General features: G+C 39.3%; 3 protein-coding genes and 1 pseudogene across 10 annotated transcripts; 3 read left to right on the forward strand and 1 right to left on the reverse strand.

Moving 5' to 3' along the window:
- The first annotated feature begins 54462 nt into the window (after positions 1–54462).
- LOC138737277 (phosphoserine aminotransferase pseudogene) lies at positions 54463–56502 on the forward strand (annotated as a pseudogene).
- Positions 56503–84470: 27968 nt separating this feature from the next.
- Positions 84471–105440, forward strand: LOC138735693 (protein LKAAEAR1-like). Its single transcript, XM_069883909.1, has 5 exons — positions 84471–84505; positions 89821–89870; positions 101093–101393; positions 102254–102376; positions 105284–105440. The coding sequence occupies exons 3-5, from the start codon at positions 101109–101111 to the stop codon at positions 105344–105346; spliced, it is 471 nt and encodes a 156-aa protein (XP_069740010.1). The 5' UTR covers positions 84471–84505; positions 89821–89870; positions 101093–101108; the 3' UTR covers positions 105347–105440.
- Positions 105441–111904: 6464 nt separating this feature from the next.
- On the forward strand, positions 111905–196760 carry LOC138735701 (regulator of G-protein signaling 20-like). Of its 5 annotated transcripts, none has more exons than XM_069883949.1 (5): positions 111905–111992; positions 160620–160750; positions 190671–190745; positions 193515–193749; positions 195566–196760. In XM_069883949.1, exons 2-5 carry the CDS (start codon positions 160653–160655, stop codon positions 195752–195754), a joined length of 597 nt encoding a protein of 198 aa, XP_069740050.1. In that variant the 5' UTR covers positions 111905–111992; positions 160620–160652; the 3' UTR covers positions 195755–196760. The 5 variants fall into 5 exon arrangements, with proteins under 5 accessions (XP_069740050.1, XP_069740049.1, XP_069740047.1 ...); XM_069883948.1 differs by lacking the exon at positions 111905–111992 and adding an exon at positions 121604–121703; XM_069883946.1 differs by lacking the exon at positions 111905–111992 and adding an exon at positions 122111–122328.
- LOC138735700 (transcription elongation factor A protein 1-like) lies at positions 196056–243471 on the reverse strand. 4 transcript variants are annotated; one of them, XM_069883943.1, is made up of 10 exons: positions 242974–243467; positions 238021–238083; positions 231338–231443; positions 226510–226597; positions 225611–225741; positions 210589–210627; positions 209568–209722; positions 206824–206970; positions 202825–202896; positions 196056–200092 (listed from the first exon to the last, which is right to left on the reverse strand). In XM_069883943.1, exons 1-10 carry the CDS (start codon positions 243181–243183, stop codon positions 200084–200086), a joined length of 1020 nt encoding a protein of 339 aa, XP_069740044.1. In that variant the 5' UTR covers positions 243184–243467; the 3' UTR covers positions 196056–200083. The 4 variants fall into 4 exon arrangements, with proteins under 4 accessions (XP_069740044.1, XP_069740042.1, XP_069740045.1 ...); XM_069883941.1 differs by having other exon boundaries at positions 210589–210645; positions 242974–243309; XM_069883944.1 differs by lacking the exon at positions 238021–238083 and having other exon boundaries at positions 210589–210645; positions 242974–243471.
- Positions 243472–243793: the final 322 nt, after the last annotated feature.

The following is a 243793-nucleotide window of genomic DNA, read 5'->3' on the forward strand; positions in this document are numbered from 1 at the left end:
TTGGCATTGGTGCTCGAACTCAATAAAATGAACCCTGACTCGGATCTATGTATATATATTTTTAAAATACAGTGGTCCTTCTTTATCGCTGGGCTCTATATCCTCAAACCCTCCATGGGAGTATCTTCATCAGAAGGACTGAAGCAGTTTAATAAGTGGCAAGAGTACTTATTGAAGGTCATTCAGTGCTGTCCTTGTTGATGACACCCATGTCCTGAAAATTACTATTAAAAGGAAACCAGAGAGAACAAAACAGCCAAATGAAGAAACAGGCAAAGATGCTGAGATAAACTTACAAAAAAAAAATTGTGAAACACCAAAATTAACTTGTGTGAAGAATACACAAACTTATTTGACAGAATCCAACTGCTCTCCCACTCATGAGTTCCTCTCCCCTTACCATTAAGATTTCATGGTTAATTTTCTGCTTCTGCGGAGAGGAAGTAATCGGAGTAGAACAGAATGAAACTGGGAAAAATCAACAACGTGCAAATAGTGTTGGGAAAATTAATTCCCTAGAATATGCTAGTAAGTCACCCACCAATATTCTAACTCTAATTTTGCCAAATTTTAAAAAAAACTATCAATTAAATTGAGGTTTAACTGCTCCAGTTACATTCTTCTTTGGCTTGGCTTCGCGGACGAAGATTTATGGAGGGGGTAAATGTCCACGTCAGCTGCAGGCTCGTTGGTGGCTGACAAGTCCGATGCGGGACAGGCAGACACGGTTGCAGCGGTTGCAGGGGAAAATTGGTTGGTTGGGGTTGGGTGTTGGGTTTTTCCTCCTTTGCCTTTTGTCAGTGAGGTGGGCTCTGCGGTCTTCTTCAAAGGAGGTTGCTGCCCGCCAAACTGTGAGGCGCCAAGATGCACGGTTTGAGGCGATATCAGCCCACTGGCGGTGGTCAATGTGGCAGGCACCAAGAGCTTTCTTTAGGCAGTCCTTGTACCTTTTCTTTGGTGCACCTCTGTCACGGTGGCCAGTGGAGAGCTCGCCATATAACACGATCTTGGGATGGCGATGGTCCTCCATTCTGGAGACGTGACCCACCCAGCGCAGCTGGATCTTCAGCAGCGTGGACTCGATGCTGTCGACCTCTGCCATCTCGAGTACTTCGACGTTAGGGATGAAAGCGCTCCAATGAATGTTGAGGATGGAGCGGAGACAACGCTGGTGGAAGCGTTCTAGGATCCGTAGGTGATGCCGGTAGAGGACCCATGATTCGGAGCCGAACAGGAGTGTGGGTATGACAACGGCTCTGTATACGCTTATCTTTGTGAGGTTTTTCAGTTGGTTGTTTTTCCAGACTCTTTTGTGTAGTCTTCCAAAGGCGCTATTTGCCTTGGCGAGTCTGTTGTCTATCTCGTTGTCGATCCTTGCATCTGATGAAATGGTGCAGCTGAGATAGGTAAACTGGTTGACCGTTTTGAGTTACATAATAATATGGTAATAGGATCAGGGGTTTGCTCCTAAGACTACTCAGACTTTGAATTGTCTATTAAAATATCATGATTGAATTGATTGAATCAACTGCACTCTCCTTGACATGTATAGCTCAAGCAAGTGCATGGCCGTGCAAGAAACTGCATAACCCATCTATAGACACACTTTAGATGCAGTGTATTCTATCTACATAGTGCACTACAGCATCTTACTAGGGCTTCACCCTATGGATGCACCTTTTATAATCTAGAAGACTGTTGAAAAAATACCTTTCAAAACCTTGAGCTATATACTTAAAGCAATTAAGTGTACCATAGAGATCGCAGTAATTCAAAAAAGCAGTTCTCCACCATGCCCACAAGGAAAAAATGGAAAAATATTAATGTTGACACACCATTAATAAATTTTTTTAAATCCCCATTCTTCTTATGCATTGACCATCCTCTAGCAATGTTAGTTTGAACTTCATTAGTAGTCTTAAAGGAAAAATCATACCTGACAAATTTCTTGAAGACATCACAAGTCAGATAAACTAGGGAGACGCAATGGATATTGTGTATTTGGAATTTGAAAAGGCCTTTGACAAGGTGCCACACACAAGGCTTCTAAAGAAGGTGAGAGCCCATGGAATTACAGGAAGGATATTAGCATAGGTAGAGCATTGGCTGGTCGACAGGAAACAGAGAGTTGGAATAAAGGAATCCCATTCTGGTTGGCTACTGGTTAGCAGTGATGTTCTGCAGGGGTCGGTGTTGGGGCCGTGTCCTTTTATATTGTATATAAATTATGTGGATTATGGAACAGATGGCTTTGTACTTAAATTTGCAGATGATACCAAAATAGATAGTAGGGGAGGTGGTGCTGAGGATACTGAAAGGCTCCAGAGAGATTGGATAGATTAGAAGAACAGGCAAAAAGGTGGCAGATGAAATACGATGTTGGAAAGTTTATGGTCATGCACTTTAGTAGAATAAACAGATGGGCAGACTATTAATTAGATGGGCAGAAAATTCAAAATTCTGAGATGCAAAGGGACTTGGGAGTCCTCATGCAGGATAACTTAAAGTTGTCCTCCAGGTTGAGTTGGTGGCGAAGAAAGCAAATGCAAAGTTGGCTTACAAGACCAGGGATGTAAAGTTGAGACCTTATAAAGCATTGATGAGACCTCACTCAGAATATTGTGCACAGTTTTGGGTGGCTTATTTAAGATGTGCTGGCATTGGAGAGGGTTCAGAGAAGATTTACTAGAATGATACCAGGAATGAAGGGGTTAGCAGATGAGGAATGATTGTCAGCTCTTGAACTGTACTTATTGAAGTACAGAAGGATGAGTGGGGTGGGGGATGGAGAAGGGGGGACCACATCGGGGAATTTTGAATGCTGGAAGGCCTGGAAAGGATGGATATGGGAAGGATATTTCCCATGGTAGACAATTCTCGGATAAGATAGCAGAACTTCAGGATAAAAGGGCATCAATTAAAACAGAGAAGCAAAAAATGTCTCTAGTCAGAGATCGTGCGTCTGTGGAACCTGTTGTCATAGGTTTTTGGGTATTTTTAAGGCAGAGATTGACAGGTATTTGATTGGTCAGGGGATCAAGGGTTACGGGGAGAAAGCCGGGGAGTGTGAGGATGGATCAGCTCATGATTAGAATGGTGGAACAGACTTGATGGGCTAATGTGTCTTGTGAAAAGTATCTAGTGAAAAGTGTACCTTACTAAATATTCTGTTTTAAATCTGATACTGGATTAAACTAACTATGTGTAGACATTAATTGTAATATTTTGAACAGAACACTACAGCACAGTATCAGGCCTTCAGCCTTCAATGTTGTGCAGACCCATATATTCCTTAAAAACACTAAACCTTTCCTACCCCACAACCCTCTATTCTTCTTCCATCCATGGGCCTGACTAGTAGTTTCTTAAATGCTCCTAATGTTCCTGCCTCCACCACCTTCCCCAGCAAGGCATTGAAGGCTCCCACAACTCTCTGCATTAAAAAAAACTTACTCTTGATGTCTCTCCTAAACTTCCCTCCTTTCACTTTGTACACATCTTCTGGTGTTTGCAATTCCTGCCCTAGGGAAATGGCAGGAATGGCTGTCCACTCGATCTATGTCTCTCATAATCTTGTAGACCTCTTATCCTTCTATGCTCCAAAAAGTCCCAGCTCTGATAACCTTGTCTTTTTTATTTTCGAAACTTTATTTATTAATTTTAACATATGAAGAAAGTAAGTAATTCACGTACAGAAAAAATACAAAATAAAGTAATACAAGTACAAAGTAACATAGTTAATACAATACCAATCTCGGCATCTCCCCCTAACAACTAAAAACTAAGACTAAAAAAAAAACTATTTTTAACCCCTAAACCCCCCCTCCCCACCCCCACGATAAAGAGTGAAGAATTAGTATAATTAAAAAAAATTAAAAATATATATCTTTAAAAAAAGATAAAAAAAACAAAAAAATATTAATTAAGTATTAATTATTAATCCAAAAATTTTTTATTATATAAGAATATATATGAAAAAACAAAAACAAAAAGAACTTAATCGAAAAAACCCAACTAATTTAAAAAAAACTAAAAAAAAGAAAAAAAGAAAGAAAAAAAAGAAAACATATATATAGAAAAAATATATAATAAAAAAAAGTTTTTTTAAAGAAAAAAAATGATTAATTCAAACTTATTTAAATTGTATATAATCAATAAATGGGGTCGACTTTAACTCGTAAAAAGACATCTTATCTTGTATAGAAAAAATATTCTTTCCATAACCAAACAAAACTTCATCTCTGAATACCACCTATCTAAAGACAATACATTTCTATTCTTCCAAGTAATCGCTATACATTTCTTGGCCACTGCCAGCACTAAGTAAATAAAAGAGATCTGGTAATTATCTAATTCTAAATCAATCAACGGTTGCATATTCCCTAATAAAAATATATCAGGGTCTAATACAATATGAAGATTATATAGATTATTAAATACAGATTGAATACCTTTCCAAAATTGTTGTAACCGATCACACAACCAAACAGCATGTAAAAAAGTACCAGAAACCTGATCACAACAAAAACAAAGATCTGACTTACTAAAAACAATTTTTTTAAATTTTTCGGGTGTTAAATATAATTGATGTATAAAACTATAATTAATCATCGCCAATCTAGCATTAATCAATTTTCGAACACTATTACGGCAGATTTCAGACCAATCTTCTTCAGTTATTGTTAAACTTAAATCTTTTTCCCATTTCATTTTATCTTTATCCCAATCTAGTTTACTTTCACTTTCCAACAAAATACGATACAAACCTGATATATAACCCTTTTTTGGAAATGAGAGCACATATTTCTCAAAATCAGTTTCAGACAGTAAATTCATTTGACGACCGCATACCTGTTTTACAAAAGATCTTAACTGATAATACACAAATATAGAATAACCACTTATATCAAATCTCTTTTGCAATTCTACAAAAGAACAAAAATGATCATCTAAAAAACAGTCAGATAAATTATATATTCCTTTCTCCTCCCATTGTTTCATGCTAACCTTGTCTAAGACTTATTGTCTAATCCAGACAACATCCTGGTAAATCTCTGCACCCTCTCCACAGCTTCCACATCCTTCCTATAATAAAGTGACCAGAACTGAACGTAATACTCCAAGATCTCAGCGGAGATTTGTAGAGTTGCAACATGACCTTTCAACTCTTGAACTCAATCCCCCTATTAATGAATCCCAGCATCCCATTGACCATCTTATCTATCCTATCAACTTGCGCGGCAACCTTGAGGGATGCATGGATTTGGATCCCAAGGTCCCTCTATTTATCCAAATTCCTAAGTAACCAATTATTAACCCTATATTCTGGTTTATCCTTCAAAAAATGCATCACCTTACACTTAGCCGGATTGAACTCCATCTGCCACTTTTCTGCCCAACTCTGTATCCTAACTACAGGTATATCCCTTTGTGACCTACGGCAACCTTCTCCACAACTCCTCCAACCTTTGTAAAATCAAAGGGTTCTAAATAGCAAGGCCAAAAGCATAGATACATTCAGAATGTATTTTTAAAATTTAAATGATAGAAACCCCCTTTTTCTCCCCAAATAATACACCTGTTTTTTTTAAAAAAAACAATCTCATTGGGAAACTGCAAGTTGCTTACAATAAAAAGAAAGGAGCATTTGGTTTTTTTTTTGGCTTGGAAGTGTACACAACATTATTATTTCTTGAATGTTGCTTTATTGATTGCAATTCAGTTCTTGAACAAAAGCCAATGCTCAATAACTATTTATTATGTTGACTGAGTGCTGCAGATAACCAGTAATTCTATTAATTACAATATGGACAACTCATCTACATAACTCACTGAAATAGCCATTTATTTCAGTTATGCATTCATTATATTCCTCTGGGCCTTACTGTGCATTATTGGGCTTTACACTATAGCAAAATATTGAGACTTTCGAGAAAGTACAATAAAAATCTATTGGGATGCTGCTTACAAGAAAGGAATACACAGAAGAAAACTATACATTGACCACAGAATAATTATAAACTAGCACACATTTTAACAGAAGAAAATAGAAGCAGGTATAGGCTATCTGGTGTTAAAGTCGACTCGCGCTGTAATAAAACAAACAACAGCAGAACCAAAGAGCATATAATCATATCGTTATTGTGTTATGCTAGCAGGAGTAAGGAATACAAAGAAAGAGTAAACAATGCAACTCTCTCTCTGCATGGAACCTCACTCAGAGTACACAGTATCCTTGTACAACTTAAATAGTTCTTTAGACAGATGCCTACGTGCAGTTTTTCACTAATTGGCAATCTAATGATTTTGTTACTCTTTTACTTTGTAGTTTCTGTGATCTTTCCCAGCACTGTTCTGATATGCCATAATCGCTTGCCTCATACCCCATCCCATCCTAGTCATATCACACTTTACAACTGTGGTCTGCTTTATCAACTAAGCCATTAATTCTTGTTAACTGACTTACTACAGCAGAAGCTCCATAATTCTTTACATTGGCCCATGAAAAATCCACCAACATTCGTTAAGGACATGTCTCATTTGACTGTAGAATTAGCTTCACTTACTCGCTCATTCCCCATAATCCTAACTTCTTGTATTAAAAATATACATGTGTCTTAAATACATTTAATGAAGCAGATTCTTTTACTTACAATTCTCCACTAAGTGGGAGAAGTAGCTCAGCCTCATCTTTGACTTAAATCTACTCACCTGAATCTTGGGGCTATATCCTCTAGTTCTTGTATCACTTACCAGTGTAAACAACCTCTGTGTTTCCATCTTGTTTATTCCTTTCATAGTTTTATATGTTTATATACGATCTCCCTGCTCATCATTCAAAGCTCCAATGAGTATGGTCTCAGTCTACTTAATTACTCCTCATAAGCTAACTCCTTCATTTCCGCTATGAACCATCTGTACCTGTTCCAAAGTTAGTACAGTAAGATCCCTGTTATCTGGAATTCAAGTAACTGGCAATCAGCGCAAAAAAAATGAGAGGAAAATAAATTCATAAAATAATTAAAATGAATATGAATAAATAAATAAATAAATAAATAAGTTTTAAATTGTAAAAATAAATGTTCTCTGAATTAACACATAAACCTTTGGTGAAGATGGGAATAAATATTCAGCCATTGCAGTGCTTTAGTCGTGCTTTGCTCACAGCAGCGGTTTGAATAAAGTTGTACAGTATTTGAATAAAGTGGCATTGCCCAGGATGAAGAGCCAGTTGATGCCACTTGCTGTTGGCTACCTGCTTAGTAAGTCTTCAAAAGAGACTTGTTACATCTCAAACCAGCAACACAGAAGATGCAATTCAAAAGGGTTAAATTTTAACTCTAAATATATTAATGACTATTAACAATGTAATGTCTTAACTCAATTAACCTCACTATAAGTATCTATTACAAATATGCATATATCACATATTTATAAACAATGTGTATGTGAAAAACCCAGAATATTAGTCTGTGCCCATTATTCAAAAAGGAAAAATCTCCAAAAACCCCAGGTCAGTCAGTCAAGTAAGTCAGTCCAAAAAACACAAACCACAGAATTCAATCTCAAAATTCAATGTCCGAGTCCAAATCTTTAACTGATAACAAAGGACATTGAATTGAACGTTGGAGAGATAAATGACTGATTTTTTGCAGTAAACTTACGAATCCTCACTATGAGGCATGTGCATTTCACACAGCTCTCCAGCTGCCCTCTGCCACTCTCTGCTTCAAAGCTGGATTCTCCCTTTGCTTTTGAAAGTTCCAAGCAATTGGCAAATCAGCACTCAGTTGTACCACAAATTGCACAGAGATCTTAGCAGAAATCCATCCTTTATAATGACAGCCCACAGTCCAAAAGGTCAGTCCATAGTCCACAACAGACTTGCTCCCTGCTTAGTAAGAGTATACTATTAAGTACATTATAATGATCGTGTTATATGGCGAGCTCTCCACTGGCCACCGAGACAGAGGTGCACCAAGAAAAGGTACAAGGACTGCCTAAAGAAAGCTCTTGGTGCCTGCCACATTGACCATCGCCAGTGGGCTGATATCGCCTCAAACCGTGCATCTTGGCGCCTCACAGTTCGGCGGGCAGCAACCTCCTTTGAAGAAGACCGCAGAGCCCACCTCACTGTCAAAAGACAAAGGAGGAAAAACCCAACACCCAATCCCAACCCACCAATTTTACCCTGCAACCGCTGCAACCGTGTCTGCCTGTCCCGCATCGGACTTGTCAGCCACAAACGAGCCTGCAGCTGACGTGGTCATTACCCCTCCATAAATCTTGGTCCGCGAAGCCAAGCAAAGATTAAGTATATTAGTAAGACTTTATCTGTAAACTTGGGGGAGGAGGGGTTAATTATCTATCATGTTATTGTTCATCATTCAAGTGGCTCTGTGGAGGTGCAGCGACAGTTAACTTTTTTCAAAGAATGTGACTGAAAATAAAGTTATTTAAGGTTTATACAGTAGATTTCCAATTATCTGAAAACCACTTTACTGAAATTTTCAGTTATACACGAAAATTTTCAGCAGGTAGACATGATGTCACAAGTTGAAAAATAGTTGATTTTTTTAAAAACGTTAAAAGATTCTGTCACACTGTTAGCATCACTTTGAATCCAACGGGGCTCTCGTGTACTCAACTGTACTCCAGAATTAAATTTTATTTCATGCTTGAAAAACCTTCTCTTAACAGTCGATACAAGCATTCTGCTGTTTAAACTGGGGTGCTTAAAGCCATTTCTCAGATATCCAGAAAATGCAGTTAACTGATACATGCATTTTGGATAATCAGAAACGAACAGTATATTCAGACAAGTGAAGTTTATTCATTCCAAGTACAGTCTAGTACTTTTGTACGTTAAACTCTTTATTCTTAATATTACTCATTGTAACAGTGAGTCTCAGGAAACCAGAAAATCTGCTTAGACGGCATCTACCAACCCGCGAAGGTGCCTGATACCTGGGATTTTAATGAAGGAGGCCATAAACATACACAACACTCCAATTGTAGCCTCACAGTTGCAGCAGACCTTCTCATTCTTAAATTTAATTCCTCTAGTAATGATAGCCAACAGCCTATTTACCCTTTGATTTTTTAAATTCTGTGATCCTCAGGTCTCTCAGCAAAATTGCAAGCAACAGGCAGCATATTTATACCCATAAAATGCAAATAGTCAGAACTTCACACAGAAAAGTCAGTTAAACACAGATCTTATGGATTTTACACATAAAGAACAATGTTTTGTAGTTGATTTTCACACTTACCTTTCGGAGTTCACACAGAACGACCTGTGTAGGGATATTGCTGCATGCTTAGACAAGTACCTCAGGTGCGGTACCGATGTAGGCTGAACATGAGCCGATATCACCTGTGATACGCATGGCATCACTGCGTCGACATCGACAGTGGTGTCATCCACCTATGTCCAAAAAAGCTCCAAGTTAGAAGAGAAAAATGGCTCTAGATCCACAAATCCTGTTATATGTCCGCATCAGTCCAGTGATTAGGCAGTGGTTGACTGCTGCTGGTAAGTAAATGCCACCTTGTTTCACATTTCAATCTCCCACATTGCAGTGTCATGAGTTGAACGCGCCATCATGTATGTTGCATTCATTAGCCCATTGTTGCGGACCACTGGAGTTCAGTTTAGACTGCAGGCAATCCGCAAGATTGCCTAGGGCTGCCGCAGGAAAATATTTTTTGAATGGGAATGAGTCAATCATTTCCGTTCCAAACCTTTTTACGCAGCCTGCGTTGAGGGAATTTTGTGAAAATTTCCTGTTAGGCAGCAGCTGTGTGAAAACCATGAGAGAAACAGTATACCAGTTAACATCTGAAAGGTTAAAATATTTGGATTGTGCTCATTCACACACAGAATACTTCTCCTTACAGTGAATTAAGAATTTGTGCAGCTTTTGAGGTTTGAGCAGGAAGAAAGCCTCCACATTAATCATTAAGCACATTAAATGAACATGCACACATAAGTGAACTCAATGTATTGCTGGTAGAGCTGTCCAATTTAAATTTCTCTGCACAACCCTTCAGTGCAGATGTTAACCTTCATTTAGCTTTTTTAAACATTTTCTTATGTTTATTAGGTTGACATGTTTATTTGTTTGACTATTTAAAACTAAAACCTTCTAAGACAATAAACAGAAAAAAAAGAATTGGCTGAAATCTTTTGTGTCATTCAAAAACAATAACCTATTGAACAAATTATTTTTTTTACATCCACATAGAAAGGTATAGATTGAGGTGAAATTGACTTTGCCTTGTAGAGTCTCTTGGCATTTTCTGGTGCACTCAATTCGTAGGTATGATCGTGATGAAGTTAATGTCTGAAACCTCCTGAAGGAATATATGATGGCATTAATATATTCAATATATCTTTGAGATGCTTCAATTGTCACAGCATAAAAATACCGGTACGTCTCTGCCCTTATTCAACTGACATTTTATTTCAAATACCTTTTGCATTTTGTCCTATAACTAACTCAAAATCCCTTAGGGTGCACTAAGATGAATGCATGCTCTATGTATTCTGCAAAGACTCCCAGAACTGAAATGTAACAACTTTATATTTGTCTTGTTTATATTGTACTTATTCTTTTATTGATGTTATTAAATTATCACATTGCTAAGGGTTTAGGAAACAAATGCAACAAGAGACACGAACAAAAAAAAATGCATAATATTAAATTATTATTGCCTTCAATCCAGCTGAGTGGTTTTGATGTCACACGATTAGGCTGAGATCCAATTTATTTCAATATCATCTTCGGAAAAGAAAAGGTGAAAGTCAGACTTTTGACTACAGTTGGTGAGCGCAAAACAGAATGATGCGGGGACAGAAAAACACAATTAAATTTGACATGGAAGATGATGATTCTTGTATTGGCAAGGACATTGACATCTGAATAATGCAGATTTTAATGAGGTTAAACAGAGTTGTGATTGGGATCAAGGAGAAATAGCTTCAAACTGTCCTTCAGTTAACAGAATAAATTGGAAAGATCTAAATAATGATTTTTAATCATCTATTTGTCTTTCCACATCCTATGCCGCAATAATTTTCAGGATTTTTGGGCATCTTATTCCACCCAAAGAAATTTTGTTTAAGACATCAATATAATTGTTTAGCATTGGCTATATCCATGTACAGGTGCAACAATATTGAAAACTGTAAATATCACCTGCAAATTATGAGCTCATTTCCCATTAAATCCAGCTCTGATTTATTGCCTTTCCTTTTTCACCTGAACTTCTAACATCAACTATCAGATCTGTTAGCGGAGAAGATGTGGATAGTTCCTTCAGCTCTTTATTATCCATACAAATAAGAGTCAAAAATTAAATGATTTTGAATCCACAGTTTGAATGGGTAACTGGTTTCAAAGCAGAACTAATGCAATTAAAGAGAAATTTCTGCTGATGAGAATGGAGAGATTTTATGTAGTTTGGATATTCTTCAGCAATCACCGAATTCATGATTCACAAAAAAAATTACCACCACTGGCAAGGCAAAGTTTTGAAGGAATAGTTCCTGCTTGCTTGGATAAGTACAGCCTAATAATGATAATCAAATAGTACAGAAGAATCTAAAAGATCAGCAAACTATGCACTAGCTTGAACATGCACTCTTTCCACCATTGGCAGGAAGCATTATTCAAAGCATGTATGGCAGTAACCTGTCAAGGCTTTTTAATTAGCTTTTCCAAAAAAACCTACACTAAATTTTAAATTGTTTTCAAATTTAAATTTAGAAATACAGCACGATACTTGCAGCCATGAGCCCATGCGCCCCCCCCCCCCCCATACACAAATTAACCTACAACCATATACGTTTTGAAGGGTGGGTGGAAACCGGAGCACTCAGAGGAACCCCAAGTAGACACGGGGTGAATGTACAAACTCCTTACAGACAGCACCGGATGAAGAAAAGCTCCTGAAGTGGAATAATGTGTTTGCCAGATTCTTTTCCGAGATATATCACCTTCCTTCATGGTCACTGGAAGAAAATTCTGGAACTCTTTACAACATCATGGGATATCTTCACAGCAGAGACTAAAGCAGTTCAAAAACTCAGCTTGCTCAAACCACCTCAATAAAATTAAGGTATGACAACTTTCGGCTGAACTAACATTACTCTCATTCCCAGAAAGAAGAAAAATTCCAGCAACTTGTAATATTTCTCTTGGAGAAAAAGAATGATACTTCAAGAACATTGAAGTGTTCAGAATTCTAACAGGTATTGAAAAGCCAAATCAAATAATTTAGTAGAAAAGCTGTAACCAGGTGGAAAGAGGAGCAAAGTTCTTATGTGCCTTTCTAGATGTTTAGATATAATTGGTTCATGCAGAGAATGGTAGAAAGAGCTTCTGAGAGGCCTTTAAGTTAGATAATATCAGAAAATATAAGATTACTTTCTTTTATTCAAAGATACCATTGAAAAGTATAGAAGTTTTACATAATATTTCTCAAGTTGTCTAGTTTCCCTAAACCTGTATACTTCTATCATCCCATATAAAATCCCACAGGCAATTTCAAGTTTACTAACAAGAAAAAAATTATTGATATCATGAACTTAAAAATGCATTTTGCACATTCTTTTCTATTATTCAATCTCAACACTAAAGAATTAAGTCAATCTTCTGCTATGATGAAGCTCAGTTATTGCTAATCGCATTGCAGTTAAATGTGGCATCGAGAAATTGTTCAAGCCTCAAAACTTTCAAGTCAAACCAGTGAAGTCCACCACCAACATGTTTGTGTGTGAGCCACCCTGCAATGGATTTGCCTTATAAATGTTTAGATGTATAACAGCATTTCCTTCACCAGATTTACCTTTGCTGGGAGTGGGGTACATAATATCCCCAAGTCAGTTGGGAAAGCAGGACCGAGCTTGCATCAGAAGTTAAGGAGAGGTTGCAGGGACTGGCGTCAAGGCAAGCACTTATTGCCCAATCCTAAAAAATTCTTGAGACGGTGATGATAAACTTTCCTATCATCATTTCATTCCTTCTTGTGGACTTATTTCCACAATGCTAATAAGGTCTCAGACCCAATGTGGAGATATGGCAATATATTTCAAGTCACAATACATGTTGTTTGGAGAGGAACGTGCAGGTGGTGATAAAACTACTTGTCCTTCCTGCTGGGAGAAATCAGGAAGGAAGGAATTTGAGTCCTCCCTGCCAGAATTCTCACAAGCACCCAGTTAAGATCACACCCTTCAACTAACACAGGGGCAAGATTTCAATAGCCAAATGTGAGGCTCCTGCCCCCACATTTCAAGGCTTGTATGTGGGACAATAAATCACTGACGCAGGCTGAATGTTGTAATTGCATGTATCCAACTATCTCCTTGTAAGGGTGGCACGGCTGACATACCAGTTAGTGCAATGCCTTTACAGTACCAGCAATCAGGACTGGATTTGGGTTCGAATCCCGCGCTCTCCATAAGGACTTTGCACGTTCTCCCCATGTCTGCGTGGGTTTTCTCTGGGAGTTCTGGCTTCCTCCTATCCTTTAAAATGTACAAGGGGTGTAGGTTAATAGGGTGTAAATTGAGGGGTGCAGAGTCGTGGGCCAAAATAGCCTGTTTGCATGCTGTAGGTCTAAATTTAACTTTAAAATTTAAAAGCATCTTACACATAGAGCATAAAACTACAATTTTCTGGTGTCCTATGAATGTGTGGGGATATAGATAATGGGGTTTAGATAAAATTCTATCGTGTGGTGAATATGAATGTAGAATTCTACACCCGTAGCATTAACATAAAAAGGTCCATACATGGTTGCAAACAAAGAAAATTAATGCTGGACCAAGAAGGAAGTGATCTGAGCAAATTCTTGGCTAAATAGATAGTGGCACACATCTTTATAACTCCTTGAATTTAATATTCTGTATATCTCTCTGAATAATCTTGTTGATTTTGGAATTTGGCACTGTTCACACAGATATTCACCTGACAGGAATACTGATTATGTGGAGATTGTTGCATTTCTATTGAGGTCTGACTGGGTAGTACAATGACCTTTATTTGGTCGTTCTACATTTCCACCAACTCAGGCTTTACAGATGCATTCTGTAAAGCCTGCTCATTACATTTGTCACTCAGGTTATAACTGGATCAACATTTCAACTTGAAACTTATTCCAGTGCTACAAGAGCTTAGGAAACAAATTTTATTCACCTCAAAAGTCATTGCATTATTTGATGTGTGTATTTATTATCAGACATTTCCAATCTTCCTTATTTTTTTGAAGATGCATCTGCGTTTATATTAAAAAAACATTGAAATTTGTAGCTGTAATATCAAATAATTTAATCCAGATTTGTTTATAGTTCAGTATCAATGCCCTGTCTGAGAGAATATATATTCCATGTACTCTAGAAATAGATATTAGAACTGTTATGAAATTTTACATTTTCCTTTACATCAATTTATATGTTAAGTCAAGCATGATTAAAGCCATCTTAATCAAATCAACATAATCAATCAATAATATTAGATTACTTTTTGAAATGTGTCATCTTAAGGCAATGTTCAGCAAATGAATAAACAGAGGAGTCTACAGAGTATAAACAATCTGCTGGAGGATCTTAGCATGTTGAGCAGCATCAGTGGGAGAAAAAAATGATTGATTTTTTGGGTTGGAACTGAGAATGCTGAAAGAAGATAGCCAAGGTAGTGAGAACAGGGTTGGAGAAGCTGGTGGAAGATTGGTGAACCAGGGTGGGGAAAACAGGGTTGGAGAAGCTGGTGGAAGATTGATGAACCAGGGTGGGGGGAACAGGGTTGGAGAAGCTGGTGGTAGATTGGTGAACCAGGGAGGGGAGAACAGGGTTGGAGAAGCTGGTGATAGATTGGAGAACCAGGGAGAGGATAATAGGGTTGGAGAAGCTGATGGAAGATTGGTGAACCAGGGAGGGGAGAACAAGATTGGAGAAGCTGGAGGAAGATTGGTGAACCAGGGAGGGGTGAAGAATGACATCACATCGGTGAGAACAAGTGCAAACTGGGGAACCATTTTGCAGAGCATCTGCACCCTGTCCTCAGTGGCCATCCCGAATTCCTGATTGCACGCCATTTAAATTCCCCATTTCATTCTCACACAGACATATCCATCCTTGGCCTTCTCCTCTGCCAAAGTGAGCTCCACTATAAACTATTGGAACCACGCCTCAGTCCATAGCCACATGGTATGAAAATTTAATTTTCCAATTTCAACTAACAGATTCCCTTTCACTTCTGAGCTACTTCCATTCTTACCCCCTTCCTCTTTTGTACCCACCCCACTGAGCACCACACACATTCTCAACTCCCTGCCCCTCTAGTTCTATCTTATTCCACCCATTGTTCAACAGCAGGATTTCCCCATCCCCTCTGGTCCTCACCTCTCCACTAATAATTCCATTATATCACCTGGTGTATTTGACAGATTCTACCCTTTGTCTCCATTTGTTATTCACCCCCTTGCTGTTTCCTACTCCACCCTGAATGACTTATTTTCCTTCAGTTGGCCATTGTTTTTCTCTTGCTTCTCTCGTCTTTTGTCCGACATATGCCAATCAACTGCCTCTGCCTCCCCATCTTTCCATCATCCATCCCTGGTTCACCAGTTTCCTACTGACTTCAATCCTTACCCTCATAAGTCTGGCCATCTCCCCTCTGTACTCTGACTTGATTATAGACATACACACAAACAGCATAGTATCAGGCCCTTCTGGCCCACAAGCCCATGCTGCCCAAAAACCCAATTCACCTGCAATCCCAAATGTTTTGAAGGGTGAGAGGAAACTGGAGGAAATGTACAAACTTATTACAGACAGTGCTGGATTCAAAACTGGGTCACTAGGGCTGTAACAGCTATACTAACCATGCCACTTTTAAAAAAATATATATTTTATTTTAAGTTTAAAATCACATAACGTAACATTAGTTACTACATTTTAATACAAACAATGTGATTTGTAATTTATATACAGGTATAAAACAAACCCCAACCTCCCCACTAATGCCCTCCCTCCTCCTTTTCCCACCTACAAAGGAAAAAAACATTATCTAGTACAATCACATTAAAACTTTTTGGCTGCAAGAGCAGTGGCACTAGTCGAAGTGGACAGAGATCAATAGTTTTCAAATAATGGCTCCAAACTATAGTAAAGAAAAAATATTTGTCTCTTAAATTATATGTAATCTTTTCTAAAGGAATAAAGGCTTTCATTTCATTATGCCATCTTTTCATACCTAAAACCGAGTCAGATTTCCATGTAATAGCTAAACACTTTTAGAAACAGCCAAGGACAAATGCAGAAATTCAATTTGGTACATAGTCAATCTCAATCTTAAAGCTATCATCTTAATATCTCCTAATAAAAACAACACTGGACCAAAAGGTAAATTTATTTTTAATATCTGTTCAAAAAACAATTTAATTTGCAACCAAAAACTTTTAACCTTAGGACAAGTCCACGTCAAATGAAAAAATGTACCTACTTCTTGGACACATCTAAAACATAAATCTGAAGAACTAAGTTGAATTTTTTTCAGTTTATACAAAGTCAAATACAATTGATGTAAAAATTTATATTGCACTTATCTATAATGTACATTTATTACCTTAGTCATACTATCTTTACACAAATTTCTCCAAACATTTTCATCAATCTTTCTATCTAAATCCAATTCTCATTTCATTCTTGATTTATGAAGATCTGATTCAGGCATTTTATTTTGTAACAACTTGTACATTTCAGAAATAAAATTTTTTGATGCAATTTTTCTAATAAAAAGTTTTTGACTTGATAATAGCAAAAAAAATGTTCAGAGGGATTTGAAATTTGTCTTTTATATGATTCAAAAGACAAAAAATTCCCTACTTCAAAGCAATCTTTGACTTTTTAAAATTTCCATTTGGTTCCAAACTTTCAAAAACTGATTATCCACAGTAAAAGAAAAAAGTTTATTCTGATATAAGAAATCTTCCCTTTCCCACCTGTCTGATAATCAATTTTATTCCAATTAAATGCTTTAAAATTGGTGGGTCAGCACCAATTAATTATTTTGAATTCCATTTCTAAATAAATTCCATCACAGATTTTACCAATTTTGTCCAACTCTATTTTAGCCCAAACAAAAGATTTTGTCACATCAAACATTACATTAATACATTTTAATTGCACCGTTTTATAGTAATTCTGAAAGTGGGTAAGTTGTAAACCTCCGAATTCAAATTTCCATGTCAATTTTTCTAAAGAAATCCTATTCATCTTTCCTTTCCACAAAAATTTTCATATAACTACATTTAAATCCTTTAAAAAAAAATTGTGGTATGAAACAAGGAATAGACTGAAAAAGACACTGTACTCTTGTAAAAATATTCATTTTGATACAATTCACTCTCCCCATCAAGGTAATAGGTAAGTCATTACATCTTTCTAAATCTTTTTAATTTTCTCAAGTAATGGAACATAGTTTAACTTATATAAATTTTCTAAATTTTTATCAATTCTAATACCTAGATATTTAATCAGATTATTAGTTCACCTAAATTGAGCAACCTCTTTACATCGATCATAATTCCTTTCTATCAATGTCATAACTTAGCTTTTATCCCAATTAATTTTATAACCCGATATCATGCCATAATCTTGCATCTTTTTATACAATACTGCTAAAGAATTCTGAGGATCTGTATTATAAATTAATATATCATCTGCAAAAAGACTAATTTTATATTCCTCCTTATTTACTATAATTCCCTTAATTTCATCTTCCTGTCTGATCAATTGCACTAATGGCTCAATTGCTAAAACAAACAATGCAGGAGATAAAGGACAACTTTCTCTTGCTGACCTTGTTAAGGGAAAGGCAATGAAAGTTGTCTATTGGTAACCACTTTGGTTATTGGACTACTATATAAAGCCTTAATCCAATTAATAAATTGAAACTTTTGTAAAACTTTAAACAAGTAGTTCCATTCTAATCAATCAAAAGCCTTTTCTGCATCTTAGACAAAACTAAGGCCGGTTCTATTTGTTTTTGAGCACTATGTACTAAACTAAACAATTTTGCTAAATTTTGAGGTGAATATCTATTCTTAATAAATACAGATTGATCTGAATTAACCAGTTTAGGTAGATATTCATTTATTCTGTTTGCCAAATCTTCAGCTACAATTTTGTAATCAACATTCAATAATGATATAGGTCTATAAGATTCTAGCTTTAGTAAGTCTTTATCTTTCTTAGGTATCACTGTTATCACTGCATTTGAAAAAGATTCAGGTAAAGAGCATGTTACAGTAGCTTGTTTCAGTACTTCTATTAATAAAGGCATTAGTAAGTCTTTAATTTTTTTTATAAAATTCAGGTGTAAATCCATCTTCTCCAGGAGATTTCCCATTTTGCATAGAATTCAGAGCTTTAATAACTTCTTTCAATGTAAATGAAGAATCTAAATATTTTCGTGCTTGACAATTCAAAGATGGCAATTGAAGCTTATGTAAAAAAATCCTCACTTATCTTTGTTATTTATTGATTCAGATGAATACAATTTAGTATAATATTCTTTCAAAGAATCATTTATATCCTGTGGTTTATAAGTAATTCTAGAGTTCTTTTCAACAGCAGTAATAATCCTCGATGTTTGCTCTGCTTTCAACTCCCAAGCCAACATTTTGTGAGCTGTTTCCCCCAGCTCATAACATTTTTGTTTAATCCTACCAATCAATCTTTCCATCCTATAAGTCTGAATTGAGTTTTAATGCACTTTTTTAATTTTCTAATTCTAACCTCTCTTTCTCTGATGAATTTTTCTGTAAGTTTTTTCCAAAATTGCAATTTCCTTCTCTACTTCCTGTAAGTACTTCTTCATAACCTTAGCTGAAAAACTTATGATCTGTCCCCTCAGATAAGCTTTTAATGCATCCCATATAACAAATTTATTGTCAACTGAATTAAGATTAGTCAATAAATATATCTGTATTTGATTCTGTATAAAATTACAAAATTCAACATTTCTTAACAACAATGGATTAAATCTCCATCTATAAATAGATTCAAAATTGTCCATATTTAAACATAGCATCAATTATGGAGAATGATCAGATATAATTCCAGATTTATATTGTATATTTTCAATCCTTCTTTACAAATGAGTAGAGATTAAGAAAAAAATAATTCTAGAATATGAATCAAATCAATAAGAATAAAATGAATAATCTCTTTCTCTGGGATTCAATCATCTCCAGATATCAACCAAATTCAATTCTTACATCAATATCAATAACTCTTTTGCCATTTTCATTTTAACCAAATATTTCATATATTTATCTAAGATCGGGTCTAAACAACAATTAAAATCTTTACCAATTAGCAAATTTCCAACTGTTTGTGCTACATGAAGAAACACATCTGAAATCAATTTTTCATCATCAACATTAGGAGCATAAATATTTATAAAATCTGCACTGTCTGTAAGGAGTTTGTAGGTTCTCCCAGTATCTGTGTGCGTTTTCTCCAAGTGCTCTGGTTTCCTCCCACTTTTCAAAACATACGTGGTTTCATTGGGTTATTTTGAGTGGCACGAGTTTGAGGGGCAGAAGGGCCTATTACTGTGCTGTATGCCTAAATTCAATAACAAAACCCTAGTCAAAGAGTTAGGTTAATTGTATTCCCCAGAAACAACAAATCAATGAAGCAATGGTGGGCTCCTGTACCATATCAATCGAGCTAACTTATTCTCTTTTCAAAAACAGAAAGTACAGAAGCACCATCATCCTATCAGATCTATTGACATTAGAATGAATTTTGAATCCAGCAGGCCTGCTTGCTTTATTTCTTTTAATAAATTTGAAATAATTTACATTTGTTGTTTTGTTAAAGATTGATTGATGTGAAAATGAATGAGGTAGATCAGAGGCAGGCCTTGTGTCATGCTGTAGATGCACTGATTTGCTATTTGTTTCGAAGCCACCAAATTGCTTAAAAAAAAATATTCAAAGTCTAGTTTGGACAATCTCTTGAAGTACAGATGTCTCAGTGCACTGGAAATAAATTGATCAGCTGGCTTTGTATATCAGAGGTTTCCAAATTAAAAAAAAATTGGCAAAGTATAAGTGTCAGCTTCTATTATTAGTAGTAATAAATGAATTATTTTAGCATTTCTAAAGAGGTGACACAAATTATTGAATAGATATTATCAACAAAGATCTTCAGAGAAATTAATTTTCCTTGCCAATACTGCTAAAGACTATTTAGTCATAATTACAATTAGAGCTTTTCAACCACTTGAATTTCATGTTTCTTACTTTACATCAGTGGTCACAGTTGATTAGCTGTAAACCTTTGGGACTACATACAGAACAGTACAGGCCTTTCAGCCCACAAGTTTCTGCCAACCTGCATAGACCATCGTCAATGGAACCCTTCCCAACATCACAGCACATAACCTTTTATTTTTCTTAAATTTATGCGTCTACCTCAGGGTCTTTTAAATATCCCTGTTCTTCCATCCTCCACCACCTCCCGTGGCAATACATTTGGAGCACACACTACTCTGTGTTTTTTAAAAAAAAATTCCACTTACCTTAAACAGATGTCCTCTGGGATTGGCTATTGGTGCCCTGTGCAAAAAGGTGTTGGATGTCCACATTACCTTTACCTCTCATAATAATATTTACACCTCTATTAAATTGCCACTCTGTTGATCTAAAGAGAAATGCCCTATCTTGGTCAACCTTTCTTCACAAGTCATTTCTTAATCTAGGCAACATCCTGGTAGACAGGTTCTTGAAAACGTTGATAAGAATACAAAGCCATACCTGCTGCCCTGAACTTTCCACACCAAAAAAGAAAGAGGTGCAAATTATCTATTCAAGCTCCACTTTTTTAAGAATATGAGCTATGTGGAGCTTGCATGCAGGTATAGCAGTGGATGTTAAAATTGATTGCTTCTTTTCCAATCTGCAATATTCCTTAAGTTTAATGGTTCATGTCTGAATAAACCTTGTCCAGCATAATCTCAAAAGCTAAGTAGACTTGGCCATGGGTGTATACACCTAATATATATTTGTGCATGTACGTCTGTCTGTTTGTCTGTTCTCCATGAAAATCAATTTGGAGCACTCAAGGAATGTCCAAGGAGGTTCAGTTAGGGTAACATTTGATGCTGAATATCATGGCCACATTGGTCATGTGAAGTTCAAAATTTTTTAAAAATTGAACACACCAGGGGCACTTCAATTAATTAGAGTACTGTGCATCAATATACATTCAGAATAAAAACAAGTGGCCAAACCCAGTTCAATATGGGCCCAAAAAGGCAAAGTGACATGAGCAGAAGCTCCTCACAAGCCTGTCGAGTTAGACAAAGGAGAAAGCAAGAGACAACAGAGGAACATCAATCTCGCCTCACTGTTAACACTTCCAGACATGCAAGAAGCAGGTAACAGAAAGGCAGCAACAGGCCCGTCTCAGTGCTCAGGCCTCCAACAAGCAAGGGGCAGGCAGCGGGAAAAGAAATTATGCAGAATCACCGTGAAGTTTTTTGGGCATTTTATTTCAACCATGTAGTCAAAATTCGAGTAAATGCCGGGCATCTGGGCACAGGGGGAGGGGTGGGGGTGGTAATAATGTGTGTGTGTGTGCAAATCGCTTGATGAATCTGTTCAAGAATTACCAATGATGCAAATCGTCCTTCAACATCTAAGGTAATCCAGTTATCCTGAGATCAGTTTTGACGCTTTTAACCAGACAAATATGGCATTGAGGAAATGTTACCAAGAAATATTTATACATATTTATTTAAAATCATATCTTTATATAAATACGTATGTGATTATTATGTACTGCGCATTGCACGTGTGTGCACCATAGTCCAGAGAACGCCATTTTGTCTGGTTATATATGTACAATTTTAAAATTTAGACATGCAGCAGGGTAATGAGCCCATGCCGTCCAATTACACCCAATTGGCCTACAACCCCTGATACCTTTCGAACGGTGGGAGGAAACCAGAGAACCCAAAGGAAATCCACGCAGGTATGGGGAGAGAGTACAAACTCCTTACAGACATTGTGGGATTCAAACCCTGGTCCCAATTGCTGGCGCTGTAACAGTGTTGCACTAACTCTTACTCTAACCATAGTTGCCCAGATAATAATAAAATTGAATTTGAACCACAATGGCTTATCCCTTCACCATTGTGACTATAGATCCACGACTCCTAATGTGCACTTTTGGTTAGTGTACCTTTAAGAACAATGATACATGGTTATACTCAGATAGTGGAGATTAGTTACTAGTTTAAATAAAGGAGGTTTTGGGAGGAGCTGCCTCAGGTTAAAGACAATCACACTACAGAGATATTAAAGAGAATCTACAGACTCAAAACCTCCATGGAGAACATTGCAACATAGGAAGAGTAAAACCAATTCACGACCTTGTATCTGTTTTGCCATTTTTATGAAATTATGATTGATCTGTAACTCAAGTCCACGTAAATGCTTTTGTCACTTAATAGTCTTAAAAATCTATCTCTTTAAATTGGAGAATTAATTTGGCAAGCTGAGGACCCTTCTTTAATTTTATAGACCCATTTTAAAAACTGATTTCCTTTGGCCTTCTCCTGTGGAATCAGGAAACCTTCCATTTGTCTAAAATAAGAGACAATCATATGTTTTTCATGAAGCATCCTCAGGCTGCAACTCCTACCTTAGAAGAAATAAACAAAAATTTTAACACAAGGCTCCTAGGTATAACTTTATCCTCGCTGTTTTCCTGTGGTTCAAGTGGCCTTCTGCTGGTGTTTCAGTGAGAGACCAATGGAAATCAATGGATTTCAAGGCTGTGAAATGTAATATTTCATCTGGAAATGTGTGGTAAGATTTTACAGTTCACAATTTCAGTAATAGTGGACAATTAAATAGAAGTGCCAGGTGAATTTTCTAACTCAGTTAGAAAAGATCCTGAGATTCCCACCAATACAAAAGGCAGTCTTCAACCACTTTGATCCACTCAATACGATCACAAAAACAGCTGAGGACACAGAGTACAACACCAAGCAGTGTCCAGGCTGTTCCACTAAAGTTTACAATACTGGCATCTATTAAACTACAGTATGTGGAAAATTTACAAGGTACATTCTGTTCTACTCAGAAAAAGGACAAATCCTATCAGGCAAATTTCTGCTCAGTAAGTTGATTTTCAACATTCAGCGACACAAGAATGAATGGAAGGCCTTGTTGATGATTCTATCAGGTAACAATTACTCACCTATTTATTGATATCTAGTTTTGGTTTCATCAGAACCATACAGCTCCGAACACCATCACAGTTATGGCCCAAACAAGGTGAGGTTAGAGAATCTGGCCTTGAAGATAAGGCAGCATTTGATTAAATGTGGCACCATGCAGTTAACATCTATCAAGGGAAGTACTTCTCTCATATCTCACTCAAAGGAAGATGGTTGTGGTTGTTAGGGGCCAAGAACAGCACTGCAGGAACATCTGCAGGCAGTCTCCAAAACCAAAAAGTCTTCATTCAGCTGCTTAAGAACCACAAAATCTGTAGATGCTAGAATCTTGAGTGAATAAAGAAAGAGAAGCTAGAGACATGCAAGAGACTGCAGAGGCTGAAATTTGGGGCAAAAAAACCCCCAATCTGCTGGGGGATCTCAGTTGAATAGCATGGGAGAGAAAAAATGGTAAATGTTTTGGGCCAGAATTCCTTCATCAAGACTGAGAATTCAGAGGAGAAATAGCCCATATAAGACAGGGTGGAGAGGGTTGGATAGAAGCCAGTAAGGGATTGATGAACCAGGAAGGAGTCAAGAATCATGAATGAGTTTATCTCAGATTTCTTGTCTGAGTACATATGACGTCACATACAACCCCAAAATTAATTTTCCTCCAGGTGAGGCAGAATTACTACTTATTAAAATTAACTGTACTCAATGTATACATATAAAAAAAACAATGTAAACAAACTGACTTGTGCAATAGAGAAAAAAAATCAATAAACAGCAAAAGAGCCCTTAAATGTCCCTGATTGAGTTTGTTGTTGAGGAGTCTGATGGTGGAGGGACAGCAGCTGTTCCTGAACCTGGGGGCTGTGAGTCTTGTAGCACCTAGACCTCTTTCCTGATGGCAGCAGCAAGAACAGAGCATGGGCTGTTGGTGTGGATCCTTAATGATTGCTGCTGCTCTCTAATGGGAGCGTTCCCTGCTGATGCTCTCAGTGATGGGGAGGGTTTTGCCTGGGCTGTTGTCCACTATCTTTTCCAAGGTTTTATGCTCAGGGGTATTGATGTTCCCATGATACAGCCAGTCAGCATACTTTCCACCACACATCTGTAGAAATTTGTCAGGGTTTCTGATGTCAAACCTTGGCAAACTTGAGGAAATAGAGACACTGATGTGCTTTCTTCACAATGCCAATATTGTGCTGGGTCTACTCTTGATAAAGGGTCCTGACCCAAAGTACACAGACTGAACATTTCAATCCATGGATGCTGCCTAACCAGAGTCCCTCCAGATTCTCTGTGTCCACTCAACTGCTTCATTAACCATATTCTTTCATTAATAATGTCAGAAGTTGGGATATTTACATTCACAATTCCTCAACTCAACAAACTAGCACACATCTTTAGTGCCCCATTTACCGCATTAAACAAATTCTACCCACTGACAGTGCACGTTGCCTGTCATGGCATCATCTACCACGGCTGGCAAGCCACATGCGGCTCTTTGACATACATTGTGCGTCACACACAGATAGGTTGGCTGAGACAGGAACCGTGCAAGCCGGTGCTCACAATGGTAGTGTTAGTGGGCATGGCTGGTGATCATTTCACTGGGTGAAAACCCTGGAACCAATAATGTAACACACTGCAATAACTCAATAAACTTGTTCACCACAACCTTCCCAACCAAATCAAGGATGGTTTAAGTGCAGTTTCGTCGATGATATTCACCATCTGTATTTTTTTTAAATGCCTTGATAGCAGTGTTAAATTCAGTTTTGGTGTCCTGCCTACCTAAAATTAACTGCAAGGGTACAATAACAACTCCACTTTTAAATGATACATATGTTCGGAGGGCACCACTCAAACATAATAATTTGTTTGTACCTTGGTTATAAACTGCAGCGTTAATTGCATAAACATTCATTTTTCATCCAGGTTTCCTTAGTTGAAAACTAAGCACAGAAAGGAACAAAAAAAATCAGAAACCGACTAGCAGACCCGAAAACAAATAGAAACCAAGTGGGGGCATTGGCAGGCATTGAATCGCTCATGGTCTGAAGATAAGGTTCACTGAAAGACACTGGGACTATCTGCCAGTGGTTTCCAGTGCAGGACCAGTGAAACAAAACAAGGATGCCACGTCGCAAGCAGGGCTGGTCTGTGGCTTAATTGGTGTCAGCGTACTGGAGCCGAAGGGAAGGGAAGGGTTCACTTCGCAGTTAAGATGGGAGGCTCTGCATTTGAGAACTGGCGGCGCACAATTGGCGAGATACCCCTCAAATAGTCCACGTTATATTCCGGGTAAAACAGAGGAGCAAGGCGTTTTCAATTGCACGTAACTGAACGGACACCGGATCAAAAGGTTGATTCCTCAAATATTGTTTATTTCATACGATTTACTTTTTGCAAAAGGTTAAATGATTATCAAAATAAGCCGATTTCACAGTGGTTGGGGCCAACCCAAAAATAAATGTAAAATACAACATTCAATTTCAAATTAACTTGCAAGCAGGATTTGAAATGAGACAAGTGGCAGCAGAACAAAATGAATCACATGCCTTCTAAATGTGTCAGTGATACAAAGTGATGCTGCTCAAATGAAGGACTTAAATGGAGAGACATGTATTTCTTTTTATATCTATAGTTACAAAACGTGCATGAAAGAGGGAGTAAAAACGTTAATGTAATATTTTTCACGTCTTGCGATTCTCAAACATCTGAAGAGTATCGTCTGTGGCCCTTAGTGAGGTTTGGCCAATCCTGATCTACATAAAGCACCTCAGTTACCTGATGTAGTTACTTTAGAAGCATGTTCCAGATCAGGACAGTGATCAAGCTGGGAAATCCAGGGCCTAGTCCTCCTTCATCATCACTGGCCCTAGTCCTGGAACTCGCTACCCAGTAGGAGGACGCGCCCATCTTCATCGAAAGGACTGCAGCATTTGAAGCATTTGAATTAGGAATGAGAAATAAGTATTAGCCTTTCCAGCATCACCCAGATCCAAAAGAAAAGAACAATCTACAATACCAAAACTATAAAATAGTAAAAAAGAGAGCTGAAGTTTTACTCGAATTGTAATGAAATAAATGCCCAGAGAACAGCTGGATTGCTGCACCATGAGGGCATGACGATGAACACATTACTGATATTTACTGCTGTAGGTGCCCACAACATAAATCATTCTTAATAAGTTATGCAATGGATTTACTGCTGGTTTTCAGACAACACACTTTGTCATAGAGATTAAACCAAGATTGTATAAACCATCAATTAATTCCCTCTGGATAAGAGCTGTCAAGGCTGGGGGAACATATTTCATGGTTTATGTTGGAAGTTAATTAAGCAAATTTTCCTCATATCAGTGAATTTATTCACCGTTTTTATTAGTACCAGCATATCCATCCAGAGAGATGCAAAAGACTACAAAATGCTGGAATTTGGAGCAAAAATATTAGCTACCAAAGGAACTAGAGGTGTGACCCTACTGGCGGAACTTAGTCAGAAGTCACCACATCTCCCAATTAAGGTCAAGCCCACCCACAAGTGAGCACACACCTTGCGAATAGTTCCTTTGAATGTACACATGCCTCGCCACAGGCTCCCTTAATTACCTGCACAATTTTGGGCAGACGTGAGTAGGCCCCACGAGCTGGTCAATCCATGTTCATCAATAAAGCACAGCTGATTCTTTTTCCCCCTGGGAATGAACCCAATCTCCACTCCAGGTTGTGAGCCATGGACAACGCTAGAGAGTCATTTGCAAGGTACATGCCTGTAATGGGGTTGCGGGCTTATTGAGGTGCATGCCTGTGTTGCGATGATCACTGCAAATACTTTTCCTAACTATTTGGGATGCTGTACCAGCACCAGATCGAGGGGCGGTTAGTAGCGAGTGCTAGCAGCACCCAATGTGAGTGCGTAGTCTGTAGTGTGTGTGTGTGTGATCAAATTGTGTTCAGGCTCGTTGCATCTTGGATCCGCCTAACTTGTTCCTCACATCACAGAGCCAGCAGCTGGTGGTAAATATTTTGGGTTGAGACCCTGCATAAGGAAGGGAATTGGAATAGAAGGTAAATACTTTCAGAGGTAATCAAAATACAAGATCCTGAATAAGACCAAATCTCCAAATAACTTAATCATAGTTTTATATAAAACTCCATTAACCTTTGTGATTAATTTTGTAGTTGACCGCTAACTTTCAGTGCAGTGTGCAGATGGAAACGCAAGTCCCTTGACTTTGCCATAGTGTCCTGTTTACTATGAATAAAGAACGTTTACCATATTTATATATTATCTGCTCCAAGCTGCCTACATTGGATTAGAAGTAATGCCAAGTAGCAGAATACAATAACCACAAAATAAAAGACCCAAAGAAATAGCAGCCAAGAAATTCAGAATACCCATTTCAGCGTGCACCTGGTCAATCCATATTCATCAATGGTAATGTCTGTGGCAAAGATGATATTAGGCTTTGCATCTTCTTATCATGAGGCCAATATGAGGGAACATTATCTTGGTGAGTTTGGGAGTAGTTTACTAAAATCTCAGTCCAGCAAAATTTAGGAATTCATGAAGTGTAATTTGCTGCTGGAAAGGTGGTTAAAATTTTTAAAACAATTGTGCCCTAAGTGTAAATCTGGATGGTATAATGGAGAAGGTATAATTAGTGGCCCTAATTAAATCACAGTTTGCTGATGGACAATATCTGCTCTTCTCTGACTTCCTGCGTTTCCCACTTTTCAACTGCCATCTAGAAGATCCCAACTATCAACCAGAATCCCACCCATAACCCCTCACAAATTCTTGCCACACCCAGTCTCATCACACGTCACTTAATGCAACCTTTTCCAAACTGGCAGAATGGAATGTGGCTCCCACCAGAAAGTAGCACAATTCAACTGACATCCAAATGTTTTATTTTTGCAGGAACATCAAAAGTGAAGCAAACCCATAAGTTGCAAATTCAATACATGTCATCGATACTCTACTGGAATTTGCTGGTATCCTATCGTCCTAAGTTAATTCAAAATTCAGAGTAAACTCACAGCTTTATAGTTTATCGGCACAGCTGGAGCATCCACAAGCAGTGCAGGAGAAAAAGGCCATAACAGATCCTATTTGTTCCTTAAATTCTCAACCCAATAAATGCTATAGTAATGAATACCACTTTTGTCGTTATTTAATGATAATATCATTGAATGAGAGTATATCAGGAAAATGGTTAAAAAATGTGTTCACCACCTTTAAATGGAAAGTCTGATCAAGGTATTCAAATCCAAAATGGATTGTGAGGAAATGAGGTGTGAATGGGGTGGGGTGGGGAGGGGTGGTTGGGCTTGGGGATAGAATAGCATTAAAATGTCCAGTGCTTGATTTAGGAATGGTGTGTAAGAGGTAGAATTCTACTGTTCTATGTGGCTCAAAGAGGTCTTCTCTAGTTGGGACATCTGGTTGGAGGTAGAGGTGATAGGTGGAGCAAGGAAGTAATTCTCTATAATCCATGTATATGTCATGATCGGTGCTCTGACCAGAATCTGGAAAATATTCTATCAGCTGGATGTGGCAGAAACAAAACTCTTTTGATACATGCATATGAAGAGTCCAGGCAGTGGCAGATGCAACTGGAGTAAATTTTATTTAGAACATGGTAGAAGCCAATTCCGGCCATTTAAACTCATGCTATCAATTAGACCCAATTAACCTACAAATCTGTACATTTTGGAGAGTGGGAGGAAACTGGAGCTTCCAGGGAAAACCCACGCAGACACGGGAAGAACGTACAAACACCTTACAATGGCACTAGAGTACATATTGGATCTTTGCAATCACATTGCTAGGCCCTGTGAAATTTCTTCACTTCATCTAAGTTATTCAGCATTTTTTGTTCTTTATAACATACCAAGTAAAATTAATCAGAAACCAAAATTTACATTTATGGACAGGAAAATACTAAAAGTGCAAACAATGGAAGATGTGACTGCAAAACCAATCAACAGATTTTAATAGTAAAATGAAAACTAAAATTTAAACAGTAAGAGGTAAACACAACTAAAAAGTTCATTCAAAATTCATTCAACAAATATTGAAGAAGGGAATAGGGAAGAGATGGTAAGAGCAAATCACAAAAGTATGTGGAAGGTAAGAGAGTTAAATGACAAATAATAAAATCATGGATGGGGGAAAAATTGTTATTATGAAACAAAGTAACAAAGGTCTAAATGGGAAAAGCAGAATTATAACCAGTGGTTTAAAATGGGAGAAATGGTTCATCTAAAATTTGTTTCACTGGATTGTAAAATACCTAATTGAAAGATGAAGTTCTCTTTCTTAAGTTTCACTGCAATTGTTTGGAAGGACAAGGACAGAGGGTTAAAGATGGCAATGCCCTGGTGGTTTAAAATGGTAAGCAGTCAGAAAGAGTTGGAAAAAGAGTTAGGGTTGTGCTCAGAATAAAGCTGTTTAGTAAAGAAATCAGGCTCTCAGTCTCTGCAAGGGCTTTGGCAAATACTAGAGCGCATCGGATGTCCCCCAAAGTTCCTCAACATGATTATCCAACTGCACGAAAACCAACAAGATCGGGTCAGATACAGCAATGAGCTCTCTGAACTCTTCTCCATTAACAATGGCGTGAAGCAAGGCTGTGTTCTCGCACCAACCCTCTTTTCAATCTTCTTCAGCATGATGCTGAACCAAGCCATGAAAGACCCCAACAATGAAGACGCTGTTTACATCCGGTACCGCACAGATGGCAGTCTCTTCAATCTGAGGCGCCTGCAAGCTCACACCAAGACACAAGAGAAACTTGTCCGTGAACTACTCTTTGCAGACGATGCCGCTTTAGTTGCCCATTCAGAGCCAGCTCTTCAGCGCTTGACGTCCTGCTTTGCGGAAACTGCCAAAATGTTTGGCCTGGAAGTCAGCCTGAAGAAAACTGAGGTCCTCCATCAGCCAGCTCCCCACCATGACTACCAGCCCCCCCACATCTCCATCGGGCACACAAAACTCAAAACGGTCAACCAGTTTACCTATCTCGGCTGCACCATTTCATCAGATGCAAGGATCGACAATGAGATAGACAACAGACTCGCCAAGGCAAATAGCGCCTTTGGAAGACTACACAAAAGAGTCTGGAAAAACAACCAACTGAAAAACCTCACAAAGATAAGCGTATACAGAGCCGTTGTCATACCCACACTCCTGTTCGGCTCCGAATCATGGGTCCTCTACCGGCATCACCTACGGCTCCTAGAACGCTTCCACCAGCGTTGTCTCCGCTCCATCCTCAACATCCATTGGAGCGCTTTCATCCCTAATGTCGAAGTACTCGAGATGGCAGAGGTCGACAGCATCGAGTCCACGCTGCTGAAGATCCAGCTGCGCTGGGTGGGTCACGTCTCCAGAATGGAGGACCATCGCCTTCCCAAGATCGTGTTATATGGCGAGCTCTCCACTGGCCACCGTGACAGAGGTGCACCAAAGTAAAGGTACTAGGACTGCCTAAAGAAATCTCTTGGTGCCTGCCACATTGACCACCGCCAGTGGGCTGATATCGCCTCAAACCGTGCATCTTGGCGCCTCACAGTTTGGCGGGCAGCAACCTCCTTTGAAGAACCTCACTGACAAAAGGCAAAGGAGGAAAAACCCAACACCCAACCCCAACCAACCAATTTTCCCCTGCAGCCGCTGCAACCGTGTCTGCCTGTCCCGCATTGGACTTGTCAGCCACAAACGAGCCTGCAGCTGACGTGGACTTTTACCCCCTCCATAAATCTTCATCCGCGAAGCCAAGCCAAAGACACATTCACAATCATAAGGAGATTATATCCTGAGCAACCAGTACGGTGAACCAAGCCACAGAATATACATAAATCACTGTTTCAACTGGAAAGTGTACTTAGGAGTTTGGATTTTAGGATGGAAGATTATGCTTTTCCCCCATTTGTTCAAGACTGGGAAATAGTGCCTGCTAATAACCATCAATGTTCCCACTGAAGAACTACAGTAAAATTCTGGAATGTATGGAAATCCTCATGGTTTGGCTTTTAGCTCTTCAGGTTCCCTGTGCTCCCTTTAAATTTGTCTCGAGTCACGTTTCCTATTCTCTTGGAACTCATTGGGCCCTAATTTCTGAGCTCCTTTTAAACTCGCTGTAACCCTGTTTTCTATGCTGCTTTTAAACTCACCAGGTCTTGCTTCCTGTACTCCCTTTAAACTCACTTTGATCCATTTTCTGTTCTATTAAAAGATTTGGCTAGAAGATCTATACTATTGAATTGGAAAGAGGTTAATCCTCCCACTGTTTTCCAATGGTTTACCCAAACTATACTATGTTTAAATTTAGAGAAAATTAGAAACTCTGTCTATGAATCCCCTTCTAAGTTTGAGTTAACCTGGCGACCATTTATTCAATATTTTCATTTGTGGTGAGTTGATCTGGCTCTGTTTTCTTTTTATGATTATGTATGATAATTGGGCTGTTAGATGAGATCGGAGTGATCGGCGTGGTTTAGCTATATCGGTAGGTTTTTTTTTAAGTTTTTAATTCAGATTTGTTTTTTCTTCCTTTTTGGGTTTTTTTTCTCTCTTTCTTTATATATTTTTATTAATTATATCATTTTTTTTAGAGATAGTTCATACTCTAAACTGATCTAAATTTTTTTTAATGATATATATTTTTATTTAAAAAATAGAAAAAAAAAGATTTGGAGCCCATATTTGGATTGCTTTAATTTGAAAATTTGAGGCTGGTCTTGAATGCTGCTGGATCTCCTTAACATATAGTAAATGAATGATGTGAGTTATTCTCCTTATCTATTTCTTTCTTAGCTTCTTTTTCTATGTAGGGGGGTAGGTGGGTTAGAATTAGGTTAATGGGAGGGAGGGGAGATTAGGGGGGATGTTTTTAGGATTTCTTGTAGTTTCTTTTAGGTTTTTTTCTCCGTAACCATGAATGATTATGATAATTTGTCAATATTTCAATTATGTAATCATGGTTATTACTTGGTTTTCTAATAAATAAAATATATATTTTTTAATTCTGTTCTATTAAATTCATCAACGCTCCATTTCCTGATCTCCCTTTAAGTTCACCATGATTCCATTTCCTACACTCCCTTCAAATTCAGCAGATGCTCTGCCAAATGTATTGCACTATAAGATAACATTTTTTTAAAAACTAAATTAAAATTGTTACATGGAATTGTTCTGATAATCTGCCAGTCTAGCACTACAAAAGTTCCGAATATGCTGGATTATCTGTATTACTATATAGTTTTTAAAAACATGGAGTCCAATTATTTCAATCGTTTGTGTAGCCAGATTTTATGTTCAAGACTACCACTGTAGGTAGAATAGAAGTAAGTTAGACATGGAGTTATTGGCCCAAAGTTTAAATTAGAGGGTCCATAATTACCTTTAAAAAAAATTGGCAAAATGTTGACCAGAAAGTCGGCAACATTTTCCAGTGTTTAACTGAAGTGGGTAAAGCTACTTGTCGCTCAGACTCAGAGTCAGAAAAGTCTGCAATAATTTACTCACTTATTGTTGTTTCCAGGCAGGATTTCCATTTAAAAGTGATGAATGGGAAGAGGTTAGGTGGTATACTCGAAACTCCCATCATTCAAAATGACAACATGGATTGGACAGTTACATGCATTATATGATCAGAATATGATGTGACACATTGCCTTTGGCTCTAAATATATCAATTCATTGCCACTGAATACTTTATCACAAATTCACTGGACCCTAAAGGATATTGAACCTGCAGATATCTGTAACAATAGGTTATTTACTGCCATTTTTGTCCAAAACACGAGGCCATCGCTGAAAAGAGAAAAGGTTTGGAGAGAATCTGAGGGGAATGTTTTTCACACAAAGTGTGGTTGATATCTAGAATACACTGCCAAAGGTAGTGGTGGGGATAGATACAAGTGCAACATTTATTCTCGATAGCCCAAGCATAGAAAAAAGGTACAAAGGTCAGCATGGTTCAAAGGGTCCATTTCTGCTGTGTGGCTGACTGACTGTGACTATAAATAGTCAAGAGTGAGGTTTGTTCAGCTAAGAGCATATTTGAGAGATAAGTTGGGTCCATCTATGTTTCTGGTAGAACTTATTATTAGGATTGGGACTGATAAAAAAATTATTTCTTTGATATATTTATTATTACAAGCAGGAACTCCTAAATTAGGATTAAATAGATCTTGGCAGAGATAGGAAAGAGATTTGAATATTATGATTGATCAACAAATTTTGGAAAATTTATGTAGGGATTGTATGACTAAAACTATCAATGTAAGATATAGATTACAATACAATTTTTTACATCAGTTATATCTTACACCACAGAAACTGAAAAGATTGAAATCAGGTTTATCAGATCATTGATTTTAGGTGTTGTGAAGATGTAGGATCTTTTATACATTCAACATGTTCTTGTCCCAATGAGAGACCTTTTTGGGTGACTATAGGTAACTCTTTGGAACAAGTTACAAGAGTTGTTTTTCCACTAAATCCTAATTTATTTTTATTAGGAAATATTGAGCATACAAATCCTAAATTGAAATGATCAATTTATCAATTGAAATTTGTTAAATTAGCATTAGCAAGAAAATGTATTGCAATTACTTGGAAAATGGATATATTAACTATGCCAAGGTGGCATGCTGAAATTCAAAATTATATTCCATTGGAAAAAATTACTTTTCATTTAGGAAATAAATACTCTATGTTTTTACAAATCTGGCACCCATACAGTCAAATAATGGGATTAAATTTGCAGTGATATAATTTTTCTCCCTCTTGCCCTGCAGAATTCTCCTCTATATGTTTCTGTTGGAACCGATTAAATTGGACTGCACGACATCTCTCTCTGCAATCCCAAGATTCTTTTTCACTTTCTTTTTTTTTCTTTCTTCTTATTTGTTTTAATACCTATAAAAATGTTTTACTTTTTTCAGTTTGTATATTGGCTTTTTTTTGAGGGGGAGGAGGTTGGGTGGAAGGGAGGGAGGGGTTTTGAGGAGGGATGAAAACCATCATCTTTTTTTGATATCTGTATATCATAATGATTGTAGTTACTGCATGTATGGAATATTAAATAAAATATATTTTAAAAAGAGTGAGGTTTGTTTTTAGCAACATACAAAATGCCCTTTCCCCTTCAGTGAGGATTTGAATGTAGTTCTACTTCAAAGGGCTTGTCTACATCAATCTCTTTATGGGTGCCAGATTTTTATGACTATAACACAGCGTATAAGTTGTAGAAAATTGGTCACTCTTAAAGCTAGAAGTAGACATATAGTTTGTCAAGTGCTATCTGAGATGATTCAACTTTGACCAGCCATTCTCAGTAGAGGACTGTATGGCCCCTCCCCCCCACCTCCTGGGGTCAAGAGCATATTTAAGGGGGCCACGGTCTAAAAATCACAAAATATTTTTTATGTAGTCGTTAGGAGAGAAGTATCTCTTTAAACAACTGCTTCACAGGGAAGGGATGGGGGGGGGGGGGGGGGAGGGAGGTGAGCATAAACTATTACCAGAGTCCAAAGAGGGCCACAGCCAAAAAAGGTTGAGAATGGCTGGTTTGGGCATTTGATGTCTTCTTGCTGCTATATACCTAATGATATCAGTGAGCTAGAGCTGTTGATTATACATATAAAGTTATGAAAGGCATCGATAAGATAGAGGTGGGTAAGATGTTTCTATTGTTGGGGGAGACTAGAACTTGGGGACATAGCCTCAAGATTCAGGATAGTAGATTTAGGTTGGAGATGAGGAGGAACTGCTTTTTCCAGAGGGTGGTGAATCTATGGAATTCGCTGCACATAGAAGCAAAGGAAGCAACCTCAGTAAATATATTTAAGACAAGGTTGGATAGATTTTTTACATAGTAGTGGAATTAAAGGATATGGGGAAAAGGCTGGTAGGTGGAGATAAGACTTAGCAGATCAGCCATGATGTTATTGAATGGTGGAACAGGCTCGATGGGCCGGATGGCCTATTCCTATTTCTTATGTTCTAAGCTTTTAACTCAATAAATCTTTTCAATCCTTCTCAAACTCAGCAGCCCAGAGATGATTTTTTTTGTGTGCTCTTATGGCCTAAGGTTCTCGATGCTATCTTAAATATTGTCTTTCCACTTTGAGTGGGCAGAGATTCCAAAGAATCAATAGGAATATTGTTTTCTTTTTAAAGAGGTATTGAGCACATATTTCTTTTTCTTCTAAGGAATAATCTTATTGAAGCATTTGAGGCCTGACAATAGAGATTCTTTTGGTGGGAAAATCTATGAAAAAAAATGGAATATTTAAAGTGGAGATTAGGAGGATTTCTTTTAGACGGTTTGGAAAATTGGATTTTTTTTAACATCAAAGAGCTGTGGAGGCTTAATTGTTGAATATATTCAAGGAGAGATGGGCAGATATTTGGTCTACATGGGAGTCATGGGTAAAATCAAAAGGGCTTCAGTATCGAATAAGCTATGATATTGACAAGAGAAACAATTTCAAGCAGTCATATAGATAGCACACCCCTGCTATCCTTTGTGTAACATCTCAGACAAAATAAATGCAGGTACCAGAATCAGAGTCCTTATCTCTTATCTATGAAATGAGGAGAGGAAATATGGAAGAAAGCAGAACAAGAAATACAACACTTATAGTTAATGTTAAAATGCATCCATTCTCAAGCACGGTGCATCTAAAGAACCACTAAGCATGCAAATTGATCAATGCCATCAAAATAGGAAATATATTAGCAATTAATCACCCATCAGTGAAGCAATCACCAATATTCTTATCTTCTCTTTTCACAAAAAAACAACTGAACTATCCCCTTATCAGTCACCAGAACCTCTACACCACAAGCACCACATCATTCACTGCTGAAAAAAAAAGGCATTGACAAAGAATTAAAAGAAGCAAAAGGATGATCCATGATATGTAAGTAAAGAGAGGAATTCATATTCACGTACTCCTCAGAGGAGATTTATCTAATCAGAAAATGGAACTAGTTCTGTTGAAAAATAAAAGTACATTCCCATTTATTCCCACCAGTTGCTGATTAAGATTTGTTCCGAACTTGTGAATCATTGGATATATTTGTGAAGGTGTTCACTTTTTTTTTGAAATTAGAAATACATTTATCTGTCAACATCACAGAGTTAGGAATGGCTACAACTTTGGTATATTAAGTTGAACCAATCCTTTGACATCCCTCTATGATGTTACTTTCTATAGTAGGGGTCTCCAAAGTGGTAATATTGACCCCCAGGGATCAATGGGACCATCCAGGGGGTGTCAATAAATGCCAGGGGGTTAATAACGGCAGAGGGAGTTGGTTTAAAATAGTGCCTCCAACCCCCCCCTCCCCCATCCAGTACAGGGGGAGGGAGGCTTACCTGCCATAAACCTTCCCCCTCATCATGCATGCACCTGCTGGCCGTGCACGGCCTGCAGATTCCAGAACACTGCATTTAAGAGGTGACCTTGCTGCATGTTAATTTGTCTTCCAATTGGCCTCCACCCCCAAATAGAGGACAAATTTAAGTCCGGCCAGAGATGGTGCCAGATGGAGGACAGAGGGCTCAAAAGCTGAACTGTCCAGCCTAAAACCAGACATATGGCCACCCTACCAAATTGCCCCCCCCTCCCTTCCAACACCTACTCCCATCCAGGATTACACGCCTGGTGGTCGATGATGGACCACATAGTCCCTGAAGGGGTCAATGGTCTATAGGCATGCAAGTTCTGAGCTACAAATAAATAGTCATTGATGTCCAACTTCTGTCAGCTACTGCACTTACAAAGATTTATCTTTTTACTTACAAAGATTTATCTTTTTAATGGTAGCTGATAATGCTCAATTCTCTCTGGTTGGATTAATTCATAAAGAAATGGAGCTTGTAATTGGGATTTTGCTCTACAAATTCTTATCCAAATAAAATTTCCAAACACACTTGATAAATAGAGAATTGAATCAAACGCAACTGAAATGTTCCTAAATGCTGCCTAAAGATATACTCAACCAGTTAGTTGGCAGCAGATATTATAAGGAATTAATACAATTAATTATCAGCAAATATATTTACCAAATTATATAGTACAAAGAAGCAGTTTTCATGATTTCATAATACTGAAATAGTTGGTTTAGGTGAAATTATTTTATTTATTTCAAAGAGTACAGTCCAATTTACTTTGAGTTCTCTTTAGATGAAATTTATCTTCTAAGCAATCACACCCAGGGATGTTGTAAACAGTTCTGGAAACCACAACTTAGGAGGGATCTCCAAGCCTTAAATAAGAAAATGGCTGAGAGTGTGAGTAATGGGATAACAGGCATGTGGAAAGAACATACACAAAGGGATTCGAGGCACTGCACAATATGTGAATCAGGCTCATCTTTCAAAACTTCATCTTCCCTGAAATTAGCTTAGATCAACAGATATCAAGTGTGATACAATAAATCTAGCAAAGATGTTTGAATTCATGAAACAGGGATGTAATATGTGTAGGTGAGTGTGTGGGTAGAGAAATATGTGTAAGTTACAACCAGTAAGGAGATACAGTTAATGGGATCAAAATGTCAGGATTGAACTAAATACCATTTTGGAATAAATGCTGGCAGTTGCTTGATTGCATATCATTCAAGAAGACTCTGAAGGGTGTAGTCATAAGTGAAAGTGCACCATTAAGAATCAAACATCCAAACAGTATAACTTTTGATATCTTATTATATCAGACACGGCTGTGATTTGAGAGTGGATGAAGTCTCACATGAGGGTGCTGTGAAAATTTCAAGGGGCATGTTAATTGTGCACCCACTGAGATTATTAGGATCTACATGTTTAACTTGCACAATTAGGGACCAAAGGAACTGGTTGGTAAAAATGTAAGTTGGGGGAACATAGAGGCAAAGGTGCCACCTCCAAACATTCTCAAATCAAGTACTGCACGGTCATTTAGTAGAAGGACTGATAAAGAGATAAATCAGGTAAAACTATTTGATATGCTGGATATTAGGGTTTAGATTAGAATCCAAAATAGTCACCAGCATAGAACTGGTGCTTAGAAATGCGACATACCTTTACCTCTGACCTTCTGGCCTTTGTCTCACCCTTCCCTGTCTCCTCTTTATTTTGGCTATCTACTCTCTCCACTCTCAGTCCTGATTCAGAGCCTTGAGCTGAAATATTGACAATTCCTGTCCCCCACAGATGGTGTTGAACCTGTTGAGTTCCTCCACCAGTTTGTTTGTTCACCAGATTCCAGCATCTACAGTCTCTTGGGCCTCCAAAAGAAAATCATTAGATCTGTAACAAACCTCATGTGTGGCTGATTACACAATATAGCTACAAAAAAAATTAAATAAGCAGATAGAAAGATGAGATCAGGACTGACCTTTTGCCTACTTGTTATCCATTATGCCTCAAATATTGGGGATAATATCAAAAGTTTCCTACATTTCTCTGGCAGGTCTTTCACTGGTTTCCCACCTGGGCCCCAAGCTTCACAGCACAACTTCCACAGCTCTTTACTGTGTTGTTATCACCTGTTTTCAATATCTGTCCTATCATCCACTCCAATGAAGAAATCATTTTACAGCTGACGCACATGGTGGATCCATCTCCATCATCTTCTGATAATGACAGTCATCATACCTCTTTGGGTTCACTGATCAAATAGGTTTGGGGATTGTTCTGGGACAAATGGTGCCAAGGACATTTCACAAGGTGTTTTATGAAATTATTACAGGTTTGAACTGTCATATATATGCTGTTGTTCTCAACTTTCTATAGAAGGTGCACAGCTCTAATAAACCTTGATGATGCCTTTAATGGTGTACTTCAATGACTTCCAAGCTATATATTGATTGAAATCTGCTCTTCAAGTTGAATTAGATATCTGTGAAATATTCACTCCAAGCAATGATAATCTAAGAGGATTACTTTTGCAGAAAGACTTTACTCTTCTGATCTCACATTATTTTCTCACAGTGTTGCCAAATTTTATGTTCCCCACAGCCAATACTTGATGTTACATAATCTTGTCTGGCCTCCACCTGGTGTCATCTGAATGCATCACATAAAACTTAACCTGAAGCTGACAGCTCGAGTTCAACTGCTGGAATGAATAGAATCATTCATTCATTGTGTTTAATAATTGACGCCATTGAACCAGTCAGAATAGTCTCTAATAAAATATGAACAGAAAGTGATGGAGATACTCAGAAGGTCCACAGCTTCTGTGGAGAAAGAGAAAGAGTTAACATTTCAAGCCAGTGACTGAGCACCTTTGAGAAAAAGGAAAGGTTCTGACAAAAGGAATTTGATCTGAAACATTAACTATATGTCTCTTTCCACAGCTGCTGCCTTCCTTATTGAGTTCTTCTTTATTTCAAATTTACACCATCAGCATTTCTTTTATTTTAAATTATTGAAAGACTCAATCTTTATTGACCTGTTTTCACTCCATCTGAATGCCTCCAAACACTGAGCGCTCCCTCTTGAAAATAAAAGAAAACCTCATTCACCAATCTCCACTGAAAACTCAAGAGTTCACCTCACCTACAGCTTGAAGTGTTCCTTCAACATTTGTGCCCAACTGAATTTTACCCCATCTGTATGAGATATTTCAAATGCACAACCTGGCCTTGGAAAGGCCCACTTCATAGTATTAAACCTTTTTTAAAAAATTCCTCAAACTAATATCATTATAATCCTTGTCAGGCATGCAATGGATGCTGTTCGACATTCCCATTTGATCTCTTGATTCTCAGATTCTATGAGTAGTGTTACTCTGAGTCTAACGTTTTCACCAGTTGTTCCTTTCCAAAAAGACAGACATTGCAGACTTTCCTGTTTAATGTCAAAATAATTATAATGAATTTATTCTCATATACATTGAACAAATGTATACTGTATATGCACCAAAATTCTAATATTTCCTGGTGTTGTAGCAAGGGAGTGCTGATGGAAAGAAGGGAGATTTTGAATATCTGGGGTGCAAAACATGATTTATCTAATCACTGACATTTGAGTTAGAAACTTGCATCCACCAAATTCACAACATGGTAGTTTCAAATTCTGTTCCACTTGCAAAGTACACAAGTGTACTGGAGAAACTCAACAGATTACATAGTATCCAATAGGAAGGGAATTTTTTTAGTTTGAGTAATCTCATAATACCTCCTTTGACCTCCTTCCTTTACAACCGTGTAACATAGGGTACAGACATCACAGGCACCAGCCTTCACTCCATCGAGGACATTCAACAAGAGGTGGTGTCTTAAGAAAGCAGCCTCTATCCTCAAGGATCCCCCACCCACCACCACCCAGGCCGTGCCCTCTTCACTCTGCTACCAACATGGAAAAAGGTACAGGAGCTTGAAGGCGGACACTCAGCAGCACAAGGACAGCTTCTTCCCCTCTGCCGTCAGATTTCCGAATGAACAATGAACCACAGACAGTTCTCCACCTTGTCTTTTAATTTTCTTGCACTATTTTTATTTATTTTGACATGTGGTTTATATAAAATGTTTGCACCATGACGCTGCCACAAAACTACAAATTTTGTGACATTCAAGACAATAAATTCTGATTCGGAAACACAGGAGTCAAGTACATGTTGCTCAAATAATCTGGATTATTTTAAATAAGTACATATGCATATCTAAAATAGATTAGATAGAGATTTTAGATATATATTTGGATCAAATATTGGTCCAACGCAATACTGTATCATGATAATTCTTTCTTTCTTTGGCTTGGCTTCGCAGACAAAGATTTATGGAGGGGTAAATGTCCACTTCAGCTGCAGGCTCGTTTGTGGCTGACAAGTCCGATGCGGGACAGGCAGGCACGGTTGCAGCGGTTGCAGGGGAAAATTGGTTGGTTGGGGTTGGGTGTTGGGTTTTTCCTCCTTTGTCTTTTGTCAGTGAGGTGGGCTCTGCAGTCTTCTTCAAAGGAGATGCTGCCCACCGAACTGTGAGGCGCCAAGATGCACGGTTTGAGGCGATATCAGCCCACTGGCGGTGGTCAATGTAGCAGGCACCAAGAGATTTCTTTAGGCAGTCCTTGTACCTCTTCTTTGGTGCACCTCTGTCATGGTGGCCAGTGGAGAGCTCGCCATATAACACGATCTTGGGAAGGCAATGGTCCTCCATTCTGGAGACGTGACCTACCCAGCGCAGTTGGATCTTCAGCAGCGTGGATTCGATGCTGTCGGCCTCTGCCATCTCGAGTACTTCGATGTTAGGGATGAAGTCGCTCCAATGAATGTTGAGGATGGAGCGGAGATAACGCTGGTGGAAGCGTTCTAGGAGCCGTAGGTGATACAGGTAGAGGACCCATGATTCGGAGCCGAACAGGAGTGTGGGTATGACAACGGCTCTGTATACACTAATCTTTGTGAGGTTTTTCAGTTGGTTGTTTTTCCAGACTCTTTTGTGTAGTCTTCCAAAGGCGCTATTTGCCTTGGCGAGTCTGTTGTCTATCTCGTTGTCGATCCTTGCATCCGATGAAATGGTGCAGCCGAGATAGGTAAACTGGTTGACCGTTTTGAGTTTTGTGTGCCCGATGGAGATGTGGGGGGGGCTAGTAGTCATGGTGGGGAGCTGGCTGATGGAGGACCTCAGTTTTCTTCAGGCTGACTTCCAGGTCAAATATTTTGGCAGTTTCCGCAAAACAGGACATCAAGCACTGAAGAGCTGGCTCTGAATGGGCAACTAAAGCGGCATCGTCTGCAAAGAGTAGTTCACGGACAAGTTGCTCTTGTGTCTTGGTGTGAGCTTGCAGGCGCCTCAGATTGAAGAGACTGCCATCCGTGCAGTACCGGATGCAAACAGCGTCTTCATTGTTGAGGTCTTTCATGGCTTGGTTCAGCATCATGCTGAAGAAGATTGAAAAGAGGGTTGGTGTGAGAACGCAGCCTTGCTTCACGCCATTGTTAATGGAGAAGGGTTCAGAGAGCTCATTGCTGTATCTGACCCGACCTTGTTGGTTTTCGTGCAGTTGGATAACCATGTTGAGGAACTTTGGGGGGCATCCGAGGCACTCTAGTATTTGCCAAAGCCCTTTCCTGCTCATGGTGTCGAAGGCTTTGGTGAGATCAACAAAGGTGATGTAGCACAAACTCCGGGAGATCCAAAATGAGTGGTGGACTAGCCTTGCCAAACGAACCCAGCTCAGCGCGGACATTGGCGACTTCAGGGGTTTTTACGAGGCTCTAAAGGCTGCGTATGGCCCCTCACCCCGTCCAAAGCCCGCTGCGCAGCTCAGACGGCAAAGTCCTCCTCAGCGACAAGATCTCCATCCTCCACCGATGGTCAGAACACTTCCAATCTCTTTTCAGTGCCAACCTCTCAGTCCAAGAATCCGCCCTGCTCCAGCTCCCTCAACAGCCCCTAAGGCTAGAGCTGGATGAGATTCTCACCCGGGAAGAGACATTTAAGGCAATTGAACAACTGAAAAGTGGCAAAGCAGCAGGTATGGATGGAATCCCCCCAGAGGTCTGGAAGGCTGGTGGCAAAACTCTGCATGCCAAACTGCATGAGTTTTTCAAGCTCTGCTGGGACCAAGGAAAACTGCCTCAGGACCTTCGTGATGCCATCATCATCACCCTATACAAAAACAAAGACGAGAAATCAGACTGCTCAAACTACAGGGGTATCACGCTGCTCTCCATTGCAGGCAAAATCTTCACTAGGATTCTCCTAAATAGAATAATACCAAGTGTCGCCGAGAATGTTCTCCCAGAATCACAGTGCGGCTTTCGCGCAAACAGAGGAACTACTGACATGGTCTTTGCCCTCATACAGCTCCAAGAAAAGTGCAGAGAACAAAACAAAGGATCATGATAATTAGTGTTTCAATAATTACCATTCAAAATTCTAGATGAAAGTATACAGTAAAGAACTGAACAGTAGGACCCTTAACAGCATTGATGTACAGGGGGATCTGGGGCTCCAAGTTCACAGCTCCCTGAAAGTGGTTACCCAATTAGGTAGGATGGTAAAGGTGTACAGCAAGCTTGCCTGCATTGAGTGGGGCACTCGGTACGATTAAATCAGTCATTTCGGAGCTATATAAGCTGCACTTGGAGTATTTAGTGTATTTCTGAATACCCTATTACAGGAAGGATGTGGAGGCTTTGGGAAGGGTACAGAAGAGATCTACCAGGATGCTGCTTGGATTGGACAACATGATCAGTTTTATCCAACATTGGAAGAGCGTAGAAGGTTGAGAGTGGAATTGATAGAGGTATTTAAAATTATGAAGGAAATAGATAGAGTAGATGTGGAATAGGTTCTTTACCCTGAGGGTAGGGGGTGGATTGGAACAAGGGGTCATAAGTTAAGGGTTAGGGGGCAAAACTTTAGGAGTAATATAAGAAGATGCTTTTTCACTGAGAGAGTGGTGGCTGAATGGAATGATCTACCAGAAGAAGTAGTTGTGGCAGGGTCAATTCTGTCATTTAAGAGGAGGTTGGATGAATACATCGATGTGAGGGGATTGGAGGGTTATGGTCATGAGAGTGGGAAGGTAGAACTAGTGGAGTTTCACGTAAATCGGTGCGGACTAGAAAGGTCGATATGGCCTGTTTCCGAACTGTAAATTGCTATATGGTTATAACAGTAAGGAAAGGTTGGACAAATTCAGGTTGTTTCTCTGGATATGAGGTTGTGGGGAGACATAATAGAAGTGTATAAAATTAGGATGGACATGGGTAGGATAACAGTCAGAATCTTTTACCCAGGCTAAGAATGTCAAATACAAGAGGACATATGCACGGTATTTTTTTTAAACTGAGAGTGGTAGGTGCCTGGAACAGAATGCTAAAATGGTGAAAGCTGAAAAAAATAGCAGCATTACTCCTAGTCAAAGGAGAAACAGAATAAGTGACTTTTGAAGGAAGAAGACCACTTCTACTGTCTCTTTAAGAAAAGAGGGCAGTTCAACCATGTCTTTTCCTATTTGGGCACTTCGATTTACACTTGTCTGGATTTGTGAAATCATCACTGAAGAAAATAGCCATTTTGCTGTCTCTTTGGAAAAGAGGACAGATTTATCGTGTGGACGCATATTACAAAATCTCCATGCAAGAAGGAGATAATCATTCCTATGAAGAAACATTGCTCTAAAATGAATTTTACAAAATAAATTTGTGAGTTTTAAAAAGTTCTGATGACTTAATGTTTCAACGTACTTCATTATTGTTTTTGATCAACAATTTTTTAAAAATTGATTCTTTACATTTACTTGCATTTGCTTTTGAACAGCAGTAGACTGAGTTTCAACACAAAAGCTTTCTGAGACTGAATTTTAAAATCATCTCTCAAATCAAGCTTAAACTGTAATGGCTTGGGTTTTAACACATAAATACATTTGTGCATATTGGGGATAAGTTTAGAGTTAAATTTAAAGTTAAGCAAGAAGTGTTATGTTATTAATAATTTTTTTTTAATTGTTTTACAATAATCATTATCTTGGTTACAGATCTAGCTCATAACATCACCTTACAAAAATAAAAATAGTGCACAAAAAAAAAATCAAAGCATGAAAGTGTCTTTAGTTCATTGATCATTCAGGGACCTGATGGCAGTGGGCAAGAAGCTATCCTTGTGCCACTGAATGCTCATCTTCAGACTCTTGTATCTTTTTCCCCCGATGGTAACAGAGTGAAGAGGGCATGGCCTGGTGAGTGGGGCTCCTTGAGAATAGAGGCTGCTTAGGGGAAAGGAGGGGTCTGGAGGGAGTCTTTCCAATTCCAAAGAATAATCAGGCACAGGAGATGGCATATAAGTATCTCCAAGATTGTTAACATGCTTTCCTCCTGCTTAGTAGAGCATGTTCAATATATGTATATCAGCTGGACTTCCTTTCTGAAGACAATAACACACTTATAATTTTTGCTTATCATTTCAGCATCTGAGGAGCTATAATAACACAGAATGAAACCATTTCCTCACCAATAAGTGATATATTATGTAAGAGTGGCACCACCAGAAGAGAAAGAGGAGAAAGCAAAAGGAAATGTGTTGTTGAAATGGAGCCACTAAGCACCAAGTTGGAGAGAAGACTGTTGGTGCTGGAAATGGAAGTGAAACACAATCTTCTGGAGGAACTCAGCAGGGCAAGCAGCGTCAATGGGAGAGAGAAGGGTTCAAATTGAAACACTTTATCGAGATCTCAACACATCCTTGATATAGGCTTTCAGATGAAAGGATCAAGCATTTTTTTCTCCTATGAACACTGCTTGACTTGCTGTGTTCTTCCAGCAGATTGTGTTTAACGGAGAGGATAGAATCAACTAGTATAGAGATATATGTTCCTCCCAAGGAAATACCATGCATGTGAGTGCTTAAGTTAGATTGAAGGGAATGTGCCAGTTATCCAGAGGTGGTACATCAGTATTGTCCAGAAGGACACGAGTGACGATGATTCAGAGATGCATCTCAAACTCATGTAGCCTAAAGAAGAGCCAGTGGTACATCACTTCTGATCTAGATAGGGCATTTCTGTGCCAGCTCTTTAATATTTTCCACAGGACAATGCCTAGTGGAGCAGGTTTCCTCATTAATTGAGATAAATGGCAGAGCTCATCCAAAGTCAATGTGCCTCAATTGAGTCTTAGCATGTTACAATCAGCTCTGTTCATTTGCTCCCCTGAACAGGTACCTGCAAAAAAATCGAGATCTGCCAGCTACAAACAGATGGTTCCAATCCGGGAGAAAATTGCTGTCATCTGTGATCATGTTGGTCTGAAATGATCAATTTGTAAATTATTAGATACATAACCTTTTCTATGAACTGCAATAAATATTAGCTGCACAGTGAATAATATCCAATATGTGCTAAATGCAAATTCTTACTATATTTTTGACCTTCCCCATAGAATTGCTCTCACAGCCCAAAAACGTAGGTTGGTAACTTAATTGGTCACAATAAATTGTCCCTATTGTGTAGGTGAGTAGTAGATTATGAGGTGAATTGGGAATGTGAAATGGGATGAGTGAAAAATCAGTGGAAATTAGTGCTTTTTAAAAAAATATATATTTTTCACACAATGAACCATATTAATCAAAATACACACAAACATTTCCCTCTTGAATATACAGTGTCATTTTCCCCCCTCCTTTCCCTCCCTCCTTCCCACCCCCCTCCAAACTCATTAAACGTTCAACGTATACAATACAATAAACCCATTAAACAATGTCATCACACAATGAAAATAACCAAGAAAATTGTGTCATTACACACTGGATCAGTTCATTTCGACATCTTCTCATTCTATCATTTTAGGGGGTGGAGTTCCGTGGTAGGTCCTCTCTGATGAGTTCCATGTACGGTTCCCAAATTTGTTCAAATAATGTGACTTTTAAATTATATGTTATTTTTTCCAATGGAATACATTTATTCATTTCTATGTAACATTGCTGTACTCTCAGACTCTCTTCTGATTTCCAAGTTGACATTATACATTTTTTTGCTACAGCTAAGGCTATCATAATAAATCTTTTTTGCACTTAATACCTGAGAAATTAGTGCTTGATGGTCAATTTGAACTTGGCGAGCCAAAGGATAGATTTCAAAGCCACATGATTCTATAACTAAACAAATAAATGCAGGTAATTGTAGATGGGGTCAAACTGCAAGGCTGCTACAATTGGTTTTTCAATATGAGACCTTAAGTTAAAGATTGGTTTCATCCTGTTAAATGTAACAAGCCAATAGATGTATGCTGTGCATACATAGATGCAAAGCAAATTCAATTGTTTAACGGACACAATAAAAACTATGCATAAATTTGGTGAGACATATTTTAAAAGAAAATTTTCAGTGCCAACCGCTCAGTCCAAGAATCCGCCCTGCTCCAGCTCCCTCAACAGCCCCTAAGGCTAGAGCTGGATGAGGTCCTCACCCGGGAAGAGACAAATTTGGAAAGAGGGGGAGGGTTAGGGGGGGAAGTGATGTTGATGAATGAATGGAAAGGGTAGAAGATCATAAATCAGACCATCTAATCCAATGGTTCTCAACCTTTTTCTTTCCACTCACATACCACTTTAAGTATTCCCTATGTCAGAGGTGTTCTGTGATTAGTAAGGGATTGCTTAAGGTGGTATGTGGATGGAAAGAAAAAGTTTGAAAATCACTGTTTCAATCGTACCTAATTGGCTTGTTATACACAAGGTTTCATAACTCCAAAGGAAACGGGCCAATGACAATTTTTCTCAAACAAAATATTTCTGTAACAATTGGGTCTAGAGCAGCGATTTTCAACCTTCCCTTCCCACTCAAATACCACCTTAAACAATCCCTTACTTATCACAGAGCATCTATGGCATAGGGATTACATAAAGTGGTATGTGAGTGGAAAGAAAACGGTTGAGAACCACTGATCTAAACATAACGGGAGAACAAAGGAAATACTTTGTGACAGATTATGTTGTATTTGTATATGTTTTTGGGAGATAAATTGGGGTAGGTTTTTAGTGTAGATCTCACTTAAAATACCGGAGCTCTGCTCAAGCCAGAGAGGGTGCCTCCTGGGGTCCTATGCAAAAACTTTGGGGAGTGCCAAGAGACCACTAATGGATTGTTATTTTGAAAGGCAACAGATGAAAGAGATCGGAGGAGTAGTTCAGAGCCGCAGGCTGTCTCGGAGTACAGCTTGGTGTTTAAGAGGATCATGTGGTTTTGAAATCAGAGAGCGTCAAACAGACTTTTCTCTGAGAGAGAGAGAGAGAAAGAGAGGCAACGAGGAAGAGAAAAAGAGGCAGAGATTATGGATTATGCATTATATGAACAGGAAGGACATTTTTATTGGTTAAAAAGTGAATAGTTTTAATAATTATAGAATTATAATTATTTTAGCATATCATCATGGATTCACTAATGGTGGGGCATTTATTCAAGCATTTTGCCTTGTTTTTCTTATATATGTTGGAATGGGATTTTACCAGCTTATGTCAAGCTGGATTGGAAAAAATGGGTTCCTTGACTGAGTTATATAAATCAGCTATTCTCAACGGGGTCCTATGCAACCCCCCCAAACAAACAGGCCACAGCACATTTAAATAAAAGCTTTGTTTTTTTTCCGCCTCATAAATATTTTTATGTCGTTGGTGGAAGAGAAGTACGGAAGAAACTAAAACTTGTCTGCTTCACATGGAAGGGGCCAATAAATGTTGAGCAATGTCCTGGGGAGGCCATAGGCAAAGAAAGGTTGACAATGGCTTCAAAAAATACTTGGCTTAGTGGATGACTTGAGGTTCTTGGGTATTTTAGCAAAAGATGAGAGTAATAAGAATTACTTCATATGTTGCAAAATTACAGTTTACAAATGTGGTTAATAATGTTTTCTACATTCCCACACCTTTACCATACGTCAATTCTGTTTGAGAAATTATTCCTTTTGAGATTCCAAGCCTCATTTTCCTCCCAGCTGGTGCCGTCAGCCTCACTTCAGTCTCCAGTGTTTGTTTTCCTTCTGCAACTTTATTGTGTTTTTCATTTATTTTACAATTATTTTTATGCCACTATCTCTTAAGTAGCTTGGGGAGTGATTGCTTGAGAATTTTATTTGTTACAGCACACGAGTTTGACAACTGTTGTCTTCAACTGAATATTAAGTTAGCAATCCCATTGCTTTGATAAATATTATGACCATTGACAGGTTTTAATAATGACGACGTTCTCAAGGCATTCAGAGGTGGGCAATAAACGTTGGCCTTTATCAATAATCACATCTTAAAATATTAACAAAAGATGAATGATGAAAATAGTTGCACTGAGATGTACTACCACTATTTCACATTAATATTTAGCTTAGCCTAATTCACTTTTAATAAATTATTCCAGAGCAATTTTTAAATGTGATATTTAAGAAGTCACAAATCATAGCTTTCAATTTTTTGTACCATACTATTTTAACCATTTTATTACAGTGTAACTGCCTCAGGATCTTCGTGATGCCACCATCATCACCCTGTACAAAAACAAAGGCGAGAAATCAGACTGCTCAAACTACAGGGGAATCACGTTGCTCTCCATTGCAGGCAAAATCTTCGCTAGGATTCTACTAAATAGAATAATACCTAGTGTCGCTGAGAATATTCTCCCAGAATCACAGTGCGGCTTTCGCGCAAACAGAGGAACCACTGACATGGTCTTTGCCCTCAGACAGCTCCAAGAAAAGTGCAGAGAACAAAACAAAGGACTCTACATCACCTTTGTTGACCTCACCAAAGCCTTCGACACCGTGAGCAGGAAAGGGCTTTGGCAAATACTAGAGCGCATCGGATGTCCCCCAAAGTTCCTCAACATGATTATCCAACTGCACGAAAACCAACAAGGTCGGGTCAGATACAGCAATGAGCTCTCTGAACCCTTCTCCATTAACAATGGCGTGAAGCAAGGCTGTGTTCTCGCACCAACCCTCTTTTCAATCTTCTTCAGCATGATGCTGAACCAAGCCATGAAAGACCCCAACAATGAAGACGCTGTTTACATCCGGTACCGCACGGATGGCAGTCTCTTCAATCTGAGGCGCCTGCAAGCTCACACCAAGACACAAGAGAAACTTGTCCGTGAACTACTCTTTGCAGATGATGCCGCTTTAGTTGCCCATTCAGAGCCAGCTCTTCAGCGCTTGACGTCCTGCTTTGCGGAAACTGCCAAAATGTTTGGCCTGGAAGTCAGCCTGAAGAAAACTGAGGTCCTCCATCAGCCAGCTCCCCACCATGACTACCAGCCCCCCCACATCTCCATCGGGCACACAAAACTCAAAACGGTCAACCAGTTTACCTATCTCGGCTGCACCATTTCATCAGATGCAAGGATCGACAATGAGATAGACAACAGACTCGCCAAGGCAAATAGCGCCTTTGGAAGACTACACAAAAGAGTCTGGAAAAACAACCAACTGAAAAACCTCACAAAGATAAGCGTATACAGAGCCGTTGTCATACCCACACTCCTGTTCGGCTCCGAATCATGGGTCCTCTACCGGCACCACCTACGGCTCCTAGAACGCTTCCACCAGCGTTGTCTCCGCTCCATCCTCAACATCCATTGGAGCGCTCACACCCCTAACGTCGAGGTACTCGAGATGGCAGAGGTCGACAGCATCGAGTCCACGCTGCTGAAGATCCAGCTGCGCTGGATGGGTCACGTCTCCAGAATGGAGGACCATCGCCTTCCCAAGATCGTATTATATGGCGAGCTCTCCACTGGCCACCGTGACAGAGGTGCACCAAAGAAAAGGTACAAGGACTGCCTAAAGAAATCTCTTGGTGCCTGCCACATTGACCACCGCCAGTGGGCTGATAACGCCTCAAACCGTGCATCTTGGCGCCTCACAGTTTGGCGGGCAGCAGCCTCCTTTGAAGAAGACCGCAGAGCCCACCTCACTGACAAAAGGCAAAGGAGGAAAAACCCAACACCCAACCCCAACCAACCAATTTTCCCTTGCAACCGCTGCAATCGTGTCTGCCTGTCCCGCATCGGACTGGTCAGCCACAAACGAGCCTGCAGCTGACGTGGACTTTTTACCCCCTCCATAAATCTTCGTCCGCGAAGCCAAGCCAAAGAATGTTATATCATAATTTATAGCTGTTTCTTTTAAATTATTCTAATAATTTCTGCAAATAATTGAACAGCGTGGCCTCTGTTTAACCACACTCCGCAGTTCCCTAACATCTACTGAGTAAGTCCTATCCTGCTTCCTCCTCCCAATGTCCGGCACCTCACAGTTCTCTTCATTCCTGTCTTCCTCGCTGTCCATTACAGCCCAACCTTAGTGTCATCTGCAGATCCAATTTTAATGGGTGACTCACAAAAATACTTATATTTTTCTGTTCTGACATTTCTTATTTTATAAATGCAACTATATGTTATGTAAATTGGAAAAAAAAAGTATTCCATGGATTTTTGAAATGCATTTATGTAATCAATTTTGCATATAAAATTATAATTATTACCTGGAAATGTGTGTTTTTCACATTTGTTATTGTAAAAGCCAAAGGCTCGTAGTTTACTGTTGTTGGTTTGGATGTGGGCGTCGGTGGCATCCCGGGTTCTGGAAGCATTCGATATCTTCCTGTGCACATGTGCTATGGACTGGGGGATTGGCGCATGCACAGAGGTTGCACACGGTTGGGGCAGTTAGCTAGCTGCATTGTCTGTAATGGCGGGATAGATGGTGAATGAGTGAGGCTCCGATAATTTCTATTGACCATTACCATGGATTTGTGGATATTAGACATTGACTGTTATTGTTAGTGAGCAGGTCACAATATTCTCAGGACAGTTACACGTTTATGTTATCAAAGAGACTAGTCATTACTGTTGGTCACATTAGCAAGGACATTGTCATTACCACATTACAATGACCATTACCATGTTATGAATCCTTTTATGTTCACTAATAAACAATTTAAAATGGATCAGGACTACATTAAGAGTTTATTTGAGCACATCACAGTAAAGAGCCCACTTAGCCTCCGAGTGACTTTTTTTTATGGATAGTAGTCGCTACATTTTAATCAATAGAAAATATTGAATAGCATTGTTGCAACAGACCCACTAATTAGAGATATTAAAGACACCCCAACAGTGAGCAGAGATGTGGGGAGGTCCAAGTCACAACCTCGTCCAAGAATAAAAGGAAGCATCTTTGTCACAGTTGCAGATAAGAAAAATGATAAAGGAACTAAGGAAAAGGAGTGTTTGCCTGCCATGAAGAGCTGTTTGTGCTGAGGAGGTTGGCCTGTTTTGGAAAAGAGGGCACATAGGGAGAAAATCACTTTCCTCAAAGAAAATGGATTATGTTTTGACTGTCTGTGTAAAGGACACATCAGCAAAAGCTGCAGAAAGTGACTCCGCCACAACATCTGTGGTTTAAAGCATCCCAGAACATTGCTGCACATCCACCAGAGGAAGAAGAAAATGGAAAAGGAACAAGTGGAAAGAAAATAAGCATCTGGAAACAGCCTCTGTTCTGACAAGTGGTCTTACTGGGGCCAGTGAAGAGAACTGCAAACTCTCAAGAGTGCCTGTACAAAACATACTTGTGCATTTCTTGACCCTGGTAGAACTACATCATTTTGTACAGTGGGACTAATGAATAAGCCTAATCTTCAGGGAAGTTGTTCGAGGATTATGTTGAGAACCATGGGTCGAAGGAAGGTTAGTGATACTAGCATTGCTTCAGCCCTAAAGCAGCTATTTTTGTGATATCCCAGGCGCATACACCCAGAAGACTACTCCTGTGCACAAAGGGAACATCCCACACCAAAACAATTTGGTGGTCTCATCTAAGGAATGTTCATCTCTCTGAAATTGAGTCTGAGATAGAGTTGCTGATTGGCTCAGGTGTACCAAAGGCTCTGGGACCACTAAATGTACTATGGAGTGTGGGAGATGGACGTTACACTGTCAAAACCATGCTTCGTTGGATGATTAATGGACCATTCAGAGGAAAAAAATGATAATGCGCAGGAGATGTCAGTGACAGGTGTCAACAGGATATCAGTTGTGAAACTTGATGAGCCGTGGGAACAGCCATTCAGGACTGATTTTCTTAAGTGCCTCGGCCACGACCAAGAACCTTCAAGAGAAGATAACCAGTTCTTGGATTTCGTCTCAAAATCTGCCAAGATAGTCGATGCCTATTATTGCATTGGTTTGTCTTTAAAGGGGAAGTTCTATGAAGCTGTTGGTTAATCCCTTGGACACCAAGTCTGATCTGGAAGTTCCAACAACGCGTAGCATCATGGATCTTGAGCTGGATCTGTTCTTCCTCATCCTAATCATGAAATGTTGGATGTGGGTTCCTTAATCCCTGATGCACAATTTATTTTCAGTGATCCAATAGCCCATTTTTCATCTGCTGAAGGTGATATTGTTGAAATTTTAAAATATAGCCTGTGGTGATATGACCCTGAATATAAACCTGAGCCGGCCCCTCCTGAGCCACTCACACGGGGAACCACCAAGGCTTGAACTGGTGTTCAGACATTGACTGGAATAAAGCCTGTGGTACAGTCTTTTGAGTTTTGTACTTGCTTGCTGCTACCTCAGTGCACCACATAGCCAGAAAGACATGGATGCTGCAATGCGAGCTGTAGAAGAAGAGCTTGCTGTCCAGGAATGGAAACAAAAGCATGAGGAAAGCCTTGCACAGAGTGCAGAGATGGAAAAAATTGTTGATGAATATGCTAAAATTGGTTGTCAAGTGATGGTGATCTATGACAAAAAGAATGAAGAGGCCAAGGTAGACCTGGAGAAAGTAACAAAAAAGAATGAAGAGGTCAAGGCAGACCTGGAGAAAGTAACAAAAAAGAATGAAGAGGTCAAGGCAGACCTGCAGAAAGTAACAAAAAAGAATGAAGAGGTCAAGGCAGACCTGCAGAAAGTAACAAAAAAGAATGAAGAGGTCAAGGCAGACCTGGAGAAAGTAACAAAAAAGAATGAAGAGGTCAAGGCAGACCTGGAGAAAGTAACAAAAAAGAATGAAGAGGTCAAGGCAGACCTGCAGAAAGTAACAAAAAAGAATGAAGAGGCCAAGGCAGACCTGGAGAAAGTAACAAAAAAGAATGAAGAGGTCAAGGCAGACCTGGAGAAAGTAACAAAAAAGAATGAAGAGGTCAAGGCAGACCTGGAGAAAGTAACAAAAAAGAATGAAGAGGTCAAGGCAGACCTGGAGAAAGTAACAAAAAAGAATGAAGAGGTCAAGGCAGACCTGGAGAAAGTAACAAAAAAGAATGAAGAGGTCAAGGCAGACCTGGAGAAAGTAACAAAAAAGAATGAAGAGGTCAAGGCAGACCTGGAGAAAGTAACAAAAAAGTATGAAGAGGTTAAGGCAGACCTGGAGAAAGTAACAAAAAAGAATGAAGAGGTCAAGGCAGACCTGCAGAAAGTAACAAAAAAGAATGAAGAGGTCAAGGCAGACCTGGAGAAAGTAACAAAAAAGAATGAAGAGGTCAAGGCAGACCTGGAGAAAGTAACAAAAAAGAATGAAGAGGCCAAGGTAGACCTGGAGAAAGTAACAAAAAAGAATGAAGAGGTCAAGGCAGACCTGGAGAAAGTAACAAAAAAGAATGAAGAGGTCAAGGAAGACCTGCAGAAAGTAACAAAAAAGAATGAAGAGGCCAAGGTAGACCTGGAGAAAGTAACAAAAAATAGCAACACTTAAAGAGATGAATTCAATTGAAACATTGTTTTCTGAGTTGTTTAAACAATTTGAGAAACAAAAGAAAGTACAGGAATGGATGTGTTGGATTCAGGATCTTCATTACCTGAGAGACTTTAAGGTTGACAGATTCTTCAAAGCCACAAACTTTGGAATGGTGACATCTGCTCAAATGCATCCTTTTGCTGATGTGTGTGAGGACGGTTACGGAACTGTTGGTTACCTGTTACTCCATAATAACCATAGTCTGAAAATGAGCAAATGTAAGAAGAATTACCCAGATCTAAATTGCATTGTTAGCACCTATGGTGCAGATGAATTGAGGCTGTCCTATTAATTCCCCTGTTGTAAGAGCAGACGTCTTCCTACCTTGGTACAATGCATATAGATTCCTTATTCAGAATATCCAGAGATGGCAGAGGAAAGATGATATTCAATTTATTTTTAATGTAAGTACATTTGAGAATGGTGTCAACATCAATGGTAAATGGAAATTTTCCTTTACACAATCCCAAATTCAATTTTTCAAAGCAGAAATGGGAGGACACAGACTCTACACTGTGGTGCTCAGACTAGTCAAATTTGTGGCATGCTCACGAACGGGTATGTGCGAATGAATCATAGAATGTTAAAGGATGAAAATGGTAATGAGAATTTGGAAACAGCTTTGGAAACTTTATAAACGTTACTGTGAGTTTGTGTGGAATAGCTGGACCCTCTCAACTGGAGGGTCAGACTTATGGGTCCTCATTTGCCTGCAGAGTAAGACCAGCCCAGGGAACGTGCGGACTAGAAGGGCCAATATGGCCTGTTTCCATACTGTAATTGTTATATGGTATGGTATTGAGGCAGCAGTCGCTCAAATGCAGCCAGTTATTGAACTTGGAAGAGTGATCTGAGGCAGAAAGACCCCTACTGTTAAGTATACTTTACACACCAGGATTCAGAAGGACAGAAAGAGCTGTTCGATTCCAGAGGGCTTGGAATTAGGTTTCTGGAAATGAGCCAAAGATCGGCAGACTTCATCAAAATTCTCAACACTGCAGAAAATGACCGGCAAGAGCAACTAAAAATTCCTGAAAACTACCAAGTGATCTTTCTCTCGGGAAGTGGTACTGGATAGTTCAGTGCTGCGCTGTGCCTTTGAAATCTCATTGGACTGAAAGAAGGGAAGATTGCAGATTGTCTGGTTACTGAAGCTTGGTCTGCCAATGCAGCCAAAGAAGCAGAGAAATATGGGTGTGAAAATTGTGCTCCCCAAGCTTGATGCTTACAGAACTATTCCTGATCCAACCAATAGGAATTTGAACCTGAATGCCTCTTATGTTTACTTATTGTGCCAATGAGACTGTTCATGGTGTGGAATTCCCCTATGTCCCAGACATCAACGGAACTGTGCTGGTCTGTGACATGTCCTGAAGTTTTCTTTTAAAGCCAGTGGATGTAACAAATTTTGTTTTGATGGTGCTCAGAAAAATATTGGATGTGCTAAGGTGACTGTGGTAATAATCAGAGAGGATCTTCTGGGATATGCACTGAAACAATGTCCAGTCATTTTTGACTAAAAAATGCAAGGGAGTTGCAGTTCTCTATCCTACAGCATTTACATTATCGGATTGGTCTTGCAATGGATCAAAAAGTCTGGGAGTGCTGAAGCGATGGGCCAGAACAGAACTGTGAAATCAAAGCTGATTTATGGTGTAATTGATGGATGTGTCTCTGGCTGCCTCAACCTGTAGAAGCACAATGAATATTCCAATACGCATTAGTAATGGAAATAGGGACAGCATTCTTGGAAACAGAGTTTCTTAACAAAGCTGCTAAAAATAACATGCTATTGTTAAAGGGCAACAGGTCTGTTGGTGGAATTCGAATTTCCTTGAATAATGCTTTGACAATGGAAGAAACCCAAACACTGGCTGAGTTTATTTTGTTGTTTTTGGACCTTACCCCTTACCCACTACACAGACTACAAACTTTACTATTCCAGAGTGGTGGTAAATACCATTCTTTTCAAGACAATGTGCTGGTAACCTTTGGCCTATGAAGAATGCAGGAAGAAGATCAACATAATGTTGGAATTTACTGTTTTGATTGTTTTTTATAATTGTGTAATTATTATCTGAGATAATAATTAGGAGCCAGTGTAAAAGCCAAAGGCTTGTTGTTTGCTGTTGTCAGTTTGGCTGTGAGCATCAGTGGTGTCCCCGGGTCTGGACTGAGGGTTGGCGCATACGCAGGGGTTGCAGGCGGGTGGGGCAGTTAGTTAGACCATGTTGACTGTAATGGTGGGACAGATAGTGGGTGAGTGAGGCTCTGATATTTTCTGTTGACCGTTAACATGGATTCATGGACGTTATGGATAGTGGTCACTATACTTTAATAAAAAAAAGTAATTCGGAGGTTAAGTGAGATTTTTCCTGTGACGCATTCAAATAAATACTTATTGAAGTCCAGATGCATTTTAAATTGTTTATTAGTGAACACAAAAGGACTCATAACGTGGTAACAATCATTGTATTGTGTTAACGATAACATTGTTACTAATGTGACTAACGGTAACGACCAATCTCCTTGGTAAAGAAACGTGTAACATTCCTGGTAATATCGTGATGTCCTTGGTCATAATAATGACCACTGTCTAATGTCCATGCATCTGTGGTAATGGTCAACAGAAAATATCAGAGCCTCATTCACCCATTTACACACAACACAGGCTAACTAACTGCCCCAACCGTGACAACCCCATGCATGCGCCAACCCCCAGTCCATGGCCCACGCACACTGAAAGACGTCGAACGCGTGCAGTCTCCCAAACTCTAGACGCTACATACAGCCAGACTGACAACAGTAAACAGTAAGCCTTCAGCACTTAGTTGTTTTTCTGTAAAAGAGCAATTTTTTTTCCCTTGAAGCACATCTTCATTAACCAATACATTAGAGACCAAAAAGTGAATGCATTTAGCTGGCTCCGCACAAACAAAGTAAATTACAAGAAAATTGCTCCAAACTGTCAGATTTGGAACATAATTGATTTGAAAGCTTTTCAATATTTTCAATTGCATTCATTCCTGGCAACAAATATCCAGAGGAAGGCGGACAAATTGATAAAGTTAGTAAAGAAGCATGCAAAATGCTGGGTCAGGGTAAGGACATTACATGATCATATCTGGTCCCAGGTGGATGATTTATTTTGGATTCTTCGAGAATTTTTTCTATGACAGAATCTGTTCTTTAGCCTATCTGATTCTTTTCGATGTTGAGAAATGACTCACTGTAATAGATGCAACAAAGGATATGGAACTAGACTACTGAAGACATCTATTCATGACCAGCGTGGGCCATGCCCCCCCAAATAAGTTATTGATCCCCCACCCACCCAACCGCAGGCCAAGCCTTTTGCGCAAGCGTTTTATTAATTAAGTGAAAACCTTTTTGCTAAATGAAATAAAAACAAAAATACGAAAAGAAAAATGTAGACAAGTGCAAGGTGCTGCATTCCAGAACAAAAATAACCAAAATAGGACATATGTGGTTAAGGGGAGGGGACTGAGGAATGCAGAGGAACAGAAGGATCTTGGAATTATGGTACAGAGTTCCTTGAAGGTGGATTCCCACATAGACAGGGTGGTTAAGAAGGCATATGGTATGCTGGCCTTCATAAATCATAGCATAGAGTGTAGGAGCTGGGAAGTGATGCTGCGACTGTTTAAGGCATTGGTGATTACACGCGGTCAGACCGAACCGCTGAAAAGTCAGCACATGAAGTTTAAATAAATATTGCTGCTGCGACATCAGAGCTCACTGTCTATGTCTCCAGTCTGTTCACTCGCTCGCATCCAGGATGCTACATTTGGTGACCCCCGATGAGTCTCCAAGTTCTGCAGACTTGCTACATGGATCCTGCAGCAGTCGGTGCCATAGTGCCCAAGCTACCCACGTTCTGGACCAACCAGCCCCACACCTGGTTCGGCCAGGCAGAGGCCCAGTTCCAGCTCAAGCAAATCTTCTCAGACTCCACCAGGTACTTCAATGTTGTCAGTTCCCTCAATCAGGAGACTGCTACCCACGTGGATGACATCATCCAGATGCCATCGGAGGAGGGTAAATACCTTTAAAAACCTCCTCATAGCCACCTTCAGTCTCTCACACTGTGATAGTGCAGCCAGGCTCTTGCATCTCGACGGTTTAGGGGTCCGCATGCCCATTCGCCTTGATGGATGAGATGCTGCCACTGGCAAGGACATCAGCCCTGCCTTATGTTCGAACGGGCCTTCCTGGAATAAATGCGTGAGGACATTTGCCTCCTGTTCACTGATGTCAATTTCAGTGACCCTAGGAAGGTGGCTGCTAGGGCCGACGTCCTCTACCGCATGAAACGTGAGAATCCAGAGGCCCTTCACCGATTAATCAAACTGCCACAGCAACCGCCCCGCAAACCGAGCCCGCCAGCAGATAAGCGCCCCTCCTTCCAGCCTCAAAGTTCCATGGAGACTTGGAATTTGGTGCTTCTACCACCAATGCTGGGGGTCGGAGGCATGAAAATGCCTTTAACCCTGCTTGTTTCAGGGAAACGAGCAGGCCAGCTGCCATTAGTGGCCGTGACGGCTGGCCAGAGGAAGAGCCTGCTCCGTGTGTGGGACAGCATCTTGGGCCGCAGGTTCTTGGTCGACACAGAAGCCAAGATAAGTGTCATTCCTCCCAGTTCCCTTGAGACGCACACGAGACAGTGTGGCCCCACCCTTTGTGCAGTCAACAAATCTGCCATCTCCACTTTCAGTCACAAATGCATTCCCCTGCATTTTGGAGATATGTATTTCCATTGGAATTTCACCCCGGTCACAGTCGACAAGCTCCTGCTGGGAGCAGAGTTTCTCTGGGCGCACTCCCTCCTCGTTGACCTGCAGGGCAGACAGCTGGTACACGCAGAGATGTTTCAAATCATCCCCGTTGGAATGTCAAACATGCAGGCCACTCACCTCAGTGCAGACGGCTACAAATGGCTGCTCACACTTCCTTGCTGAGTTTCCAGCTATTCTGTGCCCACAATTCTCAGCTACTCAGCCACCCCATAGGGTGCAGCACCACGTTACAAGGGTCTACCCATCCACTCCTGGGCCCACTGGCTGGCACCCAACAAGCTCAAGCTCGCAAGGGAGGAGTTTGCACACATGGAGGAGCTGGGCATTGTCCACAGGTCAGACCCTGTGGCAACTACAGGAGGCTAAATGACACCACCATTCCCAACCACTACCTGGTCCAAAATATACAAGACTTCATGGCCAACCTCAATGGGACCCACATTTTCTCCAAGGTCGACCTCATCAGGGGCTACCACCAAATACTGGTCCAACCAGATGATGTATCAAAAATGGCCATTATCACCCCTTTCGGCTTTTTCAAATTTCTACAATGCCCTTTGGCTTTAAAAATGCCACCAAAACATTCCAGCAACTAATGGACGCTGGAGAGCGTGACATGCCCTACCTCTTTATCTACCTGGACGGCATCTTGGTAGCAAGCGCTACACTGGAGGAACATGTTGCCCACCTCCACCAACTCTTTTCCCACCTGCGCCTCTTCGTCCTTGCCATCAATCCAGCTAAATGTGAATTTCGCATTTCCTGGGCCACAGCATAACCAAAGATGGTGCAGCGCCCTTCCTGGACAAAGTAGATGCCATTCACTGATTCCTACAGCCCACCACACTGAAAGGCCTACAGGAATTTGTAGGAATGGTAAATTTCAACAACCAGATGCTTATTCCCCAGGTTGCTGCTATTATGTGACCCTTCTTCGACCTCATCTCCGCCTCCATGAAAGAACTCCATTGGACCACCGATGCTACGGCGGCTTTCAAAAAGATGAAGGACACCCTCTACAGCTCAACCATGCTTGTGCACCCACAGATGGAGGCTCCAACCTCCCTTACAGTCGATGCGTCCACAGCAGCGATAGGAGCGGTCCATGAATGGAACATGGTACTTGCCTTTTTCAGTCGCCATTTGCGCCCACCAGAGCACAAATACAGCACCTTCGACCTAGAACTCCTGGCCCTGTACCTGCCCATACACCATTTCCACTATTTCCTCGAGGCCGAAACTTCATGGTCTTCACCGACCACAAGCCCCTGACTTTTGTCTTCACCAAAGTCTCAGACCCCTGGATAGCTCGTCAGCAGGGACACCTATCGAACATCTATGAATTCACCACTGATGTATGCCACCTTTCGGGCAAGGACATCTTTGTTGCGGACACCCTCTCCAGCCCAGCCATCTGCCCCATGTCGGAAGGTGTGGACTACTATGAGTTTGCCCATGCACAGGAGGCAGACCCGGACACAGCCTGTTACTACACAGCACTGACTGGCCTTCTGCTGGAAGATGTGCTCCTCAGCAATGGCAAGTCCGCTATCCTCTGCGACGTCTCCAACGATATTCCTCGGCCGGTGGTCCCAGCAAAATGGTGCTAGGAGGTGTTCCACCTAATACATGGTTTGTCTGACCCTTCCATCCGCACCACAGTCCACATGGTCTCAACTAGATTTGTCTGGCATGGCCATACAAATCTGTCACAGAGTGGGCACGGGCATGCCCCAACTACCAACTGGCAAAGGTCCAGACCCACACCCGCCTGCAAGTGCAGGACTTCAAGCCTACCACACGCTGTTTCCAACATATCCACATAGACATTGTTGAGCCCCTTCCCATCTCTAAAGGCCACCAGGTGGCCTAAGGCTGTTCCCCTCCCCGAAATAGCCACAGACACGTGCCAGGGCATTCCTCTGCTCCTGTATCGCCTATTTCGGTGTTCCTTCACTTATCACCACGGACTGGGGGCCCAATTCACACCGTCCCTGTAGAGTGACCTTGTCAAACACCTGAGCACTGATTTGCACCATACCACCACTTACCACCCCCAATCCAATGGTCTGGTTGAGAGGTTTCATCATTACCTCAAGGCTTCCCTCATGGTACGCCTTGACAGCCCTAACTGGGTGGATGAGCTTCCCTGAATCCTCCTCGGCATCTGCACGGCCCCCAAAGACAACCTGCAGGCCTCCACTGTTGAACTGCTCTATGGTGACACCCTCATGATTCCAGGTCAGTTCTTACATCCCTCCACACAACAGCCCTAAGACCCTGGCAGGGACCTACATCATCTTCGCCAGAAACTGGGTACCCTGACTCCACCAGCCGCGACCAGACACTGCAAACCCCTCATTACTTGTGCTTTTGTGTTTGTGCATAGAGGAGTCCACAGAACACCTCTCTAGCCCCCATATGAGGGATCCTACAAGGTGCTCCACCACACTACCTCCACTTTCACTTTGCAGGTCAGCAACAGAGAGGAGATCCTCATGGTGGACCGCCTGAAACTGGCACATCTGGACCAGACATAGCCAATCCCTGTGCAGCGGCCACCAAGCAGATACGGCGCTCCTACTCACCAAGTCACCACCACTGCTGGTTCTGGTGGGGCGGGGGGGGGGGGGGGGGGGTTTAAGTGGCAACGCACAAATCTGCCGTGACGAACTGGCCCCGCTTGTTCCGCGCAGTCGGTGGGGCAGTCACGGCAGAGGTAGCGATGCTTTTCCATCTCTTCCGCTCCACGACGGAAGTTGGCGTGCACGCTTGCATCAATGTGTCACAAGTGGCAAAGCATACGTGCGGTCTGACCGCACTATTGAAAAGCCAGTGCATATACTTTGAGGTTGCCAAGACAATCAAAATTTGAAATTTTACTAATGGAAGGTGGGAAGAAAAAAATTGTATCTGAAATATATTCGTTATTACAGAATAAAATGCCTAGGTTTGCATAAGTCCAGATTAAAGTGGGAAAAAGATTTGGAAATAACAATTGATCAGGAAGATTGGAGAAATTTATGTAAAGATAGTATGACTAAGATTATTAATGTGAGATATAGATTAGTTCATTATAATTTTATACATCAGTTATATTTAACTCCTGAAAAATTAAAGAGATATAATTTAATTCCTTCACATTTATGTTTCAGGTGTCATAAAGAAGTAGGTTCTTCAACCTGACTGTTCATTCCATCTATGGATGCTGCATAACCTGTTGAATTCCTCCAGGTTTGTTTTTTTTTTTAAAAAGGAAATGGATTTTGTACAACTATTTTCTTTCAAAACCGTTATTTTTAATCAATTTTGCTTTGGGAGCACTAACCATTCTAATGATTCAGCTTTGATACATGCAATTGTTTTGAGATTAATAATTGCAATAATATTAAGGGTTAAGAGCATGTGAAATCTATGAATTAATTGACATTAAACATTGACTAAATTATAGACTTGTAAATTCATTACTTTTAACAAGAATGATTTCTTGGAGGTAAAGGTTTGTGGAAATGCAATATTGCAGATAATGCTTAAAATTACTTATAGATAAATATATGGGCCAAGAATTTCCTGATAACTTGTCATACCTTGTAAAAACTAAAAAGAAGAAATGTAGTTTATTCTATTTCCTATTTTCTGGATTTGTACCATGTTGCTGTTACTTTAATAGAAATAGTGAGATCTGAAAATAACAACCCAAATTTTATTTCAAAAATGGCATTTTTTTCCACATGAAACTGCTATAAGTTATCTTTTCCTGATGGTAGGTTAATGGGAATGTCACTAGCTAAGTAAATGACACAGTAGTATTCTGTCATTTTATTGAATTCATTTAAAATGTAGCTTGTGACAGGTTTCAAAAGATACAAAAATGTCAGTGCAAAATTGTTTGGGAAAGTAAAGAGGTTGTTAGCTGATTGAAACAATCAAGGTTTTCCTTTGTCTGATTTTTCTGTTTCTATTTTCTTCTTTTCCCAGTGAACCAGCTAAAAGGGTATTTTGTCTGAAACAATTTCCATAAACGTTGCCTGCAAAGTCTTATGAAGCTAAAATTGAAGCAGATTTGTAAATACACTCAGAAATACTTAAAAAAAAATCACTTGCAAGTATGAAGTTCAGAGCACTTTGATGAAGGGCTCAAGCCCGAAACTTCAGTTATGTGGCCTTTGCCACATAAAGGACATTGTTTGACCTGCTGAACTTCTCCACCATTTTGTGTTTTAACTTCAACCATGGTGTCTACAGAATTTTGTGATTTACTTCAGAGCAGCATGGGGACATTTTTCAAACAATGGCATGTAGTGTTCCCCTTATTCAAGGAAGCACACTTGAAAAACTAATTTATAACAGGCCATACACAAAATGAGATTTCTCTAATTTTTGTTATAAATACAGAAGGGTAAGCTGCTATTTTTATTTTTTTTAAACATTTTATAAGAAGGCTAAAATGAAGGATAATTGAAAACTTTACCCTGGTGGTGATTTTTCTTGTTCTGCATTATAATTAGTGAATAAATGTATGTGTAGAGAATGTAGATCTGCAAACCTTTTGAAAATGCCCATTCCAGGCAACATTCTGATGAATTCTTGTGCATCCTTTCTAATGAAACCAATCTTTCCTGTAATTTAATGACCAGACTGTACACAATACATCAAGTACATACTGAACCAATGTTTTGTGTAGCTGTAATGTTGCAGCATTTAAACTCAATGCTTCAGCCTATGAAGCCAAGCATCTCAAATGTTTTCTTCACTACTTGATCCACTTGTGTCACACCAGTCATTTCCCATGTAAGCTAGGCACAATAACATCAATTCAAATTTTCTCTTTTCATAATATGCTTCCTCGTCTGCCGAGCATTTCAAGGATTCACTCAAATTTCAGATTGCCAGCAACTGCGGGGTTCTGCACATCAATGTTCCAGCATGTATTTTTTCCTCTCCCGTGTGCTCATTCATGCTCATTGCTATATGCCCCTCCAGACAGATTGGCTTTTGAATACTATGTATCTACGTCCATCTTCTGAAAAGCAACAGAAGCAACTGTGTCACCCAGATACCATTGACCTCCTCCCTATCAAAGATGTTTCTCTCATCTCTCTTGGCAACTTTAAACACACTTGTTTTCTTACAAAAGCAATTGATGAAGTACTATAAAAAGACTTAAAAGGAAAATTGGAATAGTTACTTTTAAATGGATAGTCATAAACAAAATATCATTGTGGAACAAGGGATAGCCAACTATGTTTTAGCTACATGAAGGGTCAGTATTGGTCTTATTCTCACTTTCATTTTCGTAAGTGATCGAAACTTGAAGTTTTCAAGTTACATGCAAGCAAAATAGAAGTAAATATTAGGAAGAAACTTCCAGGCAAAATTGACTGGTTATATGAGCAAATATGTGATAAATATAATTGAATGGAAGTGGTGGCGCATAATTAACATAGGGATTAGCGCAACGCTATTACAATGCCCGTGACCTGGCTTCAAATCCAGTGGTGTCTTTAAGGAGTATGTACATTCTCCCGGGTCTGCATGGGTTTTCCCCATGTGGGCCAGTTTCCTCCCATCCTCCAAAACATAGAGGTTTCAGGTTAATTTGGATGTACATGGTCGGCATGGGTTTAAGTCCCTTGAATCGGGTTCAACCATGTTGTAAATTTTAAAAAAAATAATGGATCCTGATGCTATCATATTGAGGGTTATATGAGCAGAAAGATGTCCACGTACTTGTTCAAACACCTTTGAAGCTGGTGGAGCAATATGGCACACTGATTAAGAAAACTGCCAGGATACAGGGCCTTAACATTGGGACAGCACAAAAGGAGGAGCGGTGCTTACAAATCTCCATTTAAGCCAAGTCTGGAGTAAAGGAAAGGATGTTCTGATCTTACAGAAGCTGCAGGGAAGGTTTAATAGGATTATACGAGAATGGAGAATAAGTTGTGTGGAGATATTGGATAATCTAGTATCGTTTTCTTAGGAGCTGATAAAGGTCAAGGGGATTCCTAACAGTTATTAAAATTAATGAGGATTTTGATGAAGTAAGTATGGTTTAAAAAAAATTATTACCTCTGGCAAGTAATGCACTAATTAAAGTCACAAATTTTACATAGTTGAAAAGCCCAGAGGGAAAATGAGCAAATATACTTGAAAGGTTGTAAAAATACTGTTGTCTCAATCTTCACATCATCTTTCTAAGAGCATATGAACTTACATCAATATTCTGTGGTATTTGGGTTAGGAAGGGGTGTGGAACCAAATTGCTTAACACCTTCAAAGATCCAGATCTGAAAGGTCTCATCCTTTCTCCAACCAAATAAAAATGCAGTCAGTCATTTGACCAACACCACAGATAAAGAACTTTATATATATATTTGGATCAAATATTGGTCCAACGCAATACTGTATCATGATAATTCTTTCTTTCTTTGGCTTGGCTTCGTGGACGAAGATTTATGGAGGGGTATGTCCATGTCTGCTGCAGGCTCGTTGGGGACTGACAAGTCCGATGCGGGACAGGCAGGAACGGTTGCAGCGGTTGCAAGGGAAAATTGGTTGGTTGGGGTTGGGTGTTGGGTTTTTCCTCCTTTGTCTTTTGTCAGTGAGGTGGGCTCTGTGGTCTTCTTCAAAGGAGGTTGCTGCCCGCCGAACTGTGAGGTGCCAAGATGCACGGTTGGAGGTGATATCAGCCCACTGGCGGTGGTCAATGTGGCAGGCACCAAGAACTACAGGTACCAGAAAACCCTTGTCCTTCAGTGTTTCTGAAAGTATTCTGAAGAGGTTTGTATTATTTGGTATATGAATGATGCAAACAAGAAAACAACTCCTGATTGCAAAGTTAATATTTCAAATATCTTTAATTGTATCTGTCAGGTCCATCTAGCTGTTTCCGTTTGTACTGTTTATAACTTTGATTTGAATTAAAGAGGACAGTTATCAATGTGAACAAACATAATGTGCAATTAGGTTTAGAAATTGCAGTGTTGTTCCTTGTCTAGTCTGGCTTTAAATTTAGCTACTTTGAAATTTAGCTTATCTTAAATGACAGGAATTGAACTATGTCTGAACTGTTTTGTTTAATTCCCCTATCAAAATTGAAATGCCAAATGCATGCAGAAAATTTGTCTCAAAGGCATTCTTTCTCAAGATAGCCTTAAGAAATGAATAGTGTAATAGTTGTGTAGCTCTGCTTAATATTGAAACAGTTGATTGTAAATGTGATTTTGCATTAATTACAGTGATTTATGTGACATTAATGTACATAACTTTTTTCAATTTTTTGATTATGGGATAACTTTTAAGAATAATTTGAGTATATTTTTAATATATTGCCAGCTTTTTTCTAATGTTCTAATTACACACAGCTGTGACATTCAAAGAAATGTACACTGCTCTCATGGATTAAGAAGTATTTATCTCATTAGTTTAAGTGCTCAATATGCTAATAAAATGCTCTAATTTACAATTCTTGTGTGAAAGTTAGAATTAAATATTTTTAAAATATATTTTTTTTATACTGTGAACCATATCAACCAAAATATATACAAACGTTTCTCATTAAATATACACAGTGGCATTTTCTCCCTTTTTTTCCCCCCTACCTTCCCTCCCCCTCCAAAACCAATATTCAACATATACAATACAATAAAACCATTAAACAATGTCATCACACAATGAAAAATAAACAAGAAAAAGGTGTCATCTACTTTTACATACTGGATCAAGTCATTTTGTCTTCTTATCATTTTAGGGGGTGGAGGTCCGAGGCAAGCCCTCTCTGTTATGTTCCATGTACGGCTCCCAAATTTGTTCAAATAATGTGACTTTATTTTTTTAATTATATGTTATTTTTTCCAAAGGAATACATTTATTCATTTCCATGGACCATTGCTGTATTCTCAGGCTCTCTTCCATTTTCCAAGTTGACAATATACATTTTTTTGCTACAGCTAAGGCTATCATAATAAATCTTTTTTGTGGTTTATCCAATTTGAGACCTAATTCCTTACTTCTTATATTACTTAGAAGAAAGATCTCTGGATTTTTTGGTATGTTATTTTTTGTGATTTTATTTAATATCTGATTTAGATTTTCCCAAAACATTTTCACTTTCTCACATGCCCAAATTGCATGTACTGTTGTTCCCATTTCCTTCTTACAGCAAAAACATCGATCTGATACTGTTGGATCCCATTCTTTTAACTTTTTGGGCATGATATATAACCTGTGTAACCAATTATAGTGTATCATGTGTAACCTTGTGTTATTGTATTCTTTATAGTTCCAGAACATAACTTTTCCCATGCTTCATTTTTTATCTTTATGTTTGGGATTATAGCTTATTTCATAATTTTCTTTATCTTGCAGCCTAACATACATGTTCATTATAAATCTTTTAATTATCATTGTGTCTGTAATCACATATTCAAAGCTGCTTCCTTCTGGTAATCTCAGTCTGTTTCCCAATTTATCCTTTAAATAAGATTTCAGTTGATGATATACAAACATTGTACCATGAGTTATTCCATATTTGTACTTCAACTGTTCAAATGTTAATGTTATTTCCCAAAAAAAAACAATTTTCTATTCTTTTAATTCCTTTTCTCTCCCATTCTCTAAAGGAAAGGTTATCTATTGTAAAAAGGATTAGCAGATTTTGTGTCAAGAGTAAATTTGGTATTTGGTAATTCATTTTTTTTCCTTTCTAAGTGGATCTTCCATATTTTGAGTAAATGATGCAGTACTGGTGAGCTTTTACATTGTACCAGCTTTTCATCCCACCTATAAAGTATATGTTCCTGTACCTTTTCCCCTATTTTATCTAGTTCTATCTTAGTCCATGTCTGGTTTTTCCTTTGTCTGGTAAAAATCTGATAAATACCTTAATTGTACTGCTCTATAATAATCTTTAAAGTTTGGTAACTGCAAACCACCTTGGTTGTACCTCTGTTAATTTATCCAAAGCTATCCTCGGTTTCCCCCCTTTCCACAAGAATATCCTTATTATTCTCTTTAGTTCATTAAAGAATTTCTCTGTTAAGGGAATTGGTAACGATTGAAATAAGTATTGCATCCTTGGGAAGACATTCATTTTAATGCAGAATTAACTTATTTCTTTAGATACAATTTAATTTCTTTTGCTATATTTTGATACAGTGTTGGTTTTATTCTGTACTTCAGATAATAATGAATAACAACTAAACCCACTTCCCCAATTGGCGGATTCAGTTTCCATTAGCTTTAGATAAAGCAGCAGCATGTGATTAATTTAACATTTAGAAGAAACAAAATTATGTTAGCATAGCTATATCTGACAAGTATCAGGGGTCACATCTATGTATTAATTTAAAATCAGGAAAGGTAACACTTATCCCATAAAATATCTGTCTGAGAAGACAAACCCACCACTCTCCAGCTTCTTACCCATCAGAAATGATGCCAGGTTTGCCACTTTATACCAGTTGGCATAGCCTCCTCAACTCTGCCAAATGAATGAATTTTGTCAGCCCCTCTTTCCCCTCCTCTTTCTTTCCCTCCTCTCTATTCCCCCATTCTACCCCCTCTGTGGCAAATGCCAGACCATCGTGGTGTCATCGTCATAGGTGGAAATCATGTGTTCAATCTTCAGGTGTGCTAATGTGGCAAATTTATAACTAAGCCCCCAAAAATGTGCATTTTGACTTGAAAATGCTTGGTGTCAAAGTTGTCTTTATTATTAGGAAATATTAAGTAATTTACAAATAAACAAATTCTTTCCTTTTCAATATTTTTATTAACATTGAAATTGTATATCCAAAAATATTTTTTACAAAAATAACATATATATAGATATATGTTAAAAGTCAAGAAGATACATTACACTTAAATCATATCATTCCATCCAAGGTAACCCACATTTTAATCAAACAGATTATATTGTATCAATATTTTATTATTAAAAAAAGAAAATCTAAGCCCACTACCAATAAAGAACCTGTTTGGCCAAAAAAAGGAAGACAAATGTTATCAGAGTGTTAAATTACCTCATGAACCAACATTCCTACCTCCATAATAAATCAAGATTATAAAAGTAGTTCAAAAAGGGTCCCCACGGTATTTGAACATTTATATTCAAATCTGAAATTGAGCATCTAATCTTCTCCAAATTTAAGCATGACGTCACGTCGCCATTGAGCATGGTTAGGCGAGGTAACGTCCCTCCATCTGAGCAAATAAACAAATTCTTAATTACAAATTAAGAAGAACCATTGCATATTTATGAATGTAGCAATTTTTTTCTGAATTACATCAAGAACCTTCACAAGACAAATTCTATTTACCATTGTTAAAACCCAAAGTAATATAATTGATTAAGATTGAAATAAGTTTTGATTCAACGGTCTTTTCTCTCCAGAACATGTCCACATCTGCATTTCATAAACACTACAAACATGTCCCCATATTTTGAATTTCAATTGCTCTCCACTGCACAATTATTCTTACAAACGGATAGTCATGATATTAGGCAGAGTGCGAATGCATCCTGTTAGCCAATAGAACTGCCTTTAGTATCTTCAAAATCAATGTTGGGCATAAAGCAGACGTTGATGCATCACATCTGTATTTGTAGGAGATAACTTTTGATATGGGTTGGAAGAAGGAACAGAGATGTTATCTAGAGTTGTCATCACACCATAATCTAGATTAATATTCAGGCTGAAAATAGGATTTATGGTACAAATAAGCTTTTATCACCATCGTGTAAGTAGTCCTAGCCTTCTCAGTTTGATGCTACAATACATCTATTCCCCAATATACATCAGAGATGCATTCTGATCAAATTACGCATCTCAAAATGGATGTAAGTTCTGCAATGCATCTAGAAGTTGTAAATCAAGACACTTCATCAACTGAACTTGATCCCTTAGGTGCACTTGTACTTGGCTGTGGGTAGTCACAGCTTTCATCTCGGAGGGTTGAGGGGAAGGGGGTTGTGGGGGGGGTCACACGTTTGAAGAACATGTTTAAATTTGTTTGGATTGTTTGCTTCTTTTTTTCTTCATAGATTTGACGATAGCAATATAAAGATTCCTGAATTTGTCTATCAACCTTGGCGAATCTTTTGACATTCTGGTCCATGCTTTCCAAATCGGCAAGGACTTTATTCACTTGTGAAAACACATTTGCCGACCCCTTTACAGTGAAGCTCTTCTGTGGCTCCTCCTCCTCTTTCTCTTTCCTCCTCTGCAACTCTTTCTTCTATTTCAATTAATCCTCTCCCACTCGCTTCTTCAAAGTCTCAAAAAGACCTCGCATTTGCCTCAATTGTTAGTAAGATTGGTATATTTTTTTGAATATGATCTTCCATCCACATCATCAACAAGTTTTTCATTTTGTGGATGGGCCCTTGCCATTGCTTTGTTACTATCGTAGACTTTATACTTGCTGAACCTTTCACTGCTTCCTGTATTTTTTTCTTTGTCCTTTAAAATTGTAGAGACCATCGAATGGGACTACATGCGATCACATTGACTCTTTTTCCTCCTTCATATTGGTTGACTATCAATTCCAAATTGAGCATCTTCCTCAAATTCTTGCCATATTTATCAACAGGGTTTTTCCTCTTGCTCGCCATCTTCTCTGGCGAGCTTACCGTGCTTACTGAATGGCAACTGAGAGATGATTGCCATCAGACACACAGCCGTTTTTTTTTTTCTTATGTATGTATGGATGGTCATAAGTTGCACACTGCACATTGATAACTCGGTAGTGGAGAAAGTGGAGAGCACCAAATTCCTTGGAGTTGTCTAACTTTAGCACATATTTTCTAAAATGAGGAGCCCAAACTGCTCACAATACTCCAAGTGAGGTCACACCAGTATCTTATAAAGCCTCAACATTACATCTTGTATGTAATCTTGTATTCTATTCCTTTTGAAATGAATGTCAGTGATGCATTTGCCTTCTTCACCACTGACTCAACCTGTAAGTTTACCTACAGGTTATCCTGCAGCTGGGTATTTTCAATTTTCTCCCCATTTAAAAAGTAGTCTACCCACTTATTTTTCGACTAAAATGCAAGATTGTACATTTTATATTTCATTTGTCATTTCTCCACCCATTCTCCTAATCTGTCTCAGTCCTTCTGCAGGCTCAGTGTTTCCCCAACACTATCTGCTCCTCCACCTACCTTCCTATCATCCACAAACTTGGCCACAAAACTATTCATTCCATTATCCAAATCATTAATATACAACATAAAAAGAAACGGCTCCAACACCAACCCCAATCAGAATAGGATGCTTGTATTCCAACTCTCTGCTTCCTGCAAATCAGCCAGTGCTATATATATATATATATATATCTCCTCCAGCTGACTTCAATCATCACAGAATCTTACAGTGGACATATTATTTCACCTGAGTCAGGTTATGCTCCTTGCAGTTCTTGAAACCCATTTTACTCCAGCTGATAATATGCTTGTATGTTTTGTATAGCTAAACCTGACGCAGAGATGTATGATAGCTGTCAACATTTCACCACCAGACCTGTATCAAGATAATTTTTGATTATTCTATTATATATGGTAACCATTGGCACAACTCATCAGTTTTGTGTTTAATTATTTGACTGTCTCATTCGACAGTCTCATTCTTATCACTTTAGAATTAAGTTTATATACATTAGGATGCCCCCAAGATGTTTTCTTATTCCTGATTAAAATGCTGTCCTGTGGTAGGAATACTTTAATTTTAAAAAATTAAGTACATTTAAATGCTTGATGTTCTTAATCTGCTTCCAATCCATGTAATTGTTGAGTGAGAAAACAGATTTGATGGGTCTCAGAAGCAAGGACTCTGAATGGAGTTTTGTAGTAAATGATTTTATTTACAAAAGATGGGAAAATGGTAACAGGGATATCTCTCACACACACACACACACACACACACCCTGAACTGGGTACATACACTAATCAAGGAAAAACCACAATGATACTCGCCACCCCTTGACTGCAAGCACAATTCTATGCCATTAGGGACCCTAATTAAAGCACTCTCAGCCCCATTACCAACAACTTCTCCAACTCTGTTCCACAATTCTCGGTTTGAGCAAAGCAGGTTAGTCCATCGAAGATGGCAAAGAGGGCGATTTGAGCACCTGTGGCACCCTTTATAGGGCTGGGGGGGGGGGGTTTAGCCCAGATCATTTATAGGGATGTCAATGGCTCCGTCCCAGAAAGGTTACATTGATTAAAACAGCCAATGGCCCAGGGCCAAAGACAGATGGACTGGAGAGTTCAGCCCAGGTAATTTACAGACAACCAAAGGCTTGGTGCCAGCAAGGTAAAGCTGATTACAAAGGTCAATGGCCCAAGGCCAAGTACAAAGGAATTTGAATTGGCCAATGGCATTAATGGGTGAGGTGGGGCCAAATCTTAATTGGCAGCTGGTGTGTCTTCTGACCAGGTAATGGGCAGTGCTGTCACATGACAGCTGTGACCCTTCACAATATAGTAATCAGTGTTCTGATGTTGAATCTCCTGCTATGTTCCCTCCATATCTGAGGTCCATTGCCACCTTCCTCCCTTCTCTCTAACCTTTTATTCACCTTCTCTCTGTCCTCTCCAGCTTCCAAATGCCACCTCTCAATTCATGCCTTCCTACTCGATAGCTCGATGATCATCCAAATTACCTATCTGCATGGAGATAAAGTGAGAGAAAATATTAAAAGGCTCTATGTGGGTTTTTGCATATTCAATTAAAGAAATGACTTTCTCCCCACCATCAAAATGCTGGAACCAAAGTAAATCCCATGAAAAAAATTTGTGCATAATTACAGATTCTAATAATTTGTGATTGGGATCTGCTACCTTAAGAGCATTGAGATTTGCATCATAATTGACATCAATAACAGAATTACAAATTTAATTAATATTGAAAATCTACTTTTGACACACTTGCTAAAAGTCTTTTTTTTTTAAATTATGAAAATATAATGCTAGCCTTTGAAAGGACTGTGAAAAATTAAGAAATTGGAAGCTTTTGGAGCCAAATGGGTCCAGTGTGTAAAATATTTGTTAGATACATTACCAGGGACATCTTTTGGAGCAAATGGTAAATCAATTAAAGAAACAACTAAATGTGTTTCTAGGGAAAGAAAGGATTGAGAAATGTGAAGAAAAGGTGGAAGAACAGGGTAAGGATATGAAAGAATCCATTAATATCTGGAGCTCAATGGTTTTTCTCTGATGCTAAACATTCCATTCCTTAGTAATATTTTTCAATTGGAAAAATCTATACTATTGAATTGGAAAGAGGTTAATTCTCCCACTGTTTTCCAATGGTTTACCCAAACTATACTATGTTTAAATTTAGAGAAAATTAGAAACTCTGTCTATGAATCCCCTTCTAAGTTTGAGTTAACCTGGCGACCATTTATTCAATATTTTCATTTGTGGTGAGTTGATCTGGCTCTGTTTTCTTTTTATGATTATGTATGATAATTGGGCTGTTAGATGAGATCGGAGTGATCGGCGTGGTTTAGCTATATCGGTAGGTTTTTTTAAGTTTTTAATTCAGATTTGTTTTTTCTTCCTTTTTGGGTTTTTTTTCTCTTTTTTTATATATTTTTATTAATTATATCATTTTATTTTAGAGATAGTTCATACTCTAAACTGATCTAATTTTTTTAATGATATATTTTTATTCTGCAATATTATTGTTTAATATCTCTGTATTATTTCATTATTTACTATGTATTTTTCATATCTCTTTGAACTGTATGTGTTTATAAATCATAATAATAATAAGATTGGAAAAGAAAAGAAAGGAAAAATTGTGAGCTGCCTCAAAAAATAGCATACCATCCTACTATTTTAGAAACTGAGACCAAATTAAGTTTATGTTGATGTGAGCAACATTTTCTCTTCTATTGCAATGATGCAACTTTAACCCAATGTTTCCAACCCCAAGGAAGGGGGGGAAAAAAACATTATAATAGGTGGGATAAGATTTTGTTTTCCATTTAAAGGATGTGCATGCCAAGTCAAGCAATGATCATGACTTCAACATTTGCCTGAGTTAGAAAATTAAAATGGGCAAATAAATTGATGCTTTACAGTCAATATCTTCAATACCATATTTAAACCTAAAAGTAGGTCATTTCTGGATGCCCACAACTTACATGGTCAAAATATTTGAAAGATAATTTTTGAATATAAAAATGTTTTGTCACTTGTTTCAAACATTCAAGAACAAAGATGTTTAAATATAGAATAAATTGGGTAAAAATCTTGGGGATTGCTTTCCAATCAACATTTTTATTATTAATTTGGTTATTCCAAGAGTTTCTGCAGATTTGATTGACCACATGCAAGTATTTATGAATGTGTGCATGGTAAATGTATAACATGGTTTTATGTTACAAAGTTGTAAAATAAATTGCAATATTGTAAAATAGAATGTAATTTTTAAAATTTTCACATTTTAAGTAATTTTTCATTAAAACATCAGTATAACTAAATAACTTATAAATACAATCACTTAATATAATTCTGGCCATTAAGGAATATTTTATTTTTCCTTTTATATCTTGATTGCACTGACAGCTTGTTACCAATGTTTTGGTAAGTCGACACTTACTGAGCTGCAGTTGTATATTTCAGCCAGAGGGTGGCAACCTTTTGTCATTTTTAACATTTCATAATTTTTTTTGAAGGCAACATTTGCTATGTGATAAAATGAACAAATAATTTGTTTCAATGTCATTTCAGTCAACTTTAAAGAGGTTTCCTAAAAATATAGTTGGCTTAATAAAACCTTAGATGCATTTTCCCTTCTTTGCTAAGGTTGCAAATCAAAGAGAATAGCACAGGTGGGGGGAGGTGTTCTGCTTCTTCAGTCTATTTTGCTATTAAGCTAAATAATAGCTGAATGTGTTCAATGCAAAACCCAGCTCAAAGTTAATTGTTGTTCTCCAGAAACAGAAAATGACTGCATTTAAATTGCATAAAATAATACATCTTGTGTGATAATTGTTTCTTATTTTCAATCAGGATTTTATATACATTTATGTAAAAGCTTTCTAAAATTAGAAAGTCTGCATTACTTAGACCACTTTCATCTCTTGAAAGAGAACTTTAACCCATCACACTTTGGTAAAAAGTATCGAATAGGGAAAAAAAAAATAAACACTATGGTATAAAGTAACACAATCACAAAATGTTGTAAAATTAGAGTTAGAAATCAGAAATATCAAGTTCTTCTAAGATAATAAGAGTTGTGGTACAAAGTTACACTATTTAGCATTGGTTTAACTCTTGACTTTATTCTAATTTGAAAATAAATGCAGAGAAGTTTTACCAGGAGGATGCCTCTATTGGAGAACGACTTAGGAAGAAAGGTTAAAGGAGCAAGGGCTTTTCACTTTTGTTACAGGTTATATTAGTATGGTTATGGATAAATATGTATTTAAAAGAGATCGATTGTGGGAGGTTTAGTGTAGGTCACTTCACAAACAGAGTAACACTTCACAAAAGACATCTCATTTAAAATGCAAGAGCTTTGCTGAAGCCAGACATTCAACCTCCAATTGGCTTTGCAGAAGCAATGAAGAATGCTGATATATTGTGTATGGGCAATGAAGTCCAGGCTCAGAAGTACTGATAAGATCTTTCAAAGATTGGGTTTGGAGCCTTGGGAGAGGTTTTTGTTTTTTTTTTTACAATCAGAGAGAGGGAAAAACAAATAGATTCTTCTGTGTATGTGTGTGAGAGAGAGGTCAATTCTACAGTAGCGGTTGAGGCTGCAAAATGGCAAGCTGGCAGGCTTTTTGAAAAAGCCCATTTTGAAGATGGGTGGTGAGTTCTCAGTTCAGCCTGTTCAAAACCCTTGTAATCTTTACAAGAGGAAATGGCTGGCTAGAGTGTTTCTCCTGAAATAAGGGAAACAAGAGGAACTCTGTGGTGACCTGGAAGAAGAGGTTATCATTTGGAAAACTGATCAAAGTTTCTTTGGCAAGACACTGAAGTGATTGATTAGAGGAAATCAGTTTGTGTGTGTCCAACAAGCAACAAATTTCTCTCTGAAACCTTAGTACCTTCATGAGCGGTAACCATTTAATTTTAAACACCAGAGCCTGGTGTTTAACATAAATGTTAAATTCTGGGCACAGTATAAGAATTGCTTGATACCGGTGAACTTGGAGAAGTGAGAAGTGAATGATTGAACTGTGAAACAAAGAACTTCCCTGAACATATATATATATATATATATATATATATATACACATTACATACATGTGCACTTCAAATTAGAAGGGGGTTAAGTTAATAGTGATAAGTTAAAATTTGATCTTGTTATTTTGTTTAAAGAGAATTAAAAGCAACTTTTTTTTTAAGTAACTATTGTCTTGGTGAATTTCTATTGCTGCTGGGTCTTGGAGTCACAGAGGATGAGAGGCAACCGAATAGAGGTGCTTAAAATTATGAGAGGCATAAATAGGTTGAAGAGCCTGGGTGGAAATTACCTCTACCAGAGGATATCCATTAAGACAAGTATCAGATATTGTTGTTTTTAATGCAGCAAGTGGTGGGTGCCTGGCATGCATTGCTGTGGGTGGTGGTAGACGCTCATAAAATAGGGGCATTTAAAAGACTCTTAAGCTACTTTTCACTGCCAACCCTCCGCGAAAATGGAAAAATTTGCACGGCAAGCTGACCCGGGAGCTTTTACACACCATTCTTTGCTCCCTCCATGTATCAGAGGCCAGTTGAAATCTACTCACCCTGCCCAGATATGTCATTTCCCACCACACGATTTGTGGTGTTTAACCACTTCTGTTTAACTCAGATGTAATCGGAGGTGTGAAAGGGGCTTTAGATAGGCAGGTGGATGTAAGAGGGTTATTGGCTGTGAGGGAAGGAAGGATTAGATTGATATGGAATGGGTTTATGGTTGTCAAGACAACATTGTTGCTATGTTTGATGCATAACTTTCAGTTTTTTTTTTATGATGAATAGGAATTTCAAAGAGAAAGCAAATCGTATTTCCAGCAATAAAATCAGAAACTGGTGGAAATGCTCAATAAGTCAGGTAATATTTATGAAGAATAAAAGAGAGCTAATCTTTCAGATCAAAGAAATTCCACTATTACTTCAGCATCCATATTTTCGGCAAACTTTCATGTAAATCTACTTCTTGTATTTTCGAATAAGTAATCCCTTGATCAGAAATATTATAATGTAAAATTAAGGTTGTATTGTTTAGCAGCATGCAGTGCCTTGTGAGACAGTATAGTGCCATAACTAGTGCCTGACTGACCAGGAACCCTTCTTCGATCCCTAACCTTGGATGCTGTGTGGAGAGTTACACTTTCTCCATAGATTTCACCTGGGTATTACCTCATCAGCTTGGTAGAAGGTGCAGAAGAGATTTACCAGGAGTTGTCTGGACTGGAGAATTTATCTTGTGAGGCATGGTTAACAGTTAGGGCTTTTCTCTTTGGAGTGAAGAAGAATGAGAGGTGACAATAAAGGTCTACAAGATTATGAGAAGCATCGATAGGGTGGACAGCCAGCAGTTTCTTTCCCGGAACAATAGAAGCGAGTGCTAGAGGACATCTGTATTAGATGAGGAGAAAAAAGTTTAAGGGAGAAGTTAGGGTGAGCTTTTTTGCACAGAGAGTAGAGGGTGTCTGGAATGCATTGCCAGGGATGGCGGTGGAGGCTGGTACAATAGGGGCAGTGTGGTTCGCGTTAGTGATTAGTACAACACTGTTACAGTGCCAGTGATTGGAATCGGGGGTTTGAATTCCACACTGTCTATAAAGAGTTTATATGTTCTCCTCATGTCTGTGTGGGTTTTCCCTGGGGGCTCCAGTTTCCTCCCACATTTCAAAATTTACCGGGGGTTGTAAGTCAATTGGGTGTAATTGGGCAGCGTGGGCTCGTGGGCCAAAATGGCCTGTTACCATGCTGTATGTCCGTATGTCTAAATTTAAATTCATTTTTTAAAATTTAATACATTTAATTTAACATGCAAAAAAGTAGTTATGGGTGGGAGGGAGGGAAGTTTTAAAGTTAAAATTTAAGTGTTTAAATTTAGATATACAGCACAGTAAAAGACCCTTCTGGCCCACAAGCCCATGCAGCCCAATTATACCCAATTATAACCCCCTTATGTTTGAAGGGTAGGAGGAAACTGGAGCGCCCAGAGGAAACACACACACTCACGGAGAAAATGTACAAATCATTACAGACAGTGCCAGATTCGAACCCAGTTCTCTAGCTCCGTAACAGTGTTGTACTAACCTCTATGCCAGTGGTTCTCAACTTTTTTATTTCCACTCAGATACCACTTTAAGTATTCCTTATGTTACAGGTGCTCTGTGATTAGTAAGGGATTGCTTAAGATGGTATGTTGGTGGAAAGTAAAAGTTTGAAGACCACTGTTTTAATCGTACCTAGTTGACTCATTATGTGCACGGTTTCATAACTCTACAGGAAATGAGCCAAAATGGCAATTTTTCTCAAGCAAATTATTTCAGTTACAATTGGGTCTAGACCAGTGATTCTCAACCTTCCCTTCCCACTCACGTAGTACCTTAAGCAATCCCTTAGAGCACTGATGGCATAGGGATTACTTAAAATGGTGTCTGAGTGGAAAGAAAAAGTTTGAGAATCACTTATGTTAAATGCCTTTAAATTGTTAAGTAGGTTTATAAAGGATGGCACAACATTGTGAGCCAAAAGGACTGTACAATACTGTAATGTTCCATGTAAACTCTCTTGATACACTAGAAGTGATTGGTTAGGAGATAAATTTCATTGAAGACTGACAATGGAAATTGTAAATGGAGTGCAATGAGCAATTAATCACACCCTGATGACTCATTGCAGGATGCATACATAATTTTGGCTTCCACTTTTACATGAGTTCAGCATTCATCTAGTTCTAACGATGCAGTTTCTGGCCTGGTGCATATACAAACACTTAGTTTTGTGAGAGATTTGCACCAGATATAACTGGCTGGTGTGGATAAAAGCCCTGTCTGCACTTCTTAAAGAGGAAGTGTCTTGGGTGTGTAACTAATAATAAAAGTTATTCTACGACTGATAATTGTTGAAAACATAGCTTGGAGCTTCAGTCACTGAAGAGAGAGGTCCTATCAATGGAAGGCTGGAAAGTTTTCCAGCTATATGTAGATGGATGGCAGCAGCAGGTGTTTACACTTGTTATCAAAGCTACGAGCAAAGGCACAAGTAGATAGAAACACTGATCAAGGATTAATGGCCTCAACTAGTAAATCAAACCAACAGATATTTTTCTGGCAATGATGGCAGCACTCACGTAACCGATTTTCCATGCAAGACAATCCTATCACTCACCTAATATAAATATCAAACAATCATGACTTGATCTTAACAATCATGAATCTGATATTATGTAGACAAGAACTGCTGTTCTGGGCTTCAAGTTCATATCTCCTGCAGTTAACTATTCAATCATCAAATGCACATTTTCCTGTAATAATGCTGGACACTCCCTAACTCTTCAGATTAATAGAGATGAAGGATATTTTAACAAACATCTGATATCTGTACACAAGGACAATGAATACAGAACAAAATGAATCAATAGACGATGGAATAGCCAGAACAGTTCACTCAGTTCTGACCCACCTCAAGGATGATGCCTCATACACCAGGCTATTGTTCATGGATTTCAGCTCACTGTTTTGCCCAATCATACCTCAGAGGCTGCTGGATAAACTGTCCTCACTGAGACTCAACACCCTCTCTGCAACTGGATTCTAGATTTCTTAATGGAAAAACCACAGACTGTCTAGGTTGGCAGCAAAACCTCAAGCCCCATCACTCTGAGCACAGGCACAAATCAGGGCTGTATGTTAACCCACTACCCGATAATGGATTACCATTAAGACAGCCGAGGGGACCACTGGGATATCCGTTTCTTCTCTAGCCTCCATAGCTGACATTTACTGGGAGTGATGTCTAAATAGGGCTTAGGGAATTATAAAAGGCCTTTCATTCCAGAGCACAGTGTTGCAACCCCAATACTATCAAGAAGAAGGTATAGGAGCATCAAAATCAGGTCTGCCAAGCTGGGGAATAGCTTTCTCCCACAGGCTATGAGACTGATGATCAGTATCCTGTATCCTGCAACCGTGACAATCATTCCAAATATTTTATATTTATTTTGATTATTTATGTGATCTTGATATATTGTGCACCGCGAGTTTTGTGCATGTGCCATGGACTGGAGAGACATCTGATTCATGTAAATTCTTGTAAATAAATATGATCAGATAATAATAAACTTGAACTTGAAAAGGTGTACATAGCCTACAAAGTAACTGGGGAGATAATGATGTTTCTTAAGGAAAACCACTGTGCCAGGGTAATTTCTAAGACTTCTTGCGCTGCAATATAGAATATGGTGCCCAAGAAATTACAGATGCTGTAATCTGATGCCACAAAAAAATCTGGAGGACCACAATAGATCAGGCAGCATCTGTGGAAGCAGAGGGATGGTCAACCTTTCGGGTCAATAATTTGCATCAAGAGTAAGAGTGTAGATGAGAAATAGCCAGTCCCACAAAGATAGAACTGTCTAGTCACTTTGCACAAATCCCAGCTTTGCAATAAAACCCACAGGCAAGGGTCGTGCTGTTGAGTTCTGACAGATGGATATCTACCATGCAGAGGCTAGAATGCAGCTCTCAGATATATCCTCATACATATCCCTGGACCACAATCTACCAACAAACATAAGGCTACAGTCTCTGATGCAATTGCAGATCTCATAACATTTCTACAAAAGGTGGCCAACGATTAAAGGACCCATCAACCCCCCCAGACACAGTATTTTTTTTCCCTTTTCCCATTCAGAAGAGGATTTAGGGGCATGAAAACACACGTGTAGAGGCTTAGAGACAATTTCTTCCCCACAACCATCAAGTTCCTGTAAGAATTCCATAAAAGAGCCCTTGCTTTGTACCAGTTGGTTTTCCTTTTCATTGTAATCCTACACTCTAAATTATACTCTGTATGTCATGCTGAACCTGGTGGTGATGGAGGAGGAGGAGGAGGGGGAGGGGAGTGGAGGGAAGGGGAGGAGAGAGAGAGGAGGAGGAACAATAACAACAACAACTCTTATGCATTTTGTGACCAAAAAACTTAAAATTTCGCTTGGACCATTTCTAACATCATTCCCTTTGCTGGATCTCTCTGTCCCCATTTCAGGGTACAATCTATCCTGACATTTACTAACATTGACTGTCACTGCTACCTTGGCTACACATCCTCTGACCCATTCTCTTAGTTGCTCCATCTTCACTGCACTGAAAAGATTCAAATGCACCATCTCCAACCTCCTTTATTGCACTTGGTGCTCTAGATATGTTCTTCTCTACATTGTGGAGATCAAGCATAGCTGTGCTGAGACCATGATGATTATCTTGAACTTCCAGATACAAGCTGTATCAACTCTTTCTCATTCCCATACCAACCTGACCATTATCAGTCTTCTCCACTGCCGTGTTGAGGTCAAATACAGAGTAAAAAGACATCTCTTATTCTACAGAATGGTATTAACCAATTTCAAGTAGCCTACTCCTCACTCCTGATCCTCCCATTTTTCCAACACTCTCTTTCCCCCGGAAATCTATATTTCTTCTATTAACCATCTATCAAGTTTATCTTCCTGTTACCCATATTGGTTAATTATATATGTAATATATATGGCTCTCCTATACCCTCTCTCATTTGGCTCTATCTGCCCATCTGTTGTGTGTGGAAAAAGCATGGCCTCCCTGCCTGTCTGTAATGTGTGTAGTGTGGGTGGTCATGTGTTCCCCCTGTTACATCACCTGTCAATCAAGGTTGAATGCCGGCCACCCATTAGTGCACACCATGCCATAGGTTAATTTAAATCACCTTGGGTTATTATTCACTAGATGTACAGATAACACCAATACACAGCATACTCTTTTGCTCTGCCTCATGGTCCAATCCCCAGACACCGCTCCGTGCCAGGTTGCTACTGTGGACATCGCTGGAAGTGTCACAGTTAAGGTGTGCACTACACTGAAGCTGAGCTGTAGTATTGCGATACATCAATGCTTGGAGAGAGCCACACCCCTGTTGTGGTATGTGGAAGAGACCCTGTTTGTAGTGTGTGTACTCAAATGTGTGAGCTTGTCAAATCTAGGTTCACTATTGTCAAAGAGTTCAACCTAGATTCGAAGTGAATTGCTTAAGTGAAATAATAATCAAGTATCATTTAACATTCTCCCTTGTTTGTCTTCCATGTGTTAATTAAAGTTGCGTGTGATTGTAACACTTGTGTCCAGATTTGTCTCTCTGTGAACCCACTGAACCTGATACTCTTCCAAACATGACACCATCATCTCTTAATTATCTGGTTTCACTTTGTACCTTGCTTATCAGATTACAGCTTCTACAGCTTCTTTTGTCACACCACAACCTTTATCTCTATCTCCATGCTTCTCTTTTGATCTAGACCAGCACCAATAGAAATTCACCAAGCCCATAATATCTTCAAAGGAACAATTTTTTATTAATAACAATTTATAAAATCTTAATTAACTCTAAACTTAACCCCATTATGCACAAATGTGTGTGTGTGTGGGTGGGGTCAAAACCAAAACCATTACAGTTCATGCATAATTCTGAAGAGATTAATTTAAAGTTCAACCTCAGAAATCTTCTGTATTGAAATTCAGAGTTTGTAAAACTGCCATCCAAACGTTCTCAAACTCACAAATTTTTTGTAGATTTGCTTTCAGAGAAATGTTTCTTCATATGAATGATTTTCCACAAATCCCCCTCTTGCATGGAGGTTTCAGAATCTGTGTTTCACAGAATGATTTCACAAACTCAAGTATGGCTCAGATGAAGTAACCATCTAAAAATAGATAGGAAAGAACTTCCCTCTTTTGACAAAGAGACAGTGAAGTGGCTCTTTCACTGCCACTGACCGTGCATCTTCTGAGGATGTCTCTGCATTTTCTGACTTCAGTTGATGACTGGTGTAATATTAAAGATGCCTTCTTGGAACTGTAATCACATGGCATGACATAACTCCTGGTTCTGTTTGAAGACTCATCTCTTCCAAAAGAATAAGTTGATGGTTCTGATTTGTCTGCTCAGGTCTCAAGCAGATGACTTTGTGTGTACACAGATCATTGAAGCAAAAGCCAGATTGTTTGAACAGATGCCATATCTCAGCAAACACCATTGTCTTTAGAAGAATCAATTCTGACTTTTATGGTTTATACAGCTTCAGCTGAATAATGACGTTTTGTCTCTCAAAATAGTTTAAGATAGCCTCTGCTATCTTAACAAGATTTAAGAAGTGTCCTCTGTGTCTTTCCCTGTCCAGCCCACAGTTCCTTTACTAAAAAATATATATAATTTAATAACCAAATATTAATAATAGCACAATTCCATTACACTCCCGCATGTCTTATCCCTTTCCCTCTCTCTTCTTATCTGCCTCTACCTGTCACCCACCGATGCACCCCACCCACTCCCCCGCTTGTTGCCCCCCAGCCCCTGCCTCGCCCTACCCGTCACCCCTTTAAGTGCCGGCTATTTCCCAGACCCGATGCATTGACCATCCGTGTGCCGCCACAGGCGCAGCCTGACTTGGCGGAGTCCCCCAAATAGCCGGACTCGTCCTCTCCAGCTGGAGAAGGGAGGGTGCGAGGTGCGGGAGGAGAAAAGGAAGAAAGTGGAAGAGGTGTAGAAGAAAGAGAGACGAGGACACTGAAGGTCTCCTTCCAGTCATTCACTCTGGTATCATTGCGCTTCCAGCGAAAGGAAGCTGGAATTCAATGATCCCCCATATGAGAAGAGGTGGTAACTTCCTTCATTCAAGAACTTGGGTAAATACACGGAGTTATGAAATACCTTCAATGACGCATCCACGTCCATTCAGGCGGCTCGTTCCCGCCCTCCCGCCCGCCAGAGCATCCGAGATCGCGAACTCGCAGGAGAAGAGCGGCCGGAAAAACAAGTCCGAGTCACCATAGAAACCACTGTTTGGTTTCCGTCTGTGCGGCAACGCGGGGCCGCCCGGTCAAGGATGCGTCGGCTTCTCCTGTGGAACTTCGAGGTAACGTGGTTTTATAAAGGGAGCGATTTCCGGGTGGCTCGGCGGGGTAACGCTCTGCCTTATAACCCGTCGACATAGTCTGGGCCTGCTTACAACAGGATCAAACTGGTGTCGGTTTACAGGATCAAACTGGTGACGGTTTACGGGATCAAACTGGTGTCGGTTTACGGGATCAAACTGGTGTCGGTTTACGGGATCGAACTGGTGTCGGTTTGCGGGATCGAACTGGTGCCTGCTAGCGGGGTCGAACTGGTGCCTGCTAGCGGGGTCGAACTGGTGCCTGCTAGCGGGGTCGAACTGGTGCCTGCTAGCGGGGTCGAACTGGTGCCTGCTAGCGGGGTCGAACTGGTGCCTGCTAGCGGGGTCGAACTGGTGCCTGCTAGCGGGGTCGAACTGGTGCCTGCTAGCGGGGTCGAACTGGTGCCTGCTAGCGGGGTCGAACTGGTGCCTGCTAGCGGGGTCGAACTGGTGCCTGCTAGCGGGGTCGAACTGGTGCCTGCTAGCGGGGTCGAACTGGTGCCTGCTAGCGGGGTCGAACTGGTGCCTGCTAGCGGGGTCGAACTGGTGCCTGCTAGCGGGGTCGAACTGGTGCCTGCTAGCGGGGTCGAACTGGTGCCTGCTAGCGGGGTCGAACTGGTGCCTGCTAGCGGGGTCGAACTGGTGCCTGCTAGCGGGGTCGAACTGGTGCCTGCTAGCGGGGTCGAACTGGTGCCTGCTAGCGGGGTCGAACTGGTGCCTGCTAGCGGGGTCGAACTGGTGCCTGCTAGCGGGGTCGAACTGGTGCCTGCTAGCGGGGTCGAACTGGTGCCTGCTAGCGGGGTCGAACTGGTGCCTGCTAGCGGGGTCGAACTGGTGCCTGCTAGCGGGGTCGAACTGGTGCCTGCTAGCGGGGTCGAACTGGTGCCTGCTAGCGGGGTCGAACTGGTGCCTGCTAGCGGGGTCGAACTGGTGCCTGCTAGCGGGGTCGAACTGGTGCCTGCTAGCGGGGTCGAACTGGTGCCTGCTAGCGGGGTCGAACTGGTGCCTGCTAGCGGGGTCGAACTGGTGCCTGCTAGCGGGGTCGAACTGGTGCCTGCTAGCGGGGTCGAACTGGTGCCTGCTAGCGGGGTCGAACTGGTGCCTGCTAGCGGGGTCGAACTGGTGCCTGCTAGCGGGGTCGAACTGGTGCCTGCTAGCGGGGTCGAACTGGTGCCTGCTAGCGGGGTCGAACTGGTGCCTGCTAGCGGGGTCGAACTGGTGCCTGCTAGCGGGGTCGAACTGGTGCCTGCTAGCGGGGTCGAACTGGTGCCTGCTAGCGGGGTCGAACTGGTGCCTGCTAGCGGGGTCGAACTGGTGCCTGCTAGCGGGGTCGAACTGGTGCCTGCTAGCGGGGTCGAACTGGTGCCTGCTAGCGGGGTCGAACTGGTGCCTGCTAGCGGGGTCGAACTGGTGCCTGCTAGCGGGGTCGAACTGGTGCCTGCTAGCGGGGTCGAACTGGTGCCTGCTAGCGGGGTCGAACTGGTGCCTGCTAGCGGGGTCGAACTGGTGCCTGCTAGCGGGGTCGAACTGGTGCCTGCTAGCGGGGTCGAACTGGTGCCTGCTAGCGGGGTCGAACTGGTGCCTGCTAGCGGGGTCGAACTGGTGCCTGCTAGCGGGGTCGAACTGGTGCCTGCTAGCGGGGTCGAACTGGTGCCTGCTAGCGGGGTCGAACTGGTGCCTGCTAGCGGGGTCGAACTGGTGCCTGCTAGCGGGGTCGAACTGGTGCCTGCTAGCGGGGTCGAACTGGTGCCTGCTAGCGGGGTCGAACTAGCTCACCCATCAAATCCAACCTCTGGTATCGCATGCCTTGATTATCACACATCACAAACAATAGGTAACGCAAAGTCACACACTAAACGTGTCTTGGCTAAATACCCCTTTAACAAGGGCTCAGGCCCGAATGGTCAGTTGTATCTCTTTAACTTCCTATGCACGCTGCAAGGCTTGCTGAGTTCCACTAGCAATTCTGTGCATTTATGCATGTCCACACGCCCAGCAAGGAACCCCAGAGAAAAGAGGTCAAGTGGGAGATCTGCAGAATCTTTCCAGCGCTGTCCATTTTTATAAGTACTTTGGGGTGATTCCTACCTTTAGTGGAGATCCCCAGTTAAATTTATGTTATATTTTCCTAAGATAACATTAACATTAATATATTTTCATCCAATTCAACCACATTGATAAACTTGCGAGTTAAATACAACGATGCCTCCCTTCCCAACAGAATGAACATCTTCTATTCACTGTTCGATGAGAACAGGCTGATGGCGAAGAAAGTTCCATATCCCCCTGATGAAAGGGCCCTCTGCATATTCACGGCCAAGGTGAGGAGAGCCCCATCCAACGTGAACTCTCACAAGGCAGCAGGACCAGACAACCTACCTGCTCGGGTACTGAACAAATGTATACACCAACTGACGGTATTCCTTACGGACATCTTCAACACATCATTCCAGCACACCATTGCCCCCACAGATTTCAAGGCAGCCACCATCATTTAGGTCTCAATGACAGGCCCAGTGATACTGACCTCCACCATTATAAAATGCTTTGAGTATCTGGCAATGGAACACATCAAAATGCACCTCCCAGAGGCACTGGCCCCATTTCCTGCAAGCAGGATCCAGCTACAACAGAGTCATCAAATTTGCATATGACACAATAGTAGTTGATGTCATCTGCAATGTTGAGTTGCACTACAGAGAGAGGTGGAAAATCTCATGAATGATGCTAGAGTAACAATCTGAGTCTCAACATGGACAAGACAAAGGAGATGATCGTGGACTTCATGATGACAAGGGATGACCACCCTCCACTATACATTAATAACTCAGTAATGCTGAGAGTAGAGAGCACCAAGTTCCTTGGAGTCCACTTAAGAAGTGACCTATCATGAACACACATCTCCTCACTTATCAGGAAGGTGCAACAGCGACTGCACTTCCTGAGAAAATTGAGATGGGTAAGACTACCAGCCACAATCCTGTCAACTTTCTGCAGGAGCTCCATTGAGAGTGTCTGGCTGGCTGCATCACAGTGTGGTATGGTTGCTGTAGAGCATTGGATTGGAGGTCAATTCACAGGACCATAAGAGTGGCAGAGATCATCACTGGAATCTGCCTCTTCCCCCACCACCACCACCCCCCTACAACTGCCCTCCACCAACAGCAGATCTACCAGGATCATTGTCTGAAGAAGGTGTGCAAAATCAATGAAGACCTCTACCACACCACACTCAGCATCTTTCAACTACTCCTGTCGGGAAAGAGATACAAAAGTATCAGAGACAGAACCACCAGGCTGAGGAACAGCTTCTTCCCATGGGAAGTGAGAATGCTGAACATCTAAATGAACTACTGATACTAACTCTACAAGACTCTACTACTTATAAAAAAATATTTATTTATTTTTATATTATATACATCTGTATTGTTTGTCTGTATGTGTGCTATGTCTGGTTATGTGTTTGCATAATTTTGCACCGAGGACTGGACAATGCTGTTTTGTCGGGTTGTATTTGTACAACCCCATGATGCCTGTCTCATTGACAATCGGCAGTGGTCTGCTCTAGCTTCTGATCGCGTGACATGGCGACACACCATTCACCAGTCTGCCTCCTCCTTCGAGAATGCACTTTGGCCTTGAGGACAAAAGGAGACGGAGGAAGGACTGTGAGACAGCAGCACCAAACCCAGAACAGAATTTTTCTTGTAGTTGCTGCAGTTGGGCATGTCTGTCCCACATTGGCCTTGTCAGCCATCAGCAAGCCTGCAGCAGACATGGACAGCCCCCTTCCTAAATCTTCGTTCATGAAACCAAGCCACTTGTACAATCAGATGAGAATAAACTTGAACTTGATTTATACGACTAATCCAATTCTTCAGGTTTAGAAGGATTACAACTTTTTTCCCACCCATACTCCACTCACCCACCATCTCAGATAGAATCTGAAATGTTGGCATGGGGAGTTTTGGTAATGGCAAGTTAACTGATGGTTTATTTTAAAATTAAGAAGAGAAGTAGGTCACCTGTCCCTTTGAGCCTGCTTTGATATTCTTCAAAATCAAAGTTGATTCTCCTGGACCTTCCCCTTAGCTTCAATATCCAGAAATGTCTCAATCTCTGCTTTAAATTAATTAATTGATTAAACTATCACACCCTTCTAAAAGAGAGAATTCCAAAGATTCATCACTGCCTGGGAAGAGTTTCTGCATCTCACCTCTATGCTTATACCTTATTCTGCAGTTGTGACGCTGGTTCTCATCTCCTCATCCAGGGGAAGCATTCTCCATTCTGAGCCATGTAAGAATTTGTTTCCATGATTTTCTTTGAAATTCCAGATTCCATATCCTCAAATCTCAAGCCTGTTATCCCAGTACCAGTCTTTGTTCCTGTATTTAAATCCTGCTTTTCTTGTTGCTTGCTGCACTTAAAAATGAGCTCCCAGTAATTTGTGCACAAGTTCCCATTCTCTTTGAACATTAACGTTTCTCAATTGTAAAAGAATTACTGTTTTTCCATGTTGCACACTGAAGTAAATGACCTTATATTTTTCAGTAATATCTTCATTCACTTAGCTTGTCTTTCTTCCGTGAAACATCTTTACATTTTCACAATCCTACTTTGATATACACAGTATCATCAGAAAGCTGGGAAATGTAAAATTTCTCTGCAAAATTATGAATGTAGGTTTGAGGCTCCTCTGTAAAATGTGTTGGCCCTGAGTCAGCCACTTCTAGTGGGAGTGTATTTGGAGAAAACCAACGAAGATGAAAGCCATCTTGTTGGAATACATAGTTGGATGGACCAAGGGTGTTCCTAGTTGCCACTCCCATCAATCATTTCTGCCAGTTACAGTGCCCGACCCCAAATCCATATTTTTCTCTGCTCTAATCTAATTGGATAGAGTGTGCAGAAAACTGGAAATAAAAACCAAAATGCATTAACAACTACTGAAATATCAGAGAATCAATTTAATAAAATATCCTTATAATTTATAAGCTGTTCCATGGAATACAGCACAGTGTATTGTGACATGTCTTGGTTATCATGTTATCGACAAAATTACCTGCACAAACTCAAAAGCATAAGGAAATGTTATTCTTGAACGAATTGAAGCCAAATTCAATTAATTTGTGGTTTCCATGAATTGTAGCAAAATGTCAATTGCATTTTGGATATTATTTCCACTTGTGCTGGTTTTTTGCAAGTTCAGCAAGGGATGTTATTGCAAAAGAAAACTTCCCCAAACCAGCAGTAACTTGAAATTAAAGAGCAAATGAAATGTTTTGCAATATACTACAAGAAAGTAATTTTGTGATTCATTTCTGTATTTGTACATTTCAGAAAGGATCTGAATTGTTCCGTTGTTTAAAGTTGGCGGTGATCATTCAAAAGTAATTTTCTTGTTACCTTCCACATATTCCTTTGCTAGGCCATCTGTTCATTTTAGTTTTATACTTTTAAGATATGTAATATTGCAAAAATATTGTGGTTTAAATTTGTGCCTTCAATATTCATGAAAGAAAATTTAGAGGTTCAAAGCCTGAAGCCAGGCACACATGAATTTTCCATTGATTCAAATTATTGTTCATAAAAAGAGGCCAAAATTCCAATGTCTATTTCCAGAATGAAATAGACAAGTGCTTAAAATATAATTGCACCTAATTTTGCTGAACTCAAAGATCATTGAGTTTAGTGCTAACAGCTAAATGGGTCCCTGGCAAATAAATAACAAAATAACCCATAAATTCAGGGTGAAAACAGTTCTATGGTGGTATCTCAGAATGACACTCTTTTTGACATCCAGACAATAGCTGCCAAGGAGGCAGTGAAGAATACACATTGTTGGCGACTCAAGGCGTGGAACTCACACAGGCTGCTGGCTGCTGGAGACTGGCTTGAGTCTGGCTGAAGGGGTACCAAGCATTGGAACCGGGATGTGAGAGGGTGGTAAAGGTAGGAAGAGTTCTCGAGAGGCCTTGGGTGCTGAAGGTTTCCTGATTGTGTTGGAGGTTTGGATCTGGAGCTCAGGTTGCTGGTAGTTTGGACCAAGTGGCTGCAGAGGCTATGGGAGCACTGTAGGTGAATCCACGGACACTCAGCGACTCTGAAGGGACTCATTTTTGCTTCTCTTTCTCTATCTCTAAAGGACGCCAAGCAATTTCTGCTGATGGTGAATCTTTATCTGACTTGCAGTAAACTAAATATAATTTTTTTTGTAATGTAGTGGTTAGCGCAAGGCTGTTACAGTGCCAGCGATAAGGACCAGGGTTCAAAACCTGCGTTATCTATAAGGAGTTTGTACATTCTCCCCGTGTCTGCATGGGTTTCCTCCAGGGGTTCTGGTTTCCTCCCACTGTTTGAAATGTACCGAGGTTGTAGGTTAATTGGGTGTAATTGGGTGGCATGGACTCTTAGGCCAAAATAGCCTGTTACCAAGCTGTATGTCTAAATTTAAAAATTATATCTGCTTTATTACCTGACAATAAAAGAATGTTGAATCTTGAAAGCTAGCAGGCAGGAGAAGGTTACCCCACACTTAACCAAATAAAAATACAATTGAGTTGAATGTGATAAGTGCCTGTGCACCAAGAAGACAGCTCATCTACCAGGTCCACTGCTGGAACCTTCTGGAGATGGCTATAGTGGTCTCAAGAAGTGAGAGTCCCTGCACAATGGAGCACAAAATACGTCAAAGTGATTTGCACACCATTGCTAACCTCTGCAAAGCTTAGAACAAACATCACTGGAAAATGCATTTGATACAATGGACCAAGTTCTTTAAACAATGTAAACTCATTAGAGATTAGAGTTAACTGCGTAAGGACATCACTGCCATGGAGAGAGTGCAGAAAAGGTATACCAGGGATGGCGGGACTTGCATATGAAGAAAGGCTAGAACGACTGGGCTTGTACTCGCTGGAGTTTAGATGATTAAGAGGAGATTTAATAGAAACGTTCAAAATTCTTAAGGGAATTGACGGGCTAGATGCAGGAAGATTGTTCCCAATGCTGAGCAAGTCTAGAACCAGGGGTCACAGTTTAAGGATAAAGGGGAAGTCCTTTAGGACTGAGATGAGGAAGAATTTTTTCACTCAGAGGGTGGTGAATTTATGGAATTCTCTGCCACCGGAAGTGATTGAGGCCGGTTCCATAGCTATATTTAAGAGAGAGTTCGATTTAGTACTTGTGTCTAGGGGGATCAGGGGGTATGGAGAGAGAGCTGAAACAGGGTACTGAATGGATGATCAGCCATGATCAAAATGAATGGCAGTGTAGGCTTGAAGGGCCAAATGGCCTACTGCTACACCTATTTTCTATGTTTCTATGTAATTAACTAGAACAGTGATTCATTTAGTTATCATCTCTAAAATTCATGCAATTCGATCTACAAAATTGGATGAAAGGATTTTATTTCTCAACCCGGCTGCCTTGCCGAGCCATCTATCTATCTTTGCTACTATCTTTGTAGCAACTATTAGGGAGTAGGGCAGATCACTTGGCTTTCGTTGGCACTTTTGCAGCTTATTTAGTTGAAGCGCCTATCAAGAAATCCATTGTAACCTTTGCTGACAATGCTTCACTTCGCCACTCAGTAGAGAGATGAGGCTGTGGATAATGAGCAGAGATATCCTTTTAATCAACTTCATCAGTCTGGCTCTCTTGCTTCTGTTGCTTTTTAGATTATGTCCCAAGGTTCTTGGACCTCCTTAGTATTCTTTTAGCATCAGGTGCCATCTTTTATTGGCAAAATTAGATGCTGTATGTGACTCATTGATATGGTCTCTGCATCGTTTTGACGGATATTGTAGTGCTTTCCAAGTTCAAGTTTATTTCTCATTCGAATTGTAGCAGTACTACCCAACAAAACAGCGTTCATTAGTCCAGGGTGCAGAACAGTGCAAAAACACGCATACAGACATAACATGCATACAGATAAATGAGACATATGCACAGTACATACGTAAAAATAAATATTATTAATAAATAGTAGAGTCACGGAGAGTTATATTAGCAGTCGTTCAGCAGTCTCATTGCCTGTGGAAAGAAGCTCTTCCGCAGCCTGGTGGTTCTGGCTCACATTCTTCTGTACCTTTTTTCCAACAGAGGTAGCTGGAAGATTGAGGGGAGGGGGAGGAGGGTTGTGGAAGGACGCCCCAGTGATCCACTCAGCATCTTTTTATGGTCCTGTGGATTGACCTCTGATGCTCCACAGCAACCATACCACACTGCAATGCAGCCAGCCTGGACATTCTCAATAGAGCTCTTGTAGAAACTTAACAGAATAGTGGCCAGTGGTCTTGCCTGCCTCAGGTTTCCAAAGAAGTGCATTCGCTGTTGTGTCTTCCTGACAAGTGTGAGATGTTATGTAAAAACACCGAAATGCTGGCAGAATTCAGCGGGTCTATTTAGCATCTAAAGGAGACAAAAATATATTGCTTACGTTTCGGGCCTGAGCCTTTCTTCAAGGAAAAATCAGAAAAGCCAGAATCAGGATAATATCAGGTCTCAGAATTCAAACAATGGGGGAAGAATCCAGACCAACAAAAGGTATTAATTGGATGTGATCAGGGACTAGGTGGAATTCTCTCAATTCCTTTGTCACTGTCACATCTGCACTCAAGATGAGGACTTCCATGTCGGTAATATATCTTTGTCTCCTTATAGATGCTGAATAGACCAGCTGAGTTCCTCCAGCATTTTGGGGTGTTTACTACAATCACAGTATCTGCAGCCTATTGTGTTTCTCTCAGGAGTTGTTATGTGCCCAGGAAAGGTCACCTCTAAAGAGGATCCAAGCAACTTGCTACTCTCCACTGTGTTCACTACTGAGCCATTAATGAAAAGTAGAGGGTGGTCGTCCCTGGTCCTCCTGAACTCCACAATCATTTCCTTTGTCTTGTCCATGTTGAGACTCAGATTGTTATTCTCACACCATTTCATGAGATTTTCAAAATATTCTCTTTATTTCAAATGTAATCTTAACATACGGCCCTGTAACAGGGCCTTCCGGCCCACTAGCCCGCGTCGCCCAAATACCCCAATTAACTTACGACTATGTACATTTTTGAAGGGTGGGAGGAAAACAGCACCCGGATGAAACCCATGTACACTCGGAGAGAATGTACAAACTTCCTACAGATAGCAATGGATTTGAACCTGGGTCGCTGGCGTTGTAATCCGTTAACCCTCCCACTGTCACCATTACTGCTGATGAGCCCAATAATGTGAACAGGACTGGACTGAGCATACAGTCCTGAGATATGCCAGTGCTCAATTTGATGGTACTTGGTGTTCTGCTGCCAACATGGACAAACTAGTCTTTTGATTAGAAAGTCAAGAAACCCGTCAGAGAGCGAGGCATTAAGCAGCAAGGACAGCTTCTCCACCAGCTTCAGGGGTGTGATTATATTAAGCATTGAGCTGAAGTCAATGACCAGCAACTTGGTGTCATTCACCAAGTCAGTTAGGACAGAGTGGAGGGACAAGGCTATAGCATAGTCAGTGGAACAATTCCATAAATAGGTGAATTGTTTCTGAGAAGTGCACTTTGATATGTTCCATCACCAGATGCTCAAAGCATTTCATAATGGTGGAGGTCAGTGACACTGGGTAGCAGACATTGAGGCCTGTTACTGTCACCCTCTTTGGTACTGGAATGATGGTGGCTGCCTTGAAACCTACAGGGACAATGGACTGCTGCAATGATATCCTGAAGATCTCCATAAGGACTTATTATCATTTGGTTAGCACAGTCCTTCAATACCCAGCTGGTAGGTTGTCTGGTCCTGCTGCCTTGTGTGGGTTCAACCTGGATAGGATTCTCCTCACCTCAGGCATGGCTATGCAAGGGGACTGTTCTTCAAAGCAAAACAGAGCTTTCTTTGGGATCAGCCTGTTCTTCTTGTCAAATTGTGCATGAAAGATGTTTAGTCGGTCCAGAAGGGAGGAGTCCTTGTCGTTGATTTGCAAAGTTCTCTTGAGATCTATTATTGTTTTGCTACCTTGCCACATGTGACTATGTCATTGGTACTGCACAGCTGACTATGGATACCCACTCTTTGCCTTCCAGATTGCACGGGAAAGTTCATTCTTGGTTGATCTTAGTTTCAATGTCTCCTGAAGGTTATATCTTGTGCTTCAAGAAGTGCACTGACCTCTGTGTAGAACCATTGTTTCTACTTAACTCAGATTGTGTATCTCTGATATCCTTGATGCACTTGCTAATGTAGTCTGTCACTGAACTTGTGCCCTCATCAATGTTTAGATAGCGATTGTACATGGCCGTCTTCCTTAAACAACTTCAGTCTGTGCTATCAAAGCAGACCTGTAGCACTGCTGTGCCCCCTCCCTGGACATGAACTGATCTCCATGCTAACTGGCTTTGTTAGTTTTTCCAGTGGTCTGGTTCCAGTATGCTGGGGTTAGCAGGATGGATATAGAACGATAGAACATTACAGCACAGACAAAGGCCCCTTCGGTTAATCTGTGCAAAAGCATTTATTTTTGCCTTGTCTCACTAACCTGCCTCCAGTCCATAGCCCTCCATACCTCTCCCATCCACGTATCTGTCCAAATTCTTCTTAAATGGTAAAATTGAGCCTGCATTCACCACTTCAGCTGGCAGCTCGTTCCACATTCCCACCACTCTCTTTGTGAAGAAGTTCCCCTCATGTTCCCCCTAAACTTTTCCCCTTTCCATGTCCTCTAGTTGATTCTCACCTATCCTCAGTGGAAAAAGACTATCTACATTTACTCTGTCTACCATCTCATAATTTTAAATACTTCTATCAAATCTCCCCTTATTCTTCAACACTCCAGGGAATAAAGCCTTAATCTGTTTAACCTTTTCCTGTAACTCAGTTCCAGAAGTCTGGCCAACATCCTAGTAAATCTTCTGTGCACCTTTTTCATCTTATTGATATCTTTCCTGCAGGTAGATGACCAAAACTACACATAATTTGCCAAATTTGACTTTACTAATGTCTTGTACAATTTTACTATAACATCCCAAGTCCTATACTCAAAACTTTGATTTATGAAGGCCAATATGCCAAAAGCTCTCTTTACAACCCTATCTACCTGTGATGCCACTTTCAGTGAATTATGTATCTGTATTTCCAGATCACTATGACCTACCACAATCCTCAATTTCCTACCATTTACCATGTGTGCCCTTTCTTGATTTGTCCTTCCAAAATGCAAGAGCTCACAGGTGTCTGCATTAAATTCCATCTGCCATTTTTCATCCCATTTTTCTAGCTCGTCTAGATCCCTCTGCAAGCTTTGAAAACTTCCTCACTGTCCACAACGCCTCTAAACAGTGTCATCTGCAAATTTGCTGATTCAATTTACCATATTATCATCCAGATCATTGATATAGATGACAAACAACAATGATCCCAACACCAATCCCTGAGGCACACCAGTAGTCACAGGCCTCCAATCTGAGAAGCAACCATCCACAATTAATCTCTCACTACTTCACCATGAATACCTAGCATCCTGACTATCCTCCCATCTAGGACCATGTCAAAGGCCTTACTAAAGACCATGTAGACATCATTCACAGCCTTTCCTTCATTGACTTTCCTGGTAATCTCCTTGAAAAACTCTAGGATTTGTTAAACATAACCTAATACACACAAACCCATATTGAATATTCCTGATCAATTTCTGGCTATCTAAATAATGTTATATCAAATCTCTTAGAATATCTTTCAATAATTTTCCTACCACTGACGTCAGGCTCACTGGCCTATAATTTGGAGCCTTTTTTAAACAACAGAACAACATGAGCTACTCTCCAACCGTCCGGCACTATACCTGTGGCTCAGGACATTTTAAATATTTCTGCCAGAGCCCCTGCAAATTCTACACTAGCCTCCCTCAAGGACTGAGGGAATATCTTGTCAGGCACTGGGGATTTATTCATCCTTATTTGCTTTAAGGCAGCAAGCACTTCCTCCTCTTTAATCTGTATAGGTTCCATAATCTCAGCTCTTGATTTCCTTACTTCCCACATTTCAAGAGTGATTAGTGATGAAAAAGACCATTTAAGATCTTCATCTCTTTTGGCTCCATACAAAGTCGACCACTTTCATCTTCAAGGGAACCAATTTTGTCCCTTACTTTCCTTTTGCTCTTAATATATCTGTATATATGTGGGTCGAGTATCCAAGGTGGGGGCTAGAGATAGCCTTGTAAACATCAGGGATGCTGGCATACACCCAATTTCGGGTGTTCTTTCCTTTGGTTGTGAAGTGGACATGCTGTTGAAACTGTGAAAGAACAGTTTTCAGGTGGCGTGGTTGAAGTCGCCAGCTACAACCATGCAACCACCATACAATCATCTCAGGGTGAGATATGTGAGCTGTGCAGATGGCACCATAAAGCTCCTTTGTGCTTGACTCTCATTTGCCAAAGATGGAACATAAACTGGAATAATCAGCATGGCCATGACTTCCTTGGGTGGGTAGAAGGATCTGCATTTCACCATCATGTACTCTATCTCTGCCAAATAGAAGGTCTTTATAACAGATATTTACGCACCAGTTCTCATTGATGTTAATGCCCAGTCCTCCTTCTTGAGTCTTGCCAGAAGCAGTAGCATCTCAGTCTGATCTGAAGGAGATAATGCCAACAAGCTGGTTTGCTGAATCTTGTATGGAGTCCTGGAACTATGTTTTTGTAATCACCAGAGCACAGCGGCCCTGCAGTTCTTTCTCGTTTAGATGCTGTCTTAGGTTACCGGTTTTCTTCTCTAGCAATATTACGTTTGCATGTCTAATCATCAGGAGCTTAAATCTGAATGGGTTAACTCTCAATCTAACCTCAATGCTGGCCCACTTGCACACTTGCTGTCTTCTCACACAGCACTTCCAACATCCTCCCATGTGTCTCCAGCAATCTGCTCTGCGGTTTAGTCTGGCTCACTTCTTTCGGTAAGTTAAAACCTTCCTGAAGTTAATTCCTGGACTGAAGCAGGCAATAAAATGTTATCTTGAGGAAATGAATGGCATTTTTCATTACTTTTCCAGTACCAGTGTAACTCTTGTTGTATCTACCCATTTTGTTGTAATCAGCCAATGGAAGGAGATTATTCGTCCAGATCCATTACTATGGATATTTAATATATCCAGCAATGTTGACCACCAGTTTGAAGACATCATACATATCTCTTGGAAACATGACATTAACCACAGAGATCTGTCGATGGAATGATCTGTTGAAGAAATTATCTGTTGTCCTCGTGGACCCATGGGTATAGTTGGTGCCTGCCCGTATTTGTGAAAAATTGGTAATGTTGGTACACCCCTATGCCTGAGGCCACCTCCCATCATTAAAATAAAGGTGTGGCCTCTGATGCAGTACTGTGCAGAAAATTATGGAGATGACCAAGATTAAATGCAGCTATTGAAAATATCTTGAGGCAGGGAAGTTGGGAGTCAATGTGACCTTAAGCCCTATGGAGAAAGCACTCTAGGCATATGTGTTTCTGTAAGTTTTTGGCATAATGTGACCTATCTTGTTGATGACCACAAAAGTAAACGACAAGGAAAGCCTTGTTCATTAGAAAAATCAAGTTGGAATATGGTGATTCTGATGACTTTGAGAGAAGACATGCCTTTACCTCCCTCCAAGGGCACATAAGTACCTCCAGTATTGTGACACCCATAGAATGAGTATCTCATCAATTAAATAATAGTCAATAATACGCCTTTATTTTAGCCTCTTTGGTTCTATTTTGTAGCTATCCAATTCCAGTGAGAGGAGAATTTAAATATTGAGAAAAGCAACAAATGCACCACATTCTCCTGGTTGTACTGAGACTACTACAACTATCATAGAATGGAGCTTTCAGCTCCAAATTATGTCAATTGGAGAATGTGATGCGACGGTATGGAGGGAGTTTCACTCTGTGTCTGAGCCCAGCTTAGTGTGATGGGATGGTAGAGAGGGAGCTTCAATCTGTAACTGACCTCAGGAATGTGTGATGGGATGGTGTAGAGGGAACTTCATTCTCTGTTTGATTAGAATAATAAGATGAGATTTAATGGAAATGAGGGACTTCAGAAGATGAGATTTAATGGAAATGAGAAGACTCCCGAAGAAGACAGATGTATCCTGACTGGGCTGTCTGCAGCACAGTGGTACACGTTCAGTAAAAATGTTGGCCATTTAGGACAGAGATTAAAAGAAATTTTTTCAATGAGTGTAGAAATTCTTTGGAATTCATTCCCCAAGGTGCCTGTGGAGGTTCAGTCACTAGGTACATTCAGTACAGAGATCTGCACCATTTTAGACATCAAGGGGTATGGAGATAATGCTTGAAAGTGTTGCTCAGATAAAAGATCAGCTGTGATCTATTCAAATGGCATAACAGGCACAGGAAATTGAATGGTGTCCATTTATGTTAGAAATTCCAAAGTCTTCTAACTTTGCTTTGCTGGTCATATTCTGTTCAGGTTAATAGTCAAGTCTTCAAAATAAGAATATTATCAAATATCTCGTTATTACCACAGACAGATGATGTCATGAATGAATGTGAAAATAAGAAATCACAGGGCTTCTAATATTTTACCCATTACCTGCGATGTTGCTTTGTTCACAAATGCTGGATTTTGCAGTTAGTAGCAAATAAAGACACCAAGTTCTCATTACTTTCTTATGTACTTGATCATTTAAAGTCATTTGAGTGCAGCACCCTCTATAGGGGATCTGGAAATCAAATTAACAACAGAAGTAATTTTGAAAATTTTTAATCAACAAAGCTGATCATTCTTTGTAGGGGCTTGCTCAATTGGAGTCAGTTTTCACAACAATTCACACGAATCATAAAAATCAATAAAGAAATGCAAAATAAGATGGAACTGAAAATGTCAAAAAAAAATTAAAATGGATTACTTGTTTTTAAACAATTTGAGAAAAAAATTAAAATCCTATTGTACAAAAAAAATACTGCTTAAAGTTGTCATCAGGTGAAGTGGCATTTGTGGAGAGAGGAATAAAAATTTTAGATTTATTACTTTTAATGATAGATCAGAAAAACTGGATGCAAAAAGGAATAGAGGTGGAGGCAACAAAGGGGAGGCCTGTGATTGAATGGAGATCCAGAAAGAATGAATTGCCGGTGGCAGCTGTGAAGATGTTGGTAAAGTGCCTGGAGTGGGTGTAAACAGGAGGATATTAATTAAATCTGAAGTACCATAGTGGAGAAGATATTAAAAAAAGATACAAGACTGGAATAAATTATTATCTGAATCTGGATTACACTAATTACAGAAGGTTCAGATGTGTCACGTTCCTCTAATTTACATTGGGCTTCACTGGTGCAATGAAGGAAGCCAGAGGCACATGGTCAGAAAGGGAATGGGGAGGAGAATTAAAGTGGAACTCGAAATTTAGAATCACTCGTATAAGTTTTAATTAAAACATGTATGTTTTCAATTTTCTGCATAAACTCCACGTAGGCACTGCAACTTTGTATGTCTGCTCCAAGACCAGCTGAGTTCCATCCAACATTTCTATGTGTTTTTACTGCAACTTCATAGCCTTCCATGTCTTTCAATGGATAATTTTTCAAAAAGAAATCATTATGTATGAAAAAGAGAACTTGAGCAGGAAGCAACTTCAATAACAACTACCTGGTTTCCATTTCTATGCAGACAGGAATAAGATGACAGATTTACATTTTGACGGTGCTAATTGTCACTTTTAATGTAAATTTGGCCCACTGAGCTAATCTATTTTGTGTGATCACATCGAAATTCTGCACCACCACTGTGAAATGTAAGTTGGACCCAGTTAAAGCTATTTTATTGTACGAGTAAAAAATAGGGCAATTGATTAATAATGCTCTATAAATAATCAATACTACATCAGTCTAGCACTTCACAGCTTTTCTTCCCACTTCCTGCCATTACTCCTCAAGGGGTATTCAGAATCCAGGAGGAAGCAATGTGAATTGGGTCACGTGTGTTTCTATTTCAGGTATTTTTTTTTGTGTTTACCTCAATACAAACTACATGTGAACAGGAATGGGTCTCAGCTCCTTGGCTTTGCTCTGCCATTTAGATCAGGGATGGTTTTATTATATACTCCCATTGTAACTGGGAATTACTCATGGTAACATTTTAATCTTTTTTATAATCAAGAATCCCTCAACATCCACATTTGTCTTAAAATATATTCAAGGACTCTGTTTCCACCAGGCAATCAAGGAGAGTACTCCAAATGATTCAGGGCTTCAATGGAGGGTGACTTATTTTAAACAGTGTTCCCTTGGTAAAGATTCTCCCAAAAGAGTCTGCATCTTCTCTACATCCACACTGTTAATATCCTTGAGGGAGTCTAAAGAAGAAAATGGGAAAGACTTTGATTGATGAATAGTAAGAAAGATTAGATGACAAAGCACTGCAAAGCTGGGAACATAGATGCAAAACCAATAATTTTGGAGGAGCTGTAAAAAGGTAAATCCAACTTGAAATCATCTAAGGAAGATATTGTAGCTGTTGGAAATTTAAAATACCAGATTTTTCTTTAAGCTAATTTTATGTTTTATTTTCTGTACATTCACTAAATAGTTATTACCTCTATGCCCATTTCATTGCAGAACACAGAAAAACAAAATGTCTATGAAAGAAGCCAAAACTAAAAATTTGCCTCCTAAAATTGAAACTAAATCCATTGCAAGTAAAGGGAAAAGGGCTCTGAAGCAGCACTATGACAAAGAGACACAGAATTCACGAGAAAACTCAAAGAGGACAGATTTTATTTTGCCTGGATCAGATGAACCTCTTGATTGCCATCAAGAATTAGAAAAAAAGAAGCAGCAAATTCTTATTGGGCAGTTAAGAGCTGATGAATCACATAACAAGATACAGGACATGAGATTCCGTTACCGAACAATGAGAGTGAGTTGGTCATTGTTAAAAATAATTGAAATCCATGTAATGGAAATTTTTTTTTAATCTTATGTTCACATGGTTAAGAATTTTTAAGTGTTGAATGTCAGCAGTGTAATGGACAATTGCAGCGGGTGTCAAGGACAGCATAATTTGATTGGTGAAACATTACATTTGATGTTGAAACTTCTAACCAAAACCAAAGTTCTAAACTATGAATAGCTAGGATGATCAATGATGAAGAGACATGGATTTAAATTGCATCCAGCAGAAGCATAATGAGTAAATACTTAAAATTGCCCAGATGATTTATCTTGTAAAGTCCTCATAAGAGGACTCATTTGGATTGACTTCACCATTCATTAGATTCATAGCTAATCTTTTATTTCAGCCATTTTCCAACACTCTCCAAGTATGCCTCAATTCCCAAAGATCTATCAATCTCAGTTTTGAAAGATCAAAACAATTGAGTCACCATAGCCTTTCAGGGTAGAGAATTCCAAGGTTTTCCAAACTTTTGAATGAAGAAATGTCTCCTTATTTCAATCCTAAATGTGAAACTGCAAACAATGGTCCTGAAGTAGAGATGGTGGAGAGTTGAAGGTCTCTGTAGAAAATATCACCAACAACTTATCGTGGTCCAACTTCATCAAACCACATTGAATGTCTGACTTTATGCATCGAGTACCTATCAATTTTTCCAGTACTCTTGCAACAATTTGTAGTTTATTTTATAATGTTGATTTTGGAAAATTACATATCTCATGTTAGTCAGTAATTTTGCATTCACAAAGTCAACTTGAGCTTCTTGACAAAAAAAATTATCTTGCTTCAGAGAAACTAACAGTTGTTTTTTTTTTAAATTTAAGGCTAAAGAAATAAATCTTTTAATATCATCTCAGCCAACAGCCAGAAAGGCAATTCGATTGGAGGCTCTTCTTCCACCATACAAGAAACAAATTAACCTCAAAGATACCTTGAATAAATTGGAGGTGAGTTCCCGTATATGTAATATAGGTATTTCCATTTTGACCGTAAAATTACGGAAATTGTACTCTTTGTTAATACAAGACAATAGAAGAACCACCTCAAATAGTGCAACTGTAGAGCAAACTGTGTTAAGGCAGAAGATTTCAAAATTTTGTTCCTATTAGTATGATTCACATTAGAATACGCTCAGTGTGCTGGAGCCATCTTTACTGTGGCAGTCTCACATATCAAGGTCTGTAAGCAACAGTCATATCTTACAGCAAAACATGGGGCTTGTTGCCAAATCACATCTCATGTTGTCAAATGGCTTCTTCCACTGTTCATAAGCATCTTAGAAGATTAGGAACATGTGGTGAACATTTGAGATCCTGAATGCTATCCAAGATGCTCCTCCATATTTATCACTCATAAGCCTTGGGCTTTTTTACCCCTCAAAATATTTTCTATGCCTTTCATGATAATCTCATGTCTTAATGGGGCTAATATGTCTGTGTGGGAGTCTAGTGTTCAGAGCTTACGAAATGTGACCAGAGCCTCAATAATGGGGATGTTGCCAACTGAAGATCACAGTGTTAATAGTTTTCTTATTCTGCCATTAGATTTGGAGCATTTTGTGGAGGTGGTGTCGGTGTAACTCTCAAGTACTATGAGGAGCTTGCTCTCAGAAGTTCATGTCCCTGAACCAGACAGATCATTGGGAATCACTATGAACTGCATGTTGGGTTTGAGACATTGTTAGGAAAAGTGTATCCATAGACCATTGAAACTGTGCCACGTTGTTGGAGCCACTGATGAATTTTCTATTCAATGTCTACCTTCACTAAGGTGAAGAAATGAAAAACAGTCTATCTTCTTTAGGTTCTTGCTGGGAGATCTATGGATATAGAGAAAGGGCCAGTTTATGAGTCTGAGATGGAAAATAGAGAAAGAGCGAGAGCCAGAGAGAGGGAGGGGAATCTAAGAAAGGGAAAGAAGGTTATTGAGTTATAGAGTGCAAGGGAGGAAATTAGAGGGTGACAGAGGGGAAGAAGATATTCTGTAGTGGGTCAGCTTGAGGTTGAAAGAAGAAGATGAATGAGTGAGGAGGTTCAAGGAGTAGTCAATAGCAATAGGAAAGAATGTAGGTGTCAATATCTGTGTATGAGAGTTGTAAATAGTTTTTCTCTAGCCAGTCCTATTATAACTAATCATCATTTTTAACCTTCTTTGTCAGATGCAGGTTTTAGGGAGTGGTGTATACTGGGAATTGATAATTCTAAAAATCTTTTTATTAGAGATAATTATGCTTTTTTTGAACAACTGAGGGCAAAATTTAAATTACCCAATAGTCATTTTTTTTCGTATAGCTGTTAAGCCAGACGTTTTGTTCAGTTCAAGCTTTCTGATTTTCCATGAATTTCTGAAACAAACATTTTTGATTCACTTTTTGACTTTCAATTTTTCCATAGATGCTCAATATCAAGTATTTATAGTGATTTGATAGATTTGAGAACAGTTTCCCTAGTTAAGATCAAGAGTGATTGGGAGCACGTCTTGGATTTGTCACTTCCAGGTGTTCTAAATGTGATTAACGAATCCTCATTTTGCTGCTTTTCAAAGTGGTGCATAGATCGTATATTTCAAAAGTTAAACTATCTCGCTATTATTCTGATAATGATCCACTATGTGCTAAGTGTAAAAATTTCTGAGGCTTCATTGATACACATGTTCAGGTCTTGCCCTAGTTTGGAAAAGTTTTGGAAAAATTGCTTTCAAACTTTATCAACCATTTTTAAGGTCAAATTAGAGCCGTGCGCCTTAATTACTCCATTTGGTCTTTCTCAAGAAGAGGAAATATTATTGACTTCATCTCCAAAGTGAATTTTAGCTTTTACCTCATTGAGAGCTCGACGGGCCATTTTAATGAAATGAAAAGAAAGCACCTACATGTGGTTATAGGATGTCATGTCCTTCCAATATTTAAAAAAAAATCAGATATAATGTAAAAGATGTAACGGTGATTTTTTACAATGGGGCCCATTACCAGAATTTAAAAAATTAGGGGGTCTTGATGCTCCTGAGAACCATGGCCTAGTTTCCCAATGTTGTCTTTCATTTCATTAAATATGCAAGTTAACCTTGTTTAGAGGAAGGGGTTTGATGAATAAGGTTTCCTTTCTCTTTTTTTTCTATTGCAGTGTTATGAAAATGGGTTTGTTTTAGAAGGGTGCACACAATTTATATCCTGTATGCTTGAAGTATTATTAGAGAACTACAAATGATATGTTTTTTTCATATATTTTGTCCCATATATTGGATTAATATGTGTGTATGTATTTTTTACTAAATTCAATAAAGATTTTTTTTTTAAATAAACAGAAGTTGGATATGTCAAAAATAAAACCTAATCTTGTGTCACTCTAGACTAGTGGTCCTCAACCAGTAGGTGATAGCCCACTGGTGGAACACGGTGTTTTTTCCATGTGGGTCTTTAAAAATGTTAAAAAATATATTTTAAGATGTGTTTCTTACCGAACTGCCTTTGACTTGAAAATATTGCTCAGTCATTGCTACCGGTGCACCTTGGCATGTTAAGCTAGAAACCAGGTGGGCCTTAAGACCAAAAAAAGGTTGAGAACCACTTCTCTAGACCAAGACCTCACACTTTCTGGTCCATATTACAGTTGATATGCAACACTCACCCATGTTAATATAAATTGTAATGTCTGCAATTAACCTTGAAGAGCAGTCCAGGGCTGAAACATCAGTTATATAGCTTTACTTCTAGGGACGCTGGAAGACCTGCTGAGTTCCTCCAGCATTTCTGTGTTTGTCCTTCGTCTTCATACCAGACATTCAAGGATCATAATATTTTAATTGATTCTCGTTGTTCTTTTGATTTTTTAAATTATTTTGGAATTGTCTTACAGAGAAAAAGAGTGGAAGCAATCATGAGTGACGATTCAGGGCTAACAACAAATCGTATTCCATAACAGGCAAGATGTCATAATTTTTGCCTAATTCATAGAACATCTGGGAACATCATTTGTAATATATTTACCTTGAATAAATCTTATTAAAACTCAATGGTGACTGTCTTTTGTATATTTCCATACCAATTTTTTAATTCCCTATCAAAATTTTACATAAAATGTAATTTAAAATTCTTATATTTAGGGTTCCAATGCAAAGATTTCCAGAAGTTGGAAAATATCTCTGAGGATCTGTCCTGGGGCCTCCATGTTGATACAGTCACAAAGAAGGCTCGCCAGTGGCTACACTTTGTGAGGAGTTTGAGGAGATATGGTACATCACCCAAGACTCTTGCAAATTTCTACAGGTGTAACATGGAGGGCATTCTGACTGGTTGTGTCACTGTTTGGTATGGAGGTCCCAATGCACAAACGGGTGTCTGTGGACCCCAAACATTGATTTTAGGGGTGCCAGGCGAACAGCCACAAACTCAAAAATGGATTTTTATGACTCATTTACAAGATGTGTATGTTAATATGTGGAGTTTCAAGGCTTAAAGGTCTATTTATAGTGTTTGAGTCACAGTATTCTGTTTTCCTGAATCATGTCATATATGCATCTGTTCACCAACTCGGCTGTAACGCGGTATTAAATCTTGGACCCCAACTACCGCGTTCTAATGAGGTTTTACTGTATTTGCACTTCTGATGGTGTTGCAAAACAACCAAGTTCATGACATGTTCATGACAATAAATTCTGATTCTGATGTTTTACTGTTAATTTCTAATTTCTGATTTTTTTCATTATCAAAATTAATCAAATGTAAAAATTGTTATTGGAATTGTATGGATGTTAATATTAATTGATTTAATACATGGATGTGAAATTCCTCTATTGTTCAGTAAATGAGATTAATAACATTTACAAAATCAGAGACAGGAACTTCATACCAACTTGTTACTAATATTGCAGTTTAATTGCAAAATGTGAAAACCAAGATTGATTTCGTAATTTGGCTGACTGCCAATGTTTGCTTTCATCTTCAATTGCAATACAAAGTAGCAACATGTTGTAGACTCTAAATTTATAGGGAAATGACTGGTCACTGCAGTGGCTGACTTCAAACCAATGCATTACATGCAGAATATCACCACACATGAGCCTGACAGTAGATCTCCACTCCTCAGTGGTGGAATGTCCTGTGCCATTACTTATTTAACCTCTTTAGCAGAAAAGCTGCAGGGACACTCAGCAGATTTCTCAATGCACTCTACTGGAATTAATAAGGAACAACAGACCAAACATTTGCAGCAAAGTCAATTGCAGGGAAGTGGTTTGATTCTTCAACATTCTCTCCTAATTTTTTGCTTCTGTCAAAACATGTTGCAATACTCTTCTCATTCACAGTCTAGCATTGCAACCATTAGAAATTTGTTTCCCTCCGTAAATAATTTTATCATTCAAGTCAATATTTGTTTATTCAGTTCAAATACTGCATTCAGTCTGATATGGAATGGAAGACTGCAGTCAATATCTTTTACAGAAATGTCAAGGAACTTATTTTAAATCTTTCTTTTAGGTTGCATGTATCATAATGCATTATGAAATGCTGAAGTAATATCAATTTTAACATTATTTTGCTCAACCTGAAATATTTGTGATGCTAGTAAAGCTTTCCACAAAAGCTCACATGGCTCTGGTATTCACATTCTTCATGCTTACAGGCAATTTATTAAGAAAGCATATAATTCACATTTTATAGGAACATCTGCTCTAGGAAGCATTGCTTTATCCTTATGACCATATAACAATTACAGCACAGAAACAGGCCAACTTGGCCCTTCTAGTCCATGGCGAACACTTCCTCCCATCTAACCCCACTGACCTACACTCAACCTGTAACCCTCCATTCCTTTCCTGTCCATATACATATCCACTTCTCCTTAAAGACTAAGATTGAGCCTGCGTCAACCACTTTGTCTGGAAGCTCGTACACACACCCACTACTCTCTGAGTAAAGAAGTCCCCCATCATGTTTCCTCTAAACTTCTGCCCCCCTAACTCTCAGCTCATGTCCTCTTGTTTGTATCTCCCCCTTCCTTAAAGGAAAAAGCCTCTCCATGTCAACTCTTTGATCTTATAGGACTATCTTGTCCATGTTATTATTTGAGTGAGCCACTTAATTGCCTTCATTCTTGTGTCCCTAACACAATAACTAATCATAGCAAATGTGTTAAGCCACAAAGAACATTTTGTGTTGGAGCAGGTTTGCATTTTAATGCATTTGCAGAAATGTTGGAATTGAATTTCTGACTGTATGGCATGATTTGTTGAAGCATCTGCAAATCTGTTTAAATACAAATAGAATCCATGATCACCTATACAAACAAAACTTTTTTACTTGGAATAGTTAACAAATAATACACACCACATTTTATTGCTGAAAGAATGACAACACTCTTTGAGGCTTCATTGAAGATGAGCAGAGTACAGCTGGCACCAATCTGATATTCAAATTTGAACTTGAACCAGACAGGGTCACTGCACTTCAGTGCATGGGTTGTAGTCAATAATCCTTCTACTTCGAGTGTAGCTGGATCAATCTATCAATCAAATAGAGATTCATAAAGTCATCCTCTATAACTCAACAAACAAATCCCAAATAAATAAATAAGCTGGTCAGCAAGTGAACAAATAGGTGGAGTTTTTGTGTAGTAGTAAACTTCACAATTTTAGGTGAATATATAGATATATAGATTAAATATATATAGATTAAAAAACATAGGCACATTCCTGTGTAAAAAGAATACCCATATCACATGAATAATTAAACAGATAGCACTTATTTTGGAGATCCCTAAATATCTTAACTGCTTTACAGTTAAGATAACTGAATAAAATGTCCAACTAAAGTTTGAATCAAGTAACGGCTTTGATTTGTTGTCAATATCTGACATAAGCAATAAAAACTATTTGCTGGCTGTACTTGATCATTTAAATAATATCAAGTATTTACAGTTAGACCCTGTTTTATGAATACTCACTTTATGAAAATTCGCTTTTACAAAGTAACTTGTGTTCGCTTTTATGAAGGGATTTGATTGGGTTTTTGGTTTTACGAAAGTAGCCTTCGATAGTAGTGAATGGGTCTTTGCTTTATGCCATTTAGGTTTACAAAAGGTTTCATAGGAATGCTCTAGATTTGTATAGTGGGGTATACCTGTATTTTGAATTGTATATGTTACTTTCAAGAACAGCACAGGCTAAATGTGTCTCAACATAATAAATGAATGAATGGACTGGATTTTTACAACAATGAATCTAATGTCACTCAGTAGTATTTATGAGAAGAAGATGTGTGATTAAATGCAAATACCAAAAGGTACTGAAGTGGACATTAATTTTATTCAAAGGATATGTTCATATCGCCTTGAATGGTGTAAGGTTGCATTTTTTGCCAGAAATACAAACTAAATGCACTTCCTCAATCAGGTCAATACAAGCAAGAAGATGCCATTGCAATAATAGCTCGAGTATCAACCCCAGTCTCTGCAGGAAAGACTAAAAACCTTCAAAATTGGAATTAGATCAAAATCTTCATGTGCCAGTTCAAACAAAAGTTGAAATTGGAGGAGTGTTTTCATCAGTATTGATCTTACTGGGTGACAACCAGTTTTTGACTGATCAGTACATGTGCTCCTGTTACAAGCCGAGAGGACCCCAAAACCCAGCAGCAACATAAGTTCACCAAGACAAATGGTTACTTAAACAAAAGTTGCTTTTGTTTATCTTTAAACATGAAAACAGGATGAAACTCTAACTTATTACTATTAACTTAACCCCCTTCTAATTCTAAGCGGATGTGTGTGTGTAAGTTCAGAAAAGTTCTTTGATTCACAGTCCAATCTCACTTCTCACCCCTCCAAGTTCGCTGGTTGCAGGTAATTCTTATACTGTACACAGAATTTAACATTTATGAAGTTCACCAAGCTTTGATGCTTGAAAGGTAAATAGTTAATGCTCAGGAAGTTTCTTGTCAGTTTTCAGAGAGAGACATGTTGTTCCTGGACACAAACTGATTTCTTCTAATCAGCCCCATCAGTGTCTTGCCAAAGAAACTTGCCCCATCAGGGTTTTCCAGATGATAACCTCTTTCTTTCAGGTCACCACAGAGTTCCTTTTTGTTTCCCTTATTTCAAGTGAAACATTAGGCAGCCAGTCCTCTACTCTTGTATGGACCACAACGGCTTTGGCCAAGCTGAACTAAGAACTCACAACCAATCTTCCAAATGGGGTTTATCCACAAGATTTCCAGATTGTCCTGTTCCAGTCCCAGCTGCTGCTGCTGAACTGTCTCTCTCTCTCTCTCTGAGAAAAGTCTGTTTGACTCTCTCTGCTTGCAAAACCACATGACCCTTTTAAAAAGCAAACTGCCTTCAGACAGCCTGCGGTTTGGGACCTAATCCTCCGAGTTCTTTCATCTGTTGCTTTTCAAAACAACAATCCATTAGTGAAGTCTCTTGGGCACTCTTCAAAGTTTTTGCAAAGGCACTCAGAGCCGGGCCTGTCTGGCTCTGCTCCAGTATTTTAAATAAGATATGTTTTGAAGTGTTTGTGTGTGACCTGCACTAACAACCTGCCACAGTTTATCTCCTTTAAAACATATCTATATCTTCTTTGGCTTGGCTTCGCGGACGAAGATTTATGGAGGGGGTAAAAAGTCCACGTCAGCTGCAGACTCGTTTGTGGCTGACAAGTCCGATGCGGGACAGGCAGACACGATTGCAGCGGTTGCAGGGGAAAATTGGTTGGTTGGGGATGGGTGTTGGGTTTTTCCTCCTTTGCCTTTTGTCAGTGAGGTAGGCTCTGCGGTCTTCTTCAAAGGAGGTTGCTGCCCGCCAAACTGTGAGGCGCCAAGATGCACGGTTTGAGGCGATATCAGCCCACTGGCGGTGGTCAATGTGGCAGGCACCAAGAGATTTCTTTAGGCAGTCCTTGTACCTTTTCTTTGGTGCACCTCTGTCACGGTGGCCAGTGGAGAGCTCGCCATATAACACGATCTTGGGAAGGCGATGGTCCTCCATTCTGGAGACGTGACCCATCCAGCGCAGCTGGATCTTCAGCAGCGTGGACTCGATGCTGTCGACCTCTGCCATCTCGAGTACTTCGACGTTAGGGATGTAAGCGCTCCAATGGATGTTGAGGATGGAGCGGAGACAACGCTGGTGGAAGCGTTCTAGGAGCCGTAGGTGGTGCCGGTAGAGGACCCATGATTCGGAGCCGAACAGGAGTGTGGGTATGACAACGGCTCTGTATACGCTTATCTTTGTGAGGTTTTTCAGTTGGTTGTTTTTCCAGACTCTTTTGTGTAGTCTTCCAAAGGCGCTATTTGCCTTGGCGAGTCTGTTGTCTATCTCATTGTCGATCCTTGCATCTGATGAAATGGTGCAGCCGAGATAGGTAAACTGGTTGACCGTTTTGAGTTTTGTGTGCCCGATGGAGATGTGGGGGGGCTGGTAATCATGGTGGGGAGCTGGCTGATGGAGGACCTCAGTTTTACAATATAAAAATACAACATAATCTGTCACACTCCAACATTCCCACTCTTTTGGTCAATCAACCAAGAATTTAAACAGAAATGTTTACATGCCAAATAAAAGCTTGCCCATATTTTTCTCCCATGTAAAGTATAGAAAATCTTTCTCAGTATGGAGAAGCCATTTGTCAATGTTTTGACCCCTTTCAGAAAATTTTAATTTCTTTTTTGAGTAAGTTCCATCTAACAGCAGAAGTTAGAACAAAATTTGTTCCAGTATCTTTCTGAATATTTTTGCATACTGTTTCATTCAATTTCCATTTGAATAAACACAGATTTATGGTGATACTTAGCATTAAAGTCCTCTAGTTATTGCCTCAATAAGTACCTTAAATAGGAAGTATTGCTATTGTTTTGAGAAAACCATACTTCTGAAGTAAGCTTGCATTGGTTTTACGTGGCAAGATATGTTAATTGTTATAAAATATTTATAGTAATTTTGTTGAAATGATAATTCCTGCAAGTCCATATTCTGAACCTATTAGCATCTACCTTATACCAACAGCATGCAGTAAGAGATAGTGCACTTACTTATCTGTTCTTTCTAACAGCAAGATGTTTCCTGTAATTTGATGTTCAAGACAAACAGGTGGGCTTTACATCCTTATTTGTGAACACACATAAATATGTTAACACTCTGATCGTTTTGTTACAACCTTAAATATATATTAAAAAACTGTTACAACTTCAGATTTTCTATTATCTAAAATTTGCATATTTTAATCTAATTAAAACTACACACTTTACTGACATTCTGCATTATTTTATACCTCATTAGCTTCTTGCCATCAACACAATTTGAATTTGTGATCATAGTCACCAAGATAAATTAGTGCATGTGAATCTTTCATAAAAGTTGAAAATGTCAGATAGTTCAGAGCCTGATTATTCTCCACCACAACTCCCACCCACTTTCAGTTCACTCACAGCATTTGGTCTCTTGTGTTTTTGTTACAGATTCTATTTGTCAGTTAAGACTTATTTGACATCAACACCATGGCCTAGTGGTTCAACCTTGAAATACCCAATTTTGGAATACAAACTGCCTTACTCATCTTCCAATAGGGCAGGTAGGAAGTACATGTACTCTGCAAGCATTTGTTCAACTGCCTGGTACATAGATGTAGTTCGATTCAGTGGAGCATGTAATGCTTATAATATTATTTACATGAGTTGTGACCCAGCTCCTATTGTCAGATCATTTCAGAGATTAATGAACAGTACTTTACTAGGCAGGTTCTACACCTGATGGAATTAAACCAACAGAAAGCGATCTCAACAATTTTATTTAAAGATTATTGTTTATATGTCAATTCCATCTACTGGATAATTTGTAAAGTTAATGTTCTCCATTGTTCTGAAAAGGTATTTTGTCATAAGGAAAATGGTGCTCTAGTTTTGATGGCTAGTGGTGGATTGTTGCCACAGAAATGATGATCTAAAATTAAGGTTCATTGTTATGAGGGTGCCTCTGGAGAATATGGGCTGGGTAGAGAATATGGAGTGGGTTGAGTTGCAAAGAAGGTTGCAAAACTGATGACAAAACAGAAATGAGAAAGGCAGAATTACACAGGAGCCCATAACCAGACCATGTATTACGAACAATGAGTTGGGTGTCTTTGCATTGCCAAGATGACAAGTATTGAGGTAATTATCTAGTCTTGCTCTTAAACTATGCATAGAATACATGGCTCCTTTCAGATTACAACTAACTGCATCAGCAGCACCTTGCATTTGAAGTTCATCAATAGGATTTCTTACCGTGTTTCTACACAAGGAGAAAAACTTACAGGCTCTTTTCTGTCAGAAGAGCAAAGCAGTATTAGAGTGCACTCAGCTTTGCAGGATGCCACACATTGCAAAGTATTTGACAATTTCTTGACATTTTTATGAATCATGAGATTCCAATTTTTCAAAATGCAGCTGGTATGTGACCACAGAAAGTTCATCATGTAAATCTGTGCCCACAATCTGGAAAGCAGTCATGACTTTCATTCTGTGCCAATCCTCTGTTCCTCTTTTATATATCCAGCTTGGAAAGCAAGTTGCATTTTCTTAGTGCATAGAAAATGAACAAAAATTATTATTGGTGAAAAAAAGTCATGGAGTTGCAGACTTTAAATTCAGTTGTGTTGTGCATGTTGTTTCAAACATCATGTGATTTGAGTTCTCAGACTTCAGATTTATTGTCAGTGTACATACATGCTATTACAAACATCCCTGAGATTCCCTTTCCTGCAGGCAAAGCAGAATTAGCAATTATTGGTAGTGCAAAAAAAAAACTACACAACGTACACATGCAAATAAAGAACTATAAACAGATACTGAATGTAAACAAACTGTGCAATACAGAAAAAAATTTAAAAATGAATAAAGTGCAGAAAAAGTAAGAATCCTTAAATGAGTCCCTGATTGAGTTTGTTGTTGAGGAGTCTGATGGTGGAGGGGTAGCAGCTGTTTCTGAACCTGGTGGTGCAAGGCTTGTGTACCGATACCTCTTTCCAAATGGCAGCAGCGAGAACGGAGTGTGTGCTGGGTAATGTGGATCCTTGATGATTGCTGCTGCTCTCCGACAGCAGCATTCACTGTAGATGTTCTTGATAGTGGGGAGGGTTTTGCCTGTGATGACCTGAGCTGTTCCATTATCTTTTGCAGGGCTTTACGCTCAGTAGTGTTGGTGTTCTCAAACCAGGCCATGATACAGTCGTTCAGCACACTTTCCATCTAACTTTGTAATGTCCATGCAAATATTTGTAGCGCTAATAACCACCACCATCATCACATTTTTTGAACCACTTTTTTGCATCAAAAAAAGGTGGGGTCGACTTTTACATGGTCAAACTTTTGACCTCATTAAGTACCTAAGTCGTTCAAGGCATCAGGAGCTCAGATGGCTGGGACCAGGTGGTTGGAGCGTCGGGTTCGGATGGGTGGGTGGCTGAGGGTGAGGATCTGCAGTCAGTAGCTTGGATGGGTGGGTGGGCAGGGGGAACGGGGGATCAGATGGGCAGGCGGCTAAGGCGACATGAGTTCGGATGGCTGGGTGGCCCGGGCGAGGATCCACGGTTGGGAGCTCAGGTGAGCAGCTGGCAGGGCATCAAGGAGCTCCAGTGGGTGGGCAGCCGTGGCAAGCATCCTCTCTCAGTGAGTCGGGAGTTCGAGTGAGCAGGCAGGTCATACAAAAAGACCTGATTTTTGGGCCAAAAAAGGGTGCTCGGCTATTACACGATAGTGACAATTACATAAGTATATATGGTATATTGGAAAGTGAGCTAGTACATGATGCGCCCATCTTCTAGCAGTTGCGGAGAGTTGAGAGGGTGTATGCATCATTATGCAGTGTTGATTTAATGATTGAATGATAATTTGACCTCAACAATGCAATTTTTGCCAGGTACTAACATATATGGGAATCATCTTAGTTACTTAATTAATCCATTTATCCTGTTGTACTGGTTCTTCCAGGATTCTTTGGAGTCGGTAATAGAGCATGAAATCCCAGAATATTTTTTTCATTGAGTTCAAGGTATTTCCAATGCCTGGTTACTCCCAGACTTTAGTAGTCATTTTCTCAGACGCATTGAAAGAGGGGGAAGGCGGCTCTCAACAGAAGGCAATTTCTTTAGGTATCATCCAAGAATATTTGTCCTTTATTGATATCAACCATGGTCAATGCCTATACATTCTAGAAATTAACAAGGAGACCCACTGTGAAAAGCTACACAATTAAATTTGCAGAGTCTTTAAGGAAATATATTCTGGCAATAGTCTGGATTTGTAAATTTGTAGCATGCAAATGTTAGATCCAGTCATGATTGATTAGGTTATTGGTATTAATAGGATAGGGAGGATTGAACAGAGTATGAAGCTCATGATGCAGTTGATGACACATGATATGAAAAATATGAGTTTATTTGAGTAGACAATGTCTTATAAACATTTTGCAGCATGGACAATCAAATCCTTGGCAATAGGCTGTCAACATTCACATTATGTGTAAACTCTTTGCAGTGGTTTTTCAATGTGTCCAAGGAAAGATCCTCCAGCCACTCTCTTGCCTGAGGACAGATTTTACCTCTTTGCTTCCATCCTCTCCTCTGGGGTCTCCGATGTAATACTGAGCAACACAAGAGTGCCCTTGCGTTCCACCTTGTGTCATGCCTGTTTGTCCAAGTCACCGTAGATACTGCAGTCAAGCCTACTTTCTTTTAGAGAAGATGCTTCACGGCTTCTGCTGGAGCAAGCTAATTTCAGGTCATAAAATTTAACTTCAAAGGATTCACTGATAACATATTAATCAACCAAAGCCTCAGAGCTGCAAAAATCGCACTCACATGAATGTAGCATAGAGTTTGTCTTTTGTCCGAACCAAGTCAAACAGGTGAAAGTTAATCACTTTTATCTATCTCCATGTGTTAATTTCAAAGTGGAACAATTTGTCTCACAACATGCTTTAACTTGTTTTTAATCCTATTGCATCTGTCTCTTATTATAATTATTGAATCAATTCCTTGAGATTCAAAAAATTATACATAAACTATGTAATGATGCCATGACTATTCATTACCAAACATTCTCTAGCCATCTTCCCTTGGTTCATAATGTTTCTTTCATCTTCTTGTGACCATGATCTTCTTTTGGGATCTCCATTCCCAGTGCTTTGGTTTTATGCTGTGCAATTTAAATGCTGCATAGTGTGTCTAGCCATCTTTAGGTCATGCTCACATCTATGAGCACATCTAATAATTTTAACATGGATAGACATGTCTCTAAACCCCATCCCCTTACCATCATTGTATGGGCTAAAAAGAAGAAAAAAAAGCCATCTATTTTTTAAATGTTAATCCTATCTTTGAATGCTAAAAGGCTAAAAAACCATGAGATATTTCAACTAACTTAATTCAATTAAAGCTCAAGATATTTGTTTTAACCCAACAATTTATTTCTCCCATTCATTTGAATGGGAATGATGGACTTGGCACATGCTTAGTGAACAGACTTCCTGGCCTGAGAACTGTGAAATTTGAGATCATTTTTATTGCTCCCCCTGCAGCATTGGGACAAAGAAAAACACAATGGCAGAGTGAAAGAAACCATCACTCTCTTAAGTCAATGCTGGCAAAATTGGAACTTTTATGGGGAATTGTTGGAAGGTTGTGACATTAGGGTAGCATGAAATCAGAAGATTTGGCTATTCAGTGCAATATATTATGGCATTGCATTTAGTGGATTGAGAGATATAATTTATTTCTCTGCTTGAACTTTGTTGATTTAAGATATTTATCTTGCATTTTTAAGTATCTGGGTGATGTGATAATGTTCAAAATAAATAAAGAAATTACGTGCATTGGGCAACTACTCTCCGAGGATTTCAGGTAAAATGTTAATCATATGCAAATTTAGAAAGAAAAATGTGGTTTCTATTATTGTCGGTAATACAATTAGTTTTATAATTAATAGTTTACTTTGTGATTTCCAGTGAATTTTTAGTCAATGCATTCCTCGATTAATACTAATATTTTGTATTGGTGTTAAAAACAATGATGAAACATATTCTAATACAAATTTAAGCCATCATAATCTTACACAAATCTATTTTTTCACAAAAATTTAAAGCATGGTAACAATTTAAAACACATTATATATATTTTCCAAAAAGTTGATAAATGATGGATTCATAATTGCACTATTCCATTGTGGACACCTAAATTGTTGTCAACTGAAAACATTTTTAAAAATCTGTTGCAGTTTTTAATGTCACCAGTGACAATGAACAAATTTTATTAGAATGTCATCATCAAGTTCATTTGCTTTCACTATTATTTGTGCAGGATTCAAATAGCAACTTCCCAGGACTGCATGCTGCAGTCAAATATAAAAATGTAGAATCTGCTGTTCAGATTGTTTGGGTCATCCAGAACTTCGGTAAAATCAGTACCTCATGATTGTTTTGGTATTGAATATATTCAACAGTTGGACCAAAGCACTGATTCCAGGATGTGAAGTGAGATAAATGCCCTTGACATCAAAGCCACATTAGAACAAGTGACGCACATTGAAGCCCTGCTATACCAATGTGAATGAGTATCAAGGGAAAAGCACGAACTACTCTGTTTGGAGTTATGCCTCTCACAAAACAAATAGTTGTGGCTGTTTGGGGTCCATCAATCTAGCCCCAATCACTTCAGGCCATGTAAATATTAAAAAACTTATTTACAACATGCTAGAAGCCGCTTCCAGCGATTTAAATCTTAGCCGCCCAATTAACCTAAAACCCCCAATGTTTGGAAGGGTGGGTGGAAATGGGAGCACCCAGGAAAAACCCATGCAGACGTGGAGAGAACGTACAAACTCCTTACAGATAGTTCCGGATTGGACTGTAATCGCATTGCGCTGACCACTATGCTCACTGTTCCACCAGCCACCTTCACCTATTCCTCTGAGCTTCCTTTAATCATAAAATCAGAGTGTGGATAATCCTTGATGAGCACAAAGTTTAATTCCATTTGCAACTCAGTAATTGGACTTTTCTTCTTTTTCTTTGGCTTGGCTTCGCGGACGAAGATTTATGGAGGGGGTAAAAAGTCCACGTCAGCTGCAGGCTCGTTTGTGGCTGACAAGTCCGATGCGGGACAGGCAGACACGATTGCAGCGGTTGCAAGGGAAAATTGGTTGGTTGGGGTTGGGTGTTGGGTTTTTCCTCCTTTGCCTTTTGTCAGTGAGGTGGGCTCTGCGGTCTTCTTCAAAGGAGGCTGCTGCCCGCCAAACTGTGAGGCGCCAAGATGCACGGTTTGAGGCGTTATCAGCCCACTGGCGGTGGTCAATGTGGCAGGCACCAAGAGATTTCTTTAGGCAGTCCTTGTACCTTTTCTTTGGTGCACCTCTGTCACGGTGGCCAGTGGAGAGCTCGCCATATAATACGATCTTGGGAAGGCGATGGTCCTCCATTCTGGAGACGTGACCCATCCAGCGCAGCTGGATCTTCAGCAGCGTGGACTCGATGCTGTCGACCTCTGCCATCTCGAGTACCTCGACGTTAGGGGTGTAAGCGCTCCAATGGATGTTGAGGATGGAGCGGAGACAACGCTGGTGGAAGCGTTCTAGGAGCCGTAGGTGGTGCCGGTAGAGGACCCATGATTCGGAGCCGAACAGGAGTGTGGGTATGACAACGGCTCTGTATACGCTTATCTTTGTGAGGTTTTTCAGTTGGTTGTTTTTCCAGACTCTTTTGTGTAGTCTTCCAAAGGCGCTATTTGCCTTGGCGAGTCTGTAATTGGACTAGACCACATGTATATGCAGTACAACCGGACAATATTCAGGTACAAGTTTCTAAGCGCAAAAGTGCCCAACAATTACCACTCCCAAAAGAAAGCATCTAACTGTCTACCCTTGATATTACATGGCACAACCACTCATTGAGATTTTCATTTACAACTTCCTTGGGGGTGGGGAATCTACCGTTGATCACAAAATCAGCTGGATCACCCATGTTAATGCTATGTCTGCAAAAGAAGATCATGCTGGGTGTTCTGTGGTGAGCAGGCCTTTCCACTTTTGATAAAGCACAATATTCATACAGCTCCAAGAACACTCAAAAAGTTCAACATCATCCATGACAAAGCAGCCAGCTTGACTGATCCCCCCATCCCCCATGAACTTTGAGTGGTCACATCAACAAAATAGGCTGTTATAACTCCCATGTCCTGCCACCGAAAAGGACAATGCTTCTTGTATATAGGAATACAACCGTCTCCAAGACTTACACCATTACAAATTTAGAAATATTCCTTCATCTTCACTTGGTCTAATTCCTGTCACACCCTATCCAACGGCATTAGACGAATAGCTTTTGAATAGCTTTCGAAAAAAAGCAGTTCACCACCACCTTCTGAAAGGCAGAACTGACATTGTCAGAAATGCACAGATCCTGAACAATTAATAAAAAAAACAACATTTTTCTTTGATATGAAGTTGAATAATTGCTTGCGATGCTACGGTCTGTTAGTATTTTCCTATGGAACACCACTCTCATACCCTTACATAATCATTATCTTTCTCTCCAGACACTTGTAAATGATACATTGCTGCTAGATAATGCCTGTTCACCACTCAAGGCAAATACTGTGGTATCTGCTATTTTTGGCTTTTCTCAAATGTGTTGATATTTTCATACTGCCAAGTAAATCGAAATGTTAAATTGGTGAAAGCAGTCATGAGTCTAATATTACAAGTTGATAGAGACTATTCTTGTTCACTTGCACAAAAACCCTGGGGTCAATATTTATTTTTAACTTAGATTTTTCATGGTAAAATGAGGCTTATTACCAGAACACAGGAAGCTCACGAGGCTGACAGTCTAAAATGTTGATCTCATTCACGAATCTTTGCAGAAAGGTATTGATGGTTACCATTACCTCTATTAAGATTGTAGTCCTCCAGGCTTGCTCTAACCCATAAGTTCTTAATATTATTTCTTACTATTTAAAATAATTTTTCCTCTGAACACTAATCTTACCCCACCCTGATATGGCCACATTGATACAGTCATAATTCATCTAATACACCACAGCTCTCTCACATAGATGCTAACCTGCTCCACTCACACACAATCAATTCCTAAGCAACAAGAAGCAAAACCCTAAGTCATTTGGAAATATTTTGCCTATCCCTCATCATTGCTAGGTTACCAAAGGCACTGAAGGGTTCCTGATCATGTCGGAGATTCGGATCTGGAGCGCGGGTTGCCAAGGGTTTGGACTGGACTCTATGTGGCTGTGGACGTGCTAGAAGTGAATCCATGAACACATGGTGACTCTGAGGGAACTCACTTTTGCTTCTCTTTCTCTGTCTGTTAGAGGCGCTTCAGGCAATTTCTGCCAATGGCGAATGTGTCTGCCTTACAGCAGGCAAAAGTAATTCTATGTCATAAGACACTGTTTTATGACATGACAATAAATTGAATCTTGAATCTAGGTGCGAATAGAAATTTACCAGAAATCCCTGTGCAAAAGCACTGTTAAAACGACCTTCACCAGAAAGTCTGCAGTGGTGTAAAAAGGTCACTGACTACCATACCTTTAAAGATGATAGATAGGTAAAAAAAAATTGACCTTGCTAAAAAAAGACGGACAAAAAAAAAATCACAGCATGCATACAAATAACTCCTCATATGCATTAACACACAAACACCACACATAACAAATAACCTCACCTATGCATCCTGCTGCCCTCACGTTCACAATAACCTGATCATCTAATACCTTCCTACCTCCTTTACCCTGTCCCTCCACCCCCCCCCCCCTCCCCACAACACACACACATACAAATAGGAGCATGGCCGTTGTGACTGAATTATTCGTGAGCACTGACAGCTTGGGATTTGTTTTAGCAATGAAATAAATATGGAATTAGTACATGAAAATAGTAGTTTGTTGTAAAATGCTTTCACTGGTGTGTCTTGTCAGTTTATGTGTGAAGTAGTGGGAGAGGATGATGGTGTTGAGCGTCGTGAATGAAATGAGGGCTGTTCACGTGTGTGACGGACGCTCCACGAAGAAAAATCGGTGGTTATCAGCGAGGCTGATCCACGTAAGACGCCAGAAATGTTGATGTAGTGAAACTACATTTCAGTTCAGAACAAGGAGGAACATCAGCACCTCGTGAATAAATGAAAGAGATTGAAATTCAAGTCCTCATACATTTACAACGCTCTACAGACTTACAATAACCAGATTCCATAACTACCCACAGAGGGAATGTCTCCTCCCCCCCAAACACCGGTTCTCTTTCCGCTGTGTAAACACCCCCGACATGTCACAAACTCGACCACAGACACATATGCAGGTGAACAGATTTTTATTTTTCTGCTGATGTTTGTTCGTTTCCCAGCCACATGCACATTTGATTTTCGGTTCAGAAGACGATTCCAAGAGGTGGGGAAAATGATTTAAATTCTGAAATATCTGGGGTATCGATTAGTCGGTTGATTGGTTTCAAGGTCGAGCTGCGGTGTCTGGCGCCACCCTCTGAGACGAAGGCAAAAAAAGAATTTTGTTCGAAAATAATGTTCTCCATCGGTCGAATTGTCGCTGAATAAATTCAGGGTTTAATTCAATAATTGTTTGCTCGGTTCTGATTTAAAAATTGCTATTGAATCAACTTTGCAGACAGACATTTACTTTTCGAGAAAACTTTTGCTGACGCCAGCGAACAACAGTGTAAAAAGGAACATGTGAACCGTGTCAGATACGTGGAGCAGAAATTTAAAATAAGAAAACAGCTCAATCTGGCAACAGTAAAATGCTGAGCATGGAATCAATGTTAAACTGAACATTACACGGTGTCCTCCGTCCTTGAAAAAAGTTAAGACGTCTTCTTTTAGAACATTTTGTGAAAGAAAATTCAAGAATCAATTTAGAAAGATCAGGTGGCACTTTTGGAGAATAAAAGATGCTGCTTTTGGTCCAGTGCAGATCCCCCGTTTCCTCTTGGTGTGGACTTTCGCAAACAGAATCGGGACGAAGCCTTTAAAATGTTGATACAAGAGTTTTATGCATCCCCTCCCATTTGAAGAAACGACAAATTAAAACGGTAACAGGACAGACAAATGAGTTCCGACTCCTTTCAGCAGAAACATTAACCAGTTGGACCCGAAAAGTTAACTCTCCACACACACTATAGAGTTTTTCCAGCGATGCAGGAAGAAAAATCACTTCGTGCACGGTTGGATTTCGCGACCAGGACTAAACTTCTCCAGTTAATTCCTGTATATCCCACTTCGGGTGAGTTATTGAGCGGTTTGCGTTGAGAAAATCATGAGATTTTAAGGCGTTCTGGTGCAATGACAGGGTTACATTCGTATCAAAGTGTCATTCTCTCTGTGCATATTAGCAATTTATTTTTTATTGCCAGTCCAAGAAAGAGAAGTCGCCTGGAGGCATTTATTTATTAAACATCTTCTTCTCGGGGCTTTTTGTTTCAACATATATTTGCTTTCACTCTGCAGCAGGATGGGAGTTGGTGCTAAAATCAGCTGCGCCAGGGAAACGAAAACCTCTTCTTCCCTTATCAACTTCAAAGAAATGCAATGTTTCTCCAAACTGCATCAAAGGCGTCCGATCCCCTCCCCCGAAGCGTCGACTCGTTCAACAAAGTGCGCCGAGGAGGAGGGCGCGTTCGTGCGCTTCGAGGCGGTCACGGCGGGAAGGGGAAGGGGGGCGAGCACCCCACCGCTCCACTGACGCGGAGCCGCGCCAGAGTCGTGCCGCCGAGGCGCATGCGCAGCCGCTCTGTGCCAGCCGCCCAGGTTATCGATCCCAGACTTGTGTGTCTATGAGGGGGGGAAAAAACGGATGTGCTTTTTCGAAACAGAAGAGTGATACGACGCCGACTTTGAATGAAACCTATGTGAGTATCGCCCTCCTGCTTGCAGGGTGGCTGCTGTGTGGAGGGAGGCGAGCCGGGGAAGATGTCTGGACTCCAGGTTCCACTGGCTGACAAGTCCTTTTGTCGTGCGGCTCAATCCAAGCAAATCGGCTGTTGAGCAGGGTTTTAAACCAAGTCACACTTGCCTGGAACCTGCTGCCGGTGTGTTGCTGGTGTGTGTGTGCGCGCTCTCGAGCCTGCAAGCGGTGAAATGCAGAACACTTTTTGCAGTTGCGTGTTCGTGAACTGCAAGGATACATTTTTTTTGGTTTTAAAAATCGCGGCCATTTGCCCCGTAATTGCCACAGGTTGTAAGATGACACGGCGTTGAGTCGAGTTGAAGTTAAAAAGGGGAACGCGCGCGATGCATGTGCTGAAGACCCCCCCCCACCACCGCCCCCCCCTCACCCCCCCCACCACCATCCCCCCCCACCACCGCCCCCCCCCACCACCACCACCGCCCCCCTCACCCCCCCACCACCGCCCCCTCACCCCCCCACCACCGCCCCCTCACCCCCCCACCACCGCCCCCTCACCCCCCCACCACCGCCCCCCTCACCCCTCCACCACCGCCCCCCTCACCCCCCCACCACCATACCCCCCACCATCCCCCCTCCACCACCGCCCCCCATCACCACCGCCCCCCTCACCCCCCCACCGCCCGCCCCCCTCACCCCCCTCCACCGCCCCCCTCACCCCCCTCCACCGCCCCCCCCCCCACCGCCCCCCCTCACCCCCCCCACCGCCCCCCCTTACCCCCCAGCACCCCCCTTACCCTCCCCACTCCCTCCCTCCACCATCCCCCGGTGCGTCTTGTTGCAGAAGACGGCAGCTCACCTGAGGTTGCGGTTCAGTGTCAGGGAGTGAGGGTATCCTGCCTCGTCTGGCTGCGGGGTTCCGCGCGCCTCCCGTGGCTGCGGGTCGGGGGGGTCTGGGAGGTGCGCGCTTGCCACTGGGTCGGAATGCTGACCACGGCTGCGGTCGATCTCCGGTTCCAGGATTGCATCGCCGCCTTGGCATGAGGTTCCGCCAGCGCTGCCCGCACTCACGCCTTGATTTGCATCCACACTTCAACCAGTTTCCCCGATCGCGTGTTCCCCTTGCATCCTGTAATTAGCCACCGGGACGTGTCATTTATAATCCGAATTTCGTGGTAGGAACTTGTTTATACTGAATCGTTTCAAATAAAAAAAATGCTGTGATAATTCCCACATGTTAAAACATTATACAAAATATTTGGAATGGAAGACGATGTTTTATGGGTGTGAATTTCGCCTGTGGGAGGTGAAATTGCAGTTTTCAGCTTAGATCTTCAGAAGAGCGTTTGCAATTTCATGATGTTGCTCATTGCTGTGCCATGGAGAATTGTGTTTGAGTAACCCCTCCAGTATGACTTGCTTTCACACCATTTCTGAGAGGGATACGTGTTGGAGTGGGGTGGTCATTGCACACCAAATACCAGAGGCCTTTGACAAAGCAGGGTTTGGGCCTCCTGGCCAATGAATCTCTGGGGTCTTAATCGATGGGAAATCCAGCTCTGCTGCACGCAATGAGAACATTAAATAGAAACCCGGGCATGGTTTTATCCACATCCTTTCCCTTGGTCCTCCACTTTGATATCCTTCTTCTTTGCTCGCTCATAAACCCAGTTCCAATAACGATCTTCCTCTGTGTTCCCTTTCTTAACAACCTCTTTCAGCTATCTTTCATCTTGGCACGTTCCCTTCCCTTTCAATGTTTTGACCCCACTGCCTGCTCACTCATTGCTGTCACTCATGATCCCCACCCACTGCGTGCAAAGTTACCTTCTGCATGAACTTGTCACACAGCCCCAGGGTCTCCCTGAAAACAGGAGAACCTTCAGTTGCACACCTTGTCCAACTCCAAGTTGATGGTTTCCTCTCACCTGGTTTGGTGGGTCCTAGGGTGGTACTTGCTACAGTATTTGTAAACTGCTTAGTTATTGTAAATGAGTGTACAGAATGGACCTAATACTGGAGAAACAGGTCATGCCAAAGCTAAAGATATACAACCAAAGTTTCAGACTTGAGCCCGTCATCAAGGTAAAAAAAAATGTAGACGGGCATCTGGAAAAAAATGGTGGGGAGGGGTGGGGCAGGGAGAAGAGCACAGGCAAGAGGTCATGGATAAGGGAGGGAGGGCACCCCAGCAAGCAGGGGCAGGGGTGATAGCTCTGTGAATCGAGAGGTAAGAGGATGGAAAGCTGGAGGAAAGAAAGAGGAGGAAGCTAGCAGAAACTGGAGAAGTCTATGTTAACGCCATCCAGTTGGAGAATACCCAGAGGGAATATTAGATGCTGCTCCTCCAATTTATGGATCGTCTTGGTTTGGCAGCACATGAGGTTATGGACAGAGATGTCAACGTGGGAGTGGGGTGCAGAATTGAAGTGGTTGGCCACTGGAAGATCCCTATCATTGATGCAAACAGAGATGTGATCTCCCAGTCATCTTCCAGTTGCTTCAATGTAGAGAAGGCCACAACAGGAGCACCAAATCCAATAGAGGATTCCCACAGATTCACAAATGAAATGTTGCTTCACTTGGAAGGACTGTGTGTAGCCTCAAATGGTGGCAAGGGAGGTGTGGGTGCATGTAGCCCTTCCTGTGTGCCAAAGGGGCGATTGGTGGGAAGGGATGAGTGGACAAAAATGCACTGAGAGTAGTCCCTATGGGAAGTGGAGAGGGGAAGATGTGTCTGGTAGTGAAATCATGTTGTAGGAGATGGAAATTGTGGAGGATAATGTATTGTATGTGGAGGCTGTTGATGTGGTAGGTGAGGACCAGGCGAATCCTGTTTTTGTTGTGCCTCGGGGCAGAGGGGGCCAGGGCAGATGAGCAGGAAATGTAGGAGTTGTGGGTAAGGGGTGACTTGATGGTGGTTGAGGGGAAGGCAAGGTTTTGAAGGAAGGAAGACATCTTGGTCGATGTGGACTGGAGAACCTCATCTTGGGAGCAGATATGAAGGAGATGGAGGAATTGAGGGAAAGGAATGGAATTCTTGCAGGGTACTGGGTGTGAAGAAGAATAGTTGAGGTAGTTGGTTGTTTCGTAAAAATTTTGTAGAAAGCCGGTCTCCTGAGATGGAGACAGAGAGATCAAGAAAGGGGAGAGTGGTGTCATGGAAGGACCAAGTGAATTTGAGGTCGGGGTGAATGTAAGCAGCAAAGTGAATAAAATTGAAAAACTCATCTTGGGGGTACATGAGGCAGCACCAATGTACTCATTAATGAAGTGGAGGAAGAATTGAGGGGTCTTACCTGTGTAGGCTTGCAGCATGGATTGCTCCTCAAAGCCAACAAAAAGGCAGGCATAGATGGGAACCATGTGGATACCCATGGCTACTCCTTCGATTCACTTCATATTCTCCAAATCAAAGGAGAAGTTATTGAAGGTAAGAACAGGTTTTGCCAGGCAAAGGAGTCTGGGGTGGAGGGGGACTGGTTAGATCTTTTGTCAAGAAAGAAACAAAGGACTTTGAGTCCTTCTCTATGGTGGATTGATGTGTACATCATGTCTGTAGTGCAAATGAGGTGGTCAAGTTCAGGGCATGTGAGGTATTATGGCTATAGGTAAGGAGGGACTATACCTGGGAGAGAAAAAAGAGTCGAATTAAGATGATACTAGTGCCAGTGGCTGATAACGCCTCAAACCGTGCATCTTGGCGCCTCACAGTTTGGCGGGCAGCAACCTCCTTTGAAGAAGACCGCAGAGCCCACCTCACTGACAAAAGGCAAAGGAGGAAAAACCCAACACCCAACCCCAACCAACCAATTTTCCCCTGCAGCCGCTGCAACCGTGTCTGCCTGTCCCGCATCGGACTTGTCAGCCACAAACGAGCCTGCAGCTGACGTGGACTTTTACCCCCTCCATAAATCTTCGTCCGCGAAGCCAAGCCAAAGAAATCTTCGTCCGTGAAGCCAAGCCAAAGAAGAAGTAAACGGTCTGTAGCACTCAGCCACTTATCCCCAGCTTTCACTGTGGAAACAGTGAGTCTCCCTGGACAATTGGGTTTGTGTATCTTGGATAGGAGGTATAACCAGGCAGTATGGAGGTGGGAGGGAGAAGACCAGAGATGATGAGATTAGAGATAGTGCTTGAGATGGTGGCTTGATTTTGCAATAGGGATTATACTTTAGAAGGTCTTCATTATCTGTAAAGTGTTTCGGGATGATACAATATCATGAAAATTGACATACAATAAAAACCCCTGTTATCCAGCACCTAGGGAAGATGCCAATTAAGTGAATATTCTGGTTGCTGAAGATTGCAGGTTCCATGCATTGATGATCTGGCCAATTTTAAACATACATATTTATTTTCCTTTTTATTTTAGCCAGTTGTTTGAATTCTGGATAACAGGCATTTTGCTGTATTTTACATGAATAAAATTGAAATTGCTTCATTATATCTTTGTTACGCTACTTATTTGAAAACAGTCTTATTAACTGATAAAATCATTTAATAATTCCCACTATTGTCATTGATGTCATATCTCAATGACATACAATTACAAATCAGTCAGAAGCCTGTTAAAAGAAGAAAATATTGAGTATAATTTTTGAATTTGGGGAGATTTTTAAGAGTATTGAGTTTGGGAGACTTTTTGGGATTGAATTTCAGAGTGAACCCCAGATGACGAAAGATACAATTATTAAAAGTGGGGCAAAGAAAGAGGTGCACAGTTCTTGGATTTTGTAGGGTTGGGGATGTTACAGAAATGAGAAAGGAAAATATTATGAAGAGATTTTCATTACATAAATGAATGTTTTACTCATTACCTCAGTCTCTACTAAATGAAAGTTTATTGTGATTTACAGAGGTACAATGTTCAGATGCACTGAAATTCATTCTTGCTGTAGCCAAACAGGCCCACAAGATACACAAACGACAATTAAATTTGATTAACATAATGATAATATGTCAGGGCAAAAAGATCAAAAATATAAAAGAATGGACAGAAAAATATGTACAGTTGCATAAACAAATTCACAGTTGAATTGGTATAGACTGTGGACATAGGATATGACATTGACCAGCCATGTCGGGCTGAAGTTTACAGTGACTGGACTTATAACCATATACACAAAAGTCTGCAGACACCATGATTAAAGTAAAAACACAATGCTGGAGAAACTTAGCAGGTCGAACCGTGTACTTTATATAGAAAAGATAATGATGCAGAACCAACATTTCTGGCTTGAGCCCTTCATCAAGGTATGGACAAAATGCAGACAGACACTCAATGGTGGGGGCAGAGGTAGGAGCACAGTCCTACAGCCAAGAGGTAATAGGTGGATGAGCAAACTAGGGGAGGCTCTGTGAATGGAGAGGGAATGGAGTAGAGTGCTGGAGAAAAGAAGAAGATGGGAGATGAGAGAGGAAGAATCGGGAGTAGCCCGGTAGAAACCAAAAAAGTCATCGTTAATGCCATTTGGGTGGAGAAGGCCGAGACAGAAAATTAGGAGTTGCTCCTCCAATTTACGGTTAGCCTTGATTTGACTCAGTACATGATAATGGTAACAAGTTCTCTAAACAGTGGACGAGGTTAATTTCCCTTGAATATCAATCTATTAACTTTGATTCTTTTTAAGAGTACAATACTGACAATTTTGTAATGCAGTTTTAAATTCATTATTTTGTCATTTTGATCCAGTTTGTTAAATTAATTTAGGATTTTCATTAATAATGCTTTATTTGTTGCATAAAATGCTTCACTATTTAACAGGGTAGTATTTGATTTTATTTTGCTTGTAACTGCCTGAAAGCCATTCAGAGTTGACACAGATTGTGCAAGAATTTGAATTGTTGCTGTTTTCTTTTTGCATTGATTTTGTTGTTTACACAATTTATTGAAATTTTTATAAAAGTGACTTAGTGCAAGAAAATATTTCAGGAAGAATGAGTCATATAACCATATAACCACTTACAGCACAGAACAGGCCAGTTCGGCCCTACTAGTCCATGCCGTAGCAAATCCCCACCCTCCTAGTCCCACTGACCAGCACCCGGTCCATACCCCTCTAGTCCCCTCCTATCCATGTAACGATCCAGTCTTTCCTTAAATGTAACCAATGATCCAGCCTCGACCACGTCTGCCGGAAGCTCATTCCACATCCCCACCACTCTCTGCGTAAAGAAATTTCTCCTCATGTTCCCCTTATAATTTTCCCCCTTCAATCTTAAACCATGTCCTCTAGTTTGAATCTCCCCCTTTCTTAATTGAAAAAGCCTATCCACATTTACTCTGTCTGTCCCTTTTAAAATCTTAAACACCTCTATCAAGTCCCCTCTCAATCTTCTACGCTCCAGAGAAAAAAGCCCCAGTCTGCACAACCTTTCCCTGTAACTCAGACCCTGAAATCCTGTCAACATTCTCGTGAATCTTCTCTGCACTCTCTCTATTTTGTTTATATCTTTCCTATAATTTGGTGACCAAAACTGTACACAGTACTCCAAATTTGGCCTCACCAATGCCTTGTACAATTTCATCATAACCTCCCTACTCTTGAATTCAATACTCCGATTTATGAACGCCAACATTCCGAATGCCTTCTTCACCACACCATCTACCTGAGTATCAGCCTTGAGGGTACTATTTACCATAACTCCTAAATCCCTTTGTCGCTCTGCACTCCTCAATTGTCTACCATTCAATGTATATGACCTATTTAAATTTGCCTTTCCAAAATGTAGCACCTCACATTTATCTGTATTAAATTCCATCAGTCATTTCTCAGCCCACACTTCCAGCCTAAATATTTCAAAATCAAGATATAGTGACTAAAAACATTTTATAGTTTTATGAATAGTGAAGATTGCAGTAGTTATAAATTAGTATGAATATATTCCATCAACTCCCCCAGGTTGCACCCTTCACTATGGGCAAATTGAATCCACTGACCAAACTGGTGTACCCAAAGAAAACATACACAGTCACCAGGAGAACATGCAAACTTAATACAGCACTGAAAGTCAAAATTGAAACCAGATTACTAGATCTGTGGGGCAGTGGTTCTGGTAGCTTTGCTGCTCTATAACTTCAAAGATATATCAAGAAAATTCTTGATAATCAGCGCAAGTTTAAGCTCACCATAAGTATCTGCTACCTATTTCCTCAAAGTGATTGCTTCTAATTACTGTCATACCATTCATCCTGCAAACCTTGTATCTCATGAGCAATTGCTCATATGCCAACTTAATAAGTGTACATTTAAGGTTTGACATTTCATTCTAAATAACAGGTTGCATGAATAATTACTCCACAGAGAGTATTCTGTAACAGAGAAATATTTACAAATATGTAAATTCAGGATTATCTCTTTGTTAATCACTAAGCAGAAGATCCTTATCACAGCCAGCTAAAACTGTAGCACAGTAATAGTTTGTATAATATGTTACAACTAACAACCTTTTTAACTATTTTTGGGACTAAAGGGACTTTGTTAGCACTAACACAGGAACAGCAGTGGAAAATTCACCAGACAATGGTAAATTCAAAATAATTGTTTTTTAATTAAACTATTAACAACATAATACTTCTTACTTATCCCTAAACTTACTTAACTCTAAACTTGCACAAACACTTGTATTTGCATAGTGTGTGTGTGTGTGTGTGTGTGTGTGTGTGTGTGTGTGTGTGTGTGTGTGTGTGTGTGTGTGTGTGTGTGTGTGTGTGTGTGTGTGTGTGTGTGTGTGTGTGTGTGTGTGCCCACTCTGAAAAGTCAATCTTTAAAAGTTCAGCATCATTTTGCTCTTGCTTGGTCTTAAATTCTCAGTTCAGAAATAATTATAAAGCACTTCTAAACATTACTCACAATGGCTATTTTCTTCCATGATGAATTCACAAGCACCCAGACAAGGGTTAAACTAAGTGGCTATTTTCTTCCACAATGAATTCACAAACCCAGTCAAGGGTTAAACAAATGTGATTATCTTCTTCCATGATGAATTCACAAATGCAGACAAGGGTTAAACAAAGTGGTCAAACACAAAAATAGACCCAATAGAGATCGACGTGGTCTTCTTTATTTCAAAAGTCGCTGATTCTGTGTTCCCCTTTTCACAGGAATAACACACTACAGTACCAATTCTGCTTACTGTAACTCAACCCTGTCTTTCACAAGGCTTCAACTCCTTTGTCACAGGGTTTTAATTTCTGTATTCTCCAAAATGAACTCTTCCAAAACATTGAACACAAAGTGTCTGAATTCAGTAATTTATTTCTCCAAATCATGTGACCATTACATCATCACCGAGGTGAGTCCCAATTCTTGGAAACCACATGACCATCTGTTTAATTTCTACCAAAATTCTGTTTGTTTTTCAAAACCATTTCATATCCATAACAACCTCTGACCTCGTCTTTGTTCAAGCGGCTTAAGTGGCTTTGATTAAAAAACAGATAGCTTCCTCAGCAGTTCTTGAATAATTAAGACCCACTTGAAATGCAATATCTCTGCCTGTCCGAGACAAGTCCACTCCAAGAATGAACACTCTTCTCAGAAAACAGTGGTTCTCTATAAATATGCTGTGACCTGTATGTGACTCTGTACCAACCCACAACTAACTAAGAATACATATACAATATTTTAACTCTATAAATATACTAAGACTTTTATAATAAAATATAGTTTAATATTAAATTAAAAATTTACACAATCCATTCAGGGGTGCGACCCTTTCAGCAATATCCACAGTAGCGACCTGGCATGGAGTGGTGTCCGGGGCTTGGATCACGAGACAGACAGAGCCAGGGTCAACATCAGGGGGAATAATCTGGCATTCAAAAACTCACTCAGTGGAGGGGGGTGGTGATGGTGCCTACCTGCCATGAATCACGTCTGTGTAGTCATCACACTTCCCCTCCCTTCAATGTAACAGATAAATGCGCTGCTTATATCACTAGTGCTGTGGGGGGGGGGGGGCACAATAACATTTAGGGGACAATGCCTGCAAATGCTCTCTCCCCTTGGCACCAGCCATGGAGAGAATGAATGTGTTCTGCACTAAATACAGTGCTAATCTGTGCTGCTAGCCAATGACCCGAGGTGATTAGAATTAACCAATGTGAGGTGTGCATTAATTTATGACCGGATGCCAACCTTGACTGACAGGTGAGGTAACTGCTACATATGTTTCAGATGGGGAGGACACATGATCACCTGCAATGTACACTTTCCAGACAGGCAGGGTCACCACACTTCCTCCACGCACAAGGAGGAAGGAAGGCATTTCATATGTATCTGTTTAAAAAGCTTTCTCATCAAAGTTAAATAATTAGAAACTGAGGAATGGGGTGGGAATGGAATAGAGTCCTTACAGGAGATATGTTGGGATGAAGGGTAGGGATCGGTATTTTCACATTATAATAATCTTAATTTCCATTCTTCTCTTTCTCCCCTTGATTGTAAAACCACAAATGTTTTGATATGGTGAGAACTGTGTTATGTCTGCTGTTTAATATTATCTCTGATAGCTCGTGATTGAACAACTGGAACTGATTGGTCTACTTTTTCACCTAAACTGTATGCACATCAGAAATCTTGATCAATTCACGACTTCCCCTTCTTAACTAAATAAAAGTACTGTAATCAATAATTGTGCTGAGCTGTCCTGTTTGGCCAGCACATCACTTCTTAATATTCCTTTCTTACTAAACATAGTTACACAGTTGGGTGCAGTCACCACTACCTCATGATCTTTACTGGATACAACATCGGATGTACTTGGATAAGCCTTGGGGCTCTTCCTGATGTTCATTGTGGAAGAAAGCGTATATACTGCAGGATATAAAGAATAATGACAAAAGATCCTATGCCCACTAGCATCATCTGTTATATCCCAGGCAGCAGTAATTATAGGTGTTCCAATATAAGCAGAGCTAAACCCTGTTTTGCACTCTGATGTGGAGGTCTGACCACACGAGTGGTGTTAATAGTCAGATCTCCCATGCCAATTTGGCTCTCCGGTTGAGTGGACCGGACCCTCAGCAAAGTCTGCCGTTATTGGGCCAGTCATTGTTTCATTTCACACGGCCCAGGGTCGACTTTGATAGTGGTTAATATGGTAGGATCTATTACTGGATTAATGGTGGCTGGATCTGCAGTCCTGCCGTAAGTGGCCAGTTTCCCAAAATGAAAATTGTGGGTTCAGTGGCAACGGGTCCTTCTGCATCCTGATTGGATGGGGATGTGCAAATCTGTTGGCTTGGTCAGAAAGTTAAATCATGGTTATCCAATGCAGAATGGGATTAGGAATCCAGCCTACTCCTTGCTGAAGGTGTGTCTGTAAGTTAATCAAAAGACATTTTTTTTTTAAAAAAAGACCATTCATCCATACTGCTGCCATTTTTTCATGAGGGAAAAGGAGTGATATGATCGTGCTTATGCAGCCGATCCCTGAACTGACTAGGTGTTTTCATGAGCTCTTATTTTTATGTTAGGCAAACTACAGCCATGTTATGAGTTCTATTCTCAGATCATTTTGTATGATCTTGGTGGCAAATGTAGATCAGAAATCATGCTGGATCTATTGTAGACTAATGCATAAGAGATGAATATGAAGCTTGATAATATCAACCATCTTGAGATGGAGTTGCTCAAATTTGGTCACACACATTAATTTTGCAAAACCTATACCCGCAATCTAAAGAATGATTTTCTCCATGGGATGAAAATCTTGGTTTACTGAGGTGACGGCACCCTGGACTTTCCACAGTGGGATTTTATCCTCTATTGTGGCACCATCATCCAGGGAATATTCATCACAAAAATTCGAAGCTGCTCCTCTGGCTTTTAAATACATGAATAGTCCAGAGTTGTATCCAGGAGCAACATGATAGGGATTCTCAGTGTTTAAAGCTAATACAGATGGTTAATGTACCTCAGCTGGGTTTTGAGTTTCAAAATTTTTTGTCCTTGTTTCTCAGTTTGCTCTTTCCTTGTCCCCAATAGTGTAACGTTGCACAAAATGCAAGGAGCCAAAGGTCATTAATTTTAGAGCTTATTTAATTGATTATTTCTATTCTTGTTTTTGGTTTTCATTTGGTATTGCCACATATTTCAATGATTATGAGCAAATATTTCATGTTTAATCTATATATAAGGTTTAGAAAAAGAGGTAGCTACAGTAGGTCATTTGGTCTCTCGTCCTTGCTCTACCAATGAAGAAAACTTTTGGTGATTTTTTTTTAAACTTCATCGGTGAAGTATTCTTTGATTCCTTTAACATTTAACAAAACTGTTGATGTTTGTCTTGAATGTACTCAGCAATTGAACTTTCACTACCTTCTTTGGCAGTGAACTTCAATATTCTCCATCTGGCGACAGAAATAACTTTTTTTCTAGAATGTTAGAAAAAAAGAGGATTTCAGTGAAACGTGCTGTTCTTGCAGGTTTTCGTAGGGTAAATGCCTGCAAGATTGAGTAGGGGCTATAATCTTAAAGCAAAGGGTTAGACACTTCAGACTGACCCCAAAAAGAAGTGAATTATCTGTCCAAAGCTTTGATAATCAATAAATTCTTAACAGGAATTGGTTGATTTTTTTGGATCTTCACAGAATCAAGGATGTGGCGGAATTGAGAAAAGCAACACTGAGGTAAAAATACAATCATGCTCTTGTGTGAGGATGCAAGTACAAGGGGTAAAATGGTCAACTAGATCTCGATTCCTTATGTTCTCGTGATGCATTTGGGATTAATGAAGAGTTAAAGGAATAATGTGGATATTGGACATTCATTTAAACAAGAACTACTCTTCAAAAATAAAACATTCACAATTTAACTTCCTATGGTACTTTAAGGCTGTTAAAACCAATTACTTGGTGTCGGGCATTCTGATTTTGTTCCATTGTAATTGCACATGGGAAGATAACAACTGAATGTTTATCAGTCCTCATTGAAATCCCCATAAGCCAGGATGTTAAATACATATCCCTGTCACTTTTTTGTCACTTAATATTCTGCCTATTTATATATGATCAATGAAACATCCATGAATTTCAATGTGCCAAACTGAAATTGACCAGTTTATCACTATTTGTGGTTCTCTTCCCTCTATCCATGTGAATAGATTGCTCACCTCCATGACCAAATAGTTCTTACCATAACTGTTTAGCATCTAATTCCATGCCTTTTGGAAACCAAATACACATATCAATTAGATCCCCTTAGTCTATTCCTCTGTCTGCCATTCATGATAACTGTAATAAATATGTAATAATTTTGTTAATGCATTTTCATGTTGGATTATTGTGGACACAATTCAGAATCAGAATTTATTGTCATGAACAAATCATGAAATTTGGTGTATTGTGGCAGCGTCATAGAGCAAACATTCATATTATAAACAATTTTGCAACAATAAATATTTTTTTAAAAATTAGTGCACCAAAAGTAAGGTAGGAGAGACTTTTCCACAGAAATCCTGTGATATTGCCATAAGGAAGACCAGGCAATAAGCTGACTTTGGTCGTTTACACAGAACTGAACAAAGCCAGCATAATGCCGGGCCAGTGTGTCATTTTACACAACAACCTGGCATTCCGGGAGGAAAAGAGGCGGGACGTGTAACATAATAGTGTCAGCATCTAGTGTAATGTCAAACATGTGCATCGGAAGGTGGTAGATCTTGATGGACCATTTCTTACACATGGAACACGACTTTATGAAGCACACATGGATGCAGAATTCGTGTGAGCAATGTGTTTGTGTGATCAGAAATACATTGGAGGAGAAATTGAAGAGAGGCAGAAAGATGTTTGAGGTAGAAAGGTGTGGGGACCTGAGGCACCATAGACGTTCTTGTGAGTCAAACCATGCTGCTCTCGGAAAGAAAGATGTGGAGGAGAGAGAAACTACACAGGCCCGTGTTGTGGTCTAATGTCCTCGACAATTTTGATGAAGAAGGGTGACGGAGTCATTTTCGTATGTCTTGGGCCACTTTTGACTTTGTATTGGAACTCGTAAAGCCACAACTGAAGCACAAGACAACAATGGTGATAGCTTCTGGAACCTCAGCTTAGACTTGCCATTGCTGTGTGGTGGTATGCTTACCTCATATGAATATGGATCAATAAGTTGTATTTTTGATCTTGGTGTGGCTTCCGTGTGTGTGTGTTAGTACACCAAGTTATTGGAGCATTGAAGAAGGTTCTACTTAAACATTTTGTTCACCCGCCGAGTGGTGCATGTCTTCAGGAGACGAATGGATCAATAAGTTGTATTTTTGATCTTGGTGTGGCTTCCGTGTGTGTGTGTTAGTACACCAAGTTATTGGAGCATTGAAGAAGGTTCTACTTAAACATTTTGTTCACCCGCCGAGTGGTGCATGTCTTCAGGAGACGAATGACGGATTTGAAGAATGGGGGTATCCAATGTATGTTGGTGCCATCGATGGCACCATGAGACCTCTCCCCAACCACCCCCCCCCCCCCCCAGGATGCACTAGCCTACGACAATCAGAAAGAGTGGCACTCCATTGTTCTTCAAGCTGTTGTGGACCACAACCAATGGTAAGGATCATGGGCTGTGTTAGAATTATTTGCATTTATCAATTAATGTATTTCATATGTCAATCTAAACACAGACTTTGTTGTTCCAGCTTCACAGATGTGTATGTGAGTTGGCCTGGTCAAACGCAGTGTGCTTCAGTTTTATCTAACTCGTCCATCGACAGAAAGGCCGAAGGGGGGGGGGGGGGACACTTCTTCCCACATGAAGTAAGTTTATATACCCCATTGAACAGTAATGTATGTGAGGATCACTCAATCAATAATGCTTTTTTTTGTCGCGTTACCACGTAGGATACAATGACAATGAAAAATATATAAATAAACTGAAGGAATGGCTGACTGACTCTACTTCGTATTAGACTTATGACAAATCCAAGGGTCAGGTTCTATTCTGTTATTGTAAAACAGCTACTAGAAAGCATTAGTGAACTAATTGATTGTGATTTCAGAGGTTGTGTAAAGTATTACATTGCTCTGCCCTCAGAAATCCAAAACTGTTAACAAAGTGGAAATCACCGTGCATCTAATCGGACACCCAGCTTACCCCCTCAGGAAGTAGCTGATGAAGGGGTCCACTAATCACCACGCACTCAATCAACGTCAGTGAAGCTTAAAGCTCGGCAAGGATGGTGGTAGAAAATGCTTTCGGACACCTCAAAGGCCAAGCGACTTGATATTTGTACCACTTGTGTATCAGATATTGTTGTTGCCTGATGGGAAGGCAACAAGGAACACTCCTGCCAGAGTGGAACACTGAGCTGCTTGATCTCCATCAGGAGCCTGGGCAAGTTGCTTATGGTACAGAACCATGCAGCCACCAGGCTATCTGTGAGGCAATTATGTCCTTTCTGTAATAATTTATAGTATATTACACATGCCAGATAATTGTAGTGAACAGGAAACATGTAAAAAAAACAATAAACTGCATTTAACTATTTACAACTGTCCGAATTTATAAATCTCCAATAACCATATTCTAAAGTAGTAACTGTCACATCCATCCAGCAGCTGGAGGAAGGAGGAGGAAGAAGGTAATTGAAATGACTTGTATTTCTCATTTGTGTGTTGCATGCTGCCATTCTGCTGTGGTGCCATAGAAAAATATTGGCTATGGTGTGCAGGAGCGCAGTACTGTTGTGCAGGTGTTTGTTGCAATACAGTTGGAGCAGGGGGCTGTTGTGCGGAGGATGACAAGTCCAATAATTTCCTGAATGAGTGGCACCTGGTTCTGCAGCTCACCCTGGAAGTCCTTGAAAATGCTGGCAAACCCATTCACTTCCTCAGCCTGCTCACATCTTTCGGACTCCCGTGCAGTCCTCTTCACCTCCTGCGCCTGTCTCCACCGCAGCTCCTCATGGGACCCTCTGCACCTCCAATCAAAGATGCTTCCTCTCCATGTCCTCGTAGTCCATAACCAGTAACATCTCCTTAGTCACCACCTGGACATTGTAATGTTTCTGTTTTTTTCTGCCGCACTGCAATCCAAGAGATCAATAGAACACACTTAAAAAAACACATGACAAAAAATGGTAATCATGAAGAGAATTAGGTTTTCACCTGATCCATAATGAGGTGTGGATTCTTGATTGCTGGCCTCTGTATCCATGGTGCTAGGGACTCCGTCATCTGGACTGCTGCTAGAGGAGGGAAACGTAGCTGGAACAGTATCAGGGGATAATGGATCTTTCATGTTGCTTAGAAGAGCAACCGGGCTTGCTGAGTGACTTGTGCCCCAGATGGAATAGCACAGATCAAAATATAGCCAGTCCATACACCCTCTACCACTCTTGCCGTTGTTGTCATTTACCTGGTGGTATTTCGTATGCAGGCTTTTCAGCTTGCTTATCACCTGTGACTTGTCCCTACCAAAGCCGCAGTCTCTAAGCTTCTGAGCAAACCTCTCCAATAATCCACCATCATTTACCATTCCCATAATGTAGCGCTTGAGGGTAAGCAGCTCACGGATCTCTCTGTCACCCCAGTTAGCAGATATCGTGGCCGTTAGATGCTGAATCTTGACTATTGCTTTAAAATTTTCAAATTTTGCAGTGATACGTCACACATATTATGTATCATCACAAAGTCATATTCCTTACCTGAGTTGGTCCCAGAATGCCAGATTCACCTTTTACACAGAGGATGTTCCACGGCTGACTCTATGCTGGGCCTGGAATGACCCCACCATTCCATGTCAGAGCTTTTTAGACAGTAGGCGTAGCGTAAAAAGGCTGGATATATCCCGGAATGAAACTGCTGTGTACATCTCTAATGTCTTTGGATCATTGATTATTCAGGAATCTGATGGCAGCAGGGAAGAAGCTGTCCTTTTGTCACTGAGTCCTCGTCTTTAGGCTCCTGCACCTTTTTTGCCAATGGCAGTGGAGTGAAGAGGGCAAGGGCTGGGTGATGGGGGGCCTTTGAGGATAGAGGCTGCCTTTTTAAGATACCACTTCATGTAGGTGTCCTCAATGGAGTTAAGTCTGGTTCCTGAAACATTGCAGGCCAAGTTAACAACCCTTTGGAGTTTTTTACTTGTCCTAAGATTTGACACCTCTATACCAGACAGAAGCCTCTTTCACATTGACAGTTGAACGTGGGTTGAACCTGGGAATTTACCGGTTCACCTGCCAGTGTGAATGCTCTGAACCTTGTGGGGGGGGGGGGGGGGTTACAAATCAACCCGGGACTGATACAACCAAGAAAGTTGTATCAGAGCCGAGTAGTTTTGACTTGGCTCCAATGTGAACGGGCCACCCACTATGCCGGGTAGTATTAATGGTGTAATTGCCTGCATGCATGCGTCATCCTGGCAGGAAACAGAGTCAGTCTGGCTGGTTGTTTGGAGGGAAGGTCAGTGTTTCATTGTAGTTAAGGCTAGTGTTCTGTTTTTAAAGGTTTTAGTATAGGTGTTATAGGTATTGACATGCCACATGTAGTAGTGTAGTTATATATCAAAGGTTTTTCATGGAGGTATTAGTTTTGGAGTAGTTTTAGTATTTGTGTTGTGATAATGATGGCCAACTGAGTGAACCCAGAGGTGCAGGAGCTCCTCTTGATAAGGACTAAGGAGGAAATCAAACATATAAAAGGCACCGTGAAGGGTGGCCCTTTATATGAGAGAGTTGCCTTTAGGTTCAATGGGCTAGATTTGACACTTGGTTACCAGATTTTGAGGGAGCTGGTCTGTGGGTTGGTCCTTAGTTTGAGCAGTCTGAAACCCACTGCAGTAGATTTTCCCACACTCTTTTATAAATTGTGTGCATGTCTTATTAAATTGTGCTCATTTTTCCCACGCTCTTTCATAAATTTTGCGCGTTTGTGCTTTATTCCTACTATGATTTCGCTGCCTTGCGCGTACGTAATACGTCACTCAGGACATCACCACTGGAGGTTGGATTCCCCCTTAGCTCCACGATACCGGGTATTTGATGTAAAAGGGTGCACGGACCCGGGATTTCATGGTCCAGTGTGAACGGCCTTCCAGGTATTTGAATACGGGCCGTTCACACACCAATTTAGTGGGTTGCCATTGTGAAAAGGCTTCGGTGCAACCAGCCAGAATGCTTTCCCCAGTACTCCTGTAGAGATTTTCAAGAGTTGGTGGTGATTAAAAGGAAAGGGATTTTTGAAAAATGTTAGCTTCTCTGTAATGAAATTGGAAGGATCAGAGATTGGTGTGGAATTCTGGAAAGGTTTACAGGCAAAAACAACTAGTTTATATTAAGTTAAAATTAAAGTGACAGCAAACAATGAACTGGAAAAGCAATCAAGCTTTTTCAGGACAAATCAAATGATTTTTTTTTTGTTTCTCTTCTGAATGACATATTCTGGCATGCTCTGTAACAGTTACGTGCGCTATACAGTATGACAAAGTATCGAATTGAATGAATAAGAAAAGAGTTTTTTTTTTAAAAAAAAGACATAGCAGACTTTATCTAGATATGCCACAGTCGTCTAATGTACCTACACTTTCAAACAAATTTCAAAGAGAAATGAAGCAGAAATCTTGACAAATAATTTACAGAATGCTAAATTTGTATTTGCTGATTTGACGAGTGTGACGATTTTGTTATATTTCCAGTTAGAGTGATAATAACTGAGTTAATTAAAAAATATAAGCAATGTTATGAAATGGCTTAAAAATTCCAACAATCTTTAATGTATTTATTACAAAAGAAAAATCCACCTTGTTTGAAAAGCAGAAAGAATTGGTACTTAACTTTCAATCAATATATTTAGTGTAAGTTTTGCTGCTTTGTCTTAAGCTACGTTTTAGCAGAGAGCTTTGTCATAATTATGATTTTCTGTCCATCTACTTGAGCCATACTCCTTTGCATGAGACTATTATTGATTTGAAATAATTAGGCTACATTGGAAAACTAACTTGTTTGATATTGTAATGTATGTGCTATACTGTAATAATGATCATGTTTATTGCAGTTTACCTTGTACAATATACATGTGTACTGAAACTAATACATGCTGCAGCCAAATACAGTAATTCATGAAGTAAAACACAACTATAACAGTATACCTTAAATTAAATTTAAAAAAAATAAATACAAAACATAGTGATAGAGAGCGGTGGCTGAGTGGAATGACCTTCCGGAAGAGGTGGTTGCATCAGGGTCAATTTTGTCATTTAAGAGAAGGTTGGATGAGTATATGGATGTGAGGGGATTGGAGGGTAATGGAGCAGTTAGTTGGGACTAGAGGAGTTCACTTAAATCAGTGGGGACTAGAGGGGCCAAGATGGCCTGTTTCCGTACTGTAATTGTTATATGGTTATGGTTGACTGAAAACACAGATTTTGACATGCTGTTTATTTAAAAAAATTTGAAGGCTTGTTTTATCTCTTTAACATTATGACATAAGTAATGTTAAATGAGACATTTCAGTAATTTACTTTTGAAATGAAATTTGTTCAACTCAAAGCACTTTATGGTTACAAAGCCTGTGGTCACTGGCAGGAAACTGGTGAACTGAATGGCATACAGCAAGGTCTCAAAACCTTCATGTTTGCTAATGCTTACTAGGTAAGTGATATTTTTGTTACATGTGCTAAGTGTTTGCTCATGAATTTGCTTTGTCATCAAAAATGAAAGAGAATTTTGAAAACAAGCTTGTCATTTGAAATGATGACCACCAAACTACAGCACTGTTGTTAAAACCCATCTGGTTCACTATTCCCTTCAGGGATGGAATCTACCATCCATACTTCATCTGAATTCAACCGAGTTGACTCTAAAATGGCACAGAAAACCATTCATAACTACCATGTTGTAAAGGAGTAGCAATAAAACGGAACAGATGGATCAGCTGGCATTTATATAGGCATTGAATTTGGACATGGTGAAGTCATTTATTGTTCAGACTAGCCTGCAGATGCATCAAAAGTAATTTTTAAACTGTAGATACAGGAAATCTGCAATAAAAGAAAAACAAAAAATGTTGGAAACATGTGTCAGGACAGGACAGGCAGAATCTTTTGAAGGAGAAACTGAGTTAGCTTTTCAGGTTGAAGACTTTTTTGTCAGACTCAACCCTTGTATCAAAATATGGGAACTGGTATCTTAATTGAAAGAATTATTGCATAGGAAGTAGTAAAGGCATGAAAAATCCTCTAAGTAGGGGGACTTCATGCTCATTACCAAGAGTGACAGGGTAGCTCCACATTGACTGAGCCCTGAAGGATACATCTTCCAGATTTGGCCTGAGTGAATTGGTACCAGAGGTAAACTCTCTTGACCATAGCATCCCCAAACACCTGTTGGTAGATCCACTTATCCATGATTACTTTGGTAAAAGTGAGCATACTTGAGTCCTATAGACTCAAAATTTCATTTTCACACTGAGCTCACTCTCCTCTGTGTTGTGTAATAATACAAATGGAAATTAACTGAGAATATACCTGGAAATGCAAAACTGGGAATCCATGAGACACTGTGGACCATCAGCAGCAATAAAAAAAAGTACATAATCAAAATATACAATCTTATGACTTGGCTGTGGTCACTAGTACGAAACCGGTGAGCTGCATGGCATGCAGCAAGGTTTCAAAACCTTCATGTTTGTTAATGCTTATTATGTAAGTGATATTCTATCATTACTATCACATCAATTGATCAACCTTGATTCAATAAAGAAAGCAGAATAAATGACTTGGCGAAGCTACAAAATGTTTGCTAAACAGCAAAAGCATCATGCAGTAAGTGGCCTCACAACCAAGGAAGCCCAATTGAGCCTCTGGAACCGCTTGGTTGTGCAGGTGATTAACCTTTTATCTGGAATTCCGAAAACTGGCAACCTCCAAAAACCGGCACTTTTTTCGGTAGATGACAGAAGTAACATCAATTTACCATAATAAATTCTCCGTTTACAGAGGGAGCACCCCCCCCACCAAGTCACCATTGTCCCTTCCCCTGTCCTTGTGGGTGCCCTCTCTTACCTTCAGTGGAAAGGTGACGCTCGGCCTCCAGCACCCAGTGGGAGAGAAACAGGTGGCGGCTGGCTCCATGCTGGAGCAGTGGCCGTCTTCCTTACCCATAATCCCCCACGCAGCTAGCAGAACGATTCCAGCTGCATGGGGAGTTATGGGTAAGGAAGTCGGCCATTGCTCCCTCATTGAGCTGTCACCGTGACCCGGAGCGGCTCTCTGTAAACTCTGGATTGGGCACCACTGCACTCCTGCTATGTCTGGAGTTAGAAGGGGGAAGGGGTGGGCGATGGATGGTGCTGTGCTGCCAGGGTGTGCTTAAGGGCTGGCCTGATGAGCCGATGGAGCACCTGAAAGCCGCTGTTGCTTGGCTCCACCACCCCGACGGCCCACTCCTCCTGCAGCTCTTCATCTTGTGTCTGGCCTTCTGCCCTGCTTGGCTGCCAGCTCTCAACAGCCAATGCTGGCTGCCTTTTTGGCTGAGCTCCTGGGCCACCCTGTTGTCTTTGACTTCCACCAGGCCAATGTGCTAGTCAAGAGCCTCCTCTACGGTGCACATCAAACCGCAAAATAGTCTGGCACCTGCCCTGTGCGGGGGTGGGGAAGAGCTGACAGATAGATGGATGGATGGATGGAGAGGTGGGGAACATAGCAGGGACGAGGAGTGAGGCATTTGCTTAAAGGAACCAAAATCAAAATTATTCCAAAGTCCAGAAGATTCCAAACAACGGCAGGTGTCTGGTCCCAATGGTCCCGGATAAAAGGTCGGACACCTGTATTATAGTTTGGTCCCCTTGCTGTGTACCATAGTTGTGGGGTTATCATTACTGATGAGAGAGAAACCTTGTTGGCAAACATCTCTACTTTATAACATGGTATTCTTAGGAAAAGGATTTAACATTAGGGAAATAGCAAAACAAACAATTTTCTATGCACGCAGCCTTGTCATAATGCAGGGGTCAGTTGTAATATATGATATTGTTAATACACAAATATATATTTGTTAGGCTTTAGGATTTAGATTATTGCAATTTTGTAATGTTGTATCAGGATTGAAATCCCAGTGCTGAACTGAGGATCCACATATGTGTTTAATCCTTTGTGCCTAAAACACATCAAATATCCTATTAAATTATTCAAAAAATAAGGAAGTTGCTCGATTTCTTGCACAACATGCCTACAATATCAAATACTCTAAAAATGTATAAGTCATTCAGTTCAAGTGTAGCATTGAGCACAGCTGTGAGGTTCCTGCAAACTCTATTAGATCTGTTACTTTTATGAGGTCAGTATGTTCTATGAAAGAAACTGATTTGTTGGCTGAGGTGCTACTTAATCTGGAAAATGTTGTTGATGCTACATAAAGAGCTCTGCATTCCCTCATCTATTTCTAATTTTCTCTCTCTTTGTCTGTCAAAAAATCAGAACTCGATGGCTTCCAGCAGGACACATGCAAGTCTACCTTTTGTGCAATATTCTTGGGGGGGGGGGGGGGGAGGGGGAGGGGTGGTGGTGAAAGAAGCAAAGACGCCTCCATCTAAGCTTTGTTTAACACTACATAATTTTTTTTTGTTGCAAGTAGCAATCATATATTTGTCATTTACTAGTACCAAAAATGTTTGTTGTAATGCTCAGAATAAAATGGATGTAGGTAGTATGGATGTTGGAAATCTCAAGTATGAGAAAATATTGGAGGTACTCAGCAAATTATGCTGCATCAACAGGGAGAGAAAATTTCAAATCAATGACCTTTTACCAGATATTTCCAAGGACCTTAACTTGACATTAAAATTTAGACATATAAATGATAACAAGCCATTTCAGCCCATGAGTCCATGCCTCCCTAATTTACACCCAAGGTATATTTTTTTGAAGGGTTGGGGGGGTGGGGGAGAAACTGGAGCCCCAAGGGAAAACCCATGCAGACACGGGGAGAATGTACAAACTCCTTACAGACGGTGTGGGATTCGAACCCCCAGTCCCTATAGCTGGTGGTTTAAAGGGTGTTGCGCTAACCACTGCACCAACTGTAGCCCGAGATGTTAAGTCTGTTTTTTCGTGAATGTTGCATGCCCTGCAGAATATTTCCAGCTTTTTCTCAGTTTATCTGATAGTGATGTTAAAAGTTAAACCTTATTTTCTTAGTTTGTGTCTCTTAAAGTTAGTGTATTCATGTTTTAAGCCAAGTGAAAACCAATGAACCACATGGCTTTTCTTAAACCAATTATTTGCTTCAATACCATGATTCTAAAAAAGCCCAGCATTCCCCCTGTGATTGGGAGTCACTGTTTTTTTTTCCAAAACTTCATAGTTCTTTTTTTCCAATTCCAGTCCTAGTGATTGACTGACTTACAATTATTCTTGATTTTTAAAAAAAAAAGTTTTCTTGGTTCACAAAGTTTTCAAAAATTTTCCCAGCTGTCAGATATGAAAATTGAGACATTGAAATATTCAGACCATTAAGCACAGTTAAGCCTAGTGGTTAGTACAATGCTGTTACAGCGCCAACGACCTGGGTTCAAATCCATTTCTGTCCGTAAGAAGTTTGTATGTTCTCCATGGGTTTCCTCCAGGAGCTCCGGTTTCCTCCCACCCTTCAAAAACGTGCAGAGGTTGTAGGTTAATCGGTACATTTGGGGGGCTTGTGGTCTGCAAGGGGCCTGTTACTTTGCTGTTTATACATTTGACAGAATACTTGTGTATGTACACTGCCATAACTTTGTGAGAAACACTGAAAGAGGAACTTTGTGCAAACATTGTGGTTTCCTCTGTAGAGCTGGTTAATGAATTAGCGAAGTGTCTCTGTAGAAAAATGCCTTCAAAGCAAAACTATAGTGGGGTATTTTGCTCGTCTTGCACATGCACAAACAGTAATAATACTTAGAAACAGCCATATCTTCAGCATCCTATATATCCATCAGTGCATTGCATGGAAGGATTAAAGTTATTTGGATAAAGATCTGTACTGAAAGCGTTACATAAATATTGCTTTTCTGCATTACATAGATGTGTAATTTCAAACACCAATTTATCTTTTTATCCTTATTTTCTAAATAATTTTTAAATTAAAAAGTTCATATCAGAAAGGTGTAAAATCATTTTACATGTTTTTGTAATTAGCAAAGATCACTTATTCAGATTGTACCATATCCCTTTACATGCAACATGTAATGATAGCTATTGATGTCATGCGGAAAAATCAAAAGAGAATATATATTTTGACTGGACTGGAATTTTCATTCACGCTTGAATGTATGCACACACACACACAAAACAGTAATGTATTGGTGCAGACTAGTTTCATAAATTATTCAAGACTGGGCTGTCAGTAATACTTGTATTCATTAGTTGCAACTTGCCTATTGGTGACAATGAATTTTTGAAGGTAGTTAAACAATTTAAAGTGAATTTGCAGATTTTAAAGTGTGATTTTTTTTTAAAGGCCTCTGCTGCCTGCCTTAGACTTGAATTTTAACTTCTGCAAGGATTCCTAAATTCTTGGACAATACCATGGAATTTTTTTGGTTCATAGATGATAACAGTTTTTAGAAGTCTTAGATCATCAGTGAAAGGAGTAGTCTTAAGGTGAATCCATGCAGTGCAATACACAGGACTCAAATGAAATAGGTGTGGTAAACATTTATCAGATGGGTAAGGCTAGTTCTCCTGCTCTCCACGCAGCTGTGCACCGCTCTCAGCTTCAGCACATACTTCCACACACAGCAGTTTATTTAACGGAATGTCTTCAATCCTTCCCCAGCACACACAAAAACCTAATGAAATATTGACTCTATCAGGAGATGGAGAGGATGAACACAAAGAGAAAGAAGTTTTGTGTCAGTATCAGATCTTATATGTAGTCTGGGACTGATTACAGAATAAATATTGCAACTCCCCAGTGTTGAAACAACTCTGATACAGTTATTTATTTTGTTCTTCCATCCTTTCCTCCACCTTCTTTGTAAATTAAAACCAACTTGTTTTTCTCCCTTCTACAGTTTATTGAAAAAGATGCTGTGTGGCTTACTAAATGTTTTCAGCACCTTCTGCTTTATTTCCGATTTCCAGAATCTGCAGATTATGTTTTGAAATTTTTTTCTTCACCAGCTAAATTATGCGCAGTAACTGCAAACATTAAATGGCTTTCTTATAGAGTTTCTAATGCATAGAATAATCTAACAGGTTTGGTTAAAATGCCTAAAAGCCCAAGATAAGTTACTTCCTTTGGAGGAAAATCAGGACAAATAGGCAGAATCTTAAAATTAGGGAAAGGCGATAATGGGAAACTTGGATTATTTCATGAATTTCTGTGAAACTGTTCATGGCTGATCCTTTGTCTCCAGCCCTGATCCTATATCCTTTAATATTCCTAATGTATAAAAACAGAATATATGCAATGACTAAATGTCCACAGCTTTCTAAATTAGCTCATCTCAGAGGTCAACAACCCTACATTTAAACAAATGTCTTCTCATTTCATTCTTAATTGTCCAAACCCTCAATTGCAAGGAATCAACCTATTGGCTTTGATCTATTGTTCTTTCAGAACTGCTTGTCCTTCAAAACTGCAGCCATCATGTACTAAAGCCTCTCTTCGTGCAACAGACCCTTTTCCCTAGAAATAAGTTTAATGAATCCAAGCTGCACTAACTCCAATATCCATAGCGAATGAAAGCAAAATGAAATCATTTTGATTAATGACCTTTACTTTCAAAGTTTACCTTAATATTAATTTACTTAACCTGTTGGCATCACTAATCAGTCTCTTTGCACCCTCTTCATTGTTCACTTTCCCAACTGGATTTGTATCCTGAACAAGAGTTTATTTGACAAACCCTGTGTCCTAATAGAGATTGTAAATAGTCGAGAGTGCAAGACAAAATGTGGTACTCCATCAGTAACAGGCTGCCATCTGAGAACAATCTGTTCATTCTTATTCTACCTTTTAACCAAGAGAATGTAATGTCAGTATGTTTGTATGGCACTTTAGTGTGGTACTTCATCAAATGCATATTAACCATCCAGATACACTACATCTGCTTGTTGCATCCTGAAAAAGCCTCTATTTGATTTGCTCATGTCACCTGTAATCATACATGTAGGATCCATGATCACATTTGCTTCTCTTTACATTCTTGAAATTTTCTTGTTTAATATTTCTTGCAAATTTATTCTCATTATATGTCTTCTTTACTAAATATTTTGGTTGTTCAAGGCACATATTTCATCCATCGCATGGTCTAAGTCTTAGTTGCTGTCTCCAAAATCCAGTGGATGCTAGATAGAAATCGGCACAATATGTATCAAAGCAAAGGTGATATGGTAAATAGAGGAGTATAAGGCAGTAACGATCCTTTCAAATGGTAGAGAATTGACAAGTTTATTCCCATACACCTTTAATATATTTCACTGTATGCTTGCCTACTTTATCTGCCTTTTCATTTCTTAATGTCTTCATCATAAATTTTACCTCGCCACTCCAAGCTCTTTTGAATTGATACGTGTCTGCTTCTGCTAGCCATTGAATTAATTATAATCCTCATTATTTCCTCCACTTCCCAGATCTATCAAAATTCATGTGCTGAGCCAAACCTAAAGAGAAGGACAATGTTATATTGAAGATCCATGAATGAACTGAGACCTTGTTTAGAGTAGTTTTTTACACAAGCAAATTCACAGAGCAAAAGTGCATGCAAATATGTGAAGGGATATGTAAACCAAATAACCAGCCAGCAAACTTGTTTCCTGGTCCTGCTGCAAAGATTAAAATCTGAATGCATCTAGTGCTTATGTAAAACAAACTGCAAGGTGTACTGAGAAAAACAAAAGCTGCAGTTGTTGGAACTTTCAGTAGACAAAGAATTGCTGGAAGAACTCAGCATGTTTTTATCCATGGATAGAAATAGTCGTTGTTTTGAGTTGGAACCCTTTATCGTGATTAAGATTATAAAGGTAAAATTATATATATAAAGGGGAACAAAGCTCAGGGAAGGGCCCAGAGGTGAAGAGGCAGTTGGAGAGAGAAACCATGAGGATAGGGGTGGCGGGGGGGTGGTGGAAAGAAAGGTTAGAAAGAGAAAAAAAATTGAGTACAGGAATAGGTAAAGAAGAGGTGAAAATAGTGAAGTCAGATGGGGATAGGGTTTACCTCAAATTAATGTTCATGCTGTTAGGTTTAAGCGAGTCCAGGAGGTATATGATGTGTTGTTCCTCAAGTTTATGTTTAGCCTCAGTCTGACAATAGAAGAGGCATTAATTGTAGGAAGAGTTGGGGAGATTTAAAATAGTTGGCTGCAGGAAGCTCAAGCAGAACATGGGTGGTTGTTGAAGCAGTCGCCCAATCAGCATTTAGCCTGATCGATGTAAAAGAGGTCACATTGGGAACACCAAATGCAGAAGTCTAGGTTGAACTGTGTGAATTCTGCTTGGCGCAGATAGAATATAAGAAGAAGCACTGGAAATAGAGGTGATAGGGATTCTATTTGGGGAAGTCTTCTTGTCTTCCTTTCTATTCTACCAGCCTCCACATCCGACACATTATCCTTCGACACCAGCCAACTTCAATGCAATTCCCTCATAGCTTCTCACATTGATAAGTCTTGCTGAGACTCCCTAGTCTGCTCTTCCCTCCCTCTCCACCATTCTCCTCTTAATTGCCTTCTTAAATGGAGGGATAAATATTAGTGTCTTCATGTTTTTAAATGATTTCAGTTCATTTGTTAGTTATAAATGCTTTTGAGTGCTTTGTGTTGGCCATTTTACTCTTTTCTTGAACTTTCATGATTTTAAAAGAAAAAGTTTGATTCATTGTAATAGCTTTATAATATATTTAAACTATTTTGAATATCAGAAACATTCAAAGATTTTGAGTAGTGACATGGGTGAAGTTTCCCAGCTGCTTCGCAAGCAATGCTTGTCCCACCCATTCCTCCTCACTCATATTCCCTATTTGAGAGAAGTTACATGTTCCAGGCCTTGTAGAAACTCAAAGCTGTACTGCTGAGGTTCAAGCCACTTTCATCTGGTAAGTTCCTGCCAGGGATGCAGATAAGATTAAACAGACCCATGATCAGAGATGAATGTGTGCAACTCACTGCTGGTATGAACAGTTGACCACTTCCATAATTTACCAGTTTTATATGTAAAGTTTTGACTTTACTTTGCTTTCACCACACTAACATTTTATTAACAATTTTTTTAATCATACATTTGTAATCAAAATAATTAATGGATGATTTCCACTGCAACCTGACACAAGGAAGACAATGTCCTGAGGTCATTTTGTATTAATACCATAACAAACATAAAGGAGCAATTTCATTGATTAAGTGAATCTAAGTGTTCTAATAATCTGCCCAAAAGTCAGCTCACCACTGCAGCAGCCCTTCCATGAAGCAATGATTCAGTGTAAAAGAGAGAGCTGAATCATTTACAAAAAAAGTCAGCCAGATGTGTCAAGTGGATGGCCCATCTCGGCATCCTTCAACATGATAGATGCTAGTCCTCAGCCATCGTAGCATGTCAAATACTAGAGGACATGTGTTTAATGTGTGAGATGGGGATATTTTAAAGAAGCAAATTTTTTTTACCCTGAGAGTGATAGGTGCCTGGAGTGAGCTGCTGTGGGGGGCAATGGTGGAAGCAGGACAATAGTAGGGTTTAAGATGTGTTAGATAGACCCATGAATATTGCAGAGGATGAGGTATGGATTATATGCAATCAGAAGTGATTTAGTTTCATTTTGCTTCATTTTCATGGGCTAATGGTCATATCTACGGTAATTTTGGATTCTTGTGTGAATTTTAGCCCCTCAAAAGTATGACTCATGTAAAATTCGACTCCCCACCCCCCCCCCCACCACAATTTGTCCAAAAAAATGACTATTACTCCTTAGTGCTTGACTCATTATATCTGTCAAAAGCAGAAGAAAAGATGAATAGAAAATCGGATAACAATTGGATCCATGCCAGGAGAGAAACTTTGCATGCAATAGGGATTCTGTACTTGGATGGTTTGAACATATCCTACAATAGAGACCTAAGAGATTTTTTACATTTGCTTGAGCATGGAGCATGCTGCATGCTCTGCCGGTAGGAAACACATATTAGAAGCTCTTGAATGTAAAATGTGGATATGCAATTAATGCTGTTTTACGTGTTGAGTACTGGTTATTTTCCAAAACTAGCCTTAGATTTTCATCTGCCTTTCACATCCATGTGGTTGTACAAATCTTTTTGTATCTCTTCCAGAAAGTTGAGCTAGCTGTGATTAATGGGGCTTCACTCTCATCTCTCAGTTAGCACCCCACCATCCCTGATGTTATTTAATCTGTCTGGGTCTCCACATGACTCAATCCTTTCCTTTGTTCTCTCCACTCCACCACTTTTCTGCAACTTCAAACATATTTGATTTCTAACTTGTCCATTTTCTGATGAGAGGTCATTGACTTGAACTCTCTCTCCATCAATGCTGACCTGCTTATTATTTCCAGTATATTCTATATTTCTTGCATTTGCAGCTTTTTTCTGTTCGTCATAACTCCCAGAAAATTCACTGTGTGGAATGAAATAGCTGTTAAGCAATCCCATAAAAAAAGTACTGATTAATTTGCATATATTCCATAGCTAATTTACTAGTCTTTAAAACATTTGCTTTCTTCTTTGAATGTTTCGAATCAATTCAGGCAGATAATTTATGGTGGATTTAATCTTTGTCCAGCGAAATGGGCTGGGCCATCTTTTATGCAGATTTCAGTTTTCTAATATTTGTTGAGAAGGAAACAATGAAATCTAGAATGAGCTAAAATAGTTAAGATATAAAATCAGGCTGCATAGAGAAATAATTTTCAGCACAAGGGGTACCTCTTAGCTTTTATTTTTGATTGAAGATCACTGGTAGACATTGAAATGACTTGTACCAGTCAGCAAATTGGATGACTCCACTTTGAATGTATTGATTGAGCACAACAGAGGCATACAATTATTGATATTAGTCCTTGTGCAACTCCTAAGTCAGCTTTGCCAAATTGAGATGTGATAACTAACTAATGTCATCAGAAGCACAAAGCCTGGCCTTGAGATGTGAACACAAATCAAATCCTTCTTTTATGAAGATCATTGGTGAGTTACTGCTCATTGATTTAGAAGTTAGAGAACTTAGAGTTGTTAGATTTAGGTCATTAATCAAAGAAAACAAATTATGTTCCATCTCTAGTGTATTGCAGCAAAAGTCAAACTTGAAATTTCCATATCCATTGAAAACCTACTTTAGGAACCAAAGATGAGACCATAAAATGTTCCCTATGAAGCTTAATAACGAGGAAAATATTGGTTGTGGATTGAGACTTACTGTTCCGAGAATGTGATGCAGAGCATGTTCTTGGGTTTGCAAACATTGTGGATTTCTCAGTGATGTTGATTGTCTTCTCCCATATTGCCTTAAGGATTCCACTAAAGACTGATAGAGCAAAGGCAATCATATATTGTATTTTCAAAATTATTTACAGTGCAGTAGAAGTTAATTCTGACCATTGAAAGTGGTGCCTCTCAATTACATTTTGTTAGGCTATCGACTTTGTACTTTTTGGAGCGTAGAAGGAAATTGGAGCACTCAGAGAAAATCCATGCACATCACCAGAGAACATTCAAACTCCTTAAAGGCTGCACCAGATTCGAACCAGGGTCACTGGCACTGTAATAGCATTGTGGTAATCAATACACGAACCGTGCGTCCATTGTAAATGAACTTTGAAGTGATTAATTCATTAAATAATCTAATAGAAGATCCTTCTATCAATGCTTGATATCTGAGGAGATAGTACAACCTGTTCAACTTCTGGCATTCATCTGCGCCTACCATTTAAAAAAAAAAGCAGTGGATTTTTTCTTGAGGAATAGTTCCTGCACGTGTAACTCCATTTAGAGGGGCAGAATGTTCTTATGGGTATGCAGATATTCATAGTAATGTTGAGCATGCCATTAATGGATTGGACATATGTATCTATTTATTTAAATTTAAACATACAACACGGTGACAGGCCTTTTTGGCCCATGAGCCCAATTGACATACAGACACTGGGAAAGCATACAAACTCCTTACAGACCGGATTGGAACCCCAGTCCTGGTCACTGGCACTGTAACAGCGTTGTGCTAAATGCTACGCTAACCGTGCCATCTCGAATGAATTCAACTGATTAGATAATCACGGAGATGAGTTTTGTTACACCCAGAGAATCTTTCCATCTTGCTTGTTGCTAAACAACTTCCTGAAGCATTCTGTTCAGTGATAGTAGTTTAACAGTATACAGTTCAGCATGCCAAACATTGTGCTCAATACTATCTTTTCTGGGAATTCCATGAGTGAATAAAATACAAAGATAAATATTGCTCATCCCACTACGGCTGCATACTTCTGTGGCTGAACATCTTGTTATCCACTCTATCATTATGGACAAATACATAACCTTACTCAAATATCATTTTTAACAATGTTTTTACATCCAATAAAGAAGTAAGACAAACAATTAGTTCAGGTCCTCTACATGCCTTTTACCCATTCCACAGCTTCTACCATTATTACACAAGTGCTGTATAAAAATGCTACCAGAATGAAATGGACATTCAGTTCATTCTCATTAGAGCATCAGCCACTTTGCTGAGCCAGTAATTGAGGATGAACTGCATCATTCTATAACATTCTTAAAGTCCCTTTACAATCTGTCACTGAGAAGAAAGTGGAGAATTTGGTTTGTGCATGTTTTCAATTTCAATCAGTTCAACAATACTGCTGGCCACATACTCAACTGTGGCTGAAATGAAAATCATCCAGCCTCTCTCCACCGACTTAATGAATGGATTGACAGATGTTTCCCTTGGTGGTTTGCTACTGCTCACAGCACTTGTGTACCATCTTCTCTTGGAGGAGAAAAGGAAGTGTTGGTGACAGTAGTTTTGAGATGTGCTGACTGTGGCTGAAACCTTGGGAGGATCTGTATGTGATGGTGCTGGTGAAGATATGATGCAACATATGTAATTTAGGTATGATTCCTGATTGAAGAAGGTTGTTGTTAAAAGAAACATAAAATGAATAATATGTAGCAATGTATGAGTCTCATGGTGCAGTTTTGGCAGAATGGATTTGTTGATATCTTCAGTGGCCTTGTTCACTTAGGTCAGTTTAATAAACCTTTTTGAAGTACTGCAGCCATATCAGGAATAGGAGGAACACGAATAGACCAAGCAGTCTATCAAGCCTGCTGTGCGATATAATAAAACCATGGTTAACCTCAATGAAAGGCCTTAACTCCATTTCCATTTCTCATACCCCTTGATATCCCTGTGCTCCAAAAATCTAAATCGGCCTTGAATATGCTTAACAAATCATTACCAGTTTCAGGAATCAAATGGAAGAAATTATTCTCATCTAATTGCTTGGATCCTTGTCTTGAAACTGTTCTCCTACTTCCAGATTTCTAACCAGAAGCAACATACTTACAAACCCCCTTTTAAGATCTGATGAATAATTTTTTAATTCTTCAACATTTTATGAAATATAAAGTTAATCCTTACTCAATCCTTCCTTTTAGGGTGACTTTGTTGTCTCAAGAAACATTTTGTGAACCTCACCATAGCATTTGTAGAGAAAGTGCATCAACCTAGAAATTGGATTGGATTATTTGTTGGTGCAGTAAGATGTTGCTGCATTTTCTAGTAAAGCCAGTTCAGGTGGTCTTGCAACAAACTTCTGAAATGGGCCAAAATGGAAGAAAGTTTGGGGGCTTTACATCTCGAAAAAAATGCATTCTCATGACTGGACCAATTCAAAGCTGTCTGATGCTCTGTTGTGCAGGAAGCAGAGACAAAAATCGTCCCTGAGAGTCCAAACTCATACTCTGAGTGTCAAGGAGGAGAGAGAGGCTGGAGAGACGTAGGAAATAATTCCAAGATTTGCATGGTAATTTAGATACACGTCAGGAGAGAGATCCACCTGGGCCACCATGAGAAATCCTGGAAGATGATGACTCAAATCATATTCTATAGGTGTAAGAATTTTCAAACAATGGAGGAATTCAGAAATAAGTTTGTTATCCTGACATGACATGTCAGGCTGAGCTGCAGATCAATGAAACAGTTGTAGCAAGTCATTGTAGTGACTGTTACAGGGATTTAAATTGAAATTAAACTGTGCTGGGTGGGTCACGTCTCCAGAATGGAGGACCATCGCCTTCCCAAGATCGTGTTCTATGGCGAGCTCTCTACTGGCCACCGAGACAGAGGTGCACCAAAGAAGAGGTACAAGGACTGCTTAAAGAAATCTCTTGGTGCCTGCCACATTGACCACTGCCAGTGGGCTGATCTCGCCTCCAACCGTGCATCTTGGCGCCTCACAGTTCGGCGGGCAGCAACCTCCTTTGAAGAAGACTGCAGAGCCCACCTCACTGACAAAAGACAAAGGAAGAAAAACCCAACACCCAACCCCAACCAACCAATTTTCCCTTGCAACCGCTGCAACCGTGCCTGCCTGTCCCGCATCAGACGTGTCAGTCACCAACAAGCCTGCAGCAGACGTGGACATACCCCTCCATAAATCTTCGTCCGCGAAGCCAAGCCAAAGAAAGAAAAGAAAATCTGAAAAGTGGAATGAGAAAGATATTTTCCCAAAATCCATTAATTATACGCAAAAGTGTTCAGGAAGCAAAATCTTCTTCATCTGGGCTCCATTCCATGATTACACTGGATAACAATTTTTTTTTACCCAAAAGGTTTGTAAAATATTGGGGATTGAGATAGACAATTTCAAGGTGAACACAAAGGTAATTTCAGGTTTGTTGTATCACATAAGATATTGGAGAATTTTATTGAATTTAGCATGTTTCATTGCATAATGATGCTGACACAAGCTCTCAGGTTGACTGCACCTGCTGCACAACAAATGTGAGTAACTCAGGGTTTGTTTTGGGCACCGATTTTACAACCGAAATAGAGCGCATATGGATTCTTAGTAAGTTTAGTCATGCTGTGTCTTTGAGCCTTAAGCATATGCTTGCTCTCCACAAATGAAGCAGAATGTATCACAGCTGTTGTAACATTGACGAGACATTTCTGCTGTATTGAATCTTCCTGAAGACAATAAATGCTTTTGTTAAGTACACTCACTATGCTATTTCCTGAAGAACATGCGCATCAACATGATTTCCAACCCACTCATCACTGAAATAAATGAAATTTTGCAGGAAGACTCTTATGTCTTGACAGCTCTCTCCACAAAGGCCAAGCTACCCTTCCTTGTCATAAAATCATTCCAAACTGTCATTGGTGGTTTTTGCCATTTCTTCCACTACATCAGATGTGTCATGGAGGCAATACATTTGTTCAGGCATGATTTAATATACAGTACTTGCATTTCGTTGAGAGGAGAATGACATTTCAGGCACTAGGATTTGCCAGTATTGCTGGCTTTCCATGAACGCGGGTACTCATCAAACCTGCTCATATAGCCAGAGACTCCCCTTAATATCACAGACCTTTTTAATGAGCAAGGAAGGATGCTATTCCCATAATGTTTAATTCATTGTGAATTACAAGGAAATCCCGTATCTTCATGACAAATGCTTTATTTTCAGAAATTGCAGCTATCTCACTTGTCCAGAAAGGGGCTCCATTTGGAGACATGTTCTGTGATCAGCACTCTACTGAGGGATATAATTCCTTCTCAACATGAGATGCATTAGTAAGGTACTGCACCAATAACACTGGATGATGAAGATTTTGCTTTATTGAATGAATTCTGCTGATCATGGAAAAAGTTTTTCGATCATAACCTATTTTTGTCATTTCCTGTCATATTTTAAGTCTACAAGTATATTGCCCACAAAGCAAATCATTTAGGTCAGTCAAAGCATGCCTGGGCATACATTTAGTGCAGCTGCTATGCAAATGCTGTCTTAGGCCTGGGCATGTTTAGTCAGGGTAGATTCAGACAAGCTATAAAAACAGCTCATATATACAGATGCTGTGCATGTTCTACACCAGAGATCTCAGGGAAGAAGGTGGTGCCTCCGGGAAATGTATTTTTCTAGATCCCTCTCTACATGCCATTTCTTACCCAAGATTGTGCACCAATATAATGGAGTCCAGATAACAATCCTTTGCATTCTGCTTTGCTGGTTGAAGATGCGATATCTTTGCCTACAGCCCTGAAATCGCTGACTACTCTGAGTAGCCAGTCATGGCTATATTGACACTTTTTATGTCCATGCCAACAATATCACTTTGATATCAGTAGTTAAATTCTCTACTGAAAACAGGTGACTCATAATTACAGTATATTCTGTAGGATTAGAAAGTGTTTGAGTGTTATGATATTTTGTATATTTCATCAGGAAAACTTCAGGTACATGAGTATAGATTGCCATCGAAAGTAATCCATCCAACTTTGCTATCAATAACATTTTATCCAAATATAATTGGTAATATGATTCAATAGGTGAAATTGAGCTGTATGTCTCAATTTTTAGGCAATTTTACTTTAGATGAGGAGAGCAAAAAAAGTCTGCAGTTCTCCAAGTGTGACCTCACCAAATACATGTGGAGTTGCGGCAAAACCTCGTATTAATACTAAATTGCTCTCATTGTAAAGGCCAATATTCCAGTAGTCTTAATTATACTTTTTCTTTTTCAATCTTTTTATTATTATTATAATTTATAAACACATACAGTTCAAAGAGATATAAAAAATACATAGTAAGTAATGAATGAATACAGAGATATTAAACAATAATATTACAGAATAAAAATATATCATAAAAAAAAATTTTTGATCAGTTTAGGGTGTGAACTATCTCTAAAAAAAAGATATAATTAATAACAATATATGAAAAAAGAGAAAAAAAAACCCCAAAAAAGAAGAAAAAACAAATCTGAATAAAAAAAAACCTACAGATATAGCTAAACCACGCCGATCACTCTGATTATACTGGCATTATAACTTTCTGCAACTCTTTTATGAGAATACTTAAATCTTGCTGAACGCCATTCAAAATGTTTCATATATTTTAAATAATAAGAGGATGTTGTACAATGGATTGGAGAAACAAAATATTTCTGATTGGATGAGGTCAGGATTGTTTTGGGAATGAATTGGATTAATCTCTGGTGGGTTCTTTGCTAATTTAAACTGCAATATTTTGTTATGTCAATTAGTATCATTTCATCACATTGTGCATGGAATTGTGTAGAAATAAAATTCCACAGTCTCTCAAGGTGTCAGATGAGTGAAAGAAAAGTAGGTGCAACATTCTTGATAAAACTGGTCTTGTTGACATTTTTTCAAAAATTTCACAAGATATTCCTTGTGATAATTTATGATAAAAATTTAATTATATCAGGATTTGCTGTAATGATTTGTTTGGATGGAAAACAATTAGAATGTTCAATGGAAAATTTCAATATATATGGTTGAGAAACTAATGTTGGGCACTAAGTCAAATACAACAATCATAAAATATTGTTTGTTGCCATTTAAATTAAGTATTACGGGATGTGCTAATAAAAGTTTAGATGGTTAAGGAATGTTTTCATTTAAATTCTTATTCCATATCAGAAAAACACTGACCACCAGACTATTAAGTGGTGGTCAGCACAAAGTATTCTGCAGGCTATGCAAGAGAGGACATGACAGCTCTTGTGGTACAGATTTCCAAGCAGACCATCTAAATCAGGGGTGGCCAACCTTTTAACTTTTAATTTAGGCATACAGCATAGTAACAGGCTATTTCAGCCCATGAGTACTTACCAAGGATGTAGGTTAATTGGGTGGCACGGACTCCTGGGCCAAAATGGCCTGTTACCATGCTGTGTGTCTAAATTAAAAATTGAAAGTTAAAGGTTGGCCACCCCTGGTCTAAATCATTCGGTGGAATGTATCTTTACCAGAACTCACAAACAAGCACCAAAACCTTGCCTGGTTGGCTGTGAAAAGGGACAATCAAATTTTCACTCCCTTGAGACATCTGCGATGAGGACCCACCTTTTTGTTAGCTATGTTTGCATGGGTCTGGAAAAGAATGCAAGGGTCTTTATTTTTTTTATTTTCACACTGTGAACCATATCAATCAAAATATATACAAACATTTCTCATTAAATATACAGAATGGTATTTTCTCCCTTTTTTTCCCTTCCCACCCCCGACCAATAAATATTCAACATATACAATACAATAAAACCATAAAACAATGTCTTCACACGATGAAAAATGAACAAGAAAAATGCATCATCTGCTTTTACACACTGAATCAAATAGTTTTGTCTTCTTATCGCTTTAGGGGGTTGAGGTCCGAGGAAAGCTCTCCCTGTTATGTTCCATATATTGTTCCCAAATTTGTTCAAATAATGTGACTTTATTTTTTAAATTATTTGTTATTTTTTCCAATGGAATACATTTATTCATTTCCACGGACCATTGCTGTATTCTCAGGCTCTCTTCCATTTTCCAAGTTAACATTATACACTTTTTTGCTACTGCTAAGGCTATCATAATAAATCTTTTTTGTGGTGATACGGTTGGTATTTTTTTTCATGCCGTTTGGTTATGTATACATATACAATCTTTTTGGAAGAAAATTCTATCGTTTTTAGAATGACACTTTAAGATTAAAATAGTTTTAGATCTAACAGTATTTTTATTGGGTAGTTTGCAATCTCTGAAAGGCTTGGGATTAAATAAGTTTCAGCTTGCTTTTGTATATTTAGCTTTATCCGTAGTGAAAAAATGTATTGCTAGTACGTGGAAAGATACAAATATGATTGATATTAATAGATGGTATAATGAGATCAAATATTGTTTAATAATGGAAAAAATTATGTATGTTTTGCATGATAGTCATAATTTTTTTAATTAATAAGTGATTGTTATATTTGGAATATTTACATTTCAATTTACATTGATTAGATTTTAATATGTGTATTTAACTTTTTTTAATATTTTTTTTTCTTTTTTTATGGCTCTCCTTAGGTGAGTTGGCTGAAGGGGGGGCGGGGGTTTTTTCTATATATAAAAAATGTTCATGTTCATGTTTAATTGCTGTATATGTCATATATTATTTGTTTTTTGAACAAATAAATTAAAAAAAAAACACGTCTAAATTGCATGTATTGTTGTTCCCATTTCCTTCTTACAGCAAAAACATCTATCTGCTGTTGGATCCCATTCTTTTAATTTTTGGGGCGTGATATATACCCTGTGTAACCAATTATAGTGTATCATGCGTAACCTTGTGTTTATTATATTCTTCATATTTCCAGAACATAACTTTTCCCATACTTCATTTTTTATCTTTATGTTTAAATCCTTTTCCCACTTTGGTTTGGGTTTATAACTTATTTCATCATTTTCCTTATCTTGCAGCTTAATGTACATGTTCGTTATAAATCTTTTAATTATCATTGTGTCTGTAATCACATATTCAAAGCTGCTTCCTTCTGGTAATCTCAGTCTGCTTCCCAATGTATCCTTTAAATAAGCTTTCAATTGATGATATGCAAGCATTGTACCCTGAGTTATTGCATATTTGAACTTCAACTGTTCAAATGTTAATAAATTATTTCCCAAAAAACAATTTTCTATTCTTTTGAGTCCTTTTCTCTCCCATTCTCTAAAGGAAAGGTTATCTATTGTAAAAGGGGTTAATGGGTCTTGTGTCAATAACAATTTTGGTATTTAGTAATTCGTTTTTTTCCTTTCTAAGTGGATCTTCTTCCATATATTAAGTAAATGATGCACTCCTGGTGAGCTTTTTATATTGCAAGGGTCTTTATTGAGGCTCCTATTGACAGCTGCATTACTAGGGCACTCTGATTTACAGAACATTCTCACAGATTCAAACCAAGCTAAACATTAAGTGCTGTTGAGGGACCATCAACTTGGCGCACTTGGTCTGTCCAAAACGTGTTGATGTCCTAGGAGAACAAATATCCTTAAATACATTTGCTACCTGACACGTTCTAGACTGCTAAGTTGAATTTCTGCAGGCAACATGCAAACTATGAGAACTATTAATTGTACTGAGTGAAGAAGATCATGTCATATGATGCCACAGGAAATTGTGTGTAATAAACTATAGGAAGTAAAAGATTGCATGACGTGTTCTTTGCTATAAAAGTGCAAGAAAACATGTCATCGTTGAAAATTAACTTTCATGTATAATTCCAGAACTTCTGCTTTTCTTCTGAATCAGGTATGTGAAAAGGGAATTTTATAGCAAATATATTAAAGATACGGTGATTGTAAACATTATCTTCCTTATTTTAGTGCATCGGATCCAAGTGTGAGAAGAACCATCAGATGTCGCAAAATGAGAACTTCACCACAACACAACCTGCTGGCAGTCATAGATCAAACACATGCTCTCTCTGTTGGTGCTGTGGTTGCAGCTACTCCTGGTAAGTTATTTACTCTATTTGGTATCATACAACTAAATATTTATGAAACAGATTCTGTTATCTATGAAAATAAAAATTCAACTGAATATCAAACTTCTGTTTGATTTGTTCACATCCCACTTTAACTCTTAATAAAGAACAAATAAAATATATTACACAATTACCCACCACCTTTCAAACCTTTAGAATCCTCAAACTGCTTCACAGCCACTGAATTAATCATTTTTGGCAAGCAGGAGGAATAATTTGTTCACACGAGTATCCAAATTAATTGTAAACCATAAATGGCTAATTAATTACCGTATATGCCAGCATATAAAATGACCCGTGCATTAGACAGCTCCCAGAATTTCTACTTAAAATGGAGGTTTTGAACTATACTCACTGGATGAGACTACCCCAAGTTTTGACGCTGCTCACAAACCATACCTGCTACATGTGTCACTGTAAATTGCCACAGTCTATGCTTTCAATACCTGTTCCTGTTCCTGGTTCTTAATAGGATCAGTGCTTTCCTCCTCTCTTTGTGGCTGTCACACATCTTGAATTTGCTCTGGAGTTAGTTTGGTAACTCGGGAACCGGCCTGTGAACTCTCAGGGTCTGCCGGTCATGCTGCGGCCTGCTGGCTGAGTCGTGGCTTCTCCTGGCAATAGAGCTGGGAGTGGCATGTAGTTCATGCAGGTGTATGGGGCGTTGAGTCTGAGACCAGTGCGACTGTCCAGGCCAGTGTCTGCTGTGCTAAGAGTCTATCTTGGGACACGGGTGTCAGGACTGTGTAGAACAAGAGGCTGAAGCCCTGCGAGGTCCAGTCATGAGAGGGGTTCCCGACTCACTATGACCCAGGGATATTTGTGTGTGTATGTGGTGAGGATGAGGGAAGTTAGTGGGTTAGTCATTAGGTTCTGGAGACTGAATAAATCACTTGTCTCTGAACCTCTGCTGTTGTCATTTGGAATTTGTCATTTGATTTTCTTTTGTTCCAGATTACTGCTTTGGTGGCTGCTTCCTGCAGCTGGACAGTCAGTTCATTTCTGGGGTTGAGACTTTTAGGCCTCTGTTAACACAATCTGTTTACCAGGCCTCTCTCTTTCTCTTTGCTTGGCATCCCAACTGGAGTAACTACATCCAAGTTAGTGTCGATCAGGGTGAGGGTTAGGGTTCAGGTTCAGATTTTATACTCAGCATATAAAACTTATCCTGATTTTGAGGTGACATTTTTAAGTTTCGAAGATCGTCCTTTATACTGCCATAAATGGTAAGTAACATTATTTGAAGTAATATTGGCAAGGGCTTTGGAAGAGCTGCACGCTATTTTTGAAGTCACTTTTATGATATTCTTTATTTATGTCCAAAAGGTGATGATTCTTCAGTTTAATATTCCATCTAAAATTACACCCCAAAAGTGTACTGAACGAGGTAAAAAATAAGCTGTTATATTTGTGTCATATTAAATCTCTCCTCCATATTCCTGAAAAAAATATTCAGTGTGTGTATATACACACACACACACACACATATTCATATATGTAACACACACACATGGACTGTGTAAGGGGATTTTTGGAAAAATTAGGGCTTTTTTTTGAAATATATTTTCTTCTCAATGTGCATTACACACTATAGGTTAAAGTTCAGAGACAACCAATCAAACTCACTCAGACATTTTATTAGCCCAATTATCATTGTAAACCTATTTATTTCATATCTTTAAACATTGTTGGCAGATGTATTTGTGCATTGAATTATGTAGAAAAGCTGTTATAAGTACCAGCCATGTTGGAAGAAGTATACTAATGAAAATAAACTGATGTAGAGAGCAAAGCTTGGATGAAACAGTAAGAGCCCTTTATGCTGTATCTCTGCTGATCTGCCTCAAGATTTGTCTCTTGTTTTCGACACATAAGTACGAAGGGGTGGAATAATCTATCAAGTGCAAATAGCAGAGTTTTAATTTGATTTGGACATTATGCTCAGCACAGACATGTAGTTAAAGGGTTATGTTTCGTGTTCTACATTTTCTGTGTGTTATAAAGACAGATGTTGGCCGGCTCTTTTAGAAGCAAATTTCACTCAGCAAGTAAGAAAATGAGGGCTGACCACTGAATTAGGCACAACTGATGCTGGGCAAAACTCTAAAGGGATTTGGATGCCCGTTAACCAAGGAATGAATGGCAGCAAGATGTAAGGTATGCAGAATGGCCTTTATGAGTAAGTTATGCAAAATAAATTCAAATACAAGTTTCATTATCTAAGCTTGAAAATGGGTGGTGCAGGTCTCACAGTTTCAGTTACTCTGGTGGTGCCCGTATGGAGTTTGCACATCCCTCTGTAAATGGGCGGATTTCCCCTAATTTTATTCTCTTTCTTCTCAATTGGGTTGGGAGAGGTGAGAAATTAATTGATACATGAGAAAGAATAGCTTATGGGGAAATAAAAGATATAATGGTATCCGTGGAATAATAGAAAACTTTCCTAGATGATGGATTGAATGGCTTCTGTCAATGTTGTGAGAAAACTGAATCTGTTCATCAGTTACGCGATTGGAGGAACTCAGGGACTTGAGGATGAACTTTGCCATGCAAGCTCAAATTCCTGCTTCCATAAGACCAAGCTTCCAGTGCAACATTGAGATATTATGGGGGTTCAGTCCGCTACCAAAGAAGCGGAACCATCAGAAAATGCATGCAGGTCTAGGTACTCACATGATGAGTTGACCACAACTTCCATGTTAAAAAAGGTGATTCCTTTGCTCAGAAAGTGCCATCCTAGATTGGAACTTTCCTGTACTCTGACGTTCCATCAACCTTTTAAAAAGATTTGACAATAGAGCGAAAATGTGCATGCCCATCAACTTTCATTATCAAAACTCTCTGGAGCAGACTTCATGCAACCTCGCACTCAGGGGAATTGGCAAATGGACCCTTTTCCTCTCCCTGGACTGTGGGTCATTTGCATAGCGTCTAAAGTGACGGTAGTTGAGCTGGTGGCAACAGGTGTCTGTCATCACCATTGTCTTACTCATCAGCCACTGCACGGAAAAGTGAGAAAGGAGGCCTTCTGAAAGAAGGTGGGTTCAAGGGTAGGATTGTTTTGAGGGGAAGGAATAAGTAAAGGTGTGCTTGCTTATAGCGTCTGCCCCTCATAAACCTGAAGAGATGATGGAATGATATATTTTGATATTAAGAGATTGAAGATAGTGTATGAAAATACCATCAAAGTCAATGCTATTTGCTCATGGACTCTGTTGGCCACACAAAACCTAGCCAGCAATTGATTCTGCAGGCTAATGAGCAGATGTGTGCGACGTGCCCTGTGCTCACTGTTGCTGATGTGCATCATGCACCATCCGCTCCTGCAGGGATCAGTTAAGAATATTAGCAAGGATGTTGCCATGCATCTGCGTGATATGTCAATCCTGTGTATGTTGCTGACTGATAACTGCAGATGATAGATCTGAAGCTTGACGTGCAGATGAGACCAAGATTAACCTGTATCAGAGTGATGGCAAGAGCAAAGATTTAAAAAAAAACAGCCAAAATCCAAAGCATTTCCTCTTTGCCATGGTTTGCATCTTGCATTGCAGCCTCTATATTTTGGTTCATGAAGTCTTCTGTCAACAGTAGTCATTGACATATCCACACCCACCTCCTGAAGAGTGTTTCTGATCTGTTGGACAGGTGTTTGAGAATTTTTCTTCATTACTTTAGATTTATTTAAATTTACACATTTAGCTCGGTAACAGGCCATGAGTCCATGCCGCCAAAATTACACCCAATTAACCTACATCCTTTGGAATTATTAAGATCACTAGTACACTCTTTCTTCTTAATGATGTCCCAAACTGTTGATTTTGATAATCCTAAGGTTTGGGCAATGTCTCTTACAGTTTTATTCTTGTTTTTCAGCCTCATAATGGCTTCTTTGACTTTCATTGGTGCAATTGAAAAATATCAACTAAAGTCTGATCAAAAGCTTAAAAGAAAGGCCAGCTCACTTATACCTGCACAAATAAAGCAATTAAATATACCAGGGTACTCACACACACTTGTGAAGCCAAATGTCCCAAATATTATGGTGCCCTGAAATGAGGGGACTATGTAATTTCTACATGGTCCTATAACTTCTACATGGTCAAACCAAAATGTATACAAATAACCTTGAATAAACTCCAAAATGTGCAGTTTAATTACACATAAATTGTTTGATTACTAATTTAAAACTGTAGAGCACAAGTGCAAATAAAAGGAAAAATAGTATCTTTGTCCCAAACATCAAGGAGGGCACTGTATCTCTAGAAGTTTGTCAAGATATCAAAGTCATCCCAAACCTCTGTGAACTCCTGAGAAAGTAGAGGTGCTTTCTTCATGATCACATTCGTGTGTTTGGTCCAGGCAAGATCCTCAGAGATAGTGACTCCCAGGAATTTAAATTTGCTCACCTCTTCACTTCTGATCATCCATTGATCACTGGATTCTCTAATTGCAGCACCTGGGTAGTCCTCTTGGGACCCAGGTGCAATTACTGGGGCAAAGGTGCTGGAAGCACCTCTTAAATTGCAGGGGGATCGACCCATTAAATCGCCAACCCAGCAATTTAAGGGGGATCCCACCCCTACGATGATGCATCACGCACTCACCGGAAGTACTGCCGGATGTTCAGGTGCTGGCTGCCCAATGACACACACACGCAAATGCTGATGTCATTGGAATAAGCATGTTCTCCATTTTCATTTCAAATCACCTGCAGACGCGACCTATGTAAGTTTAAATGGGTTACCTGACTATCTCCAATCAGGGACCTGGTTGGATTTCGTCGGGGTTGACTGGGTCAGACCTTTTCTAACTGCTGCGTAACTGGGGCGCTTACCGGGCAACACAACCCCATTTTACACAACAGTCTGAAAGGACCTAGAGTTTTATGGAGCTGCAACCTTATCTCACAGCTCTTGAACTCAATTCTCTGGTTATTGAAGACCAGCACACCATATACGCCTTCTTAACCATCCTCTCAACTTGTGCAACAACCTTGAGGGATCTATAGACCTAGAGCACAAGATTCCACAATTTGTCTACACTGTTACGAATCCTTGATTTTGACCTAATTCCATTGGTCTTTGGTTCCAGAATTCCTCTAGTGACTTTTTCTCTTCCTCACTGCCATGGCAACCAAAGTGTCCAAAGCTGCAGCTGAAATGCTGAGTACCTGATCTCCACTATTTTCTGCCACAAACCATTTAAAGCTGGTGAATGAACATATCCTCCTTAAGTGTACTCGTAGCTTCAGTCAGTACTGTTTAAAATAAACTAAGGCTGGATTTTCACAAGATTGGACCCTCCAGCTGATCCTCAGTGAATGATGGTGCCTGCTCATTCTGCACAAATACTTTGTGTCGCAACTTTATTAAACTGGTCAATTGTGCGCTGGTTACTCCATTGTGAACTCAGTACACGTTTACCGATATCATCCAAACACATTCTGGACACTGACATTAAATATCACAGAAATGAACCCATCTGTTTGGATTTTTGATGCTTTCCTTTCAACATAGTGAAAATATTAACAGGCGAGTTAAAATTTCAGTGTCTGGTCTTAGTCTGGGCTGCTTTAAAGCCACACCAATAACTAAATTTCAGTAGTTTCCATAAAAGTTTATCCTGATGGACATGTGGAAAAAGGGCTGATGACCTGATGAATCACGACCATGATTTTGCATCAGGAGCTTGTTGATGTTGTGGTCAAAGATTAGGCACACTGTGATGCTCATGTCTGAAATGCTGATCCTGTCAAATAAAACTCTTCACTTTGTACTGTGCCCCTTGCACAGTCTTGAAAAATGGTTCAGTCTCTTATAACAGGAAGTAAAAGAAAGAACTTGTGCAACATTTGAACTTCCCAAAGTACTAACAGTGAGTGGAGTATTTTATAAATTCTTGTTATTATTGTAATATTGGAAAAGCCCATCAGTGTAAACATAGCTAGATCACAAACAACAGTCATATAAACAACAATTTGATTTACTGCTTATAGTTGACAAGGAAATATTGGTGAAAGCAACAGAATTCCACTGTTGAAGACTGCCATGAAAACTTCACCCATGAAAGGATAGTCTTGATTGAATTTCTTTTGATAAATGGCATGGCTTCAAAAGTGTTTCAATAAAATACTAATGTGGTTTATATCCTGAAGCCTATAGAGCCCCATGCATTTAAGCAGAAATATGGTGATGGATTCCCCCCCCCCCCCCCCACCACCGATACTAATAGTTTGAGATCTTATTCAATGTGCCACACAGATCTCCTTGAATTATTTTAATGATTTATTGTCAAATGTTAAAGTATGTGAAATATTGTTTAGCGCTAGCTCAAGTAAACTCCCTTTCAGTCTATTCTGCATTATAACTGTGCTTATTTATATCAGACAATATGCTATATAAATGCACTTGTATGGTTAGATTAGATATTTCAATCAAGTTCAAATGAGTGAAGAGTGAAATGCAAACGGTGATAGTGTAATTATGAGTCTTTGAGCAATACATAGTGGATAATTAAATTTGGTTTTTGTTCAGTTGTCTGGTGAAGCAGAAGTGGCTTGAAAATGTCGCTGAAGGGAGAAAATGTTCACTTCTTGAGAAGCCTTTTAGGGAAGTAGGTTTGGGGCCTGTTGAGTTGATGCCTACTTGCAAAGGAAGAAAGTTTTTGAAACACCCATGAAACAGGAAATTTAGTTCCTACTGTGGTTTTCATTGCAAATGAAGTTTAACACAATTTAAAGAGAAATGAAACCCTAAATCTTTTATTTAAATGTACTTTGTCTTTTTTGGCTTTATTTAATCCAATAAATATCTACATTTTCTAACATTTAAAGAAATCATTATAACTGTTAGGCTAGTTTACAGCACAAACCTGCATTGTGAATAAATCTCAAGCTCATTGACTGCCCTGAATCATCCTGTCGCAGCTGATTGGATCTTTTAAATGTTAAATGTGTCTGTATGGTTTTGCTGGCTTCAGCAGGAAATTCATTCCAACTGTAAATCATCACATGAGGGGACATTTTCTTTCAAATTTCCTTTCATCAGTTTTGTATTGCCTGGTTGTCTTGCTTTTATTAACAGATTTTAAGCAATTTAATCTCTAAGACTGTGGTTTTCAAACTTTTTCTTTCCATTCACATAGCACCTTCAATAATCCCTATGCCATATGTGCTCTGTGATTAGTAAGGGATTACTGAAGGTGGTATGTCAGTGGAAAGAAAGAGTTTGAAAACCACCGTTTTAATCGTACCTAATTGACTCATTTCATGACTCCAAAGGAAATGGACCAATGACAAGTTTTCTCAAGCAAAATATTTCAGTAACAATTGGGTCAGGAGCAGTGATTTTCAAACTGCCCCCCTAAACTCACATTCCATCTTAAGCAATCCCTAAAAGCCTGAAGAGCTCTGTGATTCATAAGGGATTGCTTAAGGTGGTATGTCGGTGGGGAAAGAAGGTTGAGAACCACTGCTCTAGATACCCAATTGTTACTGAAATATTTTACTTGAGAAAATTGTCGTTGACCCATTTCCTTTGGAGTTCTGAAACTGCGCACATAACAAGTCAATTAGGTACGAATAAAACAGTGGTTTTCTTTCCACTCACATACCACCTTAAGCAATCCCTTTCGAATCACAGAACAGGCATGGGGATTGCTTAAGATGGGATGAGAGTTTTGGGGGGGGGCAGTTTGAAAACCACTGGTCTAAAGCAGCATTTCCCAAACTGGGTTTTGTGGAAGAAATGGGTAGTAATAATGATAATTAGCAATAATGGTTTTTCTTTAAATTACTTTTTACCTGTGCCTTTAAATATCTGTGTTCTGCAACGACAGAAAACAGTTGCCTCGACCTTAACAAAACAAAATTGCGTCTTGAGGCCTGATGTCAGCAGTACAGACGTCAGTGCAGATGATGGGCCTCAATATGCTATTTTCAACCAATGAGATTTGTTAATTTCTTTTGGCACGAGGCTGGCCACATTAAAAAAATTTAAATAGAGATATTCCACATGTGCAATATAGCGGGAATGGCTTTTGCTGACTCTCTGTGATTTTGTGTTCCCCTCTCTTCCTCTAACTCAGTCACTTGCTCCCTCCTCCCCCCCCCCACCCCTCTCGCTCGCTCTCTCCCCTTCCCTCGTGCTAAGGTCGGTGTGGAAACTGGTGATGGAGTTGGTGTGGGTGCCGGAATGGTGTTGGAAGGGACCGGGTCCTGCGTCGATAGAGGCATCAGGGGCTATGGTATATTTGCTATTGGGGTCACCAGTGGAGATGACAGTGGCTCCAGCACCTGGTTGGAAGGGATGAGGGTTAGCAATAGAAGTGTTGGAAGCTTGGGCCTGTGGGCAGTAGGGGCTGGGATGCAAACCTACATCAGGGGCATCAGGTGCTCCAGCTGCAGGCAGTTGGGGCTGAGGTGGATACCCACATCAGAGGCGTTGGGAGATCCAGCCCGTGGGTGTCTTGGGATGGGTTGGAAATCTACTTCTGGAAGGTTGGTGATGGTGGGCATTTGGAGTCAGGGAGGTCGGTGATATTTGTAGTTTCAATTTGGTTAGTGTTAAATTGAAACAAAATAACAAAATTCTGAAGAAATGGGATTTTTCAGGCACTGTCTCAGATTGCTTATTGTTAAAGAAAACTAATTTAAATTAGACTCAACCACGCTTGACTTGGAAGTTGATGCCATTCTACTTCCAGTTCATAACCATGGGGTGTGCTGCGATTTCCAAATGCTCCCCATAAGTGTTTTGCTAGCTAAAATGTTTGGGAAACCCTGGTCTAGAGCAATGGTTCTCAACTTTTATTTTCCCCACCCAAATACCACTGAAAGTAATCCCTTACTAGTCACAGAGCACTGATGGTATAGGGAGTACTTAAGGTAATATGTGAGTGGAAAGAAAAAGTTTGAAAACCACTGCTAAGAGAGCCCTTATAATGACATGTGATCTGAGAGAGAGAGAATTTTCACAACCTTATGACACTGTGAAGCAAGTTACAGCCAAATTGAGAAAGATTTACATTTTTTTGATAACTTTATTTATATTTGATAATATATATATTTTATCCCATGATAGCCCCCTGCCCCCATCCCCATTCTTCCCCCCAACCCCTACTAATCTACCCCAAAAGGAAAAAAAAAGGAAAGAAAGAAATGGAGGAGAATAGTTAAAATAATACATTTACGTGTGTCGTGGTTTCCACTCATACATGGAAAAATATTTTAAGAATTAGTTCACATCCAATCCATATATGGGCTCCAAACTTTCTCAAAAAAGGATTTACATTTATATAAAAGCTTTTGTACTTTAGGATTCACCAAAGTGCTCACCTCAAACAAAATATTTTTGAAGTGCAGTTTTTGTTTCTATCATAAATGGCAACCAATGTGTATGCAGAAAATTCTGATCACATGTCAATCTCCATGATACTTAAAAAAGGGATAAATATTGGTTAGAAGAGTCTCCAGATGTTCTTTGATATTGCGCCGTATTTTGATAGGGAAAAACAAACCTTATCAAAATACTCTCATTCATTCCCATTAAATTTAGACATACAGCACGGTAGCATTTCGTTTACACCTAGGGAAAACCCACGCGGACATGGGGAGAACGTACAAACTCCTTACAGATGGCACGGGATTCGAACTCTGGTTCCAATTGCTGGCGCTGTAAAGGCGTTGTGCTAACATGCCATCTATTCTAGATTTTGGTACTTGAAGTGCAATTTGAGCTGAAGGCATTCTAACTTATCAATGCTAATAGTCAACTAATTATGAGTGCATAACTTCAGAGAATTTTAGAATAGTCCCTGTTGTAAAATGAGAATCACTAATTGATCTTAGGAACCATATTTCTACAGTCTAGTAAAAATTAAGAATTTTTTTTTAGTGTATCTTTTCTTCAGAATTTTAGATATTTGAAGATATCCTTTGTTTAGGGTTTCTTTGACTGGAAAAAAACACTCAAAGTTTCTGCCTAATGAAATTATATAATTTAATAATATCAACGATTCATCTACTTACTTAGAAAAGCCTTGAATCATTCTGCTTATCGTGTTTATTACTGCTGGACAATGTCTGGGCATGAGCCTTAACACTAGATCTCTGTCATGTTTCATTTAGCTAGTATAAATATACTTTCTTGTTGGAAAATATGATGCATTATTTTTCAATAATTAAAATATTTGAGAAACCAGGTATAGCTTGCCTAAATAATTATCATAGATGATGCCAAGAATCTCAAGAAATTAACCAAATTATGAGTATGCCTAGAATCAGTTTTGCTATATCTAAAATTAATAGCTCTCTATATCTTTATTATCTTCATTTTCATATGATTATATACACAGTTTGTTTCCAAACAGATTTGCACTAGGTTATTTTTTTTCTGTTAGTTTCATAAATCAGTGTCTACATTTTGCCTTTTGTACACTTTTTAAACTGGTTAAAGGGAATTGAACTAAATAAGATAACTCAACGTAGAAAGTAAACATCACACAAGGTGATAATCAATCCTCCATAGAATAATGCACAGAACATTTTGGTTTCCAGTCCTTATCTATTATTCAACAAGAAATGTAGGTTCTTGGGAGTCACTATCTCAGAAGATCTTTCCTGGAACCAACACACCAATGGCATCATGAAGAAAGCCTCTACTTCCTCAGGAGTTTGCGGAGGAGCTAGTGGAGTTGTTCAAGTGAACCGGTACGGACTTGAAGGACCGACAAGGCCTGTTTCTGTGCTGTAAATGGTTATATGTGGTTATTCATTAGCAAGTACAAGCATTTTTTTTTGGGGGGGGGAGAACATTTAATTAAATGTCAGGAGTATCATGGACAGGAGTGGGAATGGTCTAAGCAAAGAAGTTGTAAGGTTTCCTGGGTGGGAACAGAGGAATATAACAGCTACACTTGACCCACATCAAAACAAAATCAAGGTACGTTTATTATTTTGGGGCTCTGCTATGACTCCACTTCTTCTTGCCATTGGCTACCTAGTGGCAGTCCCAAGGTTCCAAAATATAAGGTTTAAGTAAAAATTGAAGACTTCATCAGAGGTTGATTGATATAATTGGATAGGAACCACTTCTAACCCACAATGCACATGAGAAATTTAAAAATAATCAGTGTGGATAATTTGTATTCCCCTCTTCTGATGGGATGGGAGTAAAATTGACCTTTTAACATGGCTGATTGATTAACTAAGGCAGGGGAGGGGTCTAATGGAAACTGGAGAAGTTGATGTTAATGCCATCTAGTTGGAGAATACCCAGACAAAATTTATTCATGTTGGGCAGAACTAAATGAAATATATAGTTGAATTTCAAAGGCTAAAATGAATTTCTTGTCTCTGTTTGTGCAGGAGTACTTTTAACTCATCAATGCTTCAAACACATGAAGATGAAATCTGACATGGCCCATTAGAGTTTGCAAGAACTTCTAAGTTATTATTCTGAGTTAATCTTGACATTCTAAGAGAAGCATAGTCAGTCAGAAACTGAAACCTGAAACCCTTGCAAATTTCCGCCATTTATCTCAGGTTTCTCTTTCCTGTTTAACTTTTAGTAAAGCATTTTTAATTAATTTGCATCAGATAAATCCTTGAAGTTCAACGTGCAATACACAAAAGTGTTGGAGAAACCCAGCAGCTCATGTACAATCTATGGGAAGCAAAAGGATATAACCAATGTTTTGGGCCTGAGCCCTTTATGAAGTTATGAGCAAAGAGCAGGCAGGCTCCTGAATAAAAAGATGGTGGGAGGAAGGGAGGAGAGGAGGGAAGAAGGGTCAGGGAGAGGAGCACAGGCCAAGAAGCAAGAGGTCATAGGTGGAAATGGGTGGAAGGACTGAACAGAAAAATGCTGGGAAGTGATAGGGAGAGGGGATAGTTATCTGAATGGAGACAAGTGGGTGGGGAGCTGGAGGAAAGAGAGAAGGATAGGGAGAGTGAGAGGCAGGGGAGGGGTCTAATGGAAACTGGAGAAGTTGATGTTAATGCCATCTAGTTGGAGAGTACCCAGACAAAATTTAAATTCAATGTACTTTTTTTTCAAAGTTTAAGATCTAGTTTTTAATTCTCAAATTAAATTCACAGAAATTGCCTTAAGTGTGGCCAGGAGGTGTATAGCAGCAACATGAAATCTACTCATGAATAGGATAGGTGGTCTTTGGAGATGAATAGCTGCATCTCACTTGAAAAGGGCACAAACAATCTCAGGAAGGGATATAACATCTTCTTAAATATCTGGCAGCCTTATTTATAGGGACCTCACTGGCACCAATATAGGGTTACGATTGCTACTGGCTCACTAGTAGACCTCTGTAAGGATTTTAACGCTGTGGTATTATCATGTCTGCGTATGTTTTACTGTTCTCACTGGCAATGGGAGGATTTTTTTGTGTTTCTTTTTCTTCGTTCTTTCTGTTTAATAAGACTGAAAGAGGGAGGGGGTGGATGTTCTGTGTTTGAAATGATTGACGATTGTTAAATATATTTAAAATGATAAAATGGGTTGTGCACGAGTGCGAGTGCAGCAAGAAGAACTAAGACAGCAGGCTGTGAACTTGTTAATAAGCACAATTGATTTACTTTGAAGTTTGCGCTGCAGCCTTCAAGGCTGCCTGGAGCCTGCCCCTCGTGTACCCAAACTCGCATCATGTTGACATAAGTGTGTACGCATACTTCCGGTCTTTTCCGGAAGAGAAGGACCCACGATGCCATCTTTGCCACGACTACCCCTCTGACCATCTGTGACAAGCAGGGCCAGTTCGCCACTGCAATTATGTGCACTGCTAAAAAAAATTAAATATTACCAAAAAAAGATCTAGTTATAAATATGTTTTAATTATTTAAATATATTTTGACTGTTTTTATATTTCTCTAATCTTGGGACTATCAAAAGGCTATCAGGACTGTCCAAGTTTGATGTCCCTGGATTTTCCACCTGTGCAGAGTGGACTGCTCTGCTTTTCAAGGTTTACAAAATATTGATCACTGGGCTAACAAGTTAAATGGGACTGCAGAATTTGGAATGTTGTACCTGAGGCATGGAATGGATCAAATGTAAGTTGCCTGTATTAATGAAAGTCAAGGAGAAACAAGGGATCAAAGCCTAGAATCATTAAAGATAAATGCAGGAGTATTCCATTCAGCCCTTCAAGTCTGAATCACTATTCATTCTTCCTGCTTTCTCTCTGTATTCTTTGATCCCTTTAGCCCTAACTCCTTTTTAAATATATCTAATGAATTAGCATCAACAACTTTCTGTGGCAGGTAGTTCCACATGCTCACAACTCTCAACAAAAAAGTTTCTCCTCACCTCAGTCCTAAATGGCTTACCTCCTGTACTGAGACTGTGACTTCTTATTCTGGATTTCCCCAACACCAGGAACGTTCTTTCTACAGCTAAGCTGTCTAGTCCTGTCAGAACTTTATATGTTTCAAGTCCTGTCATAATTTTATATATTTCAGAATCAAGGATCGTTGTATGAACAGTGAATGAACTGAAATCCAAAGACTTTGTGACAGCACTGCTGCTTAGTTTTGCAATGAAAATTTGAAGTAATGTGTGATTATTTTATTTTTCTCTATGGAGAAAATGTAATAATACATTTAAAGTCATGACTTATCCACTTTAAAACTCCATTGTAGAGAGAACCACTTTGAAGGTTTCCTTGTTTGTCTCTCCAGAAATCCCATTTCCTCTTCCCTTTGAGATTCAGTTAAAATATTTTATCAGTTCACTTTCAAACATTTTTATGATAGGGTTTAATTTTTTTCAGTATTTATTTTTGGATCTTTTCCTTTTTTTAGATTTTAAGTATTTTTATTTGCAGACAAAAATATATTTGCACTGGTTATTAAAGAAACAGCTACTAAGATACATCAGCTTTCATTTTCATTTGACATCTGTAAGTACAAACAATGCCATTTGCCTGCACCACTTTTGGAATCAACATGGTGAAGATGTTAGATTCTTAAGGACAGGATTTATGAGCATTTGTACAGTCTTCTCAGGGAAAGTCAGCGTGACTCTGTGAGGGGAGGCATCACGAGCCTAAATGAGATTTTTGAGGAGGTATCAAAAAAAACCTCTAGTTGTGGATTTTAGTAAGACATTTGACGAGGTCCCCCATGAGAGACTTGTTCAAAAAACCATGAGTCATGGGATCCATGGAAACTTGGCTGTATGGATTCAGAATTGGCTTGCCTGTAGAAAGCAGATAGTAGCAGTGAATGGAAAGTATTCTGCCTGGAAGTCAGTGACTAGAGGAGTTTGTCAGAGATCTGTTCTGGAATCCCTACACTTTGTGATTTTTTTATAAATGACCTCGATGAAGAAGTGGAAAGATGGGTCAGTAAGTTTGCAGATGATATGAAGATTGGAGCAATTGTGTACAGTGATTAAGGTTGTCATAGGTTAGAAAAGGATACAGACAGGAGGAAGAAGTTGGTGGAAAAGTGGTAGGTGGAATTCAATCTTGATAAGTGCAAGGTTGATGCATTTTAGAAGGTCCAACCTGAAGGCTGAGTACAGGGTTAATGGTTGGATACTTAATAGTGTTGAAGAACAGAGGGACCTTGGGGTCCAAATCTTTCAAGGTTGCTGTTCAGGTTGATATGATAGTTAAGAAGGCATGCGGAATGCTGGGCTTCATTAGTCGGGGATTGAGTTCAAGAGTCGAGACGCCATGTTGCAACTCTTCAAATCTCTGATGAGACCATACTTAGAATATTATGTTCAGTTCTGGGCACCTCATTACAGGAAGGATGTGGAAGCCATGGAAAGGGTGAAGAGATTTACTGGATGTTGCCTGTGGATTGGAAAACAAGGCTTATGAGGCAAGATTAGTAGAGCTAGGCCTTTTTGGAGTGAAGAAGGATGAGAGGTCTACAAGATTCTGTGATGTACAGTTAAGATAGATAACCAGTGCCTTTTTCCTAGAGTAGGAGTAGAAAACACCAGAGGACATATGTACAAGGTGAAGGGAGGAAAGTTTAGGGAGACATCAGGGATGCTTTTTACACAGAGAGAGTGGGTGCCTAGAATGCTTTGCTAGGGCTGGTGGTGGAGGCTGAAAGATCAGGGGCATTTAAGGCACATAGTTGAAAGAAAAATAGAGGGTTATGGGTTTCAATTTTTTGGTACGAATATGTAGGTCAGCACAACATCAAGGGCTGAAGGATCTGTACTGTGCTGCAGCGTTCTATGTTCTATGGTTTCAAATCTACCGATCCTAATTATAGAGGAATATGCAAGTAAAGACACCAACTTGTTAGATATGACAATAAAGGATGGTCTTAACTGTGCTTCTTTTAAGGAATTTAACATTCACTTTGGTGCTTTGTTCAAATATGCATGGGAGCTGTAACAAGCCAACTTTGGAGTCTAGCAGGAAACAGGTTAAGCAGCAAAATTATTCTGTTCGTCCAATGTTCATTGGTATCTTGCAATAAAACTATCTATACGGTTAAACATTGGAGATAATTCCAAAATCTGCCAAAAGATGCAGACTCAGGGTTCAAATTGCTTCAGACTGAGCAACTTTGACAAAATTATAATTTGTTTCACATCGTGCACACTTTTTATCCCATTTCCATTCACTCTTCTACTTCTCTGTTTTTTCGCTGCTACCTCACCATTTACCAATGCATCCCACAGACAAATCGGATTGGTAGATAATGCAGGTCATTTATGCATTATCTATTATAATTGAGGCCTTTAAGTACCAGCCTATGGTGCTCAATGCTTGGAACCCATCTTGAAAGGTAGGTTCTCTTTCAATTGTCAATTTCTTACTTGTGATTTGTGGCACTCTTCATCACGACATCTAAGCTTATCTAATCACAACATCAACTCCTCCATTCCACCCCAGTAGTTAATCACATCCACTTTCGCTCCCAGACCAGCGTCTTTATACACCATCACCACCTGACATGCAGATTAGCACCTCCCCCCCTCCCCCAACTCCTTTGCCCCCATGCATCCCACCTTGCTTCTTGTTTTCCTTCTCCGTTCATGCTGACAATTTACTGCTGTTAAACCTATCCTGCAGCATGCAACATGCATTGTGGAGTTGTGCAGTGATGCACCCTTGAAATCTGTATTTGTTGGGCACTGCAAAGTTCCTGTTTCTACACCTTCCAAATTGTCATAGAATTATTAGGCTGTTATTTTTCATTCCTTCTAATTTTTGCTATAATAGTAAAATTTGTCAGGATTAAATTGAACAAAATATTTGAAACATGCTCATTTATGTCATTGGTAAATTCATTACTATTTATTTCATAAACTTGCTTTTATTTCACATCTTTCCACCTGTTTTTGTGTTTAGAAGATTCATCTAAATCTTTAGATCTCTTTCTTCACAGTGAAATTATGATAGTTCAGACATACTACATTTCATATTTATCAAATATGTGATTTGTAGATTTTTTATCCATTGTATTTAACCATGGTGTTAACTGTGAGCAAACCCCTGTATTTTTTTTAATCCACTTTGCATACAGCAACCAATACTAATTTTAGAAAACCACAAACTTGTTCTAGTATCCAAATCCTTTATGTAAATGGAAGCATTGACAGACAGGGGCTCATCGCGTCAGCATGTGCCTCATGCTCATTCATAAAAAACCTCTTCTGTCAGTGCAGTCATGTTAGCAGCCAAAAAAGCCAAGCAAGACTTGTTCACACAGCACCAAACTTGCTGCAGCAATCAAACAAATCGTCAGTGAACTTTTTCATTAGTTCCAGTTTCCTGCTACTTGTGTTACATTTTGTGATTTACTTTGTATCCAAAAATCCATCACGTGTCTATTAACCTATTGATTGAATGTCCTTTACTGTTTGAGTTCTAAAAGTCCATAACTCTCTGGGACAATAAATGTATCCATTTTCCATCCTACTTTGGAACTCCCATATTTTGATATTTTAAATCGTAGTTTTAGACAAGAAGCAGCCTCTCAACATCCATTTTGTCAAGTCTTGCTAAGAATTTTACATGGTTTGATGAGATCATTTCTTGTTATTGTACACACCAGAGAAAATTGGGCCACCCACAGAATGGAGTTTTACTAACACGATTTACCACAGTCTTTATTACAACCACAAAAAGAAGGGTGTACTCCTCAATATCTCATCCAAAATGATTTCATAATTTATTCTCAATCCACACTGCAGAAATAAGAACATGTATTGGATATTTAAATATTGCAGGAAAATCAGCTGATGCTTTCCTCTATGGATATGTAAAATTTATACTGGTTAAAACACAGAAGGATACTTGTATATCTGAAGGTCTGGGATTAATCCCAAAACTGCTGAATGTTTTAATGTAAATCTGCATCATTAAAGAAAAAAAAAGTTCTTCAAACCCACTATCTTAAATAGTTATGGAAGAACTGAACCAAAATTATGTTGACCCAAATATAAATTATCTAATTCTATGGCTCTGACAAGTGATAATGTTAAATATCTTTTGCTACATTCTATTCTAAGTTCTCCATCCTTGGTCCTAAATTGTCCCAAATAATTACTGATAGGAATCATAGTTAAAGTCTTACTGGGCCAAAAGTCATACTAAATAAATTATTTTGAGCTGTTTTACACCTTAGTTGCTCACTAATTCATCAAGAATCTCATTGATATTCTGATCAGAATTGTAGTAGAATTCATATCTCCTCCATGTAGTTACACAAGATAGTAATCAACTTAATTCAAAATACTGTCAGGTTTGGAATACTGTAGGTTCATGGAGTTTAACCCAGTTTGCAAAGCTTAGCATCAAGAAGGACAAAGATGACATGAACATTGGAACACCACTTGATAAGCTGCATATCATTCTAATCGAGAAAAACACCAACCTGGTCACCCCTCAGTAACACTTTCTCTGCTACATTGATGGCTGCATTGGTGCTGCTTATTGCATGAACTTCCACCCTGCCCTAGTATTTGCTTGAAAAATTTTGTGACATTCTCTCCCTCCCATTGCTTTATCTCAGGTTCTCTGTCTCCAACACGTTGGCACTCAAGACGAGACTTCCTTTTCAGGACTTCTATGAAATCTTTTTTTGGAAACATTGTTTTTCCCTCTACAATAGTTGATATAGCCCTCACACATTCAGGGAATCTGCCCCCCCCCCCCCCCCACTCACCCCGCATTCCTTTTTCCATCTGCTTAGGTTCCCTCTTTTTGTTTACCTTTTTTTATTCTCCCCTCTCCCGTCCACCATTACCTATATTCAATACTCTGCCTTACCTGATTGAATCAGCCCATCGTCCACACACCTATCCATCTAGATTTCCCCTCCCCTATCCCCTCCCCTATTTAACTCCATCTGCCCATCTTCCCTTCCTTATCTGTTTCCACAAATCACCTGCCAGTCTCTGCCTGCACACTCTTTATATTTCCCTCAATGTACTCAGTCCTGATGTAGGGTCATGATCTTTTTGCTTCCACAGATGCTGCATGACTACTGAATTCCTCCAGCAGTTTGATTTTTTTTGTTCCGGATTCCGGTATCTACTATCTCTTGCGTCGCTCTGGAAATGTAACTGTATTGAATTATCATTGTTGGATCTAAATCTTGGATCTCCCACCCAAACAGCAGTGCGGGACTTTGTGTAGAAGAAAGGCAAGAGTTTCAGAAGGGGACTCATGCCACCAACTCATTGAAATAAAGTATAATTTATAGAGCAATAAAGTTACTCTAGGAAAAGGAATTGCATATTCCTTCTGCTGCATTTGCAAGCTAGGTATCCAGATATATTTAATCCATCATTCCATGATGTGGAGAAGATGGTAGCATTCTTCCTTTGAGGCAAAATATTCCACATTTGCATCATACTTCAGAAACACGATCAAAAGTAAGAGTGGTTGAAGGAGAGCTGCACTTGGAATTTTGAATAAAATGTTAAACCAAGGGTTTATTCAGAGGAACATAAAAAATATATATATATTGCACTGTTTCACAGAAGGATGAAGCACTGTGCTGGCATTGCCTCTCATTCATCTGTGTTATACAGATATGCAAAGAACCTCACCCCTGGTCAGAGGTTCAACATACTCTGCTTCCGAAAGGAAGAATATCAGATAAGGAGTACAAAATGCTAAACTAATTGGGGAAGAATTTTGATGGTTTGGTTATTATCACATTGCAAGTTGTGAGAACTTGCTCTATTCAATTTGATTGCTTCATTTCAAACCTTCGAATAGAAACTACACTTAAGAAGTTCCTGAAATGGTTAGGAAAAGTACCATAGATCTTTATTTTGTTCCAATTCTCCTAGCTTTGATACATTGATAATTATGATTCCAGGAAAGTTTTGGTAGATAAAGGGAGGCATGAGATAATGGACAGGTCTTTCCTTGGTGCAAGACCACTATGTATCCTCATGGTTGTCAGTTTTGTCAAAGGCCTAAGCTGTTCGCTGTCATTGCTGCTTTGGTGGAATTTGTCATGGTGGAATTTCCATAGGTTTCCTAGCTTTCTGTCTGTCTGCTTCTGGAGCCTGGCCCAGATATCCCCATTCAGGGTGAATGAGAATGGTCAGCTGCTAGGAAATGGGTACGGGGAGTTAGATTTTGAATTATTTATTCAAGTTAGTTTTGGTGCATTTTAGCTTAAAACAAAAAAATATTTTAAATTTTTTATGAGTTTTACGTGTCACTGAAGGTTTGAAAATGTCAAGTGTAATTGTTACCTGGTGAACCTAGGGGTCACCAGCAGTCAGTGCTGCTCTGTCAGCTCAGAGAGCCACCTGCAATGTTGGGAGTTGGGTTCCCAGCAGAAAATTGCATTTAGAGCCACAATCAAGAAAACAATGTGGCTCAGGGCAGATGACCAGCAATTTCAAGACAAAAGATGATAAGCAGAAAATTCTCTCTCAGTTATTTTCTTGTTTTTTTTAAATCACATAAAAGTTGTCACTTCTGGCTACCTAATTTCAGAAAGGATGTGGAAGCTATGGAGAGGGTGCAGAGGAGATTTACCATGATGTTGCCTGGATTAGAGAATGTGTCTTATGAGGCAAGGTTAACAGAACTAGGGCCTCTTTAGAGTGAAGAAGGATGTTAGGTAAAAACATCATGAGCTGGGAATGTAGAGGGAGTCACCCAGTGCTGGGCCGTAACAAGATGCAGATGTGACCTTGTACACTCAAGATAAGCTTTGCACTAACAAGAATGATGTGCAGCAGACTAACAGAGAAGGATAGCAACAGTTTATTCATTGGACAATGTCATGGTATGATAATTTACTAAGTACGTATCCTGAGGTATAAAAAAACACCACTTGCTGATAACGGCAGAATGCGCCTTCTCCAACTAACACTGTTAGTTGCAAGTGTTACAATCCGGCAATAAAGAACAAAGAACCTTGATTTCGACTCAGTCTGGTGTTTGACTCACTCATTCATGAACACAGCAGACCTAACAAGGATGAGAGGTGACTTAATACAGGTCTACAAGATTATGAAAGCATAGATAGGGTGGACAGCCAGCACCTTTTTTCCTGAGGCAAGAGTAGCAAACACTAGAGGACATCTGTACAAAGTGAGGGGAGGATAGTTTTGAGGAGATGTCAGGGTAAGTTTTTTTACACAGAGAGTAGCAGGTACCTGGAATGTGTTGGCAAGCATTGTGGTGGAGGCTGGTAGATTAGGGACATTTAAAAGATTCTTAGACAGCCTCATAGATGAAAGAACACAATAGAGTTATGAGGTAGGGAAGGTTGAATTTTTTGAGTAGGTTTATATAGGCCTGCACAACATCATGGGCTGAAGGGCCTGTTCTGTCCTGTAGTGTTCTAAGACAGGTCTTGTTAGACACCATATACAAGAGAAGTTATCAGTGAGCTTTGAATGTCTGAATGTTCTATTTTCACTGTTGTCCTATGAGGGCTAGCTTTGGTCAGCTATTTTGCTGCAATAGCAGGGGTTCTAAACCCATATCTGATGCATTGTGCTATTTCAAGATCGAGCAGCTCATCAGGAAAACCCTTGCCCAAAAGGTATTAACATTATTTGCAGACCAGTTCTTCTGCTACACAGGCAGAGGGTTTTTTGGTTTATAGCAGTACAAACTGAATAATATTATTCAAGTTCTGGAAATTTGTGTGAAAGGGTTTTGTGTGAAGGATCTATTATCAGTACAGATAATTGGTACTAGAAGCCACTAAAATCTTAGAACCTATTCCAATAATGTTTGGGCTGTAGCCATCTCCCAAAGTGGTCAACAATGCTTCAATTTGCTGGTATTGGACTCTTAGTTCTTCATCAATATCATGGCCATTGAAATATCTACAACTCCATAGAATATAATTGTGTTCATGCATGAAGCCTCATGGCTTAAGTTTTCATTGGCAGTGTCAAAAAAAAACTATTAACTTCTTCACAACCAATTCTAAGATTCCACCTTCATCTATTGTGTCAGTAGCTCGTCCTCAAAAAAAAAATCTCAAGCTTGTGTTATTTCTGATGTAAATATCCAGAAGCAGAGATAATAAATGGATCAAGTCAATTTATGGTGTGGATTAAATCTTTGGGTTTACAACTGAAAAAAAAAGCATTAGTTTTTTGAAATTTTCTAATTGGTTGGCCAGGATATAGTGACTAAGTACTGACCACTAATATTGTTATAAGATGCAAGGGCCCATTCTTCTTGACTGGGTCTTTTTTTTAATTTCATACTAAATGCAGCATTTAAACCCATATAAATTTTAATACAAGAGGAAGCCATCTGGTCTCCTATTCTTAGCTTCACACTAACAACAAATGTGTGTGTAGTATTGCTAAGGTACCAAAACATCCCAAGGCACTTTTTATGGGAGAAAACTATCTATAAAAATTGACAGCAAGCTAGAGAAGGAGCTATTTGGCAGGCAACCCAAAGCTTAGTCAAGGAAAAGGTTTTTAAGAGATGCTTACAGAAGTATTAGGTCTAGCAGTTCTAATCCCATTTCATGTACACTTCATTTTCTATGTTCTGTTTACAGACATCCTTTTTAAATGCAACCCATTTTCTGTAATGACAATATTAGGTATTCATCTTTTCAATGTTAACAGGTTATGAAATGAGAAAACAAAGCCCAGAACCTCAGAAGGATCCATTTTTATCTTTTTTCCCCTTATTAAATTTCATGGGGTCATGAAATGGCAAATATGTGGAATTTCTATTTTGCTTTGGAATACTACACCTGGTTTATAAAATGTGCAGATGGATTACTCTATTTTTCTATTGGATGTGATAGCCAGTGTCTTAACAATATTGGAAGAATAAAAGGGAGAGGTGAAGTGGGATAAAAAGCATGTGTCATATTATCAAAAAAAATGAAGATTTTGCTGAAGTTATTCAGTATGAGGAATTTTGGTCTAATGTTGTGCACCTTGCAGAAATGTTGTGAATGGTTCCTGAATTCCATTTATTTAAAGAAAACCCTTAAGACATTGCAACTAACATTAACTCTCAGTGGGAAAGATATGTTCTGGCAAATTTTTGTTTTTAAAATTTTTTCAACACATATATAACAAACAACAAAAATCGTATATCAGATTATTATAAAACTTGATTAAATACATTTTGATTTATATATAGAGAAAAAAAAGGAACTATTAAAAAGAACCCATCTAACCTTTAACTAAACCCTCCCACTCAACCACCAACCCCTACTACTTCCACTAAAAATAAACATCTAAAATACCTAATAAGTATAATTATATATTAAATTGGAGTGCTTTGGAAAATACTCAAAGATCTTAAAAACATTTCACAAAAAAAAGCATTATTTCTCAGGGAGGACTTCTCCGGCCTGGAGGATTCAAAGGAATTATTTATAATTTCAAACTCAATGTTCGAGTATACAGGCTCCAAATCTGTAAAAATATAGAATATTTACCTCTGAAATCATATGTAATTTTTTCTACTGGAATACAACTTTGAATCTCTGTTTGCCATCTTCCTAATGTTAATAAAACATCTGATTTCCAAGAAACAGTGATGCTTTTTCTTGCTATCACCAAAGCTAATTTAACATTCTGGCAAATTGAAAAGGAGCTCACTTAAACTCTCATGGACATTTGAATACAGTACTCGCATGGATGGCAAGACCCACAACTTCCTTAAAAGAGGCAGAAAAGGTCATGTCTAACTCGTGTCATTGTTTAACATGAATATTCCTTTAAAATATGGATAAACAGATCAGTTTCATCATGTTACTGGAAGAATTGGTATACCGTTACAATCAGTCCATGACTACTGATGTTTTTACAGTTATAGGGGCTAAAATTGATGTATTTTAATTTTGTTTTAATGATCAAAATTGCTGAACCAAAAAGACCACAAAAAAACCTTGTGTTTTAATTCTTGTACGTTTATTTCTATTCATAGGATGTAGGTATTGTTGACAAGGCCAACATTTATTGCCCATCTTTAATTGTCTTTGAGAAGATGATGGAAAGCCACCTTCTTGAGCTTCTGCAATCTGTCTGAAGGCATGCTCAGAGTTCCATTGGGTAATGATGATGGATGAATGTCACTATGTTCCCAAATCAAGATATTGTGTCTTGAAGGGATGAATTTTGGCATTCATCCAAATGGTTATTAATAATTCACAATTTAAAAGATGATACTTCACTGTTTATCCTGTTAAACACAGTTATACTAAAGAACAATCTTATGAGAATATAAGTAATCTAAAAGGTTTGTTGGATAGCAGGCTCTGTGTTGGTCGCATCAACCTGTCAACAAATGTTGGAACAAGGCTGAACTTCTATTTAGGCATCACATATTTTCATTGCTATGTACTTCATTTTACATTCGCATGCAATTAAACATCGAACTAGCAGATTCATATCCAGAAGTATACATTTTACAATAATCATTTTTGCACCAACATGTTCTTAAATGATATTGTCACGATGAGATCAATTTTGCAACACTTATTCCTGACTTTATGACTCACAATGGGGGAAGTCTGTCACAAGACTATTATTACAAAGACGAGTATCAATACAGGTCTATTTGCAAATCAATGTTCTGAAAACATGTTAATCTCCAAAACAAAGACAATAAGATACTTTGGTGGAAAAGGCACAAAATGAGATTTGCCACAGTTATTCTTCTTCTTTCTTTGGCTTGGCTTCGCGGACGAAGATTTATGGAGGGGGTACATGCTGTCGACCTCTGCCATCTCGAGTACTTCGACGTTAGGGATGAAAGCGCTCCAATGGATGTTGAGGATGGAGCGGAGACAACGCTGGTGGAAGCGTTCTAGGAGCCGTAGGTGATGCCGGTAGAGGACCCATGATTCGGAGCCGAACAGGAGTGTGGGTATGACAACGGCTCTGTATACGCTTATCTTTGTGAGGTTTTTCAGTTGGTTGTTTTTCCAGACTCTTTTGTGTAGTCTTCCAAAGGCGCTAATTTATTTATGAATAAACTACGGTATAATAATAATTTACATCCGGTACCGCACGGATGGCAGTCTCTTCAATCTGAAGCGCCTGCAACCTCACACCAAGACACAAGAGAAACTTGTCCGTGAACTACTCTTTGCAGACGATGCCGCTTTAGTTGCCCATTCAGAGCCAGCTCTTCAGCGCTTGACGTCCTGCTTTGCGGAAACTGCCAAAATGTTTGGCCTGGAAGTCAGCCTGAAGAAAACTGAGGTCCTCCATCAGCCAGCTCCCCACCATGACTACCAGCCCCCCCACATCTCCATCGGGCACACAAAACTCAAAACGGTCAACCAGTTTACCTATCTCGGCTGCACCATTTCATCAGATGCAAGGATCGACAATGAGATAGACAACAGACTCGCCAAGGCAAATAGCGCCTTTGGAAGACTACACAAAAGAGTCTGGAAAAACAACCAACTGAAAAACCTCACAAAGATAAGCGTATACAGAGCCGTTGTCATACCCACACTCCTGTTCGGCTCCGAATCATGGGTCCTCTACCGGCACCACCTACGGCTCCTAGAACGCTTCCACCAGCGTTGTCTCCGCTCCATCCTCAACATCCATTGGAGCGCTTACATCCCTAACGTCGAAGTACTCGAGATGGCAGAGGTCGACAGCATCGAGTCCACGCTGCTGAAGATCCAGCTGCGCTGGATGGGTCACGTCTCCAGAATGGAGGACCATCGCCTTCCCAAGATCGTGTTATATGGCGAGCTCTCCACTGGCCACCGTGACAGAGGTGCACCAAAGAAAAGGTACAAGGACTGCCTAAAGAAATCTCTTGGTGCCTGCCACATTGACCACCGCCAGTGGGCTGATAACGCCTCAAACCGTGCATCTTGGCGCCTCACAGTTTGGCGGGCAGCAACCTCCTTTGAAGAAGACCGCACAGCCCACCTCACTGACAAAAGGCAAAGGAGGAAAAACCTAACACCCAACCCCAACCAACCAATTTTCCCCTGCAACCGCTGCAATCGTGTCTGCCTGTCCCGCATCGGACTTGTCAGCCACAAACGAGCCTGCAGCTGACGTGGACTTTTTACCCCCTCCATAAATCTTCGTCCGCGAAGCCAAGCCAAAGAAGAATAATATTGAATGGTTGCTGTGAAAAAGTATGGTAAGATTTCTGAGGCAGAGAGATTATACACGTAGAAGGGAATTCAACCATGGTTGAGTAAATAAGAAATGAACTTGCAGTTATTTAGAATCTTTCATTTCCAAAGGGTATCTGAGAGCATTTTACTGTCAATGAAGTACATGTACATACAAAATATGTTGGTAGCTATAACGTTTAAGGCCATTGAAGGACCCCAATGATATTATTTTTTCATTCCCACAGTAAATTATACTTCAGATTTTCTTGTTAAATTAATCAAAATAAGTCCAAGGGTAAAATGTTTTTCTTTTTAACCATTTTTTTTTAATTGCAGGAACTTTGGCTTTTAAATGCCTTTGGTCTACTTGTAATTAATGACAGCTTCTTGTTCTGTTAATTTTCCCTTGTTTGAGAATCTGCTGCTGTCCATAGTGAGATTTCTCCTTCATTCTGGTACAGGGTTTGTAGATTAATTGGTCTCATGGGTGTAATTGGGCTGTAAAGGCCTATTAACATGCTGTATCCCTTCAAAAAAACATTAAAACTCTATGTCTATTTAGAAAAAAATTGCCCTAGTGGAGGTTACAACTTCAAAGGCTGCTATGGCACTTGTGTCATTACCATGGAGTTCATAGCTTATGTGACAAGGGGGACTCCATCGAGGACATCTACATCTAAGGCAGTGTCTTAAAAAAGCAGCCTCTATCCTCAAAAACCCCAACCACCCAAGCCATGCCCTCATCACTCTGCTACCATCAAGGGAGCCTAAACACAAGCACTCAGCGGCACAAGGACAGCTTCTTCCCTGCAGCCATCAGATTCCTGAATGATCAATGAACCAGACACTGGTCTTGCTTTACGTTATTTTTATTTTGTTTTATTTAAAAATGTTGTAAGATGGTTATAATATGTATGTTCGCACTATGACGCTGCCGCAAAACAACGAATTTCATGACTTGTTCACGACAGTAAATCCTGATTCTGAAATTTGCCTATTTTACTGAGGCTTTGACTGTGGTGGGACTAAAAGGAGCAAACCAGCTCCTGCTGGACCCTCCAGAAAGATTACTGATAGAGCATTATATATTTGACTTGTTTTAAATTTGGAATTTAGTTTCTGTTTACCAATATGCACATTTTATAGTCATCTTTCATCTCTTTCATGTGTGAAGTGCTCACCAATTTTTGGGCAATTCTAATAATTATTTTGAAGTGAGTTTCAAGCAGCAATCTTAATTTACTTAGTTTTTAATATTTGGCTTCCAGATGACAAATGAATAATCACCAATTGAAACTCACTCACACTCTTGCCTCTTTATTCCCTTGTTCCAACTATATTAGGTTACTATGCAATATGCCATCTTGCCTGTACATCTAATCTCTTTTGGTTCTATTTTTCCCAGTTTTTCTCTCTGATTAAACATAATAAATGTCTTTAAAAGTTATTGAAGACTTTACTTCAGTTGTTAAGTACTGTACTACTGTTGAAATTTAATATTAATATTGATGAAGTATGATATTACAGAAACATAGAAAAATAGGTGCAGGAGTAGGCCGTTTGGCCCTTCAATCCTACACCGCCATTCAATATGATCATGGCTGATCAGTACCTGGTTCCTGCCTTATCCCCATACCCCTTGATCCTCTTAGCCACAAGGGCCAAATCTAACCTACTCTTAAATATTGACAAGGAACTGGCCTCAACTACTTCCTGTGGCAAAGAATTCCACAGATCCACCACTCTCTGAGAGAAGAAATGTTTCCTCATCTCACTCCTAAAAAACTTCCCCCTTATCCTGTGTATGTTGGTCATCTTGGCATATGTAATGTAGCTTTCAATAAATTGATTTATTCATTTTGCCTCTTTGCTTAATTCTTTTTAATAGTGGTCTGAATTGTAACATATTTACAATTAATTTTTAGATTACTAACTGATGGAGAAAATGAAGACACAAGAGACAGCAGATGGTGAAATTTAGAGCACCTTTTGGGGGTTACAGTGGGCAGACAACATTCATGGAGGGAAATGGAGAATTGCCATCAACTCTCCATTTCCCTCCATGAATGTTGCCTGACATACTGAGATCCTTGTTTCTTTTTCTCTATATTGATATCCTTGCATGCCATTTTGCATTTTCTTATTAACCCTTTTCTTTGTATGGATATTATTTGTCACATCAGTTATACTCTTCTCTGAATAATTTTCCAAGTTTCAAATCCTTGTCTTTGAAATTCTGGTCCTTTATTTTCCCTGTCCATGTTGTGAAGCTCCTTTCTATGTTCAACACTCTTTTAAAACCAATGTCAATATAATTCAGAGGTAACAATACTTGGTCTTGTTTGAAAAGTCCACCATATTGGCTATAAATTGTAATGTACATTGTTGGATGTGAAGAAAAATTCAAAGAACCTCCACAAGATGGTGCTTCACCACTTTTGAAAAACAAATCGGTAGTTAAATTGAATCATTCTTCAGTAAATGGTTTGTAGGTTATAGGTGGTGTTCTTTTGTTAAACTTTTATATTCAAAGCAGAAATACAAAAAAATATATTTTTATTAAATGGCAATGGAATACTGAGAAGTTGGTTTAATTTAATGGCAACTGTAATCTGCTTTAATGGGTTACGTGGTAAACTGACATTATAATATAAACAAAATATTATACTGTAGATGGGTTGTATGTCCTTCTGCTCAATTACATTAGTTAGGTCATTGAGTTCAAAAATTGGAATATTATGTTGGATCTGCACAATATGTTGAAGAGACTGCACTTGGAGTATTGTGTGCATTCATGAAGCCAGAAAGGGTGCAAAATAGATTCACAAGAATGTTACCAGGACTGGTGTCATTTACTAGTTTCAAGAGAGATTGGAGAGCTTGGGCTTTTTCTCCCTTGAGTGTAGCAGACTGAGGAATGACCTTGTATGGTGTATAAAATCATGAAGTGTCTAGATAAGGTCTGTCTTGTTCACAGGTCAGGGGAGCCTAAATCTAGAGTGCTTAAGGAGAGAGGGGAATATTTAAATGGGACATGAAGAGTAACTTTCTCACACAGAGGGCAGTGAGTATGTGGTATGAGCTGCCCCAGAGGTAGTAGAGGCAGGTATAACTAAGATATTTAATATTTGGACACGTACTTTGATAGGAAAGGTTTAGAGGAATTATGGGCTAAACACAGGCACATGAAACTAGCTCAGGTAGACATGGATAAGTTGGGCTGAAGGACCTGTTTACATTCTGTATATCTCTGATTCATTATCAACTTAATGGGAGCCCAATGCTCATACATGATATAGGAACAAAACTACAAATCTGTTTCTCTGTTCACAAATACCTCCTGACTTGCTGAACTATCTCAGATTTTAGTATAAGTTTATAAAGGAACTTTGATACTGATGCACTGTGCCAATCCTGGTTTTCACCATAAGCACAGAGCTTGCCCCTAAAGCAGGCAGTCTCCAGCCCAAGAATGTAAAAGGTGCAACAAGTCTTACTTTCTTTGCCCATTGAGCAGAAGCATTCTCCAATTAATTTGGCACTAGCTTCAATGAGAGGAGAGTTTAGTTACAATATAGATGTGCTAATTTACCCCCTCCCCCCCCACCCCCCCCCCACCCCCACCACCCCAAGCTAATGCCCTTTACGATAATTAACAAGAAGTTTCATCTGACACAGAAACAACAATGCAGTTGGGACAGTTTTAGGATGTGCAGATAGATTGAGGTGATCCTCAATAGGCAAGGAAAGAGACTTGATATGGCCTATATATATGGATTGTACAATGTGTCCAAGAGATATGAAATCATATTTTCCTTTCAAATCATTAAATTTCTCTCAACACTGGAGCCAGTTCCTTTACCAGTTTTCTCAAGTCTCTGACTTCTACAAGTTCGTTTCTTTTTTCCCTGCCAGTTACATTGGCTTGCCTTTGAAAATCTCAACATGTTGATGCCGAAATATATCTTTTGCTTTAAAAAAAAGGCACTTCTCCTTTAAAACAGTGTGTTCTTAAGAAGCTATTACCCCCATCTAATTTCCTGCCTCCCAATTGACAAGGTTCCTGAGAATATTTTTGCCTTAACCATTAACCTCTGCCATGCCAAATGATGAACCAGAATCCACAACAATCTTACACGTACAGTACAGAATGGCAAACTTGGAGCTGTGGATACAAAATTGTGTCAAATCAAAAGCTGCATCTTAACTGAACCAATGAACAAATAGCTATGATCGACATGAGTCAAAGATCGCATCCGAGTGGGTTCACATTATGTTTACAAATTAGTAGTTTTAAAAAAAATCAATATTAACCTCCCATCTTTTCATAAGGAGAGAAGAAGATGATCGAAACCGAAGGCCATCTCACAATATTACATTGGCAGACATGGAGAACTGTGAACCAAGGTAAGTTAAACTTTTCACACTTTGGAGGAAGACAGAACTATATTATTTTGCCAGGTAGACTTTTTATATATTTACTTTTTAACTGTAGTAAAAATTGTCGGAACTGAAATTATGTTGGATTCATCCTAATTATATGTTAACACATCTACCATATTGATAGATTCAGCATATCGTGGTGTGTGAAATGTGCTCGAGTTTTGTTTTGTAATATTTGCATTTTCCTTCAGTAATTTATGATCTCTAATTCCTCTTTGATTCACATTGCTTATCGATAGATAGAGTTCTTGTCTGTATGCCTTATATTTATCGATTAGATTTCATTAGGCACTTTCAAATGGCCAAAATACCCTGATGTAAAGCCGCATATTTGACCTCTGTGCGGCTGTCAGGAGGCCACCTGAAAGCGCAGGAGGTGCCTTCGAGATGCACTCCAGGAGGGATAATCTCTGGAGCACTGAGGTTCCCCCAGCACCTGAAAGCGGCTGCTAAGGGGATGACAATCAGCTGAGCTGGCTCTCTCCCCATAGTCCCATGTCGGTCCCCACACTGATCCCACTGCCCCATGCTCTCCCGACAGCCCTGAATCAGTCCCCACATAGTTCCCTCTGCTCTACTCTCTCCCCATAGCCCCATGTCGGTCCCCACACTGATCCCATTGCCCCATGCTCTCCATACAGCCCTGTATCAGTCCCCATGCTGTGGCGCGGCTGTGCTTTCAGCACTGGCACCTGAACAACCATTCCACAGGTCTGAATCTGCTTCTGCAGGCCCATTCTTGGTGGAGAGTGCACCTGAAAGCGGCTATTGTGTGTACTCCCAGGACAAATTTGGAAATGGTCAAGAATGTCATGTCGGAGCATCCATACTGAAAAATTGTGGTATATAGAAAGGAAATTCTCTACTTTAAAAAAATCATTAGTGAAAATTCATGTTAAAAGGAAGGTAGTGATAATGTGCAGGAATTCAATATTGAAACAAAAGGCTGTTCAGGATGAACTCTTTAATGGCTTATTCATCAACAATACCTTGGCGACAGTTATTTTATTATCAACAGTTCCCATTGAACATGCTCCATATAAAATAAACAATAAGTAAATATACCAATATATATAGATTTTAAAGAATGTATGAAATAGGTTTTAAAATCATAAACAAAAACAGAAACTACTAAAAGCACTCAACAGATCAAACATATCAGTAGGGAGAGAAAGAAAATCAATGTTTCAAGTTAAGGATCCTCTATTAAAATTGGAAATATTAATGTTTGAAGTTGCAGAGGATAGAGATGGAGAGAATAAAGGAAGGCCAGTAATATAGTTCGATCACAGTTGCCGAAGGACTGTAGTGGTTCAAGAGGGTTATCTCTAGCTTCTCTTTGGTTCTTCATGAAGGGCATTAAATGCCAACAATATCCACATTCATGAATAAAATAAGTGATATTATTTTAAATTTCAATGTCGACACCAGCACTAGTTCTTTATTGAAAGCATTTCCATACTTGATTTTACAATATAATTAATTAATCCATTCTTGTTATATTGATTATCACAGCACAACATCTCATCGATTCATTCCCTGATGATTGTATTGATTCATCTTGAATCAGAGTCTGAGTAACTGTGGCGTAATTCCCACAATAAATCCAAACAACTGAACAATAACAATGGATTTTATTTGGGTTTTGCCTGCAGTTTCACAAGGAAATGTTGCATTTTGCAGTGTAGGTACTTGCTAGATTCAGGACCTCTGAGGAATCTGAGGAACAAGTGCCTGATAAAGGATCCATGTGCTCATTCATGGCCGATAGGAGGAATCAGAAAATATGCCCGCTTTTAAATATTTAGTTTTTTATTCTTTTTTTCCCCAAAATATTTTGAAGTGGTTTTAGTTAATTTGATGTATTCAAAGGATTTTAAAACTAATTTATTTTTAAAATATTTTTGAATGCCAGAGACATGAGATTGAAAAAAATATCAACTTTGACAGATGTAGGGTAGGGTTGGTGTAGGTTTTGCCATCTTCAAAGATTTCCAGCAGAGTTGTATGTTTTACCAGTTTTTCAACCTCTGCATGTTGCAGAGTAGAAGGGATAAGGGATTAGAGACATGTCTACCCAAGATAGTGTGGTAAACTTAATTAACTTTAAGAATATTTTAACATACTGTTGCTATACTTGGTAATTCATGTATTATTGCTGGATTCTCCTGTAGTTAATGTATTCCAACACAACTCTAACTATATCCTCTGAAGTGGGTTTTTAAGCCCAGGATGACAAGCTTTTTAAACTGATAGCAAGAATCTTTCAAACATTTTGCAGTTAAAGAAAATAGGAACGGCACAGTTGGTGTAGCAGTTAGCGCAACACCTCTGCAGCACCAGCGATCGGGACCTGGGGTTCGAATGCCACGCTGTCTGTAAGGAGTTTGTATGTTCGCCCCATGTCTGCATGAATTTTCCCAGGGGCTCTGGTTTCTTCCCATCGTTCGTGGGTGTGGGTTAATTGGGTGGCACAGACTCGTGGGCCAAAATGGCCTGTTACCATGCTGTATGTCAAAACTTTACACTAAAAAAAATGTAGACCTCCACATTAATATATCTACCACTGGGTTCAGGGCAGCTTTCAATAAATGCATATTTGCAGATCTCAGGTAATATGGGTAAATTGGATCATAATGTTAAAAAATTCCAAAGGTAGTACAACACCACATTTTCAATATTCAAATTTTTTTATTTGACTCTCATTGTTTCCATCGATTCTGCTACACACAGTGCAAAGCCAACAGCAGAAGAGGTGCACTTATGGGCTCAATCCTTTGACAAGCTACTGAAAACCCCTACAGGCAGAAATACCTTCAGAGAATTTTTAAGAACTGAATACAGTGAAGAAAATATGCTCTTTTGGCTGGCATGTGAGGATCTCAAAAACGAAGCAAATGGTAGTGTTATCAACGACAAAGCACGAATTATCTATGAAGACTTTATTTCAATTCTTTCTCCTAAAGAGGTAAATTTTATACATCTTGCATTGTTTCAAAATCACAGAAATGTTATCCATTTAAGGTCCCTTCATGTTTTTTGGCCAGTCACTGAAATCATATTTCATACCATGACCTAATTAAGTAAAGCTGACTTTTATCCTCATTAATCAACAAAAAAAAATTGTTTAAAAGCCTTGGAAAAATGTAGAAAGTGCAGGGGGGGGATGGGGGGGAAATGAGAAGGGAAAGAGGCAGCATTAAAAAGTATTCACATAAAATTAAAGGAAAATCCAATGTCGCACAAGAACAAGATAAATTCGTGAAAGATTAGGTCAGCACTCACTTGAATAAATGGATTCATTGACTATATTATAAATGAATTGACTGGTCACAAGCATAAAAGGTGACCAGGCCCAAGCATTTGATGGTGGCAACTCAAGATACATTTATCAGAATATCTAACTTTGTTCTGATCCTTTAGATCTATTAACAACATTTTTCTCTTATCCAAAAATCTATTGATTTCATTTTGGAATGTAATCACTGTCTGGGTTGCTATTACTTTCCAGCACAGAGAATGCCAGATTCACCACCATTTGACTGAAGAAAATTCTCATCTTATTTCTAAACGGGCTGCCCCTAACTTTGAGACTGCGATGGCCATTTCCTGACTTCCTCTCAATTACTGATTTATTTGTCCTTGTCTGATTAGTTCATCCCTTTAGGGTATAAATGTTTAAAAATCAACATTTTAAAGAACCAAATTTCAAAGGAAATTAATTATAAGATGGTTAACCCATGGTTTAATAGGGATTGCAGTTTTCTCAGCACTATTCAAGCACTTTCTACTATCAAGATTCGAGGGGAAGAATCCCTTAACTCTGCCAATTTTATAATTGCTAATCTGAATTGGTTTTTTTAATTCACTGTTAAACATCCTTAACTAAATATAATACAAATGTCTTTATAGTTTAATTATCTATTTCAACACCAACTGCTTCTCAATGTGCTCATCTTAGGTTGCCAGAGGTTATCTGGAAAGTTCACAGGTGGATTCTCAGTTTGCCAGTTAAGTCTTATATCACTCATGGGCCATTCGCTTACAACATAATACAACAGTAATGTCTTTAAGACATTGAAAACTGCAAAATATGTGTGTCAACAGGACTAACACAGATTGAGAGCCCTATCAAGAATGATATGGGCCAATGAGATAGTGCTAAGATTTTTTAATATTTAATAACGATGAATTTATTGTCATATACATTGTGCTGCAGCTGAACAGGTACTGCACTTTGTTTAAAAAAAACCTACAAATCAACATAAAAACTACAATGGTATACTTCATAAAAAATAAGACAATACAGAAAGATAATAGTTATCCTAGTGCAAATAAAAATGACTTGGCAATAGTGCAGAGTAGGCCCCTGATTAGTGCATCGACGGAATAGTGTTCAGCAACTTTAATACAAGATTTGAGATGTTCGTTTCCCCGAGGGGGTGTTACCTCTGAGTTGTCCATTTAAAATACAAGATTCCATTCATCCTGAGTATTTGATTTCAGTAAAGATCCTGGCATATTTCCATCAGAAATACTCTTTTGAGTCACACAAATAACAGTAGTGATCTCTAGGTGAACATTACAGCCATCATCTTGTAAAAAAAAAATTCCCTCCATGATGTTGCTTGACCTACTGAGTTCCTTCAAAGATTTGCGGTTTGCTTTAGATCCCAGCACCTCTAACTCGTACACCGTGGAGAAGTAACTATTACTGGGTTTAAGAGATTAAATGGTTTTCACATATTCATGTTAAATAATGGATATTTTTCTTTTACGTCCAGGTTAGCCTTGATTCACGAGTGCGTGAGATCATCAACAAAAAGATTGCTGAACCGTCAAATCAAATATATGATGATGCACAGCTGCAGATTTATACCTTGATGCACAGAGACTCGTACCCACGGTTCCTGAACTCTTCGATATACAAGTCTCTACTTCAGAGGTCGTCCAGTACATCTTCAGAATCCTAAATATTCAACTATATATTGCAGAAAAGTTCTTTTTTTAAAAAAAAAACAGGTACATGGTCATTATTAAGAGATAATAAATGTTAAACTCAGGTTTATTTTACTACTGATTTCCTGTTGCCTAAAAATGCAAGAAGCACTAAAGAACTGCAAGGTTCCAGTCAAGGCTCAATAATATTGATTTTAGACTTTTAAAAAAAAACACAAATATTAGAAGATAATCCTAGTAGAAAGGGACTGAAAACATTGCATCGTTATATTACATAATAGCTTTAAAACTCATTTATATGAAAAAGGAAACAAATTTAGATGAAAGGGATCTCAACCTTTATTTTAGAATATAACCATTAAAAATACAAAGACACGAGAATATTTAAAATTGTAAAGAACTAAAACTGTAAAATTTCATTGTTGCTGCTCATCATTCCATCAGTTGCTAATCGTCAAGGATCATTCAAATCTACATGGTCAAAAGCCAGTATTTCACTCTTGCTTTATATCCACAAACATTTAATGATAAATTTTGCTTTAATAGTGATGGTCAGGAAAGAACACCTGATTGTTGCAGACAACAGGACATCCAGGTAAGTAAGTGTTCCCGCTGAAAGAGAACCAAGGTGTTCTTGGGGGTTACATTGCAAATGGACTCCAGATCAAGTGCATATAACTTGTTAAATTTCACCCCTTCGGTTGTCTTTCGTTGCATTGCATTTCCTAATTAGGCCAATATGGACAAAACTTCAAAGAGGAAACTACTGATAAAGTTAGCGAGCTGTCTTTTACAGCTAATGATAGCTTGTATTTGTGCAATTTTCTTCTTGGACACAGGTAGTCAACAAAAGGGCTTTAAATTTATGAAGGGTTACCTACAAGATGAAAAATTAATTCAATAATTGTATTAGAAATTTAGGAAATTTCTTCACTATAATTTTTGAAATTAATTAAAATGTTTTACAAGCACGGTTAAGAAAATTTGTTAACGTTTAAATAAATAACATTGCAAATTTGATGTACCTTGTCTTTCTTTTAGGACAGCGTGCCAAAAAATGTGAGCAATTGTGATGCACTACTAACTCATGCCAAATGCATGCAGCTTCCTTAATAACTTTATTGATGCTTACTGCAGCTGCGAATCACACCGTTTACTAATTTAGTGAATGGTTTTCAGTGCTATTAAAGATAATGACTATTACAGCAAGACATTTCCTCTTCAAGGAAATAAATTAGGGCAACATCTCGTCACTGCAGGCATTTTCGGGGACTTTCTAACTGGGAAGGCTTTCAGGAATGGTGCCACATGGAAGAGCTTGGCTCTAGTTTTCCCATCAATTACCTTTGTGCAGGTGACTAGGCAAACAGATATTGCATTTGTACAGTAATGTGCGAAACAATGCAAACATGCAACCTAAGCCTTTCTCACTGCAAACCCAGTTGGTGAAGGAGTGAGGAAATCTATGATGAATATAGACCTCTTAGTTTAACATTCCTGCGCCCAGTGCAGACATTAACACAGCATGTAATGTGCAGGCTGTCAGATTCTACATGCTGTGTGTCACAATCGAAAGAATATTTGTGCAAAGAGTGGATCATTAAATAAACATTGACCTTAAACATCTACAATTTTTCTCTCAAGTGCTGCATTTCCAACATTTTTTTTTATTTGTGTAGAACATGAAGCTCCTTCTGTTTGGAAATAGGGAGCAAATGCACAATGAACACTGTTTTATCTTTTTACAAAGCCAAGTCTGTGAGTGTTGCAAGCATAGACTCCTGACAATAACTACAAATACCACTTTTCAAAGGAATTGCACAGTTGGCAGCTATGTGGTATAATCTGGCTGCATTCATACGAAATGATGGTATTCATCATCCCATCACTGTGAATTTGCCCTTAATGTTAGTGCCAGACAGCCACTTAAATAGCTTCAGCTTTAGACCAATCTCTGGAAATGCTGTGGGTTTATTGGTTCGACTCTAATTTTAATTGATATAATAAGTCAAGCTTACTCCCTCGCCCCCAAACCAAAAATGTTATCAAAATTTGTAGCAATTCAATGCATTGGACTGTTGGATTTTATCTCACAGCCATCCTAATTTCATTAATTTAGCAGCGCTAAAGTCATCCGCCAAGAACTAAAAAAATTTCAGAAGGTGCCATTTAAACATCGTACTATTTTGTACATATTTGCAGAATTCATCTTTACTCTGCACTGCTCCCCAGCTCCTGCCTGATATTTCTGCAAACTATTTGTTCCTAAAGTATCAAGGCAATTCCACTTTGAATGTTACATCTGACCAATCTTTCAGACAAGGAATTCTAGATATGAATAATTACTGTGTGAAGGTAGTTGGTTTTGTCAATTACCTTGGATTTAAATCAGTGGTTCTCAACCTTTTTCTTTCCACTCACGTACCACTTTAGGTATTCCCTATGCCATAGGTGCTCTGTGATTAGTATTAAGGAATTGCTTAAGGTGGGATGTGAGTGGAATGAAAAAGTTTGAAATCCAATGTTTTAATCTTATCTCATTGACTTATTATGTGCACAGTTTCAGAACTCCAAAGGAAACGGGCCCATGACAATTTTTCTCAAGCAAAATATTTCAGTAACAATCGGGTCTAGAGCAGTGATTCTCAACCTTCCCTTGCCACTCACATACAACCTTAAGCAATGCCTTACTAATCACAGAGCACTGATGGGATAGGGATTACTTAGTGGTATGTGAGTGGAAAGAAAAAGGTTGAGAACCAAGGTGATTTGATTTTGTCCTTTTTTTCTGGAAATGAACTGTGGACAACATTTGGAATTGTTGAATAAGAACCAAGGGATACTTATTCACAGTATCATCTTTCAATGGTTTGCAAAAAACATAAGGTCACAAACATCAGTACATAGACATCTATGCATGCAAAGCTGTATCAGAATAATGCTACTTTAATCTCTGAAGAGTCAGGCCCTTTCAGTTAAAACTGAAGGCTTTAAGGGAATGAATAATGAAAAGTTACTTGATCAGATTGAAAAATCAATATGATGGTGCTATTAATTCAAGATTTACTTGAACAAAAGATCACATCTTTCAACACCGGATTATTAAAAAATGAAAGCCATCCATAAATGCTTTTGAAGATATTGCTTAAAAATGAAGCAAATAAGAAGGATCTGAAAATACAAAAAAGATACAAAGAAAGAGAAACAGGTATCATGAATTTTTAAAAACTACAATTAGCAGAGATAGCAAAACCTCAATACTTGTTTTTTTGAGATGTACAAAACCTCCATTTCAAGCCAGCCAATTCTTAAGTCAGCATCTAAATTGTTACTGTTGAATTGTGTTAAAGCCAATTAAGAAATCTATTATCAGAGGAATTTCTTGCAACAAGAGTTCTGCTGGCTTTGGTTCCACTGTTGTTAAACATTTCAACATGGAGCAACTCAACACATTCTGTCTCCCTCAGTATACAAATTTAGAGAATGTTGATCAACTCACGTAAAAAGCATATTGAAAAACCTTGAATTGATATCCCAGGTTAAAGTGCTCATGTCTATTAATTATTAAAGAGATAGAGTGAGTGGGACAAAATGATTTAGGCATACGTTCAAAAAAAAATTCATAATCAGCAAGTTAAATAGATATTTAGGAGAATGAACATTTGAATCAAAAACCTATATTTCTGCATACGAATTAGCTTTAGAATCTAGTTTTAAAGATACAGGGGAAATAACAAAAGAACATTTAATCTGCTTTTTTGAATTTAAAATGCCTTACGACAATTGAAAACAATTGCAGCCAACACCCAATGATTTTTAGTACTTCTTCCAATTACATTTCACAATTAATACAAAATTTTGCTATTCTGTTATGTCAAATACAGTTGTGGTACTTGGGGAAACCACACAGATTTTCTGTAATTGAAACACTTAGTACTATATTATTACAATTTTAGAGAAAAAAAAGTGATAAAATGTAACATGAAATTGTAAACCTTACAAAAATGGAAACAATTTGATTGCTGTGAATAGTCATCACATTTTAATTTAAAAAAATCTCCTGATCAATCCATTTGAAAATGATATCAGATCATTAAAACCCAAATTATATAAAGTCTAAAACACAACTATATTGCAACTTGCTGTACCATACAATGCATTAATTAACAATTTCGAGTGCATAATTTGATAATACTGCTTCAAGGGAATATGGTTACAAAGATTATTTACTTTACAACAATATATGTAGCAAAATGTGGAATTTAATAGACACAATGAATAGACATGTTAGAACTTCATTTCACTGGTTCAGCTGCGTTTCAACATGGTCCTTCGAATTTCTATTAACAAAACTAAGGTGAGATTATTGTTAGATTGCTTCTGATACAATAAATACCAATTAAAATCAATAAATTAAAAACTACCTTTTTTTTTAACATTTGAAAATCATACAAGCCTTGAGTACAGTACAAATCTCCAGTAGAAAAGCAGTTTAACGCTTCTCCGTCATGCTTCATTATAGGTCATTGGGTTGGAGTTGATGGTTCAGTTGTTAAAACTTGAATAAATCCAGGTATTAGACTGAAACCTAAAGTTGCAAATGGCACTGCATCTGACCCTATTCTCCCCTGTCGTCTTCCACCAGCAAAAATTATATGGCTTCCGACTGCAGTACTGAGGGTGTTCTCAAGAATTAACCCAATTGGTATTGAGCAGCATTTGTTGTTCAGTGACTTGGTCACTAGCTCAGTTTGCATTTCACCTGAACTGTTGGACTTGAGACCTTGTCAAGGCCCTTTGCCCCAAAATTGATCTGTGAGTCGAATACCAGAGACCGACTCTCTCTGACATCAGTCGACATGTAACTAAATTTGGCACTTCAGCGAATAACCGAATTTGTAGGTGGGAGAGTGGCACAGCAGTTAGAGATGCTGCCTCAAAGATGTAGCAGCCTGTGCTTGAATCAGAGGCTTGGTCATCTGTGTGGCGTACATACATTCTTGAAAATCGCATACTCCTGGCATTCTGGTTTCTTGATATTTTCTAAAGGTGTGTTCAGTAGATTAATTAGTAACTGTAAAATGCTCAGAATATGTGGCTAGTCCAGGATATGAGCAGGTGAGTAATCGAGCTAATAGACAGGGAGGAGGGGGCTACTCTGAGAGGGAGCATAGATTTATACGCCTCTTACTATACCATAACTTCTGTTTCTTCTAACTTCAGAATTACAGTACAGAAAAGAAATGAGCCCTTTAGCCTCTATTATCCACGCCAACTGTGATATTTATGCTAATCCCATTTGCCTGCATAAAGCCTGTATCACTCTACACTTTTCCTAACCAAGTACCTGTTCAAACATCCTTTAAATTATGTAAGTACCTTCTGTCCCCAACAATAGGATTTTGACCAGATGAGAAGGTGGGCTAAGAAGTGGTAAATAGAATTTAATTCTGACAAGTGTAAGGTGCTGCACTTTGGCCAGTCACACCAGATTACCAGATGCGCAAGAAGTTTGTAGCGCCCTTGAGAGTTGTGGTGGAACGTAGGGATCGAGGGATACTAGTGCATACTTCCCCGAAAGTGGCATCTCAGACTTACAAAGTGGTAAAGAAGGTGATTGGCAGCTAGCCTTCATTGGGCAGTGTATTGAATACAAAAGGTGGAATCTCATGTTTCGAGACGTGGGTGAGGCAAAACTTGGGAGTAGTGTGTGTTCTGGTCACCCAGTTATAGAAACTCATCGTTCAGCTAGAAGGGGGATACAGAGATGAATCATCAGCGTGTTGCCAGAATTGGACAGCGAGAGTTAAAGAGACAAGTTAGATTTTTTTCCCTGAAGTGTAGGAGGTTGAGGGATAATGTCAAAATCATGAAAGGATAAGGTAAATACAATCCATCTCGGGTTAGACAATTGTAGAAGTAGATGGCATAGGTTCAAGGAAAGAGGGGAGAGATTTAAGAGGGACTTGAGAAACAATTCTTTATCATTGACCAGGTGCTCTGTATCCAGAACGTTGCCAGAGGAAACAGTAAAGCAGGCACAATTTGGATATTCGAAACATATTTGTACATAGTTATGGAGAAGGGGTTAGAAGGATATTGACTAAATGCAATCAAGTGTGACTTGCCCAGAATGTCAGCTTGGTCAACATGGATGAGTTGGGCTGAAGAACCCATTCTGTGTTCTATGACCTCCTCTGTCAGCTCATTCCAGGTTTTCACCACCATGTATGAGAAAAATCTAACCCTCCAATCTTTAAATTGCTCTCCTTTTACCTTAAACCTGTAGTTTTAAATTCCCCTGTTGTAAAAGGATTTTTGGCTATTTATCATACTCGTGCCCCATAATTTTAAAAACCTAGACAAGATCACACCTTAGTCTTCTATATTTCAGTGAGAATAACCCAGTAAGAATGATCTCTTTAGATCTACAACCCTCCATTCCAAGCAGTATCTTGGTAAATCTCCTCTGCATGTTCTCTATTGCTACCTAATCCTTCATGTAATATGGCGACCAGAACTGTACACAATCCTCCAAATGTTATCCAAAGCATCAACTCAGAGCTTCATGGAACATTCAATACCAGCTCCTCACAAGCATATCACTGTCCATAGCAAAACCAGCCACCTGATTGCAACCCATCCACTTGATTGACAGCCTATCCATCAGTGCAAACATTCATTCATGCCACAGCCTGTTCTGATGTACACCATCGGTGATGTGCACTGCTGCTACTCGTCTTGGAGACTCCAACAGTTCCTCCTAAACCTCTAATATCAAGGAAGATGTACAGTTGAGATACAAGAATAACATCATTCTCCATGTCACAAACCTGCTGGACTTGGAAATACATTAACATCCCTTTAGCACTGCTAAAATTAAAATCCTGTCATTTCCTTCCCAGAATGATGCATGAACACCTTCAGTATTCCAAGGTGATAAGACAAATTCATCCTCGCTCCTATTGCACTCTTTTAATATGAACAAAGGCTAACATTTCTATTATGTGAAGAAATTTTAAGTAGTTTTAATGAAATTACACCATGACCATTAAGACTTAAAGGAAACAAGAAATTAACATACCTTCCATCTATTGCCACATTCATTGCAAAACACAAATGTAGTCATGGGTTCGTCAGCACTTCGTGTTTGGACCTGGAGAATGATGAGAAAAATTATTCATCATCAAGAAGAGCTTTATCACATGAAGGAATATTAATTCTTGAAATACAGAAAACAATCAGGTTCAAATTAATTTCCATCTGATTAAAAAAAGTGAATCACATCTCTGTCACATACCAACTACATCCACTCATTTTGAAGAATTTCTCTTCAATTTTGGATTAATAAAAACAAATTTTTCAACAAATAAAACAAATGTGTTCTACAGGAATGTTTTTTTTTAAATTTTATTTAAGATTTTATAACATGAATAACATATAGGATTACATAAAAAAAAATTAAGAATAAAATAATAAAATTACAATACAGTATCAGTAATCTAAATAAACTATACCCTCCCCAATAATTATTACACATTAATAACCTAACTCAAATTAGTCCAACCCTTTCCCCCTAAAATAAAGAGTGAAGAATTAATAAAGTTAATAATATATGTGAGAAAAAAAACCCACTTACAAAAAAAACAAAAACATAACCGATTAAAATACTAACAAAAAGAAAAGTAATTAATACTAAGATATCATACTTAAAAAACATATTTAAATCAAACTTAAATGCATATATTTAACAAACGGAGTTAAGATGAAACATATATTTAACTCAAATTTAATATAAAAAATTAGTAAAGTTAGTAACATTATCAAAAATTTCTTAAACAATAATCAATTCTTAAAAAAAAATTGTAGCATGAAAAAAAACTCTCTATAGAGATAAACCTTCACCAAATATCAACTAACTTCACATCTATCATCATATTAGTCACATAAACCACCATCTTAAAACAAAATTCAAACCTCATTAAGCATTGTACAATTCAATTTTAGTACTCTTCCACCATTTTTCCCTTTTATTCTTGAACAGTTATCCAATAAAAGCTCCAATACCACATTTAAATATCCCCAATCATTACGTTAAAATTCAGATATCCAAATAATAAAACACATCTACAACAAAATCTATATCTTCAACAAATGGAGAATAAACCTCAAACAAAATTCAAGCCTCATTAAGAATTGTACAATTCAATTTATAACTTTCACCATTATTCCCTTCGTTCTATAACTAAAATAGCAAAATAATATACACCAGAATTACCACTCCTTTCACCTTAAAGTTAAAGAAAAAATAAAAAAACTTATCCATCCCATTCACATTTAAATTTCAGATATTCCTTATCTACTGAATAAACTTTACCAAAAAAACCACATCAATTTTTAGTTTTTTAAACAATCAAATACTTTCTTATGCTTTTGTTTTTATATTAAACAAAAAAAAACCCCTTCACTCTTTAATCTAATAATACAAAAAAAAGGAAAAAAAAAAAAACGGGTAGGAGGTTAAAAATACTCCCTCCCGTCTAAACCGCGCAATGCGGTAACTCCCAAAAAATAAATGGGTGTGAGATAACTCACACGTAGCAGATGACTTTCAGGAAATAGTGCCTATCCAGTTCTCTCCCCCAACTCTCACTTCATCTTAAACTAACATCATCATTATTTAATATCCATTTTTTAAAAAAAAACATTAAAAAAAGGACAACTCTTCTTTTAATCAGCTCCAACTGCTGAGTCACCATAACAACCATTCCTTCTTGGAGCACGGCTCTTTTCTTCCATCTCGTCTCCTTAGAGATCGCGGCGGACTATGTCTCTGTTGAAACTGAGTAATTGGCAGCTCTTGAGCAAATGCTATAGCTTCCTTTGGAGAATCAAAGAACTTTGGTTGGCAACCATCTTGGAAAACCTTCAAAACAGCTGGATATCTAAAGGTTGCCTTGTAACCTTTCTTCCACAACAACTCTTTAGTAGGATTGAATTCCCGTCGTTGGAACATAACTTCTTGACTCAAATCCGCATAGAAGAAAACTCGATTATTTTGAATCATCAAGGGTGATTTTCTCTGTTGTGCATTTCTAATAGCCACTCGTAAAATTATTTCTCTGTCGTAATAATTCAAGCAACGAACCAAAACAGGTCTTGGACTTTGACCTGAAATAGGTCTTTTACGCAAGGCTCTGTGAGCACGTTCCAGTATTAGACCTTCCGGGAAATATTCTTGACCCAGCACCTGCGGAATCCATTCAGTAAAAAATTTTCTTGGGTCTGGTCCCTCCATACCTTCCGGCAAACCAATAATCTTTATATTGTTCCGTCTGGATTGGTTTTCCAAATAATCAATCTTTTTCACCAAATTTTTTATTTTGAGTTTGTAAGTCTTCGACCATTTTGGTCACATCAAAAACTTGATCCCGTATTTCATCTATATCTTCTTCACACAAATTAAATTTATCTCTCACTTCAAGTTTAAAAGCTCCAAACTCAGCCAACTGTTGAGAATGTATTTTCACCAGAGTATTAAACCTAGTACCAAGTTCAGTCATAATCTTGGATAATCCCTGCATTGTATAAGATAATTTAGATTCAAGATTCACAAAAATCTTTTCAATTGGAAGAGATTTTGGCTCAACAGATTCCTGCTTCTTCTGCATAACCAAAGGATCTTCTGTTCCTTCCTTCATTCTGGTTGCCTTCCTTGTAGTATGACTGCGTGTGGAAACCCCAGCCACAGCCTCTCCAGCAGTGACTGGAGGACGCTGGCCGGGGTTTTCCCCAGTCCATAATGTATTAAGTTCTCCCAGTACATCAAGTTGTATAGGTTCTTCTATCTCAAGAGGTGCAGTTTGCAGCGCCACCTCTACAGTTGACAAATGCCTTTGAGTAACTCTTTGTTCTAAAGGCTGTTTGGCGCCCTCTTTAGAGGGCTCTACCGATGTAACATCGAGCTCTACATCCGAACACTGTACCTCTCTCCTGGGATCCATTTCACGCTGAGTCCCGGTGTCTTTCCTGCAGGTAGGCTCCAAAACTTGAACTTCTGGAAAATGTAGTTTTTTGATGATCTGTTGTCATTTTTTTTTTGCTCTTTTCACCAATTGTACCATCATAAGTTAAATTAACAGCACTGAAATTATCTAAACTTTTAAAGAATTTTAACGGGCATTTCTAGACAAAACAATAAGATAGTCAGGAGAGGACTGGAAGGCACGTCTGATCCTTACACCATCTTGCCACACCCCCATCGTTCTACAGGAATGTTACAGCAAATTAATTTAAACTCAAGCGTGCAAAGATACAAATGAGCATAAAGAAAAAAATATACAGATGTATGCAAAGAGAGAACAAAGTATATTAATTCAACTTGATATTCATAAAATGCACTTCAACTGAAATTAAAAATGATGAAACTTACAGGAAAAAACATTGCATGTAAATTTCTCAAGATATTTCAGCATAATTTAATAATGATATTGATTTTTTTTAAATTGCAATAAATTTTAAAGCAAACATTAGCGAACAGATTTGTCATAAATCTTTAAAATAGGCAACTTGACATTTATTCTCCTTACAAGTAAACAAAAAGTGCATAAATTTCCCAGTTTTCAACTTCCTTCTATTCATTTTGTTCTAAAGGCTGTTTGCACAGTTGGTCCAGGGCAAATGGTCGGAAGAAGCTACTGAGCAAATGTCAAAGTGGCTTCACGAGCAATGAACCTTAATTGCAGTGAACAGATACCATCACTTATCTGCAAATTCTACAGAAGTATTTCATATAGTTTTTAAAATTTAAAGGGCAGAACTATCTTTGCATTTTCTTTCTTTCAATGCAAAATAAGCTCTGAAAATGCAAAGTTATCAAAAAACTGCTTTTAAGTGTAGACAAACAGCTCCTGAAAATGTAATTAGACAAGGTACTAAATAAAACAAACTGGGAACAAATAAGCAAGCTTCCTAAAAACACAGAAGGCAGAGCTTTACTTGAAAGAAGCTGATTTCAGCAATTTTCTACAAATTTGATTGCACCAAATCACTCATTTAATTGGTTCTTATATTAACCTCTTACCTGTGTGTAAGTACAGTTATTCTTCTTGCATTTTCCGCAAACAAAATAATCAGTCTCAGTTCCACCAGTTCTGGCCATCTGATGTTCTCTGATAGCTTCATTTGTTAAAGCCTTCCGAATTTCTCTCAATTCATCACTTGCCATTTCCTTTATTTTTGTTTTGTTGGGGATGGGGAAGGGTGGAGAATAAAATATGCCAGTTAAATATCTGAGGCTACATTTCCTAGGATTAAATCTTTTTATCAAATTAGTGGCTCAAACTAAGTTATAACTAAAAAAAAAATTCCAATACAAAAGTGTTTCATCCAAAGCGAGAGACACCAGAAGATGCTTTTGTAAAAATCTGTGGCTGATTACAGTATCCAATTACATTAATGATTTCTTTGGCTTGGCTGCGCGGACGAAGATTTATGGAGGGGTCCACGTCAGCTGCAGGCTCGTTTGTGGCTGACAAGTCCGATGCGGGATAGGCAGACACGGTTGCAGCGGATGCAAGGGAAAATTGGTGGGTTGGGGTTGGGTGTTGGGTTTTTCCTCCTTTGTCTTTTGTCAGTGAGGTGGGCTCTGCAGTCTTCTTCAAAGGAGGTTGCTGCCCGCCGAACTGTGAGGCACCAAGATGCACGGTTTGAGGCGATATCAGCCACTGGTGATGGTCAATGTGGCAGGCACCAAGAGCTTTCTTTAGGCAGTCCTTGTACCTCTTCTTTGGTGCACCTCTGTCTCGGTGGCCAGTCACATCTCCATCGGGCACACAAAACTCAAAACGGTCAACCAGTTTACCTATCTCGGCTGCACCATTTCATCAGATGCAAGGATCGACAATGAGATAGACAACAGACTCGCCAAGGCAAATAGCGCCTTTGGAAGACTACACAAAAGAGTCTGGAAAAACAACCAAGTGAAAAACCTCACAAAGATAAGCGTATACAGAGCCGTTGTCATACCCACACTCCTGTTCGGCTCCGAATCATGGGTCCTTTACCGGCATCACCTACGGCTCCTAGAACGCTTCCACCAGCGTTGTCTCCGCTCCATCCTCAACATTCATTGGAGCGACTTCATCTCCAACATCGAAGTACTCGAGATGGCAGAGGCCGACAGCATCGAATCCACGCTGCTGAAGATCAAACTGCGCTGGGTAGGTCACGTCTCCAGAATGGAGGACCTTCGCCTTCCCAAGATCATGTTATTAATGATTTACAGCCTAGTAAACACCTACCAATCCAGATCTCTTCTTATCATCAGGCCTCTCAGCTAATAGTAGGTAAAAGAAACACCCAGCAGTAAATCACTGTAATTCAGCACTCAACTAAACCAGGAAATTAAACTGCTGCTATAGTCCATACAACACTTTCAACCTCTCTTGTGCTCAATAACTGACCACTTTCTGCTGACAGGCCAATGCATATGTCATTATTTTAAAAAGTGGTTGTCAATTTATCCAATTCCAAAAATCTGTAGGTCCAACATGAAATGACATTACATTTTACAATTCTTGATAAGATTGAGTTAGCCTAGGGTGATAGTCAGGGATAAAATTATTGAGTTATAATATTTGCTCAAAATATAATTAGTTTAAAAAATGTAGAAGATTTAGTTTGGGGCTTTGGAGGTGTGGCAAGAGCTGAAAAAAAAAACATTAATTCTAGTCAGATGCTTATGTGACAATGGACAGGCCAAGTTTAAATATTTGACAGAATTACTGGACACCAGAAGGATGTAAACGACTTATTGGTTTCAATATTCCCCCTAATCTGCATATTCCATTCTATAAATCAATCCAGAATTAATTTTCAGATTATTTACAGTAATCTCATTAAGATTTCCATTCCCAGGAACATGGGGGTTGGGAAAATCAAACCTTTCTACACTTGATTAAATTTGATTTTCATTTTAAATAATTTCTACTTCTTGAATCACATGGGCAGTCACGTTTTAGACACCATTTTATCAGGGGCTATAGTTCAAAACAAGTCACCTCCCAAATAGATGGCAGATCAGATCTCATGATAATCAATATTAAAATATTGTTATATAATGTATTTATGATCTTCTGATTACTTTCATGCATCTACGAACATTTCACATGATTCTGAGATAGTAAAAGCAATTTAGGTCCATAATTTAGTGCACAGTAGTGAGGACATGACAAAACAAAAATAAAAACAGCAGATATCACCAAAATATCTTCCCATTAGCTTTTCTGCTTAGATATCATAAAATGGGAAATTCTTGCTATTAATCACAAAGTAATTGCATCAAAGTTAATGAGTCCTAAAATTAGGGTCTTGGTGGGGAGATGATTAGTTAAGGTTTGATCATAACACATCTTGTTACAACAACAACAGAGCAAGTTAGATACTTAGGACAGTATAATCTATGGGGTTGGGCGCCCAACCCCAGCCAACCAGTTTTCCCTTGCAACCGCTGCAATCGTGTCTGCCTGTCCCGCATCGGACTGGTCAGCCACGAACGAGCCTGCAGCTGACGTGGACTTTTTACCCCCTCCATAAATCTTCGTCCGCGAAGCCAAGCCAAAGAAAGAAAGATAATCTATAATTTTAGATCACAAAGCAAAATCTTTTGAAATATTTTCCTGATTTGAATCAGTGAATTACTCAATTTTAAAAATGCTTAGGCAAGAACCATGATGCTGGCAGTAATAATCTTGATGCCAGGAAATATTGCCTGCTTGGCAAATAAAATGTAGTGACTTAAACATTCACAGTTATAAAGAGCCTTACCTCCGCAGTCATTCTCGCAATTTGCTCTGCTGAAATGTTTCCACAGAGAACATTCTTTCTTAAATTCGGGTTCTTTGTGTCTTTCAGATTAGCAATTCTACTTCTCACTCTGTTTTTGTATTTCATGTCTGTATTGCCCATCTCTTGGAATACAAGTATCAACTAAATTAAGGACTCATAATCAAAACTGGTAATTTTCAAAAAGTGTAATTGTTAATAGCCAAATATATAAAGAAAACTGAGATTTAAGCATAAAAACTGACAAAATGTCTGTACATTTAATTATTTTGCCTTGAAAGGTTTTTGTCCTCTTACCAGCTACAATACAGTCACGGAAGCTGAAATCAGTACTTTATGTACTTAATCACAGACTCTCTCCAAAAAAAGATGCTTTATCTTTGGATACAATATTTTCCTGAAAATAAACTCCATGAGCTTCCTTCATCAATCCCAACGTTATATTGATATTAAATGCTGGAGTTTATAATGAAGGTGATTAGATAACATAGCTTTCGTGGCAGTTTGCACTGCAAAGAAAATTTGTAAAGTCTACATGAACAGAAAATAAGCTCCAATTAACAAATACTATTGGAAACCTGAGTCCTCACATCTTTATTTGGTCAATATTGATGATCAACTGGTTATTGTAAAATAAACCCAAATTTCTCTGCACCTTCAGTGAAAAATTAATGCTCATTTTGATGTACACAAGAATATCATGTTGACATTATATAATAAACACCCACCGGTGACATTCTCATTGTTGTGCAAATATGTAGCCATTTTCACTTTGAGATTTCTGCTCATATATTACAGTAAATAATTTTGTCTAGGTAAAATGACTAAAAATCAATAGAATACTTTAAATACATGCCAAATTACGGGCAGTTCCTAACTGTGGCTTGATGGCCACGATAGAAATGAAAATATAGAATGTTTATTATGTCATTTGAGCACTCAGCCCACACATTGTTTTCAGGAAGGATTAGAGACATCCCTGCATCACTTACAAAAAGGATATTTTCTTCAACCTGCGCTGCCATATGGTCACAGTCAGTTCCTATTGCGACATAATCATCTGCAATCAAGATACAAACTGAGATGCTGGAAAGCTCAAAAATGGCCTATTTTGGCATAAATACTCAAACAATACAAGAGATTGACAAGTGCAAAAGAGTCTTGCATCTAGATTATGGACTGATTTTCTTAAAGCAGCATTTTAAAAATATATTTATATTATTCTCTATGTAGTAACATTGGTCAACCTCTAATCAAACTTTACAAATTATGTTGGTTCAATGCTTCAATTGTTCACAAATTTCCAAAGTTGAAATGAAATGCTTAATGATCTGAAACTTAGTCTATTTCTTTCTCCACTGATGTGGTGACCTGGCCTCTTGTGTATCTCCAGCATTTTCTCTTTAAATGCCAACTTAGCTATTTGCATTGTTAAACAAGTTAAAAGGGCCAATTCACTGGACTGTTCTCTCATTAGTTAAGATTCCACATTTTCTGCATAACCAAGAACATAAAGTAGTAGCTTTGTTTAGTAAAACGTTCACACAAGTTATTTCTGATTTAAAATAACTGTATTTTCACTTTATTAATTTGATCACAATTAAAATTTTAACAATCATAATTTTAATACTTTCTTACTCAAAAATAAACATTGTTACTAATTAATATTCAATCTTACACACATTGTTCAGCGAATTGAATATTTACTTCACAATGATTGCACATTTTGTCTGCTTTTCCAAATTTAAAAGGATGCCATTGCTATTCTGAGGTTTAATCTGTCTATATTTTTGCATCAGAATAAAATTATTAGAATTATTTCAGACCAAGAATCTATATTTGTTATCTTTCATATTATGCAAAATCTTTCAACATTTCAGTATAAATTTTAAACTGACACTATCAGGTATTTAAATAGACATAGAACTTAATAATATTATGAATGAAGGAAAAAAATTAGAACTAAATTTTAAATACTTCAGGAAGTTCCAGTATGCTGCAGAGGACCATAATAAAGCAAAGGTTAGAACCATAGAACATTATAGCACAGAAACAAGCCTCTTCGGCCCTTCTAGTCTGTGCCAAACCATTTTACCTGTCTAGTCCTATTGACCTGCACCCAGTCCACAGCCCCCCAAATCTCTTCCATCCTGTCCAAATTGCTCTTAAATGTTAAAATTGAGCCCACATTCACCACTTCAGCTGGAAGTTCCCCCTAAACTTTCCCCCCCTTTCACTCTTAACCCATGTCCTCTGGTTTGTATCTCACCCCTTCGTGGAAAAAGCCTATTTACATTTACTCTGTCTATCCCCCTCATAATTTTAAATACCTCTATCAAATCCCCCCTCATTCTTCTATGCTCCAAGGAATAAAGCCCCAACCTGTTTAACCTTTCCCTGTGACTCAGTTCCTGCAGTCCAGACAACATCCTAGTAAATCTTCTCTGCATTCTTTCCATCTTATTGATATCATTTCCTGTAGTTCGGTGACCAAAACTGCACATAATACTCCAAATTTGACCTCACTAATGTCTTAAACAACTAATACCTACATTCAATACTTTGATTTATGAAGGCCAATGTGCCAAAAGCTCTCTTTACAACCCTATCCACTTATGATGTCACTTTCAGGGAATTATGTATCTGTGTTCCCACATCCCTCTGTTCTACTGCACTCCTCAATGCCCTACTATTTATTGTGTATGTCCTTTCTTGGTTTCTCCTTCTAAAATGCAACACCTCACAGATGTCTGTATTAAATTCCATCTGCCATTTTTTAGCCTCTTTTTCCAGTTGGTCCAATTCCATCTGCAAGCTTTAAATCCTTCTTCACTGTCCACACCTGCAATCTTAGTGTCATCTACAAACTTGCTGATCCAATTTACCACATCTCATCAAGAACATTGATATAGATGACAAACAATAGTCCCAGCACCGATTCCTGAGGAACACCACTAGTCACAGGCCTCCAGTCTGAGAAGCAATAATCCACCACTACTCTCTGGCTTCTACCATCTAGCCATTATTAAATCCAGTTCACTACTTCACCATGAATGCCTAGTGTCTGAACCTTCTTGACTAACCCCCCCCCCGCCATGCGGGACCTTGTCAAAGGTCATGTAGACAACATCCATAGCTTTCATTCATCAACGTCCTTGAAAATCTCTACAAGACTGGTCAGACCTGACCTACAATGCACAAAGCTATGTTGACTATCCCTAATCAGTCCATGGCTATCCAAATAATTTACCTACCACTAATTTACCTAGAGCCTACAATTTGCAGGGTTACTTTTGGAGCATTTTTTTAAAACAACGGAACACGTGAGCTACCCTCCAATCCTCCTACACCACACCCGTGGTTAAGTGCATTTGAAATATTTCTGCCAGAGCCCCTGCCACATCTACACAAGCCTCCCTCAAGATCTGAGGAAATATCTTGTCAGGTCCTGGGGATTTATCCACCTTTATTTGCTTTAAGATAGCAAGCACTTCCTCCTCTTTATTCTGTATAGGTTTCATGAACTCACTACATGTTTTCTTTACTTCCCACAACTCTATGCCCTTTTCCTAAGTGAATACAGATGAAAAAAAAACATTTAAGACCTCTCCCATCTCTTTTGGCTCCATACAAAGCCAACCACTCGGATATTCAAGGGGACCAATTTTGTCCATTACTATCCTTTTGCTCTTAATATACCTGTAGAAACCCTGAGGATTTTCCTTCACATTGTCGGCCAAAGCCACCTCATGTCTTCTTTAGCCTCCTGATTTCTTTCTTGAGGTTTTTCTTGCATTTTATTTTATATAGTCAAGTACCTCATTTGCTCACATTGTCTTCTTGCAAATCAGATCCCCAATATCCCTCAAAAACTAAAGTTCCCTATGTCTGCTAACTTTGCCTTTAATCCTGACAGGAACATACAAACTCTGTACTCTCAAAATTTCACCTTTGAAGATCCTCCACTTAACTCAAACATCCTTGCCCGAAAACAATTTACCCAATCCACGCATTCTAGATCCTTTTTCCAATTCCTCAAAATTGGCCTTACTCTAATTTAGAATCTCAACCCGAAGCACAGACCTATCCTTCTCCATAATTAACTTGAAGCTAATGGCATTATGATCACTGGACCCAAATCTTCCCCTACACATACGTCTGTCACCTGTCCTGTCTCATTCCCTAATAGGCGATCCAGTATTGCACTCTCTCTTGTTGGAACCTCTATATATTGCTGAACACATCTGATAAACTTCAAGCCATCCAGCTCTTTTACAGTATGGGAGACCCAGTCAATAGGAGAAAAGTTAAAATCTCCTAGTATCACAACCTTGTTTCCTTCAGCTGTCTGCTTTCTTTCTGCAGATTTGCTCCTCCAATTCTGACTATTGGGCAGTCTATAATACAACCCCATGAGCATGATCATACCTTTCCCATTCCTCAACACCTATATAGCCTCAGTAGATAATCCCTCTGGTCTGTCTTGCTTGAGCACAGCTGTGATATTTTCCCTGACGAGCATTCCCCCTTCTGCCCCCCCACTTCTCCCCCCCCCTCCGTTCTATCACATCTAAAGCAATGGAACCCCGGAACAATGACCTACCAGTCCTGCCCCTCCTGTAACCACTTTTCACTCGTGGCCACAATGTCACAATTCCACATGCCATTCCTCACCTGCATTTGAAATCTGTCACTGCACTAAAATAGATGCACCTGAGAACATGTCCATCACATTCAACCTGCTGACTTCTAACGGTGTATGCAATTTTAACATCTTTTCTCTCATCTACTCTGGTTCCCTTCTCTCTGCAAATCTAGCTTAAACCCACCAGAGCAGCACTAGCAAACCTTCCTGCAAGGATATTAGACTCCTTCCAGTTCAGATGCAAACCGTCCTGTCAGAACAGGTCCCACCTCTCTGGAAAAGAACTCAATGATCCTGAAAGCAGAAGCCCTCCCTCTTACACCATGTCTTTAGCCACATATTAAGATGTATTATCCTCCTACTTCTAACCTCACTAGTACGTGGCATGGGTAGCAATCCTGAGATCACTACCCTGGAGGTCCTTTCCTTCAACCTAGCATCTAACTCGCTGAACTCTCCTTGCAGGACCTCCTCGGCCTCCCTAGCCATGTCCTTGGTCCCTACATGGACCACGGCATCTGGCTGCTCATCCTCCCTCCTAAGAAGGCGGTGAACTCAATCGGAGATATCTCAAACCCTGGCACCAGGGAGGCAACATAGCATCCGCGATGATCGATCTCTTCCACAGAACCTCTAACTATGGAATCCTCTATCACTGCAGCTTGCCTCTTCTCCTCCCATGCCTTCTTAGCCACAGATCAGACTATGTCCCAGATACCTGGTCTCCATGGTTGATAGAAAGTCAAGAAAGAACAGAATACAATTAAATTCAAGGTCAAAGGCAAATATTAAAGTGGATTTTAAAGAAGAATACAACGTGGGAGAAAAGATAATATCTCTAGATTTTAATGTTTTGATGGTGGAATGGAAGGGTAATGATTGGAAAGAATGTACAAGAATCAAAATGCCTAAAAATGTGGTTTTGGCCTGGTGATGAGTGGTGTGGAAGCGGTAGACAGAAAATGAAAAAGAGCAAGAGAATGATCACGGAGTTATTTGAATACAAGGGAGAACATTTTCAAACTACAATACAATGCAACTAGAAGTAATGGACAAGCAGAACCAGGTCCAAAGGAAAATATACACCGAGATTCATGTGAGCTCAATTTCACATGATGGATAGAAGAACGGTTAGCAAATTTTGGAATTGTGCTGTCTAAAGCAGCCATTATCAACCCTTTATTTTTGGCTGTGGCACCTTTAGGACTCTGCTCAAGTTTTATGGGCTCCCATCCCTGTGAAACAGTCAAGTTTAGCTGGTTTCTTCCTTATTTTTCTCTCATACTGTCTACATTAAAAAAGTTTTTAAAATATTCATGTTACGAGAGGCGAAAAAAAAAAACAAGCTTTTACTCTGAGCATAACTGTGGCTTATAATTCCAGAACAAAGAAACAAAAAATAATTCACATTGAACATGTGGGAAAGAAGAAAACGAGCATAAATATTATAAAATTTTTTAAAAGATTCTCAAAGCACAATGGTTTGTCTACAATCAGTCATTAGGAACCTTAAGCATACTCAAAGATGTGAAAACTTAATAAAAAGAACTTAAAAAAAATAATTCTTACAAAATGAATCACGTTCCTGTGGAAATTTTTTGATGTCTGACTCTAAATTGGATGGTGATAGTCAAAGGTCACCTGTGATATAAAGTCTGTTCCTAGATTTTGTCAAGGAAACTACCTTGCTGAATCCATATTCAACTAAGTAGGTTGAAGAAAAAGCCATGAAAAATATTTTGGGCTTTTCCCAAAAGTCTTTTTTAAATTGACTGAACTTACGGCATGTAATCATATCACTTTGAAGATCAATCAACCTCTCTTGAATTTCTATGTCAATATTGGTGGATTGTTCCTCAAATAGATCCAATATTCAATCATGGATATTGAAATTTAACAGGTCATTAAATCTTTCCTGTGTCCATTTGCTTTAGATGTTTCACATAAACAGTAATTTCATTGTCCTTCAGTGCCTCTGCGCTCATATTCAGATTTGGAAAACGTAAAAATACCCGACATCTCATATTGTTCCAATAGACTTTGAGCATTTTAAGGAAAGAAACAATGGCTTCCTTATTATCAATGAGGTTATTGTGATTTACCCTGCAAGGTCTTGTTCAATAAATGGAATTTGTCAAAGATATCTGTCAGATAAAATATGTCCACCATTATGTCAATGAAATTTTCCTCCATGCTCGTTATGAGAAAGAAAGGAAACAACTGTGTCCCAGAGTGCAACAAAACGACAAAGACAATTTCCTTAGGACAGTCACCTCACCTTTGTATGCACCAGCAGTGTCTAAAAATGTTTGTTATTTTCTTCACACAGCTGCCAGAATAGTCAGTCTTGAAGGGGATGTGATTTTATTCAAGTTCACAGTCTTTATGACAATTGAAAGAGAATCATTTAAACATCCTCCTTTTTTTTGCCACTAAATGATCCCTATGAATGATAAAATGAACAGTATAGACTGAAGGTATATTTTTCAGACCCACGATGACCCCTCTGTATTGCCCACCCGTTGAAGCAGTACCATCAGTTGCTCTGGCAACTAACTATGTTCTTGAATGGAATAGTGATCTCGTTCATGTAATTTTTAACTTCTTCAAAAATAGTCAGTCCCTTAATATCTTTTAACTCTTCTGGCAAACATCTCTTCCATCAGCTCATTTTCATTCCAGATTCCGGCATAAGCAATGAGAAGAGTGTCATTCTCTTGCAGAATGGATTTGTCTAATTATAAAGAGAATATCTGGGATTGTAATGAAATGACAAGTTGGGTTTTTTTAATGTCCCTGGCATCTCATCAATTCTTCTAGAAACAGTAGAATTACTCAAAGGAATTGCCTGAATAGTGTCTTCCGCATTTAAGTTCATGATATTATGGACACTGAAGGCAAAATAAGTGACTCAGCGACGCTATGAGCAATTCCACTTTTAGCAATTAATTCACTTATCTTATATGATGCACGACAACCCTTTTCTAATTTCTGTGATGTTTCAGTAATCATCTGTTTGAGCGTTGGCCTTCTCTCAAAATTATCTTGAAGTAATCCAAGGGTTTTGAAGTAATCCAGGGGTTTATCTTTCTTCTCTTTATGTATGGTCTCTAAATGTTGTTTCATCTTGCTTGGCCTAATACTTTTGTTTGAAAATGTATTCAAACGAATTGAACACATGGGTAGAGAAGGGTTTTGTGGAGATGTAACTAAACCACACAATAAGTATTCCATCGAATACTGCCAACACTTCTTTTTGCCAAAGAACTCGTGGATAAAATTATTTCTGAAAGTAACAAAAATTAACTATTACAAAATGAAAGCATTTATTACAATAGTTAGTTCAAAAGTCAGCTTAAATTTTATGGAAAATAATGAACAATACATACCTTCTTTTATAAAAGTTAGCAAAAGACGACATACATTCACTACCCATCACAAAAACTTGAAGCAAATTGAGGGTGCTTGTGGATGCAAGGAATATGAAGCAAAACTTTTCAGCCTGCACATTTATTTCCTGTAAATGAAGGCGATAGAACAAGAGGAAAACTACATGGAAGACAATTTTTGGCCAAAGCTGGTTCCATGTCAGTCAAACATGATCACATCGAAGCAAGGAACACATTGAAAACATTGTTCATTTTCCTTATTTACCTTGGTCCTTCTAGGCTGTCTCCAAATACCTCCAACCTTGAAAAAAAATCTTGCAGTGCTTGGCAACTACACAGCAAAACTAGCAGAAAAGTTCTTTACTCCCCCCCCCACCACCACCAAAATCTAATCCTTCAGTTTCTATGGTCCCATACCATAAATTTCAGTCCATGCTCCTCTTAAATGTGCTGTGGCCCCTAGGAGCCCTGTTGAGAATGGCTGATCTAAAGCATGGATGAAGATTTCAACAAATGTGGTGAATATGGCAGGTGGCCTTGCATGAGGGTCAAAATCTTTGCAGGGCAGTCAATGGTTACAACTTCAGTCATATTCAGTCTGGTTCCACTCAGCTGGTCTGCATGCATGTGTCAACATCATTATTCCTTGCAACCTCAGCCAAAGACGTTTGTTAATTTTCTTTTGTACAGGTTGAAATTCAAGTACAACTCTGGAACAAAAAAATAAAAAGAACCAACTAAATCTAAAGTCAAAAGAATACTGCAGATGGTGGAATCTAGAAGAAAATGGCAGAACATTTGAAGAACTCAGTGCATAAAACAGAATCTGGGAAGGAAAAAGGTGGAGGTTGACGTTTTAGCTCAAGGTCCTGCTTTATGATTGATAGGAAACTGGAACGATTGCCAGTATATAGCAGGAGAAAGGGAAGTGGGATGGAATCTGATGGGTGATGAATGGGCTGCTGAATGATAGGTAGATGGAACCAGATGAGGAGAAGAGGTGGAAAGGATGAATAACAAGGGAAGAAAACTAGGAGGTCATGGCAGAAATTTTGATAATATTTCTCAAAGTGGATTTTCCATTGAAAACAGAACTGTATTTATTGAGCAATTTCATGGCCATTGGCAGAAAACTATCAAAATATCAAATACTGTTCGTGAGGACTGTACTAGCGGTAGTCAGGAAATGTATAGCTGTTACATGGAAGTCCGACTCCCCCCTATTTATTACTCACTGGAATTTGGAAATGCAAAGTTGTGCCCCCTGGAAAAGATAACATAATTTTAGAAAGAAATATGATGTGTTTGTTAAAATATGGCAACTTTATTTGAATCTTACTGGCTTAAGGATATAATTAACTTTCCCAAAAAGATTTAACTAATATAGTTAGGTTAATAGCGTTGAATTCCTGAAAATCAAGAATATGGACTAATTAACGAAGGCATGGTCAAACACACCTTTTTTGGACAATTTTTTGATGTTAGTAGTTGGGGTGGGGGGGGGGAGAGGGGAGAGAATGAGATTTGGGCAATCATTTGAGACTAATTTGAAAATATTATTGCACTAATGTTCAATATGAGTCTTGGAAAAATGAAAATATTAAAAACTAGGAGGACATGGGAGTTTGTGTCAGAAAAGCACGGGTGTGAGTTACCTTAAATTGTAAAATTCAACATTCTTTTCATTGGGTTGTAAACAGAAATATGTTAAGATGCTAATTTGTATTTTTATTTAAAAAAAAAAGCACCACCATACCATGGAACAACCCTGCCTCTTAAATGAAAATTATTATTAATGACATAGCAAGAATGACAGATCAACAAACACACACAAACACATCTCCTTGCAGTGTAGATAACACAAATTTGTGTTCTACGAATTAGGAAAGCAGACCATTGCAAGAAAGACTATTTTATGGGAAACGTGGTCCATTTAAAAAGCATGACCATATGGCAACCAGTACAGAAAGTTATCTTTGATCCAGAGAATCTTACATTTTTGATTAAAAACTGTATCTACAGAAAGCTTCCATCTGTAACAGTGTATTTTATCAATTTCCTCTCGCAACAATTCATTTTTAATTGTACAAATTAGCTGCACTGATTATCTTTTGGCCCTTTTACACAGCCACCTCCTTCTGGATATTTGTGGCTTTATTTAAAAGGCATGGACAAAGAATTGGGGGGGGGGGGGGAGGGAGAGGGGGGGGGTCCATTCCAATCCTGGCTTTTTTTTTTTAAAGCAGCAGTGGTAGTAATAGCACTGGATCACGATCTGTGTAAAACCAGCGATCCAGCATTCTGGCACCATGATGGGAAAGCATGTGTTTTGTGTACCGTATTTTTTTTAGTGTATTTACATGTAAGCATTTAAACTTGGACAAAACATGAAAGTAGAACAGGAAAAATCTTTTTAATAATTCTGCCATCCTACTCTCTCCCGACGGTCCACTGCCTGTCCTCTCCCTGGGGGAGCAGGGCGGTGGGACCAGTGCAGGGACTGACAGCAGGCCACCCAGGAGTCTCCCGACAGCCTGCCACCATCCCCCACACTGATCCCACCACCCTCCCAACCGTTCCCAGGTGTCTCTAAGTCACCTTGTACTGTGAGAAAACTGGTTTGTGGGTTTGTCCTCAGTTTGAACAGTCTGAAGCCCACTTGCCATTCTTGCCCCCCTTCACCATTTGGTGAAACAGTCATGGAAGCCTCGCACAGTGGTTGGGATCACCCAGCTGCAAAATGTTAGTGTTCCTATGGCCGCTCATGGAGAAGGGTGAAGCCACTCATGGAGAGGCGTGAGGCCAATCACAAAGTGTGGCTAGCTCCAGCACCAACTTGGCAAGGTATCATTCCCAGTACATCAATGATTTGATAATAGGTCTGCCCAATTGACCTGCAATTATACAGCAAAGGTAAAAAGCAGAGTCAATCTGCCTGACAGCGAGTAGTTCACTAGGGAAATACCTAATTGTCAGGCACTTGGGGTTTAGCCAACCTGCGATGTCTATGCATGCTCTCATAAATGCAGAAGCCTGAAATGAGCTGTAGATGAAATGGCTGGAGCTGGAGATGAAATGAGCTGGTGGGGAAATAGTGATGCACCCTCTACTAGACTCACCATTTCACTAGGTGGGTGAAGCACTGATGTATTACTAGGAGGAGAATGGGAGAGGATTTAATTCATTAGTACATAATTCATGGTCTTGTGGGGTGGCTCTTGGTCTTTTAAAATAGGGCTTAATCATTCATGAATAAGATAAAAAGTATGTATCGAAGGGTACTGAGTCTGGAACTCTACAGAAGGAGGATGTGAATGCTCAGTTACCAAATGTATTCAACACAGTCACTGACAGACCTTCAGATATTAAGGGAGAGGAGATTAGCATTAGGGAATGGCATTTTGATAAAAGACCAGCCCTCACACTGATCTGACCAGCCCTGCTCTTAGCTGTCTCCAGGTGTCTCTAGTCACCTTGTGCTGTGAGCAAGCTGGTCTATGGATTTGTCATCTGTTTGGACAGTCTGAAGCCCACCGCCCCACTCTCCCCACCTCGACAGCCTGCCACCAGCTCCCAACAACAGATGGCGGTAATTAGTAAGAGATTACTTAAGGTGGCATACGAGTGGAAAGAAAGTTTAAAATCCATTGCTATAGATTAATACTTGCAGTAGATTTTCCCATGGTCTTTTTTAAATTGTGCGTGTTTGTTTTAGTGAATTGCACGCGTATTTTTCCCACTCTTATAAATTGTACACGTACGTTTTATTCTTGTTATGATTTTCCCACACTCTTCTTTTAATTGTTGTGTGTTAATAAAAGTAATGTTTGATTGCAACCCCTTGTGTCCAGACTCGTCTTCCTCGAACCTGACACTTTCTCAACACAACAATGACCAGTGCGAGACCGACAACATACCGCTGGGCAAGTCTCCCGACCACCTGCTACCAGCCCCCACACTAATCCCACCGGCCTGCACCCCCGACAGCACTAATTTGAACTTCGCATGCAAGTCTGGAGGAATATTTTTGAGCCATTTTTTTTTGGAAAAATAGTGGATCTAACATGCCATTAAAAATGGTACGTTATACGAGACCCTAGATTCCAAAGCTATTGCGTTACACGTCCTGGAATACCGGCTTGCTGTATAAAATGACACAATGACCCAGCATTATGCTGGCTTTTTTGGTTCAGTGTCAATGACCAAAGCTGCCTTAATGCCAGGGTCTCCTTTATGGCAATATTACAGGATTTCTGTGTAAAAAGCGTATTTGACTCTCTGAAAGGTATCCAATATTGTAAAGACAAACATATTGAATAAATGTAGCAAAAAAAGTCATATTTCACAATAAACCTAACACTGACTCTCCTGTTTTTTAAAAAAACATACTCATCAAATTAATAAAAGTTTACTTAAAAATCTCTAGCCACCTTCTTTCAAACAGTCAGAAAGAATTGTTTTTCCTGCTTCCCAACAAAATTTGGAAAATCCAATGCCCACATAGAATGATTTTATCTTTGGCACTAATCATTTGCTATTTCCAAGGTCACTGATTGCCAATTCTTGTGCCATGCCATTTTTTACCTAGGAACAGGTGCAATCTTCTGCTGTCGCATACATGATCAATCAAGTTTCAAAATTGTCTTGTCAATTGATGACACATTATTTCAGGACTCACTCATTGTAAAATTCTGACATTAATATACATATCAGTGCTTCTGAAAGGGAAACACAAAAGCTGCAGGTGCTAAAATTTTAAGAATTGCTGGAGGAACTCAGCAGGTAAGACAGCATGGATGGATAGAAATGGTCTGCTAATGTTTTAGGTTATCAAGACTAGAGGGAAAGGGGAGATATTACAAATAAATGTGATGAGAGAGTGACAAGTCGTTGCAATTGTCACAGGATAATGTGTAGGGTCTAGAGGCTTGTGGGTAGAAAGTGAGGACCAGAGACTCTCCCCCTTCATCTGCATGGGGGGGGGGGGGTTGAGGGGGGAAAGAGGGAAAAACTACAAAATTAATTCCCTGAATGAGTTTGTTGTTGAGGAGTCTGATGGTGGAGGGGTAGCAGCTTTTCTTGAACTGGTGCAAGTCTTGTGGCACCTCGACCTCTTTCCTGATGGTAGCAGTGAGAACAGAGTATGTGCTGCATGGTGTGGATGCTTAATGATTGCTGCTGCTCTTTGATGGCAATGTCCTGTGCAGATGTTCTTAATGGTGAGGTGGGTTGTACCAGTGATGTCCTGGGGTGTGTCCACTAACTTTTGCAGGGCTTTACGCTCAAAGGTATTGATGTTCTCATACCAGACAGTGATGCAGCCAGTCAGCACACTTTCTACCACACAGCTGTAGAAATTTGACATGGTTTTTAATGTCATACCAAACCTCTGCAAATTCCTGAGGAAGTAAGATGACTCCCTTCACAATGCCAGGAACTTAAATTTGCTCACCCTCTCCACCTCTAAATCCCCAATGATTACTGGATTGTACACCTCTGGTCATTTAATCATGTACTGATCCTTATCACTCAGCCCCACTCCCTGGCCTTCCCCCTGTAACCCTTGATACCCTGACTAATCAAATATTTGTCAATTTCTGTCTTAAATACATTTATACGATCCTTTATCCGGAACGCTTGGGGGACAGTGTGTTCTGAATTTCAGGTTTTTCCAGATTTCGGAAAGCCAGATTTAAGCCCACCCAAATTATGCTGCCGTATCCACCCCCACCCCCTTCCAGTCGCCCTGCCGTCTCCACCCCCACCCCCTTCCAGTTGCCCTGCTGTCTCCACCCACTCCCTCTCCTCCACCCACCCCCTCTCCCCCACCCTACTCGCGCTGCCAGTCTCCCCCCCCCCACCTGATTCGCGCTGCCGGTCTCTCCCCCTCACCTGCCTGACTCGCTGTGCCGTCTCTCTCCCCACTTGCTGGATTTTGGAGCTTTCCAGATTTTAGATGTCCAGATAAAGGATTGTGTACCTGTACACCCAATGTTCTCGCCTTCACTGCCATCAGTGGCAACATGTTTCACAGACACACAACCCTCTGGCTAAAGAAATTTCTCTGCATTTCTGCTTTAAATTGATGCCTCTTTCTCCTGAAATTGTGGCCTCATCCTAGTCTCTCCTACCATGGGAAACAACTTTGTCACATCGACTCTGTCCAAACCTTTCACCATTCAAAATGTCTCTAAGAGGTCCCCACTCATCGTTCTGTACTCCAACAAGTACAGTCCAAGAGCTGACAAATATTCCTCATATGGTAATCCTTTCACTCCTGGTATCATTCAAGTAAATCCTCTTTGAACCCTTTCAGAATCAGAATTTATTGTCATGAACAAGTCACAAAATCCACTGTTTTGTGGCAGTCTCACAGTGCAAACATTCATATAAACCACCTTACAAAAATTAAATAAATATAGTGCACGAAAAGTCAAAGTAAGGCAGTGTCCTTGGTACATTGATCATTCAGTAATCTTATGGCAGCAGGGAAGCTGTCCTTATGCCACTGAGAGCTCATCTTTTGGCTCCTGCACCTTTTTCCTGATGGTAGCACATCCTTTCTCAAATAAGGTGCCAAAAATTGTGCACCGTACTCCAAGTGAAGTCTCACCAGTGCCCTATAGTCTCAATATTACATCCCTGCTCTTGTATGTTATTTCTCTACAAATGAATGTCAACATTGCATTCACTTTCTTCACCTGGAGGTTAACTTTTAAGGGATCCTGCACGAAGACTCAAGTCTCTTTGCACCTTCAAATTTTGAATTTTCTTCCCATCCAAATCATAGTTGGCCTGTCTAGTTCTTGTAACAAACTGTATGACCATCCACTTCTCAACATGGTATTTCATCTGCCATCTCTTTGCCCATTCTCCTCATCTATCCAAGTCTCTCTGCAGCTTAGTCTCTTCATCTAAGTCAATAATTAGAATGCATAGAGACAAAATCTCAGCACTAATCAAACTTCATCATTAGTTACAGATTTTCAGCTTTGGGTCTATGCTGTATAAAAGATTATTTAAAAATATTTTATCCATTTTATTGTGTTACTCTGTGAACCTTATGGAATTCCTTTTGGAAATTAAAATACAAAAAAATTCCAATCATCTGCTATCCAACTATTCAGAAATTTCAATCGATCAGCAGTAAATCACAAAATTCTGTAGATACCATGGTTGAAGTAAAAAACACAATGCTGGAGAAGCGCAGCAGGTCAAACAAGTGGGGAGGGGACAGAAAAGGTAAGCAGGTTTAATGGAAGACAGTAAAGTTAATGTTAATGCCTTGTGGCTAGAGAGTGCCCTGATGGAAAATAAGGTGGTGTTCCTCCGATCTGTGGGTGGTCAGTGTGGGATCGTAAACAAGGCTACGAACAGACAAGTAAGCGCAGGAGTGTGACTCAGAAATGAAATAGTTGGCCACTGGAAGGTCGCTGTGGTTGCGAACAGAGGGGAGGTGCTGAGCGAAGCAATCTCCCAGTCGGTGACTAGCCTCACTGATGTAGAGAATGCCACAAAAAGTGCACCGGATGCAGTAAACAAGTCCCCTGGATGTACAAGTGAAGTGTTGCTTCACTCGAAAGGCCTGTTTGGGGTTCCGGATCGTAGTGAGGGAGAAGGTGTGGGCAAAAGTGTTGCACCTCCTGCAGGCACAGGGGAAGGTGTACAAGGGAATCGCAGAGGGAATAGTCCCAGTCGAAGGCCGAGAAGGGAAAAGATGCCTGGTGATGGGATCCTGTAGTAAGTGCTGGAAATTCCGGCGGATAATGTATTCTCTGAAGTAAAACATAAACCTTTGGTGAAGATGGAAGCAAATATTCAGCAGCTGTTTGAATAAAATGGAGTTGCCCAGGATGCAGAGCTGATTGATGCTGTTAAATTATTAATGAAAAGCTGGAAAAGAAGTCACTGGGAATCAGCATAAAGTGAAGAAGGCCCAGTGTCTTCACTTGGTCATAGAACTTCAAGTATTTGTTGCAAGTTTTACTCACTATCTGTTTGCAGAGCAGCTGACAACATCTCTCTACATTTGTTACGGACAGTATCACTGGTAATAGGAATTGGTGGAAATGTCGTTATCTTTGGAGTTGTGGGTGTCCTTGGCTCCGGCCTCTTACTAGAGCTGCAAGAGATGGAAGTTATTCAATAAAAAAAAACATTTTTTCCTCAAGGGATTGCAAATAATACTAGCAATTTACTGGATAAAATCCTATTTCTATTCAAATCAATTGTTAAGCACAAAAAAAGGTTCCATTCATTGAGAAACCATATCACAAATATATAAGATTAACTAAGTATTGAATAGCAAGTTTCAGATCCAATTATGAATATCCTTCTCGATGATTTAAAGTGTGAATTAAAGGCATGTTATTTTTCAGATTGATAGATCTTAAATCAGTCATTTCTGTCCTCAATTTATATCTTTCAAAACTCTTCAAATATTACCTTTCTATAGCACCACCATCCCCAGAAACAATTATTCCCTCCCCCCTCACTCTCACCCACCCCTCCACAAAGGTAAAAGGACTGCACAAAACAGATGCTTAACCACCTTTTAGTCAGTCAAGAATTGCTGTCCAGAGTAAAGGAAACAAGTTTTTAACATATTTACTTTGTTGAAGCACTGATCATTGGGGAGACTAATCCAAATAAACAAACTGACCACATACAGGATGATAAGTGGTCAACTTTGCAGCTAATGTTAGTACTTATTCTGCTGCACGTCATTACCTCAAACTTTTAATCGCTAACTCTGGAGAAGCATGATAAAATATCTGGTCATAATCCAACTAAGATAAATTAATCATATTGAGACCATAGAGGAATACATAAGTAGCTGTTTGTTTCTAATAATGTGCACTGAAGAATTAATTAAAAAATCTAAAATTACCTTTGCTGTGAAGAGTTTGAACTGTTTTTTGAGGAAGTTGAACAATCTTTTTTCTTTTCCTCAGCATCCTTGTCTCCTGTGGGACCATCTGCAAAGCAATGATATAGAAAAATATTACTTACTGGACTCAAATCTATTATAACAAATCTACTAATACTGAACTAGTGGCAATCACAACCATATATTCAGTGTATCAAAATATCAGATGCTTCCCTCACAATATATTACCCTTGAATAAATGTAGATCTTTTCAGTGGATTAAAATAATTAAAAGATATAATACTGTATCATTGATCAATGACCAGAAATAATTATTTCTAAATTTTTGTTGCAAATTCAGTGTAGCCTCTGTATTTCTGTTCATGAAGTCTTCTGCGGACAGTCGTCATTGATACATCCACACCTGCCTCCTGAAGAGTGTTTCTGATCTGTTCGACTGGTGTTTGGAGATTTTTCTTCATTATGATCAGAACTCTTCCTGTCATCAACAGTGGAGGTCTTCCTTGGCCTATCAGTCCCTTTGTGATTACTGAGCTCACCAGTAAGCTCTTTCTTCTTAATGATGTTCTAAACAGTTCATTTTGGTAACCCTATGGTTTGGTGGATGGCTCTTATTGTTTTATTCTTGTATTTCAGCTTCTTTGACTTTCATTGGCACAACTCTGGTCCTCAAGTTGGAAAATGGGAACTAGACTCCAAAGGTGAGCAAAAGCTTAGAAGCAAGCCTAGCTCTCTTATACAATACCTGAACCAATTAAACATACGCAAGTACTCACAAACACCTGTGAAGCCAAATGTCCCAAACATTATGGTGCCCGGAAATGGGGGAAACTATGTATAGAAAATGCACTTATTTCTACGTGGTCAAACCAAAATATATACAAATAACCTTGAATAAAAACTGGAATGTACACTTTAATCACGTGAATTGTTTGATTACACATTTAAAACCATTGATCACATGGGCAAATAAAGGAAAAACTTGTCTGTCCCAAACATTATGGAGAGCACTGCATATCTGATCCTGATTAAGTGAAAGAATTAAAAACAAGTTGATATAATTCTCCTTCAATAGGATCTAAACTTCCCAAGCTCTATTGTTGTTGCAAACAAAACTCCAGTAAACACAGTGTAGAAGTCCCAGCTCCGCTGTCTGATAAAATCACAAGTGCTTAGAAATATTAAAAATACTTATTTTACCAAAAACTTTTAAAATTGTAACAACAGTTGCACAACCCCCATCTGCTTCAACCTTCTAAAAATCATTTGAAATGAATTAGATTGAAGCACTTGGGCTAACTTCGTACAAAATCTGGAATAGCAATTTTCTGCTACACTGTGCAGCTTTCACCTGCAGAAGTCCCAGATTAGTGCTATTCAACTGATTAAATGTTACTGGTTCAGTTTGGGACAATTAACATTTACCAGCAATATCCAAGCTGTGTACTTTTCCTTATAAATGGATTAAAATACAATCTTTAAAAAAGTGAAGAATAAAGAATGGACGGCACAGTTGACACATGCCTTAACAGCGCCAGCAATCAGGACCAGACCAGGGTTCAAGTCCCATGCTGTCTGTAAGGAGTTTGTACATTATCAGTGTTTCCACGTCAGGTTTGTCAGGGGCTCTGGTTTCCTCCCACCGTTTAAAATGTACCAGGGTATAGGTTAATGGGGTGTAAATTGGACAGCACGGGCTCATGGGCTGAAATGTCCTGTAGCTGCGATAGCTCAGTGTACATAGAGCAATGGTCTTGTAAACCAAGAGTTCTGTGAGGGCGCCGGACAAAGTGATGACTGTCTTCTTTACGGTAGACAAAGTTGAAGAATTTCATGCATGTTACATTTTAAATGTGGTATTACATGACAATAATGGAACCTTTGCCTTTACCATGCTGTATGTCAAAATTAAATAGAAAAGGCCATGAGAAACATACATTTATGGACTTTTCCCTCTTCTATCCTTTAATGCAATTTAAATGTTAATATTTACTCTTTCTTCTGACGGGTCTTCATCATATTTTTCCTCCTTAACCTATATTTTAAGTGTTAGTAGCACTGCATTTCAACTCTGCATCAAGCAATCTTATTTTGCAAAATAAAGCATATCAAATAAAGATTCTCTTACCAATCCACATTCAAAAGCAATATTTAAGTTATGGTAAGATGATCAACAATAATGTAAACATGCTATCTGAATTGAATGAACAAAAGAGTTCTACGTCTTTACATCTGATTGAGGGAAAAAATTGTAAAATAAACAGTGCAAGGATTGGAAGTGTAAATCAAATACACTGATTGAAATGAAGCACTAAGATGAAGAAATAAAAATCAAATTCTAACGTCTAATTATATCTGATGTATTGTGATTTCACAAGCAATAGTATTTTTTTCAGTCTAGATGGTTGTGTTCTAGTAATTATTACATAGGTGCAATGCTTGAAGTGGCATATTTACATGAGAGCTTGCAAATACATCAAGCTATTTAGCAAGAATAACAGAAGCAGCCAGGATTTTTTAATTAACTCTTGCGTATTGACATTTAATCATGCCCAAACTTGTTGCACCATATATAAAAAATGCTATTCATGGAACTTCTATGACATTTATTTCCTAATAACTGATTCTCTCTGTCCATCAGCTTCTGCCACATTCCCGATTTTCCTACATTCATCTATAATGGGGCAAATTAGAATAGTCAATTAGAAATGGTGCATTTTAGAGCAGTGAATTCGTCTACCAACATATCTTTGTGGTGTGGTTAGAAATAGGAATATCTAGAATGATACCATCTGCAAAAGGAATATACAACTTCAAAAGCATCAAGGGTCAGAAAAAGAACTTGGATTTCCTGAAGCTGTGAGACAGTAGATTGACTTGCTGGATTACTTTTCCACCTCAGACAAACAAACTCTCTGCAAATCCAATTGATTGAGAAATCATTACAAGAGTTAATTTGATCCTATTATCTAACAAATGATAAACCTAGGAAACTGGCAAATTGTTAACTCTAAGGGAAAGGGAATAGGGCAAGGGCATCAATATTTAAAAGCTTGAGCCTGAATTTGTTTTGCTAAACAAATGGTATAAAAAAAGTATCATTGCAACACAAAAAACATCAATTACAAAATATGCCATAGATTGTGCAAACACGCCGATCCATCTTGACAATTTGTTGATTATAGTTACCACAGGATTTTTAAAACATTTAGTTTAAAATTCAATTGCAATTCACAAAACATTAATTTAATCAGAAGTTATTTTCACTGCAACTATCTTTTAGCAGTTTTGACCAGCCTTTCTGGATCTCATCAATCCAGTGGTGTTTTAAAAATGATGCAAGTGCTTTATTTTAACATTTCACCTGAGTTTGCTGAGGACTGCCACTGGGAATGGTCTGGAGATTTTCAAGACGCCATTTTGGAAGCAAGGTTTGCCTCACCAGCTCTATCCATGACAAGCATCACACAGCTGTTGGAGTTCGACAATGTCAGAAATCAGCCCAAGGAAACTTCATGCCTTCCCACAAAATAAAACAAAACAAAAAAAATGGATCCAACTTTTAAGCAGCATGCAGTGCAAATCCTTTAACAGTAATCTCACCCCCTTGTGATTTACTTGTCTATCATTCTCATTTGAAGGCCACCAACTTTTGCTGAGGTACAAGCCGCAGTTGCCAAAGCTTTTTTATTTCCCTTCCCACGTGGCCACTGTTTGTGTTGGAGACTGGACAGGAGTTTAAAGGCTATTATTCCTACTTCATCTCAGCCAAACAGATTTTCTCCATGCCAAATATCCACCACAAATTTCCCAGCAGGAAGTAAATGATTAGCAATCAGAGGGGGAACCCTGGGCAAATTATCCCCTCCTTAAACTGGAAGTACTGAAATTAATTATGCACTCTAAATAAAAATCAGCAAACTCAGAATCCAGAGATAGAAATCAGAATTTATAGCACAGTATATGGTGCGTTAACAAATTTTTGTTTAAAAGGTAGTAGATTTCTTAAGTAATTTCAAAATTATCCAAATTTTGCAGCCTTTAATTCACTGTTGACTCTTTTTGCAAAGTAACACAGATAAAATACAATCTACCAGAAAGCGTCGAAATAAATTCATTTAAGCTTAAATTTTAATAAAAATTGACTTATACAAGGTAACACAGAAAGACTTGAGCATAATTAATGAATAATTCCTTAAAATATCTTTAGAATGCAGAACCAATTACTGTATTAGTATGTTGATATTTAGAATAGTGTAACAAAATTGTACTCATCAGGACAAAGATTATATAAAACAATACAATGAACTACATCATTAGGCCAGCACAAGTACAGAGAATGTCCTGATTGGAATAAAATGACGCACAATTCAAATTAAATGTTGAATTTAATTTACAGCTGTAAATATATGTTGCATCAAATTTAAAAGAACCAAATTAGAATGACAGTATAAAAAGTACACGTGTTCAGTGTAGGACAAAGATTTGTCTAACTGGATCACAGGTCTTGAAAACAGACAAGAGAGGAAAGTATTAAATGGCCTTTAATCATAGTTAGTCTTACGTAATCACTACTTATATATTAAAATTCAACATGACAGAACTATTTCCATAATGTTTTTCAGAAGTTTGACTTTAGTTCATCAAAGTTAAAAAGTCAATTTTACAAATGAAATTTCTGTGATATTTACCATCAATCTTGCATAAATTTCAAACAAAATTCCATCTGGACTATATTCTGCATTCAGCTAAAATGCTTCATTATACTTGGTGGCTTAAGGGTACATTGTTTGAGCATTCTATCTTTAATTAGAGCACTCAACATTACCTAATAGTTTTTTCCATGACTTGATGAGCGACTTGGCAAGTGTTGTAACTTCTTCATCAGTGCTTTGTTTTCTAACCGCATTCACAGACATCCCAACCCGTGTGGACTACAAAGATGAGTAGATATTAATCAACACCAATTTTAAAAACCTTGATTAATTAAACTATTTTACAAAGCATTTTAGCAAACACTCCTCTAGCAATTAGCCAGGCCTAAAGTCTTAAAAGTTTACAGATTATGAGAAAAAAAAATCTGTTCTTCACAAATACAATTTTTTTTTTATTTTGAACATCTGGTATTTTTTTCTACAAGAGATAATTTAATAAACAAAAAAGCCAGAGGGAGTAAGTAAGATAGGAAAATGAAAAGATATACAATTGAACAGCCCTTCAGCTCATGTGTCTGTGCTGAACATGATGTGCAAATCAAACATAAAATTTGCTGGTGGCACCTGATTAGATATTGCTACATCCCCTTCATTTTCTTGTGTATCCAGAAGCCTCTTCAATGTTTCTATTATCTCTGCTTCCAACATTACTCTTAGCAGCCATTACAGGCATCCACTGAGTGTAGAATATTTGCCCCATATGGGTCACTTAAACTTCAACCCCCCACCCCTCCACCTTGCATGTGGCACCTTTGCCCTGAGGAAAATATTCCGAATGTCTACCTTGCTAATGCTCCTCGCGATTTAAATTTAGACATACAGCACCGTAACAAGCCCTTTCAGCCCATGAGCCCATGCCACCCAATTGATCTATAACCTCTAGTACATTTTGGAACAGTGGGAGGAAACCAGAGAACCTGGAGGAAACCCACGCAGACATGCTGAGAAAGGTTGATCTACAATGTCCACAACTACCAATCTTTCTATCATCTACAAACTTATTAACCCATCCTCCTACTTTTTCATCAGTCATTTATGTAATATCAATGGGGACCTCTGAAACTTTGGAACACCATTGGTTAAATGCCTCCAGCCTGAATAACAGTCTACGACCACTACTCTCGGTCTTCTATAAGACAGCTAATTTTGTATTTAAATTATCAGCTCACCACTGATCCCATGTATGTGCACCATCTGAATCACCCTGCCATGAAGGTCGCCATATAAATGTGCAAACAAATTAAAAGATGAAATCAGAAAATAAATATTTTAAAAGACCCAATGTTAGTAAAAGGGCTGAGTGTACTTTTGCTATCCTTGTTAACAATTCGGAAGGGAGATTGCAAATTATTATAAGTGTGCTGGAATACATATCTTATTCCATTGGGCAAGCTTTTGAAAGTACCTCACCTGTAATGCTACATTAAGTTTAGGGCAATACTAAAAAAAAAATGGATGTACTGGCCTTTGAGGGGGTACTAAATATATGAACATCTGATATAAATTTTATCCTGTGAAGAAAGATTACATAAAATAGGCTTGTACACTAAGAATTGAACAAGAAGGTTTCCACTGAAACATACAAGATTCTGAAGGAGCTTTATAGGATCAATCTCCACATTCACTTCAAACTCACTATGAACAACAGAACATTTTTCTTTACATTATTATAGCAGTGGGTCAAATCATATTGATTTGATGTAGGCTAGACTGGGCAGAAATTCATGCTAGGTGTTGGCAAATCTAACATGTTTCAAAGTTCAAATTTATTGTCATAGTACATACATGGCATCACATACAGGCAAAATTTCCACTTACTCAAAGATATGAAATCAAAAGAGAAATGTGAATAACCTGACTGCAAAACAGAAAATAAATAATTAGTAATAAATATTGCACAAAGTAAGAGTCCTCAAAGTGGCTCTGATTTCATTTGTGATTAGGAGTCTGATGCTGGTGAGATAGCAATTGTTCCTGAATGTGGTCAAATGAGTCTTGTGGCACATATACCTCCTTGCTGATAGCAGCAGCAAGAACAGAACATGTTCTGGGTGGTGTGGATCCTTAATTACTGCTGCTCTCCATCCACAGTGTTCCTTGCAGATTTTCACATTGATGGGGAGAGCTTTGCCTGGTAACGCACTAGGCTGTATCCACATTAGGGTTTTGTACTTTTGCAGGGTTTTCCGCTCACAGGTATTGCTGCCATACCAGGCTGCAATGCAGCTAGTAGCACATTTCCCACGACACATTTGTAGACATTTGCCAAGCTTTTTGATGTCATACCGAACCTCTGAAAACTCCTGAGAAAGTAGAGGTGCTGACGTGCTTTCTTCATTATTACATTAGTATGTTGAGTCCAGAAAAGGTCCTCCAATTTATTGACTCAAGGAATTTGAATACCATCTCCACCTCTGATTCCACCAATGATCACTGGATCGTACACCTCTGTTTTTCCCTTCGTAAAGTTCACAATTAGCTTGTTTGTTTTGGTGACGTGGAGTTCAAGGTTGTTGTTGTTAGTACAGCATTCGGCCAAATTTTCAGTCCCCCTCCTGTATGGTGACTCATCACCCGTTTTCATATGACCCACCACCATGGATTCATTAGCAGATTTGTTGATGTTGTTGCGTTGTATCAAGCCACAAAGTTAGAAGAGTAAAATGAGTAGAGCAGGAGACAAAATAAACAGCCCTGTGGTGCTCCAGAGCTGATGGAGATTGTGGAGATGTTCTTGTCAACCACACCGATTAGGGTCTGTGGGCGAGTTTCCAGGACTGCAGGAAGGAGTATAAGTATGGGATAGTGCTCTCCTTTGCAATCAATCACCTTCAAATTCAAGATGTCCAAAAAGGATGAACAGAATGCATGGTTGAATGTGAGATTGGAAACATCATACAGAGTATGTGGGGGGTGGGTGTAGAATGAATTTAAAAAATGCAAGATTTTTCAGAACAGAGAGGTTTCTGGAACCCAAAATAAATTAGCAGAATAGTTTTGCACTTTTTAGGAAGAGCCTGTAGACATATTTTCAGTCTTTAAAAGCACATTAAACCTCAACAATGAAGACGCTGTTTACATCCGGTACCGCACTGATGGCAGTCTCTTCAATCTGAGGCGCCTGTAAGCTCACACCAAGACACAAGAGAAACTTGTCCGTGAACTACTCTTTGCAGACGATGCCGCTTTAGTTGCCCATTCAGAGCCAGCTCTTCAGCGCTTGACATCCTGTTTTGTGGAAACTGCCAAAATGTTTGGCCTGGATGTCAGCCTGAAGAAAACTGAGGTCCTCCATCAGCCAGCTCCCCACCATGGCTACCAGCCCCCCCCACATCTCCATCGGGCACACAAAACTCAAAACGGTCAACCAGTTTACCTATCTCGGCTGCACCATTTCATCGGATGCAAGGATCGACAACGAGATAGACAACAGACTCGCCAAGGCAAATAGCGCCTTTGGAAGACTACACAAAAGAGTCTGGAAAAACAACCAACTGAAAAACCTCACAAAGATAAGCGTATACAGAGCCGTTGTCATACCCACACTCCTGTTCGGCTCCGAATCATGGGTCCTCTACCGGCATCACCTATGGCTCCTAGAACGCTTCTACCAGCGTTGTCTCCGCTCCATCCTCAACATTCATTGGAGCGACTTCATCCCTAACATTGAAGTACTCGAGATGGCAGAGGCTGACAGCATCGAGTCCACGCTGCTGAAGATCCAGCTGCGCTGGGTGGGTCACGTCTCCAGAATGGAGGACCATCGCCTTCCCAAGATCGTGTTATATGGTGAGCTCTCCACGGGCCACCGTGACAGAGGAGGTACAAGGACTGCCTAAAGAAATCTTTTGGTGCCTGCCACATTGACCACCGCCAGTGGGCTGATATCGCCTCAAACCGTACATCTTGGCGTCTCACAGTTCGGCGGGCAGCAACCTCCTTTGAAGAAGACCGCAGAGCCCACCTCACTGACAAAAAACAAAGGAGGAAAAACCCAACACCCAACCCCAACCCACCAATTTTCCCTTGCAACCGCTGCAACCGTGTCTGCCTGTCCCGCATCGGACTTGTAAGCCACAAACGAGCCTGCAGCTGACGTGGACATTTACCCCCTCCATAAATCTTCGTCCGCGAAGCCAAGCCAAAGAAACATCAACAAAGATAACTTGTGGAGGTACAAGGTGACTCTAGCTGCATTGACTCGTTAGCAGATCACAGACGCAAATAAGATTAATAGATGCTGGGGACAGCAAGTGCAAGCCACTGGCTTTAACTATCACCCTATTTTAGTCAGAAAATGATCTGCAAGACTCATCAAATGGATGAGCTCCTTCTAAGAATTATAGGAGGCATTACTCAAAATGGAAGAAAGAGTTTTGCCACTCCTTTCATTTCATGGCACACATAATGAAGATCTTCTTAAACTTCATTTTTGGCCACTTTTGTGCAGGTACAATATAAAGGAGAATGCTTACATGCAATAACAATCTTCTTTAATGGCATGTTGTATTGCAATTACTTTCTTTTACCACAATATTCTGATTATTTTCACCAACACTTTCAAAGTGATTGTATTAGAAACAAAATCTCATGTAAGAAATATTCTGGTATTTGTCCACAACTTACAGGCTTTTATTAAGCTTCCTCAGCTTTAGGACTCATTGTTCCCTCCAAAGAACATACAAGGCAAATTCAACAAGAGACTTTAATACACAACATGTTTTATATGTAGACGAGAAAGCAAAGTTAGGCTTCATGTATTTTTAAAAATTCAGGTAGAATACTCCCCCCCGACAGAAATCAAAAAATATTTTGAGATGTTTCAGTGTTAAATGCAGGTTTCCATTTAAAACTTTCATGATCACCCAATATACACTATGGTAAGTACATAAACTAACATAATTTTTAAAAAAGCCTAATTTCTGGTCTGTACCCATTTAACTAAAGCTATTCCAGACATTCCTTTCAAAAGTATGATCATGACAAGATTAAATTTCACCCTTCTTCAAAAGGTCATCTGATAAATTAACTAAGATTTTTCTTATTATCAACCCTTATATCACATGTTTTGGTCCTGTTCAGCATTCACTATTGGAAGGAAATTTTTTATGAATTCTCCCAGATTTTCTTGGTTACTATTCAACCTTATCCCATTATAGCTTTATTTGGGGTGGATATAGAGAACAGTCGATGATCAGTGTCGGCTTGCCATCTGATAGCTTTTGCCACTTTAATGGCGAGAAGATCTAAGATGGAAGGACTCGATCCCTCCCAGTTATGCACAATGGATGATCCAAACCTCATCATGCTTGAACCTCGAGAAGATCAGATGTAATGTTTTGAAAACTGAAGTTAAGTTTGATAAAATATGGCACACTTTTATGGAATATTTTCATGTTTAATGAATAATAGTTGGTTTACTATTTTGTATATAACATATAAAATCTTTTCCTGAACTTATTTATTTACATACAAGGCAATTCACTGATATACAGTTACTGTTACCCTTTTGGTGGTTTAAGGCATCCCAGTGGCGTTTCTTTTAGCTTAGATGTTGGATAGGTTAGTTACAGTATTTTTTCTTTAAAAAAAATGTTTATTTAAAATTTTTGACAATACATGCAGTTAATTACAAAATTTAAAAAATACAATTACAGAAGTAAATCCATGATGGTTGTTCCCCAACCCCTACCCACCCAAAAGACCCCAAAGAAAAAGAATAGATATGGAAAGAAAAGCAAGTACAAAATAAAGAAAAAGGAAAGAAGGAAAAGAAAGCAGAATGGACTGGTGAAAAGTGCTGCACACTCCACGGATAAATTCATATTCTATTCAATTTTCTTTGGGGAAGATCAACTCAGATCTCAAGGGTTAGGAAGAACATAACTAAAAATTTACACTTGAAAAATTGTAAATATGGACGCCAAACTTGTAAAAATATGTTCTACTTATTTCTTAAGTTATAGGTAATTTTCTCAAGGGGAATGTATTTCTACATTCCAATATGCCATACCGAGATGTGTATCAGACTTCCACCCATCAGCGAAACATTTTATAGCCACTACCAACGCAATTTTAACAAATTCTATTTGATGTTTAGGTAGTTTCAGTATTATCCAGTAAAAATAATTCTGGGTTTTATGGAAATTTAATTCCTGTAATCTGCTCTAAGAAATTTCCTAGATCGACCCAAAAATGTCTCACTTTAGAACATAACCAGTTTAAAGGAATAAAAAGTTCCTAACGCTTTGCCACATCTAAAACATCAGTCTGATAAGTTGGAATTTATTTAATTTCTGAGATATAATTGATGCAGGAAATTATATTGTACTAATCTATATCTTACATTTATCATATTAGTCATACCAGGTTTCCTTTTCTATTCTTACATTTAAGTCTGATTCCCATCTTTGCCTGGGCTTATGAACCCCTTGTTTGGGGTTACAATTTTTTTTCTTTTAGGTTTTTTCCTGCAGGAACAAGAGATATAATATCAAATTCTGTCTGTTTATCATTAGTTGCAATTATCATTTTTATTATTGAATAGATTGTAGAGAGAAAAAGTGTGTGTGAGATAAAAAATTCAATAATTTTTTTAGGTCATTTTGGGAAGTTACTAGAGCTACAGGAACTAGCATAAAGTCCAGACCAGGAGATGGAGGGGTAAGATGCAGGTGTACCACAGAATAAACTAATTTCATTTCTATCTAAAGAATTGGGGATAAGATGAGAAAGGTAAAGATTCACAAGTTCTCATTGAAATTGCCCAACCAATTGTTTGCTATTCCTGATTTACCTGCAAAATATCCAATGTCATTGGTATGCTTTTAAGTTCCTTCAGTAAATCGATAGCACCAATCTGTGGAATTGATAGAAAATAGAACAATAGATAAAATGGTATAAGCCGAACAGTGTTACTGAGTCACAATCTTTGTTAACAAAGTCATTAAGTAACTTCCCTGTAAATTAAATAATGTCAATCAAATAATTAGTAAACAAGTAAATATAAATAGCACAAATACTGATAACAAATTTAAAATGGATAATGGTGGAAAAATATGGCAGTCAGTCCGCACTTGTTTGGAGAAAATGTACATTTGTTCTCAGCTTTTAACAGCCTAGTTATCCTTTGGTGCTGGTCTTCTTTCTTTGGCTTGGCTTCGCGGACGAAGATTTATGGAGGGGGTAAAAAGTCCACGTCAGCTGCAGGCTCGTTTGTGGCTGACAAGTCCGATGCGGGACAGGCAGACACGATTGCAGCGGTTGCAGGGGAAAATTGGTGGGTTGGGGTTGGGTGTTGGGTTTTTCCTCCTTTGCCTTTTGTCAGTGAGGTGGGCTCTGCGGTCTTCTTCAAAGGAGGTTGCTGCCCGCCAAACTGTGAGGCGCCAAGATGCACGGTTTGAGGCGTTATCAGCCCACTGGCGGTGGTCAATGTGGCAGGCACCAAGAGATTTCTTTAGGCAGTCCTTGTACCTTTTCTTTGGTGCACCTCTGTCACGGTGGCCAGTGGAGAGCTCGCCATATAACACGATCTTGGGAAGGCGATGGTCCTCCATTCTGGAGACGTGACCCATCCAGCGCAGCTGGATCTTCAGCAGCGTGGACTCGATGCTGTCGACCTCTGCCATCTCGAGTACTTCGACGTTAGGGATGTAAGCGCTCCAATGGATGTTGAGGATGGAGCAGAGACAACGCTGGTGGAAGCGTTCTAGGAGCCGTAGGTGGTGCCGGTAGAGGACCCATGATTCGGAGCCGAACAGGAGTGTGGGTATGACAACGGCTCTGTATACGCTTATCTTTGTGAGGTTTTTCAGTTGGTTGTTTTTCCAGACTCTTTTGTGTAGTCTTCCAAAGGCGCTATTTGCCTTGGTGAGTCTGTTGTCTATCTCATTGTCGATCCTTGCATCTGATGAAATGGTGCAGCCGAGATAGGTAAACTGGTTGACCGTTTTGAGTTTTGTGTGCCCGATGGAGATGTGGGGGGGCTGGTAATCATGGTGGGGAGCTGGCTGATGGAGGACCTCAGTTTTCTTCAGGCTGACTTCCAGGCCAAACATTTTGGCAGTTTCCGCAAAGCTGGTATAAAGGTCATAATTATGCAAAGTCTAACCAACCAGACTTTGATCTAAAAAGTATTTAAAAATCCAAAGTACTGTGTCTATTAAAGGTTACTCAAAGGCTAGATGACAAAAATATCCAGAGTAGACATTATTTATTAGTCCTTATCTGCCTCTGTGGGAAAAGAAAGTTAATATTTCAGGTTAAAGAGCATTTGTCAGCACTGATAGTAGAGAAAAGAAGCTTGTTAAGCTCCATGGAAGGTGGGGAAGGGGATTGTCTCTGATAAGCTCAAACCAGGACCGCCATGGGACAAACTGTATATAAAGTTATCAGGTTAATGACCGAATTGGCGCAGATAAGATTAAAAAGTGAGAACATAAACCAAATATTCCAAAATTATTCCGTCAATGGTCTTTTTAGGAGTTGAAAAATACAGAGCAGGAAATTGTGCCTGGCAGGTCAGGCCTTTTTATCTCTCTTGAAATGGAGAAGAAAAAAAACAAGTCAAGCCAATATCAGAGAGAGATAACTGATATAGAGAGAAATCAAGTTATTTGAAATTGCAGGGGTCAATATCAAGACTAGAAAGCTGTAACATGCCCAGACAAAAAAAAATGAGGTGTTGTTCTTCAAGCTTAGAGTGTACCATAATCAGCCATCTGTTGAGTATTAACATCCACCAATGCATTAATCTTAGAGTGTACCTCTTGTAAAAGTACAGAAAGCCACAGTCCAGAGTGAAATGGAGCTCTAAAGCAGCCATTCTCAACCTGCTTTTGGCTATGGCCCCCTTAGAGCTCTGCTCAAAGTTATGGGGCCCCTTCCCTATGAAACAGTCAAGTTGGTTTCTTCCATACTTCTCCTACTGTCTACCTAAAAAAAATTTTCATTTCAGTCTGTGGTCTTCTTAAAGTGCTGTGACCACCACCCCCCCCCCCCCCCCCACCACCCAGGGGACCCCTCTGTTGAAAATGGTTGTACCAAAGCTGTACAAAGCATTGACCCTCTCTGCAAATGGTTTTTCCAACGTAAGACCCATTATGAACACCAAATGTAGTACAATAAATTAAAATAAATCAACTGCTTCACCTGGAAAGACTGTTTGGGTCCCTGAATGGTGGGCAGTGACAAGTATTTCACAACCTGTGGTTGCAATAGGAATTGCTGAAGGTGGGAGGGAAGAATGGACCACAGCATATTAAAGGGCATAGTTCTTGCAAAAATGCTCCTGGGAATGAGACAGGAATAACTGACTGATGGTGTTATCTCTCTGAAGGTGACAAAAAGTGCAGTGAGTTCTTACAGAAAGGAGTTGTTGAGATTATAGAAGAATTGGATGCATAGCCCATCTCATAAGAGGAAGAAGATCTGGGGAAAAAAAGGGCAGAGGTTGATCATATGAAGCTAGAAGGGTAGAAATAAAAAAGTAATGAAATTGCCACGTTCTGCATGAACAAGGAAACAGAACTGATAGTCATCAATTTACCAAAAAAATGGGTTAAAGGAGTGGCCCCAGATCAGAATGAAATAAAGAATACTCAAATCCCACAAAAAGACAAGCATTGCTTCAGCTCATACTTCTCCTCCAATCTGGTGAGAGTGAGTGGAGTTGAAGATGGTCTTCAATGAAACAATGGGTTCAGCCAGGTGAACATAATGGTGGAGGAAACAGATGGAGCTCATGAAAAAGGCAGAGACCTAAAACCATCCTAATGTGAGATGGAGGTGTAAAGGGATTGTGTGCCCATCAGAAAAAAGAGCCCATTGGGACCAATTGAAAAGTTAATAAAATGGCAGGTGTTAAAAGGATCATGGCTGTCACTGGGAAAGAAATAGACCAGAGGAGACAAAATTAAGTCAAGCAAGGAAGTAACAAGTTTGCTGGGGTGAGAGCAGGCTGAAACAATGGGTATGCCAAGGCATTCCTGCTTGTGGATTTTAGCTAGGAGATAGAAGTGAGGGACTGGACACTAATAGGTTGAAAACTGCAGTGGAAAGATCGCATGAGGAAATGAGATCCACAAATGGGTGATCATGGCCTGATGCTTGATAATGAGCTCCTGATTTAAAGGGAGCTATGAGCTGATTGATGTCCGAGATCTGACACACAGCCTCTGAGGTAAGAGGTCAGTTCACTAGACCACAACATCACCCTTGTCAGCAAGTTTGGTGACAACATTGGACTCAGAAAGTGGGCACATTAGAATGTAAAAGAGGAGTGGAAAAGACACTCTGTCAGTTTTTCCATGTGAAGCAGTGACTCATTTGCACCGAATCTATTGTTCAGCTTTCAATGTTCACAATGCAGACTCTCCTACATTAGAGAAACCAATGTCAATTAGTTAACCACTTTGCAGACACTCACTTTCAATCCACAGGGGAATCTTGTTGTCTGCCATTTTAAGTCTTCATCCCAATCTCACTCTGATCTTTTGGTTGGTTGCTGCACTGTTAGGAAGTAGCCCAATGGAATCTAGAACAGCACCTCTTCTATTAACTGGGGATATTTCAACCCACTGGACATGACTCTGCTGTATTAAGCCATCCATCTGTGATGATGGCTTGACTGTTTTTCTCTTTCTTTCCCTCTGGAATTGAAGGCTAAGGCTTCCGCCTATGCATTTTCCAAACTGTACATTTCCTTTTCAATGTTCTCACTATCTACCTTCTCCCAATGACTTAGTGACCAGAAAACCTGGTTTACACATTATCCCCAAAGTCTCCTTGGTTTTATCCACAACATCCCTCCCCGCTTTCCCTGCACCTAACACGCTCATTTTCAGTTCCTCCCAGTTCTAACAAGGATTCCTTGGCTTGAAGCATTAACTCTACGCACAGATGCAGCCCAATCTGTGTATTTCCAGCTTGTACGAGTTCTAGCTTCATGAATTTTCTTGATATTTGCAAGCATTCCCCCCACCCCAACCACCACCACCACCACACGAGTCTCCAACACTAAACCTTGAACCAAGGTTAAAGATTCAGTGGCATGAAAGGCAATGTTGTTCCAGTGCAGTAAGTCTTTTGGCATTCCACAGAAACCAAGATGTCATGAACAATCCATCTCATGGGAAGGCCCTTTTTTTTCCTGCATTTTCAACAAAATCTGCAACATTTGGTTAAAAAAAAACCCAAAATAGTGACGCGTCCCCTCACCCAAAAAGAAAAGGGAAAGGTCCCTCTTTTTTAGAAATAAAAACTGAAACCCACAACAAATTGCCCCCAGGCTAAGAAATCATGCAGTTATTTATCTCATAGCCTTCATCTTTGGCAGAGAGTTGAATGAGGAGGGAAGACTGCAAATAATGTGAGCGCCAGCCCTCGGCGCAAATGCAAGGTTTATGGGCATTGCAAACCCTGGCTCTGGAAATGGACACCCCCCCTCCCCTACCCCCACCCCAACCCCCCAACCCCACCCCACCCCAACCCCCTACCCCCACCCCAACCCCCCAACCCCACCCCACCCCAACCCCCACCCCCCCCACCCCAACCCCCTACCCCACCCACCCCCCACCCCACCCACCCACCCCCCACCCCACCCCCCCTCCCCACCTCCACCCCCCCTCCCCACCTCCACCCCCCCTCCCCACCCCCCCCAAAAAAAGTTCAGCGAGCCTTCCCACGAACGGGTAGCCCGAGCCGTCCCGCAAAGCTGGCTGCCCGCCGGGCCGGGCCGGGCCGGACCCACCGTGTCCTTCTTCGACACCATCTTGTCCATCTTCTTGGCGATCCGCACGATTTCCTCCAACTTTCCCATTATGTTCAGTGGGTGTGAATTTTTTCTTCCTCCTCCTCCCCCCCACTCGAAACGACTCGCGTGGCCGAAGGAGGAAGGCGAACAATGGCCGCTCTCATCAGTACCAAGGGACCGAACTCCCTCCCACCTCGACGCGCTCATCCCTCCCTTGGAGGTCCAGCCGTCACCGGGCGCCGCAAGCGGTGTTGGGAGTTGGAGTCCGTCCCGCCGGCCGGGGTGACGTCTCCGCCCATCCCTCCCTTGGAGGTCCAGACGTCACCGGGCGCCGCAAGCGGTGTTGGGAGTTGGAGTCCGTCCCGCCGGACGGGGTGACGTCTCCGCTCATCCCTCCCTTGGATGTCCTGACGTCACCGGGTGCCGCAATCCAGCCGTCACCGGGCGCCGCAAGCGGTGTTGGGAGTTGGAGTCCGTCCCGCCGGGAGGGGTGACGTCTCCGCCCATCCCTCCCTTGGAGGTCCAGACGTCACCGGGCGCCGCAAGCGGTGTTGGGAGTTGGAGTCCGTCCCGCCGGGAGGGGTGACGTCTCCGCCCATCCCTCCCTTGGATGTCCAGACGTCACCGGGCGCCGCAAGCAGTGTTGGGAGTTGGAGTCCGTCCCGCCGGCCGGGGTGACGTCTCCGCCCATCCCTCCCTTGGATGTCCAGACGTCACCGGGCGCCGCAAGCGGTGTTGGGAGTTGGAGTCCGTCCCGCCGGGCGGGGTGACGTCTCCGCCCATCCCTCCCTTGGAGGTCCAGCCGTCACCGGGCGCC

Source organism: Narcine bancroftii, chromosome 6 (genome assembly GCF_036971445.1).
Source record: "Narcine bancroftii isolate sNarBan1 chromosome 6, sNarBan1.hap1, whole genome shotgun sequence".
Lineage (NCBI taxonomy): Eukaryota > Metazoa > Chordata > Chondrichthyes > Torpediniformes > Narcinidae > Narcine > Narcine bancroftii.

Bases quoted from the DNA above. Each gene is read 5' to 3' on its own strand.
- LOC138735693 (XM_069883909.1), top strand. From the start codon at position 101,109: ATGTCTATGAAAGAAGCCAAAACTAAAAATTTGCCTCCTAAAATTGAA. The intron at 101,394-102,253 runs GTGAGTTGGTCA...TTTAAATTTAAG, and splicing joins TCCGTTACCGAACAATGAGA to GCTAAAGAAATAAATCTTTT. The intron at 102,377-105,283 runs GTGAGTTCCCGT...ATTGTCTTACAG, and splicing joins ATACCTTGAATAAATTGGAG to AGAAAAAGAGTGGAAGCAAT.
- LOC138735701 (XM_069883946.1), top strand. From the start codon at position 122,254: ATGAGGGGGGGAAAAAACGGATGTGCTTTTTCGAAACAGAAGAGTGAT. The intron at 122,329-160,619 runs GTGAGTATCGCC...TCCTTATTTTAG, and splicing joins CGACTTTGAATGAAACCTAT to TGCATCGGATCCAAGTGTGA. The intron at 193,750-195,565 runs GTAAATTTTATA...TTTTACGTCCAG, and splicing joins CAATTCTTTCTCCTAAAGAG to GTTAGCCTTGATTCACGAGT.
- LOC138735700 (XM_069883941.1), bottom strand. From the start codon at position 243,183: ATGAGCGCGTCGAGGTGGGAGGGAGTTCGGTCCCTTGGTACTGATGAG. The intron at 226,598-231,337 runs GTAATGTTGAGT...ATTGCTTTGCAG, and splicing joins GTCATGGAAAAAACTATTAG to ATGGTCCCACAGGAGACAAG. The intron at 209,723-210,588 runs ATATCCTTTTTG...TTTAGTTGATAC, and splicing joins GGCAGCGCAGGTTGAAGAAA to TTGTATTCCAAGAGATGGGC.